The 226,921-nt window shown below is 38.4% G+C and overlaps 5 protein-coding genes across 19 annotated transcripts; 2 read left to right on the top strand and 3 right to left on the bottom strand.

The window, feature by feature from the left end:
* Positions 1–5,874: 5,874 nt before the first annotated feature.
* bbs12 (Bardet-Biedl syndrome 12) lies at positions 5,875–13,084 on the bottom strand. Its single transcript, XM_062983624.1, has 2 exons — positions 12,926–13,084; positions 5,875–11,828 (listed from the first exon to the last, which is right to left on the bottom strand). The coding sequence occupies exons 1-2, from the start codon at positions 12,997–12,999 to the stop codon at positions 9,641–9,643; spliced, it is 2,262 nt and encodes a 753-aa protein (XP_062839694.1). The 5' UTR covers positions 13,000–13,084; the 3' UTR covers positions 5,875–9,640.
* A 141-nt stretch (positions 13,085–13,225) lies between these two features.
* LOC100564988 (uncharacterized) lies at positions 13,226–19,544 on the top strand. The gene is made up of 5 exons (XM_003221797.4): positions 13,226–13,383; positions 15,136–15,291; positions 16,053–16,181; positions 16,353–16,490; positions 17,452–19,544. The coding sequence occupies exons 1-5, from the start codon at positions 13,381–13,383 to the stop codon at positions 17,539–17,541; spliced, it is 516 nt and encodes a 171-aa protein (XP_003221845.1). The 5' UTR covers positions 13,226–13,380; the 3' UTR covers positions 17,542–19,544.
* A 32,269-nt stretch (positions 19,545–51,813) lies between these two features.
* On the top strand, positions 51,814–55,777 carry LOC107982929 (interleukin-15-like). The gene is made up of 3 exons (XM_062983623.1): positions 51,814–51,888; positions 53,845–53,970; positions 55,179–55,777. Exons 2-3 carry the CDS (start codon positions 53,866–53,868, stop codon positions 55,317–55,319), a joined length of 246 nt encoding a protein of 81 aa, XP_062839693.1. The 5' UTR covers positions 51,814–51,888; positions 53,845–53,865; the 3' UTR covers positions 55,320–55,777.
* A 6,527-nt stretch (positions 55,778–62,304) lies between these two features.
* Positions 62,305–80,039, bottom strand: adad1 (adenosine deaminase domain containing 1). Of its 3 annotated transcripts, none has more exons than XM_062983620.1 (12): positions 79,893–80,039; positions 75,616–75,838; positions 74,027–74,215; positions 72,131–72,298; positions 71,438–71,524; positions 70,311–70,436; positions 70,031–70,154; positions 68,317–68,487; positions 65,632–65,858; positions 65,215–65,452; positions 64,572–64,704; positions 62,305–63,068 (listed from the first exon to the last, which is right to left on the bottom strand). In XM_062983620.1, exons 2-12 carry the CDS (start codon positions 75,815–75,817, stop codon positions 62,955–62,957), a joined length of 1,779 nt encoding a protein of 592 aa, XP_062839690.1. In that variant the 5' UTR covers positions 75,818–75,838; positions 79,893–80,039; the 3' UTR covers positions 62,305–62,954. The 3 variants fall into 3 exon arrangements, with proteins under 3 accessions (XP_062839690.1, XP_062839692.1, XP_062839691.1); XM_062983622.1 differs by having other exon boundaries at positions 70,311–70,433; XM_062983621.1 differs by lacking the exon at positions 79,893–80,039 and adding an exon at positions 79,767–79,789.
* Positions 80,040–83,515: 3,476 nt separating this feature from the next.
* On the bottom strand, positions 83,516–225,658 carry bltp1 (bridge-like lipid transfer protein family member 1). Of its 13 annotated transcripts, none has more exons than XM_062983607.1 (89): positions 225,539–225,658; positions 215,682–215,819; positions 214,829–214,949; positions 213,034–213,150; positions 211,255–211,333; positions 210,564–210,628; positions 207,018–207,204; positions 198,195–198,276; positions 196,034–196,227; positions 192,876–192,955; positions 191,169–191,319; positions 189,549–189,705; positions 188,186–188,264; positions 187,510–187,601; positions 185,743–185,860; positions 184,527–184,682; positions 182,929–183,026; positions 179,629–179,807; positions 179,408–179,514; positions 177,676–177,881; positions 176,971–177,198; positions 175,579–175,716; positions 174,363–174,539; positions 172,003–172,131; positions 171,095–171,214; positions 170,111–170,391; positions 169,116–169,366; positions 168,093–168,351; positions 166,165–167,005; positions 164,728–164,798; positions 162,938–163,111; positions 162,100–162,220; positions 161,039–161,182; positions 159,363–159,490; positions 158,651–158,853; positions 157,770–157,967; positions 157,472–157,683; positions 156,209–156,360; positions 154,601–154,751; positions 154,101–154,253; positions 153,381–153,621; positions 152,074–152,222; positions 151,734–151,953; positions 150,280–150,438; positions 146,129–146,304; positions 143,480–143,655; positions 140,666–141,369; positions 139,462–139,707; positions 138,731–138,824; positions 136,352–136,402; positions 133,173–133,379; positions 132,200–132,438; positions 131,315–131,559; positions 130,888–130,993; positions 130,363–130,460; positions 129,542–129,727; positions 128,927–129,095; positions 128,495–128,706; positions 126,699–126,758; positions 124,197–124,395; positions 123,861–123,920; positions 121,197–121,423; positions 120,274–120,474; positions 119,933–120,063; positions 118,637–118,760; positions 118,123–118,232; positions 117,275–117,365; positions 116,737–116,799; positions 115,364–115,608; positions 106,258–106,473; positions 103,900–104,080; positions 102,345–102,534; positions 100,997–101,158; positions 100,745–100,881; positions 98,997–99,177; positions 97,975–98,178; positions 97,114–97,293; positions 96,507–96,644; positions 96,065–96,325; positions 95,429–95,579; positions 94,941–95,098; positions 92,928–93,120; positions 92,492–92,709; positions 90,861–91,112; positions 88,656–88,859; positions 87,609–87,803; positions 86,672–86,806; positions 86,167–86,332; positions 83,516–84,189 (listed from the first exon to the last, which is right to left on the bottom strand). In XM_062983607.1, exons 3-89 carry the CDS (start codon positions 214,917–214,919, stop codon positions 83,973–83,975), a joined length of 15,297 nt encoding a protein of 5,098 aa, XP_062839677.1. In that variant the 5' UTR covers positions 214,920–214,949; positions 215,682–215,819; positions 225,539–225,658; the 3' UTR covers positions 83,516–83,972. The 13 variants fall into 13 exon arrangements, with proteins under 13 accessions (XP_062839677.1, XP_062839678.1, XP_062839683.1 ...); XM_062983608.1 differs by having other exon boundaries at positions 96,065–96,322; XM_062983613.1 differs by having other exon boundaries at positions 102,438–102,534.
* Positions 225,659–226,921: the final 1,263 nt, after the last annotated feature.

Genomic DNA, 226,921 nt, shown 5'->3' with positions numbered 1-226,921 from the left:
TGTATGTTTCTATCTACCTATCAATTCAAGATGTCTGTTGACTTACAGTGGACCCACGAATTTCAAAAATGTTTCTTAAGCAAGGAAGTAATAGTTTGCTATGGCTTTCCTCTGTACTATTGTCTATAATACCTCATATTCCTTGGTAGTTTTCCATCTAAATACTGACTAGGGATTATCCTAATAAGCTTCCATTAGATTTTGGTCAGGCATCGCTATCCAGAGCCATGGGAGATTAGGAAGAATCTAGAGACAGTGGCCCAAAATGAAGTCAACCATGAAGATCTGATAACGGCGTATCTGTAACATGACTTACCACATATCCATCCTTTGATACAAAGTTTCTTCTGAGCCATTTCCACTTTAACAAGGCTTCATTTAGCATATACCAACAAAAGTGAATAAAAAACCTTTTGATTTAAGTGGTTATTACTGGAAGAGCTAAAATAAATACTTCACTTTATGAAGCTGGACATGAAATGGCAAATTTATGATGGAATGTTCTGCATGTAAATTATATTTTTCTAATTCTTTTCCTGACAGAATCTTCCTTTTAAAGACTTGCCTTCAGAAGATGAAGAAAACCTTGTGCTCTTATAGTTTAATACACTACTGGAGATGAATGTTGAGCTCTGTTAATTAAAATGACTGCTCTTGGAAAAATTGCAGCACACTTCAAATTAACAGATGTATTCTGGCTGAACTTCCTGCCTTTGATGGGTTGCTTAGTTGCCTGGATAATGATCAGAATTGTCCCAATACACTCTCTCTCACACACAGGAAATCCCAAACCCAAGGAATTATCTCACAGTTACAAGTATCTACAAAACATGAGCCCATAGCTTCCCTATATAACAAATGTCTTAATGTTGTTGATTTCTGTTGATGAAACATTAATCATTAGGCAGAATACTTGTACATCTGAATTCTTAAATACCTGGGGGAGAAGAACAGTATATAAATCAAATAAATAAATAAATAAATAAATTATATGCAAGGTGAGAAGTTTATTGTCAAAGTACAATTATATTCCAGCAACTATTGGATCTATTTTAATAGATCTTCAAGTTTTATTTAGCAGATTAATTCACAGAATAGTTAACTGATTGAATTAATGGGAACTAATTTGCCTCAATAAGACTGGGAGTTAAGAGCAAGCTCTTTCATAGAATCATAGAGTTGGAAGAGACCTCATGGGACATCCAGGCCAACCCCCTGCCAAGAAGCAGAAAAATCACATTCAAAGCACCCCCGACAGAAGGCCATCCAGGACTCCAAGACCTTTTTCACACGTAGTGCTGTCAAGCCAGGCGTCCCCCATTCTGTATCTTTGCATTTCAGTTTTTCTGCCTAAGTGGAGTAACTTACATTTGTCCCTATTGAACTTCATTAGTTAGTTTTGGTCCGTCTCTCTAATCTGTTAAGATCGTTTGAATTCAGCACCTGTCTTCTGGAGTAGTCGCTATCCCTACTAATTTGGTGTTGTCTGCAAACTTGATGATTATGCCTTCTAGCCCTTCATTTAAGTCATTAATAAAGATGTGGGGGGGGGGGGGGGGAGAGAAACGGGCCCAGGTCAGAACCCTACAACACTCCACTCATAACTTCTTTCCAGGATGAAGAAACATTGGTGAGCATCCTTTGGATTTGTTCATTTAACCAATTACAGATCTACCTAGCCGTAGTTTTGCCTAGCCCACATTTGACTAGTTTGTTTGCCAGAAGGTTATGGGGGACCTTGTCGAAGTTTTATGAAAAGTGCAGTTTTAGCCTAGTTGTCATGATTTGTCATAATGTCTGAATTAATAAAATTACTGATTTGCAATGGTATATCAATTAACAAACCAAAATTTTAACTACTGTGCATTCCCATAATCCTTTTACCATTGACCATGTTAGCTGACGCTTCTAAAATCTGATGTCCAAAATATCTGGAAAGCTAAAGGCTCCTTACTCCTCACTTAAGTCATGCTTTGTGATAATGTCTGAATTGCACCCATAATGGGACAATGCCAGGTTCAAAACAATAAAGAAAGGTAAAGGTGTTTATTCATGGGGATTGGAGGTTATTTCTATGTGCACAAATATAAAACATTGAAGTTTTCCTTATAAAATAAGAAGGCTCTCATAAAGAAAGCGCAGGATAGGTAAAAATGATAACTGAAATGAAGAACACTGTGGAACTTTTGTTCAAAATTGCTAAGGGAAAAATTTTCTTCCCTTTATTCATTCTATTGATATCTCACCATTTAGTCAACTCACAGATTATGAGAAAGCTCTAGAGTATTAAATATAACTGTGCATAAAACCTCAATAAAACATCAAAGGTTAAATCAGAACATAAATAAAAACCACATTTAAACATCAAATCAATTCCAAATTACCGAACAGCAGCTGCACACAACCTACAGTTCCCAAATGCCTTTCAAAACCAGACGCATTTAAAAACCATTTAATTTGTTATCTGGCAAGCTTCCTTACAGAGGAAATGCCACAGTGAATGAAAAATCACTGATGCTAGAAGCCATATTTATATTTTGTACATTATCTTCATAAATATATAGTTATAAATGTCCATGAAGATAATTTAGGCAAGGTGAATGGCCACATGTTGGTGAGATCTCAATGAGGATAGATAGAACAGTTTTATCATTTCCATAACCTCACCAAACTTGGTAGTGGGGATCTTAAAACCTTCTTGTATGCATCAAGGGGTGCATAATAAAAATTAAACAAATTAGATAAGCAAAATTAAAGGAAATGCTATGTACATTGCCTAGTGCTTCAACACCACAGATAGATAGTGAAATTCCCGCTCAGTATGTTGAATGAATTACCGTAGTTAGACTTGGGAAAAACTGGTGCTGCTATGGGTTTCCCTGTGTTTGCTCATGCACTCGCATAAAGATAACACATTTCTATAAAAATGCCTCATATTTCCAGTATATCACACTCCCTAAAGGAAATTGAGAATGTTGACTGCATTTCACAGAGAAGGGGGTGGAGGGTCAATGTCATAGTTTTCCTTAGCATGTCAGAGGCAAGCATCAGATAAGGCAGATGCAACTTGTCCCATCTCTTAATACTATATGGAATCGTATTGAAGTGCCACAACCTCAAGTAGGGGATTTCCTCTTGGCCTTTTGCACACAGCAAAAAAAAAAAAAGTTAAGCATTTTCCATTTGCTTACAATGAGTAATAGAGATGTTTATTGTGTCTGGTTTATACTGCCTTAATTTATCAAGCTGGGCTAAACTGTGGATGGAATTTCACCACTAATTATGTGGTTATTGCTTCTTGGCCCTGCCCCAATAATTTTGGAGTTGCTTCTCATAGAAATTAGGATCAATTCATTGCATCCCACATGGTCCACTTTATTCCAGTATACCCAAATACCTGCAATTTTTGCGTGTTGCCCAAAATCTCAAGAGTAACAGGCTTCAAGGAGCTCCACGTTTGGAGCAAGCAGAGGTACTGAGCTCTGCATCAGATATCATGTCAAATATAATTAAACTTAGCAATAGCCAATAAATACATTCATTTAAACCTGTGCTCAAGTGCCTTTTAAAGGTATCATTGGAGCTGTTTTCTCCTTGTTTGTTTACTTCACAGAGAATGTCACATAGAAGTCCTGTGTAGCTACCGCTCTGAGGTTAGTACAGGAAACTGGCTTCCTTTTCATAAGGAAAAATAAAGTTTCGAGGGGTTACAAAATGGCCTATTTACTTTTTATTCACTAAAAAAAGCCATTCGGTCAGGAATGTTTTCCCCATCACATATTCAAATAAAACAGAACTGTTTGGGAACAGCCAAATATGAAATAGTTGGGCTTTTTTTTCCATTACAGAAGCAGCAATGACAAAATTAATGCCCCTGGGAGGTGATTACGTGATCCACAGGTTGTAAGTTAAGCACTCCTATTCTAGTTTGAGCTGGAACCATGGTTAGCGGTAGATGGTTAATCTGATTCAGATGACAAAGCAAATCGTAGTTGCCACTTGCCAAGGAAAGAGAATGCCATGGATTCCATGAGTGGCTGCTACACAACATGTGGGAAGCAATGAGTTACGATACTTCAATATAGAGTTACTTTGTGAATATACCTGGCGTTAAGTGTTTTGGTCAAACAGCAAAAAGAAAACAAAATCAAGAAAAGATCAATACCTTTATTGGACAACTAATATGAGTAAGACACACCACACATGCTCCACTGTCTTACTTCATTGTGTGTGTGTGTGTGTGTGTGTGTGTAACACACACACACACACACACACACACACATATATGATGGAGTCACAGGCCTATATGTTATATCAGATGTTGTCTGCATTGTAGTTCAGCTAGTTTGCAAGGTTCTCAATGCAGGAAGAGGCCACTCCTTTTCTTGGCCATGTGGAGACCAAAAGAAAAGACAGTAAAAGACAGTAAAAGACAGTAAAACTCTAGTATCACCATCCAAACCTGTTTTATATATCATCCTGAGAGCTGCCAAAGTAGTTCTCTAGAAAACTTAAATTTATTTGCTCAGTTAAATTTGTTGGTCTTTCCAGGTAGTGTAGACGTTTTTGAACGTCAAAACAGATTAGCTGTCCAACCTTCTAACTTTCCTACAGAACAAAAACTCCACTTGTTTTAATTAAATCAACTTCCACTGTGTGTTGTTTAGTGCTTGAGGTACAAAACAAAATTTTAGATTGCCACCTGCTGGCTAAACAAAACAATAAAATATTAAAGGATGAAATCCAACAGTAAGAAAAATTGACTTCTGTCTGTAAAATGGAGAGAAGTGCAGTCCCCTTGTCTTTGTAATTCTGTGTCCCCCCCCCCCCCCCCCAAATGTGCTGAAATCAGGTGAGAAATCCTCTGGAGCAAATATAAGATGAATGGTACAACATCAATTGTATAGTTAATAAAAGTTATTTCACATTAAACCCTTTACATTATATTGCATAAATATCTCATATACAAAATACTATTATTTTTAAAAACAACTCTATTTCTATAAATATATATAATAGTTTGATAAATATGTTTTAACAGATTTATACAGTGTAGTGACTATTGCATAAAACATTCAATTTCAGTGGAGGTAGTTCTGCATTCTGTTATGAGCCATGATTGACTTTAATGTTTCGGTGTTAAAATCAGTCAATTTTGCCAAACTAGAGTTTAAGGAAGCTATTTTTTGGATTACAATTCACAGAATCCCTCAATCAAGAAGTTCAGGCCCTGAATGAAGCATACATATTACTTCCATTGAAACTCTGTTGATCCTTCTCTTTTTCCAAGACTAAAAGGGAGTATCTGGAAAGCATTCTAAAGTGCTGATGCAGATGCTGGGGTTTTCCTAAATCATTTTGTGCCTTCCTTCTTCTGAAATATATCATAAAGTTTTATCTTCCCAGATCAGTCAAGAAAAGATCCAATACATTACAAACTATAAAAAAGATCCCAAGGGTATTGCCAGGATCCTTGCAATATACTTCATCTGGCCATTCCAGCACGATGTGTATTTTGACATTTATGGTTATTCTCCAGAAGCACAATGTAAACAAAGAAATGTTGCGCTGAAGTCAGCCTCATATTTGACCTTTAAAAAGAGTGTAAAACCTTGTAATCTGATTGCTCCTGAAAAGCATTTTAATATCATTAAGTCATGCTGTCAGCTGCTTTAAAAGTGTACCATTTGAAACCATTATTTCATTTCTAAAATTCTTTTCACACTAATCATAGCCAAAGTTATTTCCATTCTCAACTGCTGTGAAAACCCTCTCAGTATCATGCTTTCAAAATATGTATATTCACATCCATAGTTTAGAAGTTATTTTTAAAAACCCAGGCCAAGTATAGTTCAAGAAAACAACAAAAACATCTTATTATTTATATCCTTTATTCCAAAATTAGGGCTCAAGACAGCATACTTTTTTAAAAAATGACTAAAAACATTAAAATGGTATTAAACAATCATAATATTAAAATTGTTCAGAACGTTATTATATAAAAGACAAATATTTAAAAATAGTTGAGGTTAAAATACCCCAGTCTGCTCTTTAAAAATGTTCTGAATTAAAAAAACTGCTAAAAATAAAAAAATTGCTAGACAACAAAAAAGATAAAGTGGAGAACATTCTGGCCACCCTTAGCAAGGAGTTTCAGAGCCAAGGGGCAGCCACCAAAAAGGTCCTTTCTTTCATCTCCACCAACTGATACTTTATGTGATGGTGGTAGAGCTGAATGGGGCATCTCTCCGGATCCTCTGAGCGTCTGAGCAAACTCAAAAACTACAGAGAAATCCAGCAGAACCAACAGGGACATATTCCTTGTCCAGTTCTCATGCTTATAGAATCATATAATCCCAGAGTAGGAAGAGATCACAAGGGCCATCCAGTCCAACACCTTAACATGCAGGAACACACAATCAAAGAACTCTTGGCAGATGGCCACCCAGCTTCTGCTTTAAAACATCCAGAGAAGGAGACTCCACCACACTCTGAGGGAGCATATTCCACTATCAAACAGCTCATATCAGGAAGTTCTTCCTAATGCTTAGGTGGAATCACTTTTCCTGCAGTTTAAATCCATTGTTGTCCCTATCTTCAAGAAGGGAAAAAATAGGATGCAAACAACTACTGTATAGTCAGCCTAACATCAATACCTAAAGATTCTCAAGCAGATCATTAAGGAGGCAGTCTGCATGGATTTCTCAAAAACATGTCATGCCAAATGAATCCTATCTCTTTTCTCAATAGAGTTACAAGCTTGGTAGATGAAGGGAATGCTGTGGATAAAACATGTCTTAATTTCACAAGGTTCCCCATGATCTACTTGCAAACAAACTAGTAAAATGTGGGCTAGGCCATACTACAGTTAGGTGGATTTGTAACTGGTTAAGTGACCAAGCCCAAAGGGTGCTCACCAATGCTTCCTCTTCATCCCGGAAAGAAATGATTAGTGGGGTGCTGCAGGGTTTGGTCCTGGGCCCAGTTCTGTTCAACATCTTTATTAATGACTTGGATGAAGATGTAGAGGACATACTTATCAAATTTGCTCATGACACCAAATTAGGACAGATAGTTAATATTCCAGAAGACAGGATAAGTATTCAGAATACCAGATTAGAGGGCTATGCCAAAGCTATCGAAATCAATTTCAACAATGACAAATGTAAGATACTACACTTGGGCAGAAAAATGAAGTGCACAGATACAGAATGGGTGACACCTTGCTCAACAACAGTACATGTGAAAAAGATCTTAGAGTCTTCACGGACAACATGAGCCAACAGTGTGATGCAGCAGCTGGAAATGCCAAAGGGATTTTGGGCTACATCAAAAATAGTATAGTGTCTAGATCAAGGGAAGTCATGGTACCTTTGTATTCTTCTTTGGTTAGACCTCATCTGGAATTTTTTGTCCAATTCTGGACACCACAGGTCAAAAGAGATATTGAGAAGTTGGAAGGTGTCCAGAGGAGGGAGACTAAAATGATCAAAGGTATGGAGACCATACTCTATGAGGAGCGTCTTAAAGAGCTGGGTATGTTTAGCTATAAAAGAGAAGGGTGAAAGGAGACAAGTTAAATATTTGAAAGGATGTCATAAGAAAGATTGAGCAGGCTTGTTTTCTGCTGTCCTGGAAGCTAGAATTTGGAACAATTGATTCAAATTACACGAAAGGAGATTCCACCTGAACATTAGGAAGAACTTCCTGTGAGAGCTGTTCAACAGTGGAACTCTCTGCCTTGGGGTGTGTTGGAAGCTCCTTCCTTGGAAGCTTTTAAACAGATGATGGGTGGTGCTTTGGTTATTTTTCCTGCATGGCAGGGGGTTGGACTGGATGGTCCATGTGGTCTCTTCCAACTCTATGATTCTATAAGCATCTGGTGGAGTAATTTTAACATCTCTCTGCTAATGATCAATTTGGGTTGCTGCAAAACCACTCTAACCCTTTCCCAGCATCTGAAAGGTGTGGGAGGAGTCAGAGTGTAGGGAAGACACAACAGAAACAGACCTGAAGAAGGCTGAAGGAATTTTGTCTTGGCTCCTGCCTCACCAGCCTTCAGCACCAACCACCATGGCAGACAGCTCCTAGTGCAGTGGTTCTCAATCTGTGGGTCCCCAGATGTTTTGGCCTTCAACTCCCATAATCCTAACAGCTGGTAAACTGGCTGGGATTTCTGGGAGTTGTAGGCCAAAACACCTGGGGACCCAAAGGTTGAGAACCACTGTCCTAGTGGATTGATCTGCAAGGAATCGGTCCCTCAAGATTACAAAAGGTTGCTTACTCCTCCCTTTCTAGCAGGCAGAAGGTAGACCTGGATCTATCAGTGATTTGTAGACCAGCCAAGATTCCCAATTCCCATTTGTGTAGTAACAGCAGCAGCAAATGCTAAGGTTACTGCACTTCTGAAACAAGGAAAACTTAGCATAACCAGGACTGAATACCTGCATGGAATGACAGTGAGCTCAGTTCAGTTTTAGTGCTCCAAACACATTCCTGTTCTCATACTTCATTTCTAAGTATATATCCTTCCTGTCCAGAGTCTTAGAACAAAGTAGATCTCGTGTTATTATTCCCACATTGCAGGCTGGCGAACTGTTGCACGTCTAGAAAAAGAGCTTTCCCTAAATCCAGCTAGTTCTATGCCAGTTTTTCAGCTACTGTGCTATTCTAGCTGTTATAGCTGTTGTCTTGGCAAACAGAGTAGCAATTTAATTAGCTGTAACTGGGCTTGAGCAGAACTTTCCTAGTAGCAGAGTTGGCACCAGTATTTGGCATCCTTGGGTAATGACCAAGATTCCAGTTTCAAGGCAGACCCACCCAACCCATAGCAGCCACCCAGAACCTGAAAAACGTTTTTGGACAACTCTTTCCTGGCTGGAGGATTCTGGAAATTGCAGTACAAAAAAGGAATGGTAGACTTCAAGCAGACGTCGAAGCAATCTTTAAAACAAAATTACAGCAATATGCAACAAGTGAATTTATGATGTTGTGTTGACTGTTTATTGCCTATGTTTTGTGGGAGATGGTGGCGAGATATAAATAAAGTGTTATTATTATTATTTATTTATTTATTTATTTTATAGTTACAAACAGTAATATCAAGTTTGTGTTTAAAAGAACATTGAACACAAAGTAACAAGATATCCTTAGCTTAATGGGAATCAAATGATCAGAATTGGAAGGGAGGTTAGTTCACCGAAATGAGTAGTCAATATTTTGTACTGGGTTAAGGTCTACACCCATAATAGTGATCAGTGGCAAATAGACTGAACAATGATAACACCCCAGACCAAGTGTAATCTATTACTGAAGAATTAATGCAGTTTGGCACCACTTTAACTGCAATGGCTCAGTGCTATGGAACCCTGGCAGTCGTAGTTTGGAAGAGCTAAAGACATTGTAAAACTACAACTCCCATGATTCCACAGCATTGAGGCATGTCAGTTAAAGTGATGTCAAAGTATTTTAAGTCTACAGTGCAGATGCACCCCATTAAAATGATTGCTATGGATGACACAATTTTTAACTTCTAAAATACACAATTTTAAATTTTGTTTTCCTATTATATGCTTACTTTTCTTCTTGCAAAATACTGACCATTTTAATCTTCTGTAATGTTTAGCAGATGTACATGTTCCTACAAAAACAGGAACTCACTTGTGACTTGTGACTTGAGCAATTGATCTCTCTGAGGGCCTGTGATAATTTCAGCATCTGTCTGAAGCACTAAGAGCACCAAATCTAGAGCCCTTTGCCATGCTTCTGTCTTAGCCCTAACATTATCATACACTTTGGGAGCCTTTCCATGCATCCCAACATATTCAATGCTTGCGACTCCCATCCTGCCCTCCTTAAACTCATCTAGTATGTACGCTGCTGGAGAATCACAGGCTGCTGCTTTCTGGAGATGCTGTTGTATGAATGTGCTAGCTTCCAATTCAGATGTGCATTTTGTGGTGTTGCACATAATAGTGCAAAGGTACTGGTGCCAACCACGTGCCAAAGCACTGAGCACCAAAGGTTGATATTGTTCTGAAGATTTTCCAAGCCAAGAGATGCCAGCATTAAACTCTCCCTTAGAAAATTTGGTTGCTTTCTCCAAGTTTCCAAGATAACTGAGACATAGGAATTCCACAGTGCCACCTCCTGGAAAAACTGCTTGGTCAAGAAGAGCATGATGCACACGGGAAGCACATGTCCAAAAGTTATCTTCAGTGGCTTGCATCTTGGACATAACAGAGCAACCAAGCACAACGGTCGTCAGGGCAATTCCTTTTGCTATTAAAGAAACCAGCATTTGGCCATTCAGCTCCATCCCACTTGACTCCGGAGTTTCACAAAGCTTCATGTAGACACCTTTGCCAATACAATGTTCATTCAACTGGGTGAGATAGGTCACCCATTCCGTGCCTGTAATAGCACCAAAAGCCCTCAATGCATTGTGAGCAACTCCGTTAACCACCAATATGTTATTCATCAGACAGCGCTGTTCCAAACTTCTACACATCGCACCTTGTACCAAAACTAAATTTATCCCAAACTGAATCAGAATATCTAGTGTAGAATCCACCCACGATCTCAGGCTGTTTTCCAGATCAGATGCACTTTCAAAGAGGATTCTTACATTCTGTGGCTTGTTAAAGCCCAAATGGTGATAGGTTTCGGTTAGGTCCCCATCTACAAGAATAACACGAAGAGGCTGATCCTGATAGAGCCTCTTCGCAATAGCCACTTTCTCTGGGCATATTAAAGTTGCGTACCCAGGATAAACACAAGAATGGATTTCAGAGACACCTGGTAAACAACGAGTCACAACCTCTGAAAGGTTAAATTGGAAAGGATGAGCCATTTTGTTGATACTATGCAACTGGTAGCTGAGAACATCCTGCACCAACTTCATGGCAGGCCAGCTTCCATGGCTAAGTGACATTGCTAGTTCACAGAGCTCATCAAAATGTTTTTTGGATTGGTTTAATTCCCGGGGTAAAGATATTTCCTTTATATTACTGAAGTATCTACTATGGGTTACTTTTGATCTTTGGTTGCAGTTTGATACCCCAGATTGACAATTTTGCGAACTGTGTTCTTTGTCGATGGCAGTTTTGCATCCTGCGAAAATACAACTGGTATCTACTGATTTAGCTGATGAAAATGGTGTGTTACCAAATAGTTCTTGATGCCCACACTTTCCCCAAGAATTGCACATGCTTGCTTTCTCAATGAAGATACCTTCTGATTTCCCCCCACAATCATACAGTTGTACACGTGGATTTAAAATAGCGCTGTTTCTTTTGAGATCTGGGTTTTCCATTTCCACAGTCTGTGTTCCAGAGATGCTACAACCGATGTCAACAACTGTTGATACCTTGTCTTCACATTCTATAGGAATATCATCTCGTTTTTGGTGTATATCATGCAGCGATAACACAAGGCCCTGGACATGTTCAATGCAAGATTGCATACTTTCAGACATCACAGATACTATTACTGAAAGAGGAACATCCTGCTGAAGGCATTCAAGGACAGCATTGCTCCATGCGCTAACTAGAAAAAATAGGGTAGTCGTCCCAGTTTTATATTCTTTATCCTGTGCCTGGATAGTCTCATTAAGAAGCTGCCCCATGGCACTATTTAAATCCAAGTTTTCTAGAAGTCTCATTGCAGAACAAATCAATATACCTCCCGGAGTACTTTCATCAACTATAAATTTGAGTGATTTCACTGGTCCTAAAAGGGTCCTTCCAGTGGATGCCAAAGCTGAAAGCTGCTGAAGTCCAATATGTTTCTTACTGCTCATACTTCTGAAAGCCATGATCCCAGGATATCTGCAAATGAAACACAGAGTTATTGTTTCTGCCTTTCATTGCTTTCCAGCTCTTGCATCATCTATTCAAGACGAGTGAAACAGGCACTAGCAAACCTTGGCCCTCCAGATGTTTTGGACTTCAACTCCCACAATTCCTAACAGCTTACCAGTTGTTAGGAATGGTAAGAATTGAAGTCCAAAACACCTGGAGGGCTGAAGTTTGCCCATGCCTACATTAAAACTAACTCATAATAGAGTACTACTAACAATCCTCCAGATGGAAACTGAATTTCAATACTTCACTCAGACAGGGTGCTACATATTGTACATACTGTATTTGTACAAGAGGTAATCTATATCACAGCACAAGGAATGCTCATATTAGCATTGCCTGGGAAACTCCAAAGATTGTATTAAAAGATCAATGAAGAAGAAGAAAGGAAAGCTATAACACAAAGATATGGGAAACAATATTGAGATAATGGATTATGACCTGAACAACAACAACAATTAAAAGCAATTAAGCAACAATTTAAAACAAGATTAAAACAACATATGTAAACATTAGATGACTATTGTGCATAAATCCAAAGCCAGATAATCATATTCATCAATCCAAAGTCAATTCCAACTATACTGCACAGGTAATTATGATGGACCAAATGCTAGTAACAGTCAACTTCCATGGAACTCAAGCCTCAACTGACTTCTAACTTCTAACATTGGCTTCTGTACTCAAACGACTCATGTCTTAACATCTTCTAACTCCTAACACTGGCTTCTGCACTCAAACAGACTCAAGCCTCAACTGACTTCTGTCATCCTTTTAAAACTGAACATTCTAAACAGTCACTGAACCAGTCACATGGCCTGCAGCCCCACCCACTGCTTCAAGTATATAGAGCTATGATAACTGTAAACCAAATCAGACATACACTTCAGGAAATGATCTGACACATTATAAAACAGACAAAACTTCAAATAGAGGAGGCTTGAGAAGGTTGCTATCTCCAACAAACAAAAATACAACATACAACGTTAGTCAATAAAGCAAGTGCTGCTTCTATACACAGTAGGTAAAGCATCACCAATATTATTTAATACTAGAATATTAACCCAGTGTTGTTTGGGTGTCGGAAGGGCCTCTGCCTCGTTAATCCCCGCTGAATTCTGTACTGTCCTCTGCGCATGCGTTGCCATCAAACTAGGACCCATGTGAAAGACACTACTGCGCATGCTCACAGCCACATTTATTGTTCTTCCCTTTTTCCGCCGGCTTCCCTCATTGGCTGGCGAAGGAGGGCGGTTGCCTGGCAACCGACGCCTCTCGTTTGTTGTGAGTCTAACAGAAATGGCTAACATGGGGTTCTGCGCCATGCTGCCTAAAGCCCGCCCTCCGCTCGCATTGTCCTATTGGTCGTGACGAACACAAAGGGAGGAGGGGCATGGCGAGAATCCCGTCTGTCATTGGACAGGCGGTATTTATAGGGGCGGGGCGTAGCCATCAGTGAATGCAGGTGGTCCAAGACTAGTTTTGTGCGGTTGATTGAAAGAGCGGCTTCTCCTGCGTCATGGTGAGTGTCTAGCTTCCTCCGGGTCTACACTGGAATTAACGCAGTTTGGCACCGTGGAGTCAGTGTGGGTTGTAGTTTGGTGAGGCGTCAGCAGTCTTTATCAAGAAGCCTAAAGACCTCGTGAAACTATAACTTCCATAGGTTGCTATGAGTTTTCTGGGATGTATGGCCATGTTCCGGAAGCATTCTTTCCTGACGTTTCGCCCGCATCTATGGCAGGCATTCTCAGAGGTTGTGAGGTCTGCTGGAATCTAGGCAAGTGGGATTTATATACCTGTGGAATGTCCAGGGTGGGAGAAAGAACTCTTGTTTGTTGAAGGCAATTAGTCACCTTGATTAGCATTGAATAAGCCTTGCAGCTTCAAGGTCTGGCTGATTCCTGCCTAGGGGAATCCTTTGTTGGAAGGCGTTAGCTGGCCCTGATTGATTTATGTCTGCAATTCCCCTGTTTTCAGAGTGTTTTTCTTTGTTTACTGTCCTGATTTTAGAGTTTTTTAAAATACTGGTAGCCAGCTTGTGTTTATTTTTATGTTTTCCTCCTTTCTGTTGAAATTGTCCACATGCTTGTGGATTTCAATTGCTTCTCTGTGTAGTCTGACCTGATGGTTGTTAGAGTGGTCCAGCATTTCTGTGTTCTCTAATATACTGAACCACTCTTAACAACCACCATGTCAGACTACAGAGAGACAATTCCCTCAGGCAGGAAGCAACCAAAGCTTTGAATCTGCAAGGCCATTAAATGCTAATCAAGGTGATCAGTTGCAACATTCACACCTGTCTCCAACAGACAAGAGTTCTTTCTCCCAACCTGGAACTTCCACAGATACATAAACCCCACTTGTCTAGTTTCTAATAGACCTCACATCTCTGAGGAATGCCTGGCATAGATTTGGGTGAAACGTCAGGAGAGAATGCTTCTGGAACGTGACCATACAGCTTGGAAAACTCACAGCAACCCAGCGATTCCGGCCATGAAAGCCTTCGACAACACAAAGTTTCTGCAGTTTAATAAACTTTTCCCATGTTTTTATAATAGAAACAAATAGAACCAATTAGGAAATGACATTTATAGCCTAGGAACAAAAATTGTATTGCAGTAAACTGTGTAATAAATAAATATCCTTCTATTCCCTCTCTGGATAAGAGACAGGCTAAACCTAACTGTTTGTAACCTAAACCTTTGACCAGGAAATTCTGTTTCTGACTCGCAGGAAAGTGTGCAAAGAACGGATGCCCATTGCTTTGGTTCTTGCTGGGTTTTGGACTACACTTCCCAAAAGCCCCAGCCACTTTGGCCAACAGTCAGGGATTGTGGGAACTGAAGTATTAATACATTGGGCAACCAAAGTTTGGGGATGTCCGTCCTAAAGTGTGTCTATGCCAGGCATGAGCAATCTTTGGCCCTCCAGATGTTTTGGACTTCAACTCCCACAATTCCTAACAGCCAATAGTTTGCCCATGCCTGTTATAGATAAAGTATTACTGCATAAAGGTTAGTCAATTCCTAGAAACCTTTTTAGTTGTTGATGTTGACCATGACATAGTTACAGTGGGTTGTAAATAATTTATTACTTGAACTCCTTTGTACCTTTTAGCAAATCTAGCAAATGATATCTCCATTGAGTCCATAAGTAAGTACTGTTTTCTGAAATCTACTGCGTGATTTCTTCTGTGAGTCCCTTCGGGGAGATGGAGGCAGGGTCTAAAAATAAAGTATTATTATTATTTTATTTTTCAATTGCACTATGGAAGGCATCTACCCATAGGAATTTAACACCAAGTACTGCCCAGCGAAGGAAAAGTGGGTTGAAGTATGAATTGTCCGAAGAGCAAAAGCAGGAGGTCAGAGAAGCTTTTGATTTGTTTGACACTGACGGAAATGGCACCATTGATATTAAAGAGCTAAAGGTAAAGTGATGGGTTTCTTTTAATAATTTACCCTATATACTCATATATAAATCTAGAAAGTTGAGTAAAAAAAAATCAATCCAAAAACCTGGATCAGCTTATCTATGAGTCAATGTATGTTATATCAAAAATGATAATTTCTCTGAGATTAATAGTGAAAGGCAAGAGCTTAGTCCATCCCAGGGCAACTTAAAAGAGTTGTAATGATTTAATATATTTTTAATCTTTTAAAATTGTACCTCTTTTAAATTATCTCATGGTGTATCGCCTTGAAAACCTTGGATATAGGATAGGATATACATTTCTCTGTAAGTAAATCAGTTCCAGCTGGAGTAAACCAGTTGAATTTGCACACTGATCTATTTACCAACTTTATGTTGTTCTAGTAGGGCATCTCAATTGGATTTAGGCTAGTTTTCCAAGTTCTGACCATATTTGTTACCTTGTTTCCCCAAAACAAACCAGACCTAACAGAAAAATACTCCCTACCATGTCGCTCCTGACATGAAAAAAAATCATAATATTATGATGGTGTGCCAGAAGATGAAATTATTATATTTGAACAAATGTAGATTATTTTTACATGAATGAATGTAGATTTTTTTTTTAAAATTCATTTAGATGGTTGTCCATGAAAAAAATAAGGCATCACCTGAATATGTCCTAATGCATCTGCTGGAACAAGAATTAATGCAAGACTTGGTCTTATTTTCGGGGAAATTCCGCATGCCAAAGCAAAGCGTTCTGCATTTCTGTTGCAGGTTGCAATGCGTGCCCTTGGCTTTGAGCCGAAGAAAGAGGAAATCAGAAAGATGATCGCGGAGCTTGGGAAAGACGGAAGCACCGTCTTAGAGTTTGAAGATTTCTTGACCATGATGACAAAAAAAATGGTAAAGCAAGTGGCATCCAATATATATATATATATATATATATATATATATATACACACACACACACACACACACACACACACACACATACACACACACACACATACAGTAATTAGAACCCATCATCAGAGTTTTTGTTTTAAAATCCCTCCTTCCTTATTTTTTTGCAAGAGTGAAAAAGATACCCAGGAAGAAATCCTGAAGGCTTTCCGGTTGTTTGATGAAGATGGCACAGGCAAGATCTCCTTTAAAAACCTCAAGCAAATTTCCAAGGAGCTTGGAGAGAAATTAACAGATGAAGAATTACAGGTAAATATTTTGCTGAATTTATTTATTTATTTATTTATTTATTTACAGTATTTATATTCCGCCCTTCTCACCCCGAAGGGGACTCAGGGCGGATTACAATGAACACATATATGGCAAACATTCAATGCCAATAGACAAACAACATTCAGTTTTAGACAGACACAGAGACATTTTTAACATCTTTCCAGCTTCACGATTTCCGGCCACAGGGGGAGCTGTTGCTTCACCGTCCATTGGTGGCTGTTCTTCCTCTTCTTTTCCTCGTGAGCAGTTTTATGGTGTTGTAGATTAGTTAAATTAGCCTCCCGCATAAAGCGTCCCTAAATTTTCCCTACTTGACAGATGCAATTATCTTTCGGGGCTGCTAGGTCAACAGCAAGCCGGGGCTATTTTTTTTTTTTAATGGTCGGAGGCTTAACCCGACCCGGGCTTCGAACTCATGACCTCTCGGTCAGTATGGTCAGTATGGTATGCATGGTTTAAATAGCTATATTATTTCTACAGCCAGAATTAGCCAAACTGATTATTGTGGCATCATCTACTGCATGCCCATATAAAATGTACCCAGCTTTAACCTTTTTCATACTGGTAGGTCTTGTGCCAGCTATATACAGTTATAGCAAGGAGCAAGGCATGTAAATCAGTTGACCATGAAATTTTATAATTGACACTTTGACCTTCTGGTAAACATACATCTCTCACTTTGCCTTGTTAGTTTTGTTCTTTTGGATTCTGTATTCTTGGACTTGGGGGGTTTTTTGCCTCTCCCCGTATCCCACCTTAAGTATTCCAACTTAGGTAAGTTGGCAATGTAATGTTTCAAGTCTCCTTTTTATTTAAGGCCATTTTAAGGTGTAATGTGTATATTGCTAATATATTTCCACTTTGGATTGTGAATGTACGCAACCCAAAACGTTCAGTGCAGTTCCAGAACGGTCTTTAATCTCTAGTGTTTTTGCAGGAAATGATAGACGAAGCTGATCGGGATGGCGATGGAGAAATAAATGAGCAAGAATTCTTGAGAATCATGCAAAAGACTGCTCTGTATTAATGATCCTGCAACCTTTAAAATGACTTGCAAAGACAACAAATATGTCCGCTTCTTCTACTGTAATATGATGTATTGAAGAGAACACCGTATTCTTGGGGCAGGGAGGGATCTTTTGAAAAGGAGAATGTCAAAATTGTTTGTCAAACAAGCATTGTCTGTTAAACTACTGGGTATAGTGAAAAGAAACAGTTCAAGATGAGAAAACTGTTTCTCTTCTGGTCTGTCAAAGGAATTATTCACATTGTCATCTCTATAAACAGAGCCCAAGTACCCTCTTCTTTGGAACTTTTCAGGAAATGGCAGTGAGTGACCCATCTACATATGTTTGGCAAGCACAATTAAATGAAAACCTGCTCTTTCTTTCTGTTAACATGATGATGGTACTTAGCTGTTTACAGTGCTTTATTCTGTGAAGAGTCAAATTCTATGGCTAAAAACCTTAAGAATTGCAATCTTAATTGAAAGGGACAGAATGTGGCATTGATGTTATCAGAGCCTCACTGCTTTCTTTTGGATTAGTCGTAAAGCTACTTAGAGCTTTGATTCCTGATGTAAAGTAAAGCTGCCTGATAAGACATGGTCATTGTGCTACTCAGTTATTATACAGGAGGAAACAATTCAACATCTGCAGCATTCCTTATCATAATGCGATAATGCTGCTGGATTTCTTCTACATTGTTATTCAGATGGGAAAAGAAATCCTTGATGTAATCTGGTAAACAGGTTTTTTAATCTGTTTCCTGTTGCTTCATATAGAAAACTTTTCAAGCATCCCATATATATCTGAGTAACCCATTAAAACAATCTTAGTTTATCATACAACATTTTCAACACAAAGGCAGACATGTGAACAAATAGACACACTCATCTCGAGTCTATTATTATAGTCTAGGGATGAGTGTCTACCTGTTTACATGGCTGTCTTGGTGTTGAAAATTCTGGTCTGAGCTGATGAGATGTGCCTCTGAGCAACATCCAGTAGACCACACCTGATCTACAAGTTCTCCATCTGATATTTAGAGCTGTATCAGAAGTCTTACATGACTAGTACTCACATTTCTATAGGCACATTGGTCATATAGTCTTTCATCCCTTTAACTAAAGACTCAGCTGGATGTTACATGCATTTCCTCTCTGCTTTATGTGTATATTGCATTTGAAAAGCAGCCATGGAAAGCTTTCAAGTCTAGTACAAAGACTAGACAAAAGAACATAAATCATTATGTTCTTTAAAAACACTCTTCCGGTGTTTTTAAAATCAAAACTATTTCCCTGTGCTCCTTTTGCGGGGGGGATGAAATATCCAGTGAGAAATATGTGAGCAAAAGAACAGTTGGAAAAAATCAAGATGAACTTGTACATCTTATTGTGGTTGCTTGTCAAACTACTTCCCCATGTTTCCCTGTGAGCCCTACATTTCCTTTTTTTCATTTGTAGGAGTTGGTTTGAAATAATCACTTTGTTAAAGTGTGTTTATCTGAATTCAACCGATCACATTGGATCTTAGCTTAACAAGAGTACTTCTTACACAGCAAAGACGAAACGTGAGATTGTTGCCTGAGTTGAATTTGTATTGTAATTGCATTTGTATAAAAACATCATTTTTGTACAAGACTTGTTTCTACTTGTGACATCTCCTTGTTAATCTAGATTTTGTATAATTACAGTAAATATTTGCTGTGTAATTCTGTTAGTTTTTCAAAGCCCTGTTCTTTAACTATTTTCTTCTCTAGAAGTAACCCCGCTGAATTTACCATGGTCGAAGCAAACATGTAAAATCGTTTGGTTATACTTTTAAAGTGTCAAAGTGTATGTTTTCTTATGTATGTGTGATGTTTGCCGACAACAGAGCTAGTCAATACGTATGTCAAAGCTGTCATTTTTCTTTATAGCAGTATTTCTGGTGCCTTTCTGTAGCAGAACTGAGCCTTCAATATAGGTACCTGGATTTGTCTTGCGAGTCCTCCTAAATAAACAAATGCTAGGATTTAGTCAAACTAAAAGTGCACTGTAATTTCTATATCTGAACATATAGTTGTAAAACAGGCCACTGTGGGGGACCATATTAGACCCTTGGGAAAATTTGTGGGGTTCCATTTTAGGCATATGGCAAGCTTTTTAAAAATGAGAAGTGAACAAAAGTAATTGCCTGTTCAGTTCTTTTTCTAAGAAAAGGCCTCTCTTGGTCTTAAAGTGGCCCTGGGATCTTGCCAAACATGGTGAAAACACTTTTCACATCCCCTGTAGAGCATTTCAGGGGCAGGAGGGTTTTGTGCTCTGCTCATTAATGATGGCTAATATTTGGATTAATACAAGTAGCTCAAATTTGTGCTGATCAAAAAGGAGTTTTCTTAAGGAACGTCCAATACTGCAGAAGCAAACAAGAGGTACCCAAGGGTCTTTGCTTTCTCATAATCCCATGGCTGCATGATCAAATCCCATTTTATATTCAAAGCAACTCATTGCTTATGAGCCAATTCCTTGCTACAAATCCAGGTAATTTGGGGCAAACTCACCAACACTGAAATCTTGCACTGAGCGATGGAGCTACACAGAAAAGGGTTCAGCAGTGCAGCCCCCAGCACAGTCATTTCTATGTTGCCAGAGAGCAGGGGGGGGGGGGGTTCATAAAGATATATCTAGCTTGTTCTATAGTTAGATGAATCCCTGCAGATACCTGGCACATTGTCTCCATTTATAAGAACAGAACTGGACATATCTCTGGTTGCCCATTTCATGGCAATATGGAAATGGCATATGCTGCTGAAAAGGGCAGGTTTTGAATGAACTTCTGGTGGTTGTGTGTAATAAAAGTGAATTGCAATGGTTAAGGCAGACTTGGGACATCGTAATTATGTAATAGCATGAGAGCCATTTGATAGCCTTCTGTATTACTCCATATCATATAAATCGAAAACTCTTTGCGTAATAGTAAGTTCACCGACGTAACAAATACAGGGTAAAATGTCACACTTCTGTGAACTCAAAATTAAGTCAGCACTATCTAGAGAAGATACAATATAGTTTGAGTACCATTAATCCAGTACTGTCTGAACATTTAAGCAGGGTTTCTAACTTCAACCATCTTATTTATCTTACTTGCCAAGGTCATATTTGTGCCAGAAAGTACATTTTTTGATATATCTAGACAGAAACTTTAATCTTCCTTTTGTTGCATTAGTCATTAGCATATAAGTATAAAAGATCTAGATTGCCAGAGTTAATAGCAATTTGGGGCAGGAGGGAAATCTGGTAAATAGAAATGGAAATATAAAGAAAAAATGCGTCAACAAACCGCATGTGGCGTCATATTGCATAAGTACCGCGGTGAAGAAAACACAGCACGACAAGCAGCCTGTCTAGGGAGAGGGGAGATTTCTATTCGCATGGGTCTTTGAAGTTGTTCATATAAGATTAAAGGAATGCTTCGGAAACATGATTTCCACCTACATTTTAAATTTACATTTACGGTAAAGAAGTGGAACAGTTGTGATTGTCTTTAACTTCCATTTGACTATTCATAGTGAAACTTGGCAAGATTCACCAGCATTGAAAGTGTGTTATCTGTTCACCTTTGGGTTAGTTCTCTAAACAACTTGTTCTGAAATATGAACTGGATTACTGCTTCATGCTTGAAAGTGACCAAAAACTCAACCAACACCACACAGAAATCCTTTAATGTAATATTTTTTGTTTCTAATTCACTATATGGTTATTAGAGTTTTCAATCCCTACAGTTGAAATGCCATGTGGTGTATTGCCAAACATTTATACTCTCATTTTAACTCACTAATTGCAGTTAAGAGTATGGTAACCCAGGATGTGTAAGTAACAGTTGATCTCTAGTTTCATATTGAGGACTGCTTTCATATTGAGGATCTGCAAAGAACTAGACATGCCTAAAGCCTTCTGGTTTTAGAATAACACAAACATCAAAATCAAATAGCAGAGCAGTAATTTCTGGGCTGCCGACAACATTCAGCATGACACTTCTCAACAGCTATGACAAGTGTGCTAATCTGTATCAAGAGACATTTGAGTAGTTTTGCTGTGCACTAGAAGATCTTTAGTAAGCTAAGTGTTAATGGTCCATGCAACACCAAGTTAAAGCCAATATCCTTTGTATTATGGTGATACTTTTTTCCTCCCATTACTGCAGGTTAAATGAGGGGAATGTAAAGCTGAAGCAGGAGGGTTACCATCATCTTTACCAAAGGATGCTGATCAGTGTCTCCTACTCATCCTGGAGAGAAGCAACCAGTAGGATGCCACAGGGTCCTGCCCTGGGTCCAGTGCTATTCAACATGTTTTTATTAATGACTTGGATCAGGGGTCCCCAAACTAAGGCCCGGGGGCCGGATGCGGCCCTCCAAGGTCATTTACCTGGCCCCCGCCCTCAGTTTTATAATATAACATTTTATATCAGTTTTAATAATATCATATATTGTATATACATATAATATTGATAATAATCTTATGCTATACAATATAATACTAGTAGTAATACCATATAATAATATTAATTATATGTTATATATTACATATTATATAATAGTATAGTGGTATAGTTCAATATAGTAATATATAATGCTAATATTGTGTTACACTTTCCATTGAAATCCTAATAGGTTTATGTTGGTTAAAATTGTTTTCATTTTTAAATATTGTATTTTTCTTTCATTGTTGTTGTTGTTGCACTACAAATAAGACATGTGCAGTATGCATAGGAATTTGTTTGTATTTTTTTTTTCTAATGATAATTTGGCCCTCAACAGTCTGAAGGATTGTGGATCGGCCCTCTGCTTAAAAAGTTTGGGGACCCCTGACTTGGATGATGGAATAGAAGGCATAATAATCAAATTTGCAAATGACACCAAATTGGGAGGGATAGCTAATACCCCAGAGGACAGAAACAGAATTTAAAATGGGATTAGAGAGTCCCGCCAAAACTAACAAAACAAATTTCAGCAGGGAGAAATGTGTGGCACTACAATTTTAACAATGAAAATGAACTGAACAGTTACAGGGTGAGTGACACCTGGCTTGAAAACAGTACATGTGAAAGGGCTTCAGGATCACAATTCAACATGAGTCAGCATTGGAATGTGGCAACTAAAAAAGCCAATTTGAGCCTAGCCTGCATCAATAGTGTTGAAATCGAAAGAAGTCACAGTCCCATTCTATTCTGCTTTGGTCAGACCTTATCCGAAGTACTGTGTCCAGTTCTGGGCACCACAATTCAAGAAGGATATTGACAAGTTTGAATGTGTCCAGAGAAGGGCGGCCAGAATGATCAAAGGTTTGGAAACCAAGCCCTATGAGAAATAACTGATTGAACCAAGCATACAATTCAAATGTATATCTCACTCAAAACAACAGAGTCTGAATTTAGCAGTGCGATTTCAGCCACACAGTTCATTTAATCTTAATTATGGTTTCTAATTCATAATGTGTATGGAGAATTGAATCAGTGTGATGTATTAGGAATTTTAACATTTAAATAATATTTTGTGGCATTTATTACAAAAAGATTTCATTCTGTATTGCTTCATGCTATCTGTATTCATTCAGGTTTCACCCTTCTAATATTTATGTCAAGTGTATCTCTCTCTCTCTCTCTCTCTTTATGTGTGTGTGTGTGTATATATGTGTGTGTGTGTGTGTGTGTGTGTGTATATATATACACACACACACACATAAACGTACACAACATTTACAATTCCCACTACCATCACGAGGATTTAAAAAAAAATAATAATCCTGTTTGAGACAATCCTTCTAGATTTACATACAGTATAACATTTGTATCCTATTTCTTATGACCTGATCTCTAGACATATTCATAATATAATTCTTGACCCGGTTCCATCTTTCTTCAACTTCTTGCATTCTATTTTCATTACCTTTTGAATCATTTAATTTTACATCCATAATTTCAAATTCCATTTGGTCCACCATATGCCGAAACGATTTATTTACTGTCCACTTGGATTTGTCTTTCCATCCTGATACTATCACCACTTGTGTGCACTCAATACCATGGCTGATGGTATTGAAAGTCGCTGAGATATTCAAGAGAACCAACAAGGACACACTCCCCTTGTCTAGCTCTCTACGGAGGTCATCCACCAAGGCGACCAAAGCTGTCTCCATACCGGGACCTGGCCTAAAACCAGACTGTGATGAATCAAGATAATCGGTTTCATCCAAGATTCCCTGGAGCTGAGAAGACACCACTCGCTCTAGAACCTTGCCCAACAAGAGAAGATTAGAAATTGGCTGGGAGTTGTTCAGTACCGAGTAATCTAGGGAAGTCTTGAATCTTATTTTCCAAAGACATTCAGCACTTCAACAGCACTTTTAAAGTCTTAATTTTAAAATGTCAAACATCTTTTTGGTATAGATTTTGTACCTTGGATAGCTCCTTAAACTCCAGGCCTGTCAGCTCACTACAGCCTGGACGCGCTCTGTTATCACTGGAAACTTTTACTACAGGAAACATTGACATGGAAAAAGCCGAGAGTGCCAGGCAGCGGTCAGCACTCCTTTATATACCCTCCCCCTTATTCAAAGATACAATTCCCGCCAAGAGAAAAACCTGCGAAATACACCCGCCAAACTCGACAGTCGTTTCTTCTCAGGATCAAGAATTGCAGGTGCCTTATCAGTTGGGAATGTCCGCGGCACTGATTTCTGGTGCCAGAATCCAGGCCCAGAAAGCTGGGTCCTGACAAGGCCCAAAACCTGGAGTGTTTACGGGTGTATTAGAGTCATGTAGAGTTGGAAAAGACCCAAGGGCCGTCCAGTCCAACCCCCTACCATGCAGAAAAACACAAGCAAAGCACCCCGACAAATGGCCATCCAGTCGCTGCTTAAAAACCTCCAGAAGGAGACTGTGAGGCAGCATATTTTGTTGCTGAACAGGAGGTTCTTCCTAATGTTTAGATGGAATAGTTTTTCCTGCAATTTGCCTCCATTGCGCCATGTTCTAGTCTCCAGAGCACCACTCTAACTGCCATGGGTCAATGCTATGGGATCCTACGAGTTGTTGTTTGGTGAGGCACCAGCATTCCTGGCCAGAGAAGGAATGGCAGAGAAATACTTTGTAAAACTGCAGCTCCTAAGATTCCATAGCCTTCAGTCATGGCTGTTTAAGTGGTGTCGAACTGTGTTAATTAGACACTGTGGATAAACCCTTAATTTCCATTTTACTGATGTTGCAAGCTAACTGGCTCTAACGCCCATAGGTATAATGTTCAATCTACCTATTTATTTGTATGTAATTAATTCCAGAGTTAACTGTTAGTTTTGTGGGAATTTTCTTCATGTGTCATTTTTGTTTTACTTTGATGCTTATGCAGATTGCTGTTTCCATGTAAACTGATTCACTCCAGATTATCTGATGGAAAAAAAGTGAAAGGAAAGAATCTGAATGCAAAAATAACAGCATTGAACACGCAACTGTTTTTTGCTTGCTTTATTTAATTGCGAGATGTGTCCTTCCTTTATAGAATGGTAGCCCTCTAGTATGTCCTGTGGAAAGAGTTTACTATGCAAAAATTGCTTGGCCCTCTGATGATGTCATGAGAACTGAGTTAACTAGCAAAGGAATCCAAAAAGTCCCCGGAAGCATCAGTGCATTTATCAGACCATTTTCAAGTAAAATGCAACCACATTGCCAGAATGGCAACCTCAGAACTGCTATGCAGAGAATGATGTAGAGGGAGAGAACGTGATGATGATTAACTTCATTTATACTTTCTACAGTGAGTCATATTTTCAGGTTTGCTTTTAGTAGCAAGCGGAGAAAGGCTGAATCACCGATTTCTGAACCACTTCTCATTGTACTCCTTTGACTGGTGATGCCCAGAAGAAAAGACATTATTTAAGTCCTTAATTCTTAAAAAACAATTAAAAACTAGTTATCCTCTTTCAAGCAAATTAGAAAAATCAATCACATAATTCACTTCTCTTTTTGAATCAAAATTGATATGAAATTATCATTAACAGTATATATGCTATTAGCATTCTTTGAAAGCACTGCTGGTTTGACAGTTTGAACTGTGCCTAACCTGGGAATGACTAAGCCGTAAGAAAAGTAGTTCTTCAGTTTGAAGAAAAAGGTGGGTGGGGAAACCTGGCTATGTGTGTTGGTTTCAAAAATTAAGATAGATGGATAACAGGTGACAACACCAGAAAAAAAGAGAGGACTGCCCCAGTTGATCAATGCTACTGCAATTCCAGTGAATAAAATTTACATCAAAAGCATGCTGGCTGTTGACTCAGCATGTTCCTAAGATATGTACAGATTAGAAAAAGCTTAATATTTGACCTTCTGAAATGAGAAATATATCATTTTCCCCCAAAGAGTTTCTACCTGTCACCACCAATTTCAGAAGACCACAGAGATCATCTTCCACCAGGTGGTGCCTGGTCTTTAGACACTTTCACCCCAGTTGTGTGATGACTGGCATGGGACTCCATCCATTAGACGGGATGAGAGCATCCTAGGAGGCTAAATTCACCTGTCTGATGAGGTTGCAAGTCATCCTTGCAGACTTCAGTTATGGCTTCCCTAACTGAGTCTATCCATCTGCAATGAAGTCTTCCTCTTTTCCTACTGCAGTGGTTCCCAACCTGTGAGTTCCCAGGTGTTTTGGCCTACAACTCCCAGAAATCCCAGCCAGTTTACCAGATGTTAGGATTTCTGGGAATTGAAGGCCAAAAGATCTGGGGACCCACAGGCTGAGAACCACTGTCCTATTGCCTTCCACCTTATCAAGCATTACTGTCTTTTCTAGAGAGTCGCATCTTCTCATGATCTGTCCAAAGAACAACTGTTTCAGTTTAGCCATCTTGGCTTCTAAAGAGAGACTTGATTTGGACCATTTATGTATCTTTTACAGCAGTCCATGGCATCCATATATTTCATCGCCAGCACCACATTTCAAATGAATTGATTTCCTTCCTGTCCATTTTTCACAACTACAGTAGAGTCTCATCCAACATAAACGGACCGGCAGAATGTTGGATAAGTGAATATGTTGGATATTAAGGAGGCATTAAGGAAAAGCCTCTTAAACATCAAATTAGGTTATGATTTTACAAATGAAGCACCAAAACATCATGTTAGGCAACAAATTTGGCAGAAAAAGTAGTTCAATACGCAGTAATGCTATGTAGTAATTACTGTATTTATGAATTTAGCACCAAAATATCACAATATATTGAAAACATTGACTACAAAAATGTGTTGGATAATCCAGAACGTTGGATAAGTGAGAGTTGGATAAGTGAGACTCTACTGTATATATAGAAACTGGAAATATGATTGCATGGATAATCCTAACTTTGGTATTCAGTTATATATCTTAATACTTTAGAATCTTGTCATAGTTCCTTCATAGCTGCCTTTCCATGTCCTAGGACCTCATCAGAAAGACCAGGTGAAGCTTCCAGCTTCACCGGGCTTCCAGGAGGAAAGGGAGAGCAGGGTGAATCTGTCACCCCACACGCAGCTCCCTTTCTGCAACCCTTTCTCCATCACATGGGGAAAGCATCGCCCTTGCAGGAAGCATCTGACAATGCATTCACCCCAATTGCGGGTGGGTCCTCTGCCAGATGTAATACAACACCGTCTGTCTCCTGAGGAATCTGTATAATGACCAAGTAGCAACAGTAAGAACAGACCATGGAACAACAGACTAGTTTAAGTTTGGGAAAGGAGTACGGCAGGGCTGTATACTCTCACCCTACCTATTCAACTTGTACGCAGAACTCATGATGCGATGTGCGGGGCTTGACAAATCCAAGGCTGGAGTTAAAACTGCTGGAAGACACATTAACAATCTTAGATATGCAGATGATACCATTTTGATGGCTGAAAGTGAGGAGCCTTATAACCAAGGTGGACGAAGAAAGTGCAAAAGCTGGGTTGCAGTTAAATATAAAAAATCCAAGATTATGGCAACCAGACTGATTGATAACTAACTGGCAAATAGAGGGGGGAAACGTGGAGGCAGTGACAGATTTCATATTTCTAGGCGCAAAGATCACTGCAGACGCAGGCTGCAGCCAGGAAATTAGAAGACATTTACTTCTTGGGAGGAGAGCAATGACCAACCTCAATAAAACAGTGAAGAGTAGAGACATCACACTGGCAACGAATCTTCCACCTTGTGTGACTGTGGAGCTGAACAAACAATTCTTCATATGTATGCTTGCCCACAATGCCCTGCCTCATGCACAGAGGAGGAGTTGTTTAAAGCTACGGACAATGCGATTGCTATTGCCCGCTTTTGGTCCAAAACTATTTAGCTGTTTGTGATTCCTTTATTTTATCACTTTTAAACTTATTTATTATGCAATGCTTTTGACACGAAATAAATAAAACTGGCAACTAAGGTCTGCATAATTGAAGCAATGGTATTCCCCATGATAATCTATGGATGTGAGAGCTCGACCATAAGGAAGGCTGAACGAAGGAAGATAGATGCTTTTGAACTGTGGTATTGGAGGAAAATTTGAAGAGTGCCTTGGACCTCAAGAAGATCAAACCTGTCCATAATCCAGGAAATAAAGCCTGGCTGCTCACTGGAGCGAAGGATATTAGAGGCAAAGATGAAGAATTTTGGCCACATAATGAGAAGGCAGTAAAGCTTGGAGAAGAGAATGATGCTGGGGAAAATGGAAGGAGAAAGGAAGAGGGGACAATGAAGGGCAAGGTGGATGGATGGTATCCTTGAAGTGAATAGCTTGACCTTGAAGGAGTTGAGGGTGGCGACAGCTGACAGGGAGCTCTGGCATGGGCTGGTCCATGAGGTCACGAAGCAACTGAACGAATAAACAACAAATCCTTTGCCCTTTTGACTTCATTCTGATGCTGTTGGGCCTCTCCCTCTAATTAGGACTTTATTTTTCTTTTCTTTTTGTTGTATCAACCTAGAGGCATGGATGAGGGATTGTGCTGTCAATTTTCGAGCTTGTGGGCTGTTTAGTTTTGTTATTTTGTCTGCTGCCATGATTCCATCACTCTTTTATATATATAGACTTGCTTGACAAAATTGATCAAAGGTTCCAAAAGAAATATACTCTTCTTCACATTTAAGTCATACAATTAGCACCTTAATTACTAAATGCTAAACTCCCCTCCCCCCCCCCCCCCGAAAAAAGTAAGAGGATCATAATAAAGTCAAAATGGTGTAGCCAACAATGTGATGCGGTGGCAAAAAAAAGCCAATAGGATTTTGGCCTGCACAAAATAGGAGTCTAGTGTCTGGATCTAGGGAAATCATGCTACCCTTCTATTCTGCCTTGGTCAGACTACACCTGGAATACTGTGTCCAATTCTGGGCAATGTAATTTAAGGGAGATGTTGACAAGCTGGAATGTGTCCAGAGGAGAGTGATTAAAACAATCAAGGGTCTGGAGAACAACCCCTATGAGGAGTGGCTTAAAGTGTTGGACATGTTTAGCCTGCAGAAGAGAAGGCTGAATGGCCATGATAGCCATGTATAAATATGTGAGGGGAAGTCATGGGGAGGAGGATGCAAGCTTGTTTTCTGCTGCCCTGGAAACTAGGACACGGAACAATGGCTTACAGGAAAGAAGATTCCACCTGAAAAATTTCCTGACTGTGAGAACCGTTCAGCAGTGGAACTCTCTGCCCCGGAGTGTGGTGGAAGCTTCTACTTTAGAGATTTTTAAGCAGAGGCTGGATGGCCATCTGTCAGGGGTACTTTGAATGCAGTTTTCCTGCTTCTTGGCAGGGGGTTGGACTGGATGGCCCATGAGGTCTCTTCCAACTCTATGATTCTATGATTCTATGAACCTGGGCTATTCATACTCTCAGCCCAAGAAAACCCTGTGATATTACATTGGAAATAACTTGAAGACATGCAGCAACAACAACAACATCATCTTAAACTATGTGCCATTGTGACCTTTACATTTTCCAGAGTCTTCTGTTAAAATTGCCATCTATATTAGGAAGTCCAGACCACTAAGCTAAAAACAAAGTTGGCCTCAGAACTTGCCCCGACACTAACAACACTATTTCCTCAATACTTCTGGAAAATTCCTTCAAACTACAAATGCTATAAAAAATAGTTCATCTGACAGATGAAGCTCATTTTTTTAAATTTTAAATGATTTCTAGCAAATATTTTAAAAAATTAAATTAATTAAATTGATTAAATTTTATTTTAATAGTGTAATTCAAAAACTCAAACTGGAAAAATTTAACAGAAGAAATATGGAAAACGTATTACACTTCTGTCATCAATACAGTATACAATTCTGGAAAATGAAATTTGAATATGGACTGGTTTCACATCAGTGTGAAACTATTACAGAACATAGATTCTCAATACTGAGTTGTTGTGCATTTTCGGGGGTGTATGGCCATGTTCCAGAAGCATTCTTTCCTGACATTTCACCCACATCTATGGCAGACATCTTCAGAAGTTGTGAGGTACGGTATACTGGAAACTAAGCAAGGAAGGTTTATATATCTGTGGAAGGTCCAGGGTGGGGGAAAGAACTCTTGTCTGTTTAAGTCAGGTGTGCAAGTTTCAATTAATAACCTTGATTAGCTTTGAATAGCCTTTCAGTTTCAAAGTCTGGCTGTTTTCTGCCTGGGGGGATCCTTTGTTGGGAGATGTTAGCTGGCCCTGATTGATTCATGTCTGGAATTCTTCTGTTTTCTTAATGTTGGTGTTTACTGACTGTCCTGATTTTAGAAGTTTTTTTAATACTGGGAGCCAGATCTTTTTCATTTTCACTGAATATCGTCAAAGTATCTAGCAAATCAAGTGGGTTGCATTCGGTATGAACATCAAATCTGGATAAATTTGACTTCTTTGTGTGCTAATGAGTTTACCCGATGATAAGAGCCCCTAAGCCTATAGCATCTTCGTATATTTACAGATGCATCACATTGTAGCATCTGACTCATACCGAAAATGGGAATTCACCTCTCACTTTTTTCCTGTCCAATATGCGAATGGGACAGATTTTCATTCACTTCATCAATCCCTGCTCCTACGCACACATTCTCTCACCTATATGCATCTTGCCAGTGGAAAAGAAAAAGTGGTTAGTCATTAATCCATGAAATAAAGCTTTCCAAACGAAAACGTGTGGTTTCTCTTATCTCTCCAGAAAAGTCTTAATAAATAGGTAGGTATAACGTACCTCCAAACAGTTACAGGAATCTATCTTTACAGAAAACACTTCTCTTTTTGATTTGTTAAGTCAAAACTCCAGCAACTATGGAAAAGGTGTGTTGCCTGCTTTTTGTCTGCTCCATCGTTTTAGTTCAGGGAGAACGCACCATGGTGTTTGAAGAGCTTTTACCAAGTGTAACGTCCTTGATGGAAATGGTGAAACGGGTAAGTAAAGGGATCCATGGCATTACAAATAACTTACCAAAAATATTTTCAATATTTATTTGTAAGAATATACACTCATAATTGCTTTCAAAATGTAGAAATAGTTTGGAAATGAAAGTACAAAGTATAAAATGTGTCTATTTTTATTTTCTTTTAGAATGCTACAAGACTCCATTCACCACCAATAGATACCAATGTAAGTTTTACCGTATTTGCTTCTAAATAATGATAAGTAACCATGCGACTTTTTAAATTTCACCCTATCATTATTTGTAGGCAGTATGTACAAAAATGTGATTAATTGCTAAATCATTATTCTATACATACTATTTTACAGTTAAAGTTGCAAGGAAAGGAGCAGTAATTTAGATTTAACATGTCTGCTTACTGTATTAGGGAGAAAAGAGTATAATTTTACATGGCTGGGTTCTTATTTCCTCCTAATTCAGTAATAAATACATACCAACCTAAAGACAGAACATATAACCTTTCAACCCAATGGATGTAATTTATTAATATTTTGGAAAGCTGATAACACTAGTACCAAATGGGTGATACCTTTTATTAGGCTACTTTAGAAAAACAGCAAACTTTGAAATGGCAAATTTCACTTATATAGCACTTTTTCTTCAGAAAGTCCATAGTAAGAGATGTGAGTCTAATGCCCTGCTTTCAACTAGATTCATACTACCTGCTTAGCTTGCATCGCATTCTCCAAAAGGATCCACCAGCTAATTTATAAATATATTCAGTTCACCAAAAAAGTTATTTATAAATATACTTCGTTCACAAAAAAAAGGTATATTATGAGTCATTTCAGCCATCGTTTATCAATTGCAGCTGTTGGCTGTTAAACCCTTGTGCCGACAGGGCTGATGACCTGAATATTGGGTTGCTGACCTGAAGGTTGTCGGTTTGAATCTAACACAGAGGTATGGATGAGCTCCCTTTATCAGCTCCAGCTCCATGCGAGGACATGAGAGAAGCCACCCACAAGGATGGTAAAAACATCAAAACATCTGGGCAATGTCCTTGTGGACTGCCAATTCTCTCACACCAGAAGCAACTTGCAGTTTCTCAAGTTGCTTCTGACACAAAAAACAACAACGTTGGATGTATTTTCTGTTTCTACAATTCTTAGTATTAAAAAACACAACACTTAAAAAAATCTAATTTTAGACCCCGGTTATTTAGAAAGATCAAGATTATCTTTATGCAGGAAGAGATCTATAGTGAGAATTCTGAGATAAAAAAACACATCTTAATAGTTCTTTCTAGCTTGATAACTTTAAAAAGTAATTGCATGTTTTGAAAAGACTTGCTCCATGACACTGCTAATTTGAATTCAACGTCGGTATAAACTTCAAAAGACATAATTCTAAAGCCTAACAAGACTTATCAGATCATACATTACAGCTGTAATCTGTTTGAAGATTATATGGCTTAGCAATAAAAATACAGGTATATATATTTAAAAACGGGGGAACTCACCTAGTTTCTTTTGGATGCATTACATTCTGTTAAGCATTTTGAAGGGTTTTGTAATATCAAAAAAGAGGCGTTCTGCCTATTTGCTATGTATCACTTCTTCGATAATCTAAGATATTATTACAAAGTACTAATGTTGCCATCAAACTGGAATCCCTCGGTTGAATGCTTTTGCCGAAAGATCTTATTTATGGCTGAGAAAAGCTTCACTGGATTCCAGAAACAGAGTAATTACAGTTAGTGACTAATCATAATCTTAATCATAACTTCTCAATATAGTCTGCCATGTTCAGGAAATCAGCGGTTTCACACACAAACACCCGCACGTTGTTTAATATCCTGACCTAGCATTCTGTGGCACAAACAGAAGCTTCCTGAAGATAGTATTTATTTTACTATGTACTGCATTCTTTGCTGCACTTGATATAATCATTAAGATCCATTTTCGAAGGAGCAAATCTAACTGAAAATTCTAGATTGCTGGAGGAACACACAATATTGGGGAGTTCCCTTGGACCGGCCAGTGATGTGCCGTTTGTAGCCTTTTCTACAGGTGACAGACAGGATCTAAATTATTTTAGTTACTTATAGACCAGTGGTTCCCAACCTTTTTTGACTAGGGACCACTTGAACAGGGACCACTTTGACCAGGGACCACTCTCCAACATTAGTACCAAAAGGGTTACGAAACAGTTTTTGGTCAACTTTATATTCGTCTTGGTTATCTGGGGTGGTGATTCAGAAAATTGCATTGGATAGACCACATCAACTCTAGTTTCTGATACAGAACATATGCCATCCAGTAGTCGCCATCAGCTCACCCACAGAAAACTATATTTAATAATCTAGAGTTGATGTGGTCTATCCAATGCAATTTTCTGAATCACCACCCCAAATAACTCCAGGAACAAGCCTAAAAACAAAGACACCAAGAATTTTTTTTTTTTGGATTGGGCTGTGTTAATATCTGTAGTAATAACAGTGAGGCTATGGACCATATTTTAGTTCTTGCAGATCACTGATGGTCCACAGACTACAGGTTGGGAACCACTGCTCTAGACCCTTGAGGTCTAATGGGTTTAAAGAACATCTTAGAAACTTTAGTCCAAAATGCTGAAATACCTGTTGCATATAGCTGCAATTCTGTATCGCATACTGTTTCCAGGCTCAGTCTAAAGTGCTCTTACTGTATCTATAATAGGCTGGAGGAAAATGCAGATCCTAGGCTATTTTGTAGCCCTAAAGCTCTGGTTGAAGGGAAAAGTTTTGGTATATATTGGCGGTTTCCTGGATTGTGGAAAACTCTGGATTTCACTGCTTCCAGTGGGACACTGTTTCTGTAGTGCATGGAATTGGAGCCCATCATGTGTTTTGAGGAGTCAGGCGTTATTCGACTCCAAATTGGGGAAAGGGGGAGAAAGATGGACATTGATGGGGAAAGGAAGGGGTGGGATGGAGTGAGATGGTTCCCTCCACTTTCTCCTGCTTTTCCCCAGCTCATGGAATGTGCTTCTCAGTTAAGGAAGCCATGGACTTGAATCTGCAAGACCCGAGAAATCAAGTGACTTGGAGGTCTCTCATTCATAAGGTTGGCATGAGTCAATGCTGACTTGTTGGCAGTTAACAAAAAACAACAAAGTTTCAAATATATTGGTTCTGGAGAAAACTAAAATATAAAACGCTATTAACTCCTCTTATTACATATAGATCTCTTACATCTTAGAGATCAGAGGTAGAAATCATGTAGTCCTCAAGAATTTTTAAATTGCAAGTCCCAAACAATCCTATCCAGCATAATCAATGGTAACGAACAGCGGGAATTGCAGTGCAACATCTCAAGGGCCAGCCAAATCCCACTCAACCTTTAAAAACTTTCAGATCTAAGCATTAAACATCACAACTGTATTACAAAGAACAGACATTAAAAGGTTCTGTGTCATCGGAATGGCCATTTCCTTTTGTGGGTTGATTTTTGTGGATTGCTTTAGCTTCTATTATATTATTTGGTCAAATTCAGAAAAGCTATTTTCATACTGCAGCAGTTTCCCTAAAACACATACACCTGCTTGATACAGAAAAATATAGAGTTTTGATTCAAATATTTGAAGGGGGAAGAGTAAATATGTTTGCTTTTGGTGTTTGGGAACACAGTGCAAGAATGACTTTGAAATGCATTTGCCATGGCACCTTGAAAGGCACCAGAATAATAAAATTATTATTTTTTACATTTGGGCCAAAACAGGCCTGCGATAATCAAATTAATCTGGCTATGAAATTAGTTAAGAAGTCAAATAATGCAGCCATTCAAATGTGGTTAGAAACCTTGAAATATCATTCATCATCATAATGATTTATATGCTTTTTATTCCCAAAGGAGTGCCTGCTTTCCACTTTCACGTGCTTTGTAAACCAGTCTGCATTATTGATGCCAGCTGATCGTCATAGAGCAAAGGATTTCAACATCTCTCTGGCCCGGATCAAGATTTCTCCAAGATTTGTTGAACTCAGCAATACTAATCTGGTATGCCAAACAATAATTACCATTTTACAACGCATGAAAATTATTTTGACTGTTCTGTAGTAAATTAATAAATAAGACTGTTTTTACATTGGTTGTCCAATTGTTCAGCTCCAGCATTTGTTTTCTGTACCTGGGCTTGATCAAAATTTGAAAAATATTATGTTCCTGGCTTGAAAGTGTTATTTCCTGTTTAATTGTATAGTGTGTACTTTGAAAGTAATTGCTTTACTCCAGAAACTTCATTTTTGTTGCTGCTGCAAATTATGTTGAATTGGTCGAGACCCTATGAGATATTGCTGTATGTTGGAAACAACTTGAACGCACACAATGATTCATTATAGAGAGATAAAATAATTTTGATAAAATAATGAGATACATTAGCCCAAATTCATAAATTATAATCAATTCATTTCTTCATTTTTCAGAAATGTCCTCCTTGTGGTTCATATAAAAAAGTATCCGAACAGGATTTCTTGAGGAGCTTTGAAACATTGCTACAACGGGTAAGAGGAAATTTGCTTACTATTGTCGGTAATATGATTTTCTGTTTGGGAGGCAATTTTCTTTTCTCTTTGGCCATGAGAACAATTTGCTAACATATTATTTCATCTTTTTTAACATTTGTATTTACAGTTGAATAGAATGTCGTGGACCAAGTGCAAACTACATAACAGCTGTCAATGAAACAGTCACTATTAATGGGCCGGACAGCAATGCAAATGTAAATATTGTCCACCGATCACACTATTCTTTGTTGGAAGGATGTATTTTGTATGTTGTATGGGAATTAACCCCAAACCTGGACTTTGTGAAAAAACAATAATAACCTATTTTAATTATCTTCAGAGTTTTACTATAGCCTCAGGGCAAGTGCATTTTATAATAAGGCAAACATATTATATGGAATTTATAATGCTGCTGTGGACATCTATGTGACAAACATAGCAGCATTATAATGTTTGGGCCGCTGGCATTCCCACTGGATATATTTGAAAAGAGAATGTATGAAATAAGAGGCATTATTTCAGTTATGTATACACGGGTGGGGGGAGCGGATCTATACTTTTGGTTCTAAAGGCGAGAAGACGGAGGAATCACAAAGCCTTATTCTTCTTTCTGTCTGATATTTCCAAGAAAATAACAGTAAAATTTGCACATTGACATATATTTAACCCATTTATATTGGGTAAATATATATTTATATGTGAATGTACTATGCCACTCCTGCCACTTTTCATTTCTCTCTTGAAGCTAAAATTTATTATTTGTGACAGGCAAATCTTGATCTAGTGGTCTGAATGTTGGGTTAGGACCTTGGAGACTAAGGTTTGAATCCCTGCTTGGTCATGGAAGCCCACTGAGAGTACATGGACACTGTAGAATTAATGTGGTTTGATATCATTTTAATTGTCATGACTTAATGCTATGGAGCCCCTGGTGGTGATGTGTGTTAAGCGCTGAGCTGCTGAACTTGCGGACTGAAAGGTCTTAGGTTCGAATCTGGGGAGCGGAGTGAGCGCCCGCTGTTAGCCCCAGCTTCTGCCAACCTAGCAGTTCAAAAACATGCAAATGTGAGTAGATCAATAGGTACAGCTCCAGTAGAAGGTAACAGCGCTCCATGCAATCATGCCGGCCACATGACCTTGGAGGTGTCTACAGACAACGCCGGCTCTTCAGCTTAGAAATGGAGATGAGCATCAACCCCCAGAGTCAGACATGATTGGACTTAATGTCAGGGGAAAACTTTTACCCTTTAACTACCTAATGCTATGGAATCCAGGGAGTTATACTTTAGTGAGGCAGCAGCACTCTTTGGAAGAGAAGGCTAAAGAATTTATAAAATTACAATTACCATGATAGTACTGAGCCATCGCACTGAAAGTGGCATCAAACTGCCTTAATTCTACAGTGTAGATGCACCATTGGTGACCTTGGGCAAGTCACTCTCAGCCTCCAAGGAAGGCAAAAGCAAACTTCCTTTGAAAAAATCTTCCATTAGAGTTGCTGTAAGTCAGAAATGCTTTGAAGGCACACAACAATATACTAGTAAAGGTAATTCCCCGTAACATTAAGTCTAGTTGAGTCCGACTCTGGGGGGTGGTGTTCATCTCCATTTCTAAGCCGAAGTGTTGGCATTGTTGTCGACTGCCTCCTAGGTCATGTTGCCAGCATGACTGCATAGAGCACTGTTACCTTCCCGCCAGAGCAGTACCTATTGATCCGCTCATATTTGCATGTTTTTGAACATTGGCAGAAGCTGGGGTTAACAATGAGAGCTCACCCCATCCCACAGATTCAAACTGCCAATCTTCTGGTCAGCAAGTTCTGCACCTTAGTGGTTTAACCTGCTGCAGCACCGCGACCCCCAAACAATATACTACTCCTAAATTTATACTAAGAATATATCTTTCTTATTCAACAATAATTTATATTTAATAATATACTATTCCTAAATTTACACTAGGTGTATATATTTCTTGTTCAAGGATAGGTTTCTGAGTAACTTGGTAACTTCTGAGTAACCCCAAATTTAAGAGAAATTAGAATTCTCCTCTCTTAAGTGTTCATCCATGGTTTCTCATTAAGTTACAAAAAATGAAACCACACATTTAATATCTAGGACAAAACAGATTTTCATTCTGAAGTAATGTTACTCCTCGGCCGTCTTAAAGGATAACTGCAAAGTCTGTTGTATAGCAATGAGTAAAGGGGTAACAATAAAACTGTACCTCTATGAAAGCTTACTAGGAAATAGTCATTACTCATTTTGACTTTCAAGTAAGCATTATGGGGCGGCACTCAAAGTTTGTCTACATCTAGCTCAAAGTTTAGCAATGCACCCATTTTAGAACATTGTGTGTAGCTCTATAAAGAGTACATAAGAATTAAAATATGTGGTAAAATGGACAAGAATGTACAGTATTGCTGTTATCTCATGCATTAAATTAATGTAATCTCGTGTTTAAGACCATAGAGGTTAACTAGCTTTAAAGCCAGGCTTACTTCTTGTAATTTTCAGCATCATTAGTCTCTTCATGAAAAAGAAGGAAACAAAGAAGATGGCCAAAAAAAGACTTCGCCAAGCTCAGTTTACTTTACCGTATGAAACAATTTTACTGGATGAAGAGCTGATTTCAAAGAGAACAACGTTATGACAATTTCTCTGTGACAAACAATGGACAATTAATTTTCTCCTAAGGAGGATTCAGATTCTATTTATGATATCAGTCATACGTGTTGTCAACTGATATTTTAATATATATTTTAATATGGCTTTGATATGTCCCGAAAAACATATGCTGTGTTTTAATTTAATTACTATTTATTATATATACTGTGTGAAATTCTGGAAGTTGTTTATTTATATGCCGGATGGTAAAAATTATTTAATATTGAAGACTATTAAATGCTGTTCAAATTAAATGAACTTTGGTCATAAAGTGTCTACTTTTCCATATAACTTTTTCAAACACCATACAGTTCATAATAAAACATTTGGTAAACAATATCACCCTAAAACCCTACCCTGTAGGTAATATATCCAGGAAATAGTCGGTTGTTCTTTAATCTTAAAGGAAACTAAATGGAGACAATAAACTGACACCTATTCACACCAAACACAATGAGATAAATATTATCTGTTCAGATGATGGGCTAATTTCTGACAATTGAACTAAAACTCTCTGGTTAAAAAAATCTAAGCCCCTCTTAGATGATTACTTCAATATATGCTAATTTGCTCGTCATTCTGACATGATTTGAACTTTTGCACACTTCCTCTCCTGTAGCCTCTTCACCAAATATCTCTTCATTTTACCTTCTGTAAAATGAATTTTGTGTGAATATTCTTTATGAAATTCATCTTGGGAGCCAGTATCACTCCTATAGAGGCAAAGTTATCTAAAGATGCTGTGAAAAAAGGGGGAAAAGAGCATTCCCCAAAAAGCAGTAGAAAGGGTGCTATAAAATAGCAATAGTCCATATACAAAAGTCCAAAACAGCAAGGTGCATGAAATCAAGGAAGTCAAGATCACAGGCATAAATTCATAAGCATGAAAACAGTAACTTTTTCCAAGGCAAAACTCTTTCAGGAACATAGGCAAGAACAGAATCATAAGCTTGGGAGTTGAAACAAGAACCTGACTCTATGGCAACATCTGCTCTGGAGACACCAAGTAAACATCACTTAATTTAAGCCAAGCCATGAAATCATGCTTCTCACACCTGGGTTTCAAGGGCTTCTTTGCTGGTTATTCCAACCAGATTTGAACCTTTGCACCCTTTCTCTCCTGTAGCCTTTCCCCCAAATGTCTCCTCATTTTGCCTTCTATAAAATTAATTTTGTGTGAATATTTTTATGACATTCATTCCTATAGATGCACAGTTATCTAAAGATGCTGTGAAAACTGCTGGTAAATGGGAAAGTTTGCTTCATCTAACAGTTGCATCTTAAGACTCTTCCACCACATTCTTTTACATAGAATAAATCTGGTTTTGAATCTATCTTTCACTCACAAGCAAGAATTGAAAGTAGTCATAATGTTCTCCTTAACTATATTAACTGCAAGTATAGAAATGTGAAGGTAGTAATCATTTTGGTTAAAGACTCCAAAATCACACTCCTTTTGCTTCCCTTGAGAAAAGGAGGCAAGTGACTAGACGGTGTTCCATTGCAGATCTGCCACTCCCAAAGATACATCATCTTTCTCCTTTCCATGGAGAAGAGTGGCGGGTGGGCCAGACTCCTCCGGTCGGCCACAATTTTGGAATATAAGAAGGTCTCTTATATAGCAATATTTCTTGCTGATGTTGTTCCGAAGTTGTAAATGAATGATATTTTCCAGTGTGAAAAATGTTGATTCTATCAGTTCCTGTAGATGTTGACTCTCCTTAATTGGTGTTGGTAAATGTAAGGAACATTGTGTTGACTTCCTTCTTAATGTAAGGAATCTTGTAAAAAATTCCTTAACTTAAAGGAAATTAAAGAGTCTTTGATAATGTCAAAATGTTGTTTTTCACCAAAAGTTCATCAGCTCAGCATTGTCAACAGTTTAACAACTTTTAATTAGGTAAAAAAGGTAAAGGTTTTCCCCTGACGTTAAGGCCAGTCGTGACCAACTCTGGGGGTTGGTGCTCATCTCCATTTCTAAGCCGAAGAGCCGGCGTTGTCCGTAGACACCTCCAAGGTCATGTGGCCGGTATGACTGCATGGAGCGCCGTTACCTTCCCGCCAGAGCGGTACCTATTGATCTACTCACATTTGCATTTAATTACAGTCCATGAATTCTTAACCTCCTTCTTATAGTTTTCCAGCCTTCCATCTTTTTAGAATTGTATTTTCAGTCCAATTAGGCTTTCATATAAGTCCATTCAAACCATACATCATACTTATCCATGACAAGGAGACTCCATGGCTGAGAAAGTTTGAGAAGCCCTGTTCTAGGGGATAAATGCTGGAGACACCTGTGGAAAGAACCAGCTTGAGCGAAAGGCATATTCTTCCCACTTTCTTCAGCTAAGGTTAAAGTGATCTACAGTACGTCTGTTTGAGAAGAGAACCAGGCTTTAGAACTGTAATTTCTAATTGACAAAGAAGAAACGTTAGAGCCAAGGCATTTTTAATAGTTACGGGGCATGCCCTTTCTCACTAAAATGGTTTTTGAGTAGACGTTTCTCTGTTACATACAGGGAGAAGTAAAAGTGATTAAAAAACCCAAATCAGGGAGCAAATGCAGTCACAAACACATTTACACATTTTAGTATTAACCCATGTAACATCCAATTTGAATTTGTCTAGATGTGATTTAAGGCATTTCGCATTCTAACTTAAGCTGAACAAAGGCATTCCTGGGTATAGCCACCATCTGCGCATTCAGGGACAAAGGGTGCATCTACACTATAGGATTAATGCAGTTTGAGATCACTTTAATGATCATGGCTCAATGCTATGGACTCCTAGGCGTTGTAGTTTGGTGAGGACCCAGCACTTTTTGACAGAGAAGGAAAGGACAAAGACTTTGTAAAACTACAACTCTTGCAATTCCATAGAACTGAGCCATGACCATTCAAGTGGTGTGGATGTGACCAAAGCCAACCCTAGAATGCAAGTTTGATTCTTCACAAGGAGAAATGTATCCCATGCAAAGTAGATTAATTTCTCAGTCCCACTGTTTCCTATGTTTCCTATTCATATCTGGCTTAAGTCTCTTTATTCATTTTCATTCCAACCATTAATGCATCCTGTGGTCATTACTAGCTTCTCTAATAAATGAAAATGAATAGAGCTGTCATAGTATGTCATTTGCAGGGTGGTGACAATACACCTCAAGTGCCTAGTTGAACTGCCCCAGTGTTTTCATGAAGTTATTGAAATAAATCATGGAGCAAGACTGAAATCTGAGGAAAGTCACACACCAGTGGCCAAGGAGTCAAACAGATGTCATCTGACATCACCATCTAAAACCCTGCATATGAAGAAGTCCAGAAACATACCATTGTTAATGGCATCAACCATTGAGAGGTCCAGCAGCCCCATCAAAAATGTATCATCTGTTCCTTCAACCAGAATCTGTTGATTAGGCCAAAGATCTCTTAGCCCCTAATACAAGCTCGAAGCCAAACTGAAAATGATTTACATCATTCAAGAACACCTGGAACGAAGGCTGGATTTACACTACCATATAATCCAGTTCAAAGCAGATAATATGGATTCAGAAACTGGATTATATGACAGTGTAGATGGGGCCCAGGATACCATCATATACTCAAGTACCTTTCCCAGGAATGGGAAACTGGAAAATTGTAGGAAATTAACACAGAATGAACAAACAAGCAACAGGGAGAAGCAATTGCGTCAATTGTCATGGTCATTTCCCAGTCCCAGAATGACTAGGTTTTGAAAAGACCTATTGGATGAGGTGGCAAGAAACTCTAAAGCGATCAAAACATTATACAGATCTATTCTGGTCTAACCTTCTGATTAGTTCCCCAGCCCCATAGAAGTTAGGAGCCCTGTAAGTGTAATTATAAATCTTCTGAAATCTTATATAATCTAGTTTGTGTATGTGTGTGCGGATGTTTTCTACAGTCTGTGGGTGTTATTGCTATTGAAATAGCTAAATGCTGATGGGGACTGAACCATAAACAAGGGTGTGAAGGAAAAAGATTAGGCAAACACAGAGGAATAATATATGATACTGCGGCTTATTCTCTTTCTTCCCTGACCTCCTCCCCTATTGTGCCTCTGGTTTTAACAAGCTCTCCCCGCTTATTATGCCCCTAAAAATCTGAGGTTTTCAACTGCTTAGTCAGTCTTAGATTGTTTTGAGAGTTTGGTGCTTAACAAGTTCTAAACCATCAACTTCCTGGAAGAGGACAAGTGTAAAGTATGTATCAATAACCACTTCAAACGAGGGCAGCTAGCTGGTGTGCATTTCCTCTTCACCAGGGACAGACAACAAAGTACGGTGAGTGCAACCAAACAAATATTCAGTGCAAGGTTAATTATTTTATTTTGCCATTTGTTGCCATCATATTTTTCCCAAACAGTCCTTCCATTTTGCATAAAGCTTTACTGCATCAATCAATTATGCTTCCACATTATTGTCCCAATTTCAATATCTGTCAAAACGTCTTGCTTTTATAAGGATGAATGTCATAGGTTGGATAATGGGGAAGGGGTGCATCTACATTGCAGAATTAATGCAGTTCGACAGTATTTTAACATCTGTGGCTCAATGGTGTGCAATCCTGGGAGTTGTAGTTTGGTGAGGCACCAACACTTTTTGATAGAGTAGATTACAAACCTTCTGAAATCTCCCAGGATTCCATAGTGTTCTTCCAGCAGTTAAACAACATGCATGAATCAGGAGGATAATGGAAGCACTTCACCCTGTAGTGTAACATAAATTAAAACACTAGGGATCTCTTCATATGTCCTAGGTCCCTGTGCTGTTTTGCCAGCAATTGCCGGCAAACAGCAGGCGAATGCCAGTAAAATGGTGTCCCGTGTGCCCTCCCTCCTTTCCCATCAGACAGGGACATTGGGATGAGGCGTGTTGATGCCCTGTTCCTATCAGATGGAAGAAAGGGCGACAACATGCATTACCACATTGCCCTTTCCCTCATGGAGGAAAGGGATCAAAAATGCAGGTAGCTCCATTCTGTTGTTGCTGAGGAAGCATCTTGCAATGCTTCCTCGGCACTTGGAGTGTAAATAGGGTGGGCCCTGCCAAGTGTCATTTGATGGTGCTCAGTAGGCTGTTCCCAAAGGGGCAATTTGCCTCAATGTAATGAGGTGGTAGTTGCTTAAAAAGTGAGCCCCCCCCCCCCCCAAAAAAGAAAACCCAAACTCAAGACAAGTTCCGAAGTCAAATATGAATTTATTATATTTCTTATATTCTATGAAGTTTTAAAATAGTGAATTATTTGTATTTCTCTGATCTCCAAGACTCCATTTTCAGCAGCCCAGCTAGAAACTACACATTATGGAGATGTCATGAGAATTCCCCAGCCAACAAGGATGCAGATTGAAACTCAGCTGACTTCTGGCCAATCAGGGGTGTGGGGACTTTGAATGCTGTTGAAGGGAATAAAATACCTTGTACTTTATTGCATGGTTATGTCTGATTCTTTTGAGCGGAGACTCTATATCAGACAACCTTTCAGGCCTGAAAGCAAATAAACTTCTGTTCCTGTTGCTTTCAAATCCAGTCTGCATGTTGATCTGAATTGGTGAAGTAGCAGGCACTGAACTTTCATTCCACTCCTTTGGTGGGTAGCTGAATTTCAGTTTTAAGAGCAAGGGGTTGGGAAATGCCTTGTTGCACTTTAAATGCAAGACACCAAACCGCAGGACTGGTTTACTTCTAGCTACAGATTAGTTTACCCAAGGCTATGCTGTTGTTGAGGATAAACAGCTCTAACATTTTTTTATAACCCCTTCTGACTCATTTGACTTTGTGAATCTCTGAGCCAGTGTTTAGCTTGGGCTATTCTTTCTGGCAACAATCTTCTCAGCTTCAGATGCTGCTCAGGGTCTACTTTCCCTATTCTGACCTGGGACAGTCTGGACAATTCTTCTGTTTACACTGAAATTTTCTATTGGCTTTGGCACAGACTTGCTTCCTTCCCGCAAATTCCTGTGGACTGTGGATGCACTCACTGAGGACTTTCCAGCCCTAAACAGGAATTGAGGTCTACTATTGGCTGGTGAGTGAGAGTGATGGAACCAAAGTAAAGGCTCCACTCCAGCTGCACACTGGCCAGAGACCAGACTCCTTTGCTCCCTTTCCTTTTCTAACTAATGTGGAGCTTTAAGGCCCCTGCCAAGTTATGATGACCCCATGAATTCCATAGGGTTTTCCTAGGGAACTAATACTCAGGTGGTTTTTCTAGTTCCTCCCTCTGAAATATAACCTACAGCACCTAATATTCATTGATGGTCTCCCATACAAGTGCTAGCAAGAACTGATTCTGCCTAGCTTCCAAGATCAGAGGGGATCTGGTGCCTTTAAGAAATTTAACAGAAGTCTACAAACTCAGAAAAGAGAATAGAGCTCCACTAAAAAATTGTGTTGTAGCACTCTCTAGTGGTAATCTCAGCGGAAAGTTCAAACCACAATTTCTTTTCATGGAACTCAAAGGTACATAGAGTTGTAGTTAGCAGTAGTTCAATTGTCCCAGAAGCTTGCATATCGGTGTCACTTGATTATTGTTTCAAAACTCGCTTACAGATGACAGAAGTAAGTCACACATTAAAAAAGTAACTTAGAAGAAATTATTTTCTGCTGGTAATAGGATGTCATGTATTTATTTTCACTGGGGATAAAGCAGGCTATAGTTAATTCTTTTTAAAAGAAAAGGTAATGAAGGGTTCCCTTGTCACCATTATGAATGGGATGGTAGCTAGCTGATGGAAGAAGAAAATACATGGAATCTCATAACTTTGTTTGTGGTTGCTTCCTGTTTTGTGTGAAAAGGAGAAAGAAGGCCAGAACAGAAGACAGGTTAGGGTCAATGACTGGACTGGAGCCTGTTTGCTTGCTTGGAATTTTGTAAAATAGGAAGGAGGATGGAGGAAGAGTGGCTGGCTGATTGTCCTCACAGTTTAGTTAAGAGAAGAGGAAAAAAGAGTAAACAGAGCAAGAATAGACAAATGAGTAATGTTGTGAATGAGTCTTCCGAGGCTGTTAGTACCAATGGTAGGATCAGGAGGGGAAGGAAGACTCCTCGCGAGGAGGGCTCATTGGAAGACTTACACAGGAAAAGGGTCAGGGAAATACTTGAGGAATCCTCAGATGAGGATTCATTTGGGGATTTGGAAGGGGATCCTGAGGTGGAAATGGCCGTTGAGGACCCGGTGGTGGTGGAAGAAGTTGGCATGGCATGGACTGGACACGGGCTCCGGAGGATCTTGGGGAGGAAACTGGGTCCATGGATGCTGAGGACGCAGGAGAAGCTTGGGTTTCTTCAGAAGCAGACCCCACATGGTCTGCCTGGAGGAATAATAATACAGGTGTGGACAGGGTTGGGTGTGGGCAGGGCGATCCTGACTCTGATGAGGAACTTGGGACGCCTGATCCTAAGGCGTTGGCTGTTTGGAGCTCAGACTCTGATGAGGAGCTTGGGACACCTGATCCTAAGGCATTGGTTGTTTGGACGCCCAAGGAAACCTAAATAAATTGGGGGCTTTTGGCCATTGTTCCTTGCGTGTGGTAAGGTGTTGTTGGGCACCATTGGGTTTCTTGAACATGACTCTGAAGACTGGCTTGGGACTTTGCAACCAATGTAAGTTTGATCCGGGTTATTCTACGACAGAGGGCTGGAACTCTTTCTCTTTGGACTGCATTATTACTATTTTGCATTAGCTGCCGCTCGCCTCCGTCATTTTGGTTCTTTGTGTTACCCCGTGACGTGGACCTCACTGTGACGACTTCATTCCTTGGACCCTGGACTGGACTACGACCTGGTGTATCTCTTCGTTCCCGAATTTGGCTTGGCTTCATTCCCATCCCTCTGGCTGCTTCCTGTGCTGACCGTTGGCTTCGTCTCCGACCCTGACGTTCCTCTCCTGCCCTGACTCCGGACCGGCTTACGACTACTGTGACTACGTTCCATTCCTTTGACCACTGGCCCGGCTTCCGACTCTTCGCTTTTGCCTCAGCGCTTTTCAGCTTTGGTTTGTTTCAGCGGTAGACTTTAGCCCGGTTTGGGCTTCCTTTTAATTTTGGGACCTTTTCTGTATATTTTGGGTTTCGGAACATTTTGGGTCTTCGGGGCGCCTTGCCCTGTGTTTGTTTTGCTATTTTGACCCTGTGCTGCAATTTTGAGCTGAATTTAAGCAACCTAGTTTTAATCCGGATTATATCTCCGGATAATCCGGATTATATCCAAGTTTGCGTTTTTGGGGTTTCTTTGTTTCGGACTGTTTAATCACACTGAAGTTTAAGTGTTGCAAGCTCCCAGGACCTTTTGTTGAGCTTTTTTGAGTTATTATTGAATAAACTGAATTCATCTAACTGGTTGGCGTCTGACCTCTGACAAGTAATCAGTTGGGGAAGAACTGATCTGAGAAAAGACAACCCTGTTACAAGCAAGAAGACGTTCAGATAAGAGAATATGGAGCTACTGCCTGTTTCCCCAATCAAAAAACTCAGAAGGCACAGTTTGAAATAGACATTTTAAAGAGTGTCAAAAAGAGCAAGGGAGTTCCAGAACTTAAACCCAATCACAGATAAGGTTCTCTCCCCAGTCTCAACACAATGAACTTTTGACAGAAGATCTAGGCCAGTGGTTCTCAACCTGGAGTCCCCAGATGTTTTTGGCCTTCAACTCCCAAAAATCCTAACAGCTGGTAAACTGACTGGGATTTCTGTGAGTTGTAGGCCAAAAACATCTGGTGACCCCAGGTTGAGAACCACTGATCTAGGCTGAATGTCTTACTGAATAGGCAGGGGCAAAAGTGGTCTTTCAGATATCTGGAACATCCAGCTTTAAAGAACACTTTGAACTGGACACAAACTGGAAACCTGTGAAGGTGTTTCCACATATTTGTCAAAGACAAATTGTTTTACTGTTTATTGCCTAATTCTATTGTATCGTTTTTTTATCGGCATTGAATCTTGCCAGATTTGTAAGCCGCCTTGAGTCCCCTCAGGTGAGCAAGGCGGGAAAGAAATGATGTAAATAAATAAATAAATAAATAAAGACAGCACCACACATAGTTTGTAGCAATACTCCAAACATACACCTTTTCTGTATTTTGCACAGTTCCTTTGAACATTTACATCCTTACAGTTCAAAGGTAGCACAGTCTCCTATATTAACTTGAAATTAGGACATAATTTCCACTAACTTAGGTGTCTACTTTCAGTTCATTCACATTTTCTAATCATGACTCATTTTCTCAGTTCTCCCAACGAAGGAATTTACAGACATGGCTCATCCCTTCCATTCAATGCCTTGTCCATGTGCTTGTACAGCTCCAAGGAGGGACAATGGTAGGCAAGATGGCCATCAGGAATTGTGAAAAGAAATGGGTAAGGTGAGACAGAGAAAGATGTGACAAGGAAAGCAATGGATGGGATGGAAAGGAGAACAATGTTGAGAAACATATGTGCCCATAAAACATATTAAAGTTAGGCTATTTTGATCTAGAGACTTTTTTACACAAAGATAGGCCATAAAAACGTCCCCCTCCTCCCACAACTGCATTAATTTCATCTTCCTAAGCAATCTGAATTAAAGTCATCCACACTCAACAGTCACAAAATAAGTATGTTTGTTGATGATAGCAAGCTGTATGACAGTGATTTCCAACTTGTAGTCTGTCGTGGTATCCCATTATCTATCGTTAATAGGAAAAATGGGAAAAATGAAGCAGAGAGGGAAGGGGAGTGGGAGGGGATACAGAAGGGCAAGGGAAAGATCAGGGAAGGTCTTCATCTTAGGGCTCTTGCAGATGGGCCAGTAGTTCTAGTAAATGTAAAACTGTTCTCTTTGTTTCATGCCTTGTAATGTATTTTCCTGCTCTTACATCTGATTATATCCTAAATATACCGGGGTTTGGTTCTGTCCACTCTTTTTTTTTCTTGCTTGTGAGTGGTTAGCTGTGGTAAGTGGCAGGGCTTCTTCCCCTCCTTTGTCTCCCCCTCCATGAATGTAACATCTTCATCTCTGTAACAGTGCACAATCTCTCTCTATATAAATGTTCTGTCCACTTTTAGGAGTGAGTTAACAACAAAACCACTGAACCAAATGCCACCAAATTTGGGCACAATCCCCCAACATATCCAAAGTATGTCCTTCACTCAACTCCCCGCCCCCCGCCCCCCAAAACGGAATGGCCTATATCTATTTTTCACTTTCCCCCCTCCCTTTTCGGCCAGAATGGTACGCTCCCCTTTTTTCCTTCACTCTGTGCACTTGCCCTGGGGGGGGGGGGGGGGTGACTGTGCTTACAGTTGAGGGGGGGGCGGAACATGGAGAAAAGCAGGTAGACAGCCAGCTGCCAGGGCTGTTTTTCTTAGAGGGTCTTCCCTCCGTCCTCACACACACATGAACAAATAGGCATCCAATTAGAAAGTGTGTGTGTGTGTGGGGGGGGGGGGGGGGATGCGGAAAAGCCGTTCTCCCCCTGGCTGCCAGTCAGAAGGGTAGGCCCCACCACCTTGAGTCTCCACCCACTTCATGTCACAGCAACCTCCTCAGCCACAATGGCACCCGGGGGATAGGCAGGGTTCACTTAGGCTTCTTCCACACTGCCTATAAAATAGATTTTATGATTTGAACTGGATTATATGGCAGTGTAGACTCTAGGCCCTTCCACACAGCTATATATAACCCAGAATGCCAAGGCAGATAATCCACAGTATCTGCTTTGAACTGGATTATGTTGAGTCCACACTGCCATATAATCCAGTTCTAAGCAGATAATATAAGATTATAAATATAATCTATAATAATTACTGTGGTATAATACAGAACAATGTAATCTTTAAAATCAGGACAGTAAATAAAAACATCACTCATAAAACGGGAAATTCAGACAGGAAACAATCAGGTCCAGCTAATACCTCCCAACAAAGGATTCCCCCAGGGAGGAATCAGCCAGGCTATGAAGCTACAAGGACATTAAATGTTAATCAAGGTGACTGAGTGCAGCATTCACACTTGCCTCCAACAGAGAAGAGTTATTTCTCCCACCCTGGACATTATTCCACAGGTATATAAACCACACTTGCCTGGCTGCTTCCTACCTAGGGAAATCCGTTGAAAATGAACAAAACCTGGCTCTCAGCATTAACAAACTCTAAAATCAGGACAGTAAATAAAGAACAACACTCTGAAAACAGGAATATGCTACTGGAGGGGTTTGAGACAACTGACTCACCATAGTGGGAGTTCAAGTTTACCCTATTACCAGAGACCATATTGAACCCCAGCAGTGCTGCAACTAGACCAAACCTTACCCAAAATTACAGATTTTAAGTACTGATGGAGTTTGTAGGCGTTAACCAGGCATGATGTGAGTTGCAGTTCACACACAATCTTATGTATACTGTACATATATACAAGCATATAACATATATTAAATACTACCACTTCCTCATTACTTTTTTTCAAAAACAGCAGACTACGCCACAGCAACACGTGGTCGGGAACAGCTAGTAGCATCTAAGAATCAACATCACATCCTATACTGCTGGGCTGGGGATACAAATAAATAATTTATATTAAACTTGATCTTCCAAATTTTTATCATGTTATTTTTTAATTATTGTGGGCTCTTGGAATCCCAGGGATTTGGTTACAGGACCTCTATGGATACCCAAATCTATGGATGCTCAGGTCTCATTATCTATAAATGGCATAGTAAAATGGTGTCCCTAATATAATCAAGGTTTGACTTTTGCAGTTTTTGGTAATATTTTCAAGTGTCGGATGGCTGAATTCATGGGTGAAGAATCGGTAAACATGGGGGTCTAGCTATATTTTAAAGTATGTATTTTTCACAATTCTTTTCCTGATTAATATTCTGCCCAGATAGCAATGGGACATAACCATGGGTGATAGCCCCTTTGTGCAGTTTGAAAATCTGCCCACATTTATTCAGAAATTTAATTCAGCAAAAAATCTTTAATTTCCAAATTGAGTAAGTTTCAAGTTTATCTCAAAGAAAAGTTGAGCACAAGCAACAATGAACTAAAATGAGGAAACTCCCTGAGTTGCCACCTGTAAGAAAATGCTGGTTTCTGGGGATTCCCCTGTGTTCCATCCCAACTATGTCTCATACATGGCACTACAGATAAGACAATGCCAAGCCACAGAAAAGGTGTTTTGATTATTTATAGAATTATTATTAAGAGTAGGAAAAGTAGTAGGTAAATTTCAGACCTATACTATTTTGTTTGATCAAAGATGGACAGTATTCTAGGATTATTTTGTCTGTCTTTTGTTAGAAACAACATAATGTATAGAACTGGGTTGCTGTGAGTTTTCCAGGCTGTGTGACCATGTTCCAGAAGATAGAACATTGGGCTCTTGACTGAAATCTTCACTCAGCTACAAAGCTCAATGGATTTCCAGTCTTCATCTTCCATCTTACTCTATCTCTCAGCAATTGTAGGGAATAAGGAAACCTAGACAGCCAGCCCGACATCCTTGAATGAGGGGGCAGGCCAAATGTCTATTACCATAAAAAAGGGAGCCTGGCTCATAGGACCTCTTATGAGGGGCGGGGTCACCGCCAAAGATTCAGCTTGGAAGAGTTTCCATTGGAGCCTGCGCAGGTACAGTTATCTCCACTAGTGTCCATTCACAGAGTACACAAAGAAAAACCAACGATATCACACCTACGTGTCTTGGTCAATCAAGGCTCTTTGGAGCTTCTAGTAGTCATTGGAACGTTTAATTTAAATAAACTTGCATTTATTATTTGATTATTGTGAAGAAATAAATGATGTCACAGGTTAAGATTCCACAAATTCAGTAGTGCAGCTTGTAAATGTGCTGGTACCACCACTGCACCATGCTTACAGAGACCTTACAGTTTTACTTTTGCTGCGGAGACAGAAACCCACATAAACGTATCTTTCTACTTTGATCCCTCCTGTAATCTAACAGAGCCTTATCTTTGCATCATTCACTTAAAATTAATTCTCTAGCTGTAGAACTCCCAGGTATTAGCACACACATACACATCTTTACCTCGGAAGAAATGTTGCTTCCTGTTGTTAAGTTTCAGCATTCTCATTTTAAAAAACCCCTTTTGCTTTCATCATCTGACTTTAACCTAAGTCATAATTAAAAATCCTCTTGAAAAAAACATAAATTAGCATATAGGACTAATTTATTGCTCTACCCCTCCCCCCACCCACACGTACCCACAGTGATTAACATGTGGATACATCAGCGTTGGAGTTCTTGACCCAACGTTTGCAAATGAAGAAGGTGGGGGGAAAAGGTTTGGAGGAAAGTATACATAGGTAATGCACAAAAGCTGTACAGGTTTCTTTCAGTTTTTATCTACATCCCTTCAAAAAGAAATTCCAAAGTGTCATCAGTGAAAGGAAAGATTCAAAATATGAAAAAAGGTGTTAAAATTTACCATGTCACTTTTTCCCCCTTTAATTATTAAGGGTATATATATATACTCAAACTAGCTTTAGAGTTAATTAGACTCAAGCTTTTGCCATCATGAACAAAGTAAGCCTGTGTTTTATTGCACTGATCCTAACCACCATAGGAGGAATGCCTATAATCAACCCAGACTACCTAGAAGCAATGCAGATTGATATCAGACTACTTTTAAGTATTTTGCCAGTAAGTGCGTATTTTTCTCTTTGTTTGCATTCCCTTTGTTACCTGTTAAGCAAGACAACCTTATCTTCTATTCTTCTTTTACAGAACAGAGAAGGTACATTGTACACACCAAACATTACAGGGGTAAGTAGAATATGGGTCCACCCCTATATCCGTGTGGCATAGTCTTAATATAATTTCTATGCTTTGATTTAAAATATGTAGGGTGAAATCCAATCAACATCTCAAGTCTTCTTAAATATCACTGACGCCAATAGAAAGTTAAGCATACAAATGCATCTTTCCCATTGAAACCAATGAGACGCTAAAGTGCTTCACTTTGATTAGATTGTATCCCCATATGCATTGGGATTTCCATATCATTTGTAAGACAAAGATATGCAATACATACTCAGTTCTTGTAAGAGATCTGTCTAATCAACAAGCGTGTGCAGCTCGATCAGGATGCTTTGCATTGCATTTTCACTAACCACTCACCATAAACCAATGGTGTCAAACTTGTAGTCCTCCAGGTGTTTTGAGTTTCAACTCCCAGAATTCCTAGTTATTGGCCACGCTGGGTAGGGCTTCTGGGAGCTGAAGTCCCAAAAAATCTAGACCGTCACAAGTTTGACACCTCTGCCATAGATTATACTAACTAGATATGATAGAATGAATACAATTTTTGAGTTAAAATATTTAGAGGCTATAATTTTACAGCTTGACTTACAGCAATTTTGTTTTGTTTTTTCTTATTCTCATGCTTAAAGATATTTTCTCTCCACAATATTGCACACCTATCTCATTCTCCTTGCTCTGTAACTTTACTACTAGGGCTTTTCTTTCCCATTAGTTTATGTTATGGAAAATGTGCATAATACATGACACAAAGGGGGAAATGTACCGTATTTTTCGCTTTATAAGACGCACTTTTCCCCCCCAAAAAATAGAGGGGAAAAGTCAGTGTGTCTTATAAACGCAATATGACCTCACTTAAATATTTTCCAAGGCCTGGGCCTCGTAGCCACTTCCCTCAGCTTAAGAAGCAAGTCCTCCGAGCCACGCGGGAGGCCCTCGTTCCTCCTTTCAGTCCTCTCGCTCCCCCCTTCTGTTCCAAGATGGTACGGCCCATGCCTTAGCGCACACTCACCTGGGCTGCCTTCACCGGCTTGCTTTGGGGGACGACGAAGGGAAAGGCGTTTGCCGCGAGGCCTCGCCCCCCTGAGGCTGCGGTGCCGGCTTCGGCGGCGCCGGTTGCAGCCTTGGCCGCCTTCGCACTTTGCCCACCATGGCAGCCCGGAGAAGGAGAGCACGAAACCCAGGGAGGCAGCAAGCGAGCAAGGGAAGCTCAAGGAGGACAGAAAAGGAGATTCCCCTGCGCGCTGGCTCAAGGCTTCCCCTCGGAAACACGACGTCTGGAGGCAAGGTTCCGCCCTGCCTGCTTATACCGCGAAGCAGAAGCTTCTGCTGGTTGCTATGGGAACCCAGCCCGGCTGGCCTAGCTGCCTTCTTCTGAGACAGGCGCCATAATAATAATAATAATAATAATAATAATAATAATAATAATAATTTTCCTCCTCTGAAAACTAGGTGCGTCTTATCAGGTGCGTCTTATAAAGCGAAAAATACGGTACTTGGCAGAACTGTCTCATCAAAGAAATAGAGAAAAGATATGAATAGCCTTTGATGGAAATTGTCAGCTAGCACATGCTTTTAAAGGACCTGCTCTGAGCAACTGTGATTATTGCATAATATACTCAATAAAATGAATACAACTTGGTAGTAGTTAATTTGTTTCAATGGGTAAATTCAAATACACTGCATTTAGCTCAAAGTCTGGTTCTCATGTAATGCACTCTTCACAATCAAGGGTCTATGATTTATTGCACTGGGAACCATTCTGATTTTAAACATGACTTTTAACAGTGGTTTCCGAATGCTGCTTTCAAAAGTGAGTGTTTCCAAAGTGGTTCATGACATGACACTGAAGTATGTCAAGCTGGGTTAACATTAGGTAACTAGGAATTTATACCAGCCCTGAAAATTGATCATGTACCATCTTTCCCACTTTTGAAAATGTTATTTTCTTGCTTATTTAAGGTGAAATGCGCGAGGCCAGCAATGGAATGTTTTATGCGTGAAATTGACATTCTAGAAGAAGAAAATGAAAACAGAAACATTACAAATACAATACAAAATATCAAGAGAAATCTTCGCGCTGGTTGGGTAAGTACAGTAGAGTCTCACTTATCCAACGTTCTGGATTATCCAACACATTTTTGTAGTCAATGTTTTCAATATATCGTGATATTTTGGTGCTAAATTCATAAATACAGTAATTACTACATAGCATTACTGCGTATTGAACTACTTTTTCTGCCAAATTTGTTGTCTAATATGATGTTTTGGTGCTTAATTTGTAAAATCATAACCTAATTTGATGTTTAATAGGCTTTTCCTTAATGCCTCCTTATTATCCAACATATTCGCTTATCCAACATTCTGCCGGCCCGTTTATGTTGGATAAGTGAGACTCTACTGTACTACCAAAAGATAATAATAATAATAATAATAATAATAATAATAATAATAAAAAAACTTTATTTATACCCCGCCACCATCTCCCCGTGGGGACTCGGGGCGGCTCACAATGTTACAAAAGTAACAGCGCAAATACATTACCAATATACGCAGTTTAAAACACAAGATGATAAAACAGAAGTTAAAACAAAGGTTTATACAACAGTAATAATATCAAACAACCACCAATGCAATTCAGTCAACTTCAAAGGTGGGGGGGACTATAGCAGCAATATAAGATAAAATCATTAGATTAAAATACCCCGATGAAAGGAACCTAATAAGATTCATTTTTCTAAACTGAATCATATGTGAGAAACATTATTTATGTCACATGGCCAGACATAACAGGAATTCTTCAGACTAGATCCCACTTTGTTTCATTTAATCAACATCTTTTGAGGTCTAAACAAATAGCTAACATTCAGGCAGTACAAAAGTGTTTTTTGTATTTGCTCTCTAAAAAACCGGAACCCACTAAGATAAATGGTAAATATAAATATACTATCATTTTGTATTAAGATATTTCCCCCTAAAACGGAAGTGAATTTAGAAATATAATAGCTTCAGGGCTACTATGTTGAACTAGCTCTTATTGTATTGGTTCAGTCTTAAGTGAGTGAACTGTCCTTATGTGTCTGCTCCTTGGGTATAGTTATGTGTGCCAAATCTGATGATAATCATAATATAAATTTTATTGTGTAGGCTGCTTGTACGGTAACACAGGCATTCCAGAGATTGATATGATCCACTGACAATTTATTGGGAATATAAATCATATTTGAGATTATGGTGTGGCCTTCTTCTGAAAAATAGATGACTAACAGTAAGTTTTATAAATCTTTTTACTGCAGAAACAAGTTGCAGGAGATGCAAAAGAAGATGAAGTATGTCCGCTGTGTGAATCATATGAAGAACAAAACTATGTTGATTTTTTAAATCGGTTGGTTGCACTGGTGCAGTTTGTTTTGCGCACTGGATTTGAAAAACACTAGATACTTCTTTCTAGCATCATTTGTCTAATTATTTAAAATATATATTTTATTTTGTTTATTTAACTTTAATTTGATGTTATTGCTTTGAGTACTTCTTAATTCAATAATATGGAACATATGCATTTACAGATGTTATTATTTAGATATAAACCCCTTTTAAACAGATTTAAACAGTCTAAATTATAGACTCACACTTATGTCTCCAGTTAGCTGGAGAGGTTGCGGGTGACATCTTGGGTGAGATTATGTGTTTTAAAATGCATTTAAATTGTATTTATTACATTTTAATTGTATTTTAACTAAATGTGCAATGTTATTTAATTTTTTTGTATTTGCTTTGTTTAAAATTGATACAAGTGTGTGATTGTTAGCCGCCTTGAGTCCCCTCAGAAAGAAAGGCGGGATACAAAGTAAATAAAACAAATAAATAACATGGAAAAGAAACTGTTTATTTTAATTTATAATTCATTTCCTAGTAAGTTTATTAGGCCATAAGCATTCCAGCCTACACATTGATTATTCATCTGCTTTGGTCAGAGATTATAATTAATCAGCAAGAAAAAGTAGGTGTACAAACCATAGTAAAGCAACCATCAGAAATACATACTTCACTCATGCCCAAAATGTTGTTAGAACATTGGGACTTTTCCTTACCATATACTCATTGACCTCATGTATAAGTTGAGGGCAGGTTTTGGGGCCAGAATTATGGATTTTGATATGACCCGTGAATACAGTCAAGGTTGTTCCGCAGAGATAGGAAAATGGCAACATCACTCCTGAGGAGGCCACCACTTTTGACAACCGCTCCCATTTTCCCATTCAGATATTCAAAAAGGCCAGGAGTTTATTTTGCTTCGACTGACTATGGCTGGAAGAGACTCGGCAAAATTGGATTGCTGTTCGAAATTACAGTGTTACAACCTGCTGACAGCACCTCTATAAAAGCTAAGGCAGAGATTCTCAGAAATCCTTTTCTGGCCAACAAGTAAAATTTTCTTCCGGCAACAAAATATATTACCTGAGACCCTACACAAGAGGTTGTAACATGTAACTTTACAGCAGTGTTTCGCAATCTCTGGTCCTCCAGGTGTTTTGGACCTCAGCTCCCAGAAACCCCAGCCAGCTACCAAATGTTAGGAACTGTGCAAACTGAAGTCCAAAACATATGATCAGAGTTTGAGAAACACTGCTTTACAGTGTTGAGCTATGTTATTGGCACAATACATAACCCATACCAATGAACTGCAATGCTACCCAACTAGGCATTGCATAAGATGACCCACTGCATAGTAGTGGTTCACACTGTGCATTGGACCATGTACAGGTAGTCCTCTTGTTACAAACAAAATTGGTTCTGAAGGTTTTTCTTAAGCTGAATTAGCATGTAAGTCAGAACAGGTACATTTTTAAAGTGTAACTCTAGCCAAATATAGGGTTGACACCCCTGTGGTGTTTGTTTTGCTGTCTGTGCCTATGTTCAGAAGATTTAATCTCACTTTCTATCCCTGTGATAATTGGATTTTGAAAATTCTGGTTTGTTGTAGAAAGGATGAATAATATAAATAATAATAATAATAATAATAATAATAATAATAATAATAATAATAATAATAAAAATAAAAAATTCTTATACCCCGTCACCATCTTCCCCAAAGGGACATATGGGACAAAACGTCCACAAGACATAAATACAAAACATCTTTTAGAGCAAAACACAAAATAAGAGCACAGTAAATTATAACAATCCAGATAAAAAGACAAGCCTGGGAAAGAAGGTGTAATTATGTAAACAGCAGCCAGTTCCAATTCAGAATTGGAACAACTGTTTACACATACCAAAAGTGTGGGTGAGCTTTGGAGCATCAGGGAAGCTCTGTGGCATCCCCCAACTTTGGGTAAGTGGCCTTACTAGGCAGTATTTATTTATTATTTATTTATTTATTTCAATTATTTATACCCCGCCCTTCTCACCCGAGGGGACTCAGGGCGGTTTACAAGTGGCAATTGATGCCGTTACACTGTTATACAATGAACTAAAACGTTAAAACAGTCATAAAATACAATACACAAAGTTTAAAACAATGCAAAGTGCTTATGCCATTCATCCACCAGACCTTATACAAGAGCCGTAATTCAGACCACGTCGAAGCCAACACATGCTTATTCTTCAAATGCCTGCGTACATAGCCAGGTCTTCAGTTTTTTTCTGAACCCCAGAAGGGATGGGGCCTGCCGAATGTCACTGGGGAGGGAGTTCCACAACCGGGGAGCCACCACCGAGAAGGTCCTGTCTCTCGTCCCCACCAGCTGTGCCTGTGAGGCGGGTGGGACCGAGAGCAGGGCCTCTCCAGATGATCTTAAGGTTCTCATGGGCTCATAGGGGAAGATACGTTTGGACAGCAGGGCAAAACACTTCCATGCATCATGTGGGCACCATAGAGTGCACTCACCCCCATGCCACCACATTTGGCCTTTATAGTTGGGCCCTTAGACAGCAGAATTGGATCATGAAAGAGTGTAGGAAACACTGATTTATGCCAGACGTTATTGTTACGTTATTAACTTGTAACATGGTTGACCAATCAGAAGACGATACTTCACTTTTCCCATCACATTTGTATACAATCTTGAAAAATAGAGTGCAGAATAGATGACAAGCCCCCAATAATACCAATAGTCACAGACGAGAAAGTGAAATGCAAACATTTTGAACACAAAGGTTACATTTCAGCATTCTCTTTGATACAAGATGAAAGATATGCTGGTATAATTATCAGTTTATCAGTTATGCATTGATGTTTGCCAATGCGGTGGCTGTTGCCCGCTTTTGATCTAAAACCATATAGTTGTTTGTGATTTCCTCTATTTTTTCATCATTTTTAAAATGTATTTGTTATGCAATGCTTTTGACACGAAATAAATAAGTGTGTGGGTGAAGAATGAAGATGAACTCCTATACCATAAATAGGAGCACTACTTTTCTTTTCTAGCAAGAGGCAAGCAGAAGACCAATTTAAAAGCTCACTGGCTTTTTATAAGGTAGCCGTTATTAAAACATTCAAACCCCACTCCTTATCCAAGTGTGACTCGCTTATGATCACTCAGTGGATTTTTACAACTGAGCGGAGATTCAAACACTGGTCTCAAAAGTCATAGTACAACACCCAAACTACTTCATTATATTGGATCCTCTTCCACCCTGTCCTGTGTATTATTTCAATTGTAGGCAGTTTGCATGGCTGCCATGAAGAATATGTAGAGGGGAAATGCAGACATGATTTGTAAGAAGGGAAAAAAAGAAAGAGCACATATATTGCCAGTAGGTGGAATTCAATTTTGCAAAATAGGGTTTTCAGCAGTCTCTATGCATTTACTTCTTTGGGAGCCACCACTTGTATGAATTAGCAAAATGAAGTAAAGATCTTTGGGGTATACAGCATGGATAGTACAACTGAGGTGGCTTTTGTTAGTTGAATTGTATGTGGCAAAGTTTTGTGGCAATTGCATTGCATGTTAGTCATTTTTCTTTAGACATGTTCTAGCTTGTCAATTATCCTTCTTGAATTGTGGTGACCAGAACTGGTCACAGCATTATTCCAGGTGAGAGCTGACCAACACAAACTAGAGTGGTACTATTACTTCCCTCGATCTAACTATAATTCTATTGGTGCAACCTAGAATTGCATTGGCATTTTAGCTGATACATCACTATTGACTCATGCTGAGCTCTGTTTATGTAGCCTCCAATATAACTTTCACATGTAGTTTTCAAAACAAACATGCATGTCATTTTATCAGCCTAAATGTAGCACTGTACATGTTCCCTCTTGTAGTTTGTTAGTTTGAGTCCAGATCTCTAATCTGTTAGTCATTTTGGATTCCGATCCTATTTTCTGAGGTATAAGCTACCCTTCCCAATTTGGTATCATCTGAAAATTTGATAAGCATGCTATCTATTCCATTGTCTAAGTCATTGATAAAAATGTTGAATAGCACTGGACACCCACTAGAGCATCTTTGGAGTCAGCCATTTAACCAATTACCAATCCACCTAACAAGTAGCACGCACTGTCTAGTCCACATCTTACTAGATCCTTTGTGAGAATATCATGGGGTACATTGTCAAAAATCTCACTGTAATCAAGACATACTACATTTACAGCATTCCCTTAATTTACCAAGCTTATAACGCTGTCAAAAAGACTGGCATGACTTTTTGAGAAACGAATGTTGATTTTTTTCTGCTTAATCATCTGCTCTAGAATCTTTCTTGATACTGGTGTCAGGTTGAGTGGGTGGTAATTGTTGGGAGTCATCCTACCCCTGCTTTGAAGATGGAGACAACATTTGCCCTCCTCCAGATTGCGGTCTGTTCTCCAGGAATTCTCAAGGACAATGGTTCTGAAATTGCTTCTATCAGTTTTTTAAATAACTTTAGATGTAATTCATTTGGCCCTGCAGACTTTGATTTGTTTTGATTAGCCAGATATTGCCAGGCCGCCTCTTTACATTTCTGTGTTTCTGCTTCATTATCCCCAAGTTGAGCACCATTTACTTTTTGAATAGTGCTGCCTTTTCTCTGCCCCATTAGTTTTTCGCCATCACATGCACACAGTGGCCCTGCCATTTTCCTTGTATTGTCTGCTTGAGTTTATTCTGTGCTTTGACTTTTCTAATGTTACACTTACACACACACACAGAGACACAGACTATTTATTTTAATTTCTCTTTGGCAATTCTTCCCTTTTACCATTTTTTGTACATGCCACTTTTAAATCTCAGTGAAATTCTTTAGACATCCATCTATTTTTTCTCCACATTGGAATTGTTTGAAACTGTGCATCTCACTTTTCAGAAATTCCCATCCATCATGAATCGTCTTTTCTGTATGTATTTCAGGACATGGGATCATACTGTTTTTCCTTAAGTTTATTGAAGTCAGCTTTCTTATGGCCTAGAGTGCATCTGACTATACTTGACTTTCCCTTTCAAAACATGGTTACCCCACCGCATCAGGTTGTCACTGTTGGTTAGGATCAAATCTGAACTAGTTGATCCCCTTTGTTCTCTTCCACTTTCTGGACCATGAAATTGCCTGCAAAGCAAGTGAGGTATCTGTTGGAACTGATATTCTTAGCAGAATTCGTCTTCCAACAAATATTGGAATGGTTAAAATTTCTCATTACTACTAAATTTCTCCTTTCTAAATGTCTGGTTATCTGTTCCAGGAAGGCACCATCCAAGTTCTCAGTCTGTCTTGGAGATCTGCAGCAGACTCCCCATAATGTCCCAGTTGCTTCTTTCCTCTGTTAACTTTTACCCATATACTTTCAACCTGACTTCCAGGTTTAAAGTCATGGATCTCCTCATAGGTGAAAACATCCTTGATATACGATGCTATTCTTCCTCATCTCCTGTTTTCCATATTGCTCAGAAATAGGTTATGCCCCAATATGCCTACTTTCCAGTAATGAGAGTTGACACACTAGGTTTTAGTTATGCCAATTACGGTATATAATATTTGCCTTGTTGTATCAGAACTTCAAATTCATCTTGTTCATTTTCTATGTTCTGCGCATTAGTGCAAACAGCAGAAACCATGAGCCACTCCCATTAACTGCTTAAACTTTACCTTCTCTCTGTTGAGTTCCTGTACTTTCTGCCCAGTTTCTTCTACAATTGAGGTATCATCTTCTAATAAATTCCTGCCTTTAAGAATACTGTCTGTCTCCCTCCCCAGATAACTCAGTTTAAAGCCCTCTTGATTAGGTTTGTGACTCTTAGCAAAAACATTACTGCCAACTGCTTAGAGATGCAACCCATCTCTTGCCAGAAGTCCTACTTCAATTAAACCTCAGACCATGATCCAAAAAAGCTAAATTCTTCCCAGTGAGACCATATATGAAGCCAATTATTTTCTTCTATCATCCTTCTCTCCCTCGCCCATGTTCTTCAACTGGGGGAAGAAAAATGATGACCTGTGCATCAAGTCCCTCACCTTTTGACCCATAACCTCATAGTTCCATATGATCTACTCAGGACTATACCTTGCAGTGTCATTAATTCCTGCATGAACTTAATGCATTTTACATTTCTAACTGATATTGCAGAACTATATTCTTATTTCGGCTGGGACCTAGTTGCATTCTACTGGGGTCTAAAGAACTAAAAATCTCATGTCCAAACAGAGATCTATCTTTTCAAAGGGACTGAAAAATTATTCTTCATCTCAATCACAACGGCCTTCAAACATCTCCAAACAATTTAGACCCCTTAAAGAGGGAAATTGCTAGACTGGTCTTTAATAAGGCATCTGCAGTCCACTTTCTGAGTCCAACTGTTTCCCAGCTTCAATGCTATCTGCCATGGCCAGATCACAAAATGGACTAAATTAAGACTGTCATTGATCATAAAGACTGGTATCTTGGCCAACTTATTAATGCCCTAACAAAGGAATTTCCAATCAAAAGGAATTTAAGACAGCAGTTGCTTATCCTACCAAATGGAGGCCCTAGAAAACAACTTATTCTGCTGTGACTGTCAACAAAGAAGCTTCATCAGCTCTTGAGTAGAAATATTTGTTTCACCTTTGAGGGAAAGGGGCACCAGAAAGGAGGACGGCAATATGTGTGCCATTAAGATGGGCCTCTTTTTCATTTATTATCTCTTTAAAACTGTTATGTCTGTGCTAGCACTACCTCAGAGGCATTTGGCTGTAACACTCCCATTGCATGGTGTTTGCAACTATCTCTGGGAATCATATAGCTGGTGAATGAAGCTTAACACTTCCTTTATTTTGGACCCCTTGTAATATTGAAAGAAAAATCAAGCTCATTCCTGTATTTATTAAAGTATGCTACACAAATCAACTTGAAAAAGAAATTATATTCTTAAATGTTATTTGATTCTAAAAATTAACTCATGTCCATTTACATCTAAACCCTAAACAAAAGATATCATTTACAAAAAATCAAATCACAAATTAAAGAGGAAATGTGGATATAATTTCGAAGTCGCTCTTATACACAAAAACATTAACATAATGCTTGGCTTGCAAGGTATACAAACTGCAAAATTGTTTCCAATATGTGCATTCAACAGATCATATAACTGGTTCAGGATGTGCTTGTGGGGCTTTTCTCCAGAAAAGTATAAATTCAGCTATTCTAATTTAAGTACCCACAACTGAAAAATCATACAGCCCACAAAGTTTCAAGATGATTAACAAGGAGAATTGTGGCTTTTAAAGCCAGACGAGGGCTGAATCTTCCAGAAAGTAAATCTATGACATAACAGAGCTTGCATTGCTACTACATGATACATTACCAACCATGGCAAAATTACCAATCATACAATTCCCCTCTTCATTATTCACTATGAAGCACTATAACCAACACTGCCTACTACAAAACATGAACTACTTTCTAGTGCCAGTTAGTCTTTCACTAACAAAAGTTTCAGGAATAAAAAACAGCCTGCATATTTTAACAAGTAAGGTTATTTATTTAAGGTTATGTTTAAGCACAATTTTTGCACCTAATAGTTGACACCACTGAACAGCAATTAACCAGGAAAGTATCTATTCAGAGAACGAGACCATTTCAATAGATGGCAGACCTGTTGTATCAACCATTACATACTGAAATGTTCAATACGTGGAGATTTCACAATCCAGGACCCATAACCATGCTGCTCCAGATAGGTTTTCAGCAATTGTTTTGCTTCGTGGTAAGGTTCAGTCATAATCTAAAAGTTTAAAAATTAGAATTAGTAACATAACCTGTTGAGACTAGCATAAAGAAATTTTGGATAAATACTTTCAAAGTAACTCATTCTACTTCTGACAAGTCGTATCACACATTTTATTTAGAAAATCTGCACATTTGTTATTGGAAAATATGAATACAAATCATTTAAGTTATCTATTTAAGTGTTTGTACAATCCCCTTTAATTATTCCTAGAGGGTTTTACAAAAATTTAAACGTAAGTCATTAAAATAATAAAATAATTGAGAAAAAGGAAAAAACAATACAACTGCATTTAAAAAGATTTTTTCATAAATGTGGTATGTGCTTGGCACCACAGCATAGTAAGTCAAGCACCAGGCAAATCTCTGAAGAGGGTTCCATTTAGTAAGGCACCAACACTGGGAAGGTCCTCTCTGGCAGCCTCCTATTTTATTTAAGATGAGGCTACCTGCAGAAAGTCAAATCCAGGATAGCCGATAAAAGTATTAAGCAGTAGTTACTAAAAGGTATAACATAATAATAATGCCCAGACACGCATGCAGATAAGGCAGATTGATGGAAACAATAAATTGCAAACTAAAATCTGTTTGGAAACAGTAAAAGAAGCTCCACATGTATCACAATTATCAAACCTTGAGATTACTACTGTATAGTCAAGCTGTAATTAGATTATATCTCACACTGTCCCAAGAAATCCCTATCTTATGTGTATTTAGACTAAAATATTGGACATGATTTCAACAGCTTGATTCCAAATTACATGCTTAACAGCTTGTTGGGAGAAAAAGCTGTCACAAACAAGGACAACAGCCAGGGTCCAATTGCCATACAACTCAAGCCCCACTCCTCCCTCCCAAAATGACTTTGAAATCTCAGTACAATGCATGTGCCTGTACAGAAATGCATCTTCTTTTTATTATTTATGCCTCACTTTTTCTCCCCAGAGACTCAAAGCAGTTTATAATAAAACCAATATAATACAATTTAATACCTAAAAGTATACAAACATTGAAATAGAATTAAATATTAACAATAGTAGCTTTTAAATTCGTTTTAAGGGTTTTAACTGATTATTTAGTTATCCATAGCTAAAAACACAACACCACCTGATTTTATCTTTAAAACCGCCTTCTTTAAAAGCCTTATCCACAATTTTGTTCACACATACCTACTATTTTTTAAAGAGCTGTAAAACACCTTGCTTTATATCCCTAATATTTTTATTTCTCAAAGCTTAAATACAATGCTTTGGAGTTTCCACACTAGACTTGAGGCCTTAGCTAAGGAAGAAGATTCATGAGTATACTCTGGTAAAACAGATACAGAATAATATCATTTGTATTTCTGACTATAAGATAAATATACACCACAAACAATCCTGATAGTAGTTAAGATTCATTTCTGAAATTTAGAAAAGCACAAAAGCCAATTCACTCCTGAAATCACAGCAAATGTAAATCTGAAATAAAGTTTAGCAAGTTTCACTTCAGCAAATCTTACCTTTGCTTCATGGTATGATCCTGCCTTAAGTAAATCATCTCTCTTTGATTCTTTCACCAGTAAGTTGAAACGACTTAACATTGCAGCTTTGCAAAGACGACTTGCCATTGAAATACCACTTTTGAAGGGCGAACTAATAATGAAAAAAGTAGTGTTTATAATTAGCACACTTTAAAGACACTTATTACACATTATTTATTAATTTTTTAAAAAAAGAACTAGTTGAAAATAGGAGAATTTTATTTTTTTTCAAACAGTGGTAGCTGTTATCTATTCTCAGGAGAAGCAATATACAAATGAATCTTGTATTAATTTAAAGACTGACAGGAGTAAGCTGGCAGCATAAGCTTCATATACTAAGTCTACTTCCTCAGATGTCAAAAGCATGGGTGTCCCCTAATTCTCTGAGTTAGTATCTAAGGTACTATAAGTTCATTTTTAATACTGATATTCTGGACTAACACTGCTATGTCTTTGAATTATAAAGTTATTATAAAGTTAATAACGTTGTTATTTCATGAAAAAATTGGGAAATATTAAGATCACTTTTTATCTACCACATGACAATCTTCCTAGTCACTCAAACCTGAATTATAGGATCAACCAACATTCAATTGTAACGTACTCTGTTATAAACATTTACCTTTCTGTGCTCTTCCCAGTTAGCCCGTCTACCACTTCCAATGATAAGTCTCCTTGGGACCAATTCAAGCTAAGAGATCTGTGTTCCAAATCTATTTGTACAGGAAAAGCAGCAGCTACCAAACTAATGTGAGGTCTATTCACCAAGTAGAACATGGGAAGTTTTGAAGTCAACGCATCATCTACACGTTGTTTGATAGCTATTTCTAACCCTCGTGTATCCTTGCAGTTCCCATCTCCTGAAAAACAGTAAGTTACAACTATTAAGCAAGATAATCAAACTGCATTCTTAAGATTGTAATTGTGTGTTTCAGAACAAGTTTGGCTGCAAATCTTAAAATTTATTCCCACAAAATACTAAGGTTATTAGATATATCTTACTAGTATTGACTAAATAAATTAGAAGGTGTTCACTTACCAACTAGGATTGCACTAATATAAACTGGTTGAATAAAGTGACTCAGCAAAGCTCCCTGAAGACCCAGCACTTCCCATCTTGTTAATTTATCACTGGCAGACATACTGCTTACTCTGGCAATTTCAGCAGGACAGTAGATTGTGAGATAAATCTTGCCTTCAACAGCAACATGAAGACATAATTCTTCAGCCGCTTCAAATGCAGATGCAGAATTGGGGCTGAGACGTCTACAAAAGGTATGGTACAATCTTTAAAGACTTGACAGATCATATAATTATAGTAAACATAAAGTATCTCTTCAGAGAGGATTGATTCATCGCTAATTGCTATACCAAATGTGTATTCATTGACAAACAGGATAGAAAATACTTTTGACTCAAAGTCTCTGCAATAAAGGAATATAGGTTTAAAAAGTGAGACTTACATTCTGGGATGGCTGGAAATATAATCCACTTCCGTTGGCTTCTCCCCTGTTCCAATTATGATACAGCTGGACTAAATTCCATTTTCGTTAAAAACATTAACTCCTTTCCCCTTTGTCCCCCAGAACTGCGTGTAGTCCTGCCTTATCTTTGAACTAAGTTCTATCATCTAACTTCAAAACCACCTATTAAAAATAAACTATTAACTAACTTATTATCAACCAGATTTTTTAAATGGTGGGTATCAATCATACCTCCAGCCATTTCAGAATGTATCTTCATGAGAAATTGAATATGACATTCTTGAGGTGGCATAAATCCACTTCGGTTAGGGTTTCCTCAAGTCCCAATGTTAGGATATTTTGTTTTGTTTACTCCAACCCAAATTGCAAAATCATCCCTTCCTAATGATGCAGTTGCTGACCTGAACTTATTGATCTTTTAATGTCTCACAAGCATTGTTGCATCCTTCAAACCAAATAATTGGTCACTGCATATGCCACCGCCACTGACTTTGTTGAAAACAACCATGCATTTATTGGTCAAGGCTTCTTTAACCAAATCATAAAAGAAAAGTATATACAGTATGTTTTTATCCTTCTAGATAACACTTTCTGACATATTGTTTTAGGATTACAAGAAATGAATATAGCTTTTGTCTTCCTAATTCTATTCATATCCTTACAGCTCTCCTAATATCTAGTGTTGTGTCAAGCCCTACAGGATGAAAGATCCCAAGAATACCAGCTTGCATGGAAGCATGCAAATAAATAAATAAATAAATAAATGCACCTTGCCTCAAAAAAGCAGACAAGGCCAGTAAGGAAATGCACAAAGCTTCCTTATATTCTATATAGGTGGAGGTGTTAACTTAGATGAGGCCAGTTTACCACTGGAAGTAAAATTTCTCAACTTTCCTTTCAATGCATCATCTTTCAAAGACAGCACACAGCCAACACCCCTTAAAGGGGAACACGTTTCCAGCTGGACTGTGGTTACCTGAAACCACAAATATTGCCAAACACCATTACTTTACCTCACTTCCAGTCCTAATATACCAGAAAGTCACTCTGGAGTCTTCCACACTCAAAAGATTCTTAGGTATCATCTTCAAGAACTGACTGAAGTTCCTATAAGAGTTGTCCTCCAGGGCAACTCTATGGGAACTTCCAAGGAAAGCATACTAGAAAATCACATGAAAGTCAATTTTTCCCAGGGAACAAGGAAGGGAAATGACTGATAAATGTTCTGGTGATTACAGGAGTCTTACTGTATTTGGAAACACCGTATCATTATTACAAATTGCTTGCAGAGGAAATTAATCAGGGACAAAAGGGTGCTTTCAAGGATTTTTGGACATAATAGTGCCCTGAGAAAAGCATATATTCCTTCATTAACAAAGTTACTAAACTATATTAATAGAATATTGAGCAAAACAGACAAAGGCTGAAGGAAATTCTGAAAGCAGAATTTATACTATCCGTGACTGGGCAAGTGTTCTGATGTTGCACTAAATTTATATCTAATTTTTTTTCAAATTATTATCCTTCTGGGGCTGGTTTTCCAGTTATGATATAAGTAACCATGAATAGAATACCATATGTATCTTTTAGATCAGTAGTGTCAAATTTCTGGCTCTTTAGATGTTTTGCAATTCAGTTCCCATAATGACTAGCCATTGGACAAGCTGGCTGGGGCTTCTGGGGAGTTGGAATCCAAAACATCTGGAGGGCCACAAGTTTGACACCTCTGTTTTAGATTAGTATAAACATGTATTTTGCTGGACTTCACTTTGAGAGCTCTGCTGGACAGAAAAGAGATGAACACTTTTAATAAAGGAATACGTTGTAATACCAGTTAAAAATTTCACGGAATGGCAACATTTATTCTACAAAGCAGTGCTGGGCATCTCCACAACTACAGAAGACTACAAGCTGCCCCATGCCATGTCTCCCACCAAAGCATCAAAAACATGACTTGGGGGTTATCAATGTTTGACACTTTAGATATGCCTGGGCTATTTTAAGCAAGGTGGGAACATATAAATAATTACATAGTTGGCAAAAGAAAAATGGTAAGACCTGTTCCCCATAGCATGCAAAATTCTCTCTCTCAATTATTAGGATGTTATGGGTTGGGGGGTTTCAAGGCTGACTGGGGGAGGGAGACAGGTGGGGAGAACCATTGTTTCCCCAAAACTGTTGTAAAGGAAATAATATATTTGCACAAATGTAGCATCAAATCATATGCATCTCATACTTACAGTACTGATTTTATCTGAGCAGATCCTTTTGGCAATTGGTTCATATAGAGATATATATTTATATTTGGCTTTAAGGCAAGCAGGTTTGACATTGGTTCCATGCAAAATATGGATTTTTCCATCATTGCTGGGTTTTTACTGTAGTAGAGCAAAAGCTGTCTATAAAAATACCTTTAAAGAAAAATCTGTCTGTTAGTGATTGATTATATACAATGTCTTTAAGATGTACATACAGGAAAAAACAATGCTGTACGTCATGAATGTGTATGTCTATATGCATGCACAACCACTCTGAATTGAATGTGGTTGTTCTGCATTGGAGAAAAATGTCCACTTGACTCTATAAGGGATGTATGTATGTGTAAGACACAATCTAGTTACAGGCAAACAATGGCTCTTAACAGTTGAGCTACTTATATCCAAGTATCTTAATAGCAATACGCAAGCTAACTACAGGGAGCAGTCTACCCCCCGTTTAAGGAGCTCCATTGGCTGCCGTTCAGCTTCCGGACCCAATTCAAGGTTCAGGTGATTACCTACAAAGCCCTGAACAGTTTGGGACCCTCCTACCTTCGTGACTGCATTTCCCCCTATGAACCTGCACAATCTCTTCGTTCGTCAGGGAGGCCCTCCTCTCACTTCCACCTCCGTCACAAGTGCGGTTGGTGGGTACCGGATTATATGAGGCCCCTTCTACACAGCTGTATAAAATCTACACTGAACTGGGTTATATGGCAGTGTGGACTCAAGATAATCCAGTTCAAAGCAGATACTGTGGATTATGTGCCTTGGCATTCTGGATTATATAGCTGTGTGGAAGGGCCTTGAGTCTACACTGCCATCTAATCCAATTCAAATCAGATAATATGTATTTTATAGGAAGAGTGGGGAACGGGGGCCTACCATTCTGACTGGTAGCAAGGGGGAGAACAGCTGTTCTGCCTCTGTGCTTAACTAAATGAACTGGAAGGCACCCTAGCACAAAGGACAGATCCGAGACTGTATTTGGGAAATCAAAAGTCTCTGTGAGGAAATCTTTGAAGTCTATTCAGTTCTGGATGGTTATTGCCACACAGTATAAAGTCCCGACATGACTGGATTCTACATATCTTTGCACTGTCTTTAATACAATGTTGACATGACTTTATGTACCACAGTCTTATATGGCTTTTTAATCTAATTTGAATACAAGTCTCATGTGACTTTAATTAATACAGTACAGACATGACTTCAGTTAATGCAGATCCAACACGACGTGAATTTTTGTGCACCTTGTAGCTTCCTATGCTTCCTTCCAGTGCTACACGAACTGACAAATCCCAACGGACAAAAATAACTTCCATTTCGAAGCTGGCAGGAGCTGAGGCTAAGCTCCGTCCCCATAGAACCTTACAGGGACTGGGCAGCAGGTGAGAGCCTTCTGGTGGCATGACAATGGCTCTTCCTTGTCCTCTAATTTGGACTTTATTTTTCTAGGTTTTTTTAAATTGAAAAACATAGATTGGATGACTATGTCTTCTGTGGCCAAATCTGGTGTGATTTGGTTCAGTAGTTTTGTTGTTTACTCCATAGTAAAATGGCACATTACATTTTTATATATACAGATTGTTTTTATCTGGGCTTGACCCCATGTAAGCTCCCTTCGGGGAGATGGAGGCGGGGTATAAAAATAGTTATTATTATTAATTTGAGAAGAGAAGAATTATACACTTACCTTAGAAGAGACCGCCTAGCAGTAACAACAGCATGACTGTCATGTAATACTCTTCCATCAGGCTGAATACACTCACTATAGTTAAATTCACCTGTCCCAATAGCTACCACTTCATGTTGTCTACCTAAACAACATGAAGACAATTTTACATTTCAGAATTTACCACGATTTAACTTTTGCTGCTCTTACATATGCTATGTTCACACACACACACACACACACACACACAAATGTGTATACGCAGTCCACCAAATTTTAACATTTTAGTTAATCTGCCTACCTCTTTCAATTATGAAAGCAGCCAGTGAACTGCTACAACTCTGGTACTCTGGATATTTAGCAGTCAAATTGTTGAATGTTTCTTTGACAACTTCAGAAATTTTCCCATAAGCAAAAAGCCGGCCTTCTAGGAAATTATTGAAAACCAATTAAGAAAAACAAAATAAAATTAGAACTAGACATTTTAAAAGTAATGGAAAAATCAGGAAAATGACTGTATGAATGGTAGCAGTTTTTCTAGGAAATTATTGGAACATGTACCACACTCCCATGACAGAAAGCATGCGTGTAAGAAACTAATGTTTCAGGCCATCTCTGACCCCATCTACACTGCTATTATAATATAGAACAAACTGCATTATGTGGTTAGCGTAAGCTCATGTAATGCAGCTTAACTATACTGAGCTGGATTATATGAGTCTACACTAACCATACAGTGCAGTTCAATCTGCATTATAATGGCAGTGTAGATGGAGCCGGTTAAAGATTTGTGAAATGGTTGGTTGCAGACATGGTAAGGGGAACTTGGGGTCTATAAAGACAAACATACTGTTTTGGATATTAAATTATCTCCTCACAGTTGAAAGGCAGAATACAATGTTTTCAATACAAACATAAATAAAGAACCCTGGGTTTTTTAAATAAATGAGATAAATCTATCTGGAGTTTTGAGGAGACACTGCTATTCTCATTCTAGACTTATCCTGAATTCCATTTCTGGAACAAAGACAATACACAAGGGTAACAATTCATTAATTTCTGGATACTAGCATCCCTCTTCTAATGTGAACTCAGGAAATCAGGCCCTACTTCTATTCCAGCTGCCTTCCTGTTATCAAAATATTATCAATGTAGACTGCTTAACTTGACAAACATAAAGCTGGAAGATACAAATTTTATCATGTCACATTTTAAGACTGTGATAATTTTACTTTTGGAGCAATAATCTCAGCAAAAAATGGGTTTGCAAACATGTTACCCACATTTGGTTGATCAAATACTACATTTTGGGTATCTGAATTTAAAGTTGGCACTCTCTATCAAGTCTGTTTTCTACATCAGTGTTATCTTAGCATATAGTACAAGTGACTGAACTTCATCTATGTTAAAAAGATCTAGCATTCCTACCATAAGGATTCCGAGAAATGTGCTCAGATGGAACAGTAATCTGAGGGTCAGTTACAAATGTAGTTTCTGAAAGATTCCTGTGAGGACCTGTAAACAAAATACCCAGTTGTAAAAATAGAAAACACAGACCTAAATCCTACTGGTAACCCTACTAGAGTAAATCAGTTGAATTGCTGGGATTCACACGTGTTCATTCATCATTCAGCAATCAATTCAAATCAATGTATTTTAGCTGGGGTTACCAGCTAAAGATTCAAGTCACAGTGGTTTTTTCTTTTTCTGCATTACAGCACTGGAGATTATTTTTACATACCCCACCAAAAATGATGCCCCTTTTTCTCATTCAGCACCAGTAGTTCAAACACCACACATAGCAATTATTTTTCTGATCATAAAAATGTTCTTCCAGAGTGTCATCCACAACAGATTCACAAGAAATAATGCAGGATCTGTAGCATAGATAGACCATACTGCACCAAAAGTGTCCAAGTAGACTACAAAACCAGCAATTTGTAAGATGCAAATATTTACTAGATTTCCTGGGGAAGTGACAAAAATCATACCTTTTCATTTTGATTTCTCTCAAGCACTAAAACCCCAACATTACCAAAAGATTAGTATTTACTGAACAGGTTCTCAAACACTAACCTCCTACTCTGGAATATGGGTTATCAGTGTTTTAAAAGGATTTACCTGGGTTTTCTATAGTTTTTGGTTCTCCCTCCTCCAGCTGAAGCAGTTCATCAAGGGCAAGTTTTGCAGCATTTGATTTAGATTCCTTCTTGTTTTGTCCCAATCCAGTCTTGTAGGTAATACCATCAACCACAGCACAAAAAGCAAAGTAAGCTCCCATGAGATTGCCTTCAAAATATGCAGAGCGGAAATTTATTGCATTTAGTTTCATTTAAATCTACGCGAGTGCTTAAAATTATTGCAAACCATTTTAAAGGGTCCACCTACACTGACCATTTAAAACAGCTCCAAAGTGACTCAAAACTACCATGGCCCATCTGCACAACAGCATGTGTTAAAAGGGGAAACAGCATATTAAAAAGTTGCAGAAGGTCCAAAACAAGCTCCACAGTGCCTGTGCGAGTTTAGTTTAGCATGAATTAAAGGGAATACAGCACACTTTAAAAGTTGCAGGAAGGCCCAAAAGAAGCCCTCAAATGCCTACATGCACTATAGCATGCATTAAACAGGATATAGCACATTTTAAAAGATGCAGGAAAGTCCAAAACAAGTCATATAATGCTCATACTAGTAGTGGTGAACCTATGGCATGTGTGCCAGAAGGGTCACATAGCACCCTTTTTCCTGGCACATGCACCATCGCCTGTCCACCCTCTGCTTGCCCCACCAAATCTTGATTGTCAACCCCCCTTTCCACCCCATACCTCTGGAGCACTGATGCGCATGTCTGCAGGAAATGGGGGGACAGGACTGCACAGTGGTTTGAGGCCACCTTCCATGTTCAATGTAATCATCTTCCTAGCTTCAAACCAGCTCCAGCCATGAAAATTAAGCACTCATACAGTGAAATCAATTTGTCAAACCAGTACCAAGCGCCATTATAGTGTCACTGCCCTTAAACACACATAAGCAGGCCCTTCTTTATTTTTTGGATTAAGTCACTAATCTTTCATCAATTCTTAGAATCACGACTGATATGGGGTTTGGAGATGCCAGAAACTAAGCAAAAAGCAAGACACCTCTCTAAAAACTTTACATACACGGAGCATTTAAAGAAGTATAATACAAAGTAGTGTGCAAAATTATGGAATAGCAATCAAGGAATTTGCATTTCAATCAGTTCATCAAGTTATTAAAGTATGTTTGTGGAATAGATGGAGAAAATACTCGGTGGTTGGAATTCAAAGTAAAACCAGTGGTGCACAACCTGTGGCACTCCAGATATTTTGAACTTCAGCTCCCAAAGACAAGGAGGAGGAAATCTACCCCTAGAAAGGGAAATCCATCCTGTAAAGGTTATCATGGGGAAAGGTGTTTCCACTGAAGTTTTATCACCAATCTTTATTTCCACAACAACCCAAACTTTTCAAAATCCAATTGTCACAGGGACAGAAAGTGAGGTGAAGTCTTCTGAACAGGGGCAGAGACAACAAAACAAACATGACTGGGGTGTTAACACTTCCCTATACGATCCAAAGCTAATATACATATATACACATGTATATATATGGCTGGAACTACGTTTTAAAATGTACCTGTTCCAACTTACAAATACAACTTAAGAACAAACCTACAGAACCTATGTTGTTCATAACCAGGGGAGTGTCTGTATTCATAAAAGTTAGCTTGTTGGGACAAGTAAGTCAGGGTTCCAAGCTTGTGCAACACAATGATCAGAACATCATTGCTTGTTTAGCAGAAAGCTCCCAGCAGGAATTAACTGAGTGGTATATGGCTCATTCAGTTAGATGCAATTCTCTCTAGTCCTTCTCACTATATAGTATTACTATACTGATATAACCAGAAGCACTCAACATGTGCAAATTCTGCTTCAGCTCACAATGTAGATTTATTTTTTTACAAAATATCTGTTTCAAAAATAAATGAAACACTTACCTGTGGCCACAGTTTCTTTTAACTCAAGTTGTACACGTTGCATCTGTGCAAACTGATGCAAAGCTGATACTGGATTTATTTCCCCTCTTTTATATTTTATGATAAACTCCTTTGGAATTTTCTTTGGGGGAAGTGAAGCAAGTGGAACAATGGGTGTTGCCTTGGAATAGTAGTAGTCAGGAACTTGACCTAAAATGCATTGTTCAACAACACAATGAAATCCTTACCATTTATCACAAGATTTACCCATATATTTTTAAATGACTTCTGACAATCTATTTTAGTTTTTTATGTCTCACTATAGTAATTTATGGATGTCAAGATAAAAATGATAGATTTACTGCCCTTCCTTTTGCAAAGAAGCCAAGGTTGCTGCCCTTTAAAAGCTTCAAAATATTGGTATTGTGTTTAGCAAAATCTATATATATAAGAGTGATGGAATCCCGGCGACCGACAAAACAACAAAACTACAGGCCCCCCAACCTCGAAATTTGACAACACAACCCATCATCCATGCCTCTAGGTTGATACAACAAAAAGAAAAGAAAAATAAAGTCCTAATTAGAGGGATAGGAATAATTGTTTTTATCCCATTGCTGCTAGTTAGAAGGCTAAGCTCCACCCACTTGGTTGAAAATGAATGCAATCTGGCTCCAAGTATTCAAAAACATTAAAATCAGAATATATAAAAATTACTGTAGTATAATAAAACAGAACAATACAATCTCTAAAATCAGAACACTAAATAAAGAACAACACTCTGAAAACAGGGGAATTCCACACAGGAAACAATCAGGGCCAGCTAACACCTCCCAACAAAAAATTCACTTAGGGAGGAAACAGCCAGGCTTTAAAGCTGCAAGGCCATTACATGCTAATCATTTCCCCTAATTGCAGCATTCATACTTGCCTCCAACAGACAAAAAAAAACAACCAGAAATATTGTATATTCACAACCTTTAGCAAATAATATCCCCTGATGGCGCAGTGTGTTAAAGCGCTGAGCTGCTGAACTTCTGGACCGAAAGGTCGCAGGTTTGAATTGGGGGAGCCCCAGCTTCTGCCAACCCTAAAGTTCAAAAAGATGCAAATGAGAGTAGATGAATAGGTACCGTTCCGGTGGGAAGGCAACGGCGCTCCATGCAGTCATCCCACATGATCTTGGAGGTGTCTATGGACAATGCCGGCATTCGGCTTAGAAATGGAGATGAGCACCAACCCTCAGAGTCAGACACAACTGGACTTAATGTCAGGGGAAAACCTTTACCCTTTACCTTAACTACCACCAATTTCTCAATACTTTATTTCCCATACCACTATACTTTGCCACAGCAACGCGTGGCCGGGCACAGCTAGTAAATATATAAGACAGTCAAATATAAGAATCTGCTAAGGTTTTTCTGTATGGTGGAGATGGTTTTGGGATAGTCCAAAGCACTTCCAACAATTTCTTCTTTCAATTTCAGTAATAGGAGACAATGATAAAACAATTATTTCCAAAGTTCTTCTGCATACCAACCAGGCCTTTCCATAGTACCACTGACACATGACCTCATTTTTCTATAAAAATGAACTTTTTTTTTAAGTACCTGTGATGTGAGTCACCTTAGAGGCTAAGTTAGACATACTGGATGTTTCATCAGGTAAAAAGATCTGTTTGGCATTCTCTGCCTGTGGAAACAACGGAGCTGGAGGCTGAACAGAAGGCTGGGATGGCTGGGCAGGTAAATTCTTCTTTAGCATCTGGGCAAAACTAGGCACTCTAGACGCCTGAGGCCAGTCATTCGCCATCTTGCCCACCTAAAAACAAAGCTGACATGACCAAATGCATTTATTAATAACCATGCTTTGGTATAACATGAAAGACTTACAGTTCAGGACAAAATACATAGTACAGGCAGTCCCCAACTTGCTAACAAGATATATTATGTAAGTTTGTTCTTAAGTTGAATTTGTTTGTTGGAATAGGTACATTTTTAAGTGTAGCTCCAGCCAAAAATATAGATGCATATTAGCTTTGGATAGCATAGGAAAGGGGAGGGGTTAACATCCATGTGCCCCTATTCAGATTTCACCTCACTGTCTGTTCTTGTGATTTTGTGATGAGACTTTGAAAAAATTGACTTGTTCTGGAAACAAAGATTGGTGAGAAAGCTTCAGTGGAGACACCTTTTCACCATGATAACTCTTTTCAGGAGTGAATGCCCCTTCCTAGGAGCAGATTTCTCTCACTTCCTGTTGTCTCACCCTCGTTCTTAACTATGAGTCATTTGTAAGTCAGATGTTTGTAACTTGGGGACTGCCTGTAGAAAGATTAAAAGATATATAGTAGAGTCTCACTTATCCAACATAAACAGGCCGGCAGAACGTTGGATAAGCGAGTATGTTGGATAATAAGGAGAGATTAAGGAGAAGCCTATTAAACACCAAATTAGGTTATGATTTTACAAATTAAGCACCAAAACATCATGTTATACAACACATTTGACAGAAAAAGGTAGTTCAATATGCAGTAATGCTACATAGTAATGATTGTATTTACGAATTTATCACCAAAATATCACGATGTATTGAAAACATTGACTACAAAAATGAGTTGGATAATCCAGGATCTTGGATAAGCCAATGTTGGATAAGTGAGACTCTACTGTAACAGAAAATCAATTTAAAATTCACAGTTCAATTTGTCTGGGTAGGCATTTCAGAAGAGATATATGTATATGTGTGCATTTGTGTGTGTTTATGGTGGCACAGTGTGTTAAAGCGCTGAGCTGCTGAACTTGCGGACCAAAAGGTCCCAGGTTCAAATCCCGGGAGCAGAATGAGCGCCTGCTGTTAGCCCCAGCTCCTGCCAACCTAGCAGTTCGAAAACATTCAAATGTGAGTAGATCAATAGGTACTGCTCCGGCGGGAAGGTAACGGCGCTCCATGCAGTCATGCCGGCCACATGACCTTGGAGGTGTCTATGGACAACGCCGGCTCTTCGGCTTAGAAATGGAGATGAGCACCAACCCCCAGAGTCGGTCACGACTGGACTTAACATCAGGGGAAAACCTTTACCTTTAGATAATTAAAATTTTAAAATACATAGCAAAAGGGGGGAGCAAAAATTGATTCAATTTTTTTAAATGCAATGAATGAAAGAAAAAAGCTTGTATGAAATTTGAAAGAGACACAGCAAAGAAAGAATACAGTCAAATTTAAAATGGCTTCTGAATTCCTTTACTATTTTAAATCTTAATATATGTAATCTTACAAAAAGAGCAACTTTGCAATTATAGCCAGGGCCGGCCCCACTATAGAGGCACCTGACGCCGCCGCCTCGGGCGCAGGCCCGGGGGGGCGCCGTCAGGCTGGGCGGGAGGCGGGGCACCGCCCTGACAGTGCCCCGCCTCCCGCCCAGTGCGCCCTGGCCCGTCTGGCCTTTTCTAGCTGGCCAGACTGCAGCGGAGGTCCCTCCAGGCCGCAATCGCGGCCTGCAGGGACCTCCGCTGCAGTCTGGCAAGCTAGAAAAGGCCAGACGGGCGAGCGGGAGTAGCGTGGGAGGCGGGGCCAGCTCTGGCCCCGCCCCCCCGCCCAGCGTGCCCTGGCCCCGCCTCCCACGTTGCGTGGGAGGCGGGGCCAAGGCACGCTGGGCGGGGGGCCAGAGTTGGCCCCGCCTCCCACGCTACTCCCGCTCGCCCGTCTGGCCTTTTCTAGCAGGCCAGACTGCAGCGAAGGTCCCTCCAGGCCGCGATTGCGGCCTGGAGGGACCTCCGCTGCAGTCTGGCCTGCTAGAAAAGGCCAGACGGGCGAGCGGGAGTAGCGTGGGAGGCGGGGCCAACTCTGGCGCCGCCCCCTCGCCCAGCGTGCCCTGGCCCCGCCTCCCATGCTGCGTGGGAGGCGGGGCCAGGGCACGCTGGGTGGGGGGCGGGGCCAACTCTGGCCCCGCCCCCTCACTATTCGCCCTGGCTTCACATTAAAAAATATCTCCGGCCGGCCCTGATTATAGCCATTCTTTAGTATGTGAAGGTCTCTAATCTTAGAACAAGTGACCTTCTGGATTGTAACTCCCAGAAGAAATTTGAGACAGAATTCTAGGAATAGTAACGGTTTTTCCCTTTGGGGGGGGGGGGGGATTTTTCATTTATCAAGATGTCTAAATGCAATGAATCAAAGAAAAAAATATTTTATGTAAAAGTTTTTAAAAAAAGATACAGCAAAGAAAGAACACAGATTTCAAAATGCAATGATTTCCAACTTTCTTTACAAAGATTTTAAGTTTTAATATATAAAATTTTATGAAAACAGCAACTTTTAAATCAGAGCCAGGCCCCAGGATTGCACTTCTTGTCTAGATTACAACTCCCTCAACTCCAGACAGAGAGATTTTGGGAATGGTAATGAAGGAAAATTATAACTATTCTTCTTTTTGTTTAATAATGTTAATTATTTTTCTAAATACAATGAAAGTAAAAACATATCTATCTATCTGACAATATACATAGGCAATTATATATATATGAATGAAAGTACATATAGGGAATTTATGTGTGTATTTCATATGTGTGTGTGTGTGTGTGTATATATATATGCATTTGATATATGTCTATATTTGGTCAATAATCCACAAACTGCATATATTTGGTTAAGAGTGGTCATGCAAATTTCTAAATGCTGGGAGACACAACTATAAAGGATGCAAATATCTAATTTATATATATCTTTGTGTGTGTGTGTGTGTGTGTATGTATATATACGCATTTCATATATCTGTCTATATTTGGCCAATCAGAATGGTCATGTAAATTTCTAAATGCAGTGAGACACAGCTGAAAGCATGCAAATATCTGAAAAATATGTGTGTGTGTGTGTCATATATTTGCATGCATACACATATGTCTATAGTTGGCTAATAAGAATGGTCATGTAAATTCCTAAATGCAGTGAGACACAGCTAAAAAGCATGCAAATATCTGAAATAAATATATATATATGTGTGTGTGTGTCTGTCTCTATATACATGCATACATATATATGTGTGTGTATGCGCATTTCATATATATTTGGCCAATGAGAATTGTCATGTAAATTTCTAGATGCTGGGAGACACAACTATAAAGGATGCAAATATCTTATATATATATATATATAGAGAGAGAGAGAGAGAGAGAGAGAGAGAGAGATGCCTGACATAGATGTGGGCGAAACGTCAGGAGAGAATACTTCTGGAACATGGTCATACAGCCTGGAAAACATACAACACTGTGATCCCAGCCATGAAAGCCTTCAACATATATATATATATATACACACACACACACACACGTCTGTGTGTCATATATATTGCACATTTCATATATATGTCTATATTTGGCCAATAAGAATGATCAAGTAAATGTCTAAATGCAGTGAGAAACAGCTAAAAGCATGCAAATATTTGATATTTATCTGATGTGTGTGTATATATATATATATATATATATATTTCAGGCGTGTGTATATATATTTGCAGATATACACAAATACAGTAAGAAACAGCTAAAAGCATGCAAATATCTGATATATATCTGATATATATATATGTGTGTGTGTGTGTCTTTGTGTGTCTGTGTGTGTGTGTGTGTGTATATATATATATATATATATACAGGCGTGTGTATATTTGCAGACATACGAAATATATATGTGTGTGTCTACATATTTGCAGACCTTCCTGTTCAAAATATATAAAAGCTACCTTCTGATTCACGCCACTTACAAAAAGAAGAGAAACAGCCCTCAACCTAAAGGGGAGCGGTTCGAAACCGAAATAGATGCGTTTCAAAACCTCTCCTCCTCCTTGCTTCCCTTCAGGCCCCTGGATAAAAACAAACGCGCATCCTACCTCGTGCAGCCGCCGCCGCCACCTCTCTTTCGAAGCAACTGACCAACTATCTCTCTTCTTCTTCTAGCTCCGCCCCTCAAGTGAAGGCCACGCCCAGCGTCTCGAGCGCCTCGTGCTTCCCGCAACCGGTGCGCGCGCGCGAGGAGAAAAGCCCGCCTCGAGCGCGCCGGTGGTCACGTGGCCCCCGAGCCCCTCCCTTTTAACGGTTGCGGTGAGCGCGAGAGGGGCCTGAGTGAAGCTCGCTCTCCCTCACCTCAAACACGCTTTTGAACAGACATGGCTCAAGGCGATGGCGTCATGGGAGTTCCAGTTTGGTGGGGGCAGAGAAGGCTAAAGAGCTATAACTCCTACGATTGACTATCATTGATCCATTTTAAATATTATTATTATTATTATTATTATTATTATTAATAATAATAATAATACAACTTGTATTTATATGCCCACAGTGGGGAGAATGTTTTGTATTGCATTCTTTTTTATATTAATGCAATACAAAACCAAACTACAGTCAAACATCAATATAAAAACATCATAAGCAATGAAGATAAAACAAGGCATTTTAAACAATAGATATTATTAGGTGAGTTTTCTAGGCTGTATGGCCATATTCCAGGAGCATCTGGAACGGCCATACAGCCCGGAAAACCCACAGCAACCCATTGATTCTAGCCAATGAAATATCCATTATTGTACTGGAGCCCTTGGTGGTGCAATGGGTTAAACCCTTGTGCTGGCAGGACTGCTGTCGAAAGCTTGGCAGTTTGAATCCGGGGAGTGGGGTGAGCTCCTGTCTGTCAGCTCCAGCTCTTCATGTGGGGACATGAGAAAAGCCTCCCAGAGGACGGTAAAATATCTGGGCGTCTTCTGGGCAGCGTCCTTGCAGATGGCCAATTCTCACACCAGAAGCGACTTGCAGTTTTTCAAGTCGCTCTTGACACAAATAAAAAATGTCCTGTCCTGTCATATCTTATTACACTTAACATCACCCAGTTAAGGTTGAACCTCCTTGTCTCTTTAGCACAGTGATTCTTAACTGTAGCATCTCTTTGCAGAAGACCTCTTTGAATAGAAGTTTTCATCTGTTGCTTGAACTATGGTAGGGAGGTTGCCATCTACAGTAGAGTCTCATCCAACGTTCTGGATTATCCAACACATTTTTATAGTCAATGTTTTCAATACATCGTGATATTCTGGTGCTAAATTCGTAAATACAGTAATTACTACATAACATTACTGCATATTGAACTACTTTTTCTGTCAAATTTGTTGTATAACATGATGTTTTGGTGCTTAATTTGTAAAATCATAACCTAATTTGATGTTTAATCCCTCCTTATTATCCAACATATTCGCTTATCCAACGTTCTGCCGGCCCGTTTATTTTGGATAAGTGAGACTCTACTGTACATCTAAAAGTGAAGATCAGGCATGGGCAAACCTGGCACTCCAGTTGTTAGTAATTGTGGGAGTCGAAGTCCAAACCACCTGGAGGGCCCATTTGTCCATGCCTGCTTTAGAAAGGGATCCCATAGGGTAAGAAAACCATGGCTTCTGGGCAACCAACTTATCCTTACAAAATTAGAGGATTCTTTAAAAGATATGTGTTTGCTCAATGATGAGTTTTCCACTGCTAGTAAACTACATTGCACATGACAATATGGAAACTGAATAGCAGCAGCTAAAAAAACAAACGCTCAGGGTTTCAGGATGCACTTAATAAACTATAACCTTATATGTATTCTTCACACTAATCCTGTATAGGTAAGTGGATCATGGAAAATATTGATACCTTGGGAAGGCAGTGATCCAGTATAATATGAAGGTAATACAGTAGAGTCTCACTTATCCAACATTAGCTTATCCAACATTCTGGATTATCCAACGCAGTTTGCCTCCCGCCCCGATTCACAGGTGTTTCTTTAGACAGCAAGGATTGAACTTTTTATGGATTGAATTTCCAACAATGTTGCTACTGTAAGTTCATTTTATGCAATTCTATCTATGCAATTGTAGTCAATTTGTTAGTAGCCAATGTTTTTGTAGTCAGTGTTTTCAATATATTGTGATGTTTTGGTGCTAAATTCCTAAATACAGTAATTATTACATAATGTTACCGTGTTTTGGACAACCTTTTCTGTCGATTTGTTGTAAAACATGTTTTTGGTGCATAATTTGTAAAATCATAATGTAATTTGACATTTAATAGGCTTTTCCTTAATCCCTCCTTATTATGCAACATTTTCGCTTATCCAACGTTCTGCCGGCCCGTTTATGTTGGATAAGAGAGACTCTACTGTATTGTCCAGGAGGCTTGAAGAATGACTATGGTTTATTTGGCAAAGGAACTTAATGGCAGAAGAGTCATTTGTGTGATAAAAGTCCCATGTTCAGTAGTCTGCAGGTTTCCTCTTAAGATGAATTTGTAAGTTGGAATAGGTACATTTTTAAAATGTGACTCCATACACACACACATGCACACATGAACTTTGGATATTTTTGCTGTCTATGCCCCTGTCATCAGAAGAGTTCACTTCAAATTCTGTCCCAGTGATAATTGGATTTTGAAAAATGTGGCTTGTTGTGGAAACAAGGATTGGTAATAAAGCTTCAGTGGAGACCTCTTTTCCCCATGATAACGCTTTCAGGAGTGAATTTCCCTTCCTAGGGATAGACTTCTCTAATTTCTTGTTGCCTCACCCTTGTTCTTAACTATAAGTCATTTGTAAGTTGAAGGCTGCTTTTAAAGCAGTCTCAAATAGGGCCTGAGCCCCTGGGAGTGATGATAAATTAAGCTGGCGACTTGAAAAATAAGTTCAACCCATGAGATGACAGTTTCCTATGTTTGCACTTGATTCTGTCTCATAACTTTTTAAAAATGTTGGGTAGAATACAGCAACAATTCTGTGGTCAGTTTATAGTTTCAAATTACTATTAAATACAGGATGTAAGTATTTAAAAATAGCTATAGGGTATCTTCATACTCATTCACATTCTGTAACTTAGTTTACGAGGTAGAAGTTCCAATCAGAAACATAATGTATCCTATTCAATTGAGTTACTACTTCACGACTGAACTCCATAATTGGATCCAGACAAATGATTACTAGTAGACTCTCAGTTAATCGGCACCCATAGGGATCGATAAATATAGTTTGTTTGCTTGCATGTTAGTATTTATAAAAGGCTTAAGCAATACTTTACCACACCATACACTCTGCATTGGCATGATATTAATATTGAAATACAGTAATTAAAAGCAAATGAAGACAAAATTAACTTAATGTAACACAGATTTATTGTATAGTAAAAACTAATTTTTCTGTAATATAAAAAAGATCTTATTTTAATTTTTATCTAAAGTATTGTTTCTTTAACTTATTTTGTTTGTTGCTTGAGAGTTTGAGTTGCTTGAGTTCCGGTTAACTGAGGGTCCATCGTATAAAGGTAAAGCGTGGTTAATTAATTAAATGCTTTGAGAGTTTGAATTATTTGCTGCACTGGTGCTTCAAATATCCTGAATGCTTCAGAAGAAGTTTTGATCAATGGATTTAGTAACTGTTACTTTCAACTCACTATTGACCTAAGATGCTTCTATGTACAAAAATATTAAGAAGACTGAATTTGACATTAAATTTTATTCCAAGGGTAACAAACTTAAAACGATTTCTCACAATGGAGATCACCATTCCATAAATTATATACAAATAGAATTTATACAATCTACATGAACAAGAAAAAGTCAATAATGGAATCACATTATCCCAAAGGGTTTTCAGTGTTATGGCAAGTAAAAGTTATGAAAATTCACAGTTAATTTGTAGCTTAGAGATGCAGAATATTGCACATAATACAATGGTGAATGCTAAACAGCAGCTTTACAGTTTTCTTCACAAACACTGGTCATGCAGTGCTAGGTTGAATACAAAATGGCACCACGTCCCACAGTAAACAGGTATTCACAATATTGTTCATTTTCAATACAGTAGCAAACAGCTGTTTCAGTGTAATTCATGAAGTTATACAACTGAACAAATTGTAAAACAGAAAAAGGGGTGAATCTTTGATTTTAGGACAGTTTTAATGGTCTTCCTTGTCCTTTCCTTTCCTTTCCTTTTCATCCTGTAGTGCAGTGCCAAGCTTTTTGATGAGAACAGACAGAACTTTGTCCAGAGGATCCATGACTCCACGCTGAAGCCATTTCGGGATAGTAGTTCTCGCATGATGGAAGCCTAACTTCTGAAGAATATAGTCTACACCCACTGGATCAATTTTTCTTCCAGTCCAGGAGATCAATCTACAAATTAAAACATATTGAGATTCTCAATATTCAAATAAAGAAAAATAAAATCATCTGTTTCCGTTAATAAATAAGGCTCTTTGGGCAAACTAATTTCATGACAGTTTAATAACAGTAAGTTATGAAAGAATCTGGTTAATAAGAACCGGTGTCTAGGATGGCATTTTGCATACTTAACATGTAAAAAAAGGAATACATTATTAGAATAAGTTATAAAATATTGGTCTGTGATTTTACTTCCTTACATTCCAAAAAGAAATCTGCACAAAGTTTTGCTATGTACATCTGCATTTGGTTACATCTGTGATATAATTCAGTATCCAGGAAGAAAAAATTAAAGCAATTGGACAATCCAAAGACAGTTTGTACAGTCTGACTCACAATTAATTTATTAAATAACACTGTATCCCATAGTTTAAAAAAATCCTATGATAAAAACATTCCTTTTTATAGAATCTTTTATGGTCACCCAGTCCCTCTTTTCTGTCTCAGAAGTCTTTTTAAAACAGCACTGCCATTGAGAGAATAGTGAAGGACAGCTGGAAAAACACAGACTACCTGTGCCGTTTGCAGCAGTGTTTCTGCAATAAATAGTACAATAAAACTTCAGCTGGGAAAAAGTGAGATTTACTTTAGCTGATCCTACCACAACCTACAACAACAACAATAAAAAACAGGCAAGATAACAGAAGCTGTTCTCACAATTCTTTATCGAGCATGTGCGAACAAAAAAAAATAGAGCGAAAAGGGAAAAACAGGCAAGCTTGCTTCACTGGCTATACATACTAAAAATAAATAGATCTAGAAGCCAGGCCACCAAAATGGAACTCATAAGAAAAATCGAGATTGGTTAAAGAAAAAATAATCCTTGAAGGCTTTGGAAGAAGCTTTCAAGTAGTCTCTAGAGCACAGCTTTCCAAACTGTGTGTCAGTTGCAATGTGTAGGTGTATTACTCGAATATCACAAGAAACCCAAGTCTATATGAAATAAGCAATACATCATATATATATACACACACATACATACACACATACATGAAAGATTTTCATAAGGTATCTCCATATATTTTGGTATTACAATTTATATACTGTTTGTATATAAACAATATATAGGAGGTTGGTTTAACCTCCAATTTGCTAGTAAATCTGAATTACTGTGTTGCAAAATTATGCATGTCTAACAAGTGTTTAACCAACATGAAATGTATGGAAAGCTCTGCCCTAGGAAGCTCAATCTCTTTTTGTTTAAATATTTGACCTGTTTTTTTCATTTCATATGTGCATATTATTTTGAATAAGAAGTGTGCTGATTCAAATTGAACTATTCTTTTTTGTGGTGTTAGACCCTATCTTCTTTTATGCTGTTTTGACCTCCGGTGCCAAAATTAATAGTATAAATTGTCACTGAGTAGCAGAAGGAATTATTAGAAATATTCCTCCAATATCAGAGCAGCTTCACTGAACTCAGAAACTCTCTGAAATTCTATTAATGATGAGGCAAATTCTATTAATGATGAGGCCTAGTGTGAAAGAGGCCATGATTTATGATCCAGTATCCAAATATTAAATCAAACAAATGGCCCAGCCATGTGGCAGGACATAACTAAATCTAACATAATGGGGGGCAATGGCTTCAATATATACTTGTGAAATACACCAATGTTATCCTCCACAAACTTTCCAACACATTCACAACAGCATACTCAGCATCTTCCCTGTCAGCTGTTGTTCAGAGAGAAAGGATTTGGCTGCAGAACATTCTATCAAGGGTTCCATCCCCCTCCCCTGTTACATTGTTAGGTTACAATGTGACAATGCATGTCCATTTTTCCTACATTTAAGTATTTTAAGCACCGTGTGGTTTTTATTATGTTTTAATTTGTTATATTTTAATATTTTATATGGTTTTATTGTTTGTTGTCTTAAGTGCTATTTTGGAAGACAGAAACAAAGTGGAAATTTAACAATACGCACCTAAGTGTAGGTTCCAGATGCCATGTATTGCAGATAAATTCTCTCCAGTCTACAGTTGTATATGTAATACTTTCTTCTGAATCTCTATCGGTAGAACTGTCATCAAGTACACTGATTGGGCTTTTCTGTCCCGGCCGACTAGACAAAATGCGAGGTGGGAAAATGGCTAAAAAAAGGGAGAGAGAGAAGTGTAGCAAACTTTAAATTTTAAGAATCTAGAATGATTGTTTCTGTAAATCAAAGGCATCACAATGGCAAGTTTGTAGAAAAAATTGAATTATATGAAAATAAGTACAGTTGGCCCTCCACATTTGTGGTTTTGGCATTTGTGGTTTTGATTATTTTTGGGTCTGCTGTGGTTTCGGGACGGAGCAGCAGCAATTTCAGCTGTCATTGACCCACCACAAAAGTCTACAACTAGCAGACTGCAGTGGGGTGTGGATGACAAGATCATAAAGCAACACGATTTTATAACTTTGGACTAGTTATAAATTGATCAACATACCTTTTTCCTTCTCTTTAAGGTAAGCAGATACTAAGTCATGCAGAAACATTATCAGTTCAGCATCCATAGTTACACAAATGTGATCGGTGAATTCTGTTACTACACTGCACTCCACCTTTGGTTTATCACTGGCATCTGTAATAAAATTCCATACTTTATTTGGGACGTGATAACTAAATGTAGACATGCTTACAAATATAGTTTTAATTTACAATGCAATTAAAAGTTCCTTGTAAGTAGTGAAAGGTACAAATAATTAAGCAACCTGTTTTGAAATGCAGTCCATGACAATATAGTTCAAAAAGCATTCCGATTTCCATAACTAATACATTGATGCCATATTTCATAAAAATCAAGGCCCTTTTAGTTATTTTCCTTTTTTCTTAAATTGTCGTTTAACCTTATGGAATGCTCTGCTAGTTTATACTATTTTATCACACAGTTTAAAGTGCATACCTTCTTGCTTGATATTTCATGGTACACAAAAAGCTAAATTAAATTTTCTTAATACTTCTACTACAGTTTGTAACTACAGTAGAGTCTCACTTATCCAAGCCTCACTTATCCAAGCCTCTGGATAATCCAAGCCATTTTTGTCGTCAATGTTTTCAATATATCGTGATATTTTGGTGCTAAATTCATAAATACAGTAATTACAACATAACATTACTGCGTATTGAACTACTTTTTCTGTCAAATTTGTTGTATAACATGTTTTGGTGCTTAATTTGTAAAATCATAACCTAATTTGATGTTTAATAGGCTTTTCCTTAATCCCTCCTTATTATCCAAGATATTCGCTTATCCAAGCTTCTGCCGGCCCGTTTAGCTTGGATAAGTGAGACTCTACTGTATGTTCTTTATACATGAAAAATAAATCATTCCAAAAACATGAATATATATACACACATACACATGCACACAAACATTTATCTACCTTGTAATAAAGGTTCCTGTGGCTGCTGAACATGAATTGATTTGAAATCCAGCTGCATTCTTGGTAATGCAAATATAGTTTCAGTTTCATGATTATAACTGGAGCTTCCTCTGAATCCACTTAATAAGCTGGAACTTTTCACAGTTGTGCTACTCTCTGTATTATTTGCATCAACATTTCGGAGAAGGTTTAACTCTAGAAAGAGAATAATATATTGTTTTTCTTAGTTACAGTATACTGTTGAAAAAAACTTAGCAGTAATTAAAGGTATTTTAATGAATCTGTAAAAGCTTGCAAGTGCTCCATTGCTGTAAAGAACTCTTTCAAACCAGAGCCATGTCAGCAAGATATAGTGTTTCTTTCAAAGCCTGTGACTCTACATTCCTTATTGTTATTTTCCAGAAGCATGATCTGTAGTTCAACAAACAGTTTGCTATTACCACATTCTCCTATGTTCTTAAAAATGAGAAAAACGGATGTAACTAATCTTCAGTTAGAAGTTTCAAAAATGAAGCTTTCAAGTTTAATAAGGTATGTATTTAATTTGTACATTGGGCTGGTATACGTTGTCTGTTCACATGCTATAGTCATCATCGTTTCTTTCATCATACAAGATTGTTAACATAGACTTCAGTTTTACAGCCAATACCTTCCATTTTAAGAATCTAAATTTACTATCTAGACTTATTCAAATAGAAAATGTTGGTACGTTACTATACATAGCAATGGCTATGTGACTATATTTCATGAAACTAGAAGCTTGATCAATGAGACTAACAACTTCAGCGATCTGGATTGCTTTCTTAGTTCTGGGACAAAACCATTTTATTTTTCTCCTAAGAAAACCACATTTCACCTGTTTTTTACTCTAGAGTTACCCCTATGAGGATCTGCAATTCTAATGGTATTGCCAAGCTGCAATATCTACACATAGATGCACCTGCCATATCTGGTCTTGGAAATATATCACTTTTAATGGCGCTGCCTTGCGTATATTCTATTCCACTAGGTGAACAAGAAGAGAGTTGGTAAAAGAAGAGGCCCTACCTTCATTCCTGGTCGCTGTAACATAATTGAACCATTCTTTCACACTTGCAACTCCGTGTGGTGGGTTTTCATGACGCCTCCTTGTTATCTTGGTAATAGTTGCCATTGGACTTTCTAGGGCCCCGCATGGTTTTGTTACCATAGTATTGTGACCCAAATGGAAGTCTAATGTTTGCACAACATAGGTAGAGTGCTCACTAGAACCTGGAGGAATGAGTCAGTTTAAGGAATGTAACTTATTGAAGTACACAATCGTATTGAATGTAATTTAATTTAAAAGCTGGAAAGCTGGCGGATCTTATTAATATATGCAGTAACAGAGTTGTAGACAAACTACAACCAAACTACAGGAAGGGAGATTCCACCTCAACATTAGGAAGCACTTCCTAACTGTGAGAACTGTTCTGCAGTGGAACTCTCTGCCCCTGAGTGTGGTGGAGGCTCCTTCTTTGGAGGCTTTTAAGCAGAGGCTGGATGGCCATTGTCAGGGGTGCTTTGAATGTGATTTTCCTGCTTCTTGGCAGGGGGTTGGACTGGATGGCCGGTGAAGTCTCTTCCAACTCTATGATTCTATGTTTTCATTTAAAATATAGTAAAAGATGTAGGATTTAATTAAATCTTTTCCTTCTCTTGGTGGCTGCCAATGAACAGTTTAACATCTGCCATTACAAATATAACAGATGAACCCAAGGCTTCATATACACTATATAGCCACATTCATCAAAGTATGGCCAGGGGGTTGGACTAGATGGGTCTTGTGGTCTCTTTCAACTCTGAGACTTTATGGTTCTATGGCATTCATATAGCTTCAAGTATGAGTCAATTGACCCCATGCATAAAACCATGGGAAGTAACTAGGTCTAAAGGGACTGAAATCTAGATTCCAGGGAGCTGTATGAAATTGTGAGGGTCCAATGTGGCATCCAAATGTAATAGAAATGTCATATAGACCCTCCTATAGGGCATTTGGGAGCAAGTTCTTTTTGACATTGCTGGGGATGATGTACTACTCACCTCTGTACTAAGTGGCTTCCTGTACAGCAGTGGTTCTCAACCTATGAGTCCCCAGGTGTTTTGGCCTACAACTCACAGAAATCTCAGCCAGTTTACCAACTGTTAGGATTACTTGGAGTTGAAGGCCAAAACATCTGGGAACCCACATGTTGAGAACCACTGTTGTAGAGTTATGTTCCCTTTAAAAATGTGTGGAACAATAACAGTCTGAGGACCACATACAGCCCCAAGGCCCTTTTTGCATCCCTCCAAAGGAGAGGAAAGGGAGCATGGCTGAGAGAGTTTTATTCACATACAGGAATTCACCTGTGGTTTTAAAAGGCAAACCACTGGTTTGCCTTTAAAAGAATAAGCTCTGCTGCCATTTCATTTTACTGCTGCATATACAGTAGAGTCTCACTTATCCAACATTCGCTTATCCAACGTTCTGGATTATCCAACGCATTTTTGTAGTCAATGTTTTCAATACATCATGATATTTTGCTGCTAAATTCGTAAATACAGTAATTACTACGTAACATTACTGCCTATAGAACTACCTTTTCTGTCAAATTTGTTGTATAACATGATGTTTTGGTGCTTAATTTGTAAAATCATAACCTAATTTGATGTTTAATAGGCTTTTCCTTAATCTCTCCTTGTTATCCAACGTATTCACTTATCCAACATTCTGCCGGCCCGTTTATGTTGGATAAGTGAGACTCTACTGTAGTATTATTAATATAAATTAATCACATGAAGAAAATAATCACATGAGATATAATCACCTTTGAATAATACTGGTTTGCATCTGATTAAAGAAAGTTTGAATAATAATGAAGTAATTTTTATAAACAGCTTAACAAACAAAACAAAACTTGCTCACAAGCATTTGAGCAAACCAGAAAGTTATTCAGCACTGCCTTGAAGAAATACTGGCACTGTGCCAGTCAGTCAAGAAATGCCTCTTCATGCAATATGTATTTTCATGCCTTATGTGTATTGACCATTTTATATTATAAACAACTTAATTATCTTCTGATGAAAGTCAATATACAGACAGTCTAAATAAATAGAGGAAAATATGCCAGAGTCATGATGCTATAATAATATTCAGTCATAATACAATGAGTCTATTCAGTTAGTTTTCAGGTTACAACTTCGATTGGGAAAGGGTGACCTAAAAGATTGCAAAAAGAAGTGTATATATACCTTCTTGCCAAATCTTTTGTGCTTCAGTCCAGAAGGCAATGTTAGGTTCTTCAAGATGAAACAGAGCCCATGACTTTGAACGAAAATTAGGTCCATGGAAACATGCTAATGTCATGTGATTTCCATGTAAGCTCATAGAGCCTCCAAACTGCATTCCATCTTCCGGTAAAGGAAACTGAAATAAAGATATGTGGCAGCCTGACACAACCTTTAGGACTCCTGGCCAGTGGCGATGATGTGCTGCATCCAATACTAGGGAGGAAAGCAGAAATATATATATAGCTAAGATTAACTTTATACAATCAAAAGAACTGTCCATTTACATTTGTGGATTTAACTTTTGCGAATTCGATTATACATTGTTTTGATTCAAATATCTCTAGGAATCTCTAGCTCTTTCAGTGTGACTTTATAGTCAACTTTCTCCAGTCATGATGGAAGACCTGGATATTTCTAAAGAGAATACCTAAGCAACAGTAATGGCAACAATACTTTCATGCAACTTTCCCCTAGATATGGCTCTTATATTTGTTAAAAGACCATTTCAGTATGTGTAAACATGGAAAAATGCATTCTAATCATCAATTAAAAATACTACAGGCATATGAGCAAGGCAGTGCAGCGAAAAGTGAACTGACATTCATACTTGCAAAGTGCTTTCTCATGTTTTATGACTTGCAGTGTTCATGCAAATGTAGATTAGATGTTTAGAAGCATTTTGAGCTTCAACCTTTCACTTGGGCAAAGGAAGTTGTTCTTCACATCATAGAGCCTATACCTTAATTCTCTTGTGGTTTTTCACAGCAGGAAATGTGCCCCTTCTAAACACACACACTGTTAAAAGTAGGTGTGTTGTGGAGATGATTATTTCCTGGATCGATGCTACAAGTTTTTCAGGTTCACTGTGCTCTATCTAATTACAAGGATAATAACTGATGACAACCGATAATAACAACCTCAATGCCGCTGTCCTTTCTCTCAGTTTAATTTAGTTTAATTGTTGTATATTACGATGTTCTAATTTTATTTTAAGTGGTGGTTTTGTTTTAATGGTTTGTTTGCTTTTATCTTTGTTGGACATTCTGTCCTATATGTAAGCCACCCAAATCCCTTCGGGGAGATGGTGGCAGAGTATAAAATAAAGTTATTATTATTTTAGTATTAATTATTCTTTAACTAGGGTTTAATGAATCAGAGAAGAATTACACTTCTTCTCTTCTACCTTCCAAACAGTCCAAAGAGCTAATTTTCTTTTTCATGGACATTTATCTGTTTTTACCAGGACTACCAATATCAGGAGAACAATGACTATATTAGAATATGAAGATTTTTTTTAAAAGAGTAGCACCCACAATAAATAAGCTGGAGACAATTTGGAAAAACAATTAAATCCTTTCTTGATCTGCTCGGGAACAAACTAAACTGATTTTTTTTGACATTGCTGAATTTATTCCAAGATAGTTTGATTCAATCAAGGGAGAATTTGCTCATCTCTATTTAGCAAACATATAATTGTAATACTTACACCCCCCAATTACCAATGTGTATTGTATCTATAATAAAAATGGTTTAAACTATCATTATAACTCAAATAAACTGATTAAAAAGAGAGGATTTAACAGAATACATACATTGTTGCTGTGAGTTTTTTTCCACAGTACTGACTACAGACTTTGGGGGAAGATAAGGAACAGGTCCCCATGTAGACAAAGCTCTCTTGCTGGTATCAAACTGCTGGGTAAAGAATTCTTGCAGCTTCATTCCAATTTTGATGAGGTCTGGTGTGGTTGATCTGGAAATCATTACTTGAAAAATATCCCACTTCAAATCTCCATGAACAAAAATTTCGCTAAAATGCAAAAGTGAAAATATTCTTATGAATTTATATTAGTTTATTTAATTCTGAAGATACGATAGTTAATGTAAAAAATATTTAACAACTTCAGTAGAAATGTTATGGCAACACCCTAAACAAAGTAGTTTTTAAAAAATATTTCATTTGTAATCCCAGGTGTAGATGTATACACGATTAGATACAGCAGAAGCAAAACCCCAACAACTACACACCTTTTGTCAGTAATGCTAGAATCCAAAGTGTTGTAGAGGTTAACCTTCCATTCATCCTGTAGCTTAAGGTCTGCATTACTGAAAATACCCATTAGGATACTGGATCCCATGTAATCAACACGTGCTTCAGTAGAGCCCATGGTAATCTGAATTTTGTGACTTGGCTGCTGGTTAGGGTGTTCTGAAATATGAGCTAAAAAACAAAATATCCATGCATAAGCTTAGTGATAAAGGGACAAAAAATTACCTGGGCTGGCCTTTTTGTTTGAGCTTCCAGTTAGTATAATTATCTGAGTGACATGGTAAGCTCAAGAAGGCAAAGAAATCCTACGATCAAGTCCCAAAATAAGACACTAAAACTGATTGTCCCCCATGGAATAGATGGCATTGTAGCCAAGATAAGTAGCTTCATGCAGAATTTAGATCAGTATAGCACTAATTTCTGCAATACACTATCACACAAGGACAGAATTAATTCCTTATTTTACAAAACTTCCAAGAGTCTATGTATGGTATGGGAACAGAATCATATCTCACCTGCTTTTTTCCTATCTTTGCCAATTTACAGTTCAATTCATATCATCAGCCATTACTTTGCAGGGTGCCCTGAATACCTGATGTCTGAAAGAGCATTGAATGAAATCCCTTCGGAATAACATTTAGGGATAATAATAATTAATGCTTTATTTATAGACTGCTCTCTCTCCCTGAGGGAACTCAGAGCGGTTTACATACAAAAAGACAAACATTCAATGCCTTAGTCAACGTAAACACACAAATCAAAACAATACAAATGAACATCAATAAACTTATATCAACAAGAGAAAATAGAAATAATAAAATATAATAAAATAAGGTAAAAGTAAAGGTTTTCCCTTGACACAAAGTCTAGTCGTGTCCGACTCTGGGGATTGGTGCTCATCTCCATTTCTAAGCCGAAGAGCTGACATTGTCCTGTAGATACCTCCAAGGTCATGTGGCTGGCATGACCCCATGGAGTACTGTTACCTTCCCACAGGAGCAGTACCTATTGATCTACTCACATTTTCATGTTTTCGAACCGCTAGGTTGGCAGAAGCATGGGCTAATAGTGGGAGCTCACTCAGCTCTCCGGATTTGAACTGCCAACCTTTTGGTCAACAAGTTCAAAATCTCAGCGGTTTAACCCAATGTGCCACCAGGGGCTCCATTATAAAATAGTAATTTTTAAATAAAACATAATTCCACAAAAAGTTAAACGACTAAAATGCATACAAATAGAATCTAAATAGAGTATATATGTTGAACAAAATTAGTTATTTTAACAACTTTCTATTTTCCATATTTTAAAATGGTTTTGGGTTAAGATATACTGTAAAATATCACCACTAAGAAGTTATATAGTGTATATCAAGTGATTAATAAATCTGGTTTACCTGGATTACCCAAGTCATCATTCCAACACTATTCTTATTCACAATTTAATTTAACCTATTCCACATTAAACAAGAATGATGTTGTCTAACACAGTGTTTCTCGTCTGTGCTCCCCCAGGTGTTTTGGACTTCAACTCCCAGAAATCCCAGCCAGTTTACCAGCTGTTAGGAACTGTGGGATCTGAAGTCCAAAACATCTGGAGGCGCACAGTTTAAGAAACTTTAACACATCCTTCTATTCAATATTATTGAACAAAAGATGACAGCTAATTAAGACATGTATTACAAAAAGCATTTGAACAATGCACCAGAAGACTAGTAATAATAAGCAGAAAGGAGCTTAAATTTAAAGAACTAGTAACCAATGAGAGACACTGAAGCTTGTATTGATTTTTCCATTCAGATCAATAACATTTCAGTGGTTGAAAGTGACTAGATCATACCAATTCTACTTTAGAGATATAGAAACTTGCGCTATCTCTTGAAGAAGTAGGTTTTAAAAAAAACTATTCAAGCTTAATAACATTTTAGTCACATACTTCTTAAGTGTTATATGAAGCCAAAGCAAGTGAAAGGATTTATTAGCTTTATAACTTACCAACCATCTCCAAGGCATTAACATCTATGGTACCTCCAACCACACCTCCTCTAGAATCCAAATGTGATCTTCCCAGACCAACTGACATGCTAATTTCCCGATCCCTGTTACTGCCCACAGATAAACGGCCCTGGCTTTTCAAACCACTAGTAGTCCATCTAAAAGAAAGGGAGGGGGGCAGGGAGAAGGAAAACAAGCTATGTAATTTAGCACATCTACATGTCATATGCCAAAATTACAAATAAAAACTGTAAGACTGCCATAAGATAAGAATAAGGACTACTGAACTGTAAACGGGACGTTTGCCACAGTATGTACCCAACAGTACCCACATCAATAATATTTAGGGGACAATGAATTCAAAATTCTCAAATATCATGTGACACTGTGGAGCAAAAGTGGACCACAAGGGTGCTTTGAACATTTTTGTCATTTCTTTTCATTATAAAGCTGTGAAATCAAATGTTTATTAGATCATATGTACTTACGTTGTATTTCCCATTACGTTACTCATATTCATTTGGACATTTAATTGTTTCAGGTTCATTGCAAATACAACCAGTGTCTCCCATGGTGTCACTTGTTGACTTCCAATTTTGTTTGACTTATTAAATGGAGTTGATGTTTTTGAAAGTATATCTGTGGAAAATAAAGTTAGCAAAATTAGTATTAAAAAACAATATGTTAAATATGAAGCTAATTTAAATGTTAAAACTATTATTTAATTTTTCAAATGTTTGTCTTTATTCACAGTCAATCTTAAACAGTTGGTCTAATAACACTATTTAATGTCTGTAAATTCCAGAATTCTAAGAAGGGAGTCCATATTTATTGTAATGTATTCACTACATTTACTCTTTCTCCTGTTGAAATGTTATACATAATCAGTAATTCCCAGAAATGATGAGTAATCCATTCTGTTAACGAAGTCCTTTCTGTTAGTGGATGCACACAGTTGGATGCAATCACAGTAAGGTTGTATCAGCCCAAAGGTTATTTAATAGTATGATTAAAACATAGAAATGCTTGCACTGTCACTACTTATATATTATGTCAGAAATTATATAACTGCCTAAACCATTGACAATATCACACAAATTTAAACAGTAAAAGAAGGATCTTACCTCTTTGGGGAACCGAAGAGTCTGACACGCTCCTGGATCTTGCAACAGCTGGAGATTTTAAGTTATGAGCAGTTGTTCCAGGGGACATATTGTTACTTGCACTGTGTTCACTGAAAACGTTTGGCGATTGGGCCATGTGGGTAAATGAGGCAGATTGACTTGGCTGCTCCCATGTCCTACAGTATGCTTTTCGTGATGATTCTGGAGACATGTGCTGGTTCACCCCTTCAACAGAATCTGGTGTGCCAGGCCCAGATGCTACTGAGAAGAGAAATCCAAAAATATGTTCAAATTCTAATAATTATGTCTTCAATGGCAACTAACCAGGTCATCCCACTGCAGCAAGTTTTTATATAGATTAACCAAGCTACGAAAGAGAATAAGATTTAAAAAATATTTTATTTTTTATGGCTGGTGAATGACATAGAGAAATGTGGCCTACCTGGCAAGTTTATTGTTTGGTCACCTAGAAACAAGCGTCTTGCAATGCTCCTCCTGTACCAAGCTCTCGGAAATGCTAAAATCTCACTCAGTCGCCTCATGTCATACTTAAAAGAAGCTGATCCTATATCACAAACAGCTAAAAAAGGAATCAATATTGAGAGGTTACATTGATATTTTATATTTTGCATTAGTTATTATGCTTATAACTTTAAAATCTACCTAATTCATAAATACAAAGAGACCAATTGGTTTTACAAATTAATGATGCAAATGTTTAGAAGCTTAAATGGTTCATAATTTGCAGTAACTTGATTTAGAAACTACAGCATGTTACTTGAAAAGGCAGAAAGCCTTCCAGTTACTGTGATCATGCCTGTGGGGGAGACTGGCACAAGTCTATTAATGGTTCAGCCATGCCATGATGCCTGCCATAGGTCTGAAAGGATTAAAGCAGTGATTGAGAAGTCTGCTGAATTCATCACCATAATTGTAAACTTTCCAGATTCAGTCTAAACTGCAATGATGTAGCTTCACATGAAAAGGACAGCAAAATACTGCATGAACAAAGACAACCCAATATTATGTATTAACAAGATCAAAAATACCAGATATGTTTATTAATGTAGTGTCCATCTTGTTTGCAGATTTGCTTGCAGACTGGCTCTCAAAAAAGGTAGGTCCCCCTGTACGTCTTATTCTTGACAGACTGACTTTTACAAATTCAAGATTGATGCTCAATGAATCTTTACGACCAGTAACAGAGGATGGTTCTTCATCTACATTTCCTGAAACAACCACAAGGAACAACATCATGCTTTTTTAAAGCTAAAATTGAAGATTCCAAAGTGATTGTACTCTTTGAGTTTAAGTATTCTGAATCAGCTACTCAGTTAACTATACTTAACTAAGTAATGCCTTCTAGCCTGGCTCCCCTAACACCACTATGCCTGACAGAAATATCATTCACCCATGATCTAATTGCCAGCAGAGTGGGGCTGATGCCCAGGAAAATAGTTGGGAAGGGAGTTACAACTGTGGCCATAGTGTCACCATCATGACTATATAAGAAGCGTGAATGTGGAAGTTATGGATGAGCAAATCCAGACATTTCTTCCATATTCACAATCACTACAAATAATTCCACCATACCACTTATGCATACCATAATTATAAAGATTATTAAAATTACAATTTTAGTTGTCTTATAGATTCTAAAAACTTGAATGAGGAAGTAATTTTTAAATATTTCAGAAGTCCAAAGCATCATCACTGCATACGCATAAATACTTAAGATGTAAACATGTAAAAAGCTCAGTTTTAAGCATATATTTACACATGTGAATATATTTTGCTTTTGGTAGAAACAGAATGGGATCCTTTTTCCAGACCACCAAAGTTCCCTTTGCAACAGGCTTCTTTCAAAGCACAACAACATCCAATTGTAAAATCTTGCTTTCTGTTATTACCTAAGGATCCTGATCCGGAAGATAGGCCAGTCACACTGGACTTCTGCTTCCCTGCTCCATATGGATGGAATACATACAGGGAGAAATCAGACATGCAGGCTGTGAAGCTTAGACCCGAAGAGCTGCTGCTAGAACCGGTCAAATCTGATTGGCTGCTACTATGCCGCGTTCTGCCAAAAGGGCTGCCTAATCCTGGAGAGGAACCTAAAGCACAAAGATGGGACAAAAGCACAAGCTGATTTAAAAACCCACATGTACTATGGCACAATTCTGAAGATCACACAAATCTCCTCTATTCCAAATCAACTATTCTTTTTTAGAGCACCAGATCTTCTCAGTATCTGGACAAAGACCTGAAGAAACACATTCTATATAGCTGTGGCACTTACCCGAGTACAAATCTAGATATCTTCTAAAATAATTCTAAGAATGCGGTGGACTGGCTTTTACTAGTTACAAATGCCATTTTGGAAAGAGAGGTTTTACAATCTAATAATCTATCTTGTATTTATTACGGTCTTACCATTTATGTGTTTTAAATGCAATTTTTTATCCTTGTATTGTTGTTTTAATTGATATATTGTATTACTGTTTTATCTTGTTTATATTGTTATTTGTATTATGTTGCTTATATTTTGTCCTTATGTTGTTTGGGCCTCTGCCCCATGTAAACCGCCCCGAGTCCCCACGGGGAGATGGTGGTGGGGTATAAATAGTTTTATTATTATTATTATTATTATTATTATTATTATTATTATTATTATTATTATTATTATTATATACACTGACTAAAACCCACATTTCCTTATCTTAAAAAGAATCTTAGCATGAGGCACATGGATGCTATTTGATAAACAAAAATCCAAACTCCTCTTCAACACACACAATTACAATAATTATTTATATAGAACCATCAGTGTGAACCTGGTTTAGTGTTACATGTGGACACCACAACCTTCTTGTACAGCTATTTTTAATAATCAATGGCACTGAATGTCTAGACATTTGAAATTACATCTTACCTGGTGAAATAGTTTTAACAGGCATCTTTGACCCACTTTGAGGAGCATTTTCTGTAGGCAAGGTTGTACCTAAAGTTTCTAGTTCCCCTCGGTTGGATGAAAATACTAGGTCAAGGGAGGGAAGTTTCAACATGCATTCCACACGTGACACAGGTAAACAGCTGAATTTGATTTGTGAAGGCTAAAAAGAATCAAACATGTTTAAGTCACATTCAAAATTGACAAGACAACAAACAAAACTGTGTCATTTCAGGGATCAGCCCCTAATAAGTTTTAGATTTTTTTTGGTATGAATATGAATGAAGAAAAAATGTTTCTGCTGCAAGAATATTACTATCTAATCTTTCATAGTGAGAAGTAAAAAGGGAGTGGTTGGCAATTCAGTAGTAATCTAAGGATTAAGTACCCACATTTGTGGCTCACATCTACATAATCAACACTTGTTCTTTTTTGATATCAACAAGCTGTGTATGGGTTCTTCACATACATTTAACATTTCATTTAAACATCTAGAGAGCTTTGTTATCAAAGCTATCCACAATCTTCAGAGAACATCCATTTCACAAGGAGGCATACGAGAACAATTCAGAAGGAGGCACCATAGCTAAAATAGGTATTCCTCTATCAAAACTATCAAGCTAGAAATTCAGTGTAAATTTCAGGTTGGGAGAAAGCTAAGAATTTCTGAGCCAGAATAATTGACACATTAAATTATCAAGGTTGTAAAAAACATAAGACACATTCTCGAGGTTATAAGGACTTCTCACTAATATTAAGTGTTTCAGAATATTTAGAGCAATAGTCTCAAACTTCTGGCCCTCCAGGTGTTTTGGACTTCAGCTCCCAGAATTCCAGGCCATTGGACAATCTGGCGAGGGTTTCTGGAGGGATTTAGAGCATTTTAAAGCAGGATGTAGAGTAAGGCATCTAATACCACACTTAGCATATTAAATGACTTAAGAATCAAGAGAAAGGAAAAACCCCTCTGTTAGCAAATACAGTGGTATGATATCCCATCTCGTCTTGGAAGCTAAGCAGGGTCAGGTATGTTTAGTTCAAGTTGAATATCCCTTATCCAGAATTTTGAAATCCAAAATAGTTCCAAATTGGGCACATGGGTGGCTGAGATAAAGACATTTTTGCTATCCGATAGTTCAATGTACACAAACATTGTTTAATGTGCAAAGTTATTAAAATATTGTGTATAAAATTATATTCAGATATATCAACAAGGTGTACATGAAATATAAATGCATTTCATTTTTGAACCAAATTTAAACTTGGGCCCCATCTCCAAGGTATTTCCAAAGAATATTCAACCAGTACTTGAATGGGGGCTGCCAACAAATACCATGTGCTGCAGGCTGTATTCCTTGCTTAAGAAAATCTCATGAATTCCAAGAAACTGCTAGAAATTAACAGCTTATCTCAAGGCACATACACATAAGGTATTGGTTCTGGATCTGACAAACTATGGTTCAAATCCAGGCTTAGTTGCAAATGACACAAAGCCTTGAAAAGATCTACATATCTCAGCCTCATCAACTTTCATGGGATTGTTGTAGAAGTAAAATGCTGCATTAAATATCTTGGAAAAATAAATAGGATGTATCATATTAATGCAGCTGACTCTCATACAAATGAAAGACATGCAAATAACTTCTTAAATTTTATTTTTTGGCTACTGGATATGGATATGAGATATGAAAAAACCCAAAGGTATCATTTTTATTAACTTTCACCCTCACCTGAACTCTTACATATACTACTACGTCAACAGGGAAGGAAGAGTATGCTGATGTTGATGAAGAGACTAAAGAGGCTGTGGATTCTTCTAAAGGGTCCTGCATATCAAACTGCCCCATATCCTCATCCTGTGAACTGACTGTTTTAAAAGAATAAAGATATTATTGAAACAGAAAGACACATTTTCATGAAAATGAACTTTGAAAGTAAACTTAAAATTGTTGGTAGAAACAAATTAATCTGCTATATGATACCTGTATAATTCCTTTCTATTGGAGTGATAGGAATTGTTTCAAGAGCTTTCTCTAGGAAGTCTAGCAAGCATGGGCTAATCACCATTTCTTCTGGCAAAGACTGCAGAGCAACCCAAGCGTATAATTTTGCCATTTTTACACCACCACTTCCTTTTCCTTTGGCTGAAATTTCACAAAAGAAATGGTTTAGTTGAGTTAACACTTTCAGTTAGAATGCAAATTAAAACGACAAAGAAAAGTGAAAGTCAGGTCAACTCATGTCCATTCAATTGTTTATAAATACCAACTGAACTCAGGCTGTAATAGATAAAAACTCAGATCAACTGTACAGTTTCGTTACGTGGGATGAATTTTAAGTCACAAAGAAGTGCCAATTTAAATAATTATTTCAATCAAGTTCCAAATTTTCTAATCAGGATTGCTAGATTAAACATAATAATATAAAAATATATGACCCCTAAAATAGATATTTAAAGAAAAACCAGTATTTTCTACAATTTTCAGTTTAAAAGGGTGTTCTTTTTGATGAATAAAAAGAACCAATTTGATAACTATTTAAAACATTCAGAAAAAAGGGCAAAATCCAATGTTCTGCTTACTGTTGCATTGTTCCCTCCCCATCTTATTCCTCTCTGTTGCCTGAGAATTAGCTAAACGCTTATTTAGTTCTCCTGAGCTGGTTTTGGAAACATACAAGGGTGTTGCAGAGGGTAGAGATACTGTAATCTTCTTTGGAATTTTATTGTCAGCTCAGAAGGAGATGTTATAGCAAGTTCCAAAGTAATTAAACATCAATAAAATAAGCAGCAAGTGTGTGTGAATAAAGTCACCTTAACCTTAACCTGCAACAGACTAAATATTATGCTGTCAACTAACTAATATCCTCTTTAGTACAGAAAAGTATGTTAGCCTAGAAAAATAAATTATGAAATTCAACATTTATGTTTGTCCCCATCTGCACACATTTAAGGACAATAAAGCAAGGACTTTAATTTAAACAGTTGCATCCAGAACTTTATTAACTAGCAGTTACTAATAAAACCAATTATTTGAAATAAAGGCAGATAAAATAAAAGATAGAATTAGTTTGGAGAAATAAAGTTTGAACTAGGTTTCTGTCAAAATGAATGAGTAAGAAATCTAACAAAAATAATAAATTAGTTGAGATTGTTAAGGTGTGTTTGTAAGTACAGAAATGTTTCTATCTCGTAAGACTTAGCAGCAGTTAGAATTATGCACAATTCCAATGTTTTATCAAAGTACAAAGCAGACTACATATCTAAGCATTAAACTCTACATGATGAAGTGAATTAAATCAAAAGTTGCAGCAAGAAAGAGAAATATCTACCTGATGGGATAGGCGGGGGTTGGGGAGGAAGTAAAGATCTAGCCTTGCTGTGAGGAGGAAGAGGAGGAGGAGGCATTACAGTATCTTTCATACCGTACAACTTTGATTCTTTGGAAAGGGTCCTTGGCAGAGATGACCCTCTGGAGGTATTTGGTGACTCAGTCTTTAACATCTTCGAATTATAATGTAGCTGCAATGAGACAAAATTGAAAATATACCACCACTGCTATCTGCCTTCAGTAGGCAGTTTCTCATAGCTCGAAGAACAATAGTTTCATAAATCAAACATTTGGGCAGAAAGGTAACCTATTATATTTTAAAATGAAAAGAAACAACAGTTTCTATTTAAATCTGCTTTCATCCACTCAAAACCCCCACACAGAATATATTGTAGCTGTCATTTTGCTAGAAATACTTTTATTGTCCACTCTGTTGGGTTGTAACAAATGCATTTGGTAGTGCTAAAAACCTACCTGCTGTTTTTGCTGCAACAGACTAAATATTATGCTGTCAAGGCTGAATTTCATTTATCTTTTGCAAAATAACAGATAATTAAAGCCCTAAAGCAGTTAAGGACAAAACAGTTAAGCAAATTGTTTTTATTTTATATGAGAACTGAACTGAAATATGTAAACACTATTGCTAGATCAGATTATGTTTCATCTAGTGCCAAAATAATATTTCCAATAGTTATTTCTCTGCTCAGGTTAGTAATTCATTATTTCCAAGGTTCATGTTGATTAACAAGGATGCCCTAGTAAACAATGAAAAGAAAAATACAATTGACAGGTCACAAATTGACTGATAACTTTCTGGGCTGAACATGCTCACTCTAAAATGACCTTAACGTTTATCTGAAATCGGGTTTGTACATTACTTTGTATGTATGTTTTGTTATTCGAAACATAATATTGTCTGCATTGCATTAAGTGATGAAACGTTATTATTCTGTTTGAACATATCTGATTATTGAAGACATCAGGATTTCTCATACTTCATCTATATATATAAAAGAGTGATGGCATCAGGGCAGCGGACAAAACAACAAAACTACAGGCCCCCCAACCTCGAAATTTGACAACACAACCCATCATTCACGGCTCTAGGTTGATACAACAAAAAGAAAAGAAAAATAAAGTCCTAATTACAGGGAGAGGAATAATACTTTTTATCCAATTGATGCCAGTTTGAAGGCTAAGCTCCACCCACTTGGTCTCCTAGCAACCTACTCAGCCCAGGGGACAGGCACAGTTAGGCCTCACTTAGGCCTCTTCCACAGATTATCAGATTTTAACTGGATTATATGGCAGTGTAGACTCAAGGCTCTTCCACACAGCTATATAACCCATTTAGAATCTTATATTATCTGCTTTAAACTGGATTATCTTGACTCCACACTGCCATATAATCCACTTCAGTGTGCATACTAAACATAAAAACAACCATACAACACACATTCAATACCACCACTACCTCAACAATTTCTCACCAACACCACAAGACAACGCCACAGCAACGCGTGGCCGGGCACAGCTAGTGTATATATATTTATTACCTTTACATCTACACCAGGAATGTAAAATACTGTTGTTTCCAAGTCACTGGACTTTGTCTGCAGAGATGATGGAACTTTTTTTCCAGCCAGTAAGTGAGTAGTAGAGGCATAATTAGTTTGAAATTTCTTTTTTTTGGAAGGAGACTCCTGATCTAAACTTCTGGAACTGCGATCATAGCTCCTAAAATCAATGCAAAGTATTTATTTAATTAGAGTGTAAAAGTAACATTACGTTTTTCTCTTAAAGTCTCTTAAAAATGAAAAGAAATGCACCTCTCAGCATTTTGAACAAAGTAGTCAGAACTGTATGCTGTATTTGGAGTTAAAAGGATCTACTTTGGGAAAACCTCATTTCTGAAAAATGCAACAAAAAAGAGAAAAGAAACATCCTGTGCCAGCTGAATCCACCGACCACAGCACTATGAGTTTTAGTCTGAAGAAGAGCCACTTGATATTATATTCCTGGATCTATACCATTCTCTAGGAGCTCCCGGTGGCGCAATGGGTTAAACCCTTATACCAGCAGGACTGCTGACCAAAAGGCCGGTGGTTCGAATCCAGGGAGTGGGAGCAGCTCCTGTCAGTTCCAGCTTCTTATGAGGGGGCATGAGAGGGGCCTCCCACAGAATGGTAAAACATCTGGGCATCTTCTGGGCAATATCCTTGCAGACGGCCAATTCTCTCACACCAGAAGCGACTTGCAGTCCCCCCCCCCCCCCAAGAAAATCTCTAAAATATAACATTATGTCCAAAAGCAGAGCAATCACTTGTTCTCTAAAGCTGTGTCAGTTTCACACTGAAATGTATGCGTTCTCCCTGGATAGTTCATAACCTGAGAATGGCCCCAAAGGAGATGAACATGAAGTGTCAGAGGAAACAAACACTATCTATACAATGAAGCTTGTTGACTAGGAACTGGACCATGGTATATAACCAGTGATTTATCCATGACTTCCCCTTCAGTAAATCCTTGGATCTTCTTGGAATACTGAAGACTAAAACCTTGTTGCATCTTTTCTACGACTGGGGTTGAGGAGTGCAACAATTGATTTCTGCACCAATATGGAAGGTCCAAGAAGAGTCATCTGTTCCTATGCAGTTTCAGTGGAACAATTAAGAGGTGCTGACATTTACTGAAATTGAGTAGAAATGACTTCTGATCATGGGTGAGGCATATTAACACTTTCTAATGAGTGTTTCTCAAACTCTGCTCTTCCAGGTGTTTTGGACTTCAGCCCCCAGAAATCTCAGGCAGCTTACCAGCTGTTAGGAATTGTGCAACCTGAAGTCCAAAACACCTGGAGGAGCAGAGTTTGAGAAAAACTGTTCAAATGAATTAATATTCCACCTCTCTCCCAGTACAGGATTCAAAACAGTTCACAATAATTTGAAATAATAAAAAACTGTTACAGTAATACGAATGTTGAATGTGGATATAGGGTAGGGGTGTCCAACTCTTTTTCACTGAGGGCAACATCAGCCTTATCCTTGCCTTCAAAAAGCTGTTCATAATTGTAAGACTGTATAAATGTAACTATGTTGCCCTGGCATTGAAAGTCTCATGGGCCACATAAAATGACATGGAGAGCTGGCTTTGGCCCACAGACTTTGTGTTTGATACATGTGATAATAACGAGTTGAAAGAATAACTCTTACTCTAGTTCCTGACTGGTGTTGGACTAAGAACTTTTCAACATGCATTTCAAGACCAATTTATCTTGAGGTCAAAAGAATCTCCATGTTTCCTAGACACTCATGTATTGCAGTCTGGTGCTGATTATTTACTGAGTATAGTGATTTGAATGTCAGACTACAATGCTGGAAACCAGGATTCATTCCCTGTTTAGCAATGGAAACCCATGGGGTAACCTTGCACATGTCACATGCTCTCACCCCCAGAAACTTAGTGACAGGGTTGCCATATTTTTGAAATTACTTGAAAGCACACAACAACAAATTGCTGAAGTAGTTGACAGTTTCAGTAACCAAGACTGGTCTGATGCCTAAACTAGTGGGAAAGATGGCAATGATCTGGTACCTTATACTGTTGATGGTATCAGTACATGAGGCCTGGAACGGACTCCAAGTGAAACTGTATGAAAGGGCTTATTCTGCATAGTAGGTTCAGGGGTTTTAAGTGCCCCTTCCCATTTGAAATAAGAGGCACTACAATTTCTTAATTAAAATAAAATTGACCGTTATCTTGACCAAACTGTCCCATTATGGGACATAAAATTATTACACATGGAACTAACAGATGATGCATGGTTCTGATTAGTCTTACTTGAGACTTTAGCAGTTCAAGATCAACATTACCCATATTCACTATTGTTTTATCTACTTTTCCAGCATTCTCACCGTCTTAAACTTATGTCATCATGTTCTTGCTGAAGTGTTGTTGGATGCAGTACACATTTCCCACAGTCGATTTCAACTCTCACATCAAGTTCAAAATCAATATTCCTCTCTGTAGTCGTTCCAGTCACACTTCTGTTGCCTGGAGATGTTGGCCACCGTTCAGTAAACAGCTGGTGGACAGCAGCAAAGCCAGTTGCTTTTTTACGAGACGGAGTCCTGTAGAAAGGAAACAAGGATTTTGAAACATTTGACAAACTCAACTTATGTGACTTACTGAATGTGATTACTCTAAAATATGTATTGCACTTAGTATTTTACTATTGTAATTTATAATTTAGCCTTAAACCCACAAAGTATTTTGAAAAGAGTGCAGGAGATCTCATTAAGTGTCATAAAATGTTCAGTAGCATACTTTGAATCAATCCAATGGCATACCTAATTCAATACTGTCTAGATCAGAGGTATCCAACCTGTTAGCTTTCCTGAGCCACACTAGAAGAAGAAGAATTGTCTTGGGCCTCACATAAAATACACTAGACTAACAATAGCTGATGAGCAGAAAAATAAAACTTTATAGAAAAGATCAGCAATCTCAGTCTAAGCACCAATGACATCCTGATCAGCTTCGATTTGGTGTCCCTTTTTACCAAAGTCCCAGTAGCTGACACCCTCACACTGATCAAACAAAACTTCCCAGAAGACATCACAGCCCTGTTTCACCATTGCCTCACCACTAGCTACTTTCAGTGGGACACTGGATTCTATGAACAGAAGGAGGGAGTGGCCATGGGCAGCCCTCTCAGCCCAGTAGTAGCAAATTTCTATATGGAATACTTTGAAAAACAGGCCCTAGAAACAGCACCAAAAAAGCCAACTGTTTGGTTCAGATACGTAGATGACACCTTCACAATTTGGAGCCATGGAAAGGAAGAACTCAGCAAGTTCCTGGACCATCTTAACAGCATCCACCCAAACATCCAATTCACCATGGAAAAAGAAAAGGAAGGAAAACTGCCATTTCTAGATGTTCTGGTCATCCGCAAACCCAATCAACAACTGGGCCACACAGTTTACAGAAAACCTACACACACAGATAGATACCTTCATAAAAACTCCAACCATCACCCAAGTCAAAAAAGGAGCACAATCAAAGCCCTGACAGACCGTGCCCAAAAATCTGCGAACCTCACCTCCTCCAAGGTGAACTCAACCACCTAAACTGGGCTCTACAGGCCAATGGCTACTCCACCACAGACATCAGAAGAGCTGCAAGGCCAAGAACAAGCCATGAAAGTCAAGACAAAGATCCACCCAGAGGAAAGGTGTTCTTACCATACATCAAGGGAACTACTAACTGCATAGGCAAATTGATGAAGAAGCACAACCTACAAACTATCTACAGACCCACAAAGAAAATCCAACAAATGCTACGGTCAGCGAAGGACAAGAGGGATCCTCTCTCTTCTGCAGGAGTCTACCGGATACCATGCAGCTGTGGACAAGTCTACATAGGGACCACCAAACGCAGCGCCCAAACAAGAGTCAAAGAACATGAAAGGCACTGCAGACTAATTCAACCAGAGAAATCAGCCATAGCAGAGCATTTGATGAACCAGCCTGGACACAGGATACTATTTGAGAACACAAAAATGCTGGACCATTCTAACAACTATCATGTCAGACTACACAGAGAAGCCATTGAAATCCACAAGCATGTGGACAACTTCAACAGAAAGGAAGAAACCATGAAAATGAACAAAATCTGGCTACCAGTATTACAAAACTCCAAAATCAAAACAGTAGATGGGAACCAACACAATGAGGGCTTGACTAAACAAAGGATGCCCCCAGGCAAGGGACAAAACATTTCCAATGCTAATTAGGGTGATTAACTGAAACATTAATGCTGGCTCCCAGTGACAAAGAACTCTTGCCACACCTTGGACTCCACACAGATATATATTCTTTCCTTTCCTTACTTAGTTTATCCATACCTCACAACCTCTGAGGATGCCTGCCATAGATGTGGGCGAAACGTCAGGAGAGAATACTTCTGGAACATGGCCACACAGCCCGAAAGACATACAACAACCAAAATAAGATCTGTTCCTAATTTTCATAATATCTGCGACTATAGGTAAGTTAAAAAGGCTTCTATAATAATCTTAATTATGTGCCACCCTGTTCAGAGGGTCTTTTAAAATCGTAGAGAAAATGTACATATTTAAATAATAAAATTTCTTTAATTAAAAAGATTTATATTATAAAAGTAAAAGAAAAGAAGGTGGGATATTTGACATTTTTTTTTTAGAAAGTAATGGATTAATATCTAGTTTGATGGAAGTAGTTGCAATTCTCATTGAGTTCTCAAGGTACTAATCAGATATTTTGGCTCTAATTTTACTCTTTATGTGCTTCATCCTTAAAAATAGTTGCTCACAAATGTAGGTGCTGCCAAAATGCAAATTATGAATAAAACTCTGACATTTGTGGATGTTAATATTTTGATTACTCCTTTCAGTTCCGTTGCCATCTATAAAGTTCTCACTTGAGAACTGGGCAACTAAGTTACAAAAAAATTGCAAACGTATCTCATATTGTTTTCAATACGTTTACGATTTCATATTGGACCGCATTCATAGCTGTTCGGGATGCAGGTTGAACATGTCAAAGACAGAACGCCACAAGATTCAAAGTAACAGAGTTTATTAGATTACAGAACTCAAAAATGCCCGTAAAAACACAAGGGCCAGGCAGTTTTTGCCTTTAGTAGCAAAAAGGGACAAAAGTAAATGTTCAAAAGATAAACCGGATTAAACCGGAGTTTAATCCGGGTAAAAACAAACTGCTTGCTTCAGCCTAGGTATTAACAGAACAAAAGCCAAGGAACAAAAGATACAAAGAATGCAACTAATTGGCAGCAGATTCCTCTCTGCTGCCAGCACTGTGCTTAGAGTAACTTGCGTCGCTCCCACACACACACAGTAGACAGGATCTCCAACACGAGCAATTCAGCCAAGGATTGCAGAAGTAGAGTAGACCAGTTCCGTTCCGTAGATCAAAGCCAGAAGCAGACGTTTGTAGTTTTTCCAAGTCCAAGAAGGGGGGAAGACAAGCCGTGGTCAGTTCAGTCCGGGTTCTCAAAGCAGGAGATGGCGTCCGTCAGAAAGACGACGGAAGGTCAAGGTCTCAGCACAGGAAAGCACACAAGTCTTCAGGGAAGCGTCCCACACACACACGGATCCCAAGCGTTTGCCCAGATTACCTTGCCCGACGCAATTTGCAATTGCTCCCAAGCCCCATTTTATGCCAGTTACAAATCTTCATCACTGTCAGCTGTCCTCCTTAACCCGGGCGTTTCCTCATCACTTTCCTCGTCAGAGCTGGAACACCTCTGACTACGCCCAACAGCATCTCCAGCTGTGGATCCCGTCCCATCCCTCCAGCTAAGCCATGGGTCTAATCCTGAAGGTCCCCATTCATCTTCTGTCCCATCATGGCCAGTGGCACCCAATTCCTCCCTTACCCGAGTCCAATCCATCTCATCCTCCTCTGAGCTAACCAGCCCCTCCTCCATTCTCTCCGTAAACCCTTCGAAAGATTCTTCGTCAGATGGTGCTGCAAATATGTCTCGCAGTCTTTTTCTCTCTCGCTCCTCGAGAGTATCTGACTCCCGAGGAGTCTTACGCCCACGTCTGTCAGTAACAGAGCCATGAGGCTCAATCATAACACTATCCCCTCTCACAAAGGCCTCCTCCCCCGATGGCGGAGAAGTGGCAGTGATACCCTCCGCTATAGCACCACGACGACTAGAGGTATCAAGTTTCAACAGTGAACGATGAAAGACTGGATGGACCTTTAAACTAGACGGTAAACGCAAACGAAACGCAACGGAAGAAATCTTTTTAACGATAGGAAAGGGACCCAAATACCGAGGCGCAAACTTTCCCCCAGCCTGTTTAATATGTTTGGAAGATAACCACACCAAATCCCCTTCTTCCAACTCCTCCCCTGCCTGCCTGTGGCGGTCAGCCTGAGTCTTCTGCGTTGCCTTAGCTTCCAGCAGTAAGCGACGGGCAACATCATGCAATGCAGCCATTTCCGTAGAGCGGTACACAGGGTCCGAAGAGACCACATTGGTCGACGGCGCCACACCTCCCCGTGGGTGAAAACCATAAGTTAGCTCAAACGGCGTATGCTGACTAGATGTGTGCACCGCATTGTTGTAAGCAAATTCCGCCACCGGTAGCCACTTCACCCAAGCCGTGGGTTGGTCTAAACAAAAACAACGCAGATATTGCTCTAAGAGCCCATTAACCCGTTCCGACTGTCCATCCGTTTGCGGATGGAAAGCTGAAGAAACGTTTAACTTAGTCCCCAAACACTCATGGAAATGTTTCCAAAAGCGTGACACAAATTGCGGAGCCCTATCTGAAATAATCACCTCGGGTGCTCCGTGCAAACGATAGATGTGCTTAGTAAATAGTAAGGCCAACGTAGGGGCCGCCGGAATGGTTGAACAAGGAATAAAATGAGCCAGTTTACTAAATAAATCCACCACCACCCAAATACAAGTATAACCCCCAGACTTAGGCAAATCTGAAATGAAATCCATGGAAATGATTTGCCATGGCCTGTCCGGAACAGGTAAAGACGACAACAACCCTCTAGGGCGCCCAACAGGCGTCTTACTCTGCTGGCAAACGGCGCAGCTGTCACAAAAGCGCAGAATGTCTTGCCGCATCTTTGGCCACCAATAGCTCCTGGTAATGAGCTGCACGGTCTTGAATCTGCCAAAGTGCCCAGCCATGGGTTCGTCATGGTGGGCTCTAATCACCTCCAACCTGAGGGCCCCCACTGGTACGTAGACCTGCCCCCTGCGTACCAATACTCCGTCTTGATCTTGTAGATGCGGCAGTATGGTACGGTTACCTGCTGAGAGCAGCATCAGTTGCTCCTGTGTCCACACATCATCCCTCTGAGCCGCAAGGATCTGGTCATGTAACCCGAGCTCATTATCTACAACACACAGAGAGGCAGTAGGCAAGATGGTCTGACATACAACCTGCTCATTGGTCTTAAACTCCGGCTTGCGGGATAAAGCATCGGCCCGCAAGTTTGCCTTCCCCTCTACGAACTGCACCTTGAAGTTAAACCTGGAGAAAAACAAAGCCCATCGGATTTGACGCTGGTTTAACTTCTTTGCTGTTTGCAAGTGCTCTAAGTTCTTGTGATCAGATCTGACCACGATCTGGTGCCGTGCCCCTTCAAGCCAGTGCCGCCACACCTCAAACGCCACCTTAATCGCCAACAACTCCTTCTCCCATATGGTATAGTTCTGCTCGAAGGGTGTTAGTTGCCGCGAGTAAAATCCACAGGGACGCAAGGTCCCTGAGGAGTCCTTCTGAGACAATACAGCCCCCAACGCGTAGCTAGAAGCGTCCGCTTCTACCACGAACGGTTTGTCAACATCAGGATGGGTTAGTATGTTGTCCGATTGAAAACTAGACTTAAGTTGTAGAAACGCCTCGTGAGCTTCCCGCCCCCACACAAATGGCTGTTTCTTGCGCAGAAGCTGCGTCAAAGGTACCGTGAGCTTTGCAAAATTCGGAATAAACTCCCGGTAGTAATTAGCGAAACCTAAGAACCTTTGTACATCCTTCTTAGTTTTCAGCTCCTGCCATGAGTTGACGGCGTCAACCTTATGTGGGTCCATTTTAAGTTCCCTACCTGACACTACATGACCTAGGAACTCCACTTCAGGCACATGAAAGACGCATTTGGAAGCCTTGGCGAAAAGCCCATTAGCCCGCAGTCGGTGCAGAACCTGCTTGACATGTTGACGATGTTCTTTCTCGTCCTTAGAAAAAATCAAGATATCATCCAAATAAATCACTAAAAATTGGTCAATTAGGTCCCTGAACACATCGTTCATGAACCTCTGGAAGACCGCAGGAGCATTACAAAGCCCAAAAGGCATGACTCGGAACTCGTGGCATCCGAAACACGTGTTAAATGCCGTCTTCCATTCATCCCCTTCCCGTATACGGATTAAGTTATAGGCCCCCCGCAGGTCAAGCTTGGTAAAGACCTTAGCCCCTTGCACCCTTGATAACAGTTCCGAGATTAAAGGGAGCGGGTACCTATCCCGAATGGTGTATTTGTTTAGGATCCGATAGTCGCAGACCAACCTAAGTTCCCCAGTCTTTTTGGCTACAAAGAATACTGGTGCCGCAGTTGGAGAACTAGATGGGCGAATAAACCCCTTGGCTAAATTTTCATCTAAAAACTCCCGCAAAGCTTGCCTTTCCGGTACAGTCAAGGCATACAGCCTCCCTGCTGGCAGTTTCGCACCTTCTGCCAGCTTGATGGCGCAATCATATGGCCTGTGCGGTGGTAATTTGTCCGCTTCTCTTTTACAAAATACATCAGAGAACTCCCCATACTCAGCAGGCACTCCCTCCATATCAGCATGAGTAACGTTTAAAGTGCAACAATCCTGCCTCTTTAAGATCACTTTACGTGTTGCCCAATCCACTTGTGGGTTTACTACAGCTAGCCAATCCATCCCCAGGATCACATCATATCTAGGCAAGCTCGTAATATCCCACACAAACGTTCCCGTTACTCCCTGCACCTCCCACGTTACTGCTGAGGTTTCCTGGTTAACCACCCCAGTCTCCAGCAGTCTCCCATCTGCTCCCTCCACCCACACGTCGCATGCCTTGCGCACTCTAGGAATGCCATGCTTCTTAGCAAACTCAATATCTATATAGGAGACCGTAGCTCCTGAGTCCAGCAGTGCCAGAGTAGAAACAAGTTCCCTTCCCCCAACAGATAATGTAATGGGTACGAAAACATGCTTCCTCCCCTCAGTTGACTGCTTGAGGAGCCCTAGTGCGTTGGACTCACGTCGCACTAGGGCTGGCCTTTTCCCGAAAGCTGGGAAGGTTTCACATTACAATTTTTGGCAAAATGCCCAGCATTCCCACAGTACAAACACAAGCCCAGCTGCCTCCTACGGCTCTTTTCCTCTGTAGACAGTTTTTTAAAGACCCCAAGCTCCATGGGCTCTTCCCCCATCACCACAGGTGCCCTGGTTACATGCATGGGTGGCGCACACATTGCTTTTGAGTGTTTACGAGCCTCGAACCTTGCGTCTAAACGCAGCACCTTAGCTACTAAGGCGTCCCAGCTTTCAGCCGGCTCCAAGCGTGCTAATTCATCCTGGAGCATATCACTTAACCCGGCAGTAAATAAAAGCATGAATGCATTTTCCCCCCAATCCAGCTGGTGGCGATACAGGTTAAACTTATTTAAGTAATCCAAAACAGTCCCCTTTCCCTGTTTCAACCGATACAGAGCCCACCCAGCGTTCTCCGTGCGGAGAGGATCCCCAAAAGTATCAGTTAACAACTTTTTGAAATTATTCAAATTGTCCTTGACTGGGTCATTTCCCAAAATTAAATTAGTGGCCCATTGTCCTGCGGGACCGGTCAACAAACTCAAAATAAAAGCCACCTTACTAGTGTCAGTAGGAAAAGCATGAACACTGAGCTGTGAAAAATAAAGCTCCACTTGTGCCAAAAAGGTTGGCAACTTGCACCTGGTTCCGTCAAAGCGTTCAGGAGTCAAAACATGTCCTTTCACAGCAAAAGCTGTTTGGCTTACGGTAAAGGCCGTTTGCAATTGGTCTACTTTGGCTCTTAACTCATCCATCGTCTTCCTGACGGGTTTATTGCTGCAATAAACTTTTTAATGGCGTCGGGCAATCTGTCAAAGACAGAACGCCACAAGATTCAAAGTAACAGAGTTTATTAGATTACAGAACTCAAAAATGCCCGTAAAAACACAAGGGCCAGGCAGTTTTTGCCTTTAGTAGCAAAAAGGGACAAAAGTAAATGTTCAAAAGATAAACCGGATTAAACCGGAGTTTAATCCGGGTAAAAACAAACTGCTTGCTTCAGCCTAGGTATTAACAGAACAAAAGCCAAGGAACAAAAGATACAAAGAATGCAACTAATTGGCAGCAGATTCCTCTCTGCTGCCAGCACTGTGCTTAGAGTAACTTGCGTCGCTCCCACACACACACAGTAGACAGGATCTCCAACACGAGCAATTCAGCCAAGGATTGCAGAAGTAGAGTAGACCAGTTCCGTTCCGTAGATCAAAGCCAGAAGCAGACGTTTGTAGTTTTTCCAAGTCCAAGAAGGGGGGAAGACAAGCCGTGGTCAGTTCAGTCCGGGTTCTCAAAGCAGGAGATGGCGTCCGTCAGAAAGACGACGGAAGGTCAAGGTCTCAGCACAGGAAAGCACACAAGTCTTCAGGGAAGCGTCCCACACACACACGGATCCCAAGCGTTTGCCCAGATTACCTTGCCCGACGCAATTTGCAATTGCTCCCAAGCCCCATTTTATGCCAGTTACAAATCTTCATCACTGTCAGCTGTCCTCCTTAACCCGGGCGTTTCCTCATCACTTTCCTCGTCAGAGCTGGAACACCTCTGACTACGCCCAACAGCATCTCCAGCTGTGGATCCCGTCCCATCCCTCCAGCTAAGCCATGGGTCTAATCCTGAAGGTCCCCATTCATCTTCTGTCCCATCATGGCCAGTGGCACCCAATTCCTCCCTTACCCGAGTCCAATCCATCTCATCCTCCTCTGAGCTAACCAGCCCCTCCTCCATTCTCTCCGTAAACCCTTCGAAAGATTCTTCGTCAGATGGTGCTGCAAATATGTCTCGCAGTCTTTTTCTCTCTCGCTCCTCGAGAGTATCTGACTCCCGAGGAGTCTTACGCCCACGTCTGTCAGTAACAGAGCCATGAGGCTCAATCATAACAGAACAAGCCTGGTCTAGGTAGTCAATGATTTTCATATAGAACTCCATGTTTTACACAGGATTTTTCCCATACTCAATTAAGAAATAACCAATTAAGAATTTTGTATACACACGTGTTTTTACCACAGAATTACAGCCTCTCCTAATGTTATCGTTCCATATAAAACAACATCTGTATTAACAGAAACCCCTTTCTGTTCAGATATTACTTTTAATTAAGGGCTGTAGCATGCACAACTGTAAAGTGCATTTTGCAAATGAGCTCACTGTGTTTTTCGGTAAAAATAAGGCCTCTCTCTTTCATGATCTTCCTCTTTTTCAGAATCTTCACTCGTTGAAGACAAGCTGTCATCTCGTCTTCCTTCTTCAGGCTGGAAGGGAACGCTTGGTGAGAAGACAGCTGGAGGTTTGGGTGAATTGAATACTGAGCATGATCCTTCACTATTGGATGAGTAATGGGATGGACCATCAATGGTTACTGACATAAGATCCAATTCTGTCTCCTCGGGAAACTGATTATAAAAAAACAAAACAGACATTCAATTATGGCTAATGTCTTTATCTAAGACAGAGGAAAGCAGATGTCTTAAAGAGAAAGCAATGCAAATAATTTTTGTTTGAAGTTAGCATTTCTGATTTTGAATAGACCAAAGTGTTGTTATAAGAAGATTAAAGCATGAAAACATGTTTTACAAACAGATGAGTGAGCAGACTTGGACAAGAAAGATGAACAGAACATGTACAGAAAGCAGAAAAGTAGATTGAAACAGTATTTGATAATTAAAGTAACTATTTAAAGCAAAGCTAAAGAACGGCAAAAACCCCTAATACCACCTAAAATTGAGAGAAAATATAATTTGTTAATGAATGGATGTGCATGCAAAATGCTGACAGAGAATGTACAGTACTGTCTCATAGATATACTACATACACAATGAATAAGGACTTTGAAAAAACTAAAATGATTCCCATGGGCCTTCATGAACGCAGATTTGCTTTTTGGAATAAGCAAAGCTCCAATGAATGTTTTCATACAGTTTTGTTGCTCTTGCTCTTGTTTGTTTAGCATGGAGAAACTAGTTAAGCAGAGAGATTTCTCAAAAATATTTCTGGAGGTTGAGTAGGATCTTCTTAATTCCAAAGCTCACAGCAGTGGCAAGTCTCTAAGCAGCCTGCCAGATAATATTGCCTGGGCATTGTAAATTAAAAAATAAAACTATGCCATCAATGTTGTTTAGATTAAGCAATGCAATCACCAAAAATTATGGGAATTTTTCCATTTTTCTGCTATCACTAGGCACAAGCAAAAAATACATAGGTGAAGGGTATATTTAGGGAGAGGTAATGTGAAAGATTCACATTGCAGTATAAATCTGTAAACGGAAGTTCCAGAGAATCTGCTAACAGATTCTGAATCAGACTGTGTCTTTATCATGCTAGACAACTGCTTGTGGTTTCAAAGTTTCACCAGTTCAAGAAGTAACACCCTCCCACTCACAGAAGTGAACAAGATTATATTCTCCAGTTTGTGAAAATGCTGTCTTTAGGCTTTGTACTACAATTGGCTCAGCTGACAGAGATGATCAATGAAGCAGATTTTCCATGCGATTAATAAGTATATTTGTTGTTTTTACAAATACCTGAAAATACCCTTCCCTTGGGCTGCTGGATTGTTGTGCAATCCCCAAAACTGTTTTATTCAACTTAATTGAAAATGAAAAAGAAAAACAAATTATAACAAATATATTTATTCAAGAAACTGGCACATTGAAAGAGGAAATATGATATGAAAATAAATTTTCATCAATGAACATAAAAACTAGCTATATTTGACAAATTACTTAACTTTCTCCAGATGGTGAACAAGGCTGAGTCAATCAAATGGATAACATGCATATGTATGTCACGTTATATGCACATAAAATAACATAGCAATGTTCAAAAAGATGTATACTATTTCTATTTCTACTCCAGAACTGGAAGAAGTTTAAGATACAGCATATTCAATCTGAATATATTTAGATTTTTCTGACGCTGGAATATTATTGCAAAAAGAATGGCATTGAACACAATGAAATATAAAATAATATTTTGTATGCCCATGAACCAACTTCTATTCTTAGTATGTGTTTCATCAAGGTAGTTGATAAAACAAATAATACTCAGGGCCTGCCTTACCGTGTCCTGTATATTGAAAGTCACTCTGGGACCAGGAGATGCTCCATCCACACGTATTTCTGGAAGATCTTCACTTTCTCCAAGCCGGGTACTATTACCAAATAAAAAGCATTAAAAAAATGATTGTATTCATCAAGACAAGAAACAATTTATAACAAGCCTTTTGATTACATGGTGCATATATTAAATCTTGATTATAAAAATCAGAGAGAAAAATCTTATGGGATGCTACTTTATTGTAGAATTCCTTCTGATTTAGAAGTCATGACTTGAACATATTTTAAAAGTCCAAATTTTGCCAGTTTGTAGCATGCAGGATTTAGCTGACAACGGGAATTTTAAAATAGCAAGAATTCTGTCTTTATACACAGATGTTTAGGGGTACAATCCATAGTCTGTGTTGAACATCTGGATCAATAAATTAAATATAAGTAAAGGTAAAAGTTTCCCCCTGACTTTAAGTCTAGTCATGTCCGATTTTGGGGGTTGGTGCTCATCTCCATTTCTAAGCCAAAGAGCCGACGTTATCCATAGGTCATGTGGCCAGCATGACTGCATGGAATGCCATTACCTTCCTGCCGGAGCGGTACCTATTGATCTACTCACATTTGCATGTTTTCGAACTGTTAAGTTGGCAAAAGCTGGGGCTAACAGCAGGAGCTCAACCCGCTCCCCAGATTTGAAGCGCTGACCTTTCAGTCAGCAAGTTCAGCAGCTCAGCCGTTCAACCCACTGCGCCATCGGGGGCTCCAATATAATATACCCTTATATTTTTAAAAATGAAATGGAAGTATATAGATTACAGTAATATATTTGGCCTGTCATTGGTATAAGCATTTGTTCCCTACCTTGCTCTGTCCATCCTTTTCAGCGGTGGTCTTCCTGAGGCTGAAATGCTTTTGGATCGATTATAGCTCGGCTTGTAACCTAGTCCCCACTTGTCTTTCAGAGACGCTGCCTACAAAACATGCATCATAATCTGTCTCAAAAGCGCTCTTAGGTAGTTTAAGGAAATATTTATGAATGCACAGACTAGATTTTTTTTATAAACTGAAGGCAAGACCCAGAAAAAGCTAAACACTCTTTGTTGTACTTATACCCAGATGGACTTCACTTCCTGGATTCCACTCTAAATGAGATCTGAATAATACAAAGCCTTTAGTTCAATTCATCTCCTCAACATTCCTTTAAATTTTATTGGAGGTCAAGTACAGCATTTAACTTTCCTCCCTACTGATATGTAGTCTACCTTGTTGATTAACATTGCTTCTCACATATAGAGAGACCAGTTTTTAATAAAGATAAGGTATGAAAACAGTAATGTTAATATGTTTGAAAATGGACTTGAGAAAAACTGCTCACCCTCATACTTGATCGTCGGAGTTTTTTGCGAACATCTCGGCGAATGTCGTTGACAGCTACTGACTCAAGCTGCTGATACCGCTGAATTTCTTGATTTATTGTTCCTTCACTTGCACCCAATTTCCTGAAGGTGGAATAACAAAAGCTCTGAATAAGTAACAGTAAGGGGAATAACATAATTTCAGAATTATAAAAGTAGAACTGAAGAGACATGGATTCAAAGTCGTAAACTAGCCATTTCCTTTTTTTGGGTCATATGAAGTTAAAAAAAAAAGCAATTAAAGACAGATACCATTTTGAGCTCTTTCATGGTAAAGTGAGATAAATATGATTTGTTTAAAAAATGAAAACTTGGGTTCTGAATGTTTATTGTTAATAAAGTATTTGATTTCACACCAGTTAGAGTAGCTAATGAACCTTCAAGCAAGTTTATGCTGTTATCAGAGTTGGATATTCTATACTAATCCAGCCTGAGAGAAGCCACCACTGAAGGAATCCTCTAGACACACATTGCTAGGGTGTGTTGCTGCAATCCTAAAATAGAGAGGTCTTTTCAGTCTGTGCCAATCAGCATGAAGTTTCCGCAAAGCAGGAGATCTTAGACACTCCTCCCTCAGCTTCCAATTATATTAAATGCGAGGTTATTGCCATGGTTAAGGAAGTCTACCACCATTGATGGAAGACAGCAATGATGACTATAATTTTATACGGGGGAGGGTTAATTGGTTATATAGTATATGTGATTTTAAATGTGTTTTAAACTTTTGTAGTGTACGTTTTATATGTTGTAGCTGCCTTAGATCCGCTATGGAGAAAGACGGGATAAAAATACTGTAAATAAATAAATAAATACAATGACATGGACATATTTAAGCCGATATACCAACTCTGAGTATCCTTTGTGTAAGAAAATCGAAGTTGATTTGAAGGCACACACACACCTTAATCAGTGCAAACCAAATACCCAACAGGTTCAACTTATAAATGCATGCAAAACCTTTTTGAAGTGGAAATGAATTTATTTATTCTTTAAAGCTGATGATTGTTGGGAATGATAACTATAGGAATGTGTAGGGTATGTGGTTTGGTAAAATGACAAACTTACACATCTTTTAATTTGTTTTGTAAATACAGTATTTTGGATTTTTTAAGGTTACCCAGAAAAGAAAAATACTTTGAAACAAGCAAAACCTGATGTCTTGATAAAAACATCATCTGTAATACAAGAATGGCAAGAAGTCTAAATGAGAATGGAGATTAACACACACTGTTTAAAAAGAAAACACAGTCACTTACTTCAGATCGTCAATTACTTTGGCTTGTTCATTCAGCTCCCTTATATCCACTAAGCGTTTTACATACTTCCTTCCTCGTTGCTCTTGAATTTGGTTACTAGATGGGCCCTGTCTCCGATAGTCAGCATTCTCCTATATAAAAACAGAAACAGTGTTTCATTTCAATGCTGGCTACCTGAGGCAATGCTTAAGAAGTAGGTGAAAAGAAGAAGAATAACTAGTTTTGCATCACCAATCAGAACAGCATGCAAAATCAGCTTTTTTTAAAAAGCCAAATAATTGTTGATTAGAGACCCACTAAGTTCACCATAAGTTTAGAGAGATGCTATATATGCTACATACATGTCCCCATGAGCAGGACCTGCCCGCTTTTAAATGAGAACTGTTAGCGTTAGTAGTATCACTTGATGCTGATCCCGTCAGATATTCTACAGGAACAGAATAGCGATGGCTTTTGGGGCTCAAGCCAAGCAGATGATTGACAATCCGTTGCCCAAAAGTGAGCTTGTGAACATCGCCACATTGTGGACCACCATCTGATTTCTAAATGATAATAAATAGCAAGATTAATAATTCAGATAATGCCGATGACTCTATTTTCCTTGCTTTCAGGTCAGTCTTCAAGGGCTTCTGTACATTTTTTTTGCCTATACTTCCTCTTCAGACATTTTAATGGCACTTGGCTCATAAATGTCCCAAAAATGCAAGCCATCTTGTTTCTGATAATGACAAGAAAATATCACAGAAACCTATTTTCATTGCAATATTTGTTCTTTTTTTCTTGGACATTATTTCCTGGTCCATGTTGTTCTTGAACACTGTTTTGTCACCCCTTGTCCCTCACTTGACATGATCAAGTATCACAAATTTGCAACTGTCAAGGACTAAGGTCTGGCAATGTATCAGCATTACATTTATTTTTTTATAAATACATGCTACAACACTAGCTGTGTTTTAAGGGGACTTTAGATTCACTCTTCCTTGAACAGTATTTCAACTTTTTGAGATCAAGAATAGATTTCAAAGGTATTCCATGGGCTAATACAAGCTTCTTTCCAAAAACTAAGCAGCTGTTTGTATTGCAGTACACAAATGCAACTTTAGCACACTTGGTTAAAGTTGCGCTCTCATTAAAATACTCACTGTGTAAACGAGAAAGACTGCATCCTAAGTTTATCCAAATATGTATATATCAAAATTTCTAATTTACTCAGAACCACAAAGGGTACGGCAAATCTTTAGGCTATTTTAACCTGTTCACTTACCACACTAACAGTAGGAGACATAGTATCAACTTCATCCTCATCAGATAAGTCAGCTATGTTAACTGAATTAAGATCAGCAATATCATCTAAATCCTCTTCTCCTGTCAGTGTCGTCAGGGTATTTCCCAGAGCATTTAATCTTTTCCCAATGTTAGGATCCATGTGTACATCAATGCCACACATCTTCCATAGCACATTAAGGGTCCACGTTCCCGCACTATTGCTTTCTGTTTCAATAAAAATAATGGAGGAAGTAGCTAATAATTTTGCTTTAATGTAACAGGAAATTCAGGCATGCAAAAAAAAGGTCAAACATTTTATATGCAGCTTAATGAACCACTTCTCAAGTACATTTTTCATGATGAGAAACATTACAATAGTTTCCCAAACCCTGCTGCATTACTTTATGATAGATGAAAAATAATTATGAAGAAATTCTTCAAAAAGAAAATTACATTTACCGTATATGCTCGAGTATAAGCCTAGTTTTTCAGCCCTTTTTTAGGACTGAAAAAACCCTCCTCAGCTTATACTCGGGTGAGGGTCCTGGTGGGCTTATATTCAGGTTGGCTTATATGGTATAAATGGTATATTTATTATTTTTCTCTATTATTATTGGTATTGTTACATTTATTATTTTACTCTATTATTATTATTATTACATTTATCATTTTACTCTATTATTGTTGTTACTTTAACATTTAGTTTACTCTATTTTTATTATTATTAATACATTTATTATTTTACTCTATTATTATATTTATTATTTTACTGCATTTATTATTATTATTATTACATTTTTTATTTTACTCTATTGTTACTTTTAATTTTACTCTATTTTTATTACTATTAATACATTTATTATTTTACTCTATTATTACATTTATTATTTTACTGCATTTATTATTATTACATTTATTGTTTCACTCTATTATTATTAAAAGGATACATAAGTCCATTTACATGGAAGAAGAGAAAAATAATGATTTAATCAGAGTTGAACAGTCATATATTAAATTACAGTTTGATGTGAAGATTCAAAAACATTTAAACTACTGATGCCTCAATTTAATGTAATTTTACTGTTATCTCGGCTTATACTGGGGTCAATGTTTTCCCAGGTTTTTTTGAGGTAAAATTAGGTGCCTCGGCTTATATTCGGGTCGGCTTATACTCGAGTATATACAGTACTGCTATTTTTCTCCAGTTGTTTAGTAATAGACTGAATGAAATAAGCAGACAAGGAAATCTGAAGTCTAGGAGGGAAATGGCAGTGTATAAATATGTGAGGGGAAGTCATAGGGAGGAGGGAGCAAGCTTGTTTTCTGCTGCCCTGCAGACTAGGACACGGAACAATGGCTTCAAACTACAGGAAAGGAGATTCCACCTGAACATCAGGAAGAACTTCCTCACTGTGAGGGCTGTTCGACAGTGGAACTCTCTCCCCCGGGCTGTGGTGGAGGCTCCTTCTTTGGAGGCTTTTAAGCAGAGGCTGGATGGCCATCTGTCAAGGGTGCTTTGAATGCGATTTCCTGCTTCTTAGCGGGGGGTTGGACTAGATGGCCCATGAGGTCTCTTCCAACTCTACTATTATATGATTCAATGTTTTCCCAGGTTTTTTGTGGTAAAATTAGGTGCCTCGGCTTATATTCAGGTCGGCTTATACTCGAGTATATACGGTAATGTAATTTTATTGGTATCTCGGCTTATACTGGAGTCAATGTTTTCCCAGGTTTTTTTATGATAAAATTAGGTGCCTCGGCTTATATTCGGGTCGGCTTATACTCGAGTATATACGGTACTGCTATTTTTCTCCAGTTGTTTAGTAATAGACTGAATGGAATAAGCAGACAAGGAAATATGAAGTATAGGAGGGAAATGGCAGTGAAGTCAAATTAAATATCATAAGAATGTGTTTCCTGATTTCTAGAGCATTAAGTAGAACATAATTAATAGTCATGAGCCCAGTTACCATCTCATTCATTTAATTCATGTTTTTGTACTATATTGTTCATTTGGAAGGCACAAAACATTACACACCCCTCTGGCATAGAAATACCAGTGAAACAAAAGGAAAGTGTGAATGACTGATTTTTTGGCACTCGGCTGTAGGGCTTGGCAGGCCTACAGCCGAGGGCCTACAGACAAGTGCCAGAGGCTCTTATTCGGTGCTCAGCTGGGCCTAAAGCTGTGCGCCAAGGCCTCTTACTCACAACTCGGCCGGGCCTACAGCCAAGTGTCTACAGCCAAGTGCCAGGCACTTTGTCGCCAATGGGCCAAACATATTTGTTTTTTTTCGGACCTTGGAGAGAAAAGTTCATTCAGAAAGGCATTCGTTTTTTGGGAGAGGCACTCGAAAACTAAAATGCGCCCTTATGAATGAAACAAATAGGAATAGAGAGTGATTTTACACAAATGCACAAGACCAATAATTAATCTTTTAAAATGTCTTTGATACTAACAAAATTACTAATGCTGTCTGCAATTTCTTAATTCGTTTGTTAAGATAAAATCCGTCTAAACTTTGTTATATTAAACAGTAAACGAAGGCATAGTGAAAAAGGGAGAACTACACATATATGCTACATTTGTTCTGAAAGAGAATGCTGTAAAGAAAAAAAAGCCATGGGGGAAAACTGTGTGCATATATGAATTAAAATTTACCTGCAGCTGCTTGTCCTGTTGTCCTTGAACATACTTCATAAGTGCCATCTGGAACCACACCTAAAGTAAGAGGGAAATACAGTGGGCTTACCAGTGCATCAAAGGCTTGGGGCGGGAGTTGCAAAGAAATTTAATAAATTATATGTTAAAACATTTCTTTTGCATGAATTTAACATATGGACAAATTATCATTAAAAAAATTGAGAATTCCGGGATTTGCATTTTTACACTTAAGACTATATAACTCAAGCACTTCAGACAAGGAAACTTTACTCTTTTTTGAATCAAGGAGGTAAAGGACCACTAGCGGTCAATACAGAAAGAGAAATGACTTACAAGCATTCATAACTAGATCTCCTCTTGCTTCTGGTTTCCAGTCATCCCAACTTGTTTCAAAGCCATCAGCAAAACGGATGCAGAAGTTTTTAAAATGCCCTTTGCTGACCAGAGACTCCGAAGAGCAGGCAGTAATTAGAGTGCTTTCAATAGTCAAGACTAATGCAGAGCCAGTGTCTAGATCAGCTGTATGATTAGTCTGTAAAAAAAAGCAAGACAACTACTACAGCAAAGCCTACCTGTTCTAAAAAGACCTTTGTTGTTGTTTATAATCTTTTTAATATTTTTTCTTACAAAGTATGCACACAGGCAGACATGCACACACACACATCACATAAACACAAGTTACTCTAAAACGGATTCTCAAACGTTTTCAGCTGCGGAGACCCTTTCGAAGCAAAGGTTTCTCATGGAGCACCAAGAAATGTTTATTAGGGTTGTGCATTTGTATGGGATTACTTACAGTTTCTGTTTGTTCCATTCGTATGGCTCCATTTCCATCTCCATCTATCGCTTACGGAAATGGGTGCCTATACAAATGGGCTTTTCCGTCCAAGGTCCGAAAAAAACAACAATTTTTCAGGCCTTGGGTGGCAAAGTGGCAGGCCCTGCAAGCTGGGCCTATGAGCAATCGAGCACTCGACGGTAGACCCGGCAGCCAGGGCCTACTGTTGAGTGCTCAATGCTTGTAGGCCTGGCTCGCAGGGCTAATGAGCATCAAGCGCTCAATGGCTCATAGGCCTGGCTTGTAGGGCCTACAATCAAGCAGTCAACGCTTGACTGTAGGCCCTGCGAGCCAGGTTTATGAGCACTGAGTGCCCGGCGCATGACTGAAGGCCCTAAGAGCCAGGGCCTACAGCCAAGTGACAAAATCAGCTGACCAAATGGCTACCGTTCCTCTCTGCCTTTTGTTTCACTGTTTAATTTGTTCCCGTGGGGTTGTACCGTTCTGTGCAATCCGAATGGATGTAAAGGCACAAAATCACGAAAGAAACAGATGAAACAGGATTCGGGCCCAACTCTAATGTTTATACAGTAGAGTCTCACTTATCCAACGTAAACGGGCCGGCAGAACGTTGGATAAGCAAATATGTTGGATAATAAGGAGAGATTAAGGAAAAGCCTATTAAACATCAAATTAGGTTATGATTTTACAAATTAAGCACCAAAACATCAAGTTATACAACAAATTTGATAGAAAAAGTAGTTCAGTTCGCAGTAAGATTATGTTGTAATTACTGAATTTACGAATTTAGCACCAAAATATCATGATATATTGAAAACATTGACTTCAAAAATGCATTGGATAATCCAGAACTTTGGATAAGAGCGCATTGGATAAGTGAGACTCTACTGTATATTATATTATAAGTAAAGGTAAAGGTTTCCCCTTGACATTAAGTCATGTCTGACTCTGGGGTGTAGTGCTCATCTCCATTTCTAAGCCAAAGAGCCGGTGTTGTCCAAAGTCATGTGGCCATTAACTTCCCACCTGAGTGGTATCTATTGATCTACTCTCATTTGCATGTTTTTAAACTGCTAGACTGGCAGAAGTTGGGGCTAATAGCGGGAGCTCGCCCCACTCTCCTGAACTGAACCACTGACCTTTCAGTCAGCAAGTTCAGCAGCTCGGCGGTTTAACCTGTTGTGCCACCAGGGGTTCTGTATTATATTAAATATATTATATATATATAAATTAAATTGTATTATATTATATTATATTAGATGTATATATATCAGGCATGGCACACCTTTTGACCAACATAAACTTAATAGTATTTCAATGGAAGACCTCAGGGGCCATCCAGTCCGAGGGGAAAAGTTCTGGGTGGCAAGGAAAAAGGGCTTTTGGTGGCAAGGGAAGCGGGGTAAAAAGGCTTATGGCAAAAGGGGGCTGAGAGAAAAGGATTCTGGTGGTGAGTGGGGAGGCAGAGGAGCAGGAAAGAGAAGAGAAAGCTTGGAGAGGGAGAAGGAGGAGAAGGAGGAAACCGTGGAGCACCTCTATATGCTTCACGGACCCCAAGGCCTCTGTGGAGTACACTTTGATTACCACTGCTCTAAAATAAATGGCTTTCAATCAACTGACTATTTGGAATCTCTCTTAAGTCAATCCCTAGAATACACTCAACATTTTTTTTTATAAATGTACATAAGCTTTCAATTAAGGTATTTTAATTTTTTTGTTATCGGTGTTATAGAAGTACTTCTTAATCCTATTTCCTAATGCTAGTTGTTTGCCCTACCATACATAACACAATCCACATTTTATAAAGTATATTTTTCCAAGGAGTAGTCTCCTTGAATTGCCTTTTTAGAGAGCTATTTTCTTTCTACAAGCTGAAGCACAATAAAATTATAGAAAAAGGGTTGCGATTTCATGTCTAATATGAATACACAGGAGGAGCGGGAATATCTAAGTCACTCGCTTTCTGTTACATTTTGCTAAACATGGGGAAATATAATTCATTACATGTTGTGATTGATATAGCACTTATTACTTACACAGTAATTCTGTTTTTCTTTCTGTCCCCCAAAATTAATCTTGTGCCCCTGTCTCTGAATCTGTACCAATATTAAAAGCAGTACATTCATATGTTTTGGTTATTACTTTGAAAAGATACCAAAATATAACTATATAGTATCAAAATAGTAAATTACTCTAAGATCCAGTTGTATTATGCAATTCAGTTGACAGTACATACCAAAGCATCCTGTTTATTTTACTCCAACAGTAAAATCCAACAAGTAATTATTACTAAACTACTTTTCACAACATGACTATTTTTATTTGGTTTTACCCACAACTATTTAGTTGTCTCATGTTAGGCTTTGCTGCAGTGTGCCTCCAGAGAATTGTGGTCTTAGAATCGAATCACTACACTATGCTGGATCTCATGTCAGGCTACAAGGAATATATGTTAATATTAGCCACTTTGTGTCTCCTTTGTGGAGAGAAAAAGCAGGGCATAAATAAACACAATAATAATAATAATAATAATAATAATAATAATAATAATAACAATAATAACAACAACAACCCTTTCAAGGAAAAAATATTGTCACTCACCTAAATCCAATTGTCAATCCTAACTAGAACAAATCCAGTGAGTCACTGCGAACTACTCTGTGTACATTTCATTGATTTTGTTTTAATTTTGAAAATGGCCCTCATCCCATTTTTAGCAGCAACTTTTGTACTATACTCCAATCTGTATGTCACTGGTCAATGGAAATAAATGTATTATCTATCTCAACTGTACTATTACAGTTTTAAAATATGTGTTCACTGTACAATTTGGAGTATACAGGAAAATAATTTCCCTAACAAAGTGAACAAGATGATAAATTGTGTTGACTACACTATCCTGGACATAATTTACATGCAATCTGAGGAACTACTTCCCGTTTCTGGGAATCAACCATTTCAACTTCTAATTACATCATTTTCACAAATTTCTAGTTTTAACTTTATAAATGCTTGACATTTTCAGTGAGTGCATTTCAAGAGTAATAATAATAATAATAATAATAACAACACTTTATTCATAACCCACCCTCTCTCCCAGGGGGGACTCAGGGCGGATTATTCTTTCAATGGAAATACTTATTAGAGCAGTTGCTCCCAACCTTTTTTTTTTTTTAACCAGGGACCACTTGACCAGGAACCTCTCCAACATTAGTACCAAAAGGGTTACAAATCAGTTTTTGGTCAACTTAAACTTTGGTTTGGTTATTTGGGGTGCTGATTCAGAAAAGTGCATTGGACAGATCACATCAGCTCCAGTTTCTGATACAGAACATATTACATCCAGTAGTTGCCATCTGCCCAACTATTTAATAATCTAGAGCTGATGTGGTCTATCCAATGAACATTTCTCAATCAGCATCGAAATAACCCAGAACAGGCCTTAAAAACAAAGACACCAAGAAAAAAAATATTTTGGTTGGGCTGTGTTATTATAGTAGTAACGGTGAGGCCACGGCCGATATTTTAGTCCTTGTGGACCATTGGTGGTCCATTGATCACAAGCTGGGAACCACTGTATTAAAGTTTGCAAAACTGGTATGTAAAAAATGCAGGGATTCCATTATTTCCTTTTTTTAAAAGTATATTTTATCCCAAACGCCTAGAGATACTACATCACTGCAACTCTGAAGTTTATCCAGCTATTGTTTTTTTTAAAAGCTTGTTCTGAATACTTAATTTAATTTCATTTATTAATTTCATCCCCTTTCTTTTTCCCAAAATGGGATGCATCCATTGCTACTTCAGTAAAATCTTTAACTTTCTTTCGTACCTGTGGTGTGTTTGTGATAGGTAGGCAAATCCCCAAGTCATTTACTGTTAGCTGGAGGAAGAGTGTTCCAAAAGCTTGAGCAGATGTTTGCTGAATGCCGGGCAGCATATCAACTATCTCCTTTGTGGCCATATGAATATCTTTATTCAAGGCCATTCTCTGTTCATTCCAGTTGTCATATGCAGCCTTGTAATTCAGCCAGAAAAGGACAGCTTTGTAGAAGGAAAAATGTGTTTTAAGTCATGTTGATAGTACGGTTTTGTGACTTATCCCTTATTCTATTCTACATTTAGACACAAACTGTACCTATATGACGAAGAATAAAAGCAGTAAAATGTTTATAACTGACTTTTAATTCAAATGAATAAAATTCCATGCTTACATTGCTATTCAGTGTAAAAAAAATTGTGAAACAAAACAAAACATTAGTACCTCTATCAAATGCTACAGGTTGAGCAAAAACGATTGGTCTGTTCAAAGTGATGAGCACAGCTTCTCGATCTGAAGAACCACTGATTTCCTCTCTGAGTGCATTCCTTAATCCAATTCTGGTCTTAAAGTAAGCAACCTGATGGAAGTCTGATCCAGCTTCTTCATAAACCTTAAAAAATTCCAACACACAACATACTAGGATACAGCACAGCAAAAGATCGAATTTGACACTACATAAACAGAAATATGTATGCATTCCCATGTGTTAAAGAGTGTGCACGTGTGTGCATGGTAATCTTAAGAGGATGCACAGTTTGGATAGAGCTCTGCTCATGAAACCAGGCATTTTGAATGCCCTCCTTAAACCTCTGTGTCCATCTTAAAATCTCCATCAAAGAGCAGGAGACCATTCTGAATGGGAATGGAAACAAGAATGGGGATTAAAGAAGGAAAAGGATCAGGCAAAATAATCTCTAAATCCTCCTGATCTCTCGAAGGTCACACTTCAATTAAATCTAAATATTTTTAATGCTATGGTTAACATTTCCTTTTTTCCCCCTTTTGGAAACTACACAATATCAATAGCAATTTCTAAAAGGAATTTTAAACACTTACCTGATGTTTAACTATTTGTCCTAATGCCAAATTTAAGTCAACTTGGCATTTACCAAAGAGTTTCAGGTAGCTGGTACTACCAGGCATTGCTTTGGTTTGTATTCTGTTTGAGAGCTCCAGTTCTATTAGCCCTGTTTCAAATCTTACAGCCCTCATGGATGGCGTTGTGGCTGTAACCTGGATACCCTAATATAGATAGGGAAAGATGTTATGGACATTTAAAGATGTGCCTCGGCAGTTGGGAAAAATCTTCTGTCTTTTACAAGAAACTACTGGAAAAGTGATCCTTCTTTGGTTTATTACTTAGATTTAGAAAATATTTTTATGAACACATATCACAATAATGGACTTCGACTAAGAGTAAGGAACATAGGAGATCTTCATAACTTTTTGCAATGTCTTTTTTACTAAATTGAAACAGGCCAGAAAGAGAACCTACATGAATGTCTGGAAGATGGATGGACAGACAGATAGACAGATGCATACGCACAGACACAAATAAAATAATCTCAGTCTAAAAACCTTTCAAAAACAGCCTAACAGAGTTTTTCCCTACTGAGCAGTAGGAAAGGTGGAGAGAGGACAAAAAACATGTCCTGAATCCACTTATCCACTTAGAGCTGTTTAGTCTCATATCTTGGTATCATTCAATTGTTAAATCACAGCAATCTTGAAAGGAGGAAATATGTTGGTTGATGAAAGGTGACTTAAAATATGTCCTTACACAATGACTGATGGTTGAGTTAACAGTTAAAAGGAATTATGTCTCTGGTTTTACTACAAAAAAACAACCACACACAACACAATGAACTGAAAAGTACCTTAAATTGAAGACTCAAAGAATAAAGGAGGATCTTTGGCTTTTCTCCGTAAGTTGTTCCATCATGTTCATTCCAAAGAGGAATTGGCTGCTCTCCTCCTGCAAGTATTTGAACAACCAATTTACAAAAAATCCATAATGTTCCTTTCTTTCATTGGTAAAATGCATATTCAAAATAACACATCTAACATACCCTCTTTAAGACCAAAACTACAGACGTAGTTGATCTTTAAGTTGGTCTTCCAAGTTTTGTTTTGTTTACAAAAAATTACAAGTAATTATGATGGGGCAAAATAATGGTTTGGTGTTCAAGGGGGGGTTGGGTTTATTTCTGAACAGACAGATGTAGGATGGCACTATTAAGTCCACAGAAAATGCTTATTTATTTTATTGATCTATGCCATGCAAGTTATGAAAGCATATCACCTCTATTATGAAACAAATTATTTGTGAGCTAATGTACCATACAGAAAAGTCAAAAAGTATTATCCTCTAAAAACTTTTTAATAAAAAATAATAGGTTTACCTGAGACTTTCTGAATTACTTCATTGACCTCTTTCATAAACACTTTCTGTACAAAAACCAGATGGTTCAAAAGATCTGTTGTAAGATTATGTTCAAAGGATCCAACCTGGAAGCAAAAAAAGATTAGTTATTTTATATAAATATGTTTTAATATTTTTAATGAAGGTGTCCCTGATTAAGAAAAGCTTAAAATACATAGCAGCAAAATTTAGTTTATATGTGTCACCCAACTCAAAGTGCTCTTAAAACAACATGATAAATGTCTGTCCTGACACCTGGGTGGAAAGAGCCAAATGATCATAAAAAAACTATGCTTCAAGTCACAACCAGAAATAAATCTACTTCTGTGTACAAATAAGTTGCCAATATTCAAAAGAAAACCTTACAATGAATCTTTAAGAGAGCAAAGACCTATTTAAATACAAACCTCAGCAACGCAACGCAAATAGTTTCCCTGGAGATAGTAGCCTTGCTTAGTGGGTAGTTCATCTATACTCCATATGTGATCCGAATAGGTATCGTGTTCCTCCATTACATATTTCCCTGACATTGTTACAGGAGGGAGGTTAAGACTGGCTGAAGGAGGGATAGTAGACATATCAGTGGCTGAAACCTTGGAGGTGAACCGCAACCTGTGATTTGGCAGCTCAAATGTAAACCTTGTTTGTGCACCTGTGAAAGGAAAAGATATATGCTTAATTTAGTATTCTATATTAGAAAAGCAATTCATAGACTTCTGGCATCATTTATTAATGGAATATTAAAATTCTGGGTTGCATATATTTATTTATTTATGTATTTATTTAGATCTATTTTATTCATTCAGTTTATTTAGATTTATTAATTTATATAACTGTATATATGTAAGTAATTCTTTCATATAAAAACAAACTCAATGCATGGAGTAAATAAATGCAATAGCAATAAAGTTGAAAAAATGCTACCAGATATCTTTTTCTAGGACCTTAGCCTCTGTCATGCATGTGTGTGTGTGTGTGTAGTATTTCAGACTTCCAACAGATTTACCAGGCAGCATTTTGGAAAGCAGTATTTTGAAAATTGGCTATCCTATGGAGACAATACACTAACCACGCAGGTACCAGTATATATCAGTTCATGGATAACATGTTCATGGGCACTACCATTCAAATACAAAATTTGGAACCAAAAGCAAAATTATCAAAGAAAGAATAGAGATACATTCCTTCATTACACACAGGAGGAGCAGTTAATCTGATTTGGGAAACTTTCTATCCAAAACTAAGAATATGCACATGCTGAACAAAACAAAGCCAATTTAGCTTTGTGTTACCTGTCATCCCATGACTTCTCATTCTTCCCATCTTGTACTCAGCTTTTAAGGATGGCAAGAGTGCTGCTCCAATCGCAATTCCGTCAATCATAGCACTGAATTTAAGGACGATTGGCTTCTTCTCCAAACCTTCAGGAAGTTGAGGGAATTCATTTGTTTCAATAGGTGTTTGGTTTACACTCGTAGGTGTTTTTTCTGCAGGCAATGGCGTTGCAATATCTTCTTTTGCAGGCTGTGGACTATTTGCACAAGAAGAATACACCAGTTACTGGATACTGTAATTTTTTTGGTAATACAGATAGTCCCCGAGTTACAAACATCCAACTTATAAATACAGTAGATTCTCACTTATCCAAGCTAAACGGGCCGGCAGAAGCTTGGATAAGCGAATATCTTGGATAATAAGGAGGGATTAAGGAAAAGCCTATTAAACATCAAATTAGGTTATGATTTTACAAATTAAGCACCAAAACATCATGTTAGGCAACAAATTTGACAGAAAAAGTAGTTCAATACGCAGTAATGTTATGTTGTAATTACTGTATTTACGAATTTAGCACCAAAATATTACAATATATTGAAAACATTGACTACAAAAATGGCTTGGATAATCCAGAAGCTTGGATAAGCGAGGCTTGGATAAGTGAGACTCTACTGTAACTCCTAATTAAGAAGAGGGGTGAGACAACAGGAAGTGAGAGAAATCTACCACTCAGAAGGGAACTGAAAGAGTTATCATGGGGAAAAGGTGTCCCTATGCTATCCAAAGTTCAAAAATATATATATTTGGCTGGAGTTACACTTAAAAATGCATCTATTCCAACTTGCAAACAAATTCAATAAAAGAACAAACCAACACAACGTATATTGTTTGAAACTTGGGGACTGTCTGTATATAAAACATTAGCTTGCTTATATCTATTGACTTGTAACAATTAAGGTCTCCAAAGGATCTATCAACAGCAGAACTCACACTGTACTTGGCTGTCTGATAAGATCAGATATCTGTTTTGAAAGCTGGTGAGAACTGCGCACCATCATGCTGTGGAGTGTAGCTGGATGCTGAGGAATGTTGATGCTAATAGCACCTACTTTGAAGACAGCAGCATTGTTTGTTTTCAGCCCCCTTTGGGCACTATAAAGGGCTTGCGATTTGGCAATGCTACATTTCACCACCGTTCTAAGAAGAAACAAATAACTTGTTTATATACTTATTAATAATTTTAAAATAGATGACCTGGATAGAATTTTTACAGAATTATCTGACACTATTAAATAGTTATAATGTTTCAAGATTTTAGTTTAAAAAAGATATATATCTGTGACTGAATAGAAAATTACGGTAAGTGCATATAGTCAAAACTCTATGAAATAATAATTAAACTTAGAAGCCTGAAATTATAGACTAGTAAAAAACACATCTATGTCACCTCCAGAAGGAACAATCAATCAATTAAAAACTACGTAAGATATTCTAGTTTCAGGATTTTACACGGAAACATACTTTGTGAAGAGATATCTGCTATGGAGCACTAAAAATCAATGCCTATTGTCAGCTGATCAAGTCTTATTATAAACTACTGTATATGAAAGTGCAAAATAAAATAATTGCAATCATTATAAAAACACACATTTGGGAACACCTCTTAACCTCACTCTGATTTTAATTCCCTTTTGAAGAATTTTTCAATATTGGCTGTAATTTAACAGGACAAACCTTCTGAAATCTAATCCAAGTGCATGCCTCTATTTAGTAAAAATGTGAAATGCATTCTTAATTGCTAAAATGTGAGCTTCAAATGAAAATATTATGATGTCATGCTTTCAATGTATAACTATGTTATACATAATTGAAAAGTGAGCAGAATTAGGGCATATTCAATCAATTTTAATAGATAAAAGAAAGGAAATCTAAAAAAATTAATCCTAGCTTGTTGTACCTTCCAAAGCTTCATCCAAATAACAAAAGGAAAATATATTTTATTAGCTATTACTAGTTCTGACAAGTGCTTCTATTTGACATTCCACAGCCTGTAGATGGAAGTCTCATTTGGGTGTTGTTTATCCAATTTGAATCAATAGGTGAAAAGTGGGTGTCATTTTGCTGTCCCTTCTCTGCCAATGATAAACTCACACAGAAAGCAAAAACTCTGATGGAAAGAAGCCCCTGTTCAAATATTGGCTATCTGCTATGCTAATTAGAAACCTCTCCTCTTCAGACATATTGCTTTCGAGGTGAGAAAATCAAAGTCAGAGTGGCTAAGGCAGTCCTCTCTTCATTAGTTGATTTCAAAAAGTGAAGTACAGTGTCCCCTCACTTATCGGGGGGGGGGGGGTGTTAAGTTCCAAGACCATCCAACAATAAGTGAAATTCCACAAAGTAGGGGCACAATATTTATTTCAATATTTCCACATTATATTAGTAGTTAGGTGGTCTTGCTCCTCTTTGCAAGCGTTCTTCCTGTGCTTCTTCCTCTCCGGCGCCTGCCAGTTTCCCTTTTGTGCATGCGCCTCCCTCTCGTCGCCCGACTAGATGCCCGACTGCATGCCGATGAGGGAGAGCACATGTGCAAAAGGAAAACTGGCACCCTCTGCGCATGTGCACCTCTCAGAAGAAAAACGCAAAGCAGTGAGGGAGCGAAAAGCGAACCACAAAGTAGGGAGGGAACGCTGTACTCGTGTATAGGTTAAGGGCAGGTTCTGGGGCCAGTTTTATGGATTTTGAAATGACTTGTGGATAAGTTGACGGTCATTCTGCAGAGAAGGGAACTCGCTGATGCCAACTCAGGGGGCTGCTGCTCCTGGCCGTCACCACCATTTCTCCACTGCCAGAGTCAGTGATATGGTGGAGACAGTAGAAGCGCTTATTTTATATTCTTCGAAGACGGACTGAGCTTTTGCCTTTTGCCACTCTACTCAGAGAAGGGAATGGCTTCTTTTTTGTATAAGAGTTGAAGCACAGTCTTCCCACTGACCTGTGAATTAGTCAACCCAGGTTTTGCAGGCTGATTTTTTTGAATAACATTTTTAGATGTATACAATGCTCTAACTGGGCTAGAATGACATGTGATCATAAGCACAATGAACTGCAATCCCAAAACTTTTACTGAAATTTTACCTCTACAGATTGCAGCCTGAATTGATACAATGTTTAGAAGACACGATGAACCAATTTTTTTTTCCATTTTTTAAAGTCTCACATTCAGTCACTTTAAAATATTTCTCAATTTATTCCATTCATATCTTTCCTATTGTGAAAGAAAGACTAGAGCTTACTAGTTAGTTTCTTTTAGTTAAGCTTTAACAATCAAATCTCATGGCCTGGCCACAAGTTATTTTAAATTTCATTTAGCAAATACTATAACCAGTAAGAAGAGGGGACTTGCAAAAAAAAACCCCAAAAAAACTCTTTGAGTATTCCTTGTCTAAGAAAACCCGATGAAATTTATGGGATTGCCATTGAGTCAACAGATGACCTGAATGAAACGCACATAATAAAATTTAGATATCTGATTCAATAGTCTGCTACTCCTAGAAACAAATGTATTATATTAGAATGAGCTATTTCCTTCAAAAGACAAGTGTCTGTATACATGTGGTGCAAATCTTAGTATCTACATAGATGACAAACTGTCTACCACCTTGGCTTTAAAAGTAGGAGAAGGATTGGAGTTAGTTATAGACAAGGAGTAGGGGATTCCTACAGTTGGCAAAGCTAAGAGCCCCTAGCAATTTTGGTTTTAGCACTTGAGCTGGGTCCATAACACATAACACCCTGCTGTCCACATGGACCCAATTCTAACACAATAATAAAACAGCCTGTATTAACTTTACACTGAAAGTCTATATTTAAAAACTACAATTAAAGGCTAATCCTCACATTAGCGAGAACAGAAACATTGCTCTTGGTTAAAATTAGTGGGGGAAACTGGTTTAACTACTGTTTTATGTGAGAAACTAAAAGAGAATGAACACACATTTAGATCAGAATTTGCTTTTTTCAAATAAAGGCCAGTTAATCCAATATTGTCAATTCTATTTGGTTTTCACTATAGTTAGGAGCAGTTGAATACACTTAAGGATGATAAAATGCATTTTAACTATACTAGACACACTGTCAACTGCAAGCCATTTAAACATAATTTGACATACAGAAATTCTTGTTTGGCTGTGCTTGTTGGTGATGTAGGGAAATCCTCCAGTCTACAGGTGAAGATTGGAAGAAAGTAAAAAAACAAAAAACAAAGCAAAAATAAAGAATAAACAGTCATGCAGAAGAATTAGTCAGATATTTGTAACCCACAATATGACCAGTTGCTTGAAAATATTAATACTTAAGCAATTCTGCCTTGCAAGTATGGGTGATTGAAGGAATACTTGTTCACACTCTCAAGAAAACTTGAACATTCACATCAGTGCAAGTAACAGTTCTGATTGTTTTTAAAGTGGATGCATAAAGAGGTATTCCATCCCAAATCAAGAGAAGGAGGAGTTTCTTGTACCTACTGAACAATCAATGGAAACCCTTTTAAGGAATTTATTTTATTGCTTCGAGCTTTCTCACAGTGAGCAGAGGTTTAGCTATGTTATAGCTTGTACTTGACAATATTTATTTACATCTGTGAAATTTATATCAATTTTCAGCAAGGGCAGATAAAAATAATCCTGGAACTGTATGAACTCCTCCCCCCCAATATCTTTGTGGTCCTCTGTACCTCCAGACTGACCTTTTTCTGGCCCGAAAGGAGGATAAATTGCTGCTCCTGGAATCCTCCAGGGACAGCAATCTTCTGTTCAAACAGATTTCAAGGCCTCCCTGCACTGTCCAATTTTTTTTTTAAACCCTTTGAAAGCCAGAGGTAGACTTCTTTGGGTTTTTGTTTTATTTTGCAGGTGCCCCTGATACACACTCTTGTTGGGACTATTTTAGACTTGAAAGTTTTTCTGGATCTGAACAATCATAATACAGAGAAAAGAAGTGTTTCAAGTTACATTGGTCCACATGTTAATGGTTTCCATGGTCTCTCAAACCTGGTGCTGTTAATTATATTTTAAATAGACAGAACAATATACTGAAGGTTATCTAGAAACTTCTAAAAAATATGTGAAAGTGAACTTTGGTACCAAAATGCTCTGCAGTGTCCTAATTGAGTGTTCAAATGAAAGAGTGAACTGTCATGCACTTGAATGTGAACAGTGGAGACTGGAGAGTGAAATATTAGGCAAATGTTAATTTTTTAAAAGCTGGATAGATTTATTTTTAAAGCATATCAACAATATCAGAGAATAAATGTTTTAAAAGTGAAATTAGCATAATGCAAAAAAAAACACACCTTTACACATTGCTTGAGAAGTTAATTTACATGTATAAAGAACTAAACATAAAAATTGCTCTTTTAAGTGCTATTCATAGTACAGTGGATCTATCAAAGCAGTTTAAAAAGCAACTGTATTGTTAAGGGTATCATTTGCCATATGCCATGACATTCTTAAACAATCATAACTTGCCCAGAAATTTATCATTTTATAATAGAGAATGATAACAACATGATCACTGATAGAAATGGGAACAGCAATTTATGCAGAACCAGGTTAAATATATACAGACTGCAAAGATATTAAGCAAAAGGGTAAGACAGCAATACAACGGAGGCTGGAATTTCAATTATTACTTCAAACAATTATCACTAAAGGTCAGGTATTCCTAACCCAAAAATATTTGGGAGCAGAAGTGTTTTGGATTTTGGATTCCCCCCCCCCCCCCAAGATTTCAGAACATCTGTGAAATCTTTGAAATAGTGTAGTGCTCAGGGTGAGTCTACATATCCCCAGTTCCCATATCCCCAGTTTTATAGACTCTCAATTTCTCTCCAAGCTCATGTTTATAGCTTTGCATCTCTTTCAACTGCTTCTTACACACGTATGATATGAGTGGTTGGAGAAAGTGAGAGTCTGACAGATGAGTCAGTAGATGTCTCCTTGAAGGCAGAAGTGGGGGTGGCTGGAGGCAAAAAGAGGGATTCTGAGAATATGACGGACAAATGAAGAGGATGACAGCCATCATCCCCTTGAAGGTAGCTGGTGGTAAAAGGTTTTGGGTTTCATATTTCCAGATAAATGGAGACTTGGCCAGTATTTAATATTACGCATCTCTGATCATTATTCACATTATTGTTATTTCTATTTGTATATTTATGCCTAAATATGAAGGCATTTCCTTTTCATCACTTTTCCTCTCACAGCTTGCTCATGTAAAAGAGCTGATTGAAATGCATTAAAATAATAATAATAATCCGAAAAAATATCACACAGTCCTAAATACTTGGGAAGTGTTCGACTTGTGATTTTGTGATACGAAATCCAGCATATATATCTTGTTTGCTGTGTCATACTATATCTTTGTGTCAATAATAATAATTATTATTATTATTTTAAAATGGGAGCCTAAACTTTTTGGCATAAGTACATTCATTTCGCTATAAAGCAATGGCTCAGGAAGAGTTATCACTTTTTTAAAAATGTAACACTCACTGGATGTTTGGCGTGATCCCTTCCAGAAGAACAATATTGACACCACCTATATGAGCAGTGGCACATGTCTCAGTCATTTTTTGATGAAGTATATCTTTAAAGAGAGAGAGAAAAAAAGGTGAAACATAGGGATGAAATTACATATTATTTGCAGGTATAGTATACGGGAAGTCAGTCAGCAAGTGCTGTGAAACTCAAGCTGCAGTTGGACTCCCAGTCCCTCCCAGTCTCAATCAGCATGGCCAGTGGGCAGTAGGAAGAAATTATGGAAGATGTATTCCAACATCTGCAAGCTCAAGAGGATTTCCACTACTGCCAAAAATAAAGCAGGATAAAATCGTTATAATGGATTGCCTCATTTTTTCTATTAGACAAATATGTAACTGTTTTTTTTAAAGATACCAGTCTTGGAACAATTTGTTGACGGGTACACATCAACAGTGGGTGGTTGCTTTCTGAAACCCTTTTCTTTCTTCCTATCCTCTTCTTTCCTATGTATATATTTAATAGGACGCTAGGGGAGGGATAGATCAGTTTTGCAATAGCTTGAATTAATACCTTGCAAAGTACTATTGAGATTAATCTAAACCTCCATGAGATCATGCCAAGGGCCACAGGTTTAGCACTTCATGTGACTCTCATTATATAAGGAAATGCTTAAGACATTTTAGTAATAAAAATGAGGTTGATAAAATGGTCAGGTCTTTACAGTGTATTATGAATCCATTTACCTTTCATTTTTTCTTTGAGTGTAAAACTACCATGGATCCTTTTAAGTTCAGATTCCATTGTGAGTCCCCCAATATCTGCTTCAAGATGTGTGCGATTCACCATGCCTATTCCAAAAATGATTAGGGTCACATGTTGAGGTTCAGATATGACCAAACTGCGTTTCCTCTGTGTTCTGCTCAAACTGCTGCTGTCCTGCTCATTCTCAAAGGCAACCCTACAGGCAGGTTCAGTAGGGCTCCGAACACCTACAAAAATTAAGAAGATGACGTAATTGATACAGGTAAGAACTTACAATTATCTTCTTCATTAACAGAGTGCACACTTAAGAATAGTAAAATTCTATTAGGCAATTATTACAACTAATCTCTCTATTCTTTAATTTATTGTTATTTGTATTTTAAATATATATATATTTAACACAATTGTATTGTTACATTGTTTAGTCCCAGATCTATACCCCCACCCCCATCAGTCACATAGTTTTATACAAAAACACCTCTGTCAGTTTTATTACTTCCAGTTATTTTAATTTTCTCCATTACATATAATGATTGTGATATGCCTTATCTGATCGTTCATTCACAATTTTTCTTGGTTGTTTGGTGATTTAAATTCACCATTACTTTTACATGTGTAACTAATAAATAGCTTCCATGTACAGTAGAGTCTCACTTATCCAACATAAACGGGCTGGCAGAACATGGGGTAAGTGAATATGTTGGATAATAAGGAGAGATTAAGGAAAAGCCTATTAAACATCAAATTACATTATGATTTTACAAATTAAGCACCAAAACATCATGTTTGACAACAAATTTGACAGAATTTAGTAATTATGTAGTAATTATTGTATTTACGAATTTAGCACCAAAACATCACAATGTATTGAAAAGTTTGACTACAAAAACATTAACTACTTAAAGGCAGACTGCATTGGATAATCCAGAATGTTGGATAAGCGAGACTCTACTGTACTTTCAAATAGATCTTATTTTATTTCTCCTTTCGCTAATCTTGAGGTTAACTTTTCTAATATAGCTATTTTTTCCAGTGTTCTTCACAAATTATGGCTCCCTTTGATTACAAATGCCTGCTTTGTTACTACTCAATAAATATTAAGTGACGGCGGATCACCATCTCTAAAAGTTGTATTAATTATAAAACGAATAAACATTTTATGGCAATTCTCCACCAGACACTTACTAGTAGGGTAAAAATTTTCAGATGATTTTTCTAAAATCCCAGTTGGATCTGATATGAGAGAATAAAAGTTCAACAATTTATACATGTTTTGCCAACACTCTGCAGAAGGTTCACTCTGCTCCGACACTGTAATTGAATCAGAATCATCCATATGGATTGCCACATGATCAACATCCTTTGAACCTTTCCTTGATACTTTAGAAGTTCTTCTTTCTGATCTTCCAAGTGAATTTTTGTTCCGAGATTCTTTTTTATTGTTCTCATTATTTGATCGTTTGTTCTTTGCATTGTTGATTCTGTTTACACCATTGAGGCTCCCCCGAGAGCTGCGACTGAAGTCAGAAGAGCGGAAATCTCTGTGTTTGCGGGTTTTAAATGTGGGCGTAGGAGAGGCCGAACCTGCTGTGTATCTGCTGAGTTTGATGTCTGTTTGTGTAGCTTTGATATCATCTATCATGGTACTGAACTGGTGAATAAGGCGAACTAATGCCATATCTACATGTTGGCTTATAGACTGACATGAGATCGTAAAATTACAATGAAAGGTGCTATAATGACGTTTATTGAAGTCATGAAATGCAAGTGCACTGGTAGAGTTTTGAGGGGTGCACACGGATTTCTCCATTATAACAGCACTGATGCTGAATGTTTCCAACATTAATGCTGGTTTAAATTCAAGTGGAGGAAGATTGACAGCTCCTTGCCTAAAGGAAAGAAAAGGTAAATTGAGAAAGAAACATTTTAGATAAATGTTCATATATTAGCTAAATACTAACATCAGATTATTTGACAACCTGCATCCCCTTCTATAAACCTGCTCAGACTCTGCGATCTTCGGAGAGGCCCTCCTCTCGGTCCCACAGCCGCCTCAAGAGCGGCTGATGGGAATGAGAGAGGGGACCTTCTCTGTGGTCGCTCCTTCACTCTGGAACTCTCTCCCTGAAGAAATTAGAACAGCCCCCTCACTCCTCTCTTTCAAGAAATAATTAAAAACCTATTTTAATAATTTGCTTATGGAGAGGAGGATGAATAATATCGATTCCATCTTGGTGGTCGAAGTTGACAATGATCATTTAATTTATCAAAGAGCTATATTTTTATTTTTATATAGATTTTAACTGTTTAATTGTACTATCTATGATGCCTGACTGACTGATCTATATCTTTTTAGTTTGTTTGAATAGTATGTGTAATGTTTTTATTGATTATTATTGCACACTGCATTTAATGTTGTAGATCAATAGTCTGAGACTGATGTTTTAGAGAGAATTGTGGAATTGCCTTTGGCACAAGGTGATGAAGATTTACGTCAATAGAATGATGCTTCTGTCAGTAAGAACGTTGCCTAGGAAAGTGAAAGGGCAGGCCCCCAAGATCAGGCAGAACAGCCTGAGACCTTAGATAAGGAGGAGGCAAGTGGGAAATTAAGAGATACCGAAGACTCCCAGGAAAAAGTACCCGGAGATACAGAAATAAACACAGACCTCCGTTTGCAGATCACAGCAGACAACAGGCATCACTGGGCGGAGCACTTGTGTGGGAAAGTGAGGGAGAGATTTCAAGGGAGGTGGATGGCTTTCATGGCCAGCTTTCACTTGGCAAGCTGTTTACTTTCAAATTGGTTCAAACAACGTAGCGTATGGAGTAAGATGCTAGGCCTGAGTTCCTGAGTTCAAGTCAAGTCCTTTGGAAGCTTCTGTCCTGTTTTATATTCATGATCAAGTTTTCCTATTGAGATCTTTTGCTTGTGGACTTTTAACTGTTTCTGTGATTTTGCCTATTACTGGACTATATTACCCTTAAACCTGTTTGAGACTTTGGGATTCCTATTGGACTATTGCTGATTGCTAAACCTTTTTGGATATACCTTTTCTTTCTCTGTTCCTGCATTTTTCCTATACTTTTGATATATTCTCCAATAAACTGTTTGCTTATATTCTGGACTCTTGTGTGGTTCTGTGATCTTAGGGGTTCCAGACCTGGGGTGCAACATTGAATGTTTGCCATTTTTGTTCTTGAAAGCTGCCCTGAGTCCCTTCGGGGAGAGAGGGCAGGATACAAATAAATTTTTATTATTATATTATTATCAATCTCTTCCTGATAGTTATCTCTTCCTCTTTATATTTGGTCATGTTCCATACATTGTACAACAATCTTGCAGTGCTATAATAAGCAAAGCATTGCACCACTATTATTATTTTATACCTTTTTCTGGGCAGTGAAAAGATAACCTGATGACAGTGGTTTTATCTTTTGCACTAACTAGAAAATAAGATGACAAAGTGAGGATGAAGTGGTTTCTGGGTTCATAGTGTTTTGAGATGGTGTGTTTAAAGAATGGTGTGTCCTTGGACACTGGTCGACCTACAGGAAAGACTCCCACCATTAGACATTTAGCCTGTTCTGAAATGGATCCTCAAAGTTAGAGGGTGAAAGATGATCTCCTGTTGCATTTGCCTCAGCAGACAGCAGGGCTGGAAGGTTTATCTTCAGAGCTACCATCATGGTGCCTCCCCACTCCAGGGAGACAGCAGGATGTCCCTCTGCTGTGGAGCTGAATACATGATTTGCCACTCTCCTCACCTTGTCATGTGATAATTCATTCCATACACTGGGTTTTCTTGCCATCTGAAATTTAGCTCCAACTAGTTTGTCTTAAATGCACACTTTTGTTGAAATGAGACTGAAGCATTTCTGACCTCAGAGAAAAGATGAATCAGAACTCAACAAGGTCAAGTAATCTGCAGTGGGTAAATAACATACGTACTGATGTCCTTTAATATTAAACATGCTCTTGGAACTCGAAGGCCATACCTTCTTGCTCTTTTGCTTCTTCTTTCCTTTGCTGTATCTGAATCAACAATGTCTGCCCTGAGGCAATCCAGTGTCCCTGAGAATGAAAGATGCTCTCCAAAGTACATCCTATAACACAATGGTACTGCATCCTGAGATTGAATACCCGTGTGGCTCAGAAGAGGCTTGAAAACAACCTATTAAAAAACAAATTTTTTTCTTGTTTTAGATAGATACATTGATTTATTGAACAGCTGCAGAAAGCAAAGCTATGGCCTTGAGTAAAGTTGACCTAGGGCAACCTACTGACCTCCAGATATTTTGGACTTCAGCTCCCAGAATTCCAGGTCATTGGACAAGCTGGCTAAGACTTCTGGGAGTTGGAAACCCAAACATCTGGAGGGCCACAAGTTGTGCAGGCATGGCCTAGTGTTATGTCTAGCATTATAACCCCTACTGTCGTTAACACCAGGTTCCCCCTAGATTGCAAATCTATTTTAAACCCATTTCCTTAATCTATATATATATATAAATGTAATGTGCTCTTTTACTATGGAGTAAACAGGAAAACCACTGAACCAAATCACACCAAATTTGGCCACAAAAGACACAGTCTTTCAGTCTATGACTTTCAAACAAAAAAAAAACCCTAGAAAAATAAAGCCCAAATTAGAGGACGAGAAAGAGCCGTTTTCCCTCTTTAGAAACGGCTCAGAATGATAGGCCCCGCCGCTTTAGGCCCCACCCACTTCGTATCCTAGCAAGTCCCTCATCCACACTGCCTATAAAATACAGATTATCTGATTTGAACAGGATTATATGGCAGTGTGGACTAAAGTCCCTCCCACACAGCTATATAATCCAGAATGCCAAGGCACATAATCCACAGTATCTGCTTTGAACTGGATTATCTTGAGTTCACATTGCCATATAATCCAGTTCAGTGTGGATTTTATACAGCTGTGTAGAAGGGGCCGCATATAATCCAGTTCTAAGAAGATGATATAAGATTATAAATATAATATATAATATTTACGGTAGTATAATAATACGGAACAATATAATCTCTAAAATCAGGACAGTAAATAAACAGCAACACTCTGAAAACAGGGAAACTCCAGACAGGAAACTATCAGGGCCAGTTAACACCTCCCAACAATGGATTCCCCCAGGCAGGAAGTATCCAGGCTTTGAAGCTGCAAGGCCATTAAATACTAATCAAGGTGACTAATTGCAGCATTCATACTTGCTGCACCAAGACTATTAATTGCTATTCAACCTGAGCAACCAAGGATTCCACAAGGTAGAAAGCTGCCAGGCTTTTAAGCTGCAAGACTATTCAGTGCCAAACAACGATTCCCCTACAAAGGAAGTAGCCAGGCTTCAAAGCGGCTCTTTGATTGAGGGTGCTACTCCAGCTCACCAAACAAGGATTCCCCTAGTTATTCCCCAGGCATTGAAGCTGCAAGGCTATTCAGTGCAATTCAACCAGACCAACAAAGGATTAACCTTGGTAGAAGGCAGCCAGGCTTTGAAGCAGCGATACTACTCTGTACTATTGAAGCTGACCAACAAAAAATTATGCTAGATAGCAAGCAGCCAGGCTTTGAAGAAGCCAGGCTATTCATTGCAATTCTAGCAGCCCAAAAAACCATTCCCCTAGAACACAAGTACCCAGCCTCCCAAGCAGCAACCCTATTCCATTATATTCCGGCTCACCAAACAAGGATTCCCATAAGAAGAAAATGGCTAAGCTTTGAGGCTGCAAGGCTATTCACTGCTATTCCACCTGGCAAACAAATGATTCCCATAAGCCACAGCAACGCATGGCTGGGCACAGCTAGTGCACATGTAATTCTTAAACCTAACCATGATTAACATCAAGAAAAAGAAATAAGTAGGAAATCTCTAAGGCTTGTTGGCAGTTTTCAAATCATGACAAAGAACTGCTAAAGGGCTTTTGTTTTTACATGTGCAAATTAACACTGATAAAGAAAAAAAAATCCTTTATGAACAAGCACTAAGCCAAGACTGGTTAGGATACATAACAAATGCACTTTGCCTGATTCTGCCGCAGATAATGACCACACTCCCCTCCCTTTAATTGAATGACTGTTTTCTTGGAGGAAGAATGAATGCATTCATCCAATTATAAGATAACCAAGATAGACAAAAAATTCCACAAGAAAAGCAAACCGTTGCACAAGGGCAACTGACATCACATGAACAAGAAGAAAAAAAACTAGCCGGTATGTGATGCTGCTTAGGCTGGCAAATATTGATGCCCTAAAAGCCTCTATGTCATATTGAGATGTGTCCTAGAGTCTTTTTACTTCACACATTTTGCTGCTCAGCTTCAGCCTTTCTCCGTTTTGAAAGCTTGGGACAACAGAATAATGTTTAATGGCTTAATGGCCAACGCTAACAGAGTTCAGATGCAATTGTTCTGCTAAGATCTTCCAGGAATGGTCCACTAATGCAGGTTTTTTTCAATCTGGTACCCTCCAAATATATGGCTGCAATTGTTATCATATCTAAGTAGACTCTGTGGTGATTGTGCTGGCTATGGCTGGTAAGTATTGCAGTCCGAACTGACTAGAGGACTTCTTTTGTGTGTGGAACAAAAAGTTGATTCTGCTTCACACTCAAGTTTTAAAAGCAAACACTCACCTGGGCATCTGCAAGCTGAACAGCAGGGAATCCTTGGTTGCCCTCCTCAATACATGCAATGTCATCTTGACTAGTACTGTGTTGTGAATGAGTCCCATCCAATGTATTCTGATCACTGGACAGTACTGTATTGAAGTCAGATGCTGAAGGTATAGTTGGCAGATTTGGGGCCACACCTATAAAATAATTATTGTATTAAATCCTTCAACAGCACTTTTACTCCTAAAATATGTGGACTCATTTTGTTTGCTGAGGAAGGATAGAAAAATCAGAGAGGGAAAATGTTTTGTGTTACTTTCTCAGCGTGTGTTATTATCTAGTCACACAAATAAATTATGCATAGCAGTTATAACAATAAAAATATATACACTTCTAAAAATCAGAGGGCTGAAGAATGAGATTGCTGTATTTGTGGATGCTATGACTATCTGGACGGACCCTGACGGAAACTGATTACGTTGGACATTTTGTCTGCACCTTATACTTTTGTTTAATGTGACTTGTTTACAGACACCAATGACAAGGTGCTGTGATTTCACTAGATGCTACTGCTTCTAATCGACTTAATAATTCTCTTCACCTTCTGCAGCCCTCCAAATAACCTACAAAAGTGCATCAGAGTAGATTTTAGTGACACAGGGAGCTATAATGGGAAAAGGAGGGGAAGGGAGGGGGAAAAGTCCCACCTCCCTGACACTGAAATGCACATCTTTGCATTTTAACCTATGTTTGTTTCCTTATCCATTTAGCAATCCTAGAGAAAGGTTATCATAAAGAAGACCATTACTGCAACACTCTCTACGTGGGGCTGCCCATGAAGACGGTCCAGAAATTCCAGCTGGTTAAAAGGTCGGCAGCCAGGTTTCTAACCGGGGCTGGATATAGGGAGCACACAACACCCCTATTAAAGCAGCTCTACTGGCTGCCGACAACTTGCCGGGCCGAATTCAAGGTGCAGGTCTTGACTTATAAAGTCCTGTATGGCTCGGGCCCTGCCTATCTCCGTGGTCACATCTCCCCCTATGAACTAGTGCAGTCCTTGAGATCTGCTGGGGAGGCCCTCCTCTCGCTCCCACCACTATCCCAAGTGGGATTGGTGGGGATGAGGGAACAGGCCTTCTCAGTAGTGGCACCCCGACTCTGGGATGCCTTCCCTAAGGAAATTAGGTTGGCCCCTACTCTGCATTCCTTCCATAAGGAGCTCAAAACCTGGTGGTTTCAGCAGGTGTTCGAATGAATCCATTCTAGTTAGCCCACCAACTTTGACCCGATATATACTGCACAGTCTCATCTTTCCTGATTATATACCATGTTTAACCTATGGGATTAGGGACCCTTGCCCCCCGATTGGAACCTGTTGTGATTATCATTGATAATAATAATAATAATAATAATAATAATAATAATAATAATAATAATAATAATTTTATTCTTATATCCCGCCCCATCTCCCCGGAGGGACTCGGGGCGGCTTACATGGGGCCATGCCCAGACACGACAGCACAAATCAGATAAAACATTAAACTGAGCAGTAAAACTTCAACATGATTAAAAACAGTCATAAAAGTCAATATAGACAATAATATTAAAATCCCGATTAGGGTCAAAAGATCCAGGCCAAGGTGCAAAGCAATATCAAGTTATCAGGGAGGGATTATTATACAGCAGGTGTAATACTTAAAGTGCTGAATGAATCCTAAAAACAATCCAGAGGGTCTACTGCTTAATAGGTAAATAACATGATCCCACAAGGATCAGTCAACGAAGGCCTTCTGGAATAGCCAAGTTTTCAGGCTCTTCCTGAAAGAAAGTAGGGTAGGGGCCTGCCTAATCTCCCTGGGGAGCGAGTTCCACAGCCGGGGGGCCACGGCGGAGAAGGCCCTCTCCCTCGTCCCCACCAACCGCAACTGCGAAGTTGGTGGAAGCGAGAGGAGGGCCTCCCCCGACGAGCGAAGAGGTCGTGCGGGTTCATAGGGGGAAATGCGGTCTCGAAGGTAGGTGGGTCCCAAACCGTTTAGGGCTTTGTAGGTGATAACCTGCACCTTGAATTGGGCTCGGAAAATAAATGGCAGCCAGTGGAGCTCTTTAAACAGCGGCGTTGAGCGTGCCCTGTAATCTGCCCCAGTTAGAAACCTGGCTGCCGATCGTTGTACTAGTTGTAGTTTCCGAGCCGTCTTCAAAGGCAGCCCCACGTAGAGCGCATTGCAGTAATCCAGTCTAGAGGTAACTAAGGCATGGACCACCATGGTCAGATCTGACTTCCCGAGGTATGGTCGCAGCTGGCGCACAAGTTTTAGTTGTGCAAAGGCCCTCCCAGCCACGGCCGACACCTGGGCCTCAAGTGTCAGCGCAGAGTCCAGGAGGACCCCCAAGCTGTGGACCTGCGCCTTCAGGGGGAGTGCGACCCCGTCAAGCACAGGTTGCCACCCAATACCCCGATCAGACGTACGACTGACCTGGAGGACCTCTGTCTTGTCAGGATTGAGCTTCAGCTTGTTCGCCCTCATCCAGGCCAATACAGCGGCAAGACACTGGTCCAGTATCCGAGGGGCTTCCTTGGAATTAGGTGGAAAGGAGTAGTAGAGTTGGGTGTCATCCGCGTAGAGATGGCACCGCACTCCAAAACTCCGGATGACCTCACCCAGCGGTTTCATGTAGATATTAAAAAGCATGGGGGACAAAATGGAACCTTGCGGGACCCCACAGGTCAATGGCCAGGGGTCCGAGCAGGTGTCCCCCAGCTTCACCATCTGGGAACGACCCTCCAGGAAGGACTGGAGCCACTGCAAAACAGCACCCCCAAGGCCCATCCCAGAGAGACGTCCCAGAAGGATACCATGGTCGATGGTATCGAAAGCCGCTGAGATGTCCAAGAGAACCAGCAGGGTCACACTCCCCCTGTCCAGCTCTCTGCGGAGGTCATCCACCAAGGCGACCAAAGCCGTCTCGGTACTGTAGCCAGGTCTGAAACCAGACTGCGATTGGTCCAGAAAATCCGTATCTTCCAAGAATCCCTGGAGCTGGGAAGCAACCACCCGCTCCAAGACCTTGCCCAAGAATGGAAGGTTAGAGATTGGTCTGTAGTTACTGAGGTTAGCCGGATCCAAGGAGGCTTTCTTCAAAACAGGCCTCACCACAGCTTGTTTTAGGCCAGATGGAAATATGCCCTGCTCCAAAGAGGCATTGATTATTCTCACAAACCAATCAACTAGCCCTCCACTGGCTTGTTTTAAGAGCCAAGATGGGCAAGGGTCAAGGGCACAGGTGGTTGCCCTCACCGCTCCAAGAATCTTGTCCACATCATCAGGCTGCACAAGCTGAAACGAATCCCACAAGATCGAACAGACAGATGCCTCGGTTACCTCACCTGGCAATGCATCAAGGCCGGCGTCTAAGTCGGAACGAATCTGAGCGACTTTGTCTGCAAAATGGTGAGCGAACTCGCTACACCGAGTTGACGAGATGTCGGGTGCTCCCCCGACCTGAGGAGGGTGGAGGAGCTCCCCAACAACTCGAAACAACTCTGAAGATCTATTTGTTGCAGACGCGATGCGGGCAGTCGAGAAAACTTTCCTGGCTGCCCGCAACGCCGCGGAATAGGCCCTAATAGCGGCTCTAGACCGTGCTCGGTCAGATACGTCACGAGTTGTCCGCCAGCGGCACTCTAGTCTCCTTCTCGCACGTTTCATCTCCGCCAGCTCCCCAGTAAACCAGGGAGCTGGGGCAACTCCACGCAGCGAGAGGGGACGCTCAGGAGCGATCGTGTCTATTGCCCTGGACAACTCGCCATTATAACGAGTGACCAGGGCATCGACAGGATCGTCAGCTTCCATGGTAGACAGATCCCCAAGAGACCTCAGGAATCTCTCAGGATCCATAAGTCTCCTGGGGCGGACCAGGGGCTATTTTTAATGTAACATTTTATTTTGTGTAATAATATGTTTTTATATTGTTATGTATTGTATGTATTATGTATTGTATGCTGTGTATTACTGTTGTAAACTGCCCTGAGTGCCTTCTGGGAGATAGGCAGTATATAAATAAAGTATTATTATTATTATTATTATTATTATTATTATTATTATTATTATTATTATTATTATAAGACCATGACCTCTTTAAGTAAAGAATGCAGCTATAATATTGAATACCTGTTGGGAGACTATTGTGTCCAGATTTGGTGACTGGAGACTCTTGAACTACACTTCCTCTGTTGCCTACAGCATTTGACATCCAGTTATAAAAGCTTACAGATGATGGCTCCGATAACAATGGATGTTCAGATAATATTTCAGAGGGCATAGCATTCACTGCAGGGATATATAAAAGACAACCTTTATGTAACCTGCAATACTTAATGAACACAAAAATATTTTTAACCAAACAGAAAATGTCAAGTGGACAGAAAACATACAGTAAACAGGTCATGACATTATCTTTCACAAGACATTTAGCAGAGCCAACCATCTGCCCATACCTTTTAATGACTGAACATTCTTTCATTTTAATTATACCCCTTCAACAGTATGCCTCTTCTCTAGTGATATATTTTTTCCTTTGCCTGTTACTGTTTCCTGGTTTTTCAGAGTCAAAGACGTCCACTGATGCAAGTCACAATCCTAAAAACTGTTCTGGCTATGCAAAAAAAATTCATTGACATTTCTAATGCTGAACGTAAGTCAAGTGTCAACTGAGCATTAAAAATATCCTACATACAATGATAGTTTTTGCAAATAAAAGGAATGGCAGTGTGATAACACCTCTAAAATCAGTACAAAATTGAGACTGAGTTTTTATTTACTAGCCTTATATCAATTGCCCTTTCTGCAAAAGATGGATTTACAAACAGCGAACCATTGCAAATTTAATGGACCCTTGATTCTTTAACTGACTGGGGATTTCACAAAAAGAAGAGGATGAAAGACAGACAACAAAGAAACCAGACAAATCTCTGGAGTCACGATGAAAAAGTCTGTATGATGTGTTTTCACAGTAGGAAAAATGAAAAATGACATTCTCTAAATATCTGTACATGTCTATAACAGAGTAGTCAATTAGTTAGAAGTGATTTCCTTTTTGTCTATCAGGATAAACAAGCAAAATTATTCGAGAGAATGATTACAGGATACGTTCTGCTCTTCAGGATTCAGTTACTGCTGATAAAACAATAAATTACCCTAACTGAAAAGCCAACCTTAAAATGGTTTGGTTCTTTCTTTTCTTTATGAACTATGTTTAAACCAGGCCAAAAAAAAAGCAACAGTTTATGTAGACCATAAGAAAAAATCCATACAGAATAATGGCGTTATTGAGCCAACTCAGAGTCAAAGATGCAAAGCTTAATCATTGTTTTGTGAAAAAATTGGCCTGAGAAAATTATAATCCCAATATGAATGTTTGACACCAATTATTATTAAATACTATATATGAGAGAGGAGACACTCTTATGTCCTGTCCTAGTCTGAGTGTTCCTTCAAAGACTATCTTCTGATGCAAATAAAATAAATTATTTACATTGTCTAAACCACAGGAAAGCAGTGTGAAATCAAATCACTACTGAATGTTTGTATCACTAAAACTGAGCCATGCTACAATGATTCTGTACCTGCTCTTGTTAAGGAACTACTTTTAGGGGCCGTAGAGCTTCTCTGAGGTGTTCCTTCCAAGAGATTGTGGAGGCTAGGAAAGCTTCCTGTCAAGTAGCTGAGTAGACTCTCCTTTCTTGGACTTTCTTTGATGGGAGGTCCAGAGCGACCAGCATGCACCGGTGAGTCAGTAACTGTATCTCCACTGGTATAACTCAGAGAATGATATGGATGGATACCCTGAAACATGAAAGGAAACAAATCAAGACACTTGACCACTGGTTATGTTTATTTCTATGTTTAGTGGTTGTTCTTTTTCACCATGGCTTAAGTAATCATCATTTGGGGGGGGGGGGTTACCTTTATTTTAAGACCAGAATCACTATGGGTATGAGTCTTCGACAGTTTTCTCATAATCTCAGCCCCAGTCACAGGTCCAGAAGAAACCCCAGCAGGTGGGGGCCGAGTGCCAGATCCTTCCAGAAGCATTGTATGTTCACTGACAGTGGCTGAAATATGCAACAGTTGTATAAATTAATAACAGAAGCAATGTAGCCAATGCCAGTGATTACTGAAATTATTTATTATAAGACTGCCTTATAAGCTCCCATTTACATTTGGTATATAAAATTGCAGACACTGAAATAATATAAATTTAAGATCATAATCTTGGGCCAGCTGTCAGTTTTAAGATTATAACACATTTGCTCTTATTTCATACTCATCTTTTTCCATGTCTGTTGGCCATGTATATACAATAGCTTTCAATTTGCATGATGTTTTAAAAAAATCCTTTGCATAAAATTCTCCACTATTAATTTATATTAATGATAGTGCAGACCTTTATGTTATGTTAAATGGTTATTTTTGTTTCATAGTTTTTACAATACAAGACAAGGGCCAAATACTACAGATATCTGCCATATTTATTTAATTGTAAAAACATCATTTATTGTAAGACGCATTCTAATTTCAGTACCTCCACTACCAAAAAAACATAAGATACACCTGAGATTTTGAGATGAATCCAATTTTTAGAGATGTTCACATAAAGAGTACGTCTTAGAATTGAAGAATTCAATTACCAAATGTTTTCCGATATGGACTCTTTTCAATCCAGCACAGTTAACAAAAAAGAGTCAACACTCATTGGGTTAAACACTTTGAAAGTTGCTGTCAATACTAAACAGAATGTAAGAGCAACCAAATATATCAAATTGCTGCCTACGTGTACTTCCAAGTTTTCCAAACGCTCCTGATTTTTGTTTATCAAACCCCCACTCCACTCCAAGACAGTGATCTTGGGGCATAGTATGATAAAATCAATCTAACAAATTTAAAATAGCTTCCATTGCATGCACTGTTGAATTAATTTTAATGTCTATTACAGCTTATGAAACTATCTGTTTCAGTTGTGACTTATCAAACCAAAAAGTGATAACATTAATATTTTAGGCATTTCTGCACTACACTAAACCAAGAAATAGCAAACAGAAGAAAACTACATGCACATGCATGTTTGCACTTATTTGAAAGAGACTAAATAATGGAACATACATGGAATGTGAAATAACTGTGTCAGGGAGGGAGAGATGCAAACAAAAGGTGGTCTCTGAATTCATAAAATCAAGTTAATTTGAAAAGGTGATGCTCCAGTACACAAATACCTGCATCAAACTCAAACTCTGCACCATCGGCACTTGTGTCACTTTGAAGACCACCTCCATTGTCTAAGCCGAAACCATCCTCTTGCTCATGGGGTACAGTTGATGGGGGTTTCATTGGCTGAGTGGGCCTATGTAAGCTCACCCCTTTGAAGGCTGGCGTTACCACAATGAATTTCATCCATTGCCTAGCGAGTGCTATGAGTCCTTTCTTTAATGTCACCAGAGCAGGAAGGCCATCACTCTAGAAGAAAAACACATATACACTCCATTCTAAAATCAATTCCCAAAGGGTTTATTCATTTTAATCTGCCATAGCATTAACAAAAGGAAATAATGCAGCACACAGTAGTGCAGTCATATATAAGTCATATATGCTCAGAAGTCTATGTATGCATGTTAATTTATTTCTAACATTAATATTCTATCTTTCTAAGCTTAAGAAAGCTAACACAGAAAAAGAAACACATTTGAGTAACAGCAATCATCACCCCTCTCTCTTGTTTCTCATTGACATGTTTCATCTCTGTTTCTCTTGGCATTCATCACCTGAGTTTACTATTATAGTATGATAATGATAATGAAGGTATTACAATGTCTACCACAGCAAGTCTGCTACAACAGATATTTGCTCTAATTTGAACATGCAGTGATACTATGATGAATATTATACAAATCATAAAAGTACATTTTATAGGAGTGTATTGCAAAAGAGAAACCTACCATAGTTGCATCTTCAATAATGGAATAATTTGCTTGATGGAGATAGTGGTGCAATATATTACAAAGCAAACAGGAAGGGTTTTCTTGAAGGTATCGGGCGAGTTTAGTGAGCCTGTTGTACTTGCTCCTCAGTGGAAAATGCACACTTTTGTTCTAAATACACAAAAGTGGTTACATCCATTAACAACACATATACATCTCCTTTATTCCAAATACATGCAGGTATGAATCCATCTGTTATTGCTCTTATTATTATATTTATTTACATCCTGTTGCTTCCCCAATCCATGACTCATGGTGGCTTCTGGGAATACTGTTTTGTCCATTGATGTTTTCTATTGTATGGTTGGCATTTTGCCATTATGTTGTAAACCGCTTTGAGTCCCCCCAGGGGTGAGAAAAGCGGTATATAAATGCAGTAAATAAATAAATAAATAAAGCAGCCATTGCAAGGTGAAGCAATACACTTAACTCTAGCTATTGTCCGTTAATCCACTCACCTCTAATGCTTCTGTCATTATACAGCCCATGACAGCACAAACTCGTAGAGTTCCTTCTGTTTCTAATTTGTTTAAAGAGGACTTCACTTGATCAATAGGGAGAAGCCAAGCACCAACAGCAGGAGTTGCAGTACTTAGAAGGTTCAGTTGCCTGTTGGAAGAAACATCAGTTATGAAAGGTAGTGAATCCCTTGGAGCAACATGGGTGACACTGTCACATAAAGGTGTTCATTTAGTTTCATTATGTAACAATCTTGTAAATATTTAGAAAACCAGTCTTATACATATTTTATCTGTTTTAAAACGTCTATTAGGTGCAGAGCACAAAGAAAAGAAAATAGGACATTGATAGTAAGTAATGCAGAATTTACATCATTATGCAATGCATTAAATCTCCTACATATTGCAATTGGTACTTTGAAAATGAAAGGTCTCTAGTCCCTGAGACTCAGTCTCAACCATCGAGTCTCAACCAATTCAACAATGTTTGTGGCAGCCATAAAAACAAAGTTTCTGGTGTATAACAACTACTTCCAAAGTAAGTACCACACAATTATACAGGAAATAACACTTTCAAAACAGGAACAGAATTTTTTTCAAATTATGGTACATTTGAAAGATCAGTTTTTCAAATACTGATCACTATATTGTTCAGCAGTTCCTCAATTATCTAATACTTTCACTAAACCAAGCTGAGTTTATGCCAGGCAGACAATTGTCTAATGCCATCTGTGGAATATTAAATGTTATATATAACATAACTTTAAGAAACACTCAACATTACTAATATTTTTGGATATTTTAAAAGCTTTTGGGAAATTGGAATGGTCTTATTTTATCAAATATCTAAGAAAATGAAATTTTGGAATATGCATTATTACATTATTGGGAAGATGTTATGCATGAATTAATATTAACAGGTTCACAAGAGGGACAGGTCCACTGTTTCCCCTATAATTTGCAACAGCAATAGCTCCTCTATCAGCTAATTAGACAAAAGAAGTAACTCTGCAGTAACTCTGCAACAATATAACTCAAAATAAAAGTTTATATGCAGAATATATACAAGATAGGTAGATTGAGAGAGAAAATACAAAAGAAGCAATGTCTAAATTGATTCATGTTATAAACTCATTTAGAGTTAATAAAGACTGGATAGTAAACTATGCTAATTCAAAAATATCATGCTTAGATTCTGTAGTAAAACAACAGAAAGATGGCAATAAATGAGTGCTCACTTTATGTCCCCCCAGCTTTTGCTATTTAGAAATTACAATAACTTGGGTTTGTAAACAAATTATACCTAGAAAGTATGATCCGAAATAAAATAGATCATAGTGAAGTTGAAAGAATGATCCCAACTAAAATGAGGTTTAATTGGTAGAAATTCATACACATCTGATTATCCTTCTTATTCCAAACTATACAAAAATTATGATATTAAAATGTTTAAAAGATGAAATACTTTCAAATATTAAGCCTGACTATAACACTCAGCAATACTGCAACACACTGATTCAGATCATTGCTCATCTCTTTTGCACAATATATGATAGGCAATTTGATATCCATAAGACTGCAGCATAGCTGAAGTAGAATCTGTTGTACCTTGAAAATTTATGGGCAGGTGAACGCACATTTGTGGGAGCAGCAAAACTGAACCAAATCTCTTTGATGGTTAGTTTCATGCTACAAGAATCAGCTGGGGGAGGCCTTAAAGGATTATCTTTTTTCAGATCATCAGATTCAACCCCTTCGTCCTATATGAAAAAGGAAAAAGAGAGATAAGGTTAAATCTATTAACTCCAGTTGCAAGAGACAGTTTGTGTGTGTGTGTGTTCTAAGGTATGCACGTACTGCATCCATTTTACAATATAAAAGATGCAGACATTTTAAGAAAATGTCATGGATGAATGCACTGGATGTTCCCAACATTTAGTCCTCCAGATGTTTTGGACTTCAGCTCCCTTAATTCCTTAATTCCAAAACACCTGGAAGATTAAAGGTTGGGAATCACTGATAGGTATAGCCCAGCAACAAAGGAGACATCCTCTCTCTATTACAAGCATGGGCAAACTTGGGTCCTCCTGGTATTTTGGACTTCAACTCCCACAATTCCTAACACCTGGTAGGCTGTTGAAGTCCAAAATACCTGCAGGGCCCAAGTTTGTCCATGCCTGTCCTATTGGGTTAAGTCAACTATGTCTAGGGCAGCAGGAGATGTGGCTTAGGGCAGCACAGAAATTACTTATGTAACAGGCACCTCCCTAGTTCTTCCACAGCCAGCACACGAAAAGCACGAGTGAAGTTATAGAAAAGTAGCCAACACATCATTCTAATATGAAGTAGAAAGGAGTCATAATTGTTTTAATTTGATTTGGATACCGGCTTTTATTTGTTTTATGTTTGGTTTTTACTACATGTTGTATTATATGTGGCATTTAATTCTGCCATTGTGTAAGACTGCTCTGGGCCCTCCTAGGGGAGAAGAGTGGTATATAAATTAAATAAATAAACAAATAAATAAATAAAATGTACTGATAGGACCTACCAAAGTCAACCACCTATTGAAGGAACCCTTGTATAAGAGACATATGATGCTAATATATCTTGGAATTTCATCCCCAAAATGCTTATCCATGTGGAATGAAACTGTGTACAGGGGAGGGGATTGTTGCTTTAATCTTTAATCTGCTCTCTTGCCTATCTCAATCCCACCTTCACCTATCGTTGGCTCCTTCCTGCAATGCGAGGACACACAACTTCACAGCTGACAGGAAATGTGATTATTATTTGCAAGTAAGAAAACCTATTGTTTCCGTCAAAAGCAGAAGCTAAATGGTTGCTACCTAGAACATTGCGGAAAATTACCTGTTCATCTGAAACTGAATTTGGATGAGTATCCGAAGCAGCACTTATTTGATCACAGGGGAGATTTTCCTCAGACACATCAGTATTGTAACCGCTGCCAGTTGGAGAGTCTGAAGAATTGTTTGACGCAAGTAATCCACCCCTCTCTGTAGCTGTAGATTTTCCCAGGATCCCAAATGTGTTATATAAAACAGCACCAGACTGCCTACCACCTGTGAATATGAGAAGATGGCAAAATGTTTGCTTCTTCTACTTTCTGCATTAAGTACACAAAATACATTCCCACGTTCTTATTCACCTTTAATTGTCAGATTTTCGATTCCACATTCAAACATGATCCAACCCCACTTTTCTTGGCTAGGACCTATCCTTGTGACATCTGGCCCTGCCTGGTGATCAGTTTCATCTACAAAAGAAAAGTCATCCAGCTCCTCCAAGGTGAAAAGAACTTTTGATTTTTCAAAAGGAATGGCTGTTATCGCACAAGTCCCAATATCTGCAAGAAAGAAAAAATATTTTACAGGACAGCATTTTAAAAAAGAAGAATTCTGGTCATGAATTTCCTTCTAATATTAATGCAGGTAAATCTGGACAGAAAATAGTGATAGCAGGCAAGTGGCATTTCAAATTGTCTCAACAGAGCTATCGCAAAGCAGTTTACATACAATATCCTGGTTTGAATTTTAGCTGGTTTTCTTTTGTCTGCGTTTATAATTTCTGGTGTTCACAAGCAAATATATACCTAAGCACAACTTTTTAAACTGTGTGCAGTATATCGTTAAACTGATGAAAGAAAGCTGGGAATTTGGCCAAGCCAACAATTATCTTATGCAGAGAGCAAGCTGAATATACGTTCACGTTAAAAATACTCATACTGTTAAATCACAGCAGGGGTCTTTCTCTTTAGATTCTTAGTGCCTCATCACACCAGAGCATGGATCTACTTCAAATCTGGTTGCTGCCTCCTGCAGAATTCTGGAGTTTGTAATTTAGTGAGGCCCAGGACCTGACTAGCTGAGCAGTTTAAAGATCCCTTCCTAAACTATAAACCTGAGAATTCAGCAGGAGGCAGCAACTGGATTTAAAGTGGATCCATGCTCTAGTGTGATGAGGCCCATAGCCTAATAATAACTTAGTCCAAAACAGTAGACTATTCATGCATACTTGCTTCATGCTTACCTGTTGTATCGAGGCCTCTGAGCTGCCCATGAATGCGGTGAATATTGAGCTTAGCTGCAATTTCTTTTCCTTTCTCTGCTCCAACATTTGATCTTAGGGACCCGGAGGACTGGGGCTGCATTTTACTGCTATGGATGTACTTCTCAAAAGTTACAGAACTCGTTCTAGTTTCGGCACTATTTGGATTCTCTTCAACTATACCCCTTTAAAAAAATCAAAAAAATCTCAGAATGTATTTTCCCACTATCAGTGATTTGTATCATCTGCATATGTTACTCATTAAATAAAAATAAATTACAAACAAACCAAGTGTCAACATATTATTACAGTGACCATTAAGCAAGTAAAATATAAATAGTTCTCACTAATACATATGAATAACTAAAGACAAACCATTATAATAAACTGTACTTTCAGAAGCAATAAATGTAATAGCAAAGCCTTTGAGATAAATGTCATCTCGTACAGAGAGCCAACTTTTAAAAATATTGTGATATTTCCCCCAGATTGAAAATGAGCATTTTTAATTAAAACTGGAATAATTTTAACTCATTCTTTTCTCTCACTATCTTAATCAACATCCTGGTTTCTAATTTAGAAGATCACTATCAAGAAATGGCTTAAGGAGAACTTCTCAAGCCATGCTATTCAACCAGATATAAGTGCTATGTATTCTCTCAAAGGACCAGATTATCAAAAGATAGTGCCTTACCTGTTCATACGAACCTGTGTAGCAATTCTATCAAAACACAAAGCCACTAAAGAAACATGGGTTACACTTTTCCCTGTGACTGTGATTGATGACTCTTCCACTGATGCTTGCAGTAAACATAGATTTACCTTCAAAAAGAATGAAGAAAACGTTTGAACTGCTCTCCAACACGAAGGACATAAAACGATCAGGTCCCTGTTAGTCTTATATGCAGCCATAGCTATACGAGCACCCACTCTCCTTGGAGGGAAATGGACTTTTCAATGTCAAGATACATTATTTCATTACACTATATAGCATATAAGACATCATTAATAGCTTACATTACAGTATATGACAGTTACACTTTCATAAAAGCCAACTAAAGTTTGCAAACCACTTGTAGAACAGAAATCAGATCTATAGGCTTTATAGATCACAACAATACTTTGAATTGTGCCCCCGGCCAATAGCTAGTGGAGCTCTTGTGCATCATATGCCCTCTGTAAAAAGTCATTGTCAATGGTCTGGCTGGATATTTTTGGGCCAGTTCAAGCTTCCGAATACTTTTAAAAGTAAAGTGCGCAAAAGTAATGCAATGAGGATGTAAGTAAAATGTGCATCACTGTGGCCAGAACAAGCATCTTTGGTATACACTCCTGACCACTGCCTAAACATCCGGCTGTGTGATGGACCCAGTGCCTTCAAGAAGATGCTTCATCTATTGGCAGCCAACTAACTGCATCTACTAGCTGACTAGGAGGTGAGACACCAACATGGACTGGAAATAGGATATTGCTCTTCTAGTCCAAATTTGAGCTATAAACAGAGGGCAGACCCATGCTAGTCCTGTATCAGATTTCACACCCATCCTGAATTATCTTAGAGAATCACCATTTCATGGACAAAGTTTAGTGACCCATCAATGATCTAGAGATTTTGACTCCCCATGGCAACATTTGTTGCCCAACTGCAATTATTTTTGAAGCAACCACTCAGCAGAAAAGGGAAACTTCCATAGTTAATAAAAACAGGGGCTGGGTCTCCCCTGCAAGGACACTTTAAGGATCCCTGGAATGATAATTTAAGGTCCAGCCTAGTTTGAAAGGCAACATAGCTTCTGCAATGGTTCCCTGATACTGTTCCATGCTGTAGAGATTCCAAACTTGTTTTATACCGTTCCTGGAATGCAAGTTGGAGGCTCTTCTCTTAAAGACTCAGGTATTTATTTAATTATTTCTTTATTTATTTCCCTCATTTCTATCCCGCCCTTCTCACCCGAAGGGACTCAGGGCGACTCACAGTCTGGCAAAAATTCAATGCCAATATACAATACAAAAAGATAAAACATAAGCAATTAAAACAATTGGATAATTTAACAAAATACAATAAATACATTTAAACAATAGAATATAAAATACTTGCACCATTCGTGCGCAAAAGCTTGTACATGAACCATAATCCGGTACCAGATGAACCATAATCCGGTACCATGAACCATAATCTGGTACCAGGTACCAGATCATAATCCTATAACATGTCAAACTCTGCAAGATGCAACCAATCAATTTGGACCCATTTTAAGAAGTTCTAGGTCTTGGTAAATTTCTTGCTCACTCACCCTGTTTACTCCATGCTATGGACAAAATGAAAATTAACGCATAGCATCAGATCACTTTATTTACACAGTCTATTACCTTGGGCAGTGTAACATTGGCTTGAAGTCCTTTAATAGTCACATTTTCCTGCTTAGCAGAAATATTTGTCTGTGTTTTTATCTGAGTTGTTCCTGTAGCAGGGGTCTCTATTTTTGTTCCTCTTACATCTTGCTTTGAAGATAGCTATAAAAAGCAAGAAAGACATATTGCAAATTTCAATCTATATTTAAAGGCCATATTTCGATATTGCATGCTTTATTCATGTATATGTCATTTGCAATAAAATATATAATAATCATATGATGATTTTTCCATGAGCAAAGGCCATTAATTTCAACTTTAAGACACTCTTTCATAATCAAGATTTAATTTTAAAAATATATTTCTAACAGTAGCAAGGGGTGTGTTTACCTATCACTTTCTATTCTCATTGTAGGAAGTGGGACAGTTCTGATATTAGGGATAGCCTTTTCTCTTGCTTATAGGCAGAATAAACTTGCAGATAATAGCAAGGATAAATACTTCCACGGGACTGAGAAAGCAAGTCCTCTTCGCCAAATATTAAAAGTCCAAGATTCTTTTGGTTTATAAAGCACCATGTGCAACTCAAACCTAAATTTCCGAATATTGTTTGTGTAAATAAAACATTTCAGTGAAATGTCTACACATATTCCATATTCCCTCCATTACCAAGAGGAGCCTGTGTAATACTTTGCTCTCTCTTCGTGCTTTGTCAATTATAATTCTCTGTTTAGATATCGAAATTAGAAATGACAAGGTTAATTCACAGAGCTCAGACAGAATTCTTAGGTTAGAATTGGAAATTTCTTTCCTAGGTATGGAGACATGGAATGCAAAGCACCTATAAACTATTTCATAAATGGAAACAATATATATTATCACAGTTATTTGCCCTCTATTCTAATCCCCTAAATGAAGGCATTCTTCCTTACATTCAGATCCTTTGGGAGCTGGACATATTATTATTTAGATTTTTGTCTTGTTTTTTGCTGTTCACATATAGAGAAAAAGGTTAGTGAATCGCATTTTGCAATCATTTGCCATTAAAGGTTTAATTCTTCATTATGTAACACACATACATTTTCTGAATAAGTTGTTTTCCTGTTCTGTACAGCTTCTCTGAGGACCTTACAATGCAGACCATCCACAATAGCTGCTGGGTGGCATGTGCTGGCACAGTGAACCATTGCCTCTATATACCTTGAAGAGAAAATTAGTTCCAAACAATTAACCTTCAAGTACATGATACAGTCATAATATACTATACAAATATAACAGAAATGTTGAGGGCAAACTACAGCCTGTTTTGTCTATCTGTTTTTTTAAAATGTTTGGATTACACACACAAAAACCTAAGAGAGAAAAATATGGAAGAAAGATTTAAGAATGTTGGGTCTGACAAATAATTTATAACAGCAGAAATTATATTTTGGCAATTTCCATACATTGTTTAGATACTAAATACCTCTCATAAACAGCAAATGTTTTGCACAAGGGAACCCAGACAATTAACCTATAGGGTCCCTATCTGTGGATCCCCTTTGTTCACAAAATTTCATGTGTGGTGCCTTTCTTTCCTTCCTCTCTTTTTTATAGCTACTACGAATAAAGGACAGCATGATGGAGTCTCTGTCAGGTCAGATCAATTCAATATTTTGCTTCACTGATATCTGCTCATCATTTATGTCTGTTCAAAGCCTGTGGGAACTTTGGCATTTTTTACATTTCGGTTCCTTTATTCATAGATATATTCTGTTATTAAACTGTTACTGCAGAGCAATGGAGCAAGAAGAATTCCAACCTTATGAAACAGTTAAGAATATGTATGTAAGGGGTGCTTCCATAGTAATGTCCTACCAATTATTAATTGATAACCCAGGCTTCTGAACTAATTTCACTCCCTAAACTATGGCATACCTGTCTAAAGCTTCTGCTACAAGAGGAGTGAGAACTACATCCACTGGTCCTTTTATTTCCACAATAGCTGTTGTTCTGGTCTGAGACACTGGGTGATCAAGAGTCCATTCTTCTGTTATTGTTTCATCATCTGTATTATCAAGGATTTTTTTGTCCAAAGGAGTATATGGGGTACTAAATCAACAAAAAGAAAACATTTTTTAAAAAAATAAGGTTTTCTTCAGTACACTGAATTTATTAGAAGGTTTACTGAACCAACAGTCTTATCAAATGCAACTACCTTGCAGTGCTAATGACAGCCAGTGAGAATTTAATAAACTGTCTGATTTGAGAAATGCTAGATGCTCGTATAAAGTCAGTGCAGTCATACAGATAAGAATCCCTCTAGCTTCATATCACAAAATTAGATATACCAACTGGGATGAATTCTTAAGTTCTAGCTTAAAAACTAGCTATTTGATAGTTTTTTTATGGCTATATTCTATCAGTCAAAGGTAAAGGTATGATTTTTCCGGCTGGTTCAGAACATTAAAGACTTAGTTACCTGTGCCAAACAGCAAATGCTTTCAACAGCAATATACAACAAAGACAATTAGTTCAATGCCCCAGGGCACATGTACTTCTTTGTTAGCCTCATCACAATGCGACTAATGAATGTACTATAAAACATTACACAATCACACTGGCATTCCTATGGGAAAAGATGATAGAACCTGGCAAAGAATAAATTGTGGTCTCCCAAAGTATTTGCAACTTCAAAGAAAATTAATCAGCAATCTCAATGGTGTCCGCATTGAATATTTCAAGCTCTGGCATGCTGAGGTGGAACATGCATTATGGAAATCATGGTGGAATCTTAATCTTGTTCATCTTGTATGCATGAGATGATGAACAGCTCCAGAATAAAGTATGTTTAATTTTATTCTGAAAGTAGTTTCTCTTGGTTTATCATTTGAGGCAAACTATACAGAATGAGAAATGTAGTCATGAAAAAACAGAAGAGAACTGGCATATAAGGTGATAATATTAGCATGCTCAGGCACCACTTCACCAGTCCATGCTTTTTATCTGACAGATGATAGAATATCCCAGTCATTTCCATAATCTCTTGAAAAGCCATTTGAGTTTAACAATGAGGATGCATAGCTAGCTGTCTATTTGAAGAGCATTAAATTGTAGAGAAATTTCAAAGGAAACACAATTTTATGCAACATAGAGATTATTGGGCCAGTAAAAGATATTCAAGACTATGTCTGAGTTCACACCATACTTTATGGGATCATTAGCAAGCCAATATGTGCTTGCATGATATCATCAAAGTTTGTCATGAGACCCTATGATCTTTTACAAAGAAGAACATATAAACGTATTGATTAATAAAAATGGGTTGAAGTTCACATCTCAGATTTAAAATAAAATGAAAAATCTGAGACAGAGGCTATTACATACTTATCCAAAATGCTATTCATTAGGAATATATAAGAGAATGAGACAATTTCCCCAAATATCCACAATTCATATCAGTCAATACTTAAGATTCTTTTCAACTTGGATTTCACCAGTACAGACATTGCTTTTGCAAACATGTTGCAAATAAGCATATGTAAATATGACACACTTAGCATCCTAGTGGCAGAAATGTAGTGGGAGAAAATGTATACATTCAGCTCCAGTAATGCAACTGAATGTTATATTTATTTATATTCTTCTGTAGTATGGAATTCCATACACAAGAAAAGTCACTGTTTCAGTAGCAAAAGTACAAAGCAAACTGCAATCGAACTACTCACTTAGATGTTGATCCTGTAAGCTGCATACCTCGATCCAGCAGAGCATTAGCTGTGAGGCCCTGTTTCACAATCTAAAACATAGACACATTTCTTATTCTCATTCTTGAGTTTTTATCAACTTTATAACCTGGTTAAGTGTTTTTAAACCCTATCTAGAAACCTTCCTGCTCCAACATAATTTTTTCTTTATTGTATTTCAATGACATCTCTACAGATGAAATAATCCTTCTTTCACAGATGTGTCAGAATTGAACAGAATTGGCACAGTTCATATATCCCTTACATTACAGTGAGATTAGATCACTGTCCTCCCGCCTGGCCTTCAGAAAATAAACAAGACATGATTGTGGGATCAAGCCTTTGGCCAGTAAAGTAATACATTACAAGAAATAAATAGGGATTATGTGCAATTGACAATACAGAATGGCTTCAGTTTACGACTTTGGATCATGTGATTTTAAAGTTTATACTAAGATGTTTTAATGCTATTCCGTTCTCTGGACTTCATGCAATATTTGGCCCTATAATATGCTGCTTGTACTATCCCATGCCCGGCTCTTTTATAACCTGGTCACACACAAATTGTACTATGTCAATTGGTTTCGTTGAGTATTGTTTTGATTGGGTTTTAACACTGCTGTTTTATATTCTATGTTTTACTGATTTGTGCTTTTTGTGCTAGATTGTTATATTTAACTATGTTTTATTTTTGCTTTGATGGATTGTTTTGTATTTGTGTCCCATATGTAAGCCTCCCCGAGTCCCTTCAGGGAGATGGCGGAAAGGTATAAGAATAAAGTTATGATTATTATTAAACTATGTCCTAATGTTTAAATGTTGTTTATGTTTTATGTTTAATAGTTTTAATGTAAAAACCAAATCATAATATCAAACAATAACATCTAAGTTAAAATCATTGAATTTTGCCATCAATATGTTGTAAACCGCCTTGAGTACCCTCAGGGATAAGAAAAGCGGTATATAAATACAGTAAATGAATAAATAAATAAAATGGCTGAAACATAGTCATAGTCATTTACAAATAAAATATATTAATTGGAAAACTGTATACTTTTATAAGAAAGTATTTCTTGCAGTGGGTGGGAAACCTAGAGGGGAAAGATGCCATTATTCACTCCTGCAATCTCCCTGCCCCCCAGGCTGTACCAGTTTGGATTTCACATAATTTTCTATGGGGAATGGGGTCCATTTTTGAGATGCTTGATGGGAAACTATTACATTTTGCACTGTTTTAGAACTGTTTGGATAGTTTGGAAGCAAAAGAACCCACATTTTTTTAACTGGGCATCTTGGAGTTTCAGGGGAATTTTGGGATTCACATTTCATATTTACGACACCACACAGAACTTCTTAACAGATATAAACTTCTACTGCCACATTCACCAATCACTTAAACTGATATCAAGGTTTTGTTACCTTAAAGGTTGGGACTGAAAGCTGTTCAAATGATGAGGAGCTTTCCTCACTAGTTGGCGTGTCAAGGTCTAGTGGCCGATGTAACGACGATTTAGATGTTCTTTTATTTGTTGGATGTTTTACTGACCAGTTAACCACCTGATACTGAGTAAGGTAGCTTTGATAACAGTTCATTACAGGTTGCTGGGAAGTGATTTGTTCATTCTCAGAAGCCTTCTCAGCTTCTACAACATATAAATGCTCTATAAGTTCATCTTCTCCTCCCAAAGCAGAAACAAATGAAGCTTGAGAGGGATGTGTTTTTATTGGTAATGTTTTTGGATCCTGACTAACTTCTCCATGCAGTGTAGTAGTTAAGGGTCCTTCTACACTGTGATAGATTGAACCTCGTCCATAGTCTATTTTGGCTTGTTTTCTCTTCTTTTTTCTCCCAGGATAGGTTCCTGGGCCTTCATCGCTGCTTATAGGTTCAAAGTCTTCAGCTGCGGAAAAGTAGGCTTCACTATCAGCCACTGACATGCTAGAGTCCATGGAACGATACTGATGAAACGAATTTGAGTCTGCAGAAGGTGTGTATGGGAAAGAACCAAAGCTTCTCCTTTGCTTTGGAGAATCTAAGACATTTTCATCGCTGCGGGAGACATCACTGCTGAACTGCACACCAGCTGGAACAGGCTTGTCTCCATAGAAGGCTGCAGTCAGACTTTTAGTACTCCCAAGTCGAGTAGAGCATACTGACGCTTGCCGTTTCAAAGGCGATCTAAGGGGAGACTGTCCAACAGGCCTTTCTTGAGGGTTAGGAGATACAGGGCCATTTTCTGAACCTTCCGCTCCAGCAATACTAAGGGGGTGAAACAAGTTGTACAGATTCATACACAATTTCAACAAAATGTACTTCTTTTGTAGACTTTTTAGTAACCCAAATAAGTCATAACTCCACATATCTGCTTTAGTCCCAGTTCGAGGTAGTAATGGTTTGAGGTAGTAATTCTGTGTTTTAACCTCCAGATCAGCATTTGTCAACCTGTAGCTCTCCAAGAACTTTTACACTTCATTTTCTATCGGTTTTAGCAACATGAGAAGTCAAAACGTATCAGGTGGAATTGTACAGCTTTTTCCTGACACTTAGACTATGAGGAACATGAACCTGGGTAGAAGATGACACTGTTATTGGGGATGGGGTGGGGATTAATCAACTACAGTCTTCTTCATCAAACAATGAATGACAAATGCTTGTCCCAGACTATTCAATTTAATGGGAGGAGATTTTGGGGCAAAAAGCCAAACTAAAAAAAAAGATGATGAGGCATAGTGGTTTGAATGCTGGACTATGACTCTGGAGAACAGATTCGAATTCCCATCTGGCCATGAAAACACACAATGTTGATCACACTCTTTCAGCATCAAATATTCCCCTGAACAAATCTTGTCAAGATAACCAGGGTCTTAGGACACCACAAGTCAAAAATTACCTGAAGGCACACAACAACAGAAGCAGCAGCAGCAGCAACAACAACAACAAAACAACAACTAACACACAGTCCAAACTATGGTTAGATGACACCAAGCAGAGAATTGCTAAATACTCTACTCTCGAAACGTGTCAAGTCAATGGACCCAAATTCTTGTTTGGTTGGAGTGCCCAATATTTAAAATGCTCTCCAGAAAATCTGGAATAATTTTTTACATTCTATACCCAGACCTATGTGTTAGAGTCAACTCCAGTTGAGAGGGAGCTTTGCATTGTTTTAAACTTTATATATTGTATTTTATGACTGTTTTAATTGTTTTAACGTTTTAGTTCATTGTATAACGGTGTAACAGCATCAATTGCCACTTGTAAGCTGCCCTGAGTCCCCTTGGGTGAGAAGGGCGGGGTATAAATAATTGAAAATAAATAAATAAATAAATAAATAAATAATACTCACCTCCCATGAATATCTTCTCTTTTGGAAGTTACCAAGAACTCTTTTTGCCCTAAGTGGTCTTCAGCCGCAGAAGAAGGGCTTTCCCTATCACCTCCAAGCAAGGGGAGTGCAGCACTAGAACTACTGTTCTCTTCTGAAGATGAGGAGGAGCTATGAGAACGCAATGGCACTTGTAAATTCAGGTGCTGAGATTTTCTTTCCGATTCCATTCCTACAGATCGGCACTCCCATTCTTTCCTTTTAACACCATTTGTTTTACCTAAGAAGAAAGCATGTCGTTATTTTATCCTATATATATTAAGTGTAGCAGCAATTTTCCTTTCCTTGGGACTAGTTTTCCAAACAGAGGGATAAATGTGCTGAATATTCTTTTATATATAGTTCTTGCAATATATAAAAGTAAACCAGACTCATATGCTTTTTTAATACAGTATATTATCATCACCTATAATCATGCAAACTAGTTTAATTATGCATATATGGATAATATAACATAGTTTCAGTGAAAATTTCAACTTTTCTCTCAATAAGTAAAGGTAAAGGTTTCCCCTGACGTTAAGTCCAGTCATGACCAACTCTGGGGGTTGGTGCTCATCTCCATTTCTAAGCCGAAGAGCTGGAGTTGTCCATAGACACCTCCAAGGTCATGTGGCCGGCATGACTGCATGAAGTACCGTTACCTTCCCGCCAGAGCAGTACCTATTGATCTACTCACATTTGCATGTTTTCAAACTGCTAGGTTGGCAGGAGCTGGGTCTAACAGCGGGCGCTCATTCCGCTCCCGGGATTTGAACCTGGGACCTTTTGGTCCGCAAGTTCAGCAGCTTAGCGCTTTAACGCACTGTGCCACCCGGGGCCCCTTTCCCTCAATTAACTCCTGTTATTTTATAGTATGTTAAGTTACTGGTTAGCTTGGGTTAGGTCGAAGATCATTTATAAAGAAGCTAAAGATATTCCTAAATATGCTGACATGTGGCTGAGAATACAGATTTCATTGTACATATATATACACACAAACATTACCATCTACAATTTTGGGAAGCTCTTTGGTGATAATCCATTCTCCTGGCTGTAGCAAAGATTGTCCATAAAACATATCTGATTCTGCACTCGTATTTGAAAATGCAGAACTACTTGATGGCGTCAACTCTTCGAGTTTGAAGAAGTCTAATCCTGAAACGGTGCCACCAAAAAACCTACAGCCACCAAGACAGCCACACTTGTTCTTGCTTCTCTTATTCTTTGTATTATCATCTGGCCATAAAAACCATAATCTGGGGAAGAAAATCAAGCATGACTTAAGAAAGCAATCAAATTCCAATTATTATTCAGCTAAAAAGCTCAGCAGAAATTGCTGCATATTATTTCCTGTCTTCAATCAGATACATCATAAAGATATTAATCTATACAGATAAATGCTTGGCTGGTTTTCATGAAACAGAGAGGTGGTTAAGAAAACCAAATATAATTAAAAAAAAAAAAAAGTAGATCTGTGCCTCCAAGTTAAAGAGCATAAAAGAACTTCATTTCGACCCATCCATTCAAATATGGTGGATCATACCAATTTAGAAATGTTAAATTTGATAAGATTATCTACACACGTTTATTTTAATTATGTAATAAAACATATTAAAATAATATTTTTGATCTGAAATGTTTGTGTTTCTCAATATATGTGTCTTTGCATGCCTTTATTAATACCGCTCAAAAATCTTTTCCAGAGGATTCAGGGACCCTCCAAAATAGAAATCTTTCCTGAAATCTTCCAAATCTTAATTACACTGAACTAGTATGATTAGTTTAGATTCGAGGTCACATCCATTTGAAATTACTAAACACAAAGACAACAACAAAATATGGATGTAATCAATTTATTTGATTTGATAAGGAGTAAAGAAAAGCTCAACAATCTATACTTTATATCTCATATGCTTATGCTCTTCTAAACACCAGTTAACAATTAATTAAGTAGATCTAGACGTATCATCTTCGCACTAATATCAAGAATTTCCCCTTACCTCTTAGTCCTGCTGTCATGAATTTCCAAAAAATGCCTCTGTGCTTCATGCTTGGAATGATGATCAGCTGCCAAGGCAATATCAGCGGTGATAAGGCCCAAATTGACTGACCCTGCTTCCAGCCAATATGCCCTCCGCAACACTGTTGGCTGAAGACCAATCCTGCAATTGTTCGCTTGCTCGATGTACTGTCTAAGTTGGAGGTCTTGAATGGCAGCACTTATCCCCTCACCAACAGACTGATTGTGGAGGTTACAGTTGGCAATGCGTACAGCACCCATCTAAAAGTGAATGGGGGAAAATTCAACATAACCCAGTGCTCAATGGAAGGGGAAAGAACATTCGAGAATCATCACTGTTATTGTTGATTTATACCCCACTTTTTCTCTCTACCTCCCAAGAAAAATTTCTCATGATGCTGAAATCCTGTTTGTAGATGTGACTAAATGTTATTTTTGACAGGATGTCTTCTTCCTTCAAATAAGAAGGATACTATTTACCCGTTTGGGTTAATAAGAAGTACATAAAATAAAGTGTTCACTAAATTATTAAAATTATGGTGTGAATTAGGTCTGGCAGCTATCACATCATGGCCAGCTAAAGAGTCAAATTAAATGCAGAATCATGTTTCAGAAGTTACAAAACTACAGGAGTCCGCTTTCTCCACTTGCAGACACGTTTCTTGTTTAATGAAGAGCATAATACTCAAAGTATTTTGTTCTGTACAAAAAATAAAATGAGCATCTGCAGATTACATGACTAGAAACAGGAGATCTTTAAACTGTGCCTTAGCCCTCCAATAAAACAGATAATGCAAATGTACGTTAAATGCTTTTATCTCTCAGAATGCCCTACAGTCCAGTCAATATATGAGGAAATCAATTCTGCATTCAATGCATACAACTTAGATTACAGAAAACAGCAAACAAATGTTATAAAATGATCACAAAATGAAATGGCATAAAAGAAGAAAAGCATTCCTACCTTTACATTTGTGGCACAACCATGCTCTACAATGTATATATCTGCTCCATCTACTGCCAGGCGTGTCATTGTGTACTTTAATTCATCAGATGTTGGACAAGGGCCAGAGATACAACTTATCTACAGAAAATGTGAAACAGAATATACAATCATATACCATTCTTGCTGTGAATTAATTCTACTTCAAGTTTAAAAAAATGACAAAAGGGATAAGTTTGAATCCCTGCTCAGCCATGGATACTCACTGGGTGACCTTGGGCAAGTCATATTCTCTTAGCTTCAGATGAAGGGAAAAGCAAATTTTGCCAAGAAAAACCCAAGATAGTTTTTGACTTTTGGTAACCTTATGGTAAACCTACTTGAAGGCACACAACAATATTCCATAGGTTTTAACTGAGAATTTCATCCTAACCAAATATACAATCCCATTCGCACTTCTCTGCATATTTGTGTACTTCCAAATCTAGGTGTACACAGGATTGGGGTACACACGAAACACTGTTTAGGATAATGTAATTTGCCTTATTTGGATGAAACTATTTTGGATAAACCCTGAAATGGAGAGAAGGGAGTAACACAAAATGGAGTTGATAGTCAACTCGATAGATACCTTAGAGAATATCTACAAAGTGCAGCCCTACCATGTTGATTGACATATCAAAGCATAAACTCCATTTCTAAAACTTTTTAGCATCATCTATTATAATGGAGCTGAATGTATTAAAAATATGTTGCTACCTTAAATCACTTCTATTCCCTTAAAGGCTTTTTTTTTTAAAAAAAGCTAAGTATATACTTCAATTACTAATGCAGTTATAAGATTATTAAGCTTCATGTGTTTTGACAATGTTTCTTATGTAACGCTCTAATTGAATTGTAGTTAGAGAATACCAAATCATATTTATTACCTTAGCTTCACAGAAGCGACGATCAATTCCATGCTGACATATGATTACAGACTTTGGTCTTTCCAATTCAAATTCACGACATACCACATGAAACACAAAAGTTTGTCCCCACTCAAGCAGGCACGCAAGCTGCAAATAAATGAAAAACATTTTGATTGGACAGAAACTATTAATTGAATCTGAAGAACTTCAGAACTAATAAAAATGGTTTCCAGTTTAAATACCTAGCTCCATTACACAAACCCAATTTACACAAACTCCAAACTGCAATGACTGCATCCTTGATCTGCCAACAGGAGGCACTTTTAGAAATTAGAAAGAAGGATTGTCTATCTAATTTGAGAAACATCTTCAATCTAAACCACTATAGGTTTAATTTAAATTATTTGTAAAGAAAAGGGGAATAGCAGAGTAGTTATTTCACAAACATTATTTTTTTACCCAAGTAAAAGTTTTTGAGTGAATGTGTAAGATACAAACAAACACAAACTGAAATTAAGATTTATGCATTCTGTATTTTAAATTCAAGCCCTTAGCTGATTATAAATTTATTCATTTGTAGAATTCTTCAAGATGGCGCTTAGTCTCAGGATCTAACTTTGCACTAAAGAACAAGAAAAAGATTAAAAATATCAACAGTGGAATATTATCATCTCTAGAATGTAAAACTTGTTCAGATATGCATTAAAAAACTGTCAATCCACCAAAGGCTTGTATAAGTGGCTGCCAAAGGATCTAACAGTTACAACTGAATTGCACCTTCAAATTTAAAAAGTCAATTCAAGTTGAAAAGAAGTCTCAGGACTTTTGGTCTAGTTTCCTGCAATGCAGTCAGTTATCACAACCATTTTATTCCCCATAGAATGTGAAGCAGCACTTTGTTGATGAACCTTTCTTTAGTAAGTATATTATTACAAGCAATGATGTTGTTCTCACTGAAAACACACTGCAGAAACTAAAGTACTAAATGTAATGGATCCTTCAGCCATGTTTAACTATTTCAGAAAATAATTTATATTTGAACTCCTGACTGATCTAAACAGAGGAAGTTATACTAAAGAGGACATTCACAACACCTGTCTCTTTCTTCAGTTTCTAAATGATGACCATCTCAAATTTACCAACTCCTACACAGTTGGAACATAAACGACAGTGAACATATGAAAACTGCAGTGTATACTATCAACAGTAGATTCCTGGAAAAACATAATATAAAAGTTGTCGAAGGCTTTCATGGCTGGAATCACAGGGTTGTTGTGTGTTTTCCAGGCTGTATGGCCATGTTCCAGAAGCATCCTCTCTTGACGTTTCGCCCACATCTATGGCAGGCATCTTCAGAGGTTGTGAGGTATACCGTGGCGCAGCTGGCTAGTAACCAGCTGCTATAAATCACTAATGACCGAGAGGTCATGAGTTCGAAGCCTGGGTCGGGTTAAGCCTCCGACCATTAATAGCCCCGGCTTGCTGTTGACCTATGCAGCCCTGAAAGACAGTTGCACCTGTCAATTAGGGAAATTTAGGGACGCTTTATGCGGGAGGTTAATTTACAACACCATAAAACTGCCAGCAAAACACGAGGAAAGGAATGCGGAAGTACAGCCACTACTGGACGGTGAAGCAACAGCTCCCCCTGTGGCCGGAATCGTGAAGCTGGAAAAATGTTAAAAATGCCTCTGAGTCTGTCTAATGTATATTGTTTGTCTGTTAGCATTGAATGTTTGCCATATATGTGTTCATTGTAATCCGCCCTGAGTCCCCTTTGGGGTGAGAAGGGCGGAATATAAATACTGTAAATAAATAAATAAATTCTGGAACATGGCCATACAGCCTGGAAAACACACAATAATATAAAAGCTAGCAGTCCTTTACTGAGCTTCATTAAATTTTGCCACTTCATTCAGAATTAAATATATTTGCTTTCAAGAAAATATTACAGCATATGGTTTTTCACCAACCCAATGCAATAAATTGTAGCAAGCTAAACAAGGATCTTTTGGGTGTTATTTGAAATTCTTGGCACCAAGTTTCAATTTGTAGCAGCCATTATGGCTGAGAGTGATTTGAACTGTTACCCTGTGTATCTGGAGGGCAAAAGATTAGCGAAGAAGAATAAAAAGGTGCCAATGGTCATAATTTCCAGTTTTTGTGTCTTTAAAAAAAGCTCTTCCTGGCTTATGATTTTGGAATGTCAGTTCACACTGGACAGAAACTGAAGATTTCCCTTCATTATCTGTTGCTTAAAAAAAGGGGCGGGGGGATTCTAATTCTTCCTCCTCCTATTCCTTCCTCCTCTTTCAAATATGCAAACTCTACGCTAAGAAAACAGTGCACACATTAAATTCTTAAGCAAGGTGTCATACCTGTGGAATAGTAACCTTAGCTGAAAGGCTTCCAGCTTGAACATCAATCAGCCAAGCATATTCTAAAGAGTCAGTTCCCAGAGGCAACCCTTCTGCTGAAAACATGGCATGAGCCCGGAGCTGCAGACCAGAAAGGCTCAAATGACCCTCTCGAAGCACTTCATCTGCAGTTGGCCTCTATTGAAAATGAAAGATTTATCCTTTGAGTTGGAGAACAACTGAAACAAGCTATGCAAGAGTAAATTAGAGATCAGCATTTCTGACTACAGGCAGTCCCAGAGTTACAAACATTTGACTTACAAATTACTCAGAGTTAACAATGGGGGTGATACAAGAGGGGGTGAGAGAAATCTACCCCCCAAAAGGGAAATGCATTTCTGGAAGAGTTTTCATGGGATAAAGGGGTCTATATTGAAGCTTTAGCACCAATCCTTCTTTCAACAACAACCCAATTTTTCAAAATCCAATCATCATGGGGACAGAAAGTGACTGAAATCTTCTGAACAGGGACACAGACAGCAAAACAATCACCATGGGGATGTTATATGACTGGATTTACACTTAAAATGTACTTGTACCAACTTACAAACCTACAGAACGTATCTGGTTCGTAACTTGGGGACTGCCTGTATTATATATTAATGTGTCTTCCTATGAAATAATAATGTACATTTAGTGGGTCATAAAATATGCAGAAGATAGAATTACATCACTCAAATTGCAAAGTCTGTAACAATTAGATCAAGATATTTTTCACTTCTATTCATCTGTGAAAATTGAGCCAACCATTTTATCTGGATGAAGATTAATATAAAATTGGCCACAAATCTTTTGGCTGCACTCTGTGCCTTCAGATTGAGCCAGACTGAATTAAACGGGATTTTCTGTTGAGACATATATAAACTAGCACTGTAAATTTAATAGATGGAGAAAGAAAATAAATGGAAAATGATAAAAGCCTATAGTCCATGGTTAACCTTAACCCTAATGAAGGTATGCCCACAGAACAAACAGGAACATGGAAAACACTTATGTAAGTTCCATTGATTCAACTGATTTAGACTAATAGAGAATAATAACTGAATAACAGTTAGTGCTTCGGTGTACCTTTCTTGGTTGTTTTATGTCAAGCAGATTTCAAAGCATCTAATTCCAGAGAAAGTTAGATGAAAGTGTGAACTCTAAAATAATGAATTAATAAATGAAGTCATGCTACCTGATAATTGTCATTCAAGAATAAATTCATTGGTGACAATACAAGCTGTAACATAGTTTCTTTGTATCCTTTCTTCATCTCAAAGCATAGCCTTTCCAGAAAACCTGTAGGACATTCAGGGCCATCGCTGCCGCAGTGCTAAAGAACAAGACATTATAAGTGTTGTCATCATTAATCAGAATATCAACAATACTCAAATTGCTGGAAATGAAAAACTATGGGTAACATTATTCAACTACCACAGAGTATAATGAAAATGTCCATAAATTCTTAATAACTTAATCAAAATTACTCTTTCTGTGATGAACCTGGGCAGTCTTAATTGTATACTGTTGTCAGACACCAAGCTCAAGCCCTAGTAAAATTATCCAGAAGAAAGGAAAGGGTAACCTTCCCAACACATGTGGTCCTACAGACATGGTCAGAGTTCATGCTGGTCAAAAGGAGCCCCTGATAGCGCAATGGGTTAAACCCTTGTGTCAGCACGACTGCTGACTGAAAGGTTGATGGTTCAAATCCAGGGAGCAGGGTGAGCTCCCGTCTGTCAACTCCAGCTTCCCATGCGGAAACATGAGAGAAACTTCCCACAGGACTTTGCCCAGGGGACGCCCGGATGAGCGCAGATGAGCTTCCTCTATCAGCTCCAGCTCCATGTGGTGACATGAGAGAAGCCTCCCACAAGGATGGCAAACATCAAAAACATCTGGGTGACCCTTGCGCAACGTCCTTGCAGACGGCCAATTCTCTCACACCAGAAGCGACTTGCAGTTTCTTAAGTCACTCCTGACATGGGAAAAAAATGCTGGTCGAAGATGAGAGCTGTACTCCAAAACATCTGAAACACTACAAATTGGGGAAAACTGGCAAATTTGCCACAACAGGATGTATCAATTTAAAGCACTTATAGCCACACAGACTTTCCTCTTCAAGACAGATGATAAAAATCAAACACTGAATAATTATATTTGCCCCTTTTTTATTATCATTTAAATCAATGTAAACCCAGAATGATTGAAATCTTGAAAAGTTAACATTGACAAAATACAACTAATTGGAAGCAAAATGTTACCTGTCGTCTTGTGGCAAGGAAAACAGTCAATGGGTTTGATTAGTGATTCTTTGCAAGAACGGCTGCAATATGGACCACTGGAGATAAAACTGTCTTAATTTTCCTCAACATCTATTTGTATGGGGAATTCATTTGTAATGTCCTCTTATCACATTTTCTTCCAAGATATCCATGCCCCCATATAAAAAATGGGAACGCACCAAAAGCCAAATATGACCAACAGACTCAAGTAAGCAACTGTATTTCTCTGCATAAATGCATATTTTAACAACATTATTATACGCTTGATGCTTTTAATTAGGTAACACGGTCGGATTACTTACCACCGGCAGCCGCCCGTGTACTTTGTACACATTAACAAGCACAGTAATATCCCATGGACGCAAAGTAAGGGGATGGGCCTGTCTGCCTGATGTGTCATTCTCCTTTCTGTCAGCATCCACTCCTACTGCAGTCCATCCAGAACTTGAAGAGGTTGACATGGACAATACTGGGCTTGAAATAACCTCCTCAAAATCGGTGTACATATCATCTTCACCAAAATAATTTTCCTAGTGGGATGAATTAGCAACCCTTAGCATAAAGGAGTATAACACAAAACTCCACGTTTCAATACAATTCTACTCCTGCCATTCACTTAAGAATACTTCCATTTTTTTAAAAAAAGGAATAATCAGTATAATAAGCACCATTAGAATCAAAGGCTTCTCATTATCAAGCATTTTAAATCATTAGGAAGTTGGGTGTGATAATATGTGTCTTTAAATTTATTTACAAAGAATGTATTACACCAACTGTGCAAAATGAAACAAGTACAAACAGCTGGTAATCTACGTAGTTCATGTTAATACAGTCAGTGAAATGAAGACAGATGCAATTTGGTCCATAACTCCATTGAAGCATCTCACTCTCTTCCCCAAATCAGTCCCATCTTTCCTTTCCTTCACATAGAACTATTTCTGATGTCCAGATGAAAAAATGCTTTAATAATTAGTACTTTGTCTATAAATTCAAAGAGATCTCTCTACCTTTATAGATAGGAAGGCTTTCAAAAGTGGTCCATATAGAGTCATCTGGGAGTCTGGGGAAAGTTCCAGTTCTACCCGGAGCTTGTCAGGCGGCAGTTCTGATGGGTCAACAGGTTGACGGGAAGAACCTGAAGGAGATATGCCCTTATCTGTCATCTTTTGTGATGGCCTCAATGCAGACAAGACTGACTCTTCCATTTCCGACACTATGGAGTAAATAAAACAGTGAAAAATTCCAAGCCAGAAGTAAACAGTTTGCTGGTTTATAGTGCCACAAAATGAAACAAACTAAATAGAATGTTTGTCACTCTAGGTTGGTAATGTTTATATTTTTATACTTTTCATTAAAAAACCCCCCGAAATATGCATATTTATACAAATGGCAAGTTTGATATTTTTATAAACAACTACTTATCTAAATTCTCACTACTAATACCAACCTATTACTAAAGCCCCACTGCAGGTAACAAAACATAAATACAGACAAGGACAGACACTGGCACAAAAGGAACAATACTAAAAAACATAGACTAGTCTACGATCTCTCACTCACTGTATGCTGGTTTTTATGTCTTTAATTTTATTCCCTTTAAACACTATTATAAAATGTCCCTTCTGTTTTTAATAGCATTCTACTAATTCCTAAAACTTACAATAAGCAAATCCCCCCTCCCAAATATCGTAAGTAGTAATGATAACGGTGGTAATGTTTAAATCATACGCATATTCACCAAGATTGTATCTATATTATAAAATTTTTAAAATAAGTTTACTTAAAAACATTGTATATATTTAAACATTATGTCGTATATTTTTGAAGAAATAGTTTATATACTTTCTTGTCGATATACATCAAAAACTAATGGTACCTGTGTGTGACATTCTTTGAGCAAGCAGTATGAGTTAGCAGAAGCAACACATTCAATAAATCATACATTAAAAACTGCACGTACAAATATTTAAAGGGCTGGGGGAGTTGTATCCATGAATCTCTTTTCAGCACTCGCTTCCATGCTGTATTTGATCCAGTGAACATACAAGTAGGGGCGCATCATAGGGTAGGAAGCCTATTTTATTCTTGTGATATTATCACAATATTTAAGATTATGTGAAAATAATATATACTCAAGGTGTTTCAAATCTTCAGTACAGCACAAAAAATTTCAAGATAGTAGCCTAGAAGACAGTTTTGTTTATCTTTTGGACCTTTTCACATTATGTAATACTATATTGCACTTTAACTCTACATGCTGCAGAATTTTGGATTTGGTGGTTTAGTGAGGCACAAGAGCTCTCTGACAGAGAATTTTAAATACCTTTCCCTAAATTGTGTTTCCCAAAATTACATAGGAAGGAATCATGTAAATTACAAGTACTATAATTATATAATACAAAAGGGCCAAAAAAGCAGATTAAACTCATTGTCCCAAGAAGAGACACAGGACTTGAAATACATTGGGACAATCAGTCAATCAAACCTATACTCTAGCATTTTGTATTCAAAACAGCTCAAGCAGGTGAGTAGGACTCACATTCAATCTATAAAGTTTAGCCTTCATCCTATAACTGAACCCATTTCAAGTTGAAAGGAAGACTACAGAACAACATGACCCAGAGCCATTTTTTCTAGTTTTCAACTTATGCTGGTTAGGCAAAAAATATTTTTCAAAATGCTTAAAACAGTAACTATGTCCTTTTCAACACAGTATAAAAGGAACAAAATGATGCTTACATGACTGCTTTAACTGTTCATCAGCTTTCTGAGGATAAATTGGATGCCACACATAATCAATTGTGAGCATTACACTTGGCACAGTCCAGCATTCAACCCAGCCTGCCCTTAAAAAACAAGAAACAAAAAAGGTTCATTACTCTATTCACCATCCTTTAACCAAGAGAAAAACCAAGCAACCCCATACATGTTGGATTCCTCAGTATGAGAATAAAACTCACTCTTCTTGAGTTACGTTCCTCCACCTTAATTTGCTTTGTTTTTGACCACTCTGACTATCAGCAGAAACACAAGACTCTGGATTCAGTTTGTTAGGATGACAATCTTTCACCAGCATAAAGAGAGAGTATTTGCTAGGATGGCAGTCAGGTAGAAGCAAGTGAAGATCAAGACCTTCTCCCTGAAGAAATAATATGAATGTCAAATTCCATACAATATTGTCAAAAAGTTTCAAAGCAGTAGCAAAAATGCCTTTTCTTACAGGAATATGACAATTATTCTATGCATGTATATGCAGATAAAAATAGAAGCAATTTTATTAACAGAAGGAAGTAAAACATAAGCTTTAAAGGATGTTTTAGAGGATTCTTTTGGTATTTCTGCAAAATTATTAATCTTTTTTCATAAATGTAACATGTACCATATATACTCGAGTATAAGCCGACCCTAATATAAGCCGAATTTTACCACAACAAACTGGGTAAAGCATAAGCCGAGGGTGGGAAATTCAGCAGCTACTGGTAAATTTCACAATAAAAATAGATACCAATAATATTACATTAATTGAGGCATCAGTAGGTTAAATGTTTTTGAATATATTTACATAAAACTGTAATTTAAAATAAGACTGTCCAACTTTGATTAAATCACTATTCTAATCTTCTTCAATGTAAATGTGCTTACATATCCTTCCAATGATCACCATAGTTTATTTTAACTATACATTTTGGGGAAAACGCTGTGTGTGTATGAATTAAGAAAAGTTGGAAAGACTGGCTTGGGAAGGGGGTAACTAGGGAAGGGAAAATGACTAAGATGTGGAAGGGGGGCTGGAAACTGGGAAAGGTTTGGATGGAAAGATTGGGATAAGGAAAGGAAGACTGCAAAATGAGCAAGACTGGGGTGCAAAAGGGGGGGTTGAAAAAGTGGAAAGATTGGAGGGGGAAGAGGGCAAGTGGAGAAATGGGAAATGATTGAGGTGGGAAAGAGGGACTGGGAAATTGGGAAACTGCTGTGGGAAAAAGGGCAAGACAGAAATGGGAAAAAGAGGCTGGGACCTGGGAAAGGCTGAGATGGAAAGGAAGCTGGAAAAGTGGAAGGGAGGAGCTGGGGATAATAAAGACTGTAACAGGAAGTGGGGAAACTAAAATAAGGGAATAGCTTATACTCAAGCATATACGGTATGCATTCTAAAGTCTAAAAAAATACAACTTTCACTCCAAGATAATTGTAAAGCATGTGCACATACTTTTTTTGCTTCTACTGATATTGCTATACTCAAAGTCATATAAAAACTGGATTAATACCACAGCATTTAATAAAATGTCCCAAATTATCATTTATCATAGAGTAAACAGGCAGTCCCCAAGTTATGAACAAGATATGTTCTGTAGGTTTGTTCTTAAGTTGAATGTGAATGTAAGTTGGAACAGATACATTATTGAAGTGTAACTCCAATCAAATACACACACACAGAGGCAGGCTTTACATAGCATTTTTTTTTCGTGTCAGGAGCAACTGGAGTTGCTTCTGGAGTGAGAGAATTGGCCGTCTGCAAGGACGTTGCCCAGGGGACGCCCAGATGTTTTGATGTTTTACCATCCTTGTCGGAGGCTTCTCTCATGTCCCCGCATGGAGCTGGAGCTGATAGAGGGAGCTCATCCGCACTCTCCCCGGGTGGGATTCGAACCTGGCAGCTTTCAGGTCAGCAACCCAACCTTCAAGTTACGAGGCTTTTATCCCCTTGGCCACCGGGGGCTCCTTGCTACATAGCATTGAGAAGGGTTAACAGCCATGTGATGTTTGTTTTGCTGTCTGAGCCCATATTCAGAAAAGTTTACCCCACTTTGTCTCTGTGATAATTGGATTTTGAAAAAAAAATGGCTTGTGGAAACAAGGATTGGTGATAAAGCTTTTGTGGAGACACCTTTTCCCCAACATAACGCTTTCATGAGTGAATTTCCCTTCCAAGGGGTAGATTTCTATCACTTCATGTTGTTTCACCTCCGTTCTTACCTAGGAGTAATTTGTAAATCAACTGTTTGTAACTCAGGGAATACCTGAATGTGTTACTGCAGTTATGAGACGATACTCTCAAAGCAAAAGATAAAACTACATTGCTAACCCAGATATCAAGGACCCTAATATAAGCTTTGCAAACTCAGTCAGCCCTTTCTTGACAGAAGCAACCCACCTTTACTTCAGTTTTCCCTTTCCCTACTGCATTCTATTCTATTAGACATTGCCACTTTTCCAATTATTGTATATACTTGAGTATAAGCCTAGTTTTTCACCCCTTTTTTTAAGACTGAAAAAGCCCCCCTTGGCTTATACTCGGGTGAGGGTCCTGGTTGGCTTATATTTGGGTCATCTTATACTCAAGAATATTTATTTATTTATTTATTATTTCTCACATTTATATCCCGCCCTTCTCACCCGAAGGGACTCAGGGCAGCTTACAACAGTGGCAACAATTAGATGCCCATACAAACCAATATAAAACAGCACATAAAACAGTTAAAGCTATTAAAATACATTATGAATTAAAAATATACATTTCAAACATAAAATCAGATCTGTTCTTCCTCATGCTTTGTCCATAGTTCAGTCCATGTCATCTTCATCATGACATATATGAGAATTTGTGGTACATTTATTATTTTTCTCTATTATTATTGGTATTATTACATTTATTATTTTCTCTATTATTGTTGCTACTATTACATTTATTTTACTCTATTTTTATTATTATTATTAATCAATTTATTATTTCACTCTGATCTTATTATTATATTTATTATTTTACTCTATTACTACATGTATTATTTTCCTGTATTTATTATTATTATTATTATTATTACATGTATTATTTTATTCTATTATTATTAAAAGAATATATAAGCACATTTACATTGAAGAAGATGAGAATAATGATTTAATCAGAGTTGGACAATCTTATCTTAAATTAGAGCTTTATGTAAATATTCAAAAACATTTAACCTGCTGATGACTCAATTAATATAATTTTATTGGTATCTGTTTTAATTTCTAAATTTACCACTCTCGGCTTGTACTGGAGTCAATGTTTTCCCAGTTTTTTTGTGGTAAAATTAAGTGCCTCGGCTTATATTTGGGTCGGCTTATACTGTGGAGTATATACGGTAGTTTACTTTTAAGGAGAGAAAACTCAAACATCAAAGGTTTCTTTGATCACAATAAGGACCAAACCAATAATAAAATCAGTCAATATTATTATAAATACTATATATGCAGTTTATTTGAAAGAGAACAAAGGCACCTACCCTTAAAGAGAATCTTGTACTGCATGTGCTTGGAACAAAGTCAGTAAAAGGTAAAGAGAAAATGATGTTTAATGTTTCCCCACAGGCTGCCACATAAACTACAAGGGAAGAGGGAAAAAAATAAAATATGAATTATCTCCTAAAAGTTACACGCTTTTAAGACAAGTAACATTTTGCGACATAATAATTCAGTTTTACTAGCAAACCAGATACTAAACCAACCTGTTATAAGAAATACGGACACATACATGAATTGCAATAGCAAAATGTATGGGGGCACAACATATCTTGTGAAAAGCTTTTCTTGGTTTGTATTTTTAAAATAAATATGATTTATTGCTTATTTCACATAGACACAGAAATTTCTCTTTACATTTGCGTGATACACCTACACACTGGGGCCAACATATTAAAATGTCACAATACACAGTTTGTAAAGCTCTGACTTCGAATACTACCTTCAGGCAAGTACTTAGGTAGACAAACTGAAGAAAAAAAAACTACAAAAGCTTATTCTCATTCCCTTTTCTTTAAACAAGGATTACATCCCATCTTGCACAGAACTTATTTTTATCTTATCTATCATACACTCATACTCCTAACCGTATGTAGGATTTCCATGTAAGTGATTTCAGGGCCTTTCATACTTAAAGAGAAAATTGTATCTGCATATTATCTTCAGACATGAGACTATTCATCCATTTGGTACTAGAAGGCAACATGTATTAACGGCAGTATACAAAGGCCCCAGTACTCTATAAAGTGCCACTGATGTTATACAAAGCTGAGCAGTTTACAAGAGATGTGCAAGAGATGTGCAGAGACAGGCATTTGGGTAGTAACTGACACATTTCTACACACATTCCCACTCTGTATCTCACTCCGAGTTAAGGGATGGACACAGCTAAAGGTAGCAATACAGTATGGAGTAGTCATGGGCCCGGTTACTGTCTCATCCACTGAATTCATATTTCCATACCGTTTTGTTCATTCGGAAGACACAAAATGGTACACTCCCCTCCGGTACAGAAATATCCATGAAACGAAAGGAAAGTGGGAACGGTAATTGTTTGGTCGGCTGATTTTCAATGCTCGACTGTAGGCCCTGGCAGGTGCAGGTGCTTTGGGCCTGTTCGCCACACATGGACTCTCTTTCTAAGGAGTGTGTGTGTGGCGAACAGGCCCAAAGCGCCAGAGCCTACAACCAAGCACCTCTTACTCGGTGCTCGGCTGTAGGCCCTGGCAGGCACTGGCGCTTTGCTGCCAATGGGCCAAAACTATTTGTTTTTTAGGACCTTGGGTGAAAAAGCTCATTCAGAAAGGCACCCGTTTTTGAGCAAAGCGCTCAAAAATGAAAATGGGGCCTTATGAATGAAATAAACAGGAATGGATAGTGATTCTATACAAATGCACAAGACTAGTATGGAGCATGGGATTATGCTGCATAAAGGACTGGCTACATGATGGCGGCAGAAGAACTTCTTTTTCTGCCTCAAGCAGTAGGAATGCTGAAATTGCCACTATCAGATAGGGCTCCATTTATTAAGTATACATACAAAAGAACATATTAAGCCTTCTACAAAACATTCAGTTCTCACCATTTTCTTGTTGTTTTGTGGAGCAATCGATCCAATTGTGCTGATTGGCTGCCCAAAGCATTTCAAACTGATGAAACATTATTTTAAAATTCCACGAATAGGGGACAAATGAGAAAATATCTGGAGCACTGTCACTCGACCAATCCTGAATCAAATCTAAAAATAAAAGGGACATGTTTCTGTAGGTCAAAGCGATGAAAATAGGCTAATTTGTAAAACCAATTATATCTCGCTAAATTGGAAAAGTTGCATCAACTCTTCTGTTGACTGCTAATATTCAGCAACAAAATTCTACCTGCAGTTTAAATGTACATGACCTGTATCATAAAATAACAGCCCCACTTACCAGTCATTCAATCACAAAACATTTTTGCTGTATAACAATGAATTAAAAGGGGGGGGGGGAGAGAGAAAGAAACAGATTTCCAAATTCTCCTCCTTAGATCTTGGGCCATTTACATGCTAGAAACATGCTCTATTTTGGATATTTTATGCAGTATGTGTTCATTCAGGCTGACTCCAGCTAGGTCTGCACAGAAAGTGGAGCATTGGGTACTTCAGATATTTACTGCAATTCCCAACATTCTTCATAATATCATTTCACACTCAAATTGAAGAACTCTAACATGTTATCTTTGAAACACTACAAATATTTTCACATGCTTGCCATGTTTTGTGTGGTATGGTATGTTATTTGGGCAGGAAAATAAAACTGACATAATATATTTCAAATATAACTAAAAAGAACTGGTCTTGCCTAGATGGTTGGCAAGTGAGATAAACCCACTGTTAGTGGATTACTCCCCCATACCATCTCGAGACAGACTTTGTCTATTTAAATACATTCAAATGGGACAGCATCTACCTTAATGGGTTGTCAAATTTTTAATTTTATTAAAAGGTAACTGTAAGCATTTAAGATATATCAATACTAAAACTTTTCAAAATCTAATTATTTTTTAAATTTGCAAACACAGCCTACAATTATCATGTGTTTGTTTTGAACTCAAGTTTGGCTCTGAAAAATGAACTGGAAATAAAAATACAGATAATATCTATATTTGTGCAACTATAAACAAAAGGTTAGATCCAGACTGAGCACAACAATATTGACTGAACAGAAAAAAATAAATATATTTTTGTAATATTACATTGAAGCTGATATTTGTTTGGAAAAATATGCAGTTATATATAACACAAAAATAGAACAGGTTACCTGTGAAAAAGCTTTTTTGAGCAAAGATGAAATGGTATGTTGCCTTATAAACTTCAACTTCACACTGCCATGTCTGTGGCATGTTCCATATTCGAGGATAGCAGGCATTAATGTGAAACTGAACAAAATACACAACCAGCACTGTTTATTCAAAATACTGAAATATTTGATGGACAGCTATGATTAAATGGAAACTATGTCAATGTTCATAGAAAAATCACCCATATATCTGTTCAGATTACATTATATTTACCACTGCTTTTAGTCTTGAGGCTTCAAAACAGAAAATGTTATTTTTACATTAGCCTACAACAAAACCCATTGGCCTAAATACCCAAAAGATACTAAATCTCATCTGATCTTGGGAGCTACATAGGGTCAGCCTTCGGTAGTACATACATAGGAGAAAAACTTCTGTATATTGCTTGCTTAAGGAATTAAATTACTGGGGTCACCATGTCAACAGTCAATTTGGAGGTATAGACACACACACACACACACACACAATGTCCATTATATAATTTATATTGTAATGAGATTGGGAAGCTTGATCAGGTATAAAGTGGACTCTAGTGGTTAACAGATAAAGATGTATTAGTAGATTCAAGAAGTACTGAGAAATGGAAATAGGAATTATGGGCTGCTCATGGATGCATTCAAACAACACAAACAAGCCAGTGCTGTGCAAGATTGCTAGTTTATTACTTATGGGCAAGATACTATTGTATGCTGCTTGATTGCTTGCACTTATGGCAGGAGCAGCTAAACAAACCATTGCTATTTTATTGTGATGTGAAAAGCAATAAATATGAGTCATAACTGAACTTTCTCGATTAAGTTCTAGAGCACTGGGGCTATTACAGGAAAGGGTTTGCTCTTTGTGGAATCAACACTCTCTGCATAAGATAAAACTTAAAAGGAGATTCTCATATCGAGAATATAAGTATGGGGCAGTCATACTTTTATTGACCTGAAGCACTCAAGAAAAGTCAGTGTGATCATACATATCCAAGTTAGATTTCAGTATATTCTGATAACTTGTTATGAAACCTGCATGTTATGTTTGAACCTCTGGTCATGCTTGTGCTGTAACACTTGCATCTTTGGCCTGATACCTTGCCAGTCGCCCAGTTGTGTGGTTCACAAAGACCACAAAGAAGGACAGTTTGCCTCATATTTCTTCAAGTGATCTTCAAAGAATTCACACAATCTTACCCATCACCCCTTAGTGTCATGCCACCCTTGGTTACATGTCAGTACTTGGAACAGTAAAAATCAGGAATCTCCAGGTAAAACCAGGAAAGAATCCCATCAATAGGGTTGACAGATTTAAAAATAGAAAAGGTTCTTACACCTTTAAAAGTTGTGTAGAAGAGGGAATGTCACTGGGTGTTGCTTGTCACATAACCAAGTAGCAAGCAACAGCTGCTGAAATTCCACCTGCTGCAGAAATATTAAAAAATATAGGTGCACTCTCTAAGCTTCATTTTGACAACGCAAGTTGCTGGAAACCCTAGCTAATCATTGCTGTCAGTTAATGTCAGAATTAGGCTCAACTGACAAATGATTTGACCCACTATAAGGTTACTTCCTATGTTACTATCTAGTATTACAGATTCTAGATTAAATGTCAAAATATATCAATAATTGTATCACTATTAATGATCCTTATCATTATTATTGCCACTGATATTGATGAGAATGGTACAATTATTCCTAATCTTTATATAATTTTAAAACATTACAGTGATTTTACACAATACTTACAGCTAACATTTCTGCCTCTAAGAGAGTTCGATACTGCATACTGCTGGTAGCATCTATGTGTAAAAGCTGTCCTTTAATAGTGGGAGAGTAACCTAATAAAAAGAACAAAAAAATCAATATGAGCCATTTCTTATCAAAAACACTCTGGCTCATTTTATTTAATAGTAGTAAGCAAACTGAAGTAATTTTACATCATAGGTTTTAGGTAACGATCTCTTTGGTTAAGAAAGAGATGCTCTATGCTGCAAGAAATTTTTTATGAATAGTTCATTTCATTTACACCTTCAAAGGTTTCTGTACGACAGCACTTCAGTATTCAATTTTTATATGGACTTAACATATGGACCTCTTACTGGTATATACTGACCCTAAATTAATTGCATAAAAGCTTTAATACTGATGCGCTCTTCAAAATGAACAATGATTGAAAGCTGTTTCCATACCAACATGTATTACAACTATATTATTTTTAATTTATTCATCTACAGTCTTGATCCAAGACATATATGGTTTTAAAGATAATAACTATCACTTAAAATTATGCCCTTGGTTTATTTAGAGAGGTGCATGGCATAAAAATCCACCTGGACCATTATTTGACAAGCAAGTATATCTGAAGGCCTATCATCCCACAAATTATTCCAAAAGAATTGAAAACATTTTAGTCCCAACCTACCATTTTCAGCTACAGTCATGGGAATATTAACTTCCAAATAAGAGCCTGCTCCAACATTGACATGTACAGCATTAGTTTCCTGCCATAAAAACCAGACATTGTTTCAATTATTTCACCAAGACTGCCATGTCTCAAGCTATCAGCATCATGTCTAATCCACTTGCATTGATAAAAAAATTAGTAGGCCATAGCTGATTAAAAACATGATCTAAATTAAAAACCGAAGACTTGTAACAACACTGAAACAAACATAATTTAGTATCCAAGGCACGTTAAGTATTCATTTGAAGCCATTAGAAGAGAAATGGATAACAGCTATAAAAATTAATGGCTGCTAATGATCAAAATAACATGGCTATGACTCATCTATATAGCGGCAAACTTCTTACACTTCATGAAAAACATTATTCATTCACAATATTGACAGACTTCATAAGAAACTAGATAAATTGTGATACTAGGGGCAAATAATTTTCAAAGTATTATTTTAATGTAATTACATATGTTAAGACTTCTAAGATGCTGAGTCAAGAAAGGCTGAATGAGATTGTATACAGATAGGAAAACATGCCGGTATGTATAGATCCATATGTTATATATAGATGAAAACAAGGTTTTTCTTGCTGAAAGCTTAGAGAAGAGATGATGTTGGGGAAAATGGAAGGAAAAAGGAAGAGGAGTCAGCCAAGGGCAAGATGGGCAGATAGTAGCCTTGAAGTGACCGGCTTGACCTTGAAGGAGCTGGGGGTGGCCATGGTCGACAGGGAATTCTGGCGTGGGCTGGTCCATGAAGTCACAAAGAATCGGAAGCAACTGAACAAATCAACAACAACAAAGCAAACTGGCAGCCAGTGAACCTAGAGTAACAGGGGGTTGTGCACTCCCTGTATGCCACTCCCATGAGCAATCTAGCTGCTGCCCGTTGTACTACTTCCAAACGATCTTCAAAGGCAACCCCAGGTAGAGCGCATTCCAGTAATCTACTCGAGTTGTAACAAAAGCGTGGACCACTGAGGCCAAGTCTGGCTTCTCAAAGTGGGTTCTCAGCTGGAGCACAAGTTTTAATTGTGCAAAAGCTTTCCTAACCATAGTCGAGATCTGGGATTCCATGCTCAGTGATAAATCCATTATTTATCTCCCAACATCCAAGAATAGAAACTTTTTATTCTTAATACATTTTGATTTCAATAGTTAACTAATAAGACATGAAAGTAGCAAAATATAGCTGCTAACTTATTGCATACCACTCAAGTATCTTCTGAAATAAACCAGCATAATAATAATAATTAAAAACATATACATGCAAAACAAGAATTAGTTTAACTTTTGAATTCTTATATCCAGCTATGTTCTCATCATTTACCCTATTTTTTGTGAAGAGCAAATCAATAGTAGCATCTGCAATGATATTCATACGGAGTTCAAAAGCAAGGATTTGCCTTGGCTTCCCAGCCTGTGGAACTTCTGAAACTTTCATGACTTGATAATCTGGTGGGAAAAAGAATTTCCACAAGCAGTCCCTAAAAATAAAGTACAGGAAGAGTAATGGGGTTATTTATCTTGAAAGAAAAGGGGTGATTTGTTTTCTTTACATTTTATGAAGAACACATTAAACAGGTGTGTGATTAGCAGACTTGGCAAATTTATCTGCTTCATTGGATTATTAAATACCTCATTCATCAAAAGGATAACTAGTAAAATTGTTGCAGCCCAGCCACCTGTTTGATCCCTTTCACCCAGACACCACACAGTCAACAATAATAATGGGTTTATTAAAAGAGTATATAAAAAGTAACAGCTTCAAAAAGTACAAGCAATTCTCTAAAAGTCATTTAAAATGAGCGAACTGAGCATGCAAGCAAATAAAATCAAGGTTCAGATTGTAAAAGCAGTATCCACGTTACATCCATGAGCAAGATCAGGAGTTTAAGAAAAGGCAAAGAACAACTCTGAACATGAATTCAAAAATCAAAGAAGGTAAAACAAGAAACTGTAATCCCAAAGTGGTGGCACTCAAAACATGACTATAATCCCGAAGTCTTGAAAACTTGAACTTGACTATAATCCCAAAAGCTTGAAAATTTGAAACAAGATTTGTAATCTAAACAGGAGACATGAAACTTAAACAGGAATACAAGATTCAAAACTCAAGAGCCAGAATTCTTGACTCAGAGCTTCATAGGCAGGAGGCTTGATACATGAAATTCCAACGTTGATTTCCACACCGAACAAAGCCTCAGATTCCTTAAGAAGTCTCCCTCTTACCTAAACATCATTTTTTCCCACACTTGGGATCCTTTTGTTTGTTTTTCAGTCTCTGAGAAAAACGAATCTGTCTCTGCTTCACACACACACACACACACACACACACACCCATCTGAGCAATAAACGCTGGGTTATTAGTAACCCTCCAGTCTCCTCCACATTCCTTTCACAATCAATCCCTGTTGTTGGGGAAACATGGTCTGTTTCCCTAACAACACATCTATCCAAAACATCTCAAAAAAACACTTTTACTTTCCCCCACAGAAGTAACAAGCTCAAACAAAAAATCCTCAACTTCATCCTCAGAGGCAGAGGCCTCTGACTAAGAAACAAGTATGTAAATACTTTTCCCCAGCATGAACAGAAATGTATCTCCCTGTGTTCGTGCTGTTAATTTCTTCACCAAAATTACTTGATGGAGGTTAAATGAGACCTTACATCCCAAAATCTTTAGGAGCAGCAGCCGTGGTTAAAAGACAGACACTAATCTCTGGGTGGACCTTTGGACTCTGAACATGGAGATGAATTGCTCTTACAGAAAGCAAAATCCATTATTTTCACAAACTCTGTATATCAATTAATGTAAATTTAATTTTAACACAATTTAAAACAAAAGTTAGTAGTTCTTTGATTAGGCCTCTACTTGACTATTTTGGTTTATGTTCTCCACCATCTACAGCAGACATAGATAAAACATCAAACAAAATACCCACAATACCTTTGTCTATCAGCCCATGGGCCATAATTGAAATCTGTTCCTTTGCCACAAACTATATCTAGTCCCCAACATGGTGGGAGATCTTGCAGTTTACTATCTTCATTACTCGCTTCTTCCTCATTGCTTTCTTCTGTTTCTTCAGGGACAAGACCTGCATTTTGGAAAACAGAAAGGAGAGTCTTCAAATCATACATACTCAGTAGAACATACTACTGTATTTGTAACTTGTTAGGAATTAATCAAAATTTGTATGAAATAATATGGATTTAATACCTGTATCACAAACCCACATGGATTCAATGACAAATATGAAAATGTTTGCAAGAGCTCAAAAAAAGGTTTGAAAGACATCATGGAAACTTCTACCAGGACTTTGAACAAGTATAATTCAAATGAATTCTGTAAAACATTGTCAATGTAGCCAACCGAAATTAAATTGAGATCTTCTAGTCCACATGTTATCCTTGACCATAAATAAATTTTAAAAGTGTGATAAACAAGGTCTGAGTACAAGAAGAAGCATGCATTCCTGATGTCCATTCCATTTCTCAATTGAGGTTGAATTATTACACCACGAGGGGGGAAAGGGTGGCCCAGAAGTTGCACATGATTCTAGGTTCTTTTGAAGCTTCTAAGGACCCTCAGCATGTCCCTATAACTCTCACTATAATTTTCCAGAAATGACCTCTTATCCCCACATTTCCCCACACTATTTTAGATCCATAAGATGCCTTTATTAAAACAGAAAGGCAACCAGAAAGAAGATTTTCTGTTAGAGTATCAAAATGATCCCACAGCAGAAAAAATCCAGAGTATTATTAGCCTAGGAGAAAGCTTATCGTTATATCCTTTTCCTTCATACCTATTCATACCTTCTCTCAAACCCACATCTGTAGCAAAGCTCATTCTGACTCATATTAGAGTTGCCTTTCATACACTTCACTATAACCCAGCTCCTCTCACCCTTGCCATTTTATATTAGTTACGTACTACTCTATGTTTTGTCAACCATTTTGTCCTACAATAGAAGCATTCTTGTCAGGATTTATATTTCATTTTTCTTTTGAGGAAATATAGTGTATCTTAGCATCCAATTTAGTAAAGTACTCGTCATAAGAATTCTGCTGAATTTGGAAACAATGCCTTCTACTGCCAACAGAACAGCCAGTGCTTTTCTGCTGTATGAAAAATATTGTAGAAATTAATGGCTAGCTTTTATATAACATACTGAATGTCAAAAACACTTCACATCCATTCTTCTATGACCCCTGTAAATTCACTGTAATGTAGGTCAGTGTTATTCCTATTTTACAGTTGGAAGGCTACATTTGAAAGACAGAAAATTTCCTAGGACAACTCAATGACCTTATTTGTGCAATAATGCAGTTATCAAACATTCTTCAAAAATTTGTAAAGTGTAAAACTATTTGGGGCCCTGCAGTTAGCAAGGGCCCCAAATAGAAACTTTTGGATAATACTGACAATCATTATCATATTCTATTTAAAAACAAGTCCAGGGGAATTGGGATTCTAATGAATGGTATTGAATGTGAGTCTATGATAGTAGTGCACATTTGCAAAATTGCTGCCCTCTTTATATGAATTTTCTTAATTTTAAAAATGTATTGAAAACAAACATTTGATATACAGACAAATATTAAGCATCTGCAACTGGTATCACTCTTAAATCATCAGTTCAATACTTACCTGGTTCATCCATGTAATAATAGATATCAACATCATTCGACTGCATCACAACAAAGCCTTCTCCCATTAATCTTGGTGGTCTATTAAAGAATTAAAAAGTGTAGAAGTGAACAATATGAATACTAAAGTTTCTGCCAGAAGCATGGAGTTTACATTTTTTATGTAGTCTGCTACAGTCAGCCCTCCACAACTGCTGGTTTAATATCTGTGGGTTTGATTATTCATATATTTAAATGATATACTCTCTCTAGGAATCTTTAGGTCCCCCAGATTGACCTATGAGTCCTGCATATTTTTTACTTTAATTCACTTTCACCAAGGGCCACATCAGCTTTATGGTTGCCTTCAAAGGGCCATTTGTAATTGTAAGGCTGTATATGTTTGGAGGGCACTATGAATGAATATGTGTAGATACATATAGATAGATACATAGGTGCAATTTAGCCATGCAAAGAGGAACAAGAGGAATAGAGGGGAGAGAATCATGGTATTTGAACCTTGCGGGCTACATAAAAATGATGTAACAGGCCAGATTCAGAATACAGGCCTTGAGTTTGACACATATGCTTTAGACTATGTAAAAATACTTCTAAACAAAATAGAATTCTCAATTATTTGCCCCCTTAATTCATGAGCAGCACCTGGTTTTAGTAACCCATAGCTTTTTAGAAGCTAACTGCTTTAAATACTACAAGCATAGTACAGACAACCTGTCAGAGGGAGACAATTCTCACTAGCATTTCTTCAAGCATCTACTGAAATGCATTTGCAAGTCTTAAACATTCCTGAGAGAAATGCTTTTACATAACTGTCAAGCTGCCTTCACCACATCTTTCCAAATTAAATCTTTAAACTTCCTTGCTAGGCAACAGACCAGGTTTCACAATATTATATATCAAAACCAACTAGCTCTAGACTATTTGCTGGCTGCTGAGGGAGAAGTCTTTGGAAAATTCAGCCTCAGTAACTGTTGCCTTGAAGTTGATGACAAGGGTGATGTTACCACCGAGATCACTAATAAACTGAAAACTTTAGCCCACGTCCCCATTTAAATCTGGTCTGGCATTCTGAACTTTGGAGGCATGGGCACCTTATTTTCTGGGAATTGGTGGGAAAAGCTCAGATTTGCTATATTGGGGGTCTGATTTTTCCCCCATACTCGATCTCTTGTGTTCAAAGCCTTATCTCCAAAACAATCAAAATGACAGGGTTGTTGTATGTCTTTCGGGCTGTGTGGCCATGTTCCAGAAGCATTCTCTCCTGACGTTTCGCCCACATCTATGGCAGGCATCCTCAGAGGTTGTCAAAATGACAGTGTGACTGATCAATCATTGAATGATGACTCTCCAGCCTATGACTTCAGAATGTATTGAACTATTGGAGACAGCTAACAGTTAAAAGAAAGAGGAATGAAGGGACTAGGGCTGAGGTAGTTGCGGAAAATTACCAACCAAAGCAGAGAGTTCAGACAAAGGGAAAGCTCAAAAGGGAAATGCCTTGTAACAAGCAGGTGTGGGAGGGGTGGATGCAGGAGGGGAAATCGGCTGCTGAGGAAAAGTAGATGCAGGATTACTGATAAAAGCTGGCACCAGAAGGGAACAAAAGGAAGATATAGAGATGAGACACGAATCAGAGAAAATAGCCTGAAAATAGCCTGTGCACATGCTCAAATTGTTGACCATAAAAGTGAAAGGCCCCCTCCTTGCAGTCCTTCCAGCAGCAAGTTAAAACCTTTTTATTCAGGCAGGCTTTTAAAGATGAAGGTGTTTAAGATCTAGTCAGGGGAGGCTGTAGGTGAGATGGGGGGGATATGAGTTATAAATGCCATTTCAGTGTATCTACTGTATTTTAATGTTCTTTTTAACCTTTGTATTGGAACTTTTTAAACTTGCCTTGTCTGGAGTATTAGCTGCCTTGAGTCCCCACAGGGAGAAAGGCAGGATATATGATAAGATAAATAATAATAATAATAATAATAATAATAATAATAATAATAATAATTTGATCAAATAAACCTGTTGAAAGATCTCCTTACCTTCAGTGTCTGATTGAATCATGACCCCGGAGGTTTGGGGTACTTGGAAACAGAGGGACACGGCAGCGTAGCCCAATATTACAACTTAAAACTTTAAATATCTTGCCCAAGCTTGACTGAAAAACTGTATTCTTCTTAGTACATTATACTTATGCTTGCACTGATCTAGGACATTTTTTGTTCAGTGTTAACATACTGTTAAATTTTATGAAGATAATACACTACTCATTTTTTAATCTTCCTTGTCTTTATTAAATGCCTTAAATTGCATTTTGACAACATATCCAATTCATTTTAAGTAATTAAACCTATAAAAATATATGGTTAGACGCCAACTGTCATTTTCACCCACCGCAATAGCAAAAGTCTTATTTCTTTATTTTTTGTTTTATTGAAAGCTTCACTTGCTTTTTTAAAAGTTGCTTTCTCCTTGCCCCATATTCCATTCTTAATGTGTCAATGATGTTTCCTACTAAAATAGAATCCAGGTCTAACTGGGACATGTAATCTTTAATAATTGGACTAATAATATAAGGTACAAAACCATTTTACTGTGAGAATACCTATATTTTATAGCTAACAAAGAACAACTCACTATGCAGAGGGATCTTGTAGCATGTCAGACATGGACTGAGATAATGTTGGTAGCTTTTATAAACTAAGATTACATCTTCAGTTGCAACTGAAAAAGCAGACTTAATTTATGAAAACTTATGCTCTCTACATGATTCTCTCAGTCGCAAAAGCACAACATCCATTTAAGTACTGATATGCTAGACCAACATAGCACGTCTCTGAATTCTATCCTGAAAAAAAACTACTAAATAATATTGAAATTTTGATAACACTTTTCACCACTGTCTATGCTGGTTTGGGGTGATGGAATTTGCATACAATACCTTCTGGAGGGCCATTGATTGCTCACCGCTGTACTAAAGCATACACTCCATCCCTCCACCCAATTAAAATAATGATTTAAAAGATGCAAGATAATATGAAAGTATACTACAGTCTAAAGTAGATCTTTCTACGAACCAGTGCTGTCTGGGATAGACACTGAACCTATGTTATAATTAATCAGAATATTCTACATGAAGTAATGCTTCAACTTGTAATTACTTACTCATCATTTTGGAGTCCAACGTATCTTGGACTTGGGACAAGCATAACCCGCACATTTTCCAATTTTCCTTTCACAATGTGCATAAACTGGTCAAGGTGACTTGATGGTGGCTTAGTAGTGTAAGTTAAGAAAGCATCGTCAAAATTAATGCAGAGGGTCTGAGGCTGATAATGGTTCCCAAAGGCCAAACGGCCCTAATTTAAGAGAAAGATAATTGCATTTTAGTTTGCAGATATTCATCATGGAAATAGTCTTGTGTAAAGAAACAAGTGGGATTTCTCACCCTGCCAACCCCAATAATGTCTGTAACTAGTTCTTGAAAAGCTCACTATTAGTATTATTAATAACATATAACCAGACTAACTAACCAATTTATAGACAGCCACATTATTATTAAATTTACAGCCAAATTAGTATTTACAGTCTAGTCACAGGTAAGGTAAAGGTAAAGGTTTTCCCCTGACGTTAAGTCCAGTTGTGACCGACTCTGGGGGTTGGTGCTCATCTCCATTTCTAAGCTGAAGAGCCAGCGTTGTCTGTAGACACCTCCAAGGTCATGTGGCCGGCATGACTGCATGGAGTGCCGTTACCTTCCCGCCGGAGCAGTACCTATTGATCTACTCACATTTGCATGTTTTCGTACTGCTAGGTTGGCAGGAGCTGGGGCAACAGCGGGCGCTCATTCCGCTCCCAGGATTTGAACCTGCGACCTTTTGGTCCGCAAGTTCAGCGGCTCAGCGCTTTAACACACTGTGCCACCAGAGGCCCCAGTCACAGGTTATCACAATGGAAAAAGAACAAAACACGAGATCTAGAAGAACCTTTATAGTCAGAGCTAAAAAGCATAATTTACAACTGAATTCAGTGAACAAACCCTTAGAGTTTTACAAACAATGATGATCCTTTAATATGCTTTTGGACTGTGACTCTTCTCACTATAAGCCAGCATTGCGAATGAAAAATAATGACTGGAGTAGCAGTCCAAAAACATCTGGAGAGCCATACGTTACTCAACTTAGATATTTATTTGAGCATAAAATACACCTAAATGAGTAGATTCATACTACAAATACAACTGTTATTTTCAAAACATTTTATCTGGGATGGTCTATATTCGCTCTCGGAGGATGATCTAGTCTCTGACATTGACCATTACAAATTAATTTACTGTAAGTAAGTAGCCTATCTGATAAATAATCCAGCAAAAGACTAGATAAAGTTTTAACAGTGTAAAAATGTGTAAATAAATTGTCCCTTTTAAAAAGTGGTAAAAAATGAAAGTTATTCCCTTTCATATGACATACAGATACATATCAATTCATACCATTAAAAAAGATCCTGAAATGATACAGATATTGCTATAAAGTATAAGAACTTAAACACTATCAAGTGTTGGCAACATTTAAGTGTGATATCCTTCAAAACCATGCACTCTAATATGTACTGAAACAGGAAAAAGTATTGAATCAATTCCATGTCTGTTTATTTCTGGCCATTCTTCAATGTATTTTTAATTACAGTATGGCCATTACATTACACCACAGTTTTTGAACTTTAATCTACCAATCATGAATTAAACATATGCTTATGAGATTTATCCTGAATTAAGTAAAAAGCATCTTCATGAGCTTATATTGAGGGGTTGTTGGCAGCAGCCATATCCTGCCAAGAATATTGTTATTCGAAAGTCTATGTTACAGAAACTTCTCAAATATGCTATCTATGAATTAGAGCCTAAGAAGCTAAGAATCTTATGTTTTGTTATACACTTAAATATCATGAAATCCAAAGATATAACAAGACATAATAAACATGAGCTTCCACAGAAAAAAATAGCATATCCTTCTAAGGTATATGGAGGCTTAGCCTCATACCATGAGTTTTTTCTGCCTTTAGAAGCAGCACAAGAGTCACTGAAATAAAACACAGAGCTTCGCTTTTCAACCATCAGACTAGTTTAAGCCTAAATCTATTGCTGAAATGCTAATCCAGAAATTCAAGGAAACCATATATTTATATGTCCAACACCAGATTTATTATGTGTCCTTTAAATGCATTTTTCACAGATCAAAATGAAGTATTACAACTATTAATGAAAGTGGTATTCAGATGAAGAGAAAAACAAAAACAAAATGAAAACAAATGGGGATTTTTTACTTACTGTGCTAACATTGACCTTGATTACAGGAATAAGAGATCTCCATGATGATGAAGGGTCATGAGACTCACTTTTTACTTTAACACTAAAGGAGAAAAAGAATGCTTAATGAACAATATCAAAATGTCCCCGAATGGGGAGTTAGAGCTGACAGAGGAAGCTCACCTGCTCTTTCCGGATTCGAACTGCCGACCTGTTGGTCAGCAGTCCTGCCGGCACAATGGTTTAACCTATTGCACCACCGGGGGTTATATGATGGACTGAATATAACTTTATGAACATTGCCTCAGTAATACCAAATATTATAGTATGAACATTAAAAAAAAACAAGTGCATGAAACATAGGAGTCTATTTTGCTATTGTTGCCACTATTTATTAAATATCACCCCACAGTACTGTAAGCCTTTGTTAGTTTCTTATCTGCGCAGAATAACTGATAGCTAGCTTGTCAAAGCCACCTTAGGTCAATAAAAGATCCATATAGGTGTTACCATTTTAGAATTTGGTACCCGGATAATTGCCTATCAAGGACAGCTGGGAAAGGTTCTGTAGACATAGGCAAAAAATGCAACACAACTTAATATATCTGTCTAGGGCTTCTTAAATATTTTTAAATCATTAGTATTTCAGGGTTGTTGTGTGTTTTCTGGGGTGTATGGCCATGTTCCAGAAGTATTCTCTCCTGATGTTTCACCCACATCAATGTCAGGCATCCTCAGCGGTTGTATATGAATATTCATATTCAAACACATAGCAGAAATGCACTTCTATTAAATAAATTTGAGGAATTTCGTCTTTGTAAAATCCAGAACAAACTGGTCTGACTTGCATTTATGTGATTAGATAGCTAGATAGATAGGAATACGACCACCAGTTTTTCCCTTCCCAAATGTTTTAACAGAATTCTAGGCTCAAAAAAGGTTAAAAAGACAAAACATTTTCTTTAGAGAATATATAAGTCATATGTTGGGAGTATATGTGGATGTATATGAATGTTTGTGTATGTGCATGTGAATGTAAATGCATTTACATGCAATTTTTAAAATTAATTCACAGATTAATTCTGAAAAGAAACAGGAAAACATATGGGCAAATACAGCTGAATCTGAATCTTTCAACTTTCCAATTTTACATGTTAAAATACTCTCAGAATAAAGATGAAATGATATTGCCAAAATGCCTCAAACACAGCAATATCTTTCACTGAACTCATTACTATTTTAGATATTATAATATACTCTATCTCAGATGTTAATTTAAGCAAAAATGATCTTAAAACGCTAATGTGTTGTGCAAGAGCAAACAACGGGGTAAGTCTCTACAGAGAGCTCTTAGGCCATTACACTCCTGGAAATGCCTTCTGCTAGAGTTAATTACAATTACTTTAAAAGCAAAGTAAATCAGACAAAATACAGGTGGATCCAACAATAAAAAGATTTTCAATGGCAGTGTGAAAGATATTTTGCAACAAAGAAAAAAAACATCCTGATACCAAGACATGTCCAAAGAAATAAAATGTGTCATGAAACAAAAAAATTCTACAACTTGTGTCTTCTGAGAAGACATTCCTATACACTGTATCTCAAAAATCAATGGGAAAAGAGTAGTGTCTCCCCTGCAGGGTGTGGGCAGTCAAATGTCACAATTTTCCCTTTTTACAGCCTACAGTCATCCTTCTACATTTGCAGGTTGACATTTGGGGATTTGAGTATTCATGAATTTGTTTCTAAATTGTCTTTCTATGAATCTTTGGGTCATCAGTGTTACACTATGGTTAATTTCCTCTAGTAATTTCTAGAGAGAACACCTCTCTAGGAATCTCTAAGTCCTCCAATGCAAACCTATGGTCAGCATCCAATGAAAGTTGACCAAAGAGATAGTGTAGAAGTGTGATGACTCATGGGCCATGTAGTCCCGTTCCTAACTCTGTTGTGACAGATGAAGAGGAAAACTTTGGTTTCCCACCGTTTCAGCCAGAATTGGAGCTTTTTCAGCCAGAATTGGAGCCCTTGCACCTGCAGGAGACTTGCCTTCCAGAAGTCTGCCAAACAAGCCTTGAGCCGAAATCTCCCCCATTTTCTCGCGGTGATTATTATAAACAACAGAAAAGCGCTCAGGAGGCTTCTCGCAGGAGTGCTAGGATCGCTGCCAGGCATTCAGCTGATTAAGCCTGCTTCCCATGGGAATCTTTAGGGAGTCATGCATCTGGACACAGAGAATGGCTTTCGGTTCTGGTTCCCCAGAGAATTGCTCTCTGGCGGGAAAACAAGACCCTATTTAGGTGTTTTGCCCACGTTAGAATCTTGCGGAGTCAATTCGTCAGCTTCGGGAGCAGGTTGTGTGTGGACTACGCTACTCCCGCTTCCAAGCCCTCGTTCCCGTTTCCAGCCTTGCTTTGCTTTTCCAGGACCTTGCCTTGCTCCACGGACATTGCCTTGCTCCACGGACATTGCCTTGCTTCCCGGACTTCGCCACGAATTTACCACGGATCCTGTTCTTGCTCCTCGTTCCTTGTTGCCTTGAATTAAGCCTAGTGTTCCAAGAATCAAGTTTACTTCCCAGCCTTGCTTAAGTTTCGTGGACTAAAGGACCTTGTCATCTCCCCTCACTTTGCTTGGCAAAGTGAGTGTTTCGGTTATTGGATTACAACTTTGGACCTTAATATTTCATATTGGACATTGTTTCTTTGGACTAATTTTGACCTTTCCTGAAAGGTCTACTCCTGGACTATCTTCTACACTTGTTTTTATTAACTTTATATACTCCTACAATAAGGATATTAGATAGATTCTGGCCTCTGTGTATGGTTATTGGTGCTCTGCAGCCTGGGTCTTGACAGTTTGACTCCGCCACCTTAAGCACCAATCAACCTAGGCCAGAATGTCTACCGGAGCCGGACCGGGAGACCAGCCACTCAGCTACACCATCGCCAAGGATGAAGTGGACAGAATCCGTGATATGATCCACGCGCAGGAGGGAGAAATACGGGGTTTGAAGGAACGCGGAATCCGTCTCCCTGCCCTGGCATTGCCAACCAAGTTTTCTGGAGAAGCTTCCAAGGTTCACGTTTTCCGTCGTCAATGCCAGGCATACCTAGAAGCCCGTGATGCCGAGTTTCCCAAAGAAGACATCAAGGTGGCGTGGATTTACAGTCTCCTGGACGGCCCCGCGGCCAACTGGGCCACGGCGCTGTTCGATGAAGCCTCCCCACACCTAAGTTCCGCGCAAAACTTCCTAAATCACCTTAAGGCGACTTGGGGAATCGAGGACAATTTGGAGGCGGCCGGCCACAAACTCCGGCGCCTTTCCCAAGGGGACAGGCCCTTGTCCCAGTACATAGCCGAGTTCCGAGTGCTGGCTCAAAACACCGGTTGGAATGACATAGCCCTCAGAGGACAGTTTCGGGAGGGTCTCAATATCGAGATGTTGGAAGAAATCTCCAAGGTGGATCCTCCGAACTCTCTTGAAAGACTTATTGACCAATGTTTACGAGCCGAAGTCATGCTTGCCAACAGAAAACAATGGCTCCGAGGCCAGAGTGGGAGAGCTGGGGCAAAACCTCCCGCTCCCGCCGGCGTCCAACCACGTCCAGTGTGGAGACCCCCGCCACCAGCCCCATACCCCAGAGAAAGCGGGGAGGTGCCAATGCAATTGGGCAATGTGCGCCCCAGGTTAGACGTTGCCGAGAAGGCCCGCCGCCAACGTTTAAACCTCTGTTGGTACTGCGGAGACGGGGGCCACTTTGCCAGAGAGTGCCCAGCCAAAAGAAAGCCCGCCGCTCGTTTGGTGGCGGCGGCGTCCTCCATGGAGTCGGAGTCGGCCGAGGCGGCTGGCGCAAAGCCGGCGGGGGAAGCCAACGACCGGGCGTAGATAGGCTCGCCAACCCGGTCAGAAACCCCACTCAAGAGCCGCCAACCGGGGTCCTATTTCTCCTAGTGGTCACCTTGTGGTCAGCGAAAAAAGGACCCGTCATGATCCACGCCATGATAGACTCAGGAGCAACAAACAATTTCATTGATAGAGAGTATGCCGACTCTCTGGGATTACAATATCACGATTTCAAGAACGCCCGGGTGGTGCAAGCCATAGATGGCCGTCCCCTAAAGACAGGTCCAGTAAGCCAATGGACTGAACCCACCAGAATGTGGATAAGGGAACATATGGAAGAGGTTTCCTTCTTTGTGACCGAGGTTCCTCATTTCCCCGTGATTCTAGGGATTCCATGGCTGACACTTCACGACCCCAGCATCTCTTGGACCAACAGAGAATTGCAGTTTGCTTCTAAATATTGCCAAAACCATTGTCTTGTAGCCAAGGTCTGCCATGCCACAGACGCTGAATCCATCATCACCTTGCCCAAGAAATACTCAGACTTTTGGGATGTTTTCAATGAGAAGGAAGCCGAGAAACTGCCCCCGCATAGGCCTTATGATTGTACCATTGACTTGGTGGAGGGGGCCCCCGATCCCGCGAGGACACCTCTACTCCCTGACTGAACCAGAGCAAGAAGCTCTCAGGGAGTTCATAGAGTCAAACCTCCGCAAGGGGTTCATCAGACCCTCTCAATCCTCAGCCGCTTCCCCGGTGATGTTTGTGAAAAAGAAGTCAGGGGACCTACGCTTGGTGGTGGACTATAGAGCATTGAACAATATCACTAAGCGGAACCGCTATCCCCTGCCTTTGATCTCGGACCTATTAGACCGGCTTCGAGGGGCCAAGGTTTACACCAAGCTGGATCTTCGGGGGGCTTACAATCTAGTTCGCATCAGGGAAGGGGACGAATGGAAAACCGCCTTCCAGACTAAATTCGGATTATTCGAGTCCCTGGTCATGAATTATGGTTTATGTGGAGCTCCCACAACGTTCCAGCATTTTGTCAATGACATCTTTCAGGATTATCTAGATCGGTTCTTGATCATCTACTTGGACGATTTTTTGGTGTTTTCTAGATCACAATCAGAACATGAGAACCACGTCAGAATGGTGTTACAACGATTGCGGGATCATGGACTTTATGCCAAGCTGGAAAAATGCACTTCTGATCTACAAGAGGTAGATTTCCTGGGATACCGTGTCTCGCCACTAGGGCTCTCCATGGATCCGGCAAAGGTTTCAGCAGTACTGGAATGGCGGGCGCCAACCAACAAGAAAGAGGTGCAGCGTTTCTTAGGGTTCGCAAACTATTACCGCAAGTTCATTCCAGACTTTGCCCGCTGGTCTGACCCAATCACCAGCTGCATCCGTGGGAAACAGCCTTTCCGCTGGACGGAGCAAGCAGAGAAGGGGTTCCAGCAACTAAAGAAGTTATTCACGTCCCAGCCAATCCTTCAGCACCCAGATCCTAAAACCCCTTTTGTTGTGCAGGCCGACGCCTCCGATGTGGCAATTGGGGCTGTACTCTTGCAACCAGTGGGAGATCATCTTCACCCTTGTGCTTTTTACTCCCGTCAACTAACAGCCCCAGAGAGGAATTACACTATTTGGGAAAAAGAACTTTTGGCCATAAAGGCAGCCTTTGAAACTTGGAGACATTGGTTAGAAGGGGCCAAATTTCCCATTGAGGTCCATACTGATCATCGGAATCTAGAACATCTAAGAACTGCCCGCAAGTTAAATCAGAGGCAGCAGCGCTGGGCTTTATTCTTTGAGCGTTTTGACTTCCAGATCCATTATGTAACCCCAGCTCAGACCAAGCAAGCAGATGCTCTATCACGGAAACCAGAATATGCCGCAGGGCGCAGAGAGACCTTTGAATCCCAATTGCTGCAGCCCGAGAACTTTGCCACGCTCACAGTGGGGAACACCAACTCCACTCCAATTGAATCTACGTCCTCTACTCCAGGGCCCCTTTGTGCTCAGGAAATCAGGGCCAGTCAACAGGCGGATGCCTGGGCTCAAGATCAACTTCGCCAAGGACTACATTTCCCTTTCTCGCTTAAGGATGGGTTGCTTTGCTATAGAAATCATGTCTACATCCCTCCAGGACCGAGCAGGGAAAAGGCACTTTGTCTGTGTCATGACTGCAAGCCAGCAGGGCATTTCGGATTATTTAAAGCCATGCATTTGATCCTAAGAGATTTCTGGTGGCCCAAGATCCACAAGGATGTGGAAAAATATGCCAATACCTGCCCGGTATGCCAGCGCTCCAAGACAAGAAGGGAAAAGCCCTCAGGGCTACTGCATCCCCTTCCTACTCCATCTCGTCCATGGGAAATAATTTCTGCGGATTTTATCACTGACCTACCACCTTCCCTTGGATTCACCACGATCCTAGTGGTGGTGGACCTTTTTACCAAGTTAGCCCATTTCATTCCCTGCGATGGCCTCCCCACGGCCAAAGAGACTGCAGATTTATTCCTTCAGCATGTTTTCAGACTACATGGTTTGCCCAAGAGTTTGGTCACAGACCGTGGGACTCAATTCACCTCTCGTTTCTGGAAAGCACTACAAAAACTATTGGGCATAGACTCTCGTTTATCTTCGGCTCACCATCCCCAAACGGATGGGCAAACTGAGCGCACCAATGCCACTTTGGAACAATACCTTCGCTGTTATGTAAACTATCAGCAGGACAATTGGGCTTCCCTGTTACCACTGTCGGAGTTTGCCTACAACAATGGTGTCCAGGCTTCAACTAAAGAAACCCCGTTCTTTGCAAACTACGGCTTCCATCCACGTTTCTTCCCTTCTGTCATTGAAACCTCAGAAGTTCCCGCAGCAGAGGACTGGCTGCAAGAACTCACAGCGGTACAACAACTTTTGCTCCAGCAACTAGACCAAGCCAAGGAGGACTATAAACGTCACGCTGACAAACATCGCCAGCCGGGCCCCGAAATCAAGGTAGGAGACCGGGTTCTTCTGTCCACTCGCTTTTTGCCCTCCCACCGCCCTTGCTAGATGCCCGTTTCATTGGTCCCTATCCAGTAGTGGCGCAACTTAACCCCGTGACTTTCAAACTTCAACTTCCGCGCTCTATGCGCATTCATCCAGTGTTTCATCGCTCCCTGCTCCTTCCGGCGGATGGTGTGCGCCCTGATACAGACCGGCCGGCCCCCACTCCTGTTTTGGGGGATGGGGAGGAGGAGTTCGAGGTTCAGGACATTTTGGATTCTCGCTTTCATCACCGCCGCCTTCAGTATCTCATTGACTGGGTAGGTTTTGGCCCCGAAGAACGCTCTTGGGAAGACGCTTCCACAGTCCATGCCCCTGATTTAGCCCGCCGCTTCCACCAGGCCTACCCTACCAAGCCACGGCCCCGCACCTCGGGAAGGGAGCCCATTTTTAAGGGGGGCCTTGAGGAGGGGGATAGTGTGATGACTCATGGGCCATGTAGTCCCGTTCCTAACTCTGTTGTGACAGATGAAGAGGAAAACTTTGGTTTCCCACCGTTTCAGCCAGAATTGGAGCTTTTTCAGCCAGAATTGGAGCCCTTGCACCTGCAGGAGACTTGCCTTCCAGAAGTCTGCCAAACAAGCCTTGAGCCGAAATCTCCCCCATTTTCTCGCCACGAGTTTTATAAACAACAGACAGGCGCTCAGGAGGCTTCTCGCAGGAGTGCTAGGATCGCTGCCAGGCATTCAGCTGATTAAGCCTGCTTCCCATGGGAATCTTTAGGGAGTCATGCATCTGGACACAGAGAATGGCTTTCGGTTCTGGTTCACCAGAGAATTGCTCTCTGGCGGGAAAACAAGACCCTATTTAGGTGTTTTGCCCACGTTAGAATCTTGCGGAGTCAATTCGTCAGCTTCGGGAGCAGGTTGTGTGTGGACTACGCTACTCCCGCTTCCAAGCCCTCGTTCCCGTTTCCAGCCTTGCTTTGCTTTTCCAGGACCTTGCCTTGCTCCACGGACATTGCCTTGCTTCCCGGACCTCGCCACGAATTTACCACGGATCCTGTTCTTGCTCCTCATTCCTTGTTGCCTTGAATTAAGCCTAGTGTTCCAAGAATCAAGTTTACTTCCCAGCCTTGCTTAAGTTTCGTGGACTAAAGGACCTTGTCATCTCCCCTCACTTTGCTTGGCAAAGTGAGTGTTTCGGTTATTGGATTACAACTTTGGACCTTAATATTTCATATTGGACATTGTTTCTTTGGACTAATTTTGACCTTTCCTGAAAGGTCTACTCCTGGACTATCTTCTACACTTGTTTTTATTAACTTTATATACTTCTACAATAAGGATATTAGATAGATTCTGGCCTCTGTGTATGGTTATTGGTGCTCTGCAGCCTGGGTCTTGACAAGAAGACATAAAAAATTCTTAGATCATCTTTCAGTTCAGAAAAAATAGCAATTTCTTTATTTGGAGTTTTTCACCTTCATGGGAATCCTGTGCCACTAACTCCATAGAATTTGGAGGGCTGCCATAACAATTTATTTATTTATTTATTTATTTATTTATTGGATTTAAACCCCTCTTTTCTTCCAGAATGTGATTCAGGATGGCTTAGAATAATTAAAAGATACTTAAACCATTATTGCAAAAAAGCTGAAAAGGAATTAAATGTGCTAAAATAATTAAAACACTTAAATATATTTAAGTCATATTTTCAATGAAAACTAAAAACACTTTTTAAAAGAATGTACATTTAGAATTCAAAACATAGTGATGAGATTTATCGTGTTCATTCACATACAGAAAAGCAAGGGCTTGTTTTGAAAGGGAAATAATATAGTTCAGAAAAAAGCTATGGCATTTTGAGAAATACAGCTGTTTTTGCTGAAAGTAGCAATCTTCAGTTTAAGTATTTAGGTAGCCTCAAAACCTAAAAAAAGGACAAGTTTATGTTCAAACACCAAAGATTCCGAAGTGAATCTGAAGCTATACCTTTCAAGATTTGTGTGTGCTTGCTCTCTTCCATTTTCCCGTGTTTTCTCATCCTCTTTCTTTGGAGGAATTATGGTTGGGTCTAAACCGAATAATTCCTGAAGTTGCCCATAAAGGTCTGAGCGGTTGTAGACATGGAACTCAAAATCATTTACCATGATATACAATCTCGTTTCAGCCTTTGGATCTGTAAATTACAACAAAAAGATTCTATAAAGTAACTTTTCATGAGACAACTTCAGCAAACCAAAAGCAAACTTCACACTGGATTAAAATCTGGGCATATAGTACATCCTCGCACATAGATACATATATATTTATGAACAAATGAAATAACTGAGACAAACATGAATTTCAAATTTCAAATATAACCTAAAGTGTTTACCGTGCCAATATGGGGGGGGGGGGGGGGGACTAGCTGTTAGCCACAGTTAATTTTCCAGGAAAGAAAGCAGTTGTAGACATTTGACACAAATATGGGGCTATTATACCCTGGAATGTTGGGGAGAAACCCTTCAAGTCTCATACAACAAACAGCTTAACAAGCACAATTTTAAGACAATTATCAACCACTGGAAATAAGCATCATAGTGAATTCCAGCTTGTTATTTACTAACTAATCTGGGCAGGCCCATAGATGTCTCTCCCTTTTTGGATGAATAAAAATTGAGGAACAAAATTAGGGGTCCCATAAAGGGCCATATGATTCTGATGCAGCACACAGCCCTCATACCTGTCTCACTACACTAACATTTCTTTTAACATCAGTTTTTATAGACTGCAGCCCATTTTTGGTTTTTTAAAGCCCGTACCTTTGTATTGCCAACGCACAGATCCTCGACCATGGGATACAAACATTCCTTAAATACCATTTTTGCAGCGCGTAAGTCCCTGCATCTACCCACTGACTGAAATTGTTCACATCAGTATAACTATTTTGGCCCAACTGGGGGGGGGGGGGGGCTGACTCACTTTTTAAACCTTTATTGTCAAAACACACTGTGACAGTTTATTCACTTTCTATTTTAAAAGAAGAGCCAGCAGTGGTCTTACAAGGTGAGTGTGAGCCCTAAAATGTCCCCGACAAACATTTGGAGGTTCTGAGATATTATTAGCCATTTAGATGCAGAATCATTTTCAGATTGCATCAAAGGTGGATAAATTGGGGTTGATCCCAGCAGGGAGACAGGGCAACTTCCAAATCTTTGCATTTGTTCACTGCTACCCTAAATATGTCCATACAGAAGCAGAATGTCTCTCTATCTCTGCTTATGTCATTCCACCTTTACTGGCAATTCTTCCTGAGAGGTAAGAAGAGGAGCAAGGACAATTGAATTGATAAAAAGAGATGTAAAACACTGGTAAAACCATCTGTGACTATACTGCTAATAGTTCCTTCTAGGTTTTGCAGCTATACTTCTGTGTAGCTATTTTTCAAATTGTTACTGCAACACATACTCAGCTCTTTATACACAGTATGAGTTTACTTTAGGGGTGGGGAACCCACTGCATATAATTATCAGCCTATTTTTAGAGCCCCAGATCTCAAATTCTGAGCAAAACATGGAGCCCAGTGCAAGCAGTAAGTCAATAGATTTCAAACAAGCATTTTAGCTGTATAAGTACTGCAGCAGCATGAAACCTTTAATGGGTTTTGAAATTAGGGAGATGCACAGAAGTTGTCACCTGTTCTAATTTTAACATTCCTCTTTGCTTCATCTTCCTGATTGCTACTCAGATGCTTGCTCAAGTTAAATGTGCAGGTTATTTAATAGCCACTAGTTACAGTGACCCAAGAAAACCATATATGAATATAATGTGCCCAATTCCTGTTTTTAAAAAATGGAGTCACATTCCAAATTATACCTGATCATCTATTATAATATAAAACAGGGGTGATACACCACACCTTCAGTTTCCAAGCAGTATGACCTAATTAAAAACAATTTTGTCATAATTAACTAGGTCTTTTCTCTGTTAAAGACAACCCTATTACTTATTTACTCAAGAGACATGAACTCTTTTGATATTCCAGTAAATTGGGTCTCTTGAAGTAGATTATTGCCAAGTATTTCTCCTTACATCTAGCATATTTACCTATGAAAACCAAAAAGTGCAATGCAGCATTTGAATAATTTTTTTAATCAGACAGAGAGGTTATCTCTGCTATGTAAAAAAAAAATCATGAAAATCTCCAGAAGTAACTGGAGAAGGTCATTGAGTTGAGATGGTGGACTTTTTTTTACATTTCAATTACATTAATTGGAAGTGCATATATGAACTCCCCCACTCCCCCAAACTTTTCCATATCTTTATTGCATTACAACCATAAACTTTTTTCAACACATTCACTTCCATGATAGATACAGATAAAGATAGATAAATGGAGCAAGTGATTCATGGAAGATAAATGTGTAAATAGATAGTTTTCTTTTCCAGTGAGGTCTTTCACCAGAAGTAAAGAGTTACATTCCTCTTACATTTAATACACTCAGGTAAAACTGAAATCAACTACATTGCTCGTAAAGCATTTTTGCCTTTGACCTACCTAGTATAGTCATGCTCACTGTATGACAAATGGGTTGCATTAGAAAAAGTCAATAGGTATGGTCTATTTAAGGTAGACAACTCAACCAATTAGAAGAGAACTGAAAACCGTGACTATTTACATAGTTTTACACTTCGAATCATATAATAAAGCTGTTGATTTCCACAAATGACATTAGTTGAAAATGCAGCATACAAGTCACACACAACAGGATACCACATCCAAAACCAGTATTATTTTCTCAATAATGTTTTTTGACAAATTGCAAGACATAAGAACAAAACCTCATACCAAAATGTACTGTAATAGATTTTATTTTTGGCTTAAGCTTCATGAACATTCAGTCACTAAATGTATGAAATATTACTTCAGAAGCCAATTATTAGACACAGACCAAATGTAGGTGTGCTGCTTTAGCAAGCATACACAGTGGAAAGGAATGCTGAGAGTTGCAATTCAACATCATCTAAAGTCACATGATTTCTACCCCTAAGGAATATCAAGCTTTTTTTTACTGGCACTACATTTCTAATACATATTGTATCTCTGCTACAGTTCTAACGGGGCTGGTATCTAAAATAGTTTGTGAATTAGCTCCATATCAAATTCATTACTTCAAGATGTATTTTTGGCCACTAGCCTCAATTACTCCATTAGCTCTATCCTTCATGAATGTGTCTACCAATAACCAAATAGCCACTGATCTGCAGGTGGTGTGTTCAAACATAATTTCCAAACATATCAGCTACTGCAAATAATTAAAATACGGGAACAGAATCAGAAAATCTCAATCACGCTTCATATGGAAATGCTGAAATTGATAAGGCCTAAACAGGGTATATTCAAATATTATAATCTACAGAAATTATTTAGAAAAGTACAGTTCTGTTTTTTTGTGTCACAGATTTTTTTAAAAGATTCATTTATTTTACAAGATGCAAACACTTAACTGTTATAGAATTATAGAATCAAATGTATTATTTCTGAAGAAAGCTTACCATGCTGTTTCTGCTTTGGATTGTACATCTTCCACCAACGAAATATAATGAATCCATCTTGTATTCTAAAAAATATGTTTATATAATTAGGATTGCCAAATGTATATATATATATATACTTTATATTCAATGAACTGAAATACTATTTCAAACAACATAAAGATCATAAACTGCTCTTTATTTAAAAGACACAACATGCTGCTGCTTATCATCATTTTCTATTGGACTGCTATGCTCTGGATCAGAGATGACAACAAAGGTACAACAAACCACATTAGTTTAAATTAAGAGGACATCATGTTTTTACAAAACCGTCCGATTTTAAGTTACTCTGTTCATCCTTACTATACTAGTACTAATGATCGAAACAAAAATAGCACAATCAAACCCAGAGATGGGTAATATGTAGCCCTCCAGATATTTGCTGTTGTGTACTTTCAAATCATTTCCAGAGTTTTACAGAGTTTTCTTAGCAAGAGTTCTTCAGAAGCAGTTTGTTGTGGCCTTACACATTACCCCTAGCTAAGAGAACCAACTGGATGGATGACTGGATTTGCAATCCAACTTCTGCTCTGAGTTTCTTTGTATTTTAAATATACTATAACCTATAATTTTGTGAAAGTGACCTTGTATACTAAGAATAGGCCAATAGCATAGTCACAATACTGAAATGATGTAAGCAAGTAAATACCTGATAGACATGTCTTCTGTAATGTAATAAATTTCACGAACCATGATTTTTCCAGACAGGACAGAGAATGAAAAGGAACCTATGGTGAGAGGGAATAACTCAGTCAACATACATTTCAAAAAAAAATTAAGTTAATCAATTTTTACATACATCAATTTTTCTCAGATTGGCTAGATCAAAGGTGCAATTGAGTAGCTGAGATATGTCAGCTTTAAGGCTGTAGGACAAGAATTATAGAGTTGGATACCTGACAGATATGTATCCAAATCTGTTCAAATATCTCCAACAATGAAAGGCTACCAACATGCAACAGAATTCATTCTACTGTTGTATAACTGTAGGACTTCAACTTCCCTGGTTGCCCTTTTTCAAGTAAACAAATATGAACTGCCCCTCCTGATAACTTTTAAGACCTTTAAGTAGTAAGTCACCTTTTAAAGAGGTCAAATCCCCTCGCCTCCGAACTGCAGAACACCAAAAAAATGATTTTTCAAAACCAGAAGTTATTTCTTCCAGTTTTGTTTTGTTTATCATTTCGGTATTCCTGTTTCCAGAGCATTTCATAGGCAAAAAGTCAATCCCCAGACGTGCGAAACCCCACAATGCTGGTAAAGTTTATAAACATTACTGGCCCAAATACTATGAATACATTGGAAATGATAGAGACATAAAACAAAAGCACATTTATTCAGTATCCTACACATCTTCAGTTGCCATCCATCCAACCACTGGCAAATCAAGTTTATTCCAGCCCTTGATCTAATGCCTCTTTGAAATTGTCCTCCTATTGTATTCGAGAAAGTAATGAGAAAAGTAAAATAGACATCTCGACACTGAAAATCATCAATCATTCTCATATCATCATGATAGAGCATGGGATAAAATGCATCTCAGCATCCCACAATTTAGACCTAAAAGGTCTAGAAACCAGCCCCTATAAGCAACGGTTTAGGAGCTGGGTATATTTAACTTGGAGAAGAGACGGCTAAGAGATGTGATAGCCATCTTCAAATATCTGAAAGGATGTCATGCAGAAGAATGAGCAAGCTGATTTCTGCTACTCAAAAAACTAGGACACAAACTAGTTTCTCGAGTAGCAAAAATCAGCTTGCTCATTCTTCTACATAACATAGATTCAAACATCAAAAAAGAAACATTTAACATTAGTAACACCTTTTTGATAGTAATTGTTGTTCAACAGTGGAATAGACTGCCATGAATGGCAGTTCTTTCCTTCTTGGCCCTTTCCATCTTTGAAGATCTTTAAACAGAGGTTGGATGCACACCCCACAGGAGTACTTTAGCTGTGCGCTCCTGCACTGGCTGACTAGATAGCCCTTGAGGCCCCTTCCAAATCTATAATCCAACTGTCCAAAACAAGGAGACTTCAATGCAGATGATAGGATGCATGGCATAGGTAAGTCGGTCTCACTCATTCATTCACTTACTCTGTTCTCATGTTTTGCACATTTTGAAACATGAGGATTCTGATGGTGGACATTTTTATTTTTTATTTAATTTATATGATTGCTCCACCATATTAGTGTCTTTGACTGTCACACTGATATGAATGGGACAGCTGAACATGCACTTAGTGTTCATTTGTATTTGCTGAAATATATAGGAATTAAAAATGGTTACTTTCTGCTAATTCAGACTCTCCTGCTTGCTCTGTTATTAGCCTAATATATGAGTATATATTCTGTATATATTTAGTGAATTTTAGGATATACAGTATTCAGAACAGATTTTATTTAACACAAATGCCACAAGACTTACCAATATGGATGTAGCCATTTTTATGTAATCTGTTTAGAACTAATGTTAAAATCAGTCCAATGTTCCGGGAATTGTAATAAGTTAGGTAAATAATCCAACCACATGACAAAATTGTAGCTGCAAAAGAAATTATACCATGTGTTAGAACAGTCGAGACTTAAGAAAATTAAAAGAACAATTGATTTACAGCACAACAATTCAGCTTGAGTGTTGGAACAGTTTAGCGCTATGGTCTAGACTAGTGAGCGCTACCGTCCCCTGGTGGGCGCTGCAGCGATCCAGGGGGGCGGTGATGGCCACAGGTGTATTTGTCATATGCATTAATACATATCTTTCTGTTTAATTGCTATTAAAATTTAAAAACATTCCCAGGGGGCACTGAGTAATATTTTTTCTGGAAAGGGGGAATTAGGCCAAATAAGTTTGGGAATCACTGGTCTAGACTCTGTTCTGGTCAGCCAGAAATCCACTTATGCTATAGACTCTGCCCACTTCACTTGAAAAGCTATTCTGTGGTTTAGAGATACAAAGAGAGAACCTGACCTTGTATTCTCTGCCCTGTGCTACCTTCCTCCAGCATGGACATGGCAGAAGTCAGAAAACTAACTCCAATTTCAAATAACTAAAGAAGTCTAAAAAGCCACTACTTTTGATTACTATTAAATATGATATACTGAAATGAACTATGAACCTTACCAAGAGTCTAAAATGAGTTGTTGAAGTCTTTCATGGCCGGGATCACAGGGTCGTGGTGTGTTTTCTGGGCTGTGTGGCCATGTTCCAGAAGTATTCTTTCCTGACACATCTATGGTAGGCATCCTCAGAGCCTCACAATCTCTGAGGATGCCTGCCATAGATGTGGGTGAAACATCAGGGGAGAATACTTTTGGAACATGGCCATACAGCCCGGAAAACACACAACAACACAGTCTAAAATGAGTTTGTGTTTGAAAAGTTGATCATTCTCTCTCTCTCTCTCCACACTCTATGTTAGAGCACCAGAGGTTTTTGCATGTCAAATCTGTTTGTTTCTCTCTTCTAAGCTTCACATTTGCACATAGAGAAACAGAAGCAAGCTTTGTCTGTTACTTTGCTAAAGGAAGATGAACTCCTAACAGGTTTTGTTTTCATATTTTCCAAAAAGGAGCTAATACCCTTAGAACCACCAATTCCCTACAGTTTGTTTCTAATTTAAATTAAAGGTTACAATTTATCTAGATTTGGACATTTTTTTAAAAAAATTATGGCTAAGTGGAAACAGAAACAAATAGGAACTATTTGCTGGATTCGTGGGGAGTTTATCATTAGTCTTAATTTTCTTAGCTGCTACCCTACCCTCTGAAAAAAGTCCTTCTCCACTAACATAAGGAGGATATGCACTTTTTAAAAAGCAGCAATCAGTATTGTTGTTGCTGCTGTTTCTAAAACACAAACAGACCCCAGCTACATCATGTTGAATTCCAAACAACACAAAATCTTACCTACATTATATGTGGACAAAACATTCAAAATCTATTCACTTTTTAAAAATAAGAGCTATATCTCACATAAGCATATTGTTGCTTTTTTTCCAGGTCATTATAATAAAAAAAATCTAGTGGAAACTTACTGTTATTCAGTGGCAGGGGCAAGATCAGTGGTTAAGATTTGTTTGGGATTATCCAGGCCAAGTTTACTAAACAAAGAACCTTTTCAGTTAATTGCCACAATAATATAGCACAACATGAATCTAAAATGGGATATTTCACAATATTAAAAAGCACATGAAAAGTTTAACAAAACACATTTTACATACCAACAAGAAGCCAAACAACATTCGAGTTATGCTCTGTTAAAAAATGTTCCAGCTGAGTGATACTGGGGACAATACTCTCATTTCTCTCCATTGCTAAAATACTGCAGTAGTATTTGGATAACTAGAAGAAGGAGAAGAAGAAAATCAGGTTATAGTTTACAAAACAATGCTAAATTAATTATTTATTATAAAACATACGTAGCTTATTTTCCTTTAAATATACTTGAAGAAATTCAAACAAATGGCCTTCCACATTTGCTGGTCTGCCATCTACTTTCCTCCTGTTTTCCAGAATGGAAGCAGTGGTTTGCTCGCCTTCCTTAGGAATGTAGACTAAGTTAAGTCACCACTACCACCATGGCCAAACAATAGCCCAGTCTATATTCCTATCTGTATGGGCTAATAAGCATGAAAAGTATGTGCATGGCAGCTAGGTGCACACATACTCATACAACAATCTAATGCTGGGCTCACATTCTCCATGACCCTTATTTGGGCCACTTTAACTCAAGGCTCTTCTACACAGGCATTAAAATCCAACTTGAAGCTGACTCGAGATTGGGATGTCTACAAAACATACACCCCCAAATGTGTGCTGCAACACGCATTCAGCCAGAAACAGCCTATTTAAAAAACTCACCAGAAATTTTGGATCAAACCACAAAATCTGCTGAAACAGATCAGTTTATATACCGTGCAGATCAGGAGTTCGAGACCAAAATGTAAAGTATTTCTAAGGACAGGGCTACCGTAGAAGCATTCAGAGAAAGAAACCGAATACACAGCTTGAATGGAAGGTAAACAAACACTCCCCTCCCCAAAGGAAACCATAGTGTTCTCCAGGAATGCTCACTTTCACTTTCTTGCTTTGGCCTGCTTCAGTCCATCTTGCCTGATGAAGTCGGAGGGAAATAATCCCTGTATCAGATTGATTCCCAATCAGCGGATCTTTGTGGCCACCATTCCAGGTTGAAGCTGGTTCATGAAGTGCCTGTGTAAGCAACCCAGAGCAAACCAGTTCTATTTAATCCATATCCTAACTCAAATTAAATGGCTGTCTAGAAGCAGCTTCAGTCTACACTCTTATAACTATGGGCTAAGGAACTCCCTCAAAGCTCTATTTACCTCCTGGAAAGGAAGAGGAAAATGGCGATGGTGTAGCAATGGTAAATTCCTGAAGCCTAAGGCTACCACTTCAATGTGCACACAGCAGCCTTGGATTGTGAGAAGTGGCAGCTGAAATTTTCTTTGCACTTGAAAGAAAGCAGTGAGCAGGCAAGCGAGGAGTTGGGGGTGGCTGGATACAGAAGATGCCCTTAAAGGCACCGTTGCCACCACTAAATGGTGCCCCGCTGGAAGACGGCCCCAGCCAGCCTATGCCTCCTCCTGGCCACCATCCTCCTGCCAGGTTAGTCTATGTCCTGGTCACTTGCTAGAAAGCTTGCTGTATCCCTCCATCCTGGCAGCCAGACTGGAGATGGAGGAAGGAGCAGTGGTACCTGGCAGAAGAGGGAAGAAAAGGCCAATGCTCCCTGTGAGCCCCTCAGTTTTCCTACTGATCACTCTGGCCACCCTCCTCCTCCTATATATGCCTCATCCAATACAGTAATGATTTTGTGACAGCACACCAGTAATGGCTTAATTTTATTTTTAAAAAATCTCAAATAAGAAGTCAGATTTCAAAATCCAATGTGGGATTTAAAACTGGCATCTATTCAAAATAATAGTACAGACAGTCCCCAAGTTGTGAACAAGAAAGGCTCTGTAGTTTTATTCTTAAGTTGAGTTTGCATGTAAGTTAGAACAGATACATTTTTAAGTGTAACTCCAGCCATATATATATATATATATTGGTTTGTTGTGGAAATAAATAAATTGGTGATAAAGCTTCGGTTGAGACACCTTTTCCCCATGATAACTCTTCCAGGAGTGAATTTCGCTTCTGAGGGGTAGATGTCTCTTGCTTCCTGTTGTCTCACCCCTGTTCTTAACTATGAGTTGTTTGTAAATCAGATATTTTAACTCGGGGACTGTCTGCAGTTAGAACAAAAAGAAAGAAGATGCAGCCCTGTAATTCAGAAGTACCTGACCTACTGCCCCTTGAGTTATTTGGTTTAATTTTCTGCATAGGACTGTTCCTTGGCCCTGAGTTCCCATTCCCAGGCTATGGACCTTCGTTCCAAGTTTTTTTTTTAACTTGATGATAATAATATACTGAACAGCAATGTTTGAATGCTTCTCAAATCTTCCCTCATGCACATTCAACATTCTAAAAGTACAGTATTTCCAAACCTTCCATCATTTGACCTCATTATGCTTTGGTGTGATTAGCAAACAGCAGTACAGCTAAACAACTCTATGCACAGAGCTGGAATTCCAGCTGATTCTAATTCCAGCATAATTCCAACACTGTTCACACAGCAATAAAAACATCTGCCATGCTTTTTTCTAAAGTTTTATTCAGATGCCTACTTTGAGTCTCAAAGTGCAGCAAAAGTTGAAAGATAGATATCAAATAGTGAAGAAATCTTTTCTTTTAATAGAACTGTTCCATAAAGATTACTACTATATTTAGGCACCATTGAATTTCATAGCAAGGCAAGCTGCGTCCTTTCGAGTCATTTCCAGCTTTTGGTGACCCTGAGGTTCTCTTAGAATGTTCAGAGAAGGTATAGCTTTGCCCTTTGCTGAAGCTGAGAGAGTGTGACTTTCCCAGGGTTGCCCAGTGGGTTTCTAAAGCTGAGCTGGGATTCAAACCTGGTCTCTAGAGCCATAGTCTAATGCTCAGACCCCTACACTACACTGATTCTCAATAATGACATATATATACACAAATAGGTCATTTTGCTTCAAACTCAGGAAGTGTAATTCCAGAGATGTAACTTTATTAGCTTGTGACAACACTAATAGTATTCCTAAAGACAATATTGTACTGTTACCTTTAACTGACTAGAAAAACCATATCATTTCAGTCATTACCAGCAAGGGGGAAGAGCTGTGGCAGTGCCTTTAAAACTTGCTGGCACTTTGATAATATAATGTAGTATGAAGGCCTCAGTATAAAGCATCATTATACGGTTGAAGGAGTAAGACAGAATGCAATAAAATCCAGAAAAGTACAACAAATTAAGCATTTTAAGCAGCAACAAGGGGGTGGGACCAATACCTTCAATCACCAACTTTCTACATTGATATACGGTACTGCTAAATATCCACCAAAATTACAATGATTAATTGAAGCGCTGCTCATCAGGGAATTCGAATCTAGGACACCTCTTAAAAACACCTGGCACATTGCTGATGCTTTCCCATATACTAAAACTGCTGGGAAGTAGCATGTATGGACAAAAACTAATTGTGTTCTCTCTTGAAAAAAAAGGAGAAACATGACACCTGTACTTAACAACTAAGCCACCAATGCATCTAGGCTAGGCACATCCCTAGCCTGTGATATTTACAATGTTTCTATTTCTTCAACAACACTTGAAACACTGCAAAAATAACTTACTTTCTGAAATAGGCAACACAAAACAAAAAGTGATAACTGAGATGTAAATATAACTCCCTTTTCCTCCCTTGAAATTTATCTCTATGAAATGGGAAAGTCTCCAATTAATCACAGTCTCTTGTTTTCTCCGAAGTAACAAACTATGGTTACCTGCTTGAGATAAGCCAGGATCTTAGTTAGATCAATTTCAAACCATGGTTTAAGATCCTATTGCTTTCCAAAACTGGTAGCTGTAGTTTTCCAGTTTGAACAAAATAGGAATCTAGAGTTAACTGGGAGTCTTCATTGCATCTCACTTCTCTTTCCCAGCATATCTTTATCTTGCCACATAATGTTTTTCATATTTAATAAGAACGATGGTTCTGTTTTCTATATTTGCAGTTTATTTGAGCCTTTCCAAATATTAGTAATGTTTTTTTTTATTCAGGTCAGTGGCATTTCAAGGGTCTACTTGACATTTACATGTTTTTGTTTGCTTCCTTTTTCCATCAAGAAAATACCAACAGAACTTAGGTCTGAGAAAAAAAGGTCTGTTTGTTTAGCTGCGGAGATGACTGTGGAGGAAGCAGGGTTTGTTATCTTGGCAAAGCTACTGACTCAAAAAGCCATAACGTAGGACATTTTAAAACAGAACATGTTTCTGCTATGGAATAACAATCATTATAAAATTTAGTATAATAATGCAATTTAAAAATAAGCATTTCTTTCTAATAGCAGTTAGAGTATGAAAGTTGCAAGATATTGTATATAATATAAGCACAACATATTCTTAGCAAATCTTTATCATTAAGAACTTGTCATTTTAACATTCACACAGTTTAATTATGAATATCTCAAGCTCTATCATGGAAAACCTCAGTAAACTAAAAGAAATGGCCCTGTCAGAGCCTCTAAATCATGCCAATGAGAAACACAGATGCATGATCCTATAAGTAGGGGATAAGCAGATTTTTTTCAAAAAACATACGACATAATCAATCTGGAAAAGCAACAAGCTAGCTATGCAAGAGTTGTCTTACCGCTCCCAAGGATAGTCAGTTAACGCTAGGAATTTCACACATGTGTCAACATGTAGGACTGTCCATATTCAGGATTATTCAAATATTTATTTGCCCATTTCCATTTAGTTCAACAATACTTAGGTCTTTGTAAGCATGCACATGATCACAGTTGGATGTGGGTTTGTTTAATCAAGATGCCATGAGAACTTGACGATATAGTCTCAAAGGAGACAACAAGTAACACAAAGCAAAAGTTTCTTGTGGAGCACCAATAAATGTTTTTATATTATATATGATGCATACCGTTTTAAAATTTGACAGACGGGCCAGACCAGTGGCAGATGGAGGAAGAGTGTTTGTGTGAACTAACTGGGGGAAAAATGAACAAATTTTATGCACACCTCACATATCTCATTTGTAGTGCCAAAAAAAGGGAAAGAATGAACAATACAATCGATAAAAGGAAGTACTATTTTAACCAACATAAACTTAACAGTATTTCAGTGGATGACCCCCAGGGGCCATCTAGTTCTACCCCCTTCTGCCAGGCAGGAAAAACACAATCAAAATACTCGCTGAGCAGTGGGAGGGAAATAGGGTTTTGGAAGCAAGCAAGGCAAGGGGGAAAGGATCTGGGTGGTGAGGGAGGTGGGGGAAAGGGCTTTTGGGGTTGAGGGGGCAGAGGGAAAAAGGCTTTTAGGGGCAAGGAAGACAGAGGAAAAAGGGATTTTAACAGCAAGGAAGGTGAGGAAAAAACACTTTTGGGGCAAGAGAGGTGGAGGAGGGGGAAGAGCAGGAAAGAGGAGGGAAAGCTTGGAGGAGGAGGACAGAAGAGGAGGAGCTAACTATGGACCCCTCAGTATGCTTCACAGAGCCCCAAGGACTCCGCAGAGCATACTTTGAGAACCACTGCACTAAACTAGGCTGATGCTACTCTTCAACACACAAACATCAACAAATTTACAGATGTTTATATCCCTGTAAAAAAAACCCACTTTATCAAATATGACAAAATAATTTCTAGCCATTGCTTATAACCAGTCTGTCCAGTTGAAGATTTGAAAACAATTGAAGATTACTAACAATGATAGGGATAAACATTTGTTGAACAGTTTTGTTTCTTAGAAGTATATGCAAAAGCAAGTTAATGAAAATATACATCATTTTATGTTGCGTACTTGAAGCAGTTCTTGCCAGGTTTAATAATGGGATGGTAAATTACCCTTAACCCGTCATTTCTTCAGTTTTTAAAATGATTACTACAGGCTCTCTTTGTGTTCATGAACACACCATTTTAACATTCGTCCATCATCATCATCATCATCATTATTACCATCATCATAATCATCACCATCATCTCAACTTTATCTTGATAAAGGAACTCAAGGCAGCTAACAACATATTTTAACCAACAAAAATAAAAAACAATACGAAAGTAAGATTAAATGTAAGATTAAAAAAACAACTAGACAACCTTTGAAGTTAAACATTAAATATTAAAATTAAAATGCATTAAAGTATTATATACAAACTGTAAAAACAACACCTTAAGAAATTAAAATGCCAACCCTAGTCAATTTGATGACACGAAAATATTTTGGCCTGACAACAGGAGAACAAGGACAGGATCATCCTGGTCTCTCTGGGGAGGGCGTTCCTATGTCTGGGAGTAGCCACTGAGAAAGCTCTCTCCCTTGTTTCCACACAAAGATGACGGAAGAAAGAGAAGGGCCTCTCTACATGATGTTAGATGAGCTTTAATTGGTTCATATATAATCTAGTATGAGCCCACTAATTCCTTCAAATAACCTGGACCCAAGCTGTATAGGGCAGAGGGCCTCAAACCTTTTAAGTGGAGGGCTGGTTCACGGTCCCTCAAACTTTTGGGAGGACAGACTATGATGAAATAGTCCAAAATTAGGATTGTTGTTGTTGTGTGCCTTCAAGTTGTTTCAGACTTAGGTCAACCCTAACTCTAAAGTTTAGGACAGGAGCCAGGTAAATGACCTTGGAGAGTCGCATCCGGCCCACGGGCCTTAGTTTGGGGACCCCTAGGTAGACCCAGTTAACAACTTAGCTGCAGCTTTTTAAGCAACTCAAGTATCTGCTCACTTTTCAAAGGCAGTCCCACGTAGAGTGCATCACAGCAATCTAAACAGGAGGTAACCAAGATATGCACCACTATAGCCAAATCCAACATATCCAGGAATGGGCAAGGTAGGAGCTCTAGCTTTAAGCACTCCTGCTCAACTGCTGAAATCTGGGACTTCAGTATGAGCTGTATCAAGATTACCCCATACTTACATTTTCAGGGGGAGTGTAACTCCACAGACTGAATCTCTATTCCCAGATCTGTTTTTTCAACTGAGCAGAAACATCTGCCTTGTCTGGATTAAGCTTCAATTTGTTTGCCCTCATCCAGTCTATTACAGTTGCCAGACATCTGCCAGAACAGACTTCCTTGAAATTAAGTGGAAGGAAGATATACGGCTTGGTATCATCAGCATACCATGATACCTGACTCCAACATTCAAGACAACCTTTCTCAGCAGATTCATGGATATGTTAAATATCATGGGGGATACGACTGAGCCCTGAGGAACACCAGGGAGTCAAACAGGAATCTCAATTGCTGCTGAACAAAAAATCATGATGGGTAAAGCTGATAGAGATAAATCGCGCACCTCAATTCTCATCTGAACAGTTCTCCATGCCAGATCAAGTCCTAGGTGGACTATATAAAACCTTGAGTTACAGTTATTTGAGTTACTGGCATTGGAAGCCCTGAATAATGTGACTAAACTTATAAATAACATATGAGAAACTGTATATTAAAGATTTTGTAATAGTACTCATGCCTTCTTTTCCAGGAAAAGACTGTCTTAAACCTACCCTTTAATGGCACCTCAAAACTGTGACCAGTATATCACTAGAACTCCCCATCCGCCTCCAACTTAAAAGGAAACTGTATCACAATATTGTGCAATACTTCCCAATCCCAACCCATATTTCATGTACATTGCTGTGGTCACCAGCAGCCCATGAACCAAACCAGGGTCACTCATCCTGCAGCAGTGAAACAAGCCCTCCACCCCAACTGCAACAAATACTGTGCCAAATATAGGGCTGAAGTGTGTCTATGTGCATATTACAAGTCAATATATATAGAAATTCAACTATAAAATGCTATTGCAATCCTAAATACATTTCTTATGCAGTAAACTCATTACCTTTTTTTAAGCCTCATTGAACTTGGAAGGAGTGTGTGTCATTACATCTGAATAAACATGTTATGGATCACCAAATATTGACCACAGTTCCCTTTTTTGAACAGCATTGATTATCCATTTGTCTCTAATCTCTGCTAGTTACAAAATCCTGAATGTAAAAACAAGGATTTACTAGGATTGCTTCATGTAGCCATGCCATCACTGTTAGGCACAAGGAAATCATAGCTAGTTCTGCAGCCTTGACTCATCGGGCAAAGGGCAAACTTGCAATGGATAATTAAGAATAGATTACTTTCATTAAGGTACATTTACTTTCCATTTCAGTTAGCAAAACATCTTGAGCAGAGCATAAATTATTACCCGTATCTATCCCATACTTGGCACTATTAAAAGGTAGCATAATTGCTAATTTACAGTTAGAGTACTCTGTGATTAATTATTCTTTAATATGTATTTTAAATACTGTGCCATACTGGGAATCAAGAAAGTTTAAGAGTGACTGAAGAAAGAATTTATTTCACTCTATAAGCCATGATTCCAACTTGCAGTATGGATCTAACACAGTGGTTCCCAACATGTGAGCTGCGACCCAGCAGTGGGCCATGAGAACGAAAATCTGGTCCGCAAACTTCTTTCCTCTTTTATTTCCGCTCCTTTCCTCAGACCACATCAGCTCTAGATTATTAAATATGGGTTTCTGTGGGCAATCAGATGGTGACTACTGGATGGCATATGTTCTACACCAGAAACTAGATCTGATGTGGTTTATCCAATGTAATTTTCTGAATCAGCACTCCAAATAACCAAACCAAATCTAAAGTTGACCAAAAACTGATTCGTAACTGGTTGTTGTGTATTTCCAGGCTGTATGGCCATGTTCCAGAAGTATTCTCTCCTGACGTTTCACCCACATCTATGGAAAGCATCCTCAGAGATTGTGAGGATGCCTGCCATAGATATGGGCGAAACGTCAGAGAGAATACTTCTGGAACATGGCCATACAGCCCAGAAAACACACAACAACCCTGTGATTCAGGTTATGAAAGCCTTTGACAACACATTGATTCGTAACTCTTTTGGTACTAATGTTGGCGAATGGTCCCTGGTCAAAGTGATCCCTGGTCAGGTGGTCCCTGGTTTAAAAAAGGTTGGGAAACACTGATCTAACAAAATGAAATCTCATCTGGGAACTAATATGGATAATATGCTGTTGAAGTAGAACCACTGAGTCAGTGAGAACTTAGTCAATATTTACACAGCTGCATTAATTAATTGTTTCAACTGAAACTAGAACCAACCAGCGGATGTAGGCTAAAGGTGAGAAAAGGAAGAAACTCATACTGCACAGACCAATGTACTTCCAAGTAAACATACACAGGACTACACTGTTGGTTACCATTTTTAAAAATTACTAAAATATTGTCTCAGCGAACACAGCAGAGCCTAAATAGGAGTTTATGTTGTCAGTGATAATACAGAATAAGAATGTGATCCGTGAGGCATCAATGACTATGTCAATAAAGAACAGCCCACTCTTCAGGATCAAGGAAGGGTCTTCCATAGAATGTAAACCACTCTGTTATGGCTCAATGTGATGGAATCTTGGGAGCTGTAGTTCGACAAGGCACCAGCACATTTCAGCAGAGAAGGCTAAAACTACAATTTTCAGAATCCCGTAGCACTGAGACATGGCAGTTAAACTCATTAATTCTACAGTGTAGAAGATGCACCCAAAGTCCGGGCTGTATGGCCATGTTCCAAAAGCATTCTCTTCTGATGTTTCACCCACATCTATGGCAGGCATCCTCAGAGGTTGTGAGGTCTGTTAAAAACTAGGCAAGTGGGTTTATATATCTGTTGTATAATGTCCAGGGTGGGAGAAAGAACTCTTGTCTGTTTGAGGCAAATGTATATGGTGCAACTGGCCACCTTGATTAGAATTGAATAGCCTTGCAGCTTCAAAACTTGGCTGCATCCTGCCTAGGGGAATCCTTTGTTGGGAGGCAATTAGCTGGCCCTGATTGTTTCTTGTCTGGAATTCCCCTGTTTTTGAGTATTGTTCTTTATTTATAAAGGATTCCCCCAAGCAGTAAGCAGCCAAGCCTTAGAATCATTGAATAGATTTGGAAGATACCTCATGGGCCAACCAGTCCAGCCCCCTGCCTTGACGCTGCAAAGCTATTCAATGCTAATCAAAGTGATCAACTGCAATATTCACACTTGCCTCAAACAGACAAGAGTGCTTTCTCACACCCTGGACATTCCACAGACATATAAACCCCACTTTCCTAGTTTCCAACAAACCTCAGAACCACTGAGGATGCCTGCCATAGATGTGGGTGAAACGTCAGGAGAGAATGCTTCTGGAACATGGCCATACAGACCGGAAAACTCACAGCAACCCAGTGGCCATGAATGCCTTTGACAACACAAGGAAATTATTATTATGATATTATTATTATGGATGCTAAGCAATGAACACTTAAAAGAGCTGGCCCTCCATATCCACGGATTCTGCACCCAAAGCTGGACAATAGTATATTTTTAAATTCAAATCGTTGCCAATGTAGACAAGAGGTTCCATATTACTAGGCCAGGCATGGGCAAACTTGGGCCCTCCGGGTGTTTTGGACTGCAACTCCCACAATTCCTAACAGCTGGTAGGCTGTTAGGAATTGTGGGAGTTGCAGTCCAAAACACCCGGAGGGCCCAAGTTTGCCCATGCCTGTACTAGGCCCTTGTGTGAAATGGGACTTGACTATGCACGGAGAACCAATCCCCAGTGGACACTAAGGGCCCACGGACCCTATCTGGGCCTAAAGAGGGAGCAATGGCAGGCCTGCTTCTCCCTTCAGCTGCCCTGAAGAGGACTCTTGGCAGGTGAGGCCTGGCGCTCCTTCCTGATCGGGGCTTCCACCCAATATGGCGAGCCGCCCCCCGAAAGAGCCCCCGGCTGCCTCTCCTCACTCACCCCATTGTCCGCTTGCTTTCTTCCAGCCCCGGCTCCACTGCTGCTTTACTACGAACCCGGAAACCGGCGCCGCCTCCACCGCTGGCCGCAAACACCGGCAGGCTCCACCCCCTCGGCCCTTCCAGCCAATCACCGGGCAGGACCTTTCCACGCCGACCAATAGGGAAAGTTTTTCAGCCGGAAAAAAGGAGGTTGGCAACGAAGGGACTGGCAACCAATAGGAATCACATTAACCTCTACTTAGAGTGGTGGCGGAGGAACATAGAATAACAATTTAGATTCATACAGGCCGCCCAACTTCCGGGTAGCCTTATCTATATTACTGAAGTCACTTTAACTCCAGCAACATACAGTAGAGTCTCACTTATCCAAGCGTCTGGATAATCCAAGCCATTTTTGTAGTCAATGTTTTCAATATATCATGACGTTTTGGTGCTAAATTCGTAAATACAGTAATTACAACATAACATTACTGCGTATTGAACTACTTCTTCTGCCAAATTTGTTGTATAACATGATGTTTTGGTGCTTAATTTGTAAAATCATAACCTAATTTGATGTTTAATAGGCTTTTCCTTAATCCCTCCTTATTATCCAAGATATTCGCTTATCCAAGTTTCTGCCGGCCCGTTTAGCTTGGATAAGTGAGACTCTACTGTATATATAAAAGGGTAATTAAATTTCGGCCTAGGTCAAAACAACAAAACTACACATCCCAGAAACACTAAACTTGGCAGCACGACCCCTCATCTATGCCTCTACGTTCATACAACAAAAAGCTCCAGCTACTCCAGAAAACGGCCAGGCTTTGAGACTGCAAGGCTATTCACTGCTATTCCACCTGGCCAACAAAGGATTCCCATAAGCCACAGCAATGCATGGCTGGGCAAAGCTAGTAATATAATAATACAGTAGAGTCTCACATATCCAACATAAACGGGCCGACAGAACATTGGATAAGCAAATATGTTGGATAATAAGGAGGGATTAAGGAAAGGCATATTAAACATCAAATTAGGTTATGATTTTACAAATTAAGCACCAAAACATCATGTTTAACAACAAGTTTGACAGAAAAAGTAGTTCAATACGTAGTAATGCTATGTAGCAATTACTCTATTTACGAATTTTGCACCAAAATATCACGATGTATTGAATACATTGACTACAAAAATGCGTTGGATAATCCAGAACGTTGAATAAGCGAGTGTTGGATAAGTGAGACTCTACTGTAATAATAGGAACCCCGGTGGCGAAGTGCATTAAAGCACTGAGCTGGAGACCAAAAGGTCCCAGGTTCAAACCCCGGGAGCGGCATGAGCTCCCGCTGTTAGCTCCAGCTCCTGCCAACCTAGCAGTTCAAAAACATGCAAATGTGAGTAG

This window comes from Anolis carolinensis, chromosome 5 (assembly GCF_035594765.1).
Source record: "Anolis carolinensis isolate JA03-04 chromosome 5, rAnoCar3.1.pri, whole genome shotgun sequence".
Lineage (NCBI taxonomy): Eukaryota > Metazoa > Chordata > Lepidosauria > Squamata > Dactyloidae > Anolis > Anolis carolinensis.
Note: the sequence above shows the minus strand (reverse complement) of the source record. Positions and strands in the feature narration are given on the sequence as shown.

Coding starts and splice junctions, on each gene's coding strand:
- bbs12 (XM_062983624.1), bottom strand. CDS start 12,999: ATGCGCAGAGGACAGTACAGAATTCAGCGGGGATTAACGAGGCAGAGG. Junction 11,829..12,925: donor CGACACCCAAACAACACTGG/GTTAATATTCTA, acceptor TTTCATTTGCAG/ATATCCTGGGATCATGGCTT.
- LOC100564988 (XM_003221797.4), top strand. Junction 15,292..16,052: donor TTGATATTAAAGAGCTAAAG/GTAAAGTGATGG, acceptor TTTCTGTTGCAG/GTTGCAATGCGTGCCCTTGG. Junction 16,491..17,451: donor TAACAGATGAAGAATTACAG/GTAAATATTTTG, acceptor GTGTTTTTGCAG/GAAATGATAGACGAAGCTGA.
- LOC107982929 (XM_062983623.1), top strand. CDS start 53,866: ATGGAATGTTTTATGCGTGAAATTGACATTCTAGAAGAAGAAAATGAA. Junction 53,971..55,178: donor GAAATCTTCGCGCTGGTTGG/GTAAGTACAGTA, acceptor TTTTTACTGCAG/AAACAAGTTGCAGGAGATGC.
- adad1 (XM_062983620.1), bottom strand. CDS start 75,817: ATGGCGAATGACTGGCCTCAGGCGTCTAGAGTGCCTAGTTTTGCCCAG. Junction 68,488..70,030: donor GCTAGGCGGTCTCTTCTAAG/GTAAGTGTATAA, acceptor TTTTCTTTAAAG/GTATTTTTATAGACAGCTTT. Junction 64,705..65,214: donor ACTGGGAAGAGCACAGAAAG/GTAAATGTTTAT, acceptor TTTCATTATTAG/TTCGCCCTTCAAAAGTGGTA.
- bltp1 (XM_062983607.1), bottom strand. CDS start 214,919: ATGGAGAGAAATGAGAGTATTGTCCCCAGTATCACTCAGCTGGAACAT. Junction 123,921..124,196: donor AGATCTAGTTATGAATGCTT/GTAAGTCATTTC, acceptor CTCTTACTTTAG/GTGTGGTTCCAGATGGCACT. Junction 117,366..118,122: donor AAAAGGATGGACAGAGCAAG/GTAGGGAACAAA, acceptor ATTTGGTAATAG/TACCCGGCTTGGAGAAAGTG.